This window comes from Bos taurus, chromosome 2, assembly GCF_002263795.3.
Source record: "Bos taurus isolate L1 Dominette 01449 registration number 42190680 breed Hereford chromosome 2, ARS-UCD2.0, whole genome shotgun sequence".
Classification (NCBI taxonomy): domain Eukaryota; kingdom Metazoa; phylum Chordata; class Mammalia; order Artiodactyla; family Bovidae; genus Bos; species Bos taurus.
In genome coordinates, this window is record NC_037329.1 from 69,464,027 (window position 1) to 69,752,384 (window position 288,358).

A 288,358-nucleotide genomic window follows, 5' to 3' on the forward strand; every position below is an offset into this window, starting at 1 on the left:
TCTCTACTGTGTATGCTAAAAGTCATGCAAAAATACTTTGTGTTTCTATGTAAAATGGAGTTCAGTTCCAAGCTCAGATGATTAAACACATAAATATGTACAGAAGTCTTGTTTGAAGTGAGAATTTCTATATCTTGTATAGAAGACTGTCCTGTGAGCTTTAGGATAACACTCTGTTCCTCTCCTGCTAAATGCTTCCAATCATTTTGGGATGTAAGCAAAAATGCTCCCACGGATTTCCAAAGATCCTCCTTGGTGGCAGTACTGCCTCCATGAGAGGTGAGTAACAGCAGCCTTTGACTTTAGTACTTAACACAAGCCCTGTGCCCTCACAGAACCCTGCTTTTCCTTTGTCATGACACATCCCCATGTAAATATTCAGTTATTGTCTGACACCTTCATACTCAGGGCGCCAAGAGAACAGTGACTGTGTCTGTATTTTGCTCACCATTGTGTTCCTAGTTCTTTGCATGGTGCCAGCACAGAGTGGAAACTCAATCAGGTCTGCTGAATGAGTGACTGAACATGATTTCTCTGGTGCTGAGTGCTGGCCAGAAAGGGTACTAATGGGAGTCCAGAACATTTAACAGGACTGTTACCTTGATTATTAGAGTTCAAATGTATCTTTCCTGTTGCCTTAGATCAGGTTGCTATAACAAAATCCCGTAGACTAGGTGGCGTTATAAACAATGGAAGTTTATTTTTCACAGTTCTAGGGGATGAAAGTCCAAGTTCATGTTGCCAGCATGGTGAGGACCCTCTTTCTGTTGCAGAGATTTGACATCTCAAAGTTCCATGTTCAGGTTGCCAGCATGGTGAGGACTCTCTTGTTGTTGCAGAGTTGGCGTCTCATTGTATCCTTATGTATAGACAAAAGGTGGAAGTGAGCTCAGATAGTTTGCTTCAGTTTAGTTCAGTCGCTCGGTTGTGTCAGACTCTTTGTGATCCCATGGACTGCAGCACACCAGGCTTCCCTGTGCATCACCAACTCCCTGAGCTTGCTCAAACTCATATCTATCGAATCAGTGATGCCATCCAACCTCTCATCCTCTGTCGTCCCCTTCTCCTTCTGCCTTCAATCTTTCCCAGCATCAGGGTCTTTTCAAATGAGCCAGTTCTTTCAATCAGGTGACCAAAGTATTAGAGTTTCAGTGTCAGCGTCAGTCCTTCCAATGAATATTCAGGACTGATTTCATTTAGGATTGACTGGTTTGATCTCCTTGCAGTCCAAGGGACTCTCAAGAGTTTTCTCCAACACCACAGTTCAAAACTATCAATTCTTTGGCGCTCAGCTTTCTTTATAATCCACCTCTCACATCCATATATGATTACTGTAAAAACCATAACTTCGACTAGACAAACCTTTGTTGGCAAATTAATGTCTCTGCTTTTTAATATGCTATCTAGGTAGGTAAAGCTTTTCTTCCAAAGAGCAAGCATCTTTTAATTTCAGGGCTGCAAGCACCATCTGCAGTGATTTCGGAGCCCTCAAAAACAGCCTCTCACTGTTTAATTTTTTCTCCATGTATTTGCCATGAAGTGATGGGACCGGATGCCATGATCTTCGTTTTCTGAATGTTCAGTTTTAAACCAACTTTTTCACTCTCCTCTTTCACTCTCATCAAGAGGCTCTTTAGTTCTTCTTTGCTTTCTGCCATAAGGGTGGTGTCATCTGCATATCTGAGGTTATTGATATTTCTCTCAGCAATCTTGATTCCAGCTTGTGCTTCATCAAGCCCAGCATTTCTCATGATGTATTCTGCATATAAGTTAAACAAGCAGGTTGATAATATATAGCCTTAACATACTCCTTTCCCGATTTGGAACCAATCTGTTGTTCCATGTCCAGTTCTAACTGCTGCTTCACCTGCATACAGATTTCTCAGAAGGCAGGTCAAGTGGTCTGGTATTCCCATCTCTTTAAGAGTTTTCCACTGTTTGTTGTGCTCCACACAGTCAAAGACTTTGGTGTAGTCAATAAAGCACATGTTTTTCTGGAACTCTCCTGCTTTTTTGATGATCCAACGGATGTTGACAATTTGATCTCTGGTTCTTCTGCCTTTTATAAAACCAGCTTGAACATCTGGAAGTTCATGGTTCATGTACTGTTGAGATCTGGCTTGGAAAATTTTGAGCATGACTTTGCTAGCATGTGAGATGAGTGAAACTGTGTGGTAGTTTGAACATTTTTTGGCATTGCCTTTCTTTGGGATTGAAATGAAAACTGACCTGTTCCATGCCTGTGGCCACTGCTGAATTTTCCAAATTTGCTGGCATATTGAGTGCCAAACTTTCACAGCATCATCTTTTAGGATTTGAAATAGCTCAACTGGAATTCCATCACCTCCATTAGCTTTGTTGGTAGTGATGCTTCCTAAGACCCACTTGACTTTGCATTCCAGGATGTCTGACTCTTGGTGAGTGATCACACTATCATGGTTATCTGGGTCATGAAGATCTTTTTTGCATAATTCTTCTGTGTATTCTTGCCACCTCTTCTTAATATCTTCTGCTTCTCTTAGATTCATTTCAGTCTTTTACTGTGCCCATCTTTGCATGAAATATTCCCTCAGTTTCTCTAATTTTCTGGGAGAGATCTCTAGTCTTTCCCATTCTGTTGTTTTCCTCTATTTCTTTGCATTGATCACTGAGGAAGGCTTTCTTATCTCTCCTTGCTATTCTTTGGAACTCTGCATTCAAATGGGTATATCTTTCGTTTTCTCCTTTGCCTTTTGCTTCTCTTCTTTTCTCAGGTTTTTGTAAGGTCACCTCAGACAACCATTTTGCCTTTTTGCATTTCTTATTCATGGAAATGGTCTTGATCACTCCCTCCTATACAGTGTCACGAACCTCTTTCCATAGTTCTTCAGGCACTCTACCTATCAGATCTAATCCCTTGAATCTACTTGTTACTTCCACTGTATAATCATAAGGGATTTGATTTAGGTCATATCTGAATGGTCTACTGGTTTTCCCTACTTTCTTCAATTTAAATCTGAATTTTGCAATAAGGAGTTCATGATCTGAGCCGCAGTCAGCTCCCAGTCTTGTTTTTGCTGACTGTATAGAGCTTCTCCATCTTTGGCTGCAATAATCAATCTGATTTAAGTATTGACCATCTGGTGATGTCCATGTGTACAGTTTTCTCCTGTGTTGTTGGAAGAGGGTGTTTGCTATGACCAGTGTGTTCTCTTGGCAAAACTCTATTAGCCTTTGCCCTGCTCCATTTGTACTCCAAGGCAAAATTTGCCTATTACTCCAGGTGTTTCTTGACTTCCTACTTTTTCATTCCAGTCCCCTATGATAAAAAGGACATCTTTTTTTGGTGTTAGTTTTAGAAGGTCTTGTAGGTCTTCGTGGAACCATTCAACTTCAGCTTCTTCAGCATTAATGGTTGGGGCATAGACTTGGATTACTATGATATTGAATGGTTTGCCTTGGAAACAAACAGCAATCATTCTATCATTTTTGAGATTGCACCCAAGAGATAAGAAAGCCTTCTTCAGCGATCAATGCAAAGAAATAGAGGAAAACAACAGAATGGGAAAGACTAGGGATCTCTTCAAGAAAATCAGAGATACCAAAGGAACATTTCATGCAAAGATGGGCTCAATAAAGGACAGAAATGGTATGGACCTAACAGAAGCAGAAGATATTAAGAAGAAATGGCAAGAATACACAGAAGAACTGTACAAAAAAGATCTTCACGACCCAGATAATCACGATGCTGTGATCACTGACCTAGAGCCAGACATCCTGGAATGTGAAGTCAAGTGGGCCTTAGGAAGCATCACTACGAACAAAGCTAGTGGAGGTGATGGAATTCCAGCTGAGCTATTCCAAATCCTGAAAGATGATGCTGGGAAAGTGCTGCACTCAATATGCCAGCAAATTTGGAAAATTCAGCAGTGGCCACAGGACTGGAAAAGGTCAGTTTTCATTCCAATCCCAAAGAAAGGCAATGCCAAAGAATGCTCAAACTACCGCACAATTGCACTCATCTCACACGCTAGTAAAGTAATGCTCAAAATTCTCCAAGCCAGGCTTCAGCAATATGTGAACCATGAACTTCTTGATGTTCAAGCTGGTTTTAGAAAAGGCAGAGGAACCAGAGATCAAATTGCCAACATCTGCTGGATCATGGAAAAAGCAAGAGAGTTCCAGAAAAACATCTATTTCTGCTTTCTTGACTATGCCAAAGCCTTGACTGTGTGGATCACAATAAACTGTGGAAAATTCTGAAAGAGATGGGAATACCAGACCACCTGACCTGCCTCTTGAGAAATTTGTATGCAGGTCAGGAAGCAACAGTTAGAACTGGACATGGAACAACAGACTGGTTCCAAATAGGAAAAGGAGTTCATCAAGGCTGTATATTGTCACCCTGCTTATTTAACTTATATGCAGAGTACATCATGAGAAACGCTGGACTGGAAGAAACACAAGCTAGAATCAAGATTGCCGGGAGAAATATCAATAACTTCAGATATGCAGATGACACCACCCTTATGGCAGAAAGTGAAGAGGAACTAAAAAGCCTCTTGATGAAAGTGAAAGTGGAAAATGAAAACGTTGGCTTAAAGCTCAACATTCAGAAAACGAAGATCATGGCATCCAGTCCCATCACTTCATGGGAAATAGATGGGCAAACAGTGGAAACAGTGTCAGACTTTATTTTCTGGGCTCCAAAATCACTGTAGATGGTGACTGCAGCCATGAAATTAAAAGACACTTACTCCTTGAAAGGAAAGTTATGACCAACCTAGATAGCATATTCAAAAGCAGAGACATTTTTTGCCAACAAAGGCTCGTCTAGTCAAGGCTATGGTTTTTCCTGTGGTCATGTATGGATGTGAGAGTTGGACTGTGAAGAAGGCTGAACGCCGAAGAATTGATGTGGTGTTGGAGAAGACTCTTGTGAGTCCCTTGGACTGCAAGGTGATCGAACCAGTCCATTCTGAAGGAGATCAGCCCTGGGATTTCTTTGGAAGGAATGATGCTAAAGCCGAAACTTCCGTACTTTGGCTGCCTCATGCAAAGAGTTGACTCATTGGAAAAGACTCTGATGCTGGGAGGGATTGGGGGCAGGACGAGAAGAGGATGACAGAGGATGAGATGGCTGGATGGCATCACTGACTCGATGGCTGTGAGTCTGGGTGAACTCCGGGAGTTGGTGATGGACAGGGAGGCCTGGTGTGCTGCGATTCATGGGGTTGCAAAGAGTTGGACATGACTGAGCGACTGATCTGATCTGATCTGATCTGACTGCATTTCAGACTCTTGTTGACTTGAGGGCTACTCCATCTCTTCTAAGTAGTTACAAGGGCAGATAGTTACAAGTGAATTAATTCCATTCATTAGGACCCCACCTTCATGACCTTATCTAATCTCAGCCACCTCCCAAAGGCTCCACCTCTTAATGCCTTGAGGGCTGTAGAGTTTCCACATAAGAATTGGAGAGTGACACAAAGGATGGGGGGAAGGGATAGTTAGGGAGTTGGGTATTGACACACTGCTATACTTAAAATAGACAACAAACAAGGACCTACTGAATAGCACAGGGAACTCTGCTCAATGTTCATGGCAGCCTGGATGTGAAGGTAGTTTGGGGGAGAATGGATACATGTATATGTATCACTGAGTCCCTTAGCTGTTCAGCTGAAACTATCACAACATTGTTTGTTAATCAGGTATACCCAATGCAAAATAAAACGTTTTTTAAAAAATAAAATAGATAACCAACAAAGATCTACTGAACCTAAGCACAGGGAATTCTGCTCAATATTACCTTACAACCTAAATGGGGCAAGAATTTGAAAAAGAATAGATACATACACACGTATAACTGAATCACTTTGTTGCCCACCTGAAACTATCACAACATTGTTAATCAACTATACTCCAATATAAAATAGAAAGTTTAAAAAATGAATTAGAAGGTGTAACACAAACATTTGGTCCATAACACTTGTTAAATTGAATACATTTTTCCTTAATAATTACCAAGTTAAGTCTGTGCTCTCATTTACAGTAATACCGAAGTAAGAGCCAAACCACATGGTTCATGATAAGCCCTCAAATATAGATGAAAGGGCCAGAATAAAAGGTTGTCATAAAAGCTAATCTGGAAGAGGTAGAAACAGAGAGCTTCTGGTTCAACTTACTGTCTTCAGGTTATTCACAATTAATATGAGTGGTCAGGGTAATTAAGCACCTGGAAATTATTCATATATTCAAGTTATCACAATTGCTTTATTTCACATGTGATTATCAAAGACAGAAAGAGTTACTCCAAACTACAAAACTCACTGGAAACTAGCCAAATCCATTCACCATGGGCTAAAAGAGGGTTTGAACAGGCATATGACACAGAAGAGAAAAAAGATAAATATTTTTTATATCAGATCTTAAGAGCTTCCTCATTATAAGTGATATATATTTGAGTCTCTCCTGTCAACATATTTTTTATGATATAGAAGGAGATATCATCAAATCACATAAATCTGTCCCAGTTTATTTACATTCTTATTTTTTATTAATGTATTTATTTTTAATTGAAGGATAATTGCTTTATAATATTGTGTTGGTTTCTGCCATACATCAGCATGAATCAGCCACAGGTATACATATGTCCCCTTCCTCCTAAACCTCCTTCCCACCTCGCACCCCATCTCACACCTCTAGGTTTTCACAGAGCACTGGATTTGAGCTTCTTATGTTATACAGAAAATTGACCTTAGGTAACAAGCCCAAGGACTGCAAGGAGAACCAACCAGTCCATTCTAAAGGAGATCAGTCCTGGGTGTTCTTTGGAAGGACTGATGCTAAAGCTGAAACTCCAGTACTTTGTCCACCTCATGCTAAGAGTTGTCTCATTGGAAAAGACTCTGATGCTGGGAGGGATTGGGTGCAGGAAGAGAAGGGGACGACAGAGGATGAGACGGCTGGATGGCATCACCAACTTGAGAAACATAAGTTGGGGTGAACTCCGGGAGTTGGTGATGGACAGGGAGGCCTGGCGTGCTGCAATTCATGGGGTCGCAGAGTCAGACACAACTGAGTGACTGAACTGAACTGAACTGAACAAGTCCAAAGAGCAAATAGACAAGATTGAAGCAACAGGATAAAGACTTCCAGAAAGGATGGTTCTGGGGAAAAAAATATAATCCCATGGTAAGAAAATATTCATGATAATTACAATTTTTTTTAGTTAAAACAGGTAGTAAAAAAATAAAAAAGATACTAAATTATTTACATGAAAAACAAGACAAGTAAAATAACATCTCTGTCAAGTCATATTTGTATGTGAACAGTGAAGTAAGCATTAACTAATAATTAAGAACTATAGCATGACTATGTCAGGAAGGATTAAGAGGAGATCCTACTTAATATAGCAGAAAACTCCTATCTTTATAAAAAGCCAGGAAAGCCTAAAATTTTTAGACTAAGATATAGCAATATATAAGTTTCTCAGAAACAAGATGCTGTTCACTAGAAGAGAGAGCTTAGCACATTAAAAGAAGTTGCCATTGGGATTAAGACTGAAGTAGGAGACTTATTTTTATTGCAAATGTCAAGATATTTTTTCTTTTTATTATTTACTACTATTATCTTAATAACTTTTTAGTATTTAAGCTTCTGAGAAGGTCAGTAACCAAAGAGAATGAGCCACAGAAGCTTTTAAAGGAAATATTTATCCCATTCTGAACCTTGTTGAAAGTAGTATGATTTAGTACACTGTTTCAGTCACAGAAATCCAAATTCTCAAGACCTCAAGTACAAGTGCAGAACTTGAGCAATTATTGCTATATTTTCTCAGACATTGCTTTAGGAGCAGACTGTGAACTGAAAACTTCAAACTCACAACCATTATGACTTAAGCTAAACTGCACATTTCTGGGTGACTTTGTGACCATAACTTACCTTAAAAGCTGAAAGCAGTGAATGAAGTCTACAGGTTTAGCCCATATTTTTCTTTGTCGGTATGTGTGCATGAATCAATATCTCATTGTGACTTCTTAAAAAAAAAAAATATATATATATATATATATATAGTTGAATAGGTATAAAGAACTGCAGTGTACTCTGTTGAAAAAAAGAGAGATTGTGTTTCTTTTATTGAGAACCTTCATGTTGAAAGAAAAAAGAAGTTTGTTACAGAAAAACCCTGTTCCCTAGGGAAAACAGGGATTTTTATGATTTCAGAATGATGAGCCTGTCAGTCTGTAAGTCATGAGTTAGAAGCAGCATCTGAAGCTGTGATTAATCAGCTCACTATTTAGTTGACCCTATTGTAGCCTTCACAGTAAGTATAAAGATCTGCAGTGCTAATGATGCTTCAAGTAGCAACAATGGAAGTAGGTTCTTAACAACAAAATTCTTTGAAGCTTTCTAAGTAAATGTGGGGTCTGTGGAGAGGTGATCTAGTAAACAGGACTTTGTGCATTATAGTTCAAATCCTGTGCCTCTCAGAGGCTTCATTCTTCCCCTGCCCAAGGTGTCTGAGCTGTACTGGGAAGAGGCCATGCAAAGAACTAAAGTAGGACTGAGAGCATGTTCATTCATTCCAGTCTTTCCTACTGAGTCCTGATTACATGCCAGGCACCACACTGTGTGCTGGAAGACAAATACAACATGTGCCCTCGACACCCAAAGCTCAGAGTACAATAAACATATTTTTGATGAGCTCTCTGGCTACTTCCAGCCTGTATAAGGCTTCCTTTACAGACACTACATAGCAAGCCAGAGGAACACATTATTGGCATTGTTGTTATTGTTGTTCAGTCGATAAGTTGTGTCTGATTCTTTGAGACCCCATGGAATGCAGCACACTAGGCTTCCCAGTCCTTCACTCTCTCCCAGAGCTTGCTCAAACTCAAGTCCATTGAGTCAGTGATTCCATCCAACCATTTCATCCTCTGTTGCCCCCTTCTCCTCTTGCCCTCAATCTTTCCCAGCATCAGGGTCTTTTCCAATGAGTCAACTCTTCACATCATGTGTCCAAAGCATTGGAGCTTCAGCTTCAACATCAGTCCTTCTAATGAATATTAAAGGTTGATTTCCTTTAGGATTGACTGGTTTGATCTCCTTGCAGTCCAAGGGACTCTCAAGAGTCTTCTCCAGCATCAGTTCTTCAGAGCTCAGCCTTCTTTATGGACCAACTCACTATGTATTATTGGCATTATACAATATTTATTGATAGGACTGTTCCAAGCATTTGATGTGTACTTATTCATTTCATTCTCTGAACAGCCATGCTGCTGCTGCTGCTGCTAAGTCGATTCAGTCGTGTCCAATTCTGTGCGACCCCATAGACAGGCTCCCACCAGGCTCCCCCGTCTCTGGGATTCTCCAGGCAAGAACACTGGAGTGGGGTGCCATTTCCTTCTCCAATGCATGAAAGTGAAAAGTGAAAGTGAAGTCTCTCAGTCGTGTCCGACTCTTAGCGACCCCATGGACTACAGACTACCAGGCTCCTCCATCCATGGGATTTTCCAGGCAAGAGTACTGGAGTGGGGTGCCACTGCCTTCTCTGCAACAGCCATGCTAGGTAGTTACTAACATCATCTTCATTTTACAGATAAGGAAACAAAACACAAAAATATAAGTATCTGACCCCAAGTTTACACAGCCTGACCCTATGACTTTGTAAGTGTTGGGGATACCAGTTGATTAGCCTTCTCACACAGACATAAGGCAAACCAGGTAAAAAGGTGGAGGAGAATTAAGAGACATTCTTATTTCATAGCTACAGTGAATTTCCCCCAAAAAAAGGGGAGAATCAACACCAATATAGCTGCCTAGATTGGCACTGAGCTAACACAGTATGCTCAGGCAAGCCTTCCTTTGTCCACATCTGTCCTGTCGCCTTAGGAAGTCACATGCTTGTGAATTCATAGCCAACTACTTGCAAAAATGAGCCCATGAGAGTGCAGCACTAAGTGTAAGATGTGGTCATCTCAAGTTGAGCACAGAAGATTTAAAGAAAGAGGGGCAGAAGGGAGGGGAGGTGGGGAAAAGCAAGAGAAAATGACTAACCATGTATACCGTTCTAGCACCTTCAGCTCCATTGCACCTGGAGACGTCTACTGCATGGGACAATGAGGCATTCACGTGGCAGGAAGATACATGCAGCTGCCCCCTAGGAGTCAACTAGAACACACAGGTTCGTCACAGAAGGACCAGCAATGCCTACAGGAATGTCCTAGAAAGTTCTTTGTCCATGGAAACTTCTGGGGCAGTTTGCCTCCCCCTGTTCAGGCCATGTGGTAGAGAGCTCAGTAAGGGACAGTGACTGGAAAAATAGGTCGAGTAACCTCCCCATTGTCAATATGTGATTGTTTGCCTAAGAAGAAAGTACTTTCAACCAACGACAATAACAAAAAGAACCAGGCTTCTCTGGCCTGGTTCAGTGATAAAGAATCCGCCTGTCATTGTAGGAGACATGGGTTGGATCCTGGATCCAGAAAGATCCCACATGCCCTGGAGCAGCTGAGCCCATGTGCCACAATTATTGCCTGTGCTCTAGAGCCCGTGTTCCACGACAAGAGAAACCACCATAATGAGAATCCCATGCACTGAAATGAGACAGCAGCTCCCACTCACTATAGCTAGGGAGGAGCCCGCACATGCGAAGACCCAAAACTGAATAAATAAATAAAATGATTGTTTTTAAAGGAGAAGAACCAATTTGCCATGGAAAATCTAGAAAGCAAATGGCTCTGCATTTTTTCCTCCCCCTTCTCACTGACCCACCCGTGGAACAAGCACAAGAAGAGGGAAGAAGAAAAATAGCAGACAGCTGCCTCGCTTCTCCCCTTAGATCTTTGGAGAGGAACACCTAGACTGCCCTAGAGGGAGAAGGGACATTTGAACTGAATAAGAGGTTGACATACTCAATACGTAGATTTTTTTTTTTTTTAATAAGTAAAGATGAAAAGTTAGAGAATCAAGCTGAACTATGTCTAAGGAAACCTCACAAAACAGCAGATACAAGGATCTGACAGGACAGGATAAGAGTTTAAAAAGTCAAAGTGTAAAATGTTTGCACCTCAGTGAGCCTGAGATCCTCAGTCAAACCAGTTTATGCTCATGCTCAGTCACTCAGTCGTGTCTGACTCTTCATGACCCCACTGACTGTAGCCTGCCAGGCTCCTCTGGCCTTGGGATTTTCCAGGCAAGAAAACTGGAGCGGGTTGCCATTCCTCCTCCTGGGGATCTTCCTGACCCAGGGATCAAACTGAGGTCTTCTGTGTCTCCTGTATTGACAGGTGGATTCTTTACCACTGAATCACCTGGGAAGCCCATTAAACTAATAATAGTCTGAAAAAAATATTCAATTAATATGAAAATAATCTCAAGATATATCTTAAACTATGAAGTCCAAAATATGAGACATTTTTGTATTATCCTAGGCTGAATAATTCAAGTTTGAGGCTAATTCAATGGCTAATTATAAATGATCTACTACTATCAATGAATACTTGATGTGAAACATGAAGTTTATTTTAAAAATTAATAAATAGCGAGTATAAAATATACCATGTGTACTGGACAGAGATAAGCAATTAATGCCTATAAGACAGATGAGATTAGCACTAAATATCAAAATTCTAAAGAAATAACTGATTTTCACTTGGATTTGTGCCTGAATCCTGAGCCAGATTGGCCACTGAGCCATCATCAGTATTTGGTATTTCTCAGCTCATATGTTTCATAGAGTGATTAAGAAATAACTTTTAAAGGGTGCTGCTGCTGCTGCTAAGTCGCTTCAGTCGTGTCGGACTCTGTGCGACCCCATAGGTGGCAGCCCACCAGGCTCCTCTGTCCCTGGGATTCTCCAGGCAAGAACACTGGAGTGTGTTGCCATTTCCTTCTCCAGTACGTGAAAGTGAAAAGTGAAAGTGAAGTCGCTCAGTTGTGTCCGACTCCTAGCAACCCCATGGACTGCAGCCTACCAGGCTCCTCCATCCATGGGATTTTCCAGGCAAGAGTACTGGAGTGGGGTGCCATTGCCTTCTCTGTGAATAGACTGATAAGTCATCCCAAGGAAATGTACCTTCTTGTTTCTTTTCTGCCTCAAAAAAATATTTTAACCTGAAGTACAGGCTAAGATCGGGTTTTCCTGGTGGCTCAGGAGTAAAGAGTTCGCCTACAATGCAGGAAATGCAGGAGAAGCCGTGGTTTGATCCCTGGGTCGGGAAGATCCCAGGAGAAGGAAATGGCAAGTCACTTCAGTATTCTTGCCTGAGAAATCCCATGGACAGAGGAGCCTGGCGGAGCTACAGTGGTTGCTAAAGAGCTGGACACTGGACTTAGGGACTAAACAACAACACACAGGCTAAGGTCAGGCCTCCCAGGACAGTATATGGAGATCCCACCAATGTTGGGCCTAATTCTCCTTTCCTGATACGGGGGCCACTTGGCCCCTATGTTTTAGTGGAATTGTGTTCTTTGTATAAAACCAGAAAATGTGGTCCCCATGTCAGAGTAACTACAGGGCCCAAGCGTTGAAACAGAAGACCCCATATGATGCACCAAAGATCCCATGTGTTGTGACTAAGACCCAACACAGACAAATAAATAAATAATTTTTAAAAGAAGAATACATTTCTTCTTTTAAATTTCTCATCAATCAGCATGCCTAGTGTTTGTGTCAGAGGGGACCCAGCTGCACCTTCTTCCAAGAGAAAAGCTGTCACAGTTCCCCTGAGCCTCTATATAGAAAGCTGATATCCCAACATTGCTTCCAGCTCTGGCATTCTATGAATCTTTCCAGACACAATAACTCTGCCTCCTCCATCCCAGATCGGGCCCCCAGAGCCCTGTCTGGAAAACAAGTCAGATGTTCTGGCAAAAAGGATGAGTGAGTCTGTGCACAATTTCACATAAACCCAAGTGAGGAAAACTTTGGAAGTTTGCAGCAGACTGTTCTCCATAATAGGCTGAAGAATCAAGCCAGCTACTCATAAATTTCATATTTTTAGTATAATGTTCAATTAAGGTGTATGAAGATACACTCCTTCAGGTTTTCAATAACTATAACTCTAAAAATGGATAAGCAGCATCGGTTTTCAATGTGGCACTTCAAGAGAATATCATTTCCATAATCATAACCCTCCACCTAGGGCAAATGCATCCTCTTTCCTTTGATGAAGAAAGGTGACCCAGTTAGAGATGTTCTTCCCAATCAGTCACATGAATGTAGTTACAATTTCAACTCACATTTCCAGTATAAAATACAGAAATCCTTCCACCAGATGCTTTGATGGGTGCAGTTTAATTAAACTTACTCAAAAACAATGACATGAATATGTGAGGGATTCATTTCCCTTGCCTCTCATGTTTTCACCTTAGTAGAAATGCCAGTCCTCAGCTCTAGGTCTTCCCCACAGTTTTTGGTCTTAACTTGTTGTCCCTATTCCTACTGAACTCGCTTTTAATTCTGCTCCATGTGCATGAATAATAGCTGATTATGTCCTTCAGTTTCTAGGGGTATTATAAGTATTACCTCAAGATGTATTGGAGGTATTTTATATAAACTAAATAGGGCTTCCCTGGTGGCTCAGTGGTAAAGACTCCACCTGCCAATGCAGAAGATGCAAGAGACTCAGGTTTGATCCCTGGGTTGGGAAGGTCCCCTGGAGGAGGAAATGGCAACCCACTCCAGTGTTCTTGCCTGGAAAATTCCATGGACAGAGGAACCAGGTGGGCTACAATCCATGCAGTTCCAAAGAGTTAGACATGACTGAGCACACACACAAACACACGTATTATATTACATGTCATTTCAATATATTTATACATTATAAATTGTTATATATTTATAGACATATGATACTGTTAGAGACTAATTTATTACTCCCATAATAGCTTACCACCCCACTGTACTCTCAATGAACACCCTCTATAGGTATCACCTTCTATAGGTAACGGCTGTCTTTTTGATAATATTAACCAGTAAATCTCAACAGTTTTATCCTCCAAATTTACCCTTGATTCTTACTTCTCTTTCCATTTTCCCTGTCATTAATTTATCTAAATAATTTAAATCAATTCACTGAGTGCCTACTATGTACAAGGCAAGAGTTCTGGAACCCCAAGACAGTATTTCTGTCTTTAAGTGGCTCACAGTGTACTAGAAAGAAAGATAGTGAAGAGAACACAGTACATTCAGGGTGAAGGAAGTACCAGCAGAAACACAACACACATGCAGTCTCCAGGAGGGAGTCAGCAGCCCTGCCCCCGAGGTTTGGGGGAGCTCCGCAAAGGGGGCCGCATTGAAACTGAGTCTTGAAGGATGACAAGAAGGAAGCTGATGGGTGGGCAAAATGAAGCAGAGGCAGGGAAGGAGGGACGGGTGTGCCAGGCAACAGAGATCACATCAGGGCATGAAACAAGCACTGTGAAATCCCATCACTTCATTCCTGGATAGCAAAACAGCCACAAACTAATAATCCGACTGCCAATGCAGAGGACACAGGTTAGATCCCTGGTCTGGGAAGGTCCTACACGCTGAGGGGCAATTAAGCCCATACGCCACAACTACTGAGCCTGCACCCTAGAGCCTTTGCTCCACAACAAGAGAAGCCACTGCAGTGAAAAGCCTGCACACCGAAACTAGAGAAAGCAACTAAACAAAGACCAGGCACAGCCAAAAATAGATAAATAAATATTCTTTAAAAATTCTCTCCCTTATCCAATTCCTCCTGAACATTACTGACCAAAACAAAACAAAACAAAATCCTCCAAAAGCATAACTTTGGTCACCTCCCCCCACACACACCTTTCCCAAGAATCTCTATTGTAATAAATTCTGCTTTAAATCTCTTATTTAAGGACCGTAATGGTCTATACCCATATTTCCTTATCTTCCCTATAACTTACTCAACTGCTCTTAAAAATTTCTAATGACTCCGCCTACTCCCTTGCTGATAGGAGGTTTAAGTTTAACCACACCTCACACATCCATTACATTATTCCACAACCAAACCTATAGACACTTAGGGCCAAGTGTTACTGTCCCTCTTTTACCTGCTCCAGTTGCCAAAACCACTGGGCAATTGACATCACAGGCTAAGAATTTTATACAGCAAAAACATTTGCCTCATTGAGTCTGTCTTCTCCATCTGCCCATAGGTACTCAAGTGTCAATCCATCCCTACCTTCTCTCATTCAAAAGATATCTGTGGGCCATCTATTATATGTTGTCAGTGTTGTTTAGTCTCTCAGTCATGTCCGACTCTTTTGCGACTCCGTGGACTGTAGCCCACAAGTCTCCTTTGTCCATGGGATTTCCCAGGCAAGCATTCTGGAGTGAGTTGCCATTTCTTCCCCCAAGGGATCTTTCTGGATCAGAGATCAAACCCTTGTCTCCTGCATTGGCAAGTGGATTCTTTACCACTGAGCCACCTGGGAAGCCCCTCCATTACATGTACTTCTTAAACTGAATGTTCCTACTAAACCCATTTTCCCTTTCCCCTTTCTCCTCTCCACCACTGCCCTCCAAGCTTTCTTTCTCTTCCTGCATTCTATGCTGCACATCTCAAGCTGGAAGTTTCAGAAGCATCCTCTCTGTTCTTCCCTTGCTCTTAACTGCCTCATCCAGCTGGTCACCCAGTTATGTTCATTCTTTCTCAGAAAGTATATTCAAACTCCCCTTGTTCCAGTCCATGACCTTCACAACATCGCTACTGAACCATTGCAACAGCCACCATGGATCATCTTGCCTCTATTCTCTCCACTGTGTCAGAGAGGTATTCTTGAAGCAGGGTGTCAAACATTTATTGTGGGCCTCCATAATTCCAGGTACTGTGCTGGTTTTGGAAGTCCAAATGAGAAGGAAGACATCTCTGACTTTCACCAAAAGTGTGGGAGTTTTGGCTAATTTAACTTTATATTACCAAACACCTAGCCAATTACCTGTCATTTAATCATTGATCAATAGATACTAGTTTGAAAGAATTAGTGAATACATGAAAAGTTCTAAGTGTACACAATCTCTAAAGATGAATGAAATAACAGTCCTGTCTTCAAGAAAGGAAAATTAGCTGTGAAGCAAAGATCCAAACAATAGGTGCAACACAGGTAGGTATCTGATAAATTGCTTAAAACCAGTCGGTGAAGAGTCAGACTTCTCACAGTTTTCACTGCAGTAAAACAGATGGTTGGAGGTAGCAGTTGCTTCTCTAAACTCACCCTCTGAAAGTGGTCCATTTTCTAAATATTTTAGGAAAATTCGTTGACCTGGTGGCTGTTGAAGTTACTATGAAAAAAAAAAAAAATTATCACATAAATCGCAACACACCCCTGGGAAAGATGGGGTAAGTGAGCATGGCGAAAAGGGAAATCTTAGGTTGCACTCCTGTAAAATAAAGAACCAGTAAAAATGACATGTTGGGAAATAAGATGTAGAATTTACCAGCTCTGTCTGGTAGCCACTACACTCATTTACTCACATGGATTAGTTAGAAAATGGCAAAAATCCTGGGACAGAAAACAGACAGTAATGGAAAAACTGGTGAAATCTGAATAAACCTATATTTAGTTAATAGTAATTTACCAATGTTAATGTCTTAATTTTGACAAACGTCTTAAAGCTACATAAGCTGTTAACATAAGGAAAGCTAGTTGGCTCATACTATCATTGCAACATTTTTGTAGATCTAAAGTCATGCTGGGACTTCCCTAGACGTCCAGTGGTTGACTCTGGGCTTGCATTGCAGGGAGCACTGATTCAATACCTGGTTGGGGAACTAGGATTCCACATGCCACTCAGTGTGGCCAAACAAAAACAAACAGAAAAATTCATGACAAATAAAAAGGGTCTTAAAGTAAATCCCAATTCTGAACTCTTATTTCCACTAGGTACTGGATAAGCAAGGATGAGTCTACGATTCAATCACTAATGAACAGACTGGATCAGTGGTCAGACTGGAAGGCTCAGGAGGCAGATAGTCAAAGGAAACTGTCTTTTTGAAGTTCTCACTTCCTTCACACCCACACCACCAATCCCTACTCAAGCCTCGCTCCCCAAGCCTAGCCCCAGGGCTGGACTCCACTCTACTCCACTGCTCTTCTGATCCTGTACAGTTATTAATGAAATATTAAGACCGTCTTTGCCAGCCTTTTCTCTGACCTCAGATCTTTGCATGACTGACTTTGGCTCCACAAAAATACCTCCCACCCTGAGCAGCAAACTGCCCTGGCTCCCCACCCATCTCTCACTATTATATTACATCATCTTGTGTTAATGTCTCTCCAGCATTTAGCTGCCTGTAAAGTTACCCTGTTCGTTCACTTATTTGCCTGATTAACATCTGTTTCCCCTCTCTAGGCAGTAAGCTCCCTAAAAACAAGGACATTGCCTGTCTTATTCACTGCTGATTCTCAGGGCCCAAAGCAGTACCTGGCTCAGAGTAGATTTTCTTTTTAATTATTTATCTTTGGCTGTGCTGGGTCTTTGTTGCTACACATGGACTTTCTCCAGTTGCAGTGAACAGGGCGACTCCCTAGCTGTGGTGCCCAGCTTTCTCATTGCAGTGTCTTCTGTTGTTGCAGAGCATGGGCTCCAGGCTCACAGGCTTCAGTAGTTGTGGCCCAAAGGCTCTAGAGTGTGGGTTCAGTAGTTGTGGTGCACTGCCTTAGTTGCCCAAGGCATGAGGGATCCTCCCAGACCAGGGATTAAAGTCATGTCCCCTGCGCTGGCAGGGGAATTCTAAACCACTGGACCACCAGCAAAGCCCTAATTTTTTTTTTTTTTTTTCAGTAACAAATGAATACTTATTGAGGGAAAGTTTTGTTATATGCTTTATACCCACTCCAGTCCCTAGAAGTAGCTATAATAATCATATACATCAATAATCAATAATGACTTGGAGAATTGAATTGTACAATGCTCCCTAAAATGCTCTCTCATTTTCACATCTGTCAGTTCACTGAAGAAGACATTTCTCAAGCACCTGCCATCTGTTTAGGACACTACAGAAATACAGAGAACCAGGGTCAAGCCTTAAAGAAGGCAATAGCAATCCACTCCAGTACTCTTGCCTGGAAAATCCCATAGACAGAGGAGCCTGGTAGACTGCAGTCCATGAGGTCGCTAAGAGTCGGATACGACTGAGCGACTTCACTTTCACTTTTCACTTTCCTGCATTGGAGAAGGAAATGGCAACCCACTCCAGTGTTCTTGCCTGGAGAATCCCAGGGATGGGGGAGCCTGGTGGGGGGCCGTCTCTGTGGTCGCACAGAGTCAGACACAACTGAAGTAACGCAGCAGCAGCAGCAGCAGGATCAAGCCAATTGAAGGATGCAATACCCTGCTTATTTATAGTAATGTAACACTTTCCTATATATTATAGGTGGCTAGCCCCGACCGGTACGCTGAGGAAGCTGAAGTTGAACAGTTCTATGAAGACCTACAAGACCTTTTATAACTAACACCCCAAAAAGATGTCCTTTTCATTATAGGGGACTGGAATGCAAAAGTAGGAAGTCAAGAAACACCTGGAGTAACAGGCAAATTTGGCCTTGGAGTATGGAATGAAGCAGGGCAAATGCTAATAGAGTTTTGCCAAGAGAATGCACTGGTAATAGCAAACACCCTCTTCCAACAACACAAGAGAAGACTCTACACATGGACATCACCAGATGGTCAACACTGAAATCAGATTGATTATATTCTTTGCAGCCAAAGATGGAGAAGCTCTATACAATCAACAAAAACAAGACCAGGAGCTGACTGTGGCTCAGATCATGAACTTCTTATAGCCAAATTCAGACTTAAATTGAAGAAAGTAGGGAAAACCACTAGACCATTAAGATATGACCTAAATCAAATCCCTTATGATTATACAGTGGAAGTGAGAAATAGATTTAAGGGCCTAGATCTGATAGATAGAGTGCCTGATGAAATATGGAATGAGGTTCATGACATTGTACAGGAGACAGGGATCAAGACCATCCCCATGGAAAAGAAGTGCAAAATAGCAAAATGGCTGTCTGGAAAGGCCTTACAAATAGCTGTGAAAAGAAGAGAAGCAAAAAGCAAAGGAGAAAAGGAAAGATATAAGCATCTGAATGCAGAGTTCCAAAGAATAGCAAGAAAAAGATAAGAAAGCCTTCCTCAGCAATCAATGCAAAGAGAGGAAAACAACAGAATGGGAAAGACTAGAAATCGCTCCAAGAAAATTAGAGACACCAAGGGAATATTTCATGCAAAGATGGGCTCGATAAAGGACAGAAAAGGTATGGACCTAACAGAAGTAGAAGATATTATGAAGAGGTGGCAAGAATACACAGAAGAACTGTACAAAAAAGACCTTTACGACCAAGATAATCACGATGGTGTGATCACTGACCTAGAGCCAGACATCCTGGAATGTGAAGTCAAGTGGGCCTTAGGAAGCATCACTACAAACAAAGCTAGTGGAGGTGATGGAATTCCAGTTGAGCTATTCCAAATCCTGAAAGATGATGCTGTGAAAGTTTGGCACTCAATATGCCAGCAAATTTGGAAAACTCAGCAGTGGCCCCAGGACTGGAAAAGGTCAGGTTTCATTTCAATCCCAAAGAAAGGCAATGCCAAAGAATGCTCAAACTACCGCACAATTGCACTCATCTCACATGCTAGTAAAGTAATGCTCAAAATTCTCCAAGCCAGGCTTCAGCAATACGTGAACCGTGAACTTCCAGATGTTCAAGCTGGTTTTAGAAAAGGCAGAGGAACCAGAGATCAAATTGCCAACATCTGCTGGATCATGGAAAAAGCAAGAGAGTTCCAGAAAAGCATCTATTTCTGCTTTCTTGACTATGCCAAAGCCTTTGACTGTGTGGATCACAATAAGCTGTGGAAAATTCTGAAAGAGATGGGAATACCAGACCACCTGACCTGCCTCTTGAGAAACCTGTATGCGGGTCAGGAAGCAACAGTTAGAACTGGACATGGAAAAACAGACTGGTTCCAAATAGGAAAAGGAGTATGTCAAGGCTGTATATTGTCACCCTGCTTATTTAACTTATACGCAGAGTACATCATGAGAAACGCTGGGCTGGAAGAAGCACAAACTGGAATCAAGATTGCCAGGAGAAATATCAATAACTTCAGATATGCAGATGACACCACCCTTATGGCAGAAAGTGCTAAAAAGCCTCTTGATGAAAGTGAAAGAGGAGAGTGAAAAAGTTGACTTAAAGCTCAACATTCAGAAAATGAAGATCATGGCATCTGGTCCCATCACTTCATGGGAAATAGATGGGGAAACAGTGGAAACAGTGTCAGACTTTATTTTTTGGGCTCCAAAATCACTGCAGATGGTGACTTCAGCCATGAAATTAAAAGACGCTTATTCCTTGGAAGGAAAGTTATGACCAACCTAGACAGCATATTTAAAAGCACAGACATTACTTTGTCAATAAACGTCCTACTAGTCAAGGTTTTTCCTGTGGTCATGTACGGATGTGAGAGTTGGACTGTGAAGAAAACTGAGAACTGAAGAATTGATGCTTTTGAACTGTGGTGTTGGAAAAGATTCTTGAAAGTCCCTTGGACTGCAAGGAGATCCAACCAGTCCATCCTAAAGGAAATTAGTTCTGGGTGTTCTTTGGAAGGAGTGATGCTGAAGCTGAAAACTCCAATACTTTGGCCACCTCATGCGAAGAATTGACCCAGTGGAAAAGACTCTGATGCTGGGAGGGACTGGGGGCAGGAGGAGAAGGGGATGACAGAGGATGAGATGGCTGGATGGCATCACCAACTTGATGGACATGAGTTTGGGTAAACTCCAGGAGTTGGTGATGGACAGGGAGGCCTGGCGTCCTGAGAGTCATGGGGTCGCAAAGAGTCGGACACGACTGAGCGACTGAACTGAACTCACTGAATCTTACAAAGAATAGCATCTAAAATTTTCTAGAAATTTATTTCAAGCCTCCAAATGCAGTGATTAGAGAGTGAGTCAGTTATTTTGGATTAAATTCTAAGGGGTTTGTGAAATAGACTGATTTCTTTTCTCAGTGAGTGAGCTTGTTTTTATTTGAATCAGAAGAAATTTTGTACACACAAATCTGCTTTTTATTTTACAAACATTTGTCTAAGGCTTAAGGATCTCAAATGAAATCGAAAGAACAGTAGGGGGAAGGCACGATCCACATTATATTTAAATATTTTTAGAAGGCAAATAAAAGACAGCATCTCTAGTCCCTGTTCTTCCTGCCTCTAGCCCAATGCACGTGCACAGTGAGCATTAAATGAACAAATTAAGTCTATTCCCAACCCCATTCCCAGACCTGTCACGTGCTTCCCTTCTCACTGTGCAGTTTATCACAGTTGTTTTGCACGCAAGATATGTAAGCTCCACAGAGGCAAGCCACATCAATCTTATCCACAGTTCTACTCCCAGAGCTTAGCACTCATCAATCACATATTCCTGGCACAAATATGCTCAGAAAATAATTGCAAAATAAGTTAACTGAGAAGTGAATATGTTCTGGGGAGAAAGATACCCGAGATGAGGAACACAGGCAAAAAGTTTTAATGACTTAAAAATATATACTAAATAGATACTAAGATAGGCTCTAGCAGTGAGGGACCAAAGAATTTTCAGAGATAAATGTTTTTAATTGCCACCTCCCCAAATCTCACAGATTGTTTTCTGAAGTCCAATTCAGTGATGCTTATTTGTTTAAAAGACCTGTCTTGGAAATTCACTCTATTAAAACATCCACCTCTAATTTTAAAGGTTGATGTAAGGTTATCATCTCTCATCCTTTCATTATAATCTAGAAAAAATGGCATCAGTAGCCTTATATGTGACTACTGAAAGGTTGTCAATCCCTGAAATTGAGCATTCCCATGCACTTTAAGGGAAGATGAAATCTGTATTAATTGTTGCATCAACTAATGAGTGAAGGATTTGAAAATCCCTCAAGTGATTTTCAAAGTCACAGACCCAATACTCAGGTGTGTAGTCATGTGTGTGTGTGTGTGTGTGTGTGTGTGTGTGTGTGTATAGACAGAAACAGATATATATGTATATAGATTCTGTGCTCTTCTATGCGATGGTCAGATTCAACCACAAGAGAAGGCACAGGAGAGGGTCAAGTAAACTTTATTGTACTCATTGGTACTAGAATCAGGAGGTATGCCATACCATGCAAGGCCACGTGGGAAAGCACCAGCACCCCACACAGGCAGAAGCAGCAGGACCAAAGTGGGAGCATAGGCCACAGTCTTTACTGGTTGCTCTTCAGGAAAAGCATGGCAAGGCAAAATAAGCAGTTTGCAGTTGACTAGTTTGGATAATTTAATTGGATGTAAGCTGTAGCAGGGGCTTCCCAGCTGGCTCAACAGTAAAGAATCTGCCTGCAATGCAGGAGACATGAGTTCAATCCCAAGGTCGGGAAGATCCCCTGGAGAAGAAAATGGCAACCTACTTCAGTATTCTTGCCTGGAGAAATCCCATGGACAGAGGAGCCTGAAAGGACTGAAGTCCATGGGGTTGCAAAGAGTCAGACACAACTGAGTGACTGAGCATCAGTTCAGTTCAGTTCAGTTCAGTTCATTCGCTCAGTCGTGTCCTTGCGACCCCATGAATCGCAGCATGCCAGGCCTCCCTATCCATCACCAACACCCAAAGTTCACTGAGACTCATGTCCATCCAGTCAGTGATGCCATCCAGCCATCTCATCCTCAGTCATCCCCTTCTCCTCCTGCCCTCAATCCCTCCCAGCATCAGTCTTTTCCAATGAGTCAACTCTGCATGAGGTGGCCAAAGTACTGGAGTTTCAGCTTTAGCATCATTCCTTCCAAAGAACACCCAGGGCTGATCTCCTTTAGAATGGACTGGTTGGATCTCCTTGCAGTCCAAGGGACTCTAAAAAGTCTTCTCCAACACCACAGTTCAAAAGCATCAATTCTTCGGTGTTCAGCCTTCTTCACAATCCAACTCTCACATCCATACATGACCACAGGAAAAACCATAGCCTTGACTAGATGGACCTTTGTTGGCAAAGTAAAGTCTCTGCTTTTGAATATGCTGTCTAGGTTGGTCATAACTTTCCTTCCAAGAAGTAAGTGTCTTTTAATTGCATGGCTGCAATCACCATCTGCAGTGATTTTGGAGCCCAAAAAAATAAAGTCTGACACTGTTTCCACTGTTTCCCCATCTATTTCCCATGAAGTGATGGGACTGGATGCCATGATCTTCGTTTTCTGAATGTTGAGCCTACTTTTTCACTCTCCACTTTCACTTTCATCAAGAGGCTTTTTAGTTCCTCTTCACTTTCTACCATAAGGGTGGTGTCATCTGCATATCTGAGGTTATTGATATTTCTCCCAGCAATCTTGATTCCCGCTTGTGCTTCTTCCAGCCCAGTGTTTCTCATGATGTACTCTGCATATAAGTTAAATAAGCAGGGTGACAATATGCAGCCTTGACGTACTCCTTTTCCTATTTGGAACCAGTCTGTTTTTCCATGTCCAGTTCTAACTGTTGCTTCCTGACCTGCATACAGATTTCTCAAGAGGCAGGTCACACAATCTATAGGAGTGGCCCCTAGTTTCTTGGTGCCTGGCTCCGGGATGATTAAGGTAGAGAAATATCACCTCCAGGGGTACACAAGCCAGATGGAAGAAGTAGAGCTCTGCATTAGTTAGTTTGCGTTTTATAGGCATGCTCTTGGCTAAGTCATTTGCTATATCTCTAAAAATTGGCTAGTCACCAAAGGAGTAATCTGTCCAGTCAGAAAATGTTTTTTAATATGTCAAAACTTCATAATATACAAAAAATTAAATATAAACAATATAATATATATATGAATATATTTAAACTGATATACATCTATTTAAACTGCCATATGTAGGGTAAGGGAGTCAGAGAAGGTGAGGTTCAGAAAAACAAGACTGGCATTTTATAGGAACAGATCACCTTTAATGAGGCCAGAAGGGGTAGCAGTCAGATTAGTGAGCTGCTGCACTAACCCAAGAAAAAAGTATATATATGTATATATGTGGAAGTCTACTGTCTTAAGGGGGCCCATTCTTCTCCAAGGTTGTTCGGATTAGTTCTCTCTTAAACAACTGGGGCAAGGAATTCTGGAGATCCGCTAGAGGCTGTGACCGGCTGGGAGCTGGATGTAATCAACTTTAATGTCCATTTTTTTCTTCGGGTGAGAGAGTTTTTTGTTTTGCATAGAGTGGTGGGGAGGACACGGAGGGGAGTTTTAACTCCAGGCTATTTTGAGCCTTGCAACTTTCCTTCATTCCAGACCCTAAGGAATATTTTAAAAAGAGAAAGAGAAGTGGGCGTCATAAATATTCAGGGCTTGTTCATGCTGATAAATGAGGGTCAGGGATTTGTGGTCTGGGAGGAAGGAAGTCTAAGGCCCATAGTGTTGATCTTCTATTCTAGCCGTCAGGGTCTCCAGCAAAAGAACAGTCTTGACTTGGTCTCAGGAAATGGCTCATATTCAGTCTTGGAGGAATCCCTGGAAAAGATTAAACAAACAAGGCCCAAAGGTGAGTAGGAGGATGATAAAAATGAATGGCCCGAGAAGGGGTAAAAGTTATAAAAAGTTCCTTGTAGCCACAGGGTGGAGATGTAATCTTTAACATGTCCGAACATGGATCCTTGAGGACTCGAGACCCAGATAATCTGCCAGAAGTTGTTCCAGGAATAATTGCAGATGTGATACCTATTGGCTCATCCATGGAAGTTATGAGAACTTTGGAGTTGTAAGGCTTGTGTGAGAAACTTGATAAGTATTAGTCTGGCAACAATTTTCATAATTGGGCTGCATAACCTTTTCTAACCAAATGATGTGTACCCAAGGGGTGATTTCTTTTAATTTTGCAGCAGTAGGGGTCAGCAGAATTACCACGTAGGGACCTTGCCATTTTGGCATTAGATCTGAGTGGGACTGAGTTGTCATATAGACCTTGTCTCCTATTTGAAGGGATGGGTATGGAATATTGGAATGTGGTCAAGGGAGTAGGTCATCCATATGTTGACAAAGGGCATCTTGTATCTGGGCAAGTAAAGGAAAAGGAAGGTAGCGTGGCAGTTTGGGACCATCCTGGGAGGGAAGGAGGCCTAATGGTACTATGGGCCTCCCATACCTGGCCTGGAATGGACTGATACTTAAGGGTTGTTTTTTGTTTTTTTGTAAGGCCCAGACCTTTAAGAGGGCTAAAAGGAGGAGTTTAGTCCAGTCTTGATGAAGTTCGATTGTTAATTTGGTCAGAGTTTCTTTTAGGACTCAGTTGGCTCTCTCAACCTTACCAGAAGACTGGGGATGATAAGGAATGTGAAACCTCCAAGGAACTTGAAGGGCTCGTGCAATATTTGGGGTGATTTGGGATATGAACTCGGGCCTGTTGTCAGACTGGAGGGAGGAAGGCATTCCAAACCTGGGGAGGATTTCAGTAAGAATAAGGCGAGCCACAGTAGAGGCTCGTTTGTTGGTAGTCGGGAAAGCTTCGATCCATCCAGAATATGTACCTACGAAGACTAGGAGAAATTTAACCCTTTTTATGGGTGGCATGTGGGTGAAATCTACCTGCCAGTCTTGTAGGAAGATGTCCACGAATTTGGTGGGTGGGGAAAGGAGGTGGGTGAATGTTAGAATTAGGATTTGTCCGCTGACAAATGGTACAAGTTTGGGTCAGATTATTTAAATAAGTCACATCGTCCTTAGTCAGTTCAATAAAGTTCTGAAGGAAAGCCTTAAGTACTTTTGCAGAGGGGTTGAAAAGGGAATGCAAATATGAAAGTAATGTGCGGACATTAGGCTCTTCAATTTGGGCTATAGTAAAGACAGGACTAACAGAGGTGGCCTGCTGTTTTGCTTCGTGATCTGCTATATTGTTATAAAAGGAGATAGGACCATGTCGCTAATGTCCCTGGCAATGTATTACAGCAGCTTGTTTTGGGAGCTGAGCCGCATGGAGGAGTTCAGAAATAAAAGTAGCATTGAGAATAGGTGTGCCCTTCTGAGTCAGGAATCCCCTCTCCCTCCAGATTATAATGTTAGAATGTAATATGTTACAGACATACTTGGAGTCAATGTGAATGTTTACACTGTAAATGTAAATGTTTACAGTGTAAATGTTTACACAAGGTGGCCATCCGAGCATGACAAGATCGAGTTGTTTAGATAAGTAAGCTAGAGGTCCCCATATGTCCCCCCTTTTTTGGCACAGAATCCCTAAGGCGTGTCCTTGTTGAGAATGTACAAAAAAGAAAAAAGGCTTGGCATAATCAGGTAAGTAAAGAGAAGGGGCCTGTAGTAAATGTTTGATGAGAGTTTGTATTGGGGTGTGGAGAGAGGTGGGGGCCAACAAGGGTTCATCTAAGTTTCCTTGAGTAGCTTGGTAGAGAGGTTTTGCGTGGAGGGCAAAATTTGGGACCCATATTCGGAAGAAGTTTAATAGACCTAATAAAGCAGTTCCCTCTTGCTTTGGGCCCTGGGGGTCTGTGTCAAGGCTCGAAGTCTCTGCTGGAATTATTTTGGATGTGGGAGTGAGACGCAATCCCACGTAATCCATGGGATCCAGTGGTCCAATCCACCACTGACAGTGCTGGAAGCAATTTGTGTTTTGGAGAGCAAGACTGTAGCCCCAGTTGTCTAGTGCATTTAATACTGTCGCAGTGTGGACCAGGCAGTTATGGTGAGAGGAACTACATAACAATAAATCATCTACACATTGGAGTGAGGTAGTAGAGCCTAGGTCTAAAGTTTGTAGGTCCCGACTGAAGCAACTTAGCAGTAGTAGCAGTTGAAGGGCTTGACCGAAAAATTGAGGGCTATCTCTAAACCCTTGTGGTAAAACAGTCCAAATTAATTGTTGAGATTGATATGTGTCTGTGTCTGTCCAGGTGAAGGCAAATAGGGGCTGTGAAGAGTGGTGTAGAGGTATAGTAAAAAAAAAAAAAAAAAAAGCATCTTTGAGGTCCAATACCATGAAATAGAGTATGTCAGGAGGAATATGTGAGAAAAGGGTATAGGGATTAGTGACCATGGGGTGTATGGATACTATGGCCTCATTGATCTTGCGAAGATCTTGGACTAGATGCCAGGAGTGGGGTCCCTTTTTGACTGCCAGTATAGGGGTATTATGAGGAGAACAGACAGGCCACAAAAGGCTGGCTTTGAGCAGTTGGGAGATTATTGGTTTAAGTCCCTGTCGGGATTGTGTGGTCAGGGTATATTGAGTTTGGGTTCTTACCTAAGAAGGATTTTTAAGAAACACCTTTATGGGGAATGGTGTCAGGCTACCAACAGGGCTTCAGTGTTCCAGACCTGAGGATCTATCGGGGAAGGTCAGGGGGCAGGTTTTGGGAGTGAGGGCTGGCCAAGGGTTCTGGTGTCATTTGGATGCAAAGAATTGATATGGAATCTAAGAATTGGAGGTTCATAGAATTTGTAGCTTAGCCAGAAGATCGCGTCCCATCAATGCCATTGGGCATTGAGGAACCAGTATAAAAGAATGTATTAGTGTTGCCTTACCACAGGAACAAAGAGTGGAGGGGTTATTTTGGGATAGAAAGAGATGCCTGAGACCCCTTCGATGGCCACTTCTGAAGGTTGGAGAGGGCCCTTAAAGGTTAAAAGTGAAAAGGCCACTCCAGTGTCTGTTAGGAACAAGACTTTGTGTCCGGCCGCCGTGCCAGACCTGAAGCTCCAAGTCTGTCTGTATGGGGCAGACTTGGGGTCTGGAGCTTGGGCTCCATCACTGGAACAATTCAGGCACAGTTGAATCATCCCTCACTTCATCTGAGAAACCATGGTCTAGGGTGCCAGGGCCCCCTTGAGTCTGGTTCCTGGCCCATTATTGTTGGGCCTGGGGTGGACCCTGAGATTTGGTAGGTAGGAAAGTTATGACCAACCTAGATAGCATATTCAAAAGCAGAGACATTACTTTGCCAACAAAGGTTCGTCTAGTCAAGGCTATGGTTTTTCCTGTGGTCATGTATGGATGTGACAGTTGGACTGTGAAGAAGGCTGAGCGCCGAAGAATTGATGCTTTTGAACTGTGGTGTTAGAGAAGACTCTTGTGAGTCCCTTGGACTGCAAGGAGATCCAACCAGTCCATTCTGAAGGAGATCAGCCCTGGGATTTCTTTGGAAGGAATGATGCTAAAGCTGAAACTCCAGTACTTTGGCTGCCTCATGCGAAGAGTTGACTCATTGGAAAAGACTCTGTTGCTGGGAGGGATTGGGGGCAAGAGGAGAAGGGGACGACAGAGGATGAGATGGCTGGATGGCATCACTGACTCGATGGACGTGAGTCTCAGTGAACTCTGGGTGTTGGTGATGGACAGGGAGGCCTGGCATGCTGCGATTCATGGGGTCGCAAAGAGTCGGACACAACTGAGCAACTGATCTGATCTGATCTGTGTGAGGACAATCCATTTTCCACCCCATTGTTTGCAGGTGGGGCAGGGTTTGGTGGGTGGCTGGAGGTTTGGGCAGGACTTAGCCCAGTGTCCTGTTTGGTTACATCTGAAGCAGGGGCCTGAAGGGTTAGGTCCCATACAGGTGAGCCAAGGTTGATGGGCCAAAGGCGTTGAGTTTTTTTCTTGGATAGCTGCAGCAAATAAAGCATATTTGACCTTTCTTTCTTTTTCGTTTTTAACTTCTTCCTCCGTATTGTTGAAAACTTTAAAGGCTATTTCTAGGAGATCTTGCTGAGGGGTTTCGGGGCCCTTCTCTATCTGGCATAGTTTTTGGCAAATATCAGAGGCTGCCTGGCTTATGAATTAGATGTGTAGGTACAGAAGTCTGGCAGGGGTGGAAATATCTACATTAGGGTATTTTTGGACTGCCTCAGTAAGTCGTGAAAGAAAAAGGGCAAGATTTTCATACTTTTTTTTTTAAAAAAAAATGGAACGCTTCACGAATTTGCGTGTCATCCTTGCGCAGGGGCCATGCTAATCTTCTCTGTATCGTTCCAATTTTAGTATATGTGCTGCCGAAGCGAGCACCATACTTTTCTTAAAGCACTTCCCTAATCTAATTGTAGTTAACATGAATGTGAGAGCTTTTCAGCATTCCTTCTAATAAACAGGTGATCATATGATCATACCGGATGCCGGAATCACCTGCTTGAAATGTCCACCGTGGCTTAGTTAAAGGGACTGCATCATCAGCTACCAGATTAGTCCTACCTTGGTTATGGAGTTGATCAGCATGAGTCAGGGCTGCCTGCCATATCTGTTCCTTTTCATCAGGGGTTAAAGTGGCATTTAGGACGTCATAAAGATCATTCCAGGTTAAATGATATGCTTGTGTAAGGTGGAGGAATCCTTTTCTATATCTAGTAGGATTTTTTGAAAATGATCCCAATTTTTCTTCAATTTGGCTCTTATCAAACATTGAGAAAGGCACATGAACCCATGTAGGGCCCTCTGGTCCCACTACCTCTCTGAGAGGGAACATGTATTTGCTTCAGGTCCTGGCCAATGGAAGGGGGTGGAAATCTCTTCAGGGGTTTTGGAGTCATGGCTTCCCGTTTTGGAGGAAGAAGGGCTAGAGGATGGGGTCTGTCTCTGGAAGTTTTTCTCCAGGGCAGTAGGGAGGAGGCTCATCTGCCAGGTCAAAATTGGGGACTCAGGATTTAGGGGGCCTTTTAGGGGCTTTAGATTTGGATTCTTTTGTAATGGAGGGGGAGAGAGAGAAGAACAGGATTTGATAGGGAGAAGAGTCCTTGCAGAGCGAAGGACGGCTTCTAAGATCCCAGAAGGCTTGAATATAGGGGACCTCTGACCATTTGCCATTCCATTTGAGGAAGTTAGTGAGATCTGATAAAATATTGAAAGTCCTGAACTCAGACCAGAGGTTTTGGTTATCCAGTTTGTATCGAGGCCAAATTTGAGTGCAAAGTGACTCTAGTTTATGAACCTTGAGATTGGTCAAGAGTAGAAGTTTGAGGTTTTGTTTTACACAGGCCAAGGGAGAGTCCCACAGGACAGATTGGCTTGACCCCGTAGCAAATGGCTAGTGACTGTCCGGTCGAGAGAAAAGATCGTTACCTAATCTTTTGACTGGGTAAAGAGAGAGAGAGAGACTCTGAAGGAGGGAGAGGCATCCCCCACAAACCTCCCCAGAAGGCCTTTTGGCCAGAGCATTCCTCAGGAACCCAGAAAGGACAATAGTCTATGGCGCCCTACAGTACCATCCGAGCTTACCTGGGCTACTGGGTCAGGAGAGAATTGCTGGTGGATGAAGGGAGGTCGAATGGCAAGAGGCCTCTGTCCTGCAGTTGGTTGGTCTCGTGGAAAAGAAAGTGTAGAGAAGAGGAAGAAAGAGAGAGAGGCCAATATTCTTTGGGTTACGTGGAAAACCAATAAAGCCCTGCACAGGACTTGTACTGCTCACGAAGGCACAGGGCGTCCTCTCAAGGAGGTCTTGAAAGCCCGGGCAGGAAAGTGAGCTCATCAGGCTTCCACACTCCGAAGAGCTGGCTGTGGAGAACGAGAAGGAACCTCAATTGCCCACCCGGGTTTCGGCGCCAAAAATGTAGGGTAAGGGAGTCAGAGAAGGCGAGGTTTGAAAAACGGCACTTTACAGGAACAGATCACCTTTAATGAGGCCAGAAGGGGCAGCAGTCAGATTAGTGAGCTGCTGCACTAACCCAAGAAAAGAGTAAGTATATATAGGCATATATGTGGAAATCTACTGTCTTAAGGGGGTCCATTCTTCTCCAAGGTTGTTCGGATTAGTTATCTCTTAAATAGCTGGGGTAAGCAATTCTGGAGATCTGCCAGAGGCTGGGACCGGATGCGAGCTGGGCGTAATCAACTTTAATGTCCATTTTTTTCTTTGGGTGAAAGAGTTCTTTGTTTTGCATAGAATGGTGGGGAGGACTCGGAGGGGGCTGTTTTGAGCTGTGTAACTTTTCTTCACCATATATGTGTGTGTGTGTGTGTGTATACATATATGTATACATGTGTGTATATATACAACCTGAGAGATATGTGTGTATATATCTGTATGTGTGTGTCAGTTTAAATTTCTGACTCATTCTTTAACCTGCCTAATCGGTAACAACTTAAGCACATCATGGGTTGCCTCTGTTTTCTAGTACAATTCAATATGATTTCTCAATTTACTTACATTCTGTTTGAACTCCCTCCCAAGTTTTCTTCATCTCCCTTCTTTTCTATAATTATGTCTAATCCCTACTAGCTCAGGTCCTGCCATTCCACCAAACAAATTATTCTAGCTTTCATTAACCCTTCCAATTATTGTTCAGTTCAAACTGATTATTGCCAAGAGGAATTTGAGCCCACCAAGACCAATTTTTTTTAAAAAATATGAATTTCTCCATGAACTAGCTCAAATTTTTAAGGTTAGTAACCATTTTTTTTAAAATGTACCCTCCTCCACCACACATAAAAAGGTCTACTAGCCAATCAGATTGTTCAGCACTTCTAAAGGGTCTATGCATGTGAGCTTTGGGGGTTTTAAACCTGAACTTTTCAAACTGGAGCTAATCAGTTAGTAGAGTAGTAGAATCAATTTTAATGCACACTAATCATTGGCTCAGAGGTTAAAGCATCTGCCTCCAATGCGAGAGACCCGGGTTCGATCCCTGGGTCGGGAAATCTCCTGGAAAAGAAAATGGCAACCCACTCCAGTATTCTTGCCTGGAGAATCCCATGGACGGAGGAGCCTGGTAGGCTACAAGTTCACGGGGTCACAAAGAGTCGGACACGACTGAGCGACTTCACTTCACTTCAATCAGAATATTTAATGAATTCAGAATTTAGGATGGGATGAATGGTATCAAAGGAAAAACATAAGAGTGAAACAAGTTAGATTGCTTTGAGAAATGTTATATTTACATTGCGGAGTAGCAAGCGACATAGAAATTGAATGTATTTCTCACCAAGGAGAGTGGTCAACAAGTTTGGAAACACATATCTGTGAGACTTAGGTATTACTCAACTTAAATCGTCCAGAATCCGAAAAGAATAGGAACAGAACGGAGAAGGTAGACTGCCTAAGGCCTTGATTCTTCACTCTTCCCCCAGGGAAGCTCAAACAAAACCAAGTAGCAAGGGTGCGCGCAGCTGGCTCAGATACAACGGGAACCCCGTGCCGGGTCGCGCCTCCTTTCCCCGAGAGGGCGCTGCACAGAATCCTTTCTCCAAGGGTAGGACGGCGCGCGCGCCCGGAAGCACTTCCACCCCGGACGCATTTCCTCTACGCACCAAGGGTGCTCCCATGACGCATTTCCGGCTGGCTGCACTGAGCACGTGTGACTCGAGAGGAAGTAACGTCATTTGGGAGAGCCGAAAAGCTGGGCTGTGGCGCCGCGGTGAAGGCTCTTTATCTACAACATGTCTCATTTACCGATGAAACTTCTACGCAAGAAGATCGAGAAGCGGAACCTCAAATTGCGACAACGAAACCTAAAGCTCCAGGGTGAGCTGCGCTGAACCTCTCGGCGGCCCGGGTTGTGGAGGGAGCCTGCACGTGGGCCGTGGCGCGCTACGGACTTGGTGACTGCGGCCCCGGTGTGGCGCTGTCAGCTTCCCCCGGAGCACGCGTGTTTGGGGAGCGGGGAGAGGCAACCCTGGGCAGCGCAGGTGCCGGCCCAGCGCAGGTGCTGACTCTGCGTTGCCCAGATCTTTCAACATCAGTTTCTCTTTTCAGAACGCGGACAGGACCCCGGTTGATTTTCTTTCCAGCTGTGCTTGCAGCTGAACCAGGCTGCCCCATTTCCACCCTCCCTATTCCGATTCCTTCACGACCTCTAGGATCCACCTCATCCCCAACCCCCATTTCCCAGCAGACACGTGGGACTTTCTCATCCCCACGCATCTTCCTTTCACATCATCGATTTCTTGTGTGTATCGTTTCAAAACAAGCTGGCTGTCTCTCACTTCACGGACATGCCTGGTACCCTTGCTTTCGCCTATCTACCTGCACTCTGTCTCGACTCCTGCAGAACTTCCTCTCCTAAAGTGTCTCATGCGCGGTCATACGCGTGATGCATATGCTCGTGCCCTGTCTTCCCGCTACTCCTCACTTTAAGTTACACATTTCTTGGGAGCTTCTGCGTATTTGTGTCCATAACAAAGACCATTGCAAAGCATTTTACCTGAATGTGCTGCAGTCCATGAGGTCGCTAAGAGTCGGATACGACTGAGCGACTTCACTTTGACTTCACTTTCATGCATTGGAAAAGGAAATGGCAACCCACTCCAGTATTCTTGCCTGGAGAATCCCAGGGACGGGAGAGCCTGGTGGGCTGCCGTCTATGGGGTCGCACAGAGTCGGACACGACTGAAGCGACCTAGCAGCAGCAGCACGTTTCTTTACCTACCTCGGTTGCAGTCCTAACTTCCTTACAGGGGAGCAGACATCTTGAAGTTAATTATGTCAGCCTTTTTAGGTCTTGTATAACAGCAGTCCCTAACCTTTTTGGCACCAGGGACTGGTTTCATGAAAGACAGTTTTTCATGGTGATTAGTGGGGCCGGGGCGGGGAGGTGGGAGTCAGCGGTTCCAGATGATTCAAGCCCGAATTACATTTATTGTGCACTTTATTTCTATTATTGTTATATCAGCTCCCACCTAAGATCATCAGGCATTAGATCCCAGAGGTTGGGGACCTCTGCCCTGTTAGACTTAAGACCCCCTAGGGCAATGTTGGAGGCATACTGCCTTACAGTAGTTGGTTTTGTACAGAGATCAGTTGATTGAAAGAAATCCTGGAGGAGGGAACAAGTGTGTGAATTTTAGGAATAATGTTTTTTAAGTCCCCTAATGTTTACATTTCCTATGGAATAACAAAGCATTGCTGACTACGTCCGGAGAAGGCAGTGGCACCCCACTCCAGTATTCTTGCCTGGAAAATCCCATGGATGGAGGAGCCTCCTAGGCTCCAGTCTATGGGGTCGCTAAGAGTCAGGCACGACTGAGCGACTTCACTTTCACTTTTCACTTTCATGCATTGGAGAAGGAAATGGCAACCCACTCCAGTATTCTTGCCTGGAGAATCCCAGGGACAGAGGAGCCTGGTGGGCTGCTGTCTATGGGGTCGCACAGAGTCGGACACGACTGAAGCGACTTAGCAACAGCAGCAGCAGCTGACTACGTCTTGGTAGTTTAAGATAACAAAAGGTAGTACTTTGTCAATGTATAAACAGAAACTTGTAAAACATTGTTAGGCATTTATGTACAATAAATATCAAGGCAAATAAGTAGTTTCATCAACAGAATTTTCAGTTCACTGACAGCTGAGAAAGATTTGTCAAATACCTAATATGTATGTTTTGTAAGTACCATTGTTTGGTCCCATCTGTTTAAATATTTAACCTCATTGAAGTTTTCTTGTTTCAGACTTTTGACTCCTTATCAACAGAGAGGTGGTTTTTTTGAAGTTACAAAATCAATGCAGCATTCTCTCCCTGTTTTTAATTTATTTGTGCTGCAGTGGAATACTATAAAACTGGAACTCATTTTAATGTACACAACAGGAAAGTAAAAGCTAGATCATTTCAGTACTGGAAGCCATGGCATTCCATGAGGGATTGCAGGGTCTCTAAGCAAGCCTCTCCTTTGTCATGATGTGTTTTCCCTTTTTAAACAGGTGCCTCAGCCGTGAGCCTGTCAGAAACTCAAAATAGAGATGTGCCTGAAGAAACAGTGGGAGATGGAAAAGTTAAAAAGTCCTTAAAGCAGTCTGTGAGTGTGGGCTTGTCAGAAGCCCCAAATGGAGATATAGCTAAAGAAACAGTAGGAAGCAGAAAAGTTAAAAAGTCCCTAAAACAACCTATGAGTGCTGGGTTGGCAGAAACCCAAAATGGAGACACATCTGAAGAAGCAGGAGTAAGTGGAAAAGTGAAGAAGTCCCGAAAACAATCTATGAATGCAAGCGTGTCGGAAGCCAGCAATGGAGTCCTGCCTAGGGAAGCCACGGAAAATGTCAAAGCTAAAAAATCTGTTAAAGAGTCTGTAAATGTAGGCATGTCAGAAGCCCAAAATGGAGATGTTTTTAAAGAAACAGGGGAAAATGTCAAAGTTAAAAAAGCCTCCAAGAAATCTACCACATTGACCAGTGGAGAAGCAGCAATGCAGTCTCCCAATTCAGAATCAAAAAAGAAGAAGAAGAAGAAAAAGAGAAAAGTAGTGGATGATGCTGGGCCTGGTATGTACTTTTATTTTTTTTAACTTAAGCCATTAAGTTTTTCAAGTTATCATTCTGCCTTTCCTCTTTTTATTGTAATGTCCACATGACATGCAAGGCTCCCCCCCCACCCTTACTGGCATGCAAGAAACCAGCCTGGTAGCTAGAGGAAACATCAGAGGAAGGTGCAGTTTAAGTTTTCTCAGAATACTGCTCTTCTTTGGCAGTTAACTGTCTGACCTTTTTATAAAGTGTACTCTGACATAATATTTTAGATCTACCTATTTCCAAAGAGAATTGTGGAATTACTGACACTAAAGAAATCCGAGCTGGTTTAGAATCCATCTTCTTGAGTCTTTATGAATCAGAGACTTAACATTAATGATTCTTTCACTCACCTCTTTTTTCCCCTGTTTCCTTTTTCCCCACATTAAATTCCTATCTATTCAAAGCAGCATAATGATAATTAAAGTATGCAAAAATAGCAACTGGGAAACTTCTGAATAAATGGAACATTAATTTCCTAGTGAGTAGAATGGCCAGGATTGGGGAAGAGGGGTACTTTCATTTAGAAGATTATTGGACTGAATAAGTTTAGGTGAAAGAACAGGCATTTTAATTGAACTGTGAGTAGGCAGAGATTTCAGGGGAGGGTCGAACAGGTATCAGCAAACTGTTCAGCCTTCTGCCTGTTTTTGCAGACATGCTTAACCGGAACCCAGTGATACCCATTTGTTTACTTGACCTTTGTGATGACAGACCATACAGCCTACAAAACCTAAAGTGTTTACAGATCTGGTTCTTTGTAGATAACATTTGCCAACTCCTGTGTTAGCATGTCCTATTCACCTTTTGTCGGAAATAAAGTTTTCATCTAGAAAGATGCTTTGGATTTTTCAGACATGCCTGGCTGTGTTTTTACTGCCTATAGACTATAATGCGTTTGTAAATTATGAGAAACTGCTTAAACAGAAAGTGAAACAAGACAGAGACTAAAGCGTGAGGATTGACATTACAATTTTGATTTAAAGTGATTGTAATCCTGTTCTAAAATTGTTAGTGCCTTTGGGATTCTTATTCTGAGTATGCTGGAGGAAGTGAAATTTCTACTCTGAAGCACTGAATCACAGGACTGGAAATTTAAATCCTATTGATAACCTTGAAGAACTGTTTTAACAAGAAGAGAAGTCATAAGCCTTGAAGTCCAGCTGATAGTATTCATGGCCTTTGAACGTGTGGGTCGTACAGAGTTGATCATTTCCCAGAAAGGTGGTCATAAGGTCCAAGGAAGAGGCCAGTCCTGGGTTATAGAGTCCTGAGTTCCGGTTTAGGTCAATTCTGTTCTAACTAACATCACTAACTGCCATGAATTTTTAAAAGCACAGCATGGAGTTAACCTATTTGGCCCAGAGTAGAACATTTAAGAGCATGATGGGAGGTAGGACTAGGAAGGTAGTTTAGGGGACTGTGTTTTGAAAGTTGTGAATGTATGCTAAGAATGAAGAGCTAGGAAGCCTTCCCTCTCCTCTTATCACTTACATTCAAGGAAGCAGCCAGCCAGTTTCTGTCACCCAGCTGAGTAGGTTGTTGCCCTTGCTTTGTAATCTGTCTCAAGTAGTATAAAGAGCCTTTTGTGTTTCTGTTCCCCTTTAAGACAAAATTAGCTTTTATAGAAAATTTGTGTTATGAGAGGAAAAAGTGCTTGTTATGGGTTTTTTTTTTAATTAGTAACTTGACCTTGTCTCCTTAATGAATTTTATAGAATTGGGAGTGTTTAGTTCAGCTTATAAAAAATTTCTTACTTAAGACAGTATAATAAGTAGTAAGTCAGAGAAGGAAGTATTATATCACTTATATGTGGAATCTGAAAAAATAGTACAAATGAACTTACAAAACAGAAACAGACTCAGAAACATAGAAAACAAATGTATAGTTACCAAAGGGGAAGGGGGGATGAATAAGTTGGGAGTATGGGATTAATAGGTGTTACTACCATCTATAATAGATGATAAGGATTTACTGTATAGCACAGGGAACCATTCAATATAATGAAGGATTTTTTTCTAAATATCAGTAATGCATATACCTATAACGTATGCATAACTGAATCAGTTTGCTGTTTACCTGAAACCAACACAATATTGTAAATCAACTATACTTTAATAAATACATATACTGTATGTAGTATATATGTATATATATATACACAAAGAAGCCTAAAAAATAAAGCTTTGTTAGCAGATCTGCGTGTACTGCTGAGTTTTTTAATACAGCCAGATTTTTTTTAATCAGGAAAAAGAGGTTCTTAGCAAATTAAAACTGTAAATGTGTTAAGCTTTTGAAAATATGCCTTTTTTTTTTTTGCATCACACATCTGTTATTTTATGATCTCATTTGGTATTCTTGTTTTTAAAAAATTGGGGGGTATTTGTCCTTTAAACCAAAGATTCCAAAAAAGCAAAAGCTGAGGACATAGGAGAGGCTGAAGATGGTGCCCAGGCTCCTGAAGAAACAGAAAACCGTGTGGAGAAGCCAGATGACGAGGGTGAGGACAGCGAAGTGCCCAGCCTGCCCCTGGGACTGACAGGTGATTATCAAAGTGTTTTTCCAGGTAGATTTCTAAAGTGTCACACCTCCCTGGATTATAGAATTTAAAGGTTCAGTTGTAGCATTTATTGACAAGACATGGTTTTATATCTAATTGCTGCTTTTTATCTTCCACATTGTGTGCTTTAGTTCTTATTTCTTTCTCTATATTTCCTTTTTCTTTATTCCTAACATTAGATATTGTGACATGCACACAAATAGCTCTCAGGGTCCTCTATGTCTTTGGTTTGTCACTTTCCATGTTACAGTAGGAAAGTCATTGGCATGGAAGTCTGGAGCCCAGAGGTTTAATGCTGGCTCCATTACTAACAGACAAGGATGAAATTAACATTACTGAGGGGCGTGTGCCAGGGTCACCTCTTCTGACCTCCATTTCTTTATCTGTAAAGTCAAGAGTTTAGAATCAATTGCTCCTATCTAGAAACGTCTAGCAGTTACTTGAGTTATTTGGTTTGAGGTTTTTGTTTATTAAAATAGTGAAGCCCACAACCCAACCTTTGCAATCAGAATTGCAAAGGTTATTACGGCAGTGGTTCTCAAGCAGGGTAATTTTACCTCCTAAGTAGGGGGACCCATCCCAGTTTTCCCATTTAAGGGGGTGCAACCCTTCAACCTCCTCTGTCCCAGGTAAACAATGGGAGCAGGTGACAAGTGTCCAGTGAGTAGAGGTCAGAGACGCTGCAGGACCTCCTATAATGCATAGGACAGCCTCTCACAGCAAAGAATTATCCATCCCAAGATGTCAGTGGTGCCAGGGTTGCCAGCGCCTGGGTTATAGCTGGGGTGTGTGTTGAGCAGGGAGCTCCCAGGTAGTCTGATGCCTTCCCCTGCTGGTGACCCACCGCACACCTGATATATAGGTACATTCTCACCATCTGGGGCCATCTCTGACTCTTCTCAGTTGTGTTTTTTGGAGAGTTGCTATTTGGATTGATTTCATACTCAGTTTTTATACTGAGTGTTTTCTTTCTTTCTTGCAGACTTCCTAAACATTTCATTTCTCTCTGAATTTTCCCCTGAAAGCCTCACACCACCACCCCTGCCCCAGTGTGCCCCCACCTTAGCATTTTTATTTCACATAAGTCCCTTGATTGTACCACCTCGCCAACTCTTTGTTATTTCATTACAGTATAGGCTTTAGATTACACAGCCATTAGCAGTGGAGAAACTTGCAACAAGTATAAGATCTTTTTCTTGTTATATAGGAATGGTTGGTGTTTAGTCTTTTCTTATTGGAAGAAGCTCTTCTAAAGAAGCTTGACATCAACCCAGTAATGTTTTCAATCAGCAAAACAAATTTAGGAAACGCAATATTAACTATTCAGAAAAGGTAAATTTGTTAATGATAAACTGTCTTCTGTTTAGGAGCTTTTGAGGATACTTCATTTGATTCTCTGACTAATCTTGTCAATGAGAACACTCTGAAGGCAATAAAAGAAATGGGCTTTACAAACATGACTGAAATTCAACATAAAAGTATCAGACCACTTCTGGAAGGCAGGTATGGTTAACATTGAGGTTTGGGCATTGGTCCTGGGCTTCCCAAGTGGCGCTAGTGGTAAGGAATTTACCTGCCAGTGCAGGAGATAGAAGAGATGCGGGTTTGATCCCTGAGTCAGGAAGATCCCCTGGAGAGGGAAATTCTTGCCTGGGAAATCCCATGAATAGAGGAGCCTGGTGGGCTACAGTCCATGGGGTCGCAAAGAGTTGGACATGCCTGAGCACGCACACATACACACACTTAATATCTCTGTTTTTAGTGCCAATAGTTCGGGGAAAAAATACCAGTATGTTCTATGGATCTCACATTGTGTTTGATAATATACCTAACCTTCATTTAAGGCTTTAGGTTATTTATTGATGTTGGAGAAAAGTGTTCACTTCTGTTTTTAGCACAATTGTTATTTCTGAGTTAAGTGTTTAACCCACATGATTGATTTCAGTGATAGAGAAGGTGGGGACTCTTTTCTTGTTATAATCTAGCCTCAATGCCTCAAACATGTGTCGTAGTCCATGGTAGGTATTCAGTAAATACTTGCTGCATGAGTAGAGCAAATATGTTTCTCCTTTTCTGTTTTATTTTTTAGGGATCTTCTAGCAGCTGCAAAAACAGGCAGTGGTAAAACGCTGGCATTTCTCATCCCTGCAGTTGAACTCATTGTTAAGTTAAAGTTCATGCCCAGGAATGGTAAGCCTGTGAGCCCGCTGTCTCTGTGAGAATCTTACTAGAAGTCTGTCATGACTGTGGGCGCACTCCTGGTGTAACTACAGTTTGACTTTGACCATATATCCTGTTTTACTTTTTAGGAACAGGAGTCCTTATTCTCTCACCTACTAGGGAACTGGCCATGCAGACTTTTGGTGTCCTTAAGGAGCTGATGACACACCATGTTCACACATACGGGTTAATAATGGGTGGCAGTAACAGGTCTGCTGAAGCTCAGAAGCTTGCCAATGGGATCAACATCGTCGTGGCCACACCAGGCCGTCTCCTGGACCACATGCAGGTAAGAGGACACTGTCGTGAAGCCCCATCTTCTGTCTGTGTGAAACGTACACTTCGCAGCTAACAGTCTTTTTCTGTCCTTTGTCTTGTCAGAATACCCCAGGGTTTATGTATAAAAACCTACAGTGTCTGGTTATTGATGAGGCTGATCGTATCTTGGATGTTGGGTTTGAAGAGGAATTAAAGCAAATCATTAAACTTCTGCCAAGTAAGTGGGTTGCATCTTCATGTGGTTTGCAGAGCAGCTGTTGGAAGTAGTTGAGAATTTTTCCTGTATGAAAACTGTTAATGTCAGCATTTTAATTTAACCAAGTGAGGTTGTTGTGCTGGTCAGCCTTAGAGGTAGTTTGCGATATATACATCGATCTTACTGGTAACTTACTACAATGGTTTTGCCATTTGAGAGCTTACAGTGCAAGTTAAACAGTTTTAACGTATGTCTCGTTCCTGTCCATCCCTGCCACTCCATCTCTCATCCTCCAGTAGTCATCGACTTGGCGCCCTCTGTGTTATGTTTAAGTCGTATGTACCTTGGTTATAGTACTTGAAACATTTATAAACTGCTTATATCTATAACAGTGTGGTTCCGTGCCTTATACGATTTGTTTCTTACTGCTTCATCGAGGTATAATTAACATCATAATCTTTACATGTTTTTACATGTAAAGATTGTTATGTTTTAAGTATATAATTTGATACATTTTGTCCTGTTTACACCTTGAAGCCATCACCACAGTCAATACAGTGAATATTCTCATAACTCTCAAAGAGCACTTTATGTCCCTTTGTGGTCCCTCCCTCTCTCCCTCAGTAGCAACAGCCCTCCCCTGCTTACAACCACTGCTCACAGGTCTCCTCTCTCACAGGTGGCTGTTGGTCTGCCCTCCGTCAGTGTAGATCAGTTTGCATTTTTCAGGGATTCGTATGAATGGAATCATGGTATTACTGTCTTTTTGTCTCTTCTTGTGCTCAGCAAATTCTGTGATTTGTCTGTGCCATTACATTTTCAATAGTTCTTTGCTTTGTTCCTCCCTGGCATTCTATTGTTTAAATATGCCACAACTTGTTTATCCATTTAATTGTTGATGGATGACTGGGTTGTTAACAGTTTTGGTCTGTTACATATAAGGTGGCTATGAACATCCACCTACAACTCTTTATGGGTGTATATCGCCTTTTCTGTGGTGTGATTATCTAGGAATGGAGTGACGGGTGTTACGTTTAATTTGTATCATTTTACATCCCCATCAGCAGAGTATGGAAGTTCCAGTCGTTCCTGTTAAGTCGTTTCGTTAAGTCTTGAAATTAGGTAGTGTTAATCCTCCAACTTTGTTAATTTGTTTGTCTGTTCCCATCGTTTGCATTTCTGTATGAATGTTAGAATGTTTGTCAGTCTCTGTAATATCGATCATTGGTGGAAGATAAAGTTGGGTCCTTCAGCACATGAATGAGGTAGATCTCCATTTATCAGCTTCCTAATTTCTCTCAGAAGTGTTTCAGAGTTTTCACTGTACAGGTTTTTTCATACCTTACATGTAAAAATTTTCCCTTTATTGTTTTCATGTCTGATTGCACTGGCCAGACCCTCCAGTGTACTCCTGAGTAGAACTGGCGAAAGAACACATCTTTATCTCACTCCTGGTCTTAGGTGGGAAAGCATTCGGTCTCAGCACTAAGTGTGATGCAGATGCTGCACGTCTAGATGCCCTGTATAAGACTGAGGATGATCCCTTTCGTTCCTAGTCTGCTGTTTCTTAAATCAGGAATAAATGTTAAATTCTGATAGATGCTTATATTTCTGAATTTACTTTGCTAAAATTTTGTTAAAGATGAGTTGGAAAGCTGTCCTAAGTGAGCTTTAGCGGAAATTGTCCATTTCAACTCAGTTGTCAAATCTATAGACATAAAGTTGCCCTTGCTGTTCCTCTCTTACTGTCTATAGTGATACCATGTTTCTATTTTCTGAAAGTTCTACTTAGCGCATCTTTAGTTGTGAAGCAGTTCTAAAAATTCCCTGAAAAATTTGGGTTATTTTTCTATGGTTGTGTTTCAGCACGCAGACAGACCATGCTCTTCTCTGCCACACAAACTCGAAAAGTTGAAGACCTGGCGAGGATTTCTCTGAAAAAGGAGCCTTTGTATGTTGGTGTTGATGATGATAAAGCTAATGCAACTGTAGACGGTCTTGAGCAGGTACTTCTTGTCACTGCCTTCCATTTTAAGGATATCCTTTGATGTTTCCTTGGAAGTGTTTGGAGGATCCTCTAAAAAGCAAATGGGTTAACGAACTTAATAAAATACCACCAAGTTTATAGGAGTAAAATGAATTTTGTTGTTCAATAATATCTTGTGCTAAGATGTGAGGTGAGTTAGAAGGTGGAGAGGCTGGTTTCAAGCATGTAACTGTGGAAATGAGGTGACAAAGAGCCAAAACAGCTTGATTAAAAATAGAACTTTAAGATTGAGTCTTTTGATGAGTAAAATATTTCTTTCCTGTAACAATTTAGCTTACAAACCTTTCATTGGTTGTTTAGTTTTAAAAAATATATTCACCTAGCTTTGTGATCGGAGAAGGCAGTGGCACCCCACTCCAGTACTCTTGCCTGGAAAATCCCATGGACGGAGGAGCCTGGTGGGCTGCAGTCCATGGGGTTGCAACTGAGCGACTTCGCTTTCACTTTTCACTTTCATGCATTGGAGAAGGAAATGGCAACCCACTCCAGTGTTCTTGCCTGGAGAATCCCAGGGACGGCGGAGCCTGGTGGGCTGCCGTCTCTGGGGTCACAGAGTCGGACATGACTGAAGCGACTTAGCAGCAGCAGCAGCTTTGTGATATTGTTTAGGATAGTGCACTTCAGCTGTGGTTATTTAGGATCTTGCCTTTAAGGACCTTCTAAAAATGAATCATTGATACATTTTGAAGGTTCCAGTTAATAGAGGTATTGGTATTACTATGATTACAAGAACTTGATAACCAGTAGTCTCAGAAATACGGAAAATATTTAGTATCCAGTGATTATAGCCAATAAAAGGAATCGAAAGATTTAAAATCAGTCTTATTTTAGGACTGCATTATTATAATGAAGGTAGTAATTTTGCTATAGGTGAGGCTTAACAGTGTATACGCCATGTTAATCTGTTCTTTCCATCAGATTATATTGGTTCATGAAGTTCAAAGTGTCCATTCAATTATTTTGTGTCTGTTCACTTGAACCTCTTCTAGGGGTATGTTGTCTGTCCTTCTGAAAAGAGATTCCTCCTGCTCTTCACATTCCTTAAGAAGAACCGGAAGAAGAAACTAATGGTTTTCTTTTCATCCTGTAAGTCCGTGAAATACCACTATGAGTTGCTGAACTACATCGATTTGCCTGTCCTGGCCATTCATGTAAGTGGTTATGATAAGCTTATTACAAGCAGCTTACCCTTAGCGAGTTATGTAGGTTGTGGGGATTATGGTATTGTCCTTGCCTCCAAACATAGTTCTGAGTAATTTGGACAAATAACAGGTGATGGGTCCTGTGAGGAGGGAATTTTGCCGGGGGTGGGGGCAGGCAGTGGGAACCTGAAAGGAGGAACCGATGCCATCGCTTGGGGAAACAGGCCGGGTACTGAACTTGAAATAAAGCAGCTAACAGTTCCACAGTTTAGGGGTTCTACACCGAGACCTCCCACAAATAGTCTCAAATTTCCTCTTCCAATGGATGTTTTGTTTTGGTTCTAGGGAAGGCAAAAACAAAATAAGCGTACGACCACGTTCTTCCAGTTTTGCAATGCAGATTCAGGGATCTTGTTGTGTACAGACGTGGCAGCTAGAGGGCTGGATATTCCTGAAGTGGACTGGATTGTTCAGTATGACCCTCCAGATGACCCCAAGGTAACTGGCATCCTCTAGTTATCTCCCCAGGTTCCCTGAGAAGTACCCCATCCCATAGATTATTCCTTAAGCTGCTCCAGTCATGCTTCAGCGTACAGCCATACAGCGACTCTGCAGTATCTCAGTGATGCTCCCAGCGTTTAAGGCTTTCACAGGACCCAGAGAGGGTGTGTGCAAGGAAATTTGAGAGGCATCAGTGGGACTTGACTTAGGAACATTGCCTGCTTGGGGCAGTCTATTAAAGAGCAGTAGATGTCAGAGGAATAAAATGTGCTTATGGAGATAGATGCCAGTCTTTAGTATATGTAGTAAAATAAGTTTTTTTAGGTATTTTCAACAAAAGGTAGATTATATAAGTTGTCAGCCATTTGAATGTTTGCAAAAGCCCTTATGAAGTTGAAGCACACTTACTAGTCATTTGATTGGATCATAGAATTAATGTGAATGTCCTGTCCAGCTCTCCTTGGCCTCGGTACTATCTCTGTGGGGATGGTGCCTGCAGAAGGGATGGGGGACCACTAGCTTTGGGGAGCACGGTGATAGGCTGTGTGGCAAGCACCAAGGTTGCCGTGCAAGCCAGTGTATTACCTCAGGTGTTCTCTCTCCACCAAAGGAGTACATTCACCGTGTGGGCAGAACAGCCAGAGGCCTGAATGGAAGAGGGCACGCCTTGCTCATTTTGCGCCCTGAAGAATTGGGTTTCCTTCGCTACCTGAAGCAATCCAAGGTAAAGATCTTCACGTGGAAAACCTTACACTAGGGACAGATTCCTCTACGCAAGAATTGTTTGCCGGTGCACATGGCCTCAGGCACCGTTTCTAGTTGTGTCCAAGGGGTTCCTAGTTGTTACCATTCTGTTAGGACAGTTGGTGCAGCGGTTTAGCAAATGAGCCTTCTGTGGGTCTTGTCCAGGAAATATGAGCCAAAAACTACCCACAAAGCACTATGCTTGAGCCCTGTGTCACTCAGGGGGCGTCCCTGTCCCTAGTCTTCCCACAGCCCTGTTGGAAGCCTCCTCTGCTCCTGCTCCCCTCCTGTCTTCACCTCACCCAAAGCTGCAGGGAGGCCATCCCCTCCTACCCCTTCCCCTTCCGGGCCCCAGTCCTTGCCTGGCAGTTAGCGCTTTACTGTCTGTAATCTCGGACCAAAAAGATAACTTCAGCCCTGAATCCACCCTTTTGTCATGAGCTCCAGCATGGCTGCTGCATATTGCCTTTCCTTAGTCTGCTGTTTTGAAAAGTGGGTTCTGTTTTAACTCCTCTGATTCTGGGCTCAGTCCACCCTCCTCTGACTTTGGCCTTTGTGCTGCCGAGTCTTGTGAATGCTTGTCGGCCTTGTCTTTCCCGGCATTTGCCTCCTTGTTGGCACAGTGTTGCCTGGTGGATTTTCCCCCACCACCCAACTAGCAGCAGGTCCTAGAAATTGCCATCCCGCCTTTGCAGTTTTTCTCTAGCTACCTGGTTCCTGGTTCCTCTGGAAGGGTGTTGCTGATCTCATCCCTCCTTCGTGTGCCCCCAGCACAGGTGCTTATCAAGTTGTCTGCCCACTCACCTGTCTCCACCCAGGGCCTGGGACTCGGGTGGCTGTTCTTTTTCCCCAGCACCTGCATGGGCACTTTTCCAGTTGTCTCATAAGAGATGACTGGTAAGAAATCCCTCCTGTAGGAGTTGGTGGTCACAAACACCAGTTTCAGAAACCCTGGTGTCACAGACCCCCATCACAGGGCAGTGTGGTGTCAGGGCAGCTTTCCCAGCACTGAGAGAAGAGCTAGTGGTTCTGTAAACTAGAAGCTGAAAGCTGCTTCATCACATTGCATCCACAGAGATGTTTATTTAGAGAAGAGTGCATCAGTGCATATCATTGCCCCACTTAGTTTCACAGCTTTTCTTTGAGGAGGGTTCCATTCAGAGTGCATTAGGAGAGGGAAGGTACACCTCTCCCATTGGCATTGGGAGACAGGGAAACAGGTGTCTGGCCCATGAAATTGAAGTTCCACAAGCCTTAACCCTTCCGTCTCATCAGTGACTGATGAGTTGCATCAGACCAACCCGGTTTACTAACCTGCATGCTTTTGTTTTCTAGGTTCCATTAAGTGAATTTGAGTTTTCCTGGTCTAAAATTTCTGACATTCAGTCTCAGGTATGTGGGAGGGGTGGAGGGCGGGGGGGCATCCCAACCCTGCCTCTGTGGTGTCTCATTAACAGTCACTCTCCCCCAAGCCTCCCTTTCCATAAGTGGGAAGTCTGGACTTGAGTGACCATTGCTGTGTCCTGCGGTGCTGGTGAGCACATTCCTATACTGTCTACCTGGTTTCAGCCTGTACCTTACATGAATTTTGTCATTATTCTTACTGCACCCGGATTTTGCAGATATTACAAAGCTTGGAGCAAGTGTTTTGGAACAAATGTTATAGATGAATTGTGCTTCCTTGTATTAAAGCCAATATTTATTTCTGTTTCAGCTTGAAAAACTGATTGAAAAGAACTACTTCCTTCATAAGTCAGCCCAGGAAGCATATAAGTCATACATTCGAGCCTATGATTCCCATTCCCTGAAACAGATCTTCAATGTTAATAACTTAAATTTGCCTCAGGTTGCTCTGTCATTTGGCTTCAAGGTGCCTCCTTTTGTTGATTTGAGTATCCTTTTCTGTGTGGTTATAAATTTGTCCAGGAACTATGGGCCAGAAGCTTGACCAGGGGCTCTGGGGCTTAGCACTCAGGTTGGCTTGTGCTCTGGCTGAGGCCTGGGGCCCAGATGGTCATCTCAGGCACTGACCTCGTGTCAGTGCTTGCGTGGGGTAGTCAGGGTGGAGACGACAGAGACGAGACAGTTTATGGCTTTAAAAAAGGACAGTGGAATTTGAGTGGCAAAGAGAGCCAGGGAAGTTGTAATATGTTAAGTATTAACGGGGTTTAAAAATCCTACCTGCTAGTTTTAGCCCCCAGTCATGTGGCCACTCCTGATTCGAGTGTTCACATTGTGATGGCTCAGGGAGGGGTGGTGGGGCCCCAGGTATACAGCTGGCTGGTTCTCCCCTAGGTGGTGGTTTGGAGTTGGTTGTTGCTGGATTTCCTTAATGCCCCCTTTAGATGTGAATACCAATGACGGCAAAGTTAGAAAGCGAGGCGGTGGCGGTGGATTTGGCTACCAGAAAGCCAAGAAAGTCGAGAAGTCCAAGATCTTCAAACACATAAGCAAGAAGCCATCTGACAGCAGGCAGTTCTCTCACTGAAGACATACCTTTGTCCTGAAACGGATTTTCTTTTTCTTGCTGTAAGAAAGGAATTTGTGTTACTTTAGGATTTGGACTCATCTAACGAGTATGAATTGACTTGGGTTGCCGGCACTGAGGTTTCCAGTGAGTCTCCTTTTTGGGGATATAAAATAAAACAGGTTGCGATGCCTTGATTGCCCAAGAGCAAAGCAACGCATCTTTCTAGTCTTTGTGATGATAGGATATTTCTAAGTGTAAATCTTTTTTTTTCCCCAAACTTGTTACTGTTTTAATGTAATTCTTCTGGTACCTTGCCTTCCTAGTGTCTGAAGCCTCTTGTGACTTGGATTGCTGTGTCAGCCCGCCAGAAAGGGCAGGTGACCGGACACTGGACAGGTGGTGGTGGTGCAGAAAAATTGTCTCAATTGTTTTTTTGGTTTCAGTTTTTTCTTGGACCTTAACAGTAGTTTTTTGACCCCTCCTGAAAATGTTGCTGTGTGAAAGGGCAGAGAGCTTTGGGAAATCCCTAAGAAGCACCTTCAGTTAAGGGGGCACTGGGCTTTTATATGCCAGACTTTGAAACAATGAGCCTTTCTCCATTTTACTTTTTCAGGAGTAAGAAATATGGGTTGTCATTGTTATTTGAATAAAGCTGCCATAGCAGTCCTGACATTGAGAGGAGGTTGGGGGAAATCCCAGATATTTCAGTTTCATTTACAAGTGTAGTCTCTGCTGTTCTCCATTTGGTCACTTAGCAGACTGAGGCGCAAAGAGCGGTGGCACTCCTCAGTCAGATTTGTTTCTTTGAAGTGGTTTCGATTTTGATGAGTCCTTCCAACTCTAAATACTTCCAACAGTATTTAGAAGGCAAAAGCATCTTTTTGAGAAAAACTGCCTCTTCCAGACCCGTAAAACGAAAATAGATTTATGGTGAAAACTGAAAGTGAGCACACAGCAGAATAGCAAAGGCAGTGGTTTGGTCAGATGGGATTTTTGTTGTAGTAATTTTTGATTTCTGGTGTGTTTGATGTTTTATTTCTAGTGTGTTTTATAACTACAAAATGGTTATTACATTTTGTAGTAATTTAAAACCAAAGTTGCTAGCATCATTTTACCGTTGTACCAGTTAATATTCAGATTCCTATTAAATGTGCTAAGAATATTAAATGTCGAAGAAACAGTCTGGTAAACAGCATTCCAGTAGGTAAAGAATGATACTGTCCCACATCTGGGCTTGACCACCGTCCCCCTCGCTGGACATGTCCTGGGCTTCAGACCTTGATTGTTGGACTCCTAGCATTTAATACCTGTTTCTCTTTACAGTGACTTTTCTTTGTTTCAGAAATAATCATGTTTCAAAAAGTACACAAAAGCAGAGAAGAATATTTAATCACTGAACAGAAGCAAATACTGTTAATATTTTGATACTTAATCTTCCAGTGTTTTGTATATGTACTTTTAAATTTTTTTTATCAAAAGTGAAGTTAAATGATCCTCTACCCAGTATTTGTAACCATCTTGTTTCATAACTTATTTTCCTGTGTCATTAAACAATTACATCAACTTTGTATCATTTATTACTGCTTTCACCTTGCTTGGTCCAGCCTGGACTTGAGTCCTGGATGCCTGCCTATCCCACCCAGCCTGTCTCTCCTTGTTACATTGTGTCTGGTGTCCATTGGTCTTGCTATTTGTGAGAAAAGCATATAAACAGAAAGTGGAAAGATTATTCTTACTCCTATAATGGCTAACCTCAGGACTTGCTGGGAGTCCTATGTGAGATTATGCTCACAAGGCCAGTCCAGCCTAGGGACATCCAGACAACCTGCCTGGCCAGGATTCACATGGGAGAGAGCCAGTCACCAGAATCTGCAAGGCCCATTTGCACACAGAGAAGACCGCTTAAGTCCCTGTGCAAAGAGCACAGCTGCAGGTGGCGTGTGTGGGGCCATTAATTTGACGAACAGGATTGAATGGTCTCTATCCAGCAAGGCCAGGCAGCATCACTATCCAAGTAGGAACCTTTAGGTCCTGCGGGCTGCAGGTGGTGTCGTCATTGCAATTTCTAGATTTCTTTTAGTCTTAACTGCCCAGGTGCAAGCTGAATTCAAATTTAAAAGGGTCTTGTTTATTCAAAAATTCGTAGTAGTTAAAAAGTCTGGGACCAGAATGCCTGGATTCCAATTCCAGTTTTGTTTCCTGGGCCTATTAAATGAGTATAACAAAGAATACCAAAACCTGCTTTGTAAGGTGGTATGAATTGAATGTAGTAACATGTAAGGTACTAGGATGGTGTCCAGTATAAAGCACTCGGTACCTGTTGGCTGTCTTTATCAGTACATAAATCCTACACGGAAGGCCCGCTTCCCAACAGCAGTAGGTACACGGACTCTGAAAAGCCTGAACCAGCTTGGGCCTTTTGGAGAATAGACCAAGGATTTTTGACAGTCCAGGTCCCCTGGAATTCTGATCAGACCTAGGTTTTGGGAAGTGTTCCAATCCTGTCATACCTTCTTAAGACAACCATCAGGTAGATTGATGCAGTTTTCAAGGCTACTCTTCAGACTAGGTATTCTGGTAGAACAATGACTTCATAAACCATAAATCTTTATGAATTAAGAGCCTGCTAGGTGCCAGAAACTGTGGAAGACACAGATGCATATGGCTGAGCTCTTAGGAACCTTGGAGGTCTAGAGAAGTTGTCATGAGCAATTGTAACATTGTTTTCCAAGTCATGTGACAGATGCAGATACATAGAGATATCCCAGCTATTTCTAAGCCTGGAAATTGCATCCTTGGATTCTGGCAGACTTCAGCTGAAAAAGGTGTTGGAACCTTCTCCATCTATGGATGACAGACTGTTGTTCTGGGACATGAGTTCCCAAATGCCACACAATGTACCACACAAGAAACCCTGAGAATTTTAAGATTTTTCTTGCCCCATGCCCAAGAGATTTAGCAGAGCAAAGGAATTGGTGATTCTCAGCACGCTGGGTGTGAGAACATCCAGTCTAGAATACAAACACATACACGATCTTGGTAAACCTTGTAATGCTATCATCTTGCAAAATAAAAATGCCCAAGACAGGAAATGGTGTTAGTGTATTTAGTTATCCACAAAGCAGGGTGGCAAGAGGAAACACCTAAGACTTCTGGTAAGAAACAGCTGTGCCTTTGTTTGAATGCCTCATGTGGGAAAGCACAGCTTAGGGCAGCCTTGGCCCCCATGTCTCCCCTAGACAGGCAGAGTCTCAAGATTCCCTGACAGTGCTCCATTCAGTTGGGATCCAGTTGGTTGGTGTTCACACAGGAGATGTCACATAGAGACAGCCATTCTCTCTAGGACCCAGCATCTTCATTTGTTCGAGGGGCCGAGGATCATCTGATCTCCTGCCTGTGTTCAGAGAGCATGCCATGTAAGTCCTCCTGGGTTGTCAGGATCACCTCCCATTGGAAAGCAGAAAAGCCTCCCCTGTAGTCAGAAGGGCTATAATTTATGTATAAACGGAAAGGCTTCCCAGGTGGTCAAGAACCCATCTGCCAATGCAGGAAACAGAGCGTGCGTTCAATCCCTGAACTGAGAACAACAGAAAAGGGATCGGATGGGTCAGAAACAGAACAATGTCTTTTCGGACTTTTCTTGCTGTTGTACACCCTCTCCCCACGTTGAAAACGTCATGGTTTCAGATGCTTTAGGCCAGTAAAGCTAGGGAGGTGTCATACAATTCCTGCGAGTCCGCATCGCGCCAGCAGGGAGCGCCTTCAGCCGGCAGACCCCTCTGCGCCGGATCCCCGGATTGATCGTCCTCAATTTGTTGGCACAAGAGGACGACAGGGAGGTCCCTACCGCTACCCGGGGGAGAGTGGGGGCGGCCACTCGCCAGGCTCCATCCTGCTCAGGGTAGGCGCGTGTGTCCCTAGATGCAGATGGGACACAGCAGCGAGCCTGCGCCCTTGATCCCCGACAGAGCGGGCGGTGCTGGCCAGGGCACAGGAGGCGTGGCTCGCAGCCCTGTTGTTCACCAGGGCCGTCTTGCCTGGAAAATCCCCATGGACAGAGGAGCCTGGCTGGCCGCAGTCCATGGAGTCGGAGTCAAACGCGACTTTAGTGATTGAGCACGCAGGGTGATAGAGGAATATTTTTAAAGGTCAGAAACCGCACGAGCAGTGGTCTCAACTTTGTTCAGATAAACTGTATTTGAGCATCTAATAAGGGTAAACCAGGTAATAACTAGACCAGGTAGCTCAGCTGGTAAAGAATCTGCCTGCAATGCAGGAGACCCTGCTTCCATTCCTGGATTGGGAAGATCCTCTGGAGAGGGGATGTGCTACCCACTCCAGTATTCTTGGGCTTCCCTGGTGGTTTAGCTGGTAAAGAATCCACATGCAATGTGGGAGACCTGGGTTGGATCCCTGGGTTGGGAAGATCCTGGAGAAGGGAAAGACTATCTACTCTGGTATTCTGGCCCGGAGAATTCCATAGACTACAGTCCATGGGGTTGCAAAGAGTCGGACAGGACTGAGTGACTTTCACTTTATGACTTGCCTGGTGGCTCAGACTGTAAAGAGTCTGCATGCAGTGCAGGAGACCTGGGTTCAATATAGGTTCAGTCCCTAGGTTGGGAAGATGATCTGGAGAAGGAAATGGCAACCCACTCCAGTGTTCTTGCCTGGAGGATCCCACGGACCAGGGAGCCTGGTGGGCTGCCACCTATTGGGTCGCACACAGTCAGACATGACTGAAGTGACTTAGCAGCAGCACACAAGGATTCTATGAACCAATATGATAAGCCTTTCAGAAATGTTCACTGCTATTAGCAGAAAAGGACATGTACTTTTGGAAGCAATGAGAGTCCAGGCGGAGAACCTGGGCAGAAGTCAGAGAAAGGAGGCTGGAAAGCCAAGCCATGAAGTTTGGATTTCAATTTGGTTTGCAATGGAGAAAAAGCAGGTGCTATATCAAATTGGGCATCAGGATTCGTGCTGGCTAATGGGTGTTTACGGTGGAGCTATTGTTCCCTTGTGGCTTAGCCACTCAGTCATGCCTGACCCCCTGGACTGTACCCAGGCTCCTCTGTCCATGGGATTCTCTAGACAAGAATACTGGAGCAGGTTGCCATTTCCTCCTGCAGAGGATCTTCCTGACCCAGGGATCAAACCCACATCTCCTGCACTACAGACAGATTCATTACCATGGAGGCACCAGGGTGGCTTAGAATGGAGAGGACCAGGGTGAAACTGGAGGTGGGGAAAGGTGGGAATTAGGGAAAGAAGCACAGATATGAGACACTGTCATTCCAGACACACACCAAAGGAGGCAAGGGTGAAACCCGAGTAGCTCGAAAAAGACCATGTGCTGACCACAAAGACAGGGGAGCAGAGAGAAAGGCGGTGGTTGTTGTAAGAATGAAATAAATCAACAAATGCAAAGCAGCTTCTGACACAGCAAGGACTGAACATGTTTTAACCCTCTTGTCTCCCATTATGAAAATGCTGTCTTGTCTTGCCTTGTAATTATTTCATGTGGCAAAGTTTTAGCTTCTGGGCCAGTTCATCAGCATACATACAAATATTTTCCAAGTCTCCAATTTTCTTGCTGATCATTTTTGTACTTTGTGCTTACACCTATTTCATATGGAAATTTTCTTCTTTCTGTTTCCTGATGTCTCTGCATCTAGACCAGTGGTTGCAACGAAGGTGAGTTTGTCTCACAGGTGACATTTGACAATGTCTGCAGACATTTTTGGTCGTCACGATTGGGAGGATGCTGCCAACACTTGGTGGGCAGGAGCCAGAGATGGCGCTAAACATCCAAGAGTGCACAGGACAAGCCTCCACAACAGAGAATTATCCAGCCCCAAATGTCAGTAGCATCAGGAATGGGAATCACTGATCTAGACCCTCCTTGAGGGCATGGCTGGATCTTATTTATCTTTGTACCCCTTGGTTCTAGCACAGAATGTGGGCTTAATAAACAAGGATCAAATAGAAAAGAAATCAGGAAATTTATGATTTACGGGCAAGAAGAGGGACTTCATTTGGAGCAAGTCAATGTTGAGAATTCAGCAGGATCCCAGGGGAAGAGGCAAGGGGGACCAGAAGTCAAAAGAGAATTTGGAGCAGGACACTTTGAGCCATTCCACCACCCATGAGCATGGTGTTGAGTAACTGCTTTGTATGAGGTGCTGTGCTAGATGCTGTGGCATCAGAGCTGAGCAACCCCATCCTTACTTGTAAAGAATTCATGGTCCACAGGAGGTAGAGACACAGAGAAGTAAATCCAGTAGGAGCAGAGCTTGTGGGAGCCCCGAGGATGGGCCACCAATGCTGCCTGGGAATTCATGGATAGTGTGAACATTGACCAGAGATACGAGGGACCAGGAGACATCGCCTGGGTGAAGAAGAAGAGAGAGACTGGAGGATATTCCAGGCAATGGGAATTGCTCTTGCCAAGAGAGAAGGGTGCCAACGCCTGGCTGAGCTGCATGAAAAGATGGTGAGGACTGAGGTGTGTGGTGGGGAATAGCAGATATTTGGAAAAGGGTGAAGCATTTGTGGATGGACAGAAAGAGGGTGGTGAAGAGTTTTGAACAGTAGCCACGTGGTATCCTGTGTAATGAGCCCCAGTTTCCTGTTAAATAAAAGAGTTCTTGAACTGCCACTTTGTCAGTTAAGAGCTGCTGTAGTGTCCTGGAAAGGTAGTGCTGCTTACTTTTTTAGGATAGACAAGGCTTAACCATATCCTTGGGCAAAGGAGAGAGAGAGAGAGAGAGAGATTGAAGATAGAAAAGAGAAAGTGAGGGTAGTTGACGAAGAAGTTAGGCAGAGAAGGCTGGCAGGTGAGTAACTGATTTAAGTAGGACACTTTGCTGTTGGATGTCTTCCTCACTCTAAGTAAAGTTAAGAAATGTTTGTTTCCTAAGAGTGTCCCAGAGCATACTTGGCTTTGAGGTGTAAGGTGGCATTCTAGCTCCCCTGGCATGAGGGCTTGGAGGGTTTTCCGCTCCATAGGAATCCAGGTGAAAAGACCAGGTTCTGGTTAGGACAGGAGTACCTAAGATACATTGGGATCTGTGGCAGCCAAAATAATGCCCCCCCCCAATAATGCCCATATCCTAATCCCCAGAAACCATGACTGCATTACCTTACATGAGAAAAGAAGTTTGTGGATGTGATTAAGTGATGATCTTGAGATGCAATGTTATCCTGAATTAGCCAGGATGGGCCCACCGTCATCACAGGGTGCTTATAAGAGGAAGGCAAGAGGGTCAGAGAAGGTGACAACAGAAGCAGGGATCAGAGGGTCGGGGAGAGATTTGAAGGTACTGCCCAGCTGACTTTGAAGATGGAGGAAGGGCTGTTAGCCAAGGAGTGTAGACAGATGCTGGAAGCTGGAAAAGGCAAGGAAAGCTTCTCCCTGGAGCCTTCAAAATGCTCTGCTGACAGTTGATTTTAGTTCAGGGAGGCCCACTTTGGACTTCTGATTACTGTAGGATAAATTTGTGCTGTTTTATACCACTAAGTGTCCGGTAATTCATTACAGCAGCCGTAGGAAACTAATATAGCATCTTTCCCCATTTCCAGTTGAAAGACTTCTTTGCACATGTGCACATTTCGCGGGATCTTGGTGACCACTTAGAAGACAGAATCTGTAAAACACTGGACTTCTCCGTTCAACCTTGGAACAGGTTTCACAGCTGTGGAAACTGGAGTTTAAATCTTAATAGAACTCCACAGGAATTAAAGACGCTTTAAAACAAGCTATATTTTGACCTCAAATTAGGCATCTGGCAGTCTCATTACAGACTCTCCTGCAGACCCCACTGTGGCAAAGAATTAAATTCACCAGCATTCTCTGCTTCCGAGGAAGTGTCCTCTGAGAATTGCAGCTGGATTGAACCTTCTTCATCTGTGAGGACAGAGCATAGCAACATCCCTAACATGTTTGTTTCCCTTAATCCTTTCAAGTGCCTTTGGGGAATAAACGGTAGCGCAGTGGTTGAAGTCTTCAGTTTTTTAGCTCACCTTCATTTCCTTCAACTCTAAGTAACTGCTTTACATGCTAGAATAGGTTACCATAGCAATATTTTCTGAGCAATAGGTGGGCTGAATTGCACTATTGAAGATTCACAGGAGAAAATATGAAATAACAACCTGAGAAAGTCCAGCGAGCTGCAGAGCGTCGAGACTATTAAAACAAGGGGCTCAATGGGTTCCCTTGTGATCGATCAGAAACACTGTAGCCCCCAGCTCGAATCAAGTGCTGTGTGGGCAACTGTGAATCACTCCCCAAATCCCCACCTCCTCATCTCCAAGTCACCCATCCACGAAGCTCAAATGCTAAAAACAAATGAGGAGAGGGGGAATCTTTGAAATTCATATCCACAATGGGTACTTGACAAAGCTCTCCTATGGGAATCCTGGGAAGGTGGTGGTCATCATGCCAGGATAATTTTTGGATCTTTCTGCATACCCACATAAAAAGGGAGCAACCAAAGAGCAAAAAAATCCACAGGAAAAAAAAAAAGAAAAAGCCACAGGCAGTAATTACAACAAAAAGTAGGTTACAGAGAATCCTGTTGAATCCCACAGCACAAGTGGGTGGGACAAAGCAGCCAACAGCCACAGACCTGTTTGTTATTGGCAAAGTGCAGGAGGAAATGATGGGAAACCATGCAGTAGCCAATGGACCTAAGAACAGGAGCACCCCCAAAATAACCAACAAGGGGGCAATTTGCGACCAGCTGCTGAAACGAGGTTTTCCCACTCTATCGTGAGCAAGGGCAAAGTCAGAAGGGCTGGAGGAGTCTAGCTGCTTTGAACTCTTTTTGATAGCTCTATTGAGATATAATATAGAGGCATATTGGGCTTCCTAGGTGGTGCTAGTGGTAAAGAACCTGGCTGCTAATGCAGGAGATGTCAGAGACTCGGATTTGATCCCTGGGTCAGGAAGATCCCCTGGAGGAGGGCTTGGCAACCCACTCCAGTACTCTTGCCTGGAGAATCCCCATGGACAGAGGAGCCTGGCGGGCCAGAGTCCATAGGGTCATAAAGAGTCAGACACAACTGAAGCAACTGGGCACACACTCATAGAGGTATATTACTATAAAATTCTAGTACCATACAGTTTCACCCCCTGAAAGTATTTTTCATGTATTCAAGAAGCTGTGCAACTATCACCACCATCAATTTTAGAACATTGTCACCACCTCAAAAGTAAACCTGTACCCATTAGCAGTTCCACCATTCTCCCTGCCTCTGGTCACTGACAATCACTAATATACTTTCTGTCTTTATAAATGTACCTATTCTGTATCATTCTTATAATTGGAATCATACAATATGAGTCCTTTTGTGCCTGGCTTCTTTCACTTAGCATGTTTTCAAGGTTTATCCATGTTATCACACAAACTTTTCAGGGCTTCCCAGGTGGCTCAGTGGCAAAGAATCTGCCTGTCAGTGCACAAGATGCAAGAGACCCGGGTTTGATCCCTGGGTTGCGAAGATCCCCTGGGGGAAGAAATAGCAACGCCTGGAAAATTCCATGGACAGAGGAACCTGGTGGGTACAGTCTGTGCCATTACAAAGAGCTGCGCATGAGTGACTGAGCACCCTCACATGAACTACATTCCCTTTTAAGGCCAAATAATAATCCACTGTACAAATATACCAAATTTTATTTATTCATTTGTCCATTGATTGGCATTTGGGTTGTTTCTGTGTTGGGGTGTTATAAAAAATGCTGTCATGAACATTTGTGTACAAGTACTTATGTGGACACAAATTTTCATCTCTCTTGGAGTAGAATTGCTGAGTCAAATAGTAACTCATGTTTAATTTTTTTGTGGAACTGCCAGGCTGTTTTCCAAAGTGTCTGCACCATTTACATTTTTAACAGCATTGCACGAAGGTTCTGATTTCTTCACATCCTTGACGACACTGGTTAACGTCCAACTGTTGATTGTAGCCATCTGAGTAAGTGTAAAGTGATGTCTCATTGTGGTTTTGATTTTTATTTCTTTGTTAACTAATGATGTCATGAAGATTTTCCTCCTAAAAATTGCAGAGTTGTAGCTCTTACATTTTGGTCTTTGATCTATTTTAGTTAATTTTTGTATATGGTGTAAAATAAGGATCTAACATCATTCTTTCACGTGTAGATAACCAGCTGTTCCAGCACCACTTTTTAAAGAGGATGTTCTTTCCCTCATTGGATGGTCTTGGCATCGATGTCAAAAGCCAACTGCCCATAAATATATGGGGTTATTTTTGGACTCCCTATTCCAGAGGTCTGTTTTACCTCTCCTTATGCCAGTACCACACTATTTTGATTATTCTGATTTTATAGTAACTTTTAAACTTGGGGATTATGAGTCCTACAACTCTACTTTTCTTTTACAAAATAATTTTGGCTATTGGGGGGGGGGTCCCTTAAGATTCTGTATAAATTTTAGGATCAGGTTTTTTATTCTCTGAGAAGGTCGATGTGATTTTGATAGGGATTACGTTGAATTTGTAGATCACACTGGGAAGTATTTCTTTCTTAACAATAGTGTCTTCCAACGCATGGGCATAAGATGTCTCCCTATTTATTAAAGTCTTTTGAAATTTCTTTCAGCAATATTTTGTAGTTTTAATTTACAAGTCTTGAACCTTTTTGGTTGATTTTATTCCTAAGTATTTTATCCTTTTTAATGATATTGTAAATGAAATTTAAAATTTCCTTTTTGAATTACTCATAGCTTGGGTGTGGAAATATAATTCATTTTTGCATGTTGATCTTATTGCCTGCAACTCTGATGGATTTGCTTATTAGTTCTCATAGTTTTTTGTAAATTCTTTAGTGTTTTCTTCATATAACACCATGTTATCTGTGACATGTCTTAGTTCTTTCTTTCTGGTTTGGATGTCTTTTATATATTTTCCTAATTGCTGTGGCTTAAACTATGGTGAACAGAAGTATTGAAAGTGGGCATCCTTGTTTTGTCCCTAATCTCAGGGGGAAAGCTTTTAGACTTTCATCATTGAATGTGATGTTAGCTATGGGTTTCTCATATATATCCTTTATTATGTTAACAAAGTTCTCTTCTAATCCTAGTTTATGTATTTTTTTATCTTGGAAGGGTGATAAATTCCTCAAATGCCTTTTTTCCCCTGCATGCATAATTTTTTTAAAGATTTGGGAACAACACTCAAAGATTACCCTATATTTATTCTCGAGTTCATGTTTAAAACATACCAAAAAAAGAAAGTTTTATTTTCCACCGTGATTGACTGCCATTAGCCTTTCTTAAAGTCAGTAAGGAAACTAACGGCTAGTATTTGGCTGGCTGGGGAAGTTTTTAAACAAAGACAGTCTGAGGATTTCCAGAATTTGTCATGGAATCAATCATGACAGGGAAACGGGTGGGTCTGATTGTAATGACTTCCTCATTCCTGTATCATTTCACCCTCAATGAAGAACACTATGATACTGGTAGCTTCATATCTTGCCAACAGAATATATATGTTATTCAAAAGATACAACAAGGACTAGCAGCTCTTTTGACTAGATGAATTCAACTGTCAAATTACTGAGGAAACAGAAAAATCTCCACTGGACCGTACAGGCATAACACAAGAGACTTGAGAAAGAAAAACAGAGAAAATCCTCCATGACAAGATCATCGGGGAAGTGAAAAGCAATTTGAATGGAGAGCTTTATAAATGTGAGCTCCTTTAAGGCAGCTTAGGTCAAATTTATCTATTTTTTAAAAGATTTGCAAAAAAAAAATCAATAGAGAGCTAGTTTATTAAAACTGTTGCAAAGAAAGGGAAAAGAAATATACACATATTTCTACAATTAGGAATGAAATATGAACCACAATGAGTTACCACTTCACACCTACTAGGATGTGTATAGTTTTAAAAACAAGTGCTGGTGAGGATGTGGAGAAATTGTAACTCTCACACTTTGCTGGGTAGACTGTAAAAGGGTGCAGTTGCTGTGGAAAGCAGTTTCTATCCTAGCCTCCTGTGTTTTTCCTTCTTCTTTTCAGAGCCTACCCACCAACAAGTCCCAATACTTACAACACCTCCTCCAGGAAGCCCCACCTCACTGCTCTCTCCCTACTGAAGTTACCTCCTGTGTGTTTTGAATAGTGACTTATGACTCTTTGTTAGAAATCATCTTGTATTGCTCTCAACCTATTGAATGTGCACTTTTTCATCCATCAAACTGTGTCTTCGCCACTCTACCTCATCACAGATATTGCAGGTGCGGTTCCCTAGGACACAGATGCTAGGATGGAGACTGATGTGCAGGAAGTTTACTGGGGTGTGACTCAGAGGAAAACATCACCTTCTGGGGCTGAGCAGAAGCTGTGCTGAGACGCAATCTCCAAGAAGTCACAGTTAAGCCCCTTGGTTCTGAAGCTGAGATGACCCATCTAAGTCTCAGGTTGGGAAATGTGGGCTGAGACTTTATACTGCGTGTTGATCTTGGCTGAAGGGTCCTGGCAGGGGCCGCAACCTGGGCCAGGAGATTCCTTCAGTGAAGGCAATTCCAGAGGATCTCAGGGGTATAGAGAGCTGTTGGCAGAAGCTTCCCCAGCAGCCAGAGGACCGAGTCCTTCTATCCTAAAAGTGGAACTGGGTGTCAACCCTGAGGGCTAAAAGTAAGTCAGGAAAGAAAAGGGGAGACAAATGGAAAAGAGGAAAAAGGGGAGGGGTCCATCAGTTTACTTTGCGTCTTGTTTGGAGCCAGATGTAATAAGGTAGTCACTCCCTTATTAGGGCGACGAGCCGCAAGGAGGCGAGAGAACCACCATGCAGGGTGGTGAAGTTGTCCTGTCTAAGGGGCTCTGCTGGTCACTGGCTGAGCCAGGATTTGTGCCCACGAGTGTTAGACCCAGCCTGAGTCCCCCTTCACTGTCCTCCTGGTTGGCACACTGAGCCTCCGGTAACAGTAACATCATCATTTGGAAAGTATCTGGAGATGCTGAAGGAAAAGTGGGCGCAAAACCAAGAAAGACAATTTTGCAAATCCTCTGCTTTCTCTGTAATCCTTAGAGACTGAAAGAAAAAGTTCACAGAAGGAAAATAATTCTGTGCACGATAGAGGTATTTCTGAAAGGTAAACGTTGCCTAAAATGAGCATATCCAGAGACCAGACTTTCTGTAAAGCTCAGAAAAGAATTCAAACTTTTTGAGATATAAAGAGTGTGCCTGGAATATGCTGGAAATCTGAAATTACAAACATCAAAGAAAGTCCATGGCGGAGGCATGATAATGACTCCCTATTACCACTCGAAGAAGATCAAATACCAGTGACAAGAAAGATCCGAACCACAGCGGCAGGGAGGAGGAAGTGGAAGGCAGAGGTGAGCCCAGCTGGCATGATTTGGGCAACTTGAAAGTAGTATTCCCGCTTCCAACTTCCAAAGCTCATTTAGCGGTCAGTTATCACACCAGGAGAATAGGGACCACGGAGGCCATTCCTGAAGCTCAAGAATCTGAGTTTATGAGAACAACACTGAGAACACCACTCCTCTCTCCTGCTTCCCCCCACACTGGGAAAGAATTAAAGTCCAAGGCTTCTAGAAATCATGAAACCTTCTTCCCCCAAGGATCTTGGGCAGAATTGGGGTTTTTATCCAAGAGTGTGAGGCAGGACAGTGAGTGAGGGATTTTTCCTAGAATCTGTACTTAAATCCATGCCTTTTTCAAAATATTTCATGCTTTTCTCTCACACTTTGCAGTTAAAATTCACCAGCAAGCTAGAGATTGGTAGGATATTTCTTTATGGCTCTCTGTATTCATCCTGTAAAGCTGTAAATTAAATTTACCAAATATCATCTGATCTTGATCTATTTTTCTAACCTATACTTCTCTCCATGGGGTGTTTCCTAGTTCACCTTTCTGAATGAAGAGACTTGGAGACCTTTGATTTGTTTTCTAAGCACAGTTTTCTTTTGCTCCTCTGGGGTTAGAAATGGCAACCATTGGTCATTCTAGGGTTGACAGCTCAGTTACAGGTGTGTGTGAGCTCAGTCACTCAGTTGTGTCCGACTCTTTGCAACCCCATGGACTGTAGCCCACCAGGTTCTTCTGTTGGTGGGATTTTTACAGGCAAGAATTCTGGAGCAGGTTGCTATTTCCTCCTCCAGGGGATCGAACTCACATCTCCTGTGTCTCCTATATTGGCAGGCTGATTCTTTACCACTGAGCCACCTGGGAAGATCCGGAGTTAAATCAACTGGTCCTTGAAGCTCAGATAGGGTGAAGGATAAAAATTAGCCTGCAGGGAGGAATGTGAGTAATTCCAGATCTCATTACAGCCCTCCATCTCAATTTTGCCTTTCTGCTTAAAATGTAGAAGTCCACCTAGAAGACAACCGCTCTCTTCCATGCTCCCCCTTGTTTTCCTTATTCTGCTTTAACTCCTTCCCATGTGGGGAGGTAGCCTATGGGAACATGAGCCAGAGGGCAGAGCTCTCAGTTCAGTAGGGCCAACCTGGGATGTGACCTATTGGTGCAAGGTCCTGGTGGTAGTCTTTATTATCATTATTGACACTGGAGAACTTTTAGCTGTAGGCCAAGAATCTTTGCTAGAAGTCCTTGCTTTAGTAAGAAAGGAAGGATTTTCAAGGGTTGAGGTTTGAATGGGGAAAAAACATTACCTTGTTTACCATGGAAAAGAAAGCAGCTACGGAGAACACGGAGCCCACCTGCTAATTAAAACTCTTAAGACTTGTAGGAGGAACAATTACCATAAGGCACTATCTCTCCCACGTTCCAGCAAACAAATTAGCTTCAACACCCACATGGTGGAAAAACAAACATCAATTATGCCTGGATGCTTCCTTGAACAAGCTTTCTCTTCCCTATCTCTATCTGATCGTTAATGTTACTTTAATAGTGGGTTGCAGATAAGAAAAATTATTTTCACTCACTTCTATTCTAAAGCAAAGCCACCAGCAGTGGGGACAGTGGGATCAACTCAAACCCAGATTAACTCCTCCTTGTGTGTGAGGTGAGAAAAAATACCTTTTTCAACTCCAGATAGAACACAAATCTCTGGGTGGCTGAGGACCAGTGATAGTCATTCATAGCATAGGAGAGGAATATGCTTTTGTTTGATTTCAATCTAAAATATAATTGAAGAAATATGCCTTAAAATAGTTTCATAAAGGCAGATGGCATTATAGCATATGTTAATGTACAGAGGATGTGTTTCTAGATGTATTTCTAACTATAGATATAATGGGGTACCTGGCTGAGACTAGCCCCCATGCTTTTTAAAACCCTGATAAAGACCAGCAGTGGGTGTGAGGAGGAGAGATGGGTATTTTAAGGTCGCAGGCAGTTATTGCTTTCTTTGGAGGAGCAGGCCTGAATTTCACCTTTGCTGGCAGGCAGCTCCTCTGAGCATTTTGGTTATGCCAGGACAGGAGCACAGTCCTTTCAACAGAGAATTTTAGGAACCACAAGGAGGGAAACTGGTTTGCATGGTTTCATAAAAGAGCATGTTCACTGTGTGTGAACTCCTGGTCACATTCCCCAAATATTCTCCAAATATGGATTTAGACTATTCTATCCTTACATTTTGTTTATTCTTGAGGTGTGTGTGTGTGAGAGCGCATGCTCTTGAGGAAGCATTCTTGTTCAAGAATTTAACAGCTGTATTAGGAGCAAAAAGGAGCTGGGACAGTAACAGGAAGGACACAGTGAGAAGTCTTCATTTCACACTTGCTTTATAAAGCTTCACACAAAGCGTCATTGTGACTGAATAACTGCTTCCAAGGAAGGTATCTCTTTGGATTTTCATATTGCCTAAGTGAGGACAGAGACTAAGGAAAGGCCTTAGGAGGATGGTTTGTTTCTGATCGGAATAGACATCCTAAGGGCCAGATACCCCAAAAATGGGGTGGGCTGTGAAGATTGAGGGGTTGAGGCTGGAACCCCAGACTGGTGCGAACTCCTCGTGGGCCCCCACTTGGAGGGACCTTATCACCTACAATAGGGTGATTCGGAACAGCCATATCCAATGCTCAGTGCTGTCTTCTGTGTGATTCCTGGGCAACTAAGCCAGGAGACCATGCCAATGTTGAGGAACTTTCTCTGGAAAGAGGTAGGAAGGGAAACTAGTAGGACTAAGACTTCTGTGGTGGAGCAGGACATTTGAGATGGGAGATGCTGGCCAGAGAGACAAGTCTGAATCACCCAAGTCAGTGGTTCTTAGCTGAACTGGTTTTGATCCCCAGGGAACGTCTGGAGACATTTGTGGTTGTCACACCTGGAGAGATGCTTCTAGTATCTAGTGGGTGGAGGTCAAAGGTGCCGCTAAATATCCTATAACAACTAACCTCATCCCCTACAGCAAAGAATGATCTAACCCAAAATGTCAACAGTGCTCAGATTGAGGAACTCTGGCTTAGACAGAGGTAGTAAATGCACTTGGATGTTCATATGCAAATATAATGCAAGCTGAGTCCTTAATAATCCAAAAGAAAAGGTTGTCTGGCAAGAAAACAACACAAATAAATGTGTCTGTTGAGGATCTAGCATGTGTCAGATTTTGTCACGTGTTTTGGGGTTCCGGAAGCCAATAGGACAAACTTCTTTTCCTCGTGGAATTTATAGTTGGAAGAGGAGACCCCTAAGAATCGTGTATGTTTCTGATCATAATTATGCTATTGGCTCTTGTGAATTAATTCATTGAATTCTCCCTATAACCCTGTGAAATATGTGCTCCTATAATAACCCATTTAATAAGACACTAAAGCCTATGGACGTAAGTACCTTGTCCAGAGTCCCACTGCTGACAGTGAGTCCCAGTCTTTATAGCTTTTAAAATTGTTTTTATCATCAAATAGACTTTAGAGCTTCACTAGCTATGTGATTTTGGAAGCTTAATTTATCTTGCTTCTTCTTTTATGTGTAGAATGGACATAATGAAAGTATCACAGAAAGTTGTTGAGAAAAGTAAATATGTTGATTGATAGAAAGTGTTTGCACATAGTGAAGGTTAATAAGTCATGTAAGGAAAGTGAAGAGAGAAGAGCTGAAAACCTGCTTTAGACCAGTGGCCCCCAAAGTGTGATGATAGGATCAGCAAGAACATCTGGGAGATTTTTAGAAATGCAAGCTCCTGGAAATTCCTGGTAGTCCAGGGGATAACCATGCTCCCAGTGCCAGGGGCCAGGGTTCAATCCCTGGTCTGGGAACTAAGATCCCACATACAGCAACTATTGAGCCCTCGCACAACTTAAGAAGCCTGTGCACTGAAGACTGTGCAATGTGACTGTGCAGTGAAGACCCAGAACAGCCAAAATAAATAATTTTTTTTTAATTATTTTTTAATTTAAAAATTGCAAGCTCTTGCCCCCAGCTCAGGCCCAACTCTGGGACTGGGCCCTAGCATCTGGGTTCAACAAGCTCTGTGGGTAATTCTGATGCAGGTTGAAGTTCAAGAACTCATGCATGAGACCCTTCTGAGGGCAGTGGTGTTTAGGCTGACACGGGAGTGCTTCTTTACCCAGTCCTAACTTCCTCCCCAACTACAAACTGTTTTGTTTTTTCAGTTTTTTTGGAACTCTATATTTCCTCCCTTCCCTTTTGCTGTTTCTTCACTTTTGCTTGGCTTCTTGACTGATCCCTTCTCCTTACCATCTATGACCAGGTATCTTCCTTGATACCCTTCCACACCCTCAACTGCTCTCCACCTGTTACCAAGTCTGAGATCGCTCTGCTCCCACAAGATAAGTCAATGAATCTGAGCAAGGTGTTGGGTTCAGGAAAGGACTTTATCCAGCTGACCCATGGATGGAGAAGATGGAAGGCTAGCACCTCAAAATAACCATTTTTTTCCAGGCCTGCTTGCCAGGTTCTTTCATGGATCAGGCATGGGAGTAATAGGTGAAGAAAACAAAGTTAAAAAAACTATTCAGTCCTTGCAAACATCCCCTAGAATGGCAAACCTCAGGCAGAGGAATGTTTTAGTTTCATTTCCTTACAGTCCTGCTCAGGTGGGCTTCTCTGGTTATCTCCCTGAGGCAGGCCATTATGTATGCTTACAAAAGGGACAGGATGCGGGTTAAAGTCACAGAAGCAGATTCAGCATAAATTCAAAATTAACCCTTCCAGTTTACACACCTTCAGTGAGTTCTTGACTCTCATTCCTTCACTCGCTTATTCATTCACGCATGCATAGATGCTCACTGAGCCATGGGAACAAGGGCAAGGAGAACCCAGCCATATTCTCAGGATCCCTGCTGCCTTTCAGTAAGAGGCAGAAACACAGTCCTGTCCCAGGACTGCCTCAGGGTCCAGCCAGAGCAAGGTCACTGCTGAGGCTGGGGCTGAGGCAGAGGTGGGGACCAGGACCAGCTTCTCAAAGGAGGTGACATTTAAATAGGTCTGAGAGTTGATGAACTGATCGGATAGGAAAAGAGCCTGATAAAATAATGTTAAAAACCATCTGGAGAGCACAAGGGCAATAATACAAAGGGACAAAGGCTTTTTTAATAAAAGCAGAAGAACGTCATTGCGGGAGATGCCTGGAAGCACTAAAGCATGGAATCCTCTGATTAAAGATGAAGGAAATGTTCCACCTCTGTTTTCTTTAAGAGCAACACCTGACAAACCAGAAGTGAATGAACTGCAGGCACTTGCAGATCCGTCTCTGCCGGTCCCTTTGCTTTGTTTTTGTTCTTTTGTCTCCAAGCCTCTGCTCACCCCTTTTCCTCAGATGGCTATGCCTCCGTCCTCCTCCTCCACCTCCCCCAGGGAAAGTCCTCCTGTCTTTTAGTGTCCAGGTCAAAAGCTGCACCCTCTCTGCTCCTTCTCATTGGAAGTGACTCCTCTCCCGCAGCAAAACCAGATACCTTTGTTTCTACTTCTAATCAGCTGTTGGCACATTCTGCTGCATTCTAGTCCCATCACAGATAGATTTTGTTCTGTGTTGGATGAAAAGTCTTCAGGGTCAGAATAACATCTCACCTGCCTCTGAACCTCCCAATGTCTTGCCCCCAAGAGTCAGGACTGGGCTTTGCTGCACAGAATCACACACAACCCAGGTATGAGAAGGCAGATCACCAATTCCTGCTGGGACACACACAACAATGAGTCCAGAGAAATCAAAAAGTTAAATTCCTAAATCTATCCATAAACTTTAGTAACAGAAATAAAGGGCAGGAAAGTAACATCATTACAAAGTAAATTAAGAACATTGGTGGAAACAAAATCAATGGGTCTTATCTTATAAAAGAAAAAAATTTACTCAACAAAATGTAATAAAATTATAAATGCAAAGAGAGGAATGACAGAAAAAAAAGTATATGACAACAACAAGGATGAAAATCTGCTCTTTAATTACACTGAAATTGATCAATAGCCATAAAATCGGTATCCAGATTCTGATATAAAGTAGTTAAAAGGGGATGAACAGTTTCTACACAAGAATATATACATAATAAAAATCACCATGTGGAAAAATCAGAGTTGTTTTAGCCATTGAAGAAAAGCAAACTAAAACAATTAAAATAAAATATTATACCCCAATTAAACACTTTTTTTCCCTAATAAAAAATTGATTTTTGCAGGACTCTAGGTCTCTCTCTTGTTTCTCCAATGCCAGAGCTAACACAACAGTGAATCCATTAAATTTCTCTAGGGTACACTTTGAAAATATGTAAAAAGAGCAATCACACAATTCCTACAGTTCTACTCAGTTACTAAATTTGGGAGGAAAATATATCAAGGAAATAATCTCAAAAGGGTGAAAGAATTCTGCTAATTATAATTTTTAAAACAATTGTATTTGTTTATTCATTTTTGGCTGTGCTGGGTCGTCCACTGCTGCTCAGGCTTTTTCTCTAGCTATGGCAAGTGGACTAGTTGCAGTGTGCAGGCTTCTCAGTGTGCTGGCTTCTCTTGTTGCAGCGCACGGGCTCTACGGCACACAGGCTTCTGTGGTGGTGGCACGCGGGCTCAGTCGTGGCAGCTCACAGGCATCTAGAGCACCAGCTCAGTAGTTATGTATGAGCTTAGTTGCTCTTCAGCATGTGGGATCTTTCCGGACCAAGGATTGAACCCAAATCTCCTGCATAGGCAGGCGAATTCTTTTACCACTGAGCCACCAGGGAAGCCCTGCTAATTGTAATTGGAAAATCAGCAAACCAAAGACCTGACAAGAACTGGGCAGGGCCTAGGAGTTTACCCTGTTTGCAGGCTAACAAGCCACCATGTAACTTTTTCATAGATGCTGTCATCCCAGGCCAAAGGCAGAAGACTATTCCTCTGGGCAGAAGCTGCAGCCGGAGCTCCATGCTCATGTGTACTGCTCTCCATGTTTCCCAAGTCCATGGGGTTCTAGAAAGGGCCCCAGGCTGGAGCCTGCATAGGCAGGGGGCTGGGTTACAGACAGGAACACTTAGCTTGGGGGACTCCTCAGGGTCATAGTAATGGAAGCAAGCTTGCCCTTGGCCCAGGGGGAGGGACTCCTTCACCCTGTAAGGTGGCTTGCTGCACAAACAACTCTAAGAGATAGCCTGGATGATAATGAATCATGATAACCTTGGCCTGCCCTATATGAATGTGCAGGGGGTTTAGGGCCCTGGATCACCTCTCCCAACTGTGCTTCATTTACTCATTCAATATATCCATTCAAATTTATTGTCACCTTCTATGTACCTGGCACTAAAATACAGCTGACCCTTGAACAACAGGGGTGTGAACTGCACAGGTACACTTATACACAGATTTTTTTTTCCCTATAAATACCTCTTACAGTACCATTCAACCAAGCAGTTGGTTGAATCAGTGGATGTAGAACTGCAGATAGGAGGACTGATTGTAAAGTTATAGGTAGATTTTCCACAGTGCAGCACCCCGAATCCCCAGCCCCAGCGTCAACTGTAGATGCTCAGGATACAGTGGTGAATATATTTCCTGCCTAAGAAAAGCTTGGGCTTCCCTTGTGGCTCAGACAGTAAAGAATCCTCCTACAATGCAGGAGACCCCCTGGAGAAGGGAAGGGCAACCCACTCCACTATTCTTGCCTGGTGAATTCTATGGGCAGAGGAGCCTGGTAGGCTACTGTCAATGGGTTGTAAAGAGCTGGACACCACTGAGCAACTAACAAATACTTTCACTTTTCTTTCAAAAAGAGCTTACATAGTAGGGAGGCAGATATCAAAAAGGAATTAAATAAATAACCTGATTTACATGAACTGTTGTGAAGACATTATGAAGAGTGGGGCAGAGTTGCCTTTAGATAGAGTGATGGATTGTAGATCCGATGATCAGGGATGGTCTGAGATGGTAACACTGGACCAGAGACCAGAAGGAAATAAGCAAATGAGCCACATGACTACCTGAGGGAAGAGCATCCCAGTGACCAGTATACCCACACCCCACAGCACTGGGAATGGGATCTGCTTGTCACCTTCAAGGAACAAGAGCCAGGGTGTCTGGAGTGTGGTGAGCAGGGGAGAGTAGTCAGAGATGAGAGTAGGAAAGCCCAAGAGACAATACAGTTTTGTAATGGGGACAATATAGCTTTTTAAAATGACAAACAGACTTTGCACATGAAACAATTTATTAAAAAGAGTTCAGTAGGGTGGGAGGTGGGAAAGAGGCCCAAGAGGGATGGAACATATGTATATCTATGGTTGATCGATGTTGATGTATGGCAGAAACCAACACGATATTGTAATTATCCTTCAATTAAATCATCTTAAATAAGTTTTAAAAAAGAGTTCAATAAAAACCATCAAACTGAACCCCCAGTCCAGTGTATGGAGGTCTGCTTGGTATTAAGGACAGAGGCGGGAGGGGATCAGAAGAGCTGAGCTTTGCCCCCACCATCAGTTAACAGGCAACAAACCTCTCGCTGTTTCTCCATCTGCAAGTGGGTAAGATCAAGTGAAATAAAAGGTGTGAATGTATTTTGTGGCTACAAATACTTGAGAGAGTACCACTGTAAAAACACAATCTACATCAAAAGGTCACAAGAAAATGGAATTTAAGCTTTGAAATAGAAATTTAAAATACTAGCAGCAGCCATCATTTATTGAACTCTTAGTAAACTATTAAACTATAGCTTTATAATAATCTCATGACAGATATAATTATCCTCATTTTTTAAATGAGAAAACGGTCTCAGAAAGCTTAAGTTGCTCAAGTCTCTGACCTAATACATGGAACAACATAAAAAAACATAACTATGAAGAGAGTATATATAGCAATATGAAAAATATTAAGAAAAATCTGCAAAATAAAAAATTGATTTTAGGCATGAAAAATGTATGTGGATAGATGCAAAGAACGGAAAACAAAAGCATGCCCTGCATCTGACTGGAGCAAGATGAATACTTTTACATTGTTGATATTTTTTGCTCTTGTTAGAATGTTTGCCCAATAAGAGAGGGAGAAAATTCTTGTGAAACTATTTCAAAGACTAGTCACCATTTCTTTCTAAAGGATGGTGTTTGTCATGTCAATTTTCTCAACACCATCCCAAATCCAGCTTTTTTCCACGTTTCATGCAAACCCTGCTCCTCAGCATTTACACCCGCTTGTCCATCTCCTGGTGGCTTGACTACTCACACTACTACTCACACTCACACTACTCACACAGCTACTCACACTCTGGCCAGGTCCCATCCTCCATTTATCTCTGTGCAACACTGAAATGCCTTCCTAACAATTCACTAAGCCTAAGGACTTCTCCCAGGAGAAGGCAATGGCAACCCACTCCAGAACTCTTGCCTGGAAAATCCCACGGACGGAGGAGCCTGATAGGCTGCAGTCCATGGGGTCGCGAAGAGTCGGACACCACTGAGAGACTTCACTTTCCCTTTTCACTTTCATGCATTGGAGAAGGAAATGGCGACCCACTCCAGTGTTCTTGCCTGGCGAATCTCAGGGACGGCGGGGCCTGGTGGGCTGCCATCTATGGGGTTGCACAGAGTCGGACACGACTGAAGCGACTTAGCAGCAGCAGCAGCAGCAAAGGCTTCTCCCACCACAGCATCACCCCTCTGTGATCCCTGAACAGTTCATCAATTTCCGATACTTGTTATCAACCACTTGATCATTATGCCTGAAAGTCCAAGTATTTTTACTCTGACTCCTTTGCCTGGATTGAGTCTGTGTGTGTCACCAAGAACAGTCCCACACAGGATGCAGAGCAAACGTCCCCAGTCTTTGAATGAATAAGGAAGGGAGAGCAAGGACATTCTTGCTGTCCTTGATCCCCAAAGATTTCTCCAGATGCCAGGGGGTGGGATGCCCAGAGGACCAGGGAAGAGCCCCCATCACCCACTGCAGCTTAGGGCATTTTTCCACAGACAGCCCCTTCTGTGGACCCTGCTCAGCCTGAGGCTAGGTGTTAATAAGAAACCAGTGGCTGACGGTTAATAAGAAACCAAGCTGCTCTGACAAGAGATGGGACAGTTTGGGCTCTGTGTTCTTTACATTTCTATTCTACTCCCAGTAACAGGCTGTAAGGCAGCTTTAAGTTGATTGCATTATGATTGAACTATTTTTTAAAATGTAGGAGACTGAAAACGGGGGCGGCGGGGCGGGTTAGGGGAATTTCATTTCTCATTGGTTTCCACCTTTGTCCAGGGGTCAAAAAAATATAACTCCATCTTCACCCTGGATATGAAGAACTGGAAGACGTGCGCTAGGATCAGGAACTTGGGCAACTGCTGAGGGCGGGGTGGAAAGCGAATAAGGTTGGGTTAGAGACAGAGAGGAGGTGGTGGACACGCCCTTATCAGGGCCTCGGCCAAAAAGCTTAGAAGCCGAGTGCTTTCTCTGTAGAGCCAGAGAGAGAACTTCTCAAGGCAGCACGAATCCTCAGAGGGGGTGTAGTAAGGGAAGCCGCAGGCAGGATGGAGCCGGGTCGAGGCGCTTCCTCCTTGACGTACCTAACACCCGAGTCTCCTAGTTCACAGATACTTAGGATGGAGATCGAGGAAAGCAGAACCTCTCTGTCCCGTAGAGGGCGGATCCCTCTGTTTCTAGAGGTCAAACTGTACCTCAGGCGAGTCCCAGGGGTCCGGCTGCGGAATTCCTAGGCGATTGTGAACCTTCGGGGAGTCTCGCGTTAGGGTTCTCTCGGCGCAGAGGGGAGAGGGAGACCCACCGGACAGCCTGAAGGCCCTGCTCCAGTCGGCTGGTTCTCCAGACCACGCCGCCCACGCCCATCCCGGGTGCAGCTCTGCTCAGGCCCCGCCGGGCTCGGAGTCGCTGGCCACTCTCCAAACCCACTCTGCGCGCGGACACTCGCCATACCCTCGGATTCCCAGCCCTATGACAGCCCGCTCCCCTGGGAACAGCGAGGCAAGGCAGGAGGGAATGGCTCAGGGACTAAGGTGGAGGAGTTGGGCTCCTGAGGGGGCCCACTTTTTTCTCCACTGGAAAAGAGACCCAGGAGGACTCAAAGGCGAGGCGCCAGAGGGGTGGGGAGCTGCGGCGCAATAAGGGACCAGAGTAGGGCGAACTTGACTCCTCTCTGCCCTCCCCATCACGCAAGGCCCCCTTCCACGCCCTCACTCGCCGCGTCCACCCCGAGCCCAGGGCGCGCTTGCGTCCCCGCGGGGGAGCCGGGATGCCGCGCGCTATGGAAGCAGCTAACCTCTCTGTGGCCTCCACCGGCGTCGCCCTTCGCCTGGGACCCGAAGCCTTCAGCAGTAGCCCAAACCCTAGCGGGGTCATCGGATCGACCCCAGGTGGTGCGGCCCCGCCGGGTCGAGAACCGCCTTTCTCCGTCTTCTCGGTACTGGTAGTGACGCTGCTGGTGCTGCTGATAGCGGCCACGTTCCTGTGGAACCTGCTTGTTCTGGTCACCATCCTGCGGGTCCGCGCCTTTCACCGTGTGCCGCATAACTTGGTGGCCTCGACGGCCGTGTCGGACGTGCTAGTGGCAGCGCTGGTAATGCCCCTGAGCCTGGTGAGCGAGCTGTCGGCGGGGCGACGGTGGCTGCTGGGCCGGAGTCTATGCCACGTGTGGATCTCCTTCGACGTGATGTGCTGCACCGCCAGCATTTGGAACGTGGCGGCCATCGCCCTGGACCGCTACTGGACTATCACGCGCCACCTGCAGTACACGCTGCGCACCCGCCGCCGCGCCTCGATGCTCATGATCGCGCTCACCTGGGCGCTCTCCGCTCTCATCGCCCTCGCACCACTGCTCTTCGGCTGGGGCGAGGCGTACGACGCTCGACTCCAGCGCTGCCAGGTGAGCCAGGAACCCTCCTACGCCGTCTTCTCCACCTGCGGCGCCTTCTACCTGCCGCTTGGCGTGGTGCTGTTTGTCTATTGGAAGATATATAAGGCGGCCAAGTTTCGCTTCGGTCGCCGCTGCAGGGCTGTGCTGCCCTTGCCCTCCACCGTGCAGGTGAGGCGCGGGTTGGGGAATGGGGATTTGGGAAAGGGGTCGCTGAGGGACGAGGAAGCCTGGCGAAAGGAAGAGCTGGAGGTGCAAGTTTGCACACTTGGCGGAAGCTTTTCAGGTTGGCCACTCGGAGCGCACCCTGAGTTTGCCATCTGCTCTGCTGCAGCGCACGCGGGGGAGCTCAGCACTCGCGCCTGGCGTGCACACGAAGGGTTCATGAGTAGATGGTGCGCGGGGAGGGGCGGGGCGGGGGAAGGAGTTCCAGCACCTACCCACTAGGACTGGAGCTGGAGCGGGCACCGCGGCACCACGCGGCTGAGAGGGGCGGCAGGAGCAGTGTTGCTCGGTAGCGTTGAGCTCGCGGCGGATCCCCTGTGCCCTCCGTTGCTTTTCTCCTGGAGCTATTGTATCCGTGGGAGTCAGTCGCCAGTTTCCTAGCCGCGGCTAGACCAAGCGTTACCGCAGGAGGCTGGAAATTCGTCCTGCCGTTGAACCTTCTGTGACCATTCGCCCCGTATTTTTGTCTCCACTGCACCCTCATTCACCCCTGCAGTCCCGAGACTATTCACTCTATTGGCCAGCTTCCTGCCAAGGGGAAAGGGAGGATAAAAATGAATCCAAGTATCACTTTTCTTTCACTGTCTCAACCTCAGTGGTATCCTTCAGTGACAGGACATTGGGGCAGTTACTTAATCTCTGTGGGCGTTGTTTCCTCCTCTTTAGACGTAATAGAGCTCTTGGCTTACGTGAGATAAAGAATGCAGACACTTGGCACAGTGCCTGGCAAACGGAGGTGGAGGGGTCGCAGTGCTGCCTGGAGCGAGGGGACCCTCAGGGCCAAGGCGTTGCCGGGCAATCTACAATGGGCGCCGGAAACGAATGAATGAATGAGAGGGAGGAACCTGCATTTGGCAGAACTTCTCTCCACTGTCTTTAGAATGGGGACTTTCTGCCTTTTTTGTTTGTTTTTTAGTCTGTAATTCCTGTCAGACTCTTGAGACCCCATGGACTCTAGCCCACCAGGCTCCTCTGTCCATGGGGTTCTCCAGGCAAGAATACTGGAGTGGACTGCCTTTTCCTCCTCCTGGGGATCGTCCCAACCCAGGGATCGAACTTGCACAGCGGTAGATTCTTTACTGCTGAGCAACCTGGGAAGCCCCTCTGCCTTTTGGCCAGACCCTAATAGATCCTAGCTCCCTCCTCACCCTGGAAGCCTCGAACTTTTCTTTTGGGTGAGTGTGGGCTTAGGAATTATTGCCTCTTTCCTAATACAATGTATGGACCAGGGGAAGGGGACATGAGGAGGGAAAGAAAGAGGGTAAGTTTTTTTCTTGTTAGCTTTGTTTTAATTTTGTAAGTTAACTCAGATGCTTAGGTTATTCAAATGTGTGTATTTTTAAAAGCAGGCATCTCCCGCCCCCGACACCCTTCATGAAATGGCAGAGGAGTTTTGTCGGATAAAACGGGGAATGTCAAGTCTATAATTGGAAAGTGTTGTTAGGGGAGAGCTTTATTCAGAATTAATGATATCCTTTGAAAGGTCCCTTGGAAATGCCTGGGGTGATTATCCTTTTTCTATCTGATTGCCAAGGCAGGGCAGACTTTTACTAGCTACATCGATCCAGGGTGCACCCAGAGAAATCATGGTGAAATGGATGCCAGAAAGGCTTGCCATGCCTGAGTTTAGTATTCATTTTTGACAGACCCTGTTCAAGCAGTTGATAACAAAGCAGATGTGCCTGGATGATGGGGGACCTGGACAATCAGGATGGTCACTTGTAGGGGGAAAGTTCTCTGGGAGGCAGGGCAGCCTGGTGATTTAGCCACCTGCCAGCAATGAGCTTCTTTCACATTTTGGGCTGCAAGCTTTCTCCTCTAAGACACAACATTGGTCTAAGTCATGGCTAAGAGTCTTGAATCATATGATGCTGAGGTTGTAGATGAGATGGGTTCCAGAACATCCTGCTTCTTTAGGCTCCAGCAAGCCATCACTCAAACTCCTGGGTAATGTTGCAGAGTCAGCAGTTGCAAGCTTGTTGACCACACCCAAACAGAAATTTTAACCTGCCAGAAATACATTAATTCTAATGTGCCAGAAATACTCTGTCTGTGCCTTCCCCCACCTGCTTTATAAAACAATTTAATTGGAGGATAGTTGGTTTATGATGTGTTGGTTTCTGCTGTACAACAACATGAATCAGCCATAAGTATATATACTTCCCCTCTCTCTTGAGCCTCCTTTGCACCCCTCTAGGTCATCCCACCCTTCTAGGTCATCACAGAGGCGCGTCTGGGCTCCATGTGTTATACAGCAGCTTCGCACTAGCTCTCTGTTTCACACATGCTAGTGCATATATGTCAGTGCCACTCTCTCAGTTTATCCCACCCTCTCCTTCCACCCCTGTGTCCATAAGACCGTCCTCTACATCTGTGTTGCTATTCTTGCCCTGCAAATAGGTTCATTAGGACCATTTTCTAGATTCCATATATATGCATTAACATGTGATATTTGTTTTTCTCTTCCTGACTCATTTCACTCTGTATAACCTGTTTTTCTCTGCATTCCAGGGGAAATGAGTAGAGCTGAATTTAGGTCCTGCAAAATGTCTTTATTGCTTTCTGTGGGTGATGGGAGCACTTAGGAAGGCAGAAGGCCTCTGGTCATGAGGTTGTGCACACCCTTCACCTTTTTCAGGATGCTGTGACTAGGTTCCCAACACTAAAATAGGATCAGGGAGGGATCTGCAATCATGCCTCAAGTTTTGAAAGTAGACATGGAAAGAAATGCTGACTGAGTGAGTTCCCTCTTGCAGGCACAGTGACCCTTTACCTTCTTCCTCTTATTTAATCCTCAGGCTCCAGACACATTGGCCATACAGTGTCTGTTTGTCAGGATAAGCTAAGATACGCTGAGTAACAGAATCCCCAGACTAATGGTTTAACCCAGTTTCACTCAAAGTTCAGTGTGGGTCCGGTGGCCCTCCCCCTGCTCTCTGCTCTTCTCCAGGCTTGTGGGTCCAGGCCCCTTGTCATCTTTAAGTTATGCTGTCTTGAACATGTGGTTTCTGAGGTTGCTGTGGAAGAGGAAGTGAGACCTGGAAATACAGCAGCTTCTGCCTGCCTTACCCAGAAGAGTCCCTTCTGTTCACAGTCCATTGGCCAGATGCTGGCTGTGAAGGCTAGGGGAACCTATGGCTCTTTGGTGAGCATTAACCGTCTTTGCCTCATAGCTCTCATTTTTGTTGTTGTTCAGTCTTTAAGTCAAGTATTACTCTTTGTGACTCCATGGACTATAGCATGCCAGGCTTCCCTGTCCTTCACTATCTCTCAGAGCTTGCTCAAACTCATGTCCATTGAGTTTGTGATGCCATCCAACCGTGACAGAGGATGATCTGTCATCCCCTTCTCCTCCTGCCCTCAATCTTGCCCAGCATCAGGATCTTTTCCAGTGAGTTGGCTCTTCACATCAGGTGGCCAAAGTATTGGAGCTTCAGCTTCAGCACCAGTCCTTCCAGTGAATATTCAGAATTGATTTCCTTTAGGATGGACTGGTTTGATTTCTTTGTAGTCCAAGTGACTCTCCAGAGTCTTCTCCAGCACCACAGTTCAGATGATCCAATTCAGGTGCCATAAAGTGAGTTCATCCATGACCTCACTGTTACTGGGTGGAGAAGCTAAAGTCTGTCCTGGATCTATCAATAAAATCACTGTTCTTTTCATCCCTTTTTCATTATGATGTGCTTTCTCCAGGAATTTAATTTCTGAGCACTGTCACAAGCATCTACTTCATGGGAGTGAGACAGTCGTATCCCAGTCAAGGTGGGTCATGGGGATGTCAACTGAAAAAAAAATACAACCTAAAAGTTGAGAATTCTGTTTTCTTTAGCAGACTTTCTGAGAACTTCATCCTGGAAGACAGGTTCTCAGATAGCTCTGAGGTTACTCATTGTGTCATCTCGTTGCAACCCCATGGGCTGTAGCCTACCAGGCTCCTCTGTTCATAGAGTTTTCCAGGCAAGAATACTGGAGTGGGTCTCCATTTCCTTCTCCGGGTGATCTTCCTGACACTGGGATCCAACCTGTGTCTCCTGCATTGGCAGGTGGATTCTATACCTCCTGAGCCATTGCAGAAGCCCATCCATAGGGAGCAGGATCTCAAAACTGTGAACACCTTTGTAGGAGAGTTGAACACAAGTGAATACAGAGGCACCACCCGCTTCTCTCATCCTTTTTCCCATCTCATAGATGGGACACCATGATGTAGTATATTCTGCGGTCCCTAATGCATCCCCCATGGGTTATAATTCTTTCCTACTATCCTATACTCTTTACTGCTTAGAAGAGGAAAACAGCAAAGTCAATAGAGATTGTTTGTTTGATTTTTAAAATGCAACATCAAACATTTTGTTCGTTTTAATTGTTTGTCTGATAGCTGTGCCTGATACCAGGGCATGCTTATTTATTAGGCATAGTGGATACACCACCGAGAGCCGCCAGACTTTTAGGGGCCCATGGAAATTGTTTAATTTCTTTTAGAGGGAAAGTGAATATAACAGTAATGAATATGTAATAATGAGTTCAGCCTTGATTATATTAGTCTTTATAATAATATGATCATAAAATATAATTTTTAATATTTTTTAATGGAAGAATGGCCCACAGAGGCACGGATGCCTCAGGCTCAAGGAGGTTATAATGCAGCCTTGGTTGATACCTTCTTTCATTCACTCAATCAATAAACATGTGCTGGGAGACAGCGTGCACATTGGTTAAGAACCTGGGATTTGGAAACAAGGAGACCTGGATTTCAATTCTTTTTGTGCCACTTATTAACTCTCTAGCCAAGTGAGTTCAACTCCATCTGCATTTCCCTGTAGGTAAAATAGAAATATTGCTATCTGCCTCTTAACATTCTTATGAAGGGTAGATGAGATAACAGTGTATATGGAGTAACTAAAATAGTAAACCCTAAATGATGGCCACTGTACTATTTTCATTACTATTTTTTGCAATTTTTCTTATAAGTTATACTAACTTATAAGTTATAAATAATAAATTATTATTTTATACCTCTTACTGCTGTTACTCACCATTATAGGTGGATTAGTTATTTATTTCTTAACAATTACTCCTATCTTTAGTGTCTTAAAACAACAAACATGTATGAACCCAGTTTCTGTGGGTCTGGCATTGGGAACAGCTTAGCTGGGTGGTCTGGTCCAAGGCCTTTTGTGGTTATAGCTGTGGCTCACACGGCTGTCAGTGGGAGGTCTCTAAAGGGCTGCTTGAGTGTCATCCCCAACATGGTAGCTGGCTTCCCCTAGTCTGAGAGTGAGGCAAGGGGAAAACTGCAATGCCTTTTATGATCTGTCTCAGAAGCTACATTCCATCACTTCCCTTAAAATCTATTCATTAGAAGTGAGTCACTAACTCCACCCCACCCTCAAGAGAAGGCGAATTAGGCTCCACTTTTGGGACATGAGTGAATGAACCTGTGAATGTATTTTAAAATCACCACAAAAGGCCACGCAGATGGTATTCAAGGTTATTTGACTTGTACTGGCCTGTGTACCAGGCAACATGGTAGCCTCTGAGGTTTCATAGAAGTGGTCTCTGCTCTCCGGGGATTCATGTTAGTAAACTACAATTACAGAATTATAAATGTAATAAAGTCTTAAATTATTTTATTTTTTCATCTGTGCTAGGTCTTCATTGCTGCACGAGGTCTTTCTCTGGTTGTGGCAAGTGGGAGCTACTCTCTAGTTGCGGTGTGCGGTCTTACTGAAGTGGCTTTTCTTGTTGTGGATCACAGGCTCTTGGGCACACAGGCTTCAGTAGTTGTGACTTGCAGACTCCAGAGCTTGGGCTCAGCAACTGTGACGCACAGGCTTAGTTGTCCCGCAGCATGTAGGATCTTCCTGGACCAGGGATTGAACTTGTGTCCCCTGCTTTAGCAGTCAGATTCTTAACCACTGGATCACCAGGGAAGTCTGCAGTAATGTCTTACAGGTGTTCTGTCCAGAGTACAGTGGTCTTGAAAGATGGACAATATTTGGAAAAACACTTTGTAACCTGTAAAAGTCAAAATAAATGTGTAATATTGAACTATCAGGGTTGTGACGACTTGGACCTGAGTTTTAGGTAATGTCATATTACAAAATATTTGCCTCTCCAAACTAATCCTCCACATTAGATTTGTGTTGTAAGCATACAGCATATAAGCCCTAAGTTACCTAAAAACTATACAGAACACTTGATGTTTTTGTCACATCTTCAATGTTTACTCGTCATTTGTTCCACCCCAAAGACTAAGGGGCTGTTGGTCTTGTGGACCTAGCCACGTGTGGGACCAGAGTTCAGTCAGAGCTAAGCTCTGGGAAGAGGATGGTGGAAAATCACCACCCTCATTCTGATGCCATCTATTAAAAGAAATATGACTCAAACGAGTCCTATGCCAGCATGCAAGACTATTTTAACCTTAGAAAAGTAAATTTTATTCATCAAATTGTAAGGTTATTTTAACTTTAGAACAGTGAAGTTTGTTCATCAAGTTGTATGGTAACAATACATCTGGCTTATCATTTGATTCTTTTAAGACTGATATCTAATTGTCTGAGAGTTTCCAGAACTACTTGCGTGGACAAAGGAGCATTTTCTCTAGACTTTTTAGAAATATCCCTGGCTTTCCCCTCGCTATAAACTTCTTCCTTGTTCTCTTCCATCATTACACTCATTCTGCCTCTTTATCTCTGCTTCTATTTCTCTTTTCCCTGGTTGGATTGTTGGGGAAAGTGCAGGGGAGACGAAGGGGGATGTAGACAAGGGGGATGGTGCAGGGATCAGGTGTCTTCCCCAGTGACCTTGCAACAAGCTACTTCTTAAATCCGTGTAGTTCTTGGAGAAGATTGAGTTTCTCGGTAGAAGAATGAGATTCAAATTCCATGGTTATTAACCCTTTCATGGGTCACAGAATTCCTTGAAAATTAAAGAAAGCTTTGGACTTGCTGCTCAGAAAGGCTTGTAGGCGCCTGCTTGCCCAGTGTGCCTACGGCACTGCCTGAAGCCCATTTGGAGGGTGATCCTCAGTCTTGCCTCCCTCCCACTCTTCAGAAGAATGGAACCCACAGTGCAGTAGGAACTGGGACTCTCCACAGCATGGCAGTGTTTGTCAGGGGAGCCATGGCCCCCTATGCAGCCATGTCAGGACACTGAGGCTGGAGGATGCCTGTGCAAAAGGCAAAACTTTCCCACTCTCCATTATATCCTCCTTCTATGCCAAGACTCTTTGGCCTGGGAGTTTGGGGACTTCAAGATAGAACTTTAACAGAGGACCTTCCATTGTCCTCCACCCGTAAAAGAGGATGACTAGATCAGATGATATTAGAACTGAAACAAATGTGGTGTAATTTTAAGTAACACACTTGATTACAGTTTCCCTTTCTCAGTACTAACTCCAGTGAGTCCTTAGCCATCCCAGTGTAATTAAGCACCCCCCACCACCAAATTCATATTTTCCAAATATAATAATAGTAGCGATTGTCTTTTATGTTATGATCATACCCGAGTTTAGCATAACGGTTCTTTGTGGTGTATATAATTACACTCAAGGGAAAGGTAATTTTTTTTCAAGCCCAGCAGTGCTCTGCTTTTATTACTCTGTTTTTTTTTTTTTTTTTTTTTAACAAGGAAACGTCTATTTTCTGGTTTCTTTTGCACAAGGGAAGCTGCTGAGAAAACTTCCTGTTGTAGTTTGTTAGACAAGTTTTAGACAGCTTCTGTTTACCTTGAGGGGCTATTTTGGTTAGTTTTCTCTTCAAGGTGCCTTTGAGAAGTACAACTTGGAGCTTGGTTGTCTCTGTACAGCATGGGCAGAGAGAATGGTGCCCTGGGTACTCCATCTCCTGACCCTTTGAGTTCTGGATAGAAATGGGGAATTCCAGTTACAATCCGGATTGCGTTCAGCCAAGACTGGATGCCGCTCAATGTCCTCTGTCCTCTCCCAGAGGTCTCAGGGCTTGATTAGTCACCAGGGAGTGTGTCCCCACCGCCAGCCTCATGAAGACCCTCGCTGTACAGGATGCCTGACCTGTGTGTCACCACCCCGACCAGTTGGTTTCAGAAGTGATTAGGAGCCGTTTTTCTTTTTCTAGTTCTTCTCAGGGTGTTTATCTGACAACATTCAGTTCAGTTCAGTTCAGTTCAGTCGCTCAGTTGTGTCCGACTCTTTGAGACCCCATGAATCGCAGCACGCCAGGCCTCCCTGTCCATCACCATCTCCCGGAGTTCACTCAGACTCACGTCCATCCAGTCAGTGATGCCATCCAGCCATCTCATCTTCTGTCGTCCCCTTCTCCTCCTGCCCCCAATCCCTCCCAGCATCAGAGTCTTTTCCAATGAGTCAACTCTTCACATGAGGTGGCCAAAGTCCTGGAGTTTCACCTTTAGCATCATTCCTTCCAAAGAAATCCCAGGGCTGATCTCCTTCAGAATGGACTGGTTGGATCTCCTTGCAGTCCAAGGGACTCTCAAGAGTCTTCTCCAACACCACAGTTCAAAAGCATCAATTCTTTGGCACTCAGCCTTCTTCACAGTCCAACTCTCACATCCATACATGACTACTGGAAAAACCATAGCCTTGACTAGACGGACCTTTGTTGGCAAAGTAATGTCTCTGCCTTTGAATATTCTGTCCAGGTTGGTCATAACTTTCCTTCCAAGGAGTAAGCGTCTTTTAATTTCATGGCTGCAGTCACCATCTGCAGTGATTTTGGAGCCCCCAAAAGTAAAGTCTGACACTGCTTCCACTGTTTCCCCAAACATTGGTGGTTTACAAATGTCTGTGGGTGTTTTCTGAAGCAGCTGGATTTTTTTTTAATTAGAGGGGAGGGAAGGGACATTCCTTTTACTTAAAGGGGACATAAAGTTGACATTTCTGAGATCCTGCCATGTATTATTGTCTCACTGTCATCCTCCAGGAAGCCCACCATACATGACAGATAAAGACCTTCATCGCTGGAAATGTAAAAATGGGAGCTCAGATTGGAATCCTGTCTAATCACTAATTTGCTCTGAGCCTTGGTTTCCTTATTCCTTAGTGACTGGCTACTGTTATAACTGAGTAAGGTGGGGTGTGGAACCACACGGCCAAGTAGCAGACGACGGTCAGGAACTCTGAAAGTCTGAGATTTTTCCCTGCTGGCAAGCTGACAAGTCAGCCTACCCTAGTTTACTGGATACTGACAAAAGACACGAGACTTCTGGGTCAGAGTCAAAGGACGTTCTTACTCGTGTTACACAGGCAGCATGAATTTCATGTGTGCGTTTGTTCGCTTCCCTTCCAAGTCCCATGCGACTGACATGGAGTGGGCCAGCTGGATTTGCATCACAAATAGTAGGGAAACTCCCAGATTAGGGAACTCAAGTCTGTATTGTCCAGGACTGAACAATATATAAACCTGCCCTTTGCTTTTCAGAAACCTGAATCTTTAATAATGGGTTGCAAGTAAATCTGTCTTCTTTTCTACCGGGAGATACTCTCTCACTCTTCCAAGGCTGTTTGTTATACAGACATCCTTGACAGGCTGGTCAGAAACAAGAGCTGTCAGTGCCTTTGCTGGCAAATGTGTAGAAACACAAGAGACTTAAAGAGACTTGTCTCCCCCAAATAACTATTTATTTAGTGTTTGTTGAGATTTTACTATAGACCATACATTACACTAGGTGCCGGGAACGCTTCAGTGGACAGGACACTCATGTCCCTGCCCTCCTGGAGTGTTGATTGTGACACAATATTCACAATCAGAATGAAGATTCAGAATCCATGCCTTGGTATCAGAGTGCTTATGAGAATAGTGGGACAGGATATTTGAAATTGGGACTTCATGGAAAATTCCAGTACGTAGTCCATATGCACTAGTCTACTCTAGTGTTAGTTGCTCAGTCACGTCCAACTCTTCGTGATGCCTGGGACTGTAACCTGCCAGGTTTTCTGTCCATGGGATTCTCCAGGCAAGAATACTGGAGTGGGTTGCCATTCCGTTCTCCAGATCTTCTTGACCCAGGGACTGAACCCAGGTCTCCTGCATTGCAGGCAGATTCTTTACTGTCTGAGCCACCAGGGAAGCCCCAGTAGATGATTAATAAATGTCAGCATATATTGTCGGGCTGATTTGGTCCTTAATTAATTTTAGATGGAAAAGCCTCAGATTCTATGGAGATGTTTAGGTGAACTCATCTTTTAGGTCATGTCTCACAGTGGCAGAGAGAAGCCAAAGAGGTCTGGAGCTGGACAGATGGGCAGGCACCTTGTTTCTGCTTTACCCTGCTCATGTGACCTTGCTCGTAGCATCTGGTATCTCCACACTTCTGTGTACTCAAAGCACCTGTCCTTTTGCAGCAGGACAGAAGGTGGCAGGTGCTACTGGTTGTGTGCCTTCAACAGTCAGTATTTTTACCTTCAGATTAGTGGATTCTAGGAGTCTGAGACCTCTGAAGCCAGAAATGGTCAGTTTTATAATAGGTGTAGAGAGGATTGTCAGGGCTTCCCTGGTGGCTCAGACAGTAAAGAATGTGCCTGCATTGCGGGAGATCTGGGGTTCAATGCTTGGGTCAGGAAGATGCCCTGGAGAAGGAAATGACAACCCACTCCAGAACTCTTGCCTGGAGAATTCCATGGACAGAGGAGCCTGTCAGGGCTACAGTTCATAGGATCATAAAAAGCTGGACATGACTGAGTGTTCAACTGCTAGAGAGCATTGTCAGGGCAAAGAGGCTAAGGAGACATCCAACCAAAGAGGAAAGATGGAGAAGCTCAGGGCTGGCCCCAGAGCTGACTGCTAGAGCACCTAGACATTTCCCAGGAAGCCGGAGTCATTCATTCTGAAGGCATCCCAAGCATAAATGTGATCCTAAAAATAGGTTCTGTGTTTTCTCAGCTGTCAAATGGAGATAATTGCCTGAAGGTTTGGCATGAGGGCAGATCAGATCAGTCGCTGAGTCGTGTCCAACTCTTTGCGACCCCATGAACTGCAGCACGCCAGGCCTCCCTGTCCATCACAAACTCCCGGAGTTCACTGAGACTCACGTCCATCGAGTCAGTGATGCCATCCAGCCATCTCATCCTCTGTCGTCCCCTTCTCCTCCTGCCCCCAATCCCTCCCAGCATCAGAGTCTTTTCCAATGAGTCAACTCTTCGCATGAGGTGGCCAAAGTACTGGAGTTTCAGCTTTAGCATCATTCCTTCCAAAGAAATCCCAGGGCTGATCTCCTTCAGAATGGACTGGTTGGATCTCCTTGCAGTCCAAGGGACTCTCAAGAGTCTTCTCCAACACCACAGTTCAAAAGCATCAATTCTTCAGCGCTCAGCCTTCTTCACAGTCCAACTCTCACATCCATACTTGACCACAGGAAAAACCATAGCCTTGACTAGACGAACCTTTGTTGGCAAAGTAATGTCTCTGCTTTTGAATATGCTATCTAGGTTGGTCATAACTTTCCTTCCAAGGAATAAGCGTCTTTTAATTTCATGGCTGCAGTCACCATCTGTAGTGATTTTGGAGCCCAGAAAAATAAAGTCTGACACTGTTTCCACTGTTTCCCCATCTATTTCCCATGAAGTAATGGGACCGGATGCCATGATCTACGTTTTCTGAATGTTGAGCTTTAAGCCACCTTTTTCACTCTCCACTTTCACCTTCATCAAGAGGCTTTTGAGTTCCTCTTCACTTTCTGCCATAAGGGTGGTGTCATCTGCATATCTGAGGTTATTGATATTTCTCCCAGCAATCTTGATTCCAGCTTGTGTTTCTTCCAGTCCAGCGTTTCTCATGATGTACTCTGCATATAAGTTAAATAAACAGGGTGACAATATACAGTCTTGACAAACTCCTTTTCCTATTTGGAACCAGTCTGTTTTTCCATGTCCAGTTCTAGCTATTGCTTCCTGACCTGCATACAAATTTCTCAAGAGGCAGGTCAGATGGTCTGGTATTCCCATCTCTTTCAGAATTTTCCACAGTTTATTGTGATCCACACAGTCAAAGGTTTTGGCATAGTCAAGAAAGCAAAAATAGATGTTTTTCTGGAACTCTCTTGCTTTTTCCATGATCCAGCAGATGTTGGCAATTTGATCTCTGGTTCCTCTGCCTTTTCTAAAACCAGCTTGAACATCAGGAAGTTCACGGTTCACATATTGCTGAAGCCTGGCTTGGAGAATTTTGAGCATTACTTTACTAGCATGTGAGATGAGTGCAATTGTGCGGTAGTTTGAGCATTCTTTGGCATTGCCTTTCTTTGGGATTGGAATGAAACCTGACCTTTTCCAGTCCTGGGGCCACTGCTGAGTTTTCCAAATTTGCTGGCATATTGAGTGCAGCACTTTCCCAGCATCATCTTTCAGGATTTGGAATAGCTCAGCTGGAATTCCATCACCTCCACTAGCTTTGTTCGTAGTGATGCTTCCTAAGGCCCACTTGACTTCACATTCCAGGATGTCTGGCTCTAGGTCAGTGATCCCACCATCGTGATTATCTGGGTCGTAAGACGGTAGGTGTTGCAAGAGGGCATCAGAGGCCAAACACACTGAAACCATACTCACAGAAAACTGGTCAATCTAATCACACTAGGACCGCAGCCTTGTCTAACTCAATGAAACTAAGCCATGCCCATGGGGCAACCCAAGACGGGCGGGTCATGGTGGAGAGATCTGACAGAATGTGGTCCACTGGAGAAGGGAAAGGCAAACCACTTCAGTATTCCTGCCTTGAGAACCCCATGAACAGTATGAAAAGGCAAAATGATAGGATACTGAAAGAGAAACTCCCCAGGTCAGTAGGGGCCCAATATGCTACTGGAGATCAGTGGAGAAATAACTCCAGAAAGAATGAAGGGATGGAGCCAAAGCAAAAAGAATACCCAGCTGTGGATGTGACTGGTGATAGAAGCAAGGTCTGATGCTATAAAGAGCAATATTGCACAGGAATCTGGAATGTCAGGTCCATGAATCAAGGCAAATTGGAAGTGGTCAAACAAGAGATGGCAAGAGTGAATGTCGACATTCTAGGAATCAGCGAACTGAAATGGACTGGAATGGGTGAATTTAACTCAGATGACCATTATATCTACTACTGCAGGCAGGAATCCCTCAGAAGAAATGGAGTGGCCATCATGGTCAACAAAAGAGTCTGAAATGCAGTACTTGGATGCAATCTCAAAAACGACACAATGATCTCTGTTCATTTCCAAGGCAAACCATTCAATATCACAGTAATCCAAGTCTATGCCCCAACCAGTAACGCTGAAGAAGCTGAAGTTGAACGGTTCTATGAAGACCTACAAGACCTTTTAGAACTAACACCCAAAAAAGATGTCCTTTTCATTATAGGGGACTGGAATGCAAAAGTAGGAAGTCAAGAAACACCTGGAGTAACAGGCAATTTTGGCCTTGGAATACGGAATGAAGCAGGGCAAAGACTAATAGAGTTTTGCCAAGTAAATGCACTGGTCATAACAAACACCCTCTTCCAACAACACAAGAGAAGACTCTACACATGGACATCACCAGATGGTCAACACTGAAATCAGATTGATTATATTCTTTGCAGCCAAAGATGGAAAGGCTCTATACAGTCAGCAAAAACAAGACCAGGAGCTGACTGTGGCTCAGACCATGAACTCCTTATTGCCAAATTCAGACTTAAATTGAAGAAAGCAGGGAAAACCACTAGACCATTCGGGTATGACCTAAATCAAATCCCTTATGATTATACAGTGGAAGTGAGAAATAGATTTAAGGGCCTAGATCTGATAGATAGAGTGCCTGATGAACTATGGAATGAGGTTCGTGACATTGTACAGGAGACAGGGATCAAGACCATCCCCATGGAAAAGAAATGCAAAAAAGCAAAATGGCTATCTGGGGAGGCCTTACAAATAGCTGTGAAAAGAAGAGAAGCGAACAGCATAGGAGAAAAGGAAAGATATAAACATCTGAATGCAGAGTTGCAAAGAATAGCAAGAAGAGATAAGAAAGCCTTCTTCAGAGATCAATGCAAAGAAATAGAGGAAAACAACAGAATGGGAAAGACTAGGGATCTCTTCAAGAAAATCAGAGATACCAAAGGAACATTTCATGCAAAGATGGGCTCGATAAAGGCATGAGGGCGAATCAGAGTTATTCATTACAAGTGTCTGTTTTACAGTGGCTTTTCTGGAATTGTTCTTTGTGTCTTTTGGTTTTCTGTTTCTTCAGATGAGAAAAGCCATGCTTGTCAATCTTCTAGCAAACCAGGGTCTGACCTCATTGACTTGTTGACTTTGAGGCTGTTCTGGAAAGATTCCATGTCTGTCCTGTCCCTCTGCACAGGGTGCAGCAGGCTCAGGTGGAGCAGAGGGGGACTCTGCTGAATGCTGCAGTGGTGGAGGCTGAGGTGCTCTAAACCTAGTTAATTAGTGGATTCGCCTTTTCTGTTTCTCTTCCCCCAGGATCCCTTTGAACTGAATTGACCCCATGTGTTTCTTTTGTAGCATGACAAGGATTTGGAATTGTGTTAAGCGAGGAAGGAATTCAAGTGCCTGGGAGGTCATTGAGGTCAGCAGAGAAATCTTTTCAAAAGTGCCCATTAATCAGCTGAATGGGAGGAAGACAAACAAACCACCTACCACTGCCCCTCATGCCCTGATGATATTGCTTCCTGAGCACAATAGACTGCTAATACTTGTAGGTGATTTCAGGATGTCACGTTTTCCCCCTCAGACTTCCATTAGTGGATGATGGTTATCCATCCTGTGAGAACTGGTCAGTGTCACCTCTTCTAAAGGGGAGGGATGAGCTTCAGCTCCCACCTGCCTCAGGGGCACCAGAAACCTTGGGATGGCTCATTAAAGAGGGAGTGCCCGCTGGTCTGCACAGGGTGCGTGTTTGCAGAGCCAGGACTTTGTAAGGGGCAGAGGGGTAGGGAAGAGTGAAGGGCTGGCTGGTCTGTCCTGGAGTCACCTGCCTTTTCCTTCTCTCTCTCTGAGTGGCAGGCGGGAAGAGGCTGGGTTTACACTCAGAAAAGAAAGGACTCAATTTTGTCCATATCACCATGATCTGTTTCAGGATGACTTACTGATTTTCCAAATAAATAGAGATGAGTGTTGGGAGGAGGTAGCAGAGACGGAGAATTTGAGGGTAGATCTTAGAGTGAGGAGCCCCAGGTTTGCACAGATCAGACCACCTGGGTGCCTTCTAAGCTCCATCCTCTCCAGGTGAGAGGAACTTGGCCTCTTCCCTTGGAGCCTCGAAGTTGGGTGGCTCTCCTGATGGCTGCTGCCAGTTGTGTCTGCGAGAGAAACTAGCTGCAGTCCTTGCCTGGGAGCCCCTTGCCTCTGTGTTTTCTCCAGCATCATGACTGGCAGCATTCTGGAAAGGGAAGAGACATTCAGGTGAGGAACATGTGGTTGAAATGATCAGTCAACGTGGCAACTGTTTCCTAGGCACTGACTGGGTGTCAGGTGGTGCTGCCAGGCAGGTGCTGTACAAGGAAAACCCAGCCTGCTGTGCTTCAGCTTGGGCCAGAGGGACACCATGTGTAACACCATGATCACACACATGGCTACAAAGGAGGGGAACATGGTACCAGATCACAGAGAGATGTGATTGAGTTTAAAGGGGCAACAGGGCTGCTCTGAGGCTGGTGGCCTTTAAGCTGAGACTCAAGAGGTAGATAGGAAGTGACTAAAGGCCGGGGGTGAGAGGGTGGAGTGCAGCCAGAGGCTCCTTAAGTGGCAGCTAATTATCACCACAAAGTCACTTACACTTTGTTTATTTTAAGCTAGGCAATACAAAATTATCTGCTAATTTAAAATCATCTCCTAATTCACTTAACACAGTAATCATTTAATTTCTTGCAATATTGATGTTTACAGGCGGCCTGCCTCTCTGGCTGTGAGCTTTGTGAGGGGCAGGCCTGGGTCTGTTCCATTCAGGGTCCGGGTCCCAGCCCCACCCCTCTCCATGAGTACTGAGTTGTGAGTGCCTGTGGCAGGGGGTTGTGCTGGGCGCACACACACATTCCCAGTGCTCATTCACAATCGCCTTATGGCGGGGAGGGGGCTTGGTCACCTAGCTTCATACACAGGAAATGGCTTGGCCAGTGGGGCTGAAGCTCAAGCCAGGGTCTGACACCAAGGCGCGTGTTCTTAAGTGCCTCCCCCTGTCCCCCTTTTTAGATCATATTATTATTTGATTGGAATTCCCTGGTGGCTCAGATGGTAAAGAATTATTTATTCTAATATCTGACATTGTGGGGACCACCACCACTCTCAGTCTCTGAAGAACCTTCAGGACATATTTTAACCTACAGTTTCAAGAACTTTCTTACCTGGCATTAATCTTTGGGGGTGGATTATGGCATCAGTTGGGCTTCCCTGATGGCTCAGGAGTTAAGAATATACCTGCAATGCAGGAGGCACAGGAGATGCCCATTTGATCCCTGGGTCAGGAAGATCCCCTGGGGGAAGAAATGGCAACCCACTCCAGTGTTCTTGCCTGGAAAATTCCATGAACAGAGGAGCCTGGTGGTCTACAGTCCTGCCTGTAGGGTCACAAAGAGTACTACACGACTGAGCACACATATGCGATGATGATGGCATCAGGGCATCTTGTATGGGGCTGGAGGGGAGGGGCTGGCCAAGGTTGGGTGTATTGTATGTCACTGTACTGCCCAGCGTTATGCATTTTATCTTTGAGTTATGCATTTCCTCTGTTCGCAGGTAAAGGAGGACCCTCAGGAGGCTGAGATGGTGTTCACGGCCCGCCGCCCCACGGTGGCCTTCCAGACGAGCGGAGCCTCATGGCGGGAGCAGAAGGAGAAGCGGGCAGCTGTGATGGTGGGCATCCTCATTGGCGTGTTCGTGCTGTGCTGGATCCCCTTCTTCCTGGCCGAGCTCATTGGCCCCCTCTGTGCCTGCAGCCTGCCCCCCATCTGGAAAAGCGTGTTCCTGTGGCTTGGCTACTCCAACTCTTTCTTCAATCCCCTGATTTACACAGCTTTTAACAAGAACTACAACAATGCCTTCAAGAACCTTTTCACCAAGCAGAGATAAACCCAGGGCTTGGAGAGGGGAGGGAACTGGAATTTCTCCCTTTCATTTGTGACCTGGGCCAGAGCTGTCGCACCGCTGAGCATTAATGACATTTGGGAACCATACCACTTGGGCCTGGACTACAGGAGCAGCGATGCCAAAGGCCCTCCAGAAAGACAGCAGGTAGGTGGCAAGTGTGCAGCTATGCCCTCTCACCGAGTGGTGCAGACATTGCTAATCGATCTCAGCATATCTTCCCACTGAGCTGGAACTCAGCCTCAGAATCCTTTCTGGACAGTTCATTCGGCAGTTATTGCTAATTGGCCAGAATTCATACAAGACTGGCATCCCAGGTGGGGCTAGTGGTAAAGAAGCTGCCTGCCAATGCAGGAAATGTAACAGACATGGGTTCAGTCCCTGCGTTGGGAAGATCCCCTGGAGGAAGGCATGACAACCCATGCTGGCATTTTTGCCTGGAGAATCCCATGGACAGAAGAGCCTGGCAAGCTACAGTTCATAGGGTTTCAAAGAGATGGACATGACTGAAGTGACTGAGATTTGCTCTGTCCTTTATCTGAAGCTGATTTGCTCTTCCTTTATCTCATTACCATATTCTCAGCACAGGGCCCAGTGACCTGTTTGGTGGCAGAATGAGTACCTGGACTCAAGTTTGCCTGAATCTTGACATGGGAAAATGAAGAGAACACAACCGAAATCTGACTGGATTGCATTCAATGTTGGCTTGCATTTTGTACCATGAGACCCACACATGGTGTAGTGGTTCCACTTGTACTTTTCCACTTGGATTCCAGCAAGGGGCCTTAGAGGAAGAGTCTAGGTATGGTTTGGAAGAGGGGGCAGTGATATTTTTAGGCTTCCTCTCACTATTGGATAGGATGCTTTATCATTGTGTTCATTTGACCTGGGCCTTGACTTAATGTAAGATCATTATAGAAGCATCCCGGGCAGAGGGAATCATTTACATTGAGTACTTCTTAAAAGCAAGTTGTTTGCTGACTAATTTGATGGCAACTTCTGTTGGACCTTTCAGACTTGAAATTTTTCTTTACTTAGGCCTTCCCTGATGACTCACTATAATTACAAAATGCTCAATTTCTGAGACAGATCAGTTCAGTTCAGTTGCTCAGACGTGTCCGACTCTTTGTGACCCCAGGAACTGCAGCACGCCACACCTCCCTATCCATCACCAACTCCCAGAGTCTACCCAAACCCATGTCCATTGAGTTGGTGATGCCATCCAACCATCTCATCCTCTGTCGTCCCCTTCTCCTCCTGCCCTCAATGTTTCCCAGCATCAATGAGTCAGGTGACCAAAGTATTGGAGTTTTCAGATTCAACATCAATCCTTCCAATGAACACCCAGGACTGATCTCCTTTAGGATGGACTGGTTGGATCTCCTTGCAGTCCACGGGACTCTCAAGAGTCTTCTCCAACACCACAGTTCAAAAGCATCAATTCTTTGGTGCTCAGCTTTCTTTATAGTCCAACTCTCACATCCATACATGACTACTGGAAAAACCATAGCCTTGACTAGATGGACCTTTGTTGACAAAGTAATGTCTCTGCTTAATATGCTGTCTAGGTTGGCCATAACTTTCCTTCCAAGGAGTGTCTTTTCATTTCATGGCTGCAGTCACCATCTACAGTGATTTTGGAGTCCCCCAAGATAAAGTCAGCTACTGTTTCCACTGTTTCCCCATCTATTTCCCCTGAAGTGATGGGACCAGATGCCATGACCTTAGTTTTCTGAATGTTGAGCTGTAAGCCAACTTTTTCACTCTCCTCTTTTACTTTCATCAAGAGGCTTTTTAGTGTCTCTTCACTTTCTGCCATAAGGGTGGTGTCATCTGCATATCTTGGAGAAGGCAATGGCACCCCACTCCAGTACTCTTGCCTGGAAAATCCCATGGATGGAGGAGCCTGGTGGGCTGCAGTCCATGGGGTTGCTAAGAGTTGGACACGACTGAGTGACTTCACTTTCACTTCTTCACTTTCATGCATTGGAGAAGGCAATGGCAACCCACTCCAGTGTTCTTGCCTGGAGAATCCCAGGGGCAGGAGAGCCTGGTGGGCTGATGTCTATGGGGTCACACACAGTCAGACACGACTGAAGTGACTTAGCAGCAGCTGCAGCATCTGCATATCTGAGGTTATTGAGACAGATCAATTGATGATTAACTTTATATAAGGATGTACTTGTAATTCCTTTTATTTTTGAACTTTTTATTTTGTATTGGAGTATATGGCTATACCCTAATAAAAAAAAGTTCAAAAATGATCAATGTTTTGATTTAGTGTCAGGTAAACAAGCAAAAAGCAAAGGATAAAACGAAAGATAGAAGCATCTGAATGCAGAGTTCCAAAGAATAGCAAGAAGAGATAAGAAAGCCTTCCTCAGCGATCAATGCAAAGAAATAGAGGAAAACAAAAGAATGGGAAAGACTAGAGATCTCTTCAAGAAAATTAGAGATACCAAGGGAACATTTCAGGCAAAGATAAAGGACAGAAATGGTATGGACCTAACAGAAGCAGAAGATATTAAGAAGAGGTGGCAAGAATACACAGAAGAACTGTACAAAAAAGATCTTCACAACCAAGATAATCATGATGGTGTGATCACTGACCTAGAGCCAGACATCCTGGAATGTGAAGTCAAGTGGGCCTTAGGAAGCATCACTACGAACAAAGCTAGTGGAGGTGATGGAATTCCAGTTGAGCTATTTCGAATCCTGAAAGATGATGTTGTGAAAGTGCTGCACTCAATATGCCAGCAAATTTGGAAAACTCAGCAGTGGCCACAGGACTGGAAAAGGTCAGTTTTCATTCCAACCCCAAAGAAAGGCAATGCCAAAGAATGCTCAAACTACCGCACAATTGCACTCATCTCACATGCTAGTAAAGTAATGCTCAAAATTCTCCAAGCCAGGCTTCAGCAATATGTGAACCGTGAACTTCCTGATGTTCAAGCTGGTTTTAGAAAAGGCAGAGGAACCAGAGATCAAATTGCCAACATCTGCTGGATCATGGAAAAAGCAAAAGAGTTCCAGAAAAACATCTATTTCTGCTTTATTGACTATGCCAAAAACTTTGACTGTGTGGACCACAATAAACTGTGGAAAATTCTGAAAGAGATGGGAATACCAGACCACCTGACCTGCTTCTTGAGAAATTTGTATGCAGGTCAGGAAGCAACAGTTAGAACTGGACATGGAACAACAGACTGGTTCTAAATAGGAAAAGGAGTACATCAAGGCTGTATATTGTCACTCTGCTTATTTAACTTATATGCAGAGTACATCATGAGAAACACTGGGCTGGAAGAAGTACAAGCTGGAATCAAGATTGCTGGGAGAAATATCAATAACCTCAGATATGCAGATGACACCACTCTTATGACAGAAAATGAAGAGGAACTAAAAAGCCTCTTGATGAAAGTGAAAGAGGAGAGTGAAAAAGTTGGCTTAAAGCTCAACATTCAGAAAACGAAGATCATGGCATCTGGTCCCATCACTTGATGGGAAATAGATGGGAAAACAGTGGAAACAATGTTAGATTTTATTTTGGGGGCTCCAAAATCATTACAGATGGTGACTGCAGCCATGAAATTAAAAGACGCTTACTCCTTGGAAGGAAAGTTATGACCAACCTAGATAGCATATTGAAAACAGAGACATTACTTTGCCAACAAAGGTTCGTCTAGTCAAGGCTATAGTTTTTCCTGTGGTCATGTATGGATGTGAGAGTTGGACTGTGAAGAAAGCTAAATGCCGAAGAATTGATGCTTTTGAACTGTGGTGTTGGAGAAGACTCTTGAGAGTCCCTTGGACTGCAAGGAGATCCAACCAGTCCATCCTAAAGGAGATCAGCCCTGGGTGTTCTTTGGAAGGAATGATGCTAAAGCTGAAACTCCAGGAGTTTGTCCACCCATGTGAAGAGCTGACTCATTGGAAAAGACTCTGATGCTGGGAGGGATTGAGGGCAGGAGGAGAAGGGGATGACAGAGGATGAGATGGCTGGATGGCATCACCAACTCGATGGACGTGAGTTTGAGTGAACTCTGGGAGTTGGTGATGGACAGGGAGGCCTGGTGTGCTGCAATTCATGGGGTTGCAAAGAGTCGGACATGACTGAGCGACTGGACTGAACTGAACTGAAACAGCAAAGGGACTCAGCCATACATATCCATGTATCCATATGTAATTTAATACAGAATATCAGAAATAGAAATCTATTGACAAAATATCAGATTTACAGTAAATATTGCAGGAACTTCCTTAAGCCTAGTCTCTGTTCTGCCTCAAATCTCTGCCTGTAGGACATGGGAGACAAGGCCAGGAGGCTGTAACTGGAATTAATCTTGTCAGGATTTATTTGCTGATTAAGTTATCACTGAAGGGTCTTCATGTCCAAATCCAGTTCCATAAAGTTCCAGGCCTGTAGGGTGGATGTGGCTAACTTGGCAGTTTTATTTTATCAATTTTGTCCTGTATAAAGCATGCCATTTTTCTCCCATTTATCATGGCCTCCATGTTTCTTCAGGCATGTCTGAGGGAAATCTGGATTCTGTTCACAACTGCTGTCCTCTGTGAACATCTCTTCCATGTGGGGGTACCACCCTAGAAGCCTTCTCTTTGGCCCCTGACCTGCTCCCTCTGCACTGAAGCTGGATGGTACAGAGGAGTGTTTTTTAAACCCCAGGTCAAGTTGCCATGAAATCAGTTGGTGATCATCTCAGTCACTTATGTTCTCAACATCTGCACACAATCACTGCAGAATCTGAGTGGTGTATAGCAACAAGCCTCCTCTGCTGAGGTGTCTGTGAGTCACTGGGATTTCACTGGTTCAGGCTGGGCTCTTCTGGGCTCAGCTTCAAGCTGCAGGTTGGTCTCTGTCTGCTCCATGTATGTCTGAACTTCCTCTGGCCAGCAGGGTAAGTTCTTCTCCAGAGAGGCTACAAGAGGGCAAGTCCAATACACAGCATGTTCTCAAACTTTTGCCCCTGTCAAGGCTGCTAACAACTCAAGGGGTGAGGAAGCACATTCCACCTGCCAGGGTGCTGTGACAAGGGTGTCTGCTCTGGGGAGTGAAGAATGGAATCCAATACAGTAGTTAGCATTTTTCAAAAATTAAGTAGAACAGGAAAAACATTAGACTAGTATGGAAAGGGTATGCGTTGTCTCTTAAAACTTTGTCTCAGGTGTGTTTCATGTAGATTATCAGTCATTGCTTAGCTGGGCTCCCTGCTTCTGCCCCGCCTCCCCTGCAGTCTGTAGTCAGCATACCACCAGAGGTGTCTTTGTTGAAATCTTGTCAAAACCCTCCCATGGTTCCCCATACAAGTCCCCTTCCTGCTCCCCAGACTCACCTGCTGTGTGTGCTCCAACCTACACCTTGATACCTGCTCCTCTCTATGCCTGGAACTCTCCTCACACGGGTATCTACCTATGTGACTCATTCCTTCACTCATAGTGAGGTTTTGCTTATTAATATTTATTTAGTGCTAAGAACATAAATATCCTAAAGAAGGGGAAGACAATTAAGAAAGAGCAATTTTTTCTAAATAGGATTTTCATAATGAAAACACTCATGAGTCAAACTTCTGAAACAGAAAAGCACACAAATCTAGAAAAATGCAAAATACTTTTTCTCTCTTACCTGAATTAACCTGAAGTGAAAGTGAAAGTGTTAGTTGCTCAGTCATGTCTGACTCTTTGAGACCCCATTGACTGTACAGCTCACCAGGCTCATCTGTCCATGGAATTCTGTAGTCAAGAATACTGGAGTGGGTAGCCATTCCCCTTCTACAGGGGATCTTCTTGACCCAAGGATTGAACCTGGGTCTCCTGCACTGCAGGCTGATTCTTTACCAACAGAGCCACCAGGGAAGCCCTGAATTAACCTGACAACACCTAGAATATCAACTTTGAGAGTAATTTTAAATCATGCAAATAATAGTACTGGTAGCATTAAACCATAAAAAAAGTATCTGGCTTATATGTGACAAAAATAAAATGAAAGCAAGTAAAAGTAAACAGTTTATAGAATTCAGAGACAATCAGTGTGTCTAAAAAGTGAAAGAAAGGCAATTAAGGACAGGAGACACTTTGCAAAGCCGAATGCTACGGCAATGTCTACTGCTAGCCTAGATGAAAACAGGAGACTGTGAACACTGAGAATCACTGATGCGACGGATAAAAGTGTAGTGTCTCTAATAGGCAGCAAATCACCTGGCCCTCTGGTAAAAACTTCAGAACATAAACCGACGCAGTTTTCAGTTAAGAACGTAAAGTTTTATTCTCTGACCACTCATTATAAAATTGCAGCCATCACCACCGTACAGGCCAGTCCTGATCCGCGTCTTTGCTGAGTCAGCACATTGAAGCAGCATGTGACACAGGGTGTGCGTTGCCTGTTTATGTGTGTTTCCCCACAGGAGTATAGCCCTAGGGAAACAGGTTCCTTTGCCTGCTTGGATCTATTCCCAGGGCCTGACCCAGAGCAGAACCTCAAATGTTTGTTGGTTGAATGAAGGAGTGAACAGGCATTTTTCTCATAGAACAAGAAATATGGAGACAAGTGGTCCCCAGGTTGGTTTGGAAGTGTGTCATGCCTTCAGGGAGCCAGGCTCTTTTCAGCCTTTCACTCCGCTGAGCTCAGAGTGCTGGGAGGTCCTTTCTGATGCTCTCGAGATGGTGAAGCCTGCTCCAAACCCCTTGCCCTTCCCCAACGAGCTGCCAGAACAGAAGCTCTTCTCTGCCATCTCGAGTTGATTATCAGTGGGAAGGTCTCCTCTGTGCTGGCCATGACTGGGTTAGACACCCATGTGTAAACCAATTCTTGGCAAATAGAATTCATGACTGTTTTCAAATGGCTGTCATGATTCCTCTCCTGGGGCTGCACATATTGCCACCTAGAGCTGAACAAAATCGGTACTGTAAAAACCATTTGGAAAACAAAGGGATGGGAAAGGATCACCCACAGCAGGTTTCCATGCGAGACAGGTGGGGCTCCCCTTGCCCCATGGCTCAGAGGTGCCATCTTCAGTTATTAAAGCCCAAAGCCAGGGGAGCAGGGGTTCTGTTGTGATCCTCAAGAGACGGAGGTGACCGTGCAGCAGGCATGGTCTGTCCCAGGATGCAGCCACTTCACCGTCCATCCCCCCATCCCCCACACTGCCACTCAACCCACACAATGAGAGCAGAGCACCCCCCACTGCTTCGTCTCCCCAGAGTTCTTCCAGAAGAGGAGGCCCCCCCTTCACTTCCCTGTTTTCCCTAACACCTGAGAAAATGAGATCAACTACTTTGGGCTCAAGGACTTTACATTTCTAAGGAAAGCGGATTTACTCACCAAAAATCTGACACCTTGTTTCTTTTTTTAAAAATGTAAACAAAGTGAAAATTTAAAAACTTTATTTTTTTAATAGATATTACATGTACATGGTACAAAATTCAAAAGATACAAAACATAAACTGTGAAAAGTAACCCCTACCGCTCATCCCAGAGGCAGCTGAAGCTGTCAGGTTCCTGTGGATCCCCCTAGAGATTCTCTAACTATGCGCACATACAGGAAGTATATATACAGCCACATTTTCCCCACCCTCTTCCTTTTATTTTCAGAAACAAACACTAGTAAGCCAAGTCTTTATCTCCACTTAACCATGCATCTTAGGGATCATTCCATGGTAGAAGATAGAGAATAGCTTAATATACCATTGTATGGATTTGCCACAATTTATTTAACCACTGCCCTATGTTGGTGGCAGTTTCCATCTTCTTGCTATTACAAATAATGCTGAAATGCAAATCCTTGTATATAGGAAAAAATCCTTAGACGTAGCATTGCTGACCTGAAAGGTTTGTGCATTTGCACTTTTGATAGACACTGTCTGACTGACCTCCATGCGGTTGTACCGTGCATACTTCTGCCAACACAGTATGCTTCCAGGGTGCTTCCCACTGCTTGGTTTCATGTGGCTCAGTCATTTAACCAGCCAGGCTACCTTTATGCATGGTTTACTCTGAGCCAAGACATCCTCCTGACCTAATCTCTGACAATAGTATGTTCCCTTTTCCCCCCACTCCCCCCATCTGCATGGGGGGCAAAAACCATCTGCAAAAAGTAATGCCTTTGAAAGGTCTGAAACCTCGGACACCCTTCTCATCTCAGCCATCAAGGTTACAGTGTAACAAACACTCTGAGACTCTCTAAAGTGGCTGAATAAAATCGCCCCCTCATTCTCAAGCTAAGCACAAATCAGATGAAAGGTTCAATCTAAACTCTGCTAATACAAGGACACATAGCTGCGGTTTGTAGAAGCTATTTTACCCAGCCAGAGTTTCCTGATCACCCACTTTAGTCAGACGCCAGGGAGACTGCAGAGAACACCACAGGTGACGTCCCTGCCTTTGCCGCTTACACCCCAGAGTGGAGGCAGCCAACAGGGGTCGCACAGGACTAAGGGAGTGTGCCGTCAAGACGGAAAGCAGGGGAGAGGGCAGGGTGTGGTCAGGGATGCAGGCTGACACCGAGGCATCTGTGCGAGCATCAGGTGTCTGGGAAAGCCCTTGTCCACAGTCTTGGAGGGAGACAGGTCCAGGCAGAGGCAAGGCAGTGTGAGCCTGGCATCTCTGAGGAACTGACGAAAGGCTGACGTGGAGAGTCCATCGTATTCCCCACGTCCTCAAAGAGGCTGCAGACCAGCTGCTAAATCCCCGCTAACATTTCTACACATTTACTGTGAGGACAGGGAGACTATAACATTATTTTTTTATATAGCATTTTTAGCCTATCACCGTGTGCTATGAGACAGAACTGTCATGGCTGGGGCAAAGGACCAAGAGAAGGCCTGGGGACTCTGAGGACACATCACACAAGGCCCTTCTCTTGGCCAGTGCCAGCCACTTGGACAGATGTTGGGCCCTCGCCCTACGGGGGCTCTTCACTGTCTGGCTGTGTAGCGAGTCATGCTTAAGGCCACCAATGGCCATGAACGACTCAGAGCACTTCCTTCCTCAGTTTCATTCAAGTCACTTAACTGCATCTCAGGCTCAAGCCATGGTAACTTGTTGCTAAAAGGCCACTTCCCTGATCACCTGCAGAGAGGGCAACACGAGGCTGTGCTGAGGTGACAGGGATCAGGTGGCATAGGTTTGCAGGCCATGGGCCCAAAGTGCCCTCAGGCAAGACTGCTCTGGTCAATGTGACAGCTCGAGGTCCCCCCTGTCTCCTGCGCCTGGTTTCAGGAGGCCCAGGAGCTGCAGGGATTGTCAGGGAGTGAATCCTCAGCCTGGGAAAGGTCTCCTGTCTACCAGCCCCTCTGCCTTCTGGTTTTGCTGGCAGGACAGCCAGCTCTCCACAGAACACGGGCAATGAACCCAGTTAAAACCACATCCTGCAGACTCTAATGAGAGCTTAGGCCTGACGCACTTGGGCTGTGCCCACTCAGGCTCCTGACGAGTAACCTCGGCACCTCCCTTGGTGCAATTAGCTGAGCAGTGACCTAGGAGCCTGAATCCAGGCCAAGGACAGTAACAAACGCAACCCGAGTGTCTTCTCAGGTGCCTGGAGGTCGTCAGTCTGTCCTGCTCACAGCGGCTCTGACTCCCTAAGGTGCACATGGAATGGGGGCCCAGCCCAGGGGCTTCCTGAGAATCCCAGGCACCAGCTGCCAGCAAGCTCACTGCCCTGACTGAACAGGGAGGACAGACTGCTCCTGGGGAAATCTCCTTCTCCTGGTAGCATATGTTTTACAACTGTGATGTATTTTTCATCTCCAGAAAAGCCTGTGGGCTCAGCAGAGCAGCCAGCCATCCTCTGCGCATACAGAATGGGTCCTGGGAGGCCCCCTGACCTCTGAGGCCTGACTATATAAAGCACATTTAACGTCCTCTTTACTCACAAAGGCACTATCCGTGCTGTGGGTTATCTGTAGCAAACAGAATTCTCAAGACTGGCTTCTGCAGTTTAATTCAAGATATGTTCAAGGAACAGAAACGGATTTATTATCTTTTTCAGGCCTTATCCCTTAGTCCTAAGGGACTAAAAAATGGAAACATCATCTCCTGATACCTCCCTATACCAAAACCGAATGAAACTCTGTGGAAACACAGCCCAAAGTCAATACCCCCACTTCCAGAAGACGCATCAGTTCCTCTGGATTAGCCATGCCCAACTTTCTTCAGTCATCCAGAGAGGGGGTGCCACCATGATCCCCAGGATAACCCATTTCTCCTCCCACAACCTGGGGACAACACACAAATAGTCTACCTGCTCACAAGTTGTTAGGCCTGTGAGCTTCTCAGCAAGATCACCAAAGTGTTTTCCTGAACCTGAGATAGTTTACAGTTTTACCGTCCCCACCTTCCCTTGCCCCTGGAGCTCTACCTGCACTCTGGCAACCACTGGCTTCAGCCTCACTGAGTCCTTTCAAAATCCACAGGCTACCAGCACCCACCCAGGCGGAGAAGTACATGATCAGGAACAGTGCCATCAGCACGTGGGGGCACGGGGAGCAGCCTCCTCACTGGGCGGGCCTTGCTGGACCAGCACAGAAGCCAAGGGTCATTGATCCAGCATGAGATTCTTTAAGTCTGTACACACCAGCCCTGCTTACTCCACACATTAGGGAACTAAAACCGAGCACAATGTCCCTGCAGCTGCACGCAGCATGCTCACTGCACGTTTAAGCTTTTATGTTTCATAGCCCAAACCTGCTGACTGGTACCTGCAAGGCTTGTGTGGAATGATGTGCAAGCCTTGCTCATGCTGGGTTCACTGACCCTGAGCGATTCCTGAGGGCCGGGGCAGAAGGGGCTGTTTGGATGGACTCCTTCCGGGAGAAACCGTAAAGCCCTCTGTCTTTCCTTCAAGGCTCTGCAAAGGGTGAGTCTCTGCCCACCTTCCCGGACTAGTCTCTAAAGCCCCCTGCAGAGACTGGCCACCCACCCCTCTCCCAACAAGCATGCCTTATACTCTCCCTGCACTCTTTGAGTTTTAATCACATCTGTACTTTATCCAAAATGGCTTTTCCACTAATCTCTATTCAACTGTGATTCCTCCTTCGGATCCAGCCCAACCCAGCTGGCTCCGTGAAAACTCCTGGATCTCTGCACACCTGGCTGCTCTTCCTGCTCGGACACCCTCAGCACCTGCTCAAGGCCGGTCCCTCCAGGATTTACACACTGGCCTGGACGGGGGTGACTGTGGGCGAGCCTGCCTCTGGGTCCAGCCCTGACCTATGCACAGCAGGGAGCATGTGATGTACTCCTAGTGAGGATGCACAAGACCACCCACAGACTGGCTGAGACTCACAGGAGAGCAGGGAGCGGTGAGGTGTCATTCTTACGTGCCAAGCTGAGGTCTTTTTTTTTTTTTTTTTTTGGTGAGATGAACTTGGGTGAGTGTGATGAAGCCAAGGGCAGACACTGAGTTTTCATTCTAGTTGCTACACCATTAAGGTTGCTGAGCAGCCCCCGAGGGACCAGGAACAAAAGGCATCACGGCAAGTGAGAGGCCCAAGTGACCAATATTCACATGGGCTGGTCGTTCAGCTAAAAGCCTTGTTTACTAAGAAAAGAAAAGTCCCCGTGATCAAGCTCTGGGGCCACGTGCTGGAAGCCTGGGTGCAGGGTCTGTGTCCTCCTGCTCAGTGCTTCCTCCTCAGCAGCTGCTCAATTAACATTACTGAACAAATGAATTCCTCTTTATTCAGAGTCCATTCAAATACAGGTACCTTCATATGTGCAATGTTACTGGAGAAATAAAAGTAGAATCGACACAGAGAACAGACACTGCCCACATTTCTTCACTGGAGGATGGGTGTTATCCAAGCCACAATGTCTGCACCGTCCGATCCCATAGACAACAGCCACCATGGAGATGCAATGTGAGCAAAGAGGAGGAAGGAAATATCCCGTGTTGAGATCATCACACCTACATCTCTGCTGCAGTGTCCAGAACCATTTCACCATCTCGGAGCTGATACATGGCGTTTAGACGAAGACATCAATGATGTGCAATGATGTCTGGGAATGTTCAAGAGGCCTTGGCTTTCACTTTGGACAGCAACATCTCGTTCTTGCGGCCTTCCTGCAGGGGAAACAGAAAGACAGAGCAGAGAGGTGGGGACCGTGTTATCGCCCACCTCTGCATCCTTCCCTGTCCCTGGAGAGGCCTGTGGATCAGTGGACAGGCCTCCTTTTCCATTGCCACCAGTGTAGGGGAGGTTCCTGGACACACGCTGACCTTCAAGGCCCCAACAGTCACAAAGACTGACTGTCAGACTGAGGACAGGAGAAGATTAGGCACTGTCATCCCCAAAGACTTCAATCCCCAAGGGGCAGAAGCAGAAAGCAGACACTTCTCTGATCTTGGATGCCTCCAGTGAGGAAGGGGAAAGTCTTGGACACCACGGCCCAAGGAGTCCTAAGAGACAGCAGATGGAGCATGAAGAAGAGCTCTTACTCCACAAGAGCGAAGGTTAAGAATACCCTCAGCTTTAACAGAGAAACCCACAGCAGACAGAGGGAGAGAAACGTATCGAGGGACACCTCTCCCATAAAGTGAGCTGTAGGAAACCCATCACTGAGGGTGCTGCAGGATGTGGACAAGGTCACTGGCCTCATCCCCTGTGTGCAGAGTCTGGCATCCAGGGTACAAGGCCATGGCTGTGTTGTTTTGAATCCCCTTCTTCCACAGCATCTCACTGTGCGTCCTCCTCCCCGTTTGCAGTGGCCTTGATAGCTCAGGATACTTTCGTCTGCTCGCACATCATGTCCACTTCCTCCCTGGACCGCAAGGAGCCCAGTTTACAGTGAGAGGTGAGCATGGAAGGGGAAGGACCTCGAGGGGTTGAGCCTTCAGTCACCACGCTGCCACTTAGTGTGGAAGAAAAACTTGGTCACCCTTGGCCCTTTCTGCATCCAAGACCCCCAAAGTCCCCAAAGATGTTTCCACCTCCCTGGGCCTGGCCAGATGCTCCCACTTCTCTGGAGGCCCTTTGCTCTTGGCTGCAGTGACCCTGGTTCATCCTCAGGGTTTCTGTATACCTTCCATTCAGAGCTAGGGAGGGCTGGGTGGGTGTGAAGCTGAGTTGTTCTGCCAGAAGCAAGATACTCTGACATTTTTTAAGCACATGTTTTTGGAGGGGGAGATAACTTCTAGGGGGTGGGAAGAGAAAGAAGGTGAAGATGAGTAACATTTGTTGTGTTAGAGAAGTTGAGAAGAAAGTTTTCTTATTTAAAATGAGTTATTGAGATCTGCTTGGGGGAAAAGCCTCCAGTACCAAAAAAACCAAAAAACGTAAGTGGGGAGCAGTAAAGACGAATATAACAGGCAGAGAGGCATACTATTACACTGGTAGACTGCTTTCTCTAGTTCTGTGTGTTTTTGAAAATTTCCGTAAGAAAAAGATAAACAATATAATAAGGAATAAATAAGTTTTAATTGTTATTCACATAACCTTATGAAGGAGGAAAAAACAAAAAATAACCCCAAAACTAAAAACCTCGGAAGCATCAAAACTGCTGCTATGGCAAAATCCCCAGCAGGGGTCGTTCTTCTCATCACACCACACTGAGACGAGGCTTCACGTTTTTGGTAAAGACATTTCAGGTGGTCATGCCTGGTGTGTGAGCACTACTTAATTCATGCAATCTCCTGGAAGCCTTTCAGGAGATGACAGAACGATATTGTCTGCCAGTTCAAAGCAAATACAGAGAAAGTCCTTTAGGTCTTTCTCCTCGCGTCTGCTTCTCGTCTGCTGAAGAAAGTATGGGGCCTGTTATGTGCCAGACACTGTGAGCTCCACTCACTCGAGATTATGTGCCCAAACTCAGCATCATAAAAATGTATGGCTAGCTTCGTCAGGGCCAGGCAAGAACCTAAATCTTAGTTTGGGCAACTTGTGAGAAACTGTGCTTTGAGAAACACGATTAGTTGGTGTAATACTGCCATTAAGGTGTTTTCAGAGTATATGTTTTTTCCCTGGCAGACTTGTTATTAACAAACCCTCCCAGGGCAAGCGAGTCAATGGAATTTTAGAGATAACTCAATGTCTCTACTCAAAACGGTCTTGATCCCAGAGGAGGTTGGAGTCAGGATGAGGGCATGACCTAGTGCCTTCATGGAGCCCACAGGGTCACAGGAGCTCAATTAATGTGGAGTCAGCTGTACCCCATAAAGGGATGATTGGGGTGGTCAAGGGGAAGCTGTGAAGGCTCAGTGGTAAGGAATATGCCTGCCAATGCAGGATATGCTGGAGACTTGGGTTTGATTCCTGGTCGGGAAAATCCCCTGGAGAAGGAAATGGCAACCCACTCCAGTATTCTTGCCTGGAGAATCCCATGGACAAGAGCCTGGAAGCCAACAGTCACAGGGTTGCAGAGAGTCAGACATGACTGAGCACACACGCATGCCAAGTGGTGTCAAAGACCATGTTCTGGATGACACTGCTCTGCATGAAGAATACTTACTGCCCAGCATGGTGCTGGGACCAGGATGTGGTAAGAATTCAGAACTGGGGAGAAGAAAACTAAGCAGGTCGGGGGAAAAACAAGCAGAGGAGGCGGAGCAGAGGTTCTGGGAGAAGATTCCATCCTGGGATGAAAATCTGATTTTTCAAACTGCTTTTCTCCCACAAATGAGATCTTACATGAATCTGCAACATGTAAAATGGCAGAATTACTCTAACTGGAAGGATGCGGTGGGAGCTAGGGAGCAGCAAGGAAGCCTTAACACCTGCGGTGGCCCCAACTTACCACAGAAGAGCTTGAAAAAAATTTCTAAGATTTTAGAATGCTAACTCATGGTTTTAAATTTTTACCAAGTAAGATGATTTAAAAAAAAAAAAGGAGTACACACTGTCACCATCATTTTATAAGAGAGGCAATTGTAGTATCAAAAAATAAGACATATTTTTTTTTTAAAAAGGTGAGTCCTTTAAGTGAAATACATGTAGCCATCTGCAGCAAATATTCCATTCCCCTTCCCCCTTTTCCATCTTGCTTTGGATTGAAGGACACAGAAGCCAGCACACCTGGTCTGGTCTGGGGTCTTTATGGGTTCTGAGAGACCCACCTTCAGTCTCTGAGTGACAGTAACTGTGCCAAGGAGGCGGGAACATGGAAATCTTGACCTTAACATACCTGAGGGAACTGCTTCCTTCAGAGATGACCCCCAGTCTTCACTCCAAGAGCCTGCAGTGTAGTAAAGAGCTTTTCCATCTCACTTTTATTTGCTTTGATTTTGACAGCTTATACTTATCCTCCCAATTCATTTGCTCTTTGCTTCTGCTGTCAAAATGTCAGTGCTGGTGTGTCCAAGCAACATTTAAGTGTAACTCTTCTCCTCTGGGCCTTTTCTCTTTGTGTGTTATTTGGGAAAAAGAGCTCAGGTGGGGAGCGGTGGGTCCCTGTTTACTTCCTGTAGCTCTCTTGCTGGCCCTTTGGCTCCAACCCCTGCTGACCAGAGGCTTCCAAACGCGGAGCAGTTCACCTGGTCACTTTGCCCAAGACCAAGTTCTCACTGGGGAGGGGCCTTCCCTGACCATACCCGCTACATCAGTCCCCTCAAGGCAAAGGGTGGAATTACTTCTGATTTGTTATTACTCGTTTATTGAAAGGATGAGACATTCTGAAATGCCTACAGTTGTGGCTCTCAAAAGTTACGTTACAATAATAGGAAGAAGCAGCAGAGAAGGAAAACTGGGGAAGGGAGGAAGGAAGAGCGAAGAGCCACAGAAAACATGTAAGAACAAAAACGTTGGTATGGAAAGACTGTTTTTTATTCCATTGACCACATGCCAGGATACAACTACCTTTAGCTTCCCTGTATCTTCTAAATTCACTAAAACCACAAAGATTTATATTAGAAAAAACCACACAGATTTATATTAGAAAAGGGGAAAGAAGTCCTGAAAATAAAGCTGATGAAATCTTGGCAAATGACAGAATGAAGTCTGCTTTCTGGAAAATCTCTTAATAAAAGGGCACTTTCCTTTCTGGAATGATGGACAGTAATCCTGCCCAAGTGCAAGAGAAAAGACAGGGGTCAACATTTGGCAGAGGGTGGGTGTGACAGGTGCCAGACACGTGCACAGCTGGTCCCTACCCATGTGCATAGTAGGCCAGTGGCAGGATGTGAACCCAAGCCTGTCACACTCACAGTTCACTCCCCTCACACATGGCTTCTCAAGGTTCCTCGCAGCTTAAGATTGGGAGGAAGGGAAATGCTAGACGTGAATCTATACCAAACACTGTTTCCAGGTGGCCCTGCGATGCCATTTTACTTGTGAGCTTAATGTGGCTACAGAGTGTCAAGAAGATGAAGTGATGTTTCTTAGAACTGAAGTTCAGTTAGAGCTTCAAGATGGGCCACAAAACAACACAATCGTGAACTACTTAGATGTACACTTTACTGTCAGGTCAACTGCCCACTTGCTATTTCCATTTCAGACCGGTGGAAAACCAAAGAAATGCTCTGGTTTGCAGAGGTTCATCTTGGTGGGGGGTGGTGCTGAACAAGAATCTTGCCCAGCCTCAAGGGCCCCATCCCCCTCTTACCTCCTTGAACTCTTTCACGGTCTTAAAGTACAGCCTCTGTTTTTCTAACAATTCCAAGTACTGGTCGTTCAGCTGGTCTCTCCTCATCTTGTTTTCTTGTTTCTTCTTCTCCATCTGTTGAAACATTTTGGGAAGCAGTGATGAAAAGCCATGTTCTGACCAAGGGTGGCTGACAAGGTCCAGAAGGAAACTATTACTAACTTCTCATGGATTTCCTTCCAGTAGTTTCCTTCTATGCATCATTTCTGAGGTTGTTTTTATTTATCTGCATGATACGGCATAGGAACTATAATCTGTTCAGCAATTCTCCTATCATTGGGCATTAACTGCTTCATTTAACTCTGTGTGTGTGTGTGTTTGTGTGTGTATGTGTGAGTACAATTTCACAAGAAACAGGTAGGCAGTTTCCTCTTTACTCAGGAACCCTTCCACAGGCCACAGACACCTGTTCTATTACTTGCACTCCCTGCTGGTCTGTTCTGTGTACACCCTGCACCTGCTGGTTCTGGGGGAACCTGTGCTCTGGGGCACAGACACTCCCCTGCCACCTCTATCTATGCAGAACCCATCATGGTACCCAGACACAGGGGGCTGTGTTTTTGTTTCATTTAAACAAACACAACGAAAGACATCCATTCAAATAAGTGCTGTTCTGCAGAGCAGACAGACTTAATCCATTTCAGTGCCAATCAACACTCAAAGTCTACCTGGAACCCTCAATGAGAACTATTTTTAGACTCAATGAATTCACTCGTTCAACAAAGAGTTCTTTGGTGCCAACCATGGGTCAGGTGCTGTGCCAGCCACCAGCAACACAGACATGAGAGGAGACAGCCCTCCCCATTCAGAGACCTGAGCACCCTCCTGGTGCCCAGCCACCTCATGGGGGTACAGACACAGCAGCAGCCTCCTCTGCTGGCCAGCACCAAGGTGCCTTCATCATGAAGCTTAGGGCAGAATGGAGGGAATGAAGGTGTCAGGCCCATTTCCTTCCCAGGGAATGCTTCAGATAGTAACAGAAAGGGAAGCCAAAGTGGGGAAAAAACCCAATAACTTCCTCTTGTTCTTTACTATGAGCAAGACTACCTCCCCGAGGATGAGCATAGTGAGTGGAAAGTCCCTGCACTGAGGCTGGGTTGTTACAGGCCTGTGGTTGGCCAGGTTTTCTGCTCCCCACCTCCCTCTAACCCCAGATCATCAAGAAGGGACTCCACTCTCTCCTGCAAGACAGTCTCCCTGCCCTGGGTAAGTGGCCCCACACATGGACAGCTGCTGTCTCACTTTGCCCTCATTTTTGTGGCTGAATAGTCTTGTCACCAGTGACACTTTTTTTTTCTCTTCTGACATGATTTTGCTGACATCCTTAATAAGGAGATGAATATTTTGCTAGAGGGAAAGGGACATGGCAAGCTTTTGTCTGCAGTCCTTCTCTGGTGAGATGGGATTATAGGCAGCTTGAAGGAGTGGATTTTTAGGACAGGTCCTAAGGCAATTCTCTCATGTATTTACATTCAGGCCATGCTCTCTGGACTACTCCATCCCAGGACTGTGAAAGGAGATGCCCTTTGTCCCCAGAAGGTTTCACTGCCATGCCCGAGGGCCTACTTTAGACACATTTCTAAAGTAGGACCAAAAGCAAGAGACATTGGAAGTGTTAGTTAGGATTTATTTATTCGTCTGCTGCGGTAGTGGGAGCCTATGGCTGCATGTCTGGCTTCCAGACCATCAGCAAGTTTTCTTTTCTCCTGACAAAGTGTGCATGCGAGGAGCCAGAGTGCAGAAATACTCACGCTGCCCCTAGCCTGGACGACTCTCTGCAAAGCGATCTCTGGAGCCCTCACATCCCTTTCAGTTCCTATTTTCTCTTATGAGGCTCAGTATCCTCTCACTTTGGCAGAATTCAACAATTACGTGCATTTTTATAGGGAACTCCTAGAGACTAAAATGCTCTTGAGGTGTAAGGAATGGATCCCTGATGGCAGAATGTCAGGAATCGGAGAGCCAGTGAGGACTTGATTCTGGGCAAGAGAGAAGGCCTGCTGGTGAAAGTCAGCTTCCTCATCTGTGAAACGGGGGGAACACACTCACTTAAGAGGGCTTCTGGGAGGATGAGCCCAGTGCTTGACACTCGGTAGGTATTACATCCACAGAGCTGTTGCTAAGAGTCTTAACGACCGATGCAGGCAGCCTATGGAGCTGGCCTGCCCATGGTAGGGTCTGAGACCTTAGTGGGACCCCTTGTAGAGACACTGAAGATGTGTCTTCAGAATTGAGAGCACATCCCCAGGACAACTGGAAGAGACCTGCTTTCCCCAGGGCCTTCTCCCATCACCAGTGTAAAACTCTGGCCACATTACAGAAAAAAAGCAATCTGACCTTCATTCGACTTTGCTTAATTCCTTCTACAATCTGTTCCATCTGACGTAAAAACTGGTCCCGGGAAGCAGGGGAGGCCATGGCTCTGAAAGACAGACCAGCAGAGGTATGACCAGCAAACAGGATTCAAGAAAAGGGGAGGAATCGAGGAGTTAGTCCAGATAATGCCCCAGGAGGCAGACAGGCCTCTGCAAGGCCGGAAGGACTCATGGGGCCCCTGTGATCCCAGGCAGCCAGAGATTTTAAACAGTGAGCAAGGCATGAAAATTAGCTTGGTCTGATAAATGAATATTAATCTGTTTTTCCCCCAACCCTCTCTACAATTTTTCTTACTAATAGGTACTTTCATAAATAAAATGTGACTGAAATTAACAATTTAAAAAAATTTTTGAATGGTGACAGGTACTGCTTAAGGAATAAATTTCACTTAGTTTTTAAAAATCTGAAGATTTAGAGGCACTGATCAAGGCACTGGCTGTCCAGTGGTTAAGACTTCACCTTCCAATGCAGTGAGTTGAGTCTGATCCCTGGTTGGGAAGCTAAGATCCCCCATGCCAAAAAACTAGAACATAAATAACAGAAGCAATATTGTAACAAATTCAATAAAGACTTTTTTAAAAAAAGGCACTGTTCAAGATTGGGAGACATTTTCTGAGATTTTCCTAAAACCAGGCTGGTAAACCTGGTCCTGTTTCCAGGAGCAGCAGCTAAACAAGTGATGACCTAAAACATGCCTGTTCACTTCCAGTCCTGCAGAGGGACTGACACGAGAAGGATCAGAGCACACGATACAAGGATGAGAAGAAATCTTTCAAAGGATGGGCCAAGAGACAGCAGAACTTCCACAAAAACACTCCAACCTAGCTTCTCTCAGTGATCAGGAGATACAGATGAAGGCATCATTTTTAGAAATGTCACAAGGCTGTAAGTCCCTAACTGAATCTGAATATTAAATGGAGCTGTTTGTTTTCAATTAGAAGTGAAACTTGAAGTCCAGAGCTTGTAATCCATTAAGATCTTAGCTGCTGGTCATAGCAGAGTCCATGCTGGTAAGAGAGGAAGTCTTCTGGACAGCCAGCCAGCCTGGGGCTGCCTGGATGAAGTCTTCGGGACAGACAACTAGCCTGGGGCTGCCTGGATGGCAGACAAGGGAATGGTCATCTTTGAGGGCTGGTATGATTTGAGTAGAGGTGGGCTTTGCTCTTCAGTTTTTAGAGAAAATATTTATATTTGAACACAGTAATTTAGAGTATGCACATGACTTAAAATCTACCACCAAATTTGAAAACTATTTAAAAAAATATAGATTATTTTATTACCTATATTTTATTTTTTAATTTACTTTTTTCTCTAACCAATGATTGAATCCAGGCCCTCCATGGTGAAAGAGCGGAGTCCTAACGACTGGAAGGCCAGTCGTTATTATCTAAATTATCTAAATTTTAAAGCATCTCTATGTTTGCAAAAACAAATGTTATTAATCTAATCTTAGTAGGACAAAAGTAAGCTACAAAGACATTATAGTAGTTAGGCATAGTCAAATTATTTGAAAGCTAACTTTCCCCCTAAGCTGTTCCTTGATGTTTTTAAAATTTGCTGTAATATCACTATGTTTTTGTAAGAACTCAAGGTCTGCATAAACCAAGATACATCTGCACACAGCAACAGGGGTGGAAGTGTAAGAATCCCAGCCTGGGCACTGAGCCTTGCTGCAAAACGGAGGTGAGCCGACGCCATGTAGGGCACACGGATACTGACTGGAAGAGAACGGACAGCACTTACTGTGAGAAGTTCTCATGAATGGAGTTCAGCAGGCTGATCTGGGGAGGAAGGAAGAACAAGAACAATAAGCAAAGGCCGAAAGATGCCTGTGCCACCCCAGCCACTGAAAGCCTGCCGCCTGTCTCTGGATAGTGCTTCTGCAAGGAACACACCTTGTTCATGCAGATGAAAAGTAACACAAAGACAAGAGCAATGTGTTCTCAGCCTCACAGTTTCCCCAGAGCCTCCAGCTGTAACAAGCAAGACCTTGGTAGCATAGGAGGAGGGCTCCATGATGGGACCTAAACCCCAGCTGAGACACATCTAGGCCAACATTAGGGCTCCTTGGGGAAGCTGCACCACTGTCCTTTCGATCTCACCAAACACTGAACTTCATTTTCAGGGCCATCAGCCCAGTGGAGAGTCAGTGGGGGAGGGAAGGTGAGAACACTGTGCCCACCCTACTCCTTCCCACAGAGTTTCTGCCAATGTGTCTGCTGCCAGGCAGCTCTGAGAGCCTCCACGGGTACGTGCCCCATTCAAGGTCCCTCCCCCATGGAAATGCCATGGCCTGCACCCAAGACCCTTTATCTGCCCTGATGACAGCCCAGGGCAGGGCTCTGAGTCTGGAGTTTAGAAACCTGGGTTGTCTTTCCAGCTCTGTCACTGACCTTGCTTGTGAGCCCAAAACTAAGCATTTACTATACTTGGACTCAGGCTCACACTCTGAAACATGGAGATGATATTCTTGTCCTCGACTCCACAAGCATGTTGAAAGCTAAAATATCACAAGTATAAATAGATTTGGAATAAAATGTACAAACTACCCAAATGAAAAGTTCTAACTGCATTAATATGGCTTGGAATTAAAAAGCCACCACCACCCTGCACACTCCTAAAGGAATGCAATAACCTTAAACACTGCTAATGAAGGGAAGTCAATGGAGTTTAAGGTTTTCTCACAAGGAGCTGGCCTGTCCCTGAGTTAGGGGACAAGTCTTCCCCTTACCAGGTGGGAAGACCCCCAAGTCAGGGTGTGCAGCAAAGCGATCCCCCAGGTCTGATGAAAACCCTCTCAATGGACTCATCTGTTCAAACACTGATCAAATGTTTGTTATGTGTCTATCACTGTGCAAGGCCATGGATACAGAGAAAACAGAACCCAACCCCTCCTCAAGGAGTGCCTCTTAGAGGAGAGAGATTGATCTGGTTTGACTGACAAAAATAGGTAGTCAATAGGGAACTCAAACTGGGGCTATGGAACAACCTAGAGGGGTGGGATGGAGTGGGAGGTGGGAGGGAGGGTCAAGAAGGAGGGGACTCATGTCCACCTATGGCTGACTATGCTGATGAATGGCAGAAACCAACACAATATTGTAAAGTAATTATCCTTCAATAAATAAAAAAACCCCAAAATAAAAAATAGGTAGTCAGGATAACAATAGGCACAGAGGCTTCCATTTGTGTTCAGGTAAAAGATACATCTGTAATAGTATTCTTATTAAAGTGGTAATTAGTGCAGGTTGTAGGATGACAACGAAATAAAAAAAGATTCTGTCACCCTCAAGGTGAGGGGTAGGCAGGAACTAATACATATCACTGTGTGCTAGGAACTTCAGGGACACTGTCTCATTCATTCTATATCACTGTAGGATATGTGGTGAGGGTGAGGAGGTCAGACTAAAACCCAAACCCAATGACTCCAGAGCGCCCACCCCCGCCACCACACTGTGCTGCATGCTGCAGCTGTGAAGACGCCATTGCTTGTTTCTGAATACAGCTGCACACCCGCCCCGAGCCGCTGCTTTCCACGGAGAGAGCTCCGAGTCACCAGCAGATCTGACCTGAGTGAGAGTCGGAGCAATATGGAGCAGCTGCTCACGGTCATCCCTGCCACTCCTGCTCTCGACTGTACAAGTGAAAGCAGTTCTTTCAGTTCATGCCTCTGTCTGACGCTGACGACTAAACAGCCATTTCCCCAGGTCAGCTCTGACGGCCCACCTTCCCCATTTCCTTTAGTTGGTTCCTTCCTTCATTTAAAGCTCAAACTCAACTTTCACCAACTCCAGGCCCTTCTCCATATGGACCTCTTGTGCTTCCAGGATGTTTCTTTTCAGGATGGTGCCTCTCGCAGGGCACCATACAACCGCTGCCCACTCTGCACGGTGACAGCCCCAAGGAATTGTGCACTTTCTGACCTTGTACCCAGCACTGGGCACGTGACACACACTCATCTATGTTATCTTCTTTCTATAAAGGCTCTTACCTCTTTTTCCAAATAAACCTTTTTGTCATCCAGGGTATTATATAAAGTGAAGAACTGCTTGGTTTCTTTGTGCACTGCCGAAACTGTAAATGCAGAGAAATCAGCAAGCACATGGGTGAGAAAATGTGTCAATGATCCCAAGTGCCCTCTCCCTGCTGAGATGCTGCAGGACTGGGACCTGCCGGGCTGGCGCTCACTTTCATTTGCGCGGAAGCCCCATCCATGGTGCACAGAGGCCGTGTGTGCGGGGCTGCTGCAGGCTGGCAGCATGTGGCAGCCATGATAGCCCTGCCAGGACAGGAGCTAGAGGAAGCTCCCTGCCAGCGTGCAGGATAGGGCATTTCTCTGAATTCCTCCAAGTGAGGGTCCCAGGAGAAAGGGGGCAGGGGTGAAGCAGCCCCATGCCAGCTCTTCCTGTCTGTGTGGCTCCCTCCCTTTCCAGGCTCCTCATGAGCAGGAGCCATAGTCGGCTCACTTTTGTAAACCCCGTGCTTAAGGGGAAAGATTTAACTTAGGGAAGAAACTATTTTCTGCTGAGAAACTACCATTGTTGACACCTACCCTGATCATCTGAATTAAATGTGAGGACTAAAACATCTGGGTGGGGGGTAAAACATAAAAGGAAGCACGTATGCTCTGAGTAGGGACAGTGCTCCAGCTAGAACTAGGAAGGATGGCTGAGAGGTCAACATCTCAAGGGAAAACTAGGTGTATTTTAGAGAAGCCTGGGAGTTTCCCAAGTGGGAACTGAGGGCCCTGGCCTCCTGGACCCGCAGACCAGCTCACAGGGGTGAGGGACACAGGGACTGCAGAGGCCCAGCTGGCCCAGACGAGGCAGGACTCTGATCAGGATTCTGAAGACTGTCCATCCAGTTATGGGGAGCTATGAAATATTAAGGCTTTTAAAGCAAGAGTGTAAAATGATGAAACTTATGTGAGAAAGAGCTCTTCAGGCAGGAGTGAGGAGAAGGCAGCTATAGCAGGACTCCAGAAGAAACAGACATGATACTATTCAGAAACAGAATTGGCAGAGCAGCATGAGTCAGAGAAGACAGGGGTCTAGCTGGGCTCGAGAGCAATCACAGTGAGTGAGGAGAAAGATGGGAGGGAGGCAAAGTCTTGTACCTGCCAAGTCTGAGGTACCCAGGAGACAAGCAAGAGTGGAGCCTAAGGAAGGGGTGACGGTCTAGGTCCTGTTTACTGAGGGTAAGTGAGGAGGTCCTTGAAGGGCTTTGTCTAACAGAATGGAGAAAGGGTCCAGGTGCAGGTAACAGGAGGAGTCAAGGCCTAGGATGTCAAAGTTCATGGTGTGCTGAACAGCAGTGTGTGGACTGGGGAGGAAGAGGGCTGAGAGCAGGAAAGAGGCCCACTGGCAGGCCACCTAGACTGGGGAGGATCCTGGATAGAATGAGAGAGCTTTCCTCCAGTCTAGGGAGCTTGTGAGGGTTTGTCACAGGAGAGAAGTGATACAACTAGATGGGTGGATGAGAGGGATTCAGAGAAGCAGCTGAAGACCAGTGAATGGTTACTGGGTTATGATACAAGGAAGAAGAGATACGGCAGAAGCACTGTGAAGAAAAAGGCAGTGACAGCCTTGAGGGTCACTCTGAACCTGATGAGACGTGATCCCTGATTTAGGTTGAGGGATACCCAGTCTTGAATGAACACGATGCTGTTAAAGGCAAGGATCACATGAGAAGAAGGTTCACAGAGAAGAAGGACAATGAGTGAGGACTGATCTAGAGATGCTGGGGTCACAAAGTTCCATGTGAAGTTGGAAAGTGGAGCCCGATGGCTGATGCAGATGAGGGTGGGCTGAAAGCATTATTCCAAGAGCTCAATCAGCTTAAGCCATCTGTCCAGGGAGAGGGAGCCAGGGCTCCACAGTGCTGTGCTTGGGATTCTGGGCTATGTGGAATGAGTGGGCCTGATGATGAGCTAAAGCCCTTTCCAGGGCTGGCTTCCATGGACAGCAACACCACGCTACAGTGGGTCAGAGCCCCTCGTCCCCTGCCCCTCCCAGGGCCAGCCTCAGGAGAGTGTGTGGTCGATGCACCTACTCTGGCGGTAGAGTTCAATAAATCTCTTCTGATACTGTATTAGCTCGGCTCGGCTGGGCACTTCATCAATCTTGCGATGCAAAATTGCTATTTCTCGATTTCTTCGAGCCTAAATGCAAAAGAGATGGGGAGACAACACTATTTGATGAAAGGCCTTATTTGTTCGCACAAAATATTGCCCCCACTCACCCTGTGCCTGCAAACCAGCCCTGGAATGCAGGCACACACCACCAGCTGACTCCGACTCTGACTCCCACCTGGCAACACAGAGAGAAGGCGTGGCTGTGAACTGGAGCCACCAGTGTACATGTGTGCTAAGTTGCTTCAGTTGTGTCTGACTCTTTGCAACCCTGTGGACTGTATCCCCCCAGACTCCTCTATCCTTGGGATTCTCCAGGCAAGACTACTGGAGTGGGTTGCCATGCCCTCCTCTAGGGGATCTTCCCAAGCCAGGAATCGAACCCGCATCTCTGAGTCTCCTGCACTGGCAGACGGGTTCTTTACCACTAGCATCACCTGAGAAGCCCCTAAACTGGAGCCACAGAAGGCATCAAATTAACAGGTCCAGAAGGAAGACTCTGAATGGGACGGTACCCCCGGCCAGCCCACCAGACCCCCAAGGACTCTGGAGCAGCTGATTCCCCAGAGCCAGGTGGGGACCAGAAGCGCTTCCCAGATGATGAGAGACTGATGCCACCCTGCTGCTCCATACAACTTCCAAATCCCCAAGCCTGCCTGAAAAGCTCCTAAAGCATCTTTATGGCATTTGCCCCCTCCCATGAAATGAACTGGGCTCTATTAGTCTAACTTTTCCTGATTGCATCTGGGAGGCAGAGCCGTGAGGGTGCAGGGGAGATCTCGGGCTCCGAGGCGGGGAATTTCCTGTGGGCAGCACTGGAGAAGGCTGTCCAGCTCCCCGACACATTCACAGTCTCAATGTTGCCCTCTCCTGAGCCTCCCTGTCCCTCCCTCTCCCAGCTACTTTATCACAGTGGCAGATGGGGACCTCTAACTCATTTGCATGCAAAACCCTTCCCAGTGCAAAACCCACTATGAGCTCTGGTGACCAAACCAAAATCAGGTCTGTGGCTTGAGCTAGAGTAGAGGGACAGATCTATTTCTCCTTTTGGCCAAGGCTATACTCCCCATAGGTGCTTGGGCTCTGACGCCTATGCTTCCCCGCCCACCCCCCCTCCAGGAATCTATAGATACAATCATTCATTCTTTTCACTGCATCTTTAACCTCTCCTTTTCTACTGGTTTCTTTTTACTGGCATTTAAATATGCTGAAGTCCCTCATCCCTTTAAGGCCCTTCCTTAAACCCTGATCAGGGACTTCTCTGTGGCCCAGTCCTTAAGAATCCACCTTCCAATACAAGGGATGTGGCTTTGATTCCGGGTTGGGGAACTAAGACCCACAAGCCGTGGGGCAATCAAGCCCTTGAACTGCAACTAGAGCCCATGCACCCCCATGAAGACCCAGGACAGCCAGAAAACAAAGAAAGAAAAAAGGAAACCGCAAAACCAAGTACTCAAATGGCTCTGACGTCTTGACTCCCCTCCCCTTCAACCCACTGCCGCTGGCTGCTCCAAACATCCACTGGAAATACTCTCGCCAAGGTCACACAGACCTTCTCTGTGCACCTGTGGCAATTTTCAGCCTCCAGCTCTCTTGACTTCTGGCAACACTGAACCTTCTTTCCACTGAGCCCTCTGCTCAGCTGCCAGGAGACCTCAGACTCCTGTTTTCCCTGGGCCTTGAGCTGCCTGCTTGGTCTCAAGCCTCACTGGTGGAGTCTTTCTTCCCCTCTTCACAGCCTCGATTACCACCTACACAGTGCTGACCCCCAGACCTCCAGCCCAGATTATTCCTACTTGGTGGAGTACCCTAACCTTTAAAAGCCCCACAGAAATTTCATGAACATTTCCCTTCACCATCCCATTCCCTTCAGCCCTATCCTTTCTCCTTTAGGCTTTTTCTCAATGAATAACACAAGGATCCATGCTAATGCCCAAGTTGGAAATTCTCCACCATCTTTGACTCTGCTTTTTTCTCTAACCCATCCCAAGTTCCATGGATACAGCTGCTCAGCCTCTCGGCCGTCAGTTTACTTCCATTCACCCTCATTGAGCCAGCTGTGGCCCAGGCTTCAGCACTGACGCCTGCAGCCCTTGGCTACTCCCACCAGAACCTGGCATTCCTTTTCCAGAGAGCAGAGAGAAGTTCCGGGTCAAAGTGCAACACAAGTTAACTCTTGGCTTTTAAGTGTCCATGAGCCAGAATCAGGCAACGGAAGAGATTTTACAATACAATTTTGACTCTACATGAATTTAAAGCCAACTGTGAAGCTTACTTTCCCATATCTGACAGCCTTCTCACCCCCGCTGCCCCAATATACCCCCTGACCACCCCAGGTTATCAACTAACAGCTAAAATGGGCACTTAATTTTTGAAGAAAAGTGCTTGACAAGAACCTTGAATCCTGCCTCCGGCACTTTCTAGCGGCTTGCACTTAACAGATTTGAGTCAATTTCTTCATACAGAAAATGAGGCTGACAGCTACTCTCCAGCAAAGGTGATGATCAAGTCAAGTGAGATGTTGGTGAAATAACAGACCAATGTGAGGTATTATAACCAACACCTCAATCCAGAGTTACACTCCAGACAGAAGAGCAAATAGTAGCCTTATAACTGAGTCTCTCTGGCTCTTAGATACTGAGATGCTCTTGTTCTGCTATAGGACACGCAAAGCTAGTCAGATGGATTTATCAGCTTGCTTTTACTCACCTGTAGTAGACGGATCTTGTAAAGTTTCTCTTTCTCCATGTTATACCGTCTGTCTAGGTCTTCCTGAAATTGGAAAAAACCCTCACAATTATCTGCAAATTTTTATTTTTTTGATGAAATCTTTTGAAGTTGAACAGTTTTTATATATCTCCTTCACTGTGAGGCTCCAAATTTCTTTTTTGAAATGGCTGAGTTCAGTGTTGAGTCCTCATCCTGTGAGACCCTTGACACTCTTTCACATCACTTTGTAACAACTCTTTCTTCTTCTGGGACCCAGGCTGAATCCAGGGTTCTTAAGTGAAGGATCCCCCAAATCCACGTGCCCTTCCTTCCCTTAACAAAAAAACCATGAGGAGGAGATAGCTGATATTTAAAGGGCCTGCAGTTCTATGTTGCTGTATTAGATGATGCTGGCTTGCTTATGTTTCTGTTTAGAGCTGCAATGTCCAATGTGATGCCACCAGGCACATGTGGCTATTTAAATTCATATTATCTAAAATTGAAAAAGATCAATTTCTCAATTGTCCTAGCCAACCTCCAGATGCTCAGCAACCATACACAGCTAGTGGCCATCATATTGGTTAGAGCACAGATCGAGAACACTTCCACCACTGCAGAAAGGCCTTTTGGACAGTATTAAAAGACAGAAACCAGCCCCTCACTGAACCCAGTGAGGTAAGAGATGTGGCTGGATGGCTCACTGTGCTAGAGGAAGCTACAAAGGCGTCAGAGGTGCCCCTCTCCCCCTGTGTTTTTAGACACACACACCCCCACCAGCTCCTCCATGGGGCTCAGCTGCAGGCACACCCCAACAGCCTTCACTGTGGGAGTCCTAAAGTTCCCTCTCTGGGAGCCTCGGAGGGCACGAAGGGAAGAGGAACCTAAAGGAGGTGAATGGTAGAGGCTTTCCTGTGTTTCCCTTCCTCCTCCTCTTCCTTTTCTGTTCCTTTCTCCTGGAAGCACTCCTTTAACTCAGAACAGGGGTTGGCAAACCACAGCCCAACGGCTAAATCCAACAGCCCTTGAGCCAAATTTGCCTGTGCCTAGTTTTTTTTTTATTAATTTTTTCATTGAAGGACAACTGCTCCACAGAATTTTGTTGTTTTCTGTCAAACCTCAACATGAATCAGCCACAAGTATACACATATCCCCTCCCCCCTGAACCTCCCTCTGTGCCTAGTTCCATAAATAAAGTTTTATTGGAACACAGCTATGTCCTTTCACTTATATATTGACTCTGAGGACCAGAGTGGAACTGGCCCAAAAGGTTGACAATATTCACTAGTGGCCCTTTAACACTCCCTGACCTCGGAACGCAGGACCATAGACAGAGCTCTCTCCCTGTGCACTGCCCGCCCCTCAAACAGCCTGGCAGGTGCGGCCCTTACAGGGCTTTCCCCTTCCCAGCTCAGAGGCCAGGGTGGAGATGGAATGCCTGAGCCAGGTGCAGAGCCTCTGGGCTGTCCACAGGGAAGCTGTGCTCCACCTGAGGGGCAGGTGTGCAAGATGGAGCCAGGCCCTGAGAGCCCGCAGACGAGGAGGTGGCCACAGAGATGATGGAAAGCGGTGTGAGAAGCTATTGAAGACACAAAGCTGGTCACCATGCCCACAGGGGACAGTACTGGTCCTGAGAATGGGCAGGTACTTACATTGTGCGTCATCGCAGAGGTTAAGGCACCATGTGACTCTCCCCCAGAGAGGGTCTGCAATGAGGAAAAGTGGAAAAAAAAAAAAAAGAAAACATCATCTCTGAGCAAAGAAGCTGAGGGTCCAGAAGTAGGAAAGGGTGGGCCGCCAGTTTGCTGATCATGTCTGAACAGGGAACAGCCCGTACATGAGCCCTAGATTTTAAACTGTTCTGAAAAGTCCATAAGTCACATTAACAAGCTAAACTCTGTTTCTGAATGCGAGTCAATCCCTCTAGCAAGGTGTTATGGCTAAGAAGAGAAATGCCGCCCTTAAAGTCTGAATTCTATACAAACCCAGAGGCTGGCTGAGCTGAACTCAGAGTTTCAGTGTTGGAAACAACTGGAAAGTTGGGGTGGTCCCACTATGGGGTGGTCCCAATTCACCACCCACTGCCCAGCCATACTCTGCTGTTGCTGCACCAGTCCTCATGGCTGTGGCTGAAGTGACAGAACCTGTCACGATAGGGAGGCAGCACCTCTGTGGCCTGTCTCCCTGATGAGCGGGGCAGTGTCCATACAGGCCCACGCCCAGCCCTGGCAGAAGGCCCTGGCTGCTTGGACCAGTCCCCTCCCTTCCCGGAGCCCCAAGTTCCCCATTTCCCCAAGCAAGGGGGTACAGTCAATGAGGTCTGAGGCCATACCCTGACCTAAGCACAGAGAGCCTCAGCAAAGAAGCTTTGAATGGAGTATGAGAAGGGAAAACAAACCAGTGATCCCTACAGTCTCATTTGGTGAGAGAAACACTTTATTTCGTCCACACCAGTTCCTCGGAAGATCAAGGCCTCTGTTCAGAGAGCCAGTGGGGCGTGTTCTGAGCCAGGTATGCTCCCAGGTGACCAGAGCCCCAACCTCACATCTCGAGTGAGCTGCTCTCCGCAGCATCCACGTCCTGGGGCAGGAGTGCAGGGTGAAATCGGCAAACTGGCACACAGTCGAGAGGTAAATGGGACAAATGGGACCAGAGCTCAGGAGTTCCCAGAAACATCCATCCCTAGGGGGGGGGCAGCCGGGCTTGTAAACCGGCTAATGCGTGCCCCGGGCTTGCTGCTGTCCACACTCAGAGCTGCTTTAACCCACAAAAAGAAGACAAAGTTCAGGGACACATATTGACAAAAACCACTTGAGAAATGAGTGTTCAGAGGACAAGGCTGAGGAAAAGTCTGGTCCCTTTCAGCACCAGACTCTGCTGGAGAGTCCTCTAGAAACCCTTTCATGGTGGACGTCACAAAGCCCCCAGCAGTCTGGAGCACCCCTCCACAGCCCGTACCTTTTCATCTCTGCCTGGCGCCCTCTCAGCCTTCAGGCTTTCGATTTCCTGCTGCAGCCGTGCCATCTCCTCCTTTAAAAGTAATATGAACATTTACAAGATCTGGACAGGCTAGTAACTCTATGTAACGATTTACCTTGATCTCAAGTCTTATTTTGGAGAAGGTGATGGCATCCCACTCCAGTACTCTTGCCTGGAAAATCCCATGGACGGAGGAGCCTGGTAGGCTGCAGTCCATGGGTCGCAAAGAGTCGGACACCACTGAGCGACTTCACTTTCACTTTTCACTTTCATGCATTGGAGAAGGAAATAGCAACCCACTCCAGTGTTCTTGCCTGGAGAATCCCAGGGACGGGGGAGCCTGTTGGGCTGCCGTCTATGGGGTCGCACAGAGTCGGACACAACTGAGGCGACTTAGCAGAAGCAGCAGCAGCAGAGTCTTATTTTCACATTTGTGAGTTTATGTGGGGACAAGAAGTCCATAAAGAACTAGCCCCCCAGGCCCCTGATTTTCAGCCTGGGAACGTCTTCTTAGGAGGGTAGAGGCAGCAGTATCTCAGTCAGAAGGGGTCTTTCTTCCCTAAGGGCAGATGAGGCTCGCAGTAATCACTGGGACATGGGATGAATGAGTGGCTTAGAGTCAGTCCCAAGCCTCCTTCTCTTTTTCAGCTCTTCTCCACCTTTCCTGGGACCTTCCAGCCTGGAGCCCTGCCTCATCCAGCCCTCCTCCACTTGTCACCCTCATCTGCTTAAGTCAGATATAGCTTCTAGAGGGCTCCTACACCACAGGAGCCTCTCTCCCCCTAGATGCACAGAACTCAGCCCTCTTTTCCTGTCTCCCACATGTCACCTGTGCACACATCACTCCCACTATTGGACCAAGTGACACAGAGACATGTTAGGATTTTAGGGCAGCCCTAGTTTCTTAAGATACTACTCCTTTTGTAGACTTTTCTTTTAAATACATTTGTAAATTAGAAAACACTGTTTGTTAGACTGTGCTCTCAGTTTGGGGTTTGGCACACAGAGTTACTCATCCAAGTCATTCCTGGTGTCCTCTGATCACATCATAGCACCTTACTCCTCATGCACACTACCACATACCTGCCTGGTGAACCTCCTCTTCCTATCACACCTGGATAGGACCCACAGCAGCACAAGGGGAGGGAAAGCAGGAGATTGTATGAGAATCTTTGTTAACATCTGATGACACCAAGCAACACTTACTCGACAATGTGCTTTAAACTCCTGTTCCTGACTTTTCAGATTTTCATTCATGGCTACAAGGGCTCTCAAGTTCTGCAGGATGCTGAAAAGACCAAAAAACAACTGACTTCAACAAATCACTATGATTTTATGAATCACAGTTTAAAACCAAGACCCCAGAAAAAAAGGAACTTTTTTCTTAATTTCCTTTGTCTCTCCCAAGAGTGTCTAATAGGCTGCCCACCAATGATAATGACCACCATTTAACAGACATTATTATTCATCTATAAACTGAGTCCATCGGGTCACATTCAAACAAATGTTACAGAATATACAATTAAAATATCAACTGCAGAAACATCAATGTGTTTTGAGATTACTGTATATTTTTAATGATAGCAACTACTTAAGACTCAGAGCACAGATAGAATCGGAATTTTAATTCCCATTTAAAATTTTAAATGTAAATGCTTTTATTTAATTTGTCTAAAGACAATTAAAAAAAAAAAAAAACCAACCCAAAACCCAGCGTCTTGGCAAAAAAAGAACATTTTCATTCTTGAAGGACAGGGTAAGATCAGTGCTGTTAAAACCTGGTAACCATGGTTGACTCCAAGGGAGGAGGACTGGGTAGCTGGGGGCAGGGGCGGGAGAAGACTGTTCAGTGTATGTCTTTCTGAATCTTGCATGTATTACTTACTTTTTAAAAACGAGAAAACAGACAAAACAAAATACAAAACATAGCTGCTCCTGACCCAGGGGGAAGTGGGAGGAAGAGGAAGAAGGCAGCCCCGGATCAGGATCAGCGGTGAAGTAACCGGCAGAACAGTGCCAGCAGCCATGACCTGGGCTCCTCAGCCCCATTCTCTAACCACCAGCCACACTCACAGAGAAAATAAATACCACGTGTTGAGATCTCCTACCTCGGATCAGCTTTGGCCTCTATCTTCTCGAGAGCTGTCTGCTCTTTGTCCAGTTTCTCACTGTGACCCTTGAGCTATGGGAGAGAAGGAGGTACGTTGCTGGAGACTTGCCAGGACAGGAGGCGAGGGCTTCCATTCTCCTTCCTGGCCCACATCTGCGCCCTCTCTGAACAGGTGGCCCAGCCCACTGGACATGGCCGTACATTGAGAAAACAGGTGGACAAGGGGAACAGGATGGGGCTGGAGGGACAGCACAGAAACATCAAAACCACAGCCTTCCTGACACAGGTTGTGAGTAAAAGAAACCTTGGCAATACCTTTAAATCACAGCAGCAAGTGGGTGGAAAGCCAAAGTAATGCTGACAGCAGGTGCCTCTCAGTGGGAAGAAGTAAATAAAAGCAGCAGCTATGAGAGACAGACCTGGGTTTCAATCTCAGGATACCACCATTGGGGCTACTCACAGGGGCAGGGTTAAATCTCCTATCTTGAAAAACTCCATTTTCTTTCTCTGAGTCACTGGAGACTTTAAAAAGCAAACTTTAAGGAAACTCAGATTTTAATTTTTAAGCTGTGTAGATCTACCATACAATAGACTATTAAGCTGCTATTAAAAAAGAATAAACAGTTCTTTTATGATGATCTCTAACATTTACTGTAAGTTGAAGAAAACACATAAAACCATTACTCCAATGTGCATCAAGGAAGGTATACATGTATACATCTTGTATACACATGCATTAAAGAACCCACACGTTATTTGTATATGCACAAAAATTTTCTGAAAAGATTCACAAGTGATTGGTTACCCTCTAGATAGAGTAGCTGCTTGGCTTACAGGGGGACACCCTTTGTACTTTTTGAATTTTGAACTATGTGAATGTGCTACCTATTAAAAGAAAAAGTTAAAGAACTTCCAAGAGTTCTAGCTGAGAACAAGTGGCAGCAAGTCCTTCTTTCTCAAGTCCTGGGAAGTTCAGGTGATTCTGTTTGATGACAGGAGCAGGCACCTTGGGGACAAGAAAGATGGTAGCAGGTAAGACCGGCCAGTGGAGGACCACCGTGTGGATCTGGCAGGCGTGGGAAGAACTGGGCGGCAGGACTGGGGTCTGTGTCAGGAGCAGCCAGTGGGCTGTGCAGTGAAGCCTGCTTCCCTTAACCCAAGAGCTGGCGCAGGAGTCCCAGAGGCAGGCAGCTTCCAGAGAGCTGGCAAGACTCAGGAGGAGGGACAGTGTCCTGACCCCAAATATCAGTTACACTGGCTGATCCCACCAAACAATAGGGCCCCCCTTCCAAAATAGTTCTGTGGAGCATGCTGCATAAAATGAATACAGAATCCACACAGCTGATAACAGAAAATTTCAGAATCACAAATAAGCACATCATTAACAATTATCACGTATTTTAAGAAAGACAAAACTGTAAAAAAGGTATCAACTCAACAAATGAATTCTGATCTGAAGGGACAGTCTGTAGATCAAGGAAAACTTCAGACACAGTCAATGCCCTTAGGCTGGAGAGGATCTTCCATATATAAAAAAAGAATCAACCTCCACATAAGAAATTAAAGTTGTGACTGCTGAAATTAGAAAGCACACAGGCTAGAAGGGGCCCTCCACTGCTGCAGGGGCCTGCAGCGCCTCCCCCACACGTCAGGGCTGCCACCCACCCTCTACCTTCCACACCCTGCTTTACTTTCCTGTATTCCAGGGACGGCAGGTCTTTCCTGTTTTCCAGGGCCGCTAGGTTTTGCTGAAGAGGTAAAACCTGGCGCACTGGCAGGAAAGGGCTCAGAGTGCTCATGTGCCCAGTCCTTGTCGTGAACAGATAAGGAGACTGAGGCCCAAAGGCAGAGCTCATTACTGATTCAGGGTCCCGGTCTTCAGTTTTTTGACTAAATCAGGCTTCTTCCTACATTGTTCAGCACAGCCTCCCATTTTCCCAGATAAGGATTAGTTTGACTGCCTGACTAGATAGTAAGCTCCCTGAGAGGTCATGGTGCCAGGTCTCCAGCACTGGAATCTGCACGGCCTTTCTGCCTCAGTTTCTCCAACAGCACAGCAGGGATATTAACGGTGTGCTGCCAGGGTTGACAGGACGATTCAGTGATAACACAAATGATGTGCCCACAGCACAGCCAGCACATCGCAAAGTTGGCTGCAATTATCATGTGAGGATAGGGAGAGTATCTCCTATTATTAATTTGAAACTTCTACCTTTCTAGCACATGCAAGGATTCAAAAAACATTTTTTTATTGAAGGATAATTGCTTTACAGAATTCTGTTTTCTGTCAAACCTCAACATGAATGAGCCATAGGTATACCTATAGCCCCTCCATTTTGAACCTCCCTCCCATCTCCTGCCCCATGCCATCTATCTAGATTCACACAGAGCCCCTGTTTGAGTTTCCTGAGCCATACAGGAAATTCCTATTGGCTATCTATTTTACATATGGTACTTTAAGTTTCCACGTTACTCTTTCCACACATCTCACCCTCTCCTCTCCCCATGTCCGTAAGTCTATTCTCTATGTCTGTTTCTCCACTGCTGCCCTGAGAATAAATTCTTCAGTACCATTATTCTAGATTTGTATATATGCGTTAGAATACAGTATTTCTCTTTCTGACTCACTTCACTCTGTATAACAGGTTCTAGGTTCATTCACCTCATCAGAACTGACTCAAATGCGTTCCTTTCTGTGGATGAGTAATATTCCATTGTGTATATGTACCACAACTTCTTTATCCGTTCATCTGTTGATGGGCATCTAGGAGGATTCCATGTTCCAGCTATTGTAAATAGTGCTGCAGTGAACAGTGGAATACATGTGTCTTTATCAATTTTGGTTTCCTTAGGGTATATGCCTACGAGTGGGATTGAGGGTCATATGGTGGTTTTCATACTGTTCATGGGGTTCTCAAGGCAAAAATACTGAAGTGGTTTGCCATTCCCTTCTCCAGTACACCACATTTTGTCAGAACTCTCCACCATGACCTGTCCATCTTGGGTGGCCCCACACGGCATGGCCTAGTTTCACAAGAGAGTTCTAGAAAAACATCTATTTCTGCTTTATTGACTATGCCAAAGCCTCTGACTGTGTGGATCACAATAAACTTTGGAAAATTCTGGAAGAGATGGGAATACCAGACCACCTGACCTGCCTCTTGAGAAACCTATACGCAGGTCAGGAAGCAACAGTTAGAACTGGACATGAAACAACAGACTGGTTCCAAATAGGAAAAGGAGTACGTCAAGACTGTATATTCTTACCCTGCTTATTTAACTTATATGCAAGTACATCATGAGAAATGCTGGGCTGGAGGAAGCACAAGCTGGAATCAAGATTGCCGGGAGAAATATCGATAACCTTAGATATGCAGATGACACCACCCTTATGGCAGAAAGTGAAGAACTAAAGAGCCTCTTGATGAAAGTGAAAGAGAAGAGTGAAAAAGTTGGCCTAAAGCTCAACATTCAGAAAACTAAGATCATGGCATCTGGTCCCATCACTTCATGGGAAATAAATGAGGAAACAGTGGAAAGAGTGGCTGACTTTACTTTTGAGTGAAGTTGCTCAGTTGAGTCCGACTCTTTGCGACCCCATGGACTGTAGCCTACCAGGCTCCTCCCTCCATGGGATTCTCCAGGCAAGAGTACTGGAGTGGGTTGCCATTTCCTTCTCTAGGGGATCTTCCCAACCCAGGGACTGAACCTGGGTCTCCCGCATTCCAGGCAGATGCTTTAACCTCTGAGCCACCAGGGAAGTCCTGACTTTATTTTTGGGGACTCCAAAATCACTGCAGATGGTGACTGTGGCCATGAAATTAAAAGATGCTTGCTCCTTGGAAGGAAAGTTATGACCAACACAGACAGCATATTAAAAACAGAGACAGTACTTTGTCAACAACGATCCATCTAGTCAAAGCTATGGTTTTTTCATTAGTCATGTATGGATGTGAGAGTTGGACTATAAAGAAAGCTGAGCACCGAAGAATTGATGCTTTTGAACTGTGGTGTTGGAGAAGACTCTTGAGAGTCCCTTGGACTGCAAGGAGATCCAACCAGTCCATCCTAAAGGAGATCAGTCCTGGGTGTTCATTGGAAGGACTGATGTTGAAGCTTAAAGTTTGGCCACCTGATGTGAAGAGCTGACTCATTTGAAAAGACCCTGATGTTGGGAAAGATTGAAGGCAGGAGGAGAAGGGGACGACAGAGGATGAGATGGTTCAGTTCAGTCGCTCAGTAGTGTCCAACTCTTTGCGACCCCATGAATTGCAGCACACCAGGCCTCCCTGTCTATCACCAACTCCTGGAGTTCACTCAGACTCACATCCATAGGGTCAGTGATGCCATCCAGCCATCTCATCCTCTGTCGTCCCCTTCTCCTCCTGCCCCCAATCCCTCCCAGCATCAGTCTTTTCCTTTCAGTATCCTATCATTTTGCCTTTTCATACTGTTCATGGGGTTCTCAAGGCAAGAATACTGAAGTGGTTTGCCATTCCCTTTAGATGGTATCAATGACTCAATGGACATGAGTTTGGGTAAGCTCCAGGAGTTGGTGATAGACAGGGAGGCCTGGCGTGCTGCAGTTCATGGGGTTACAACGAGTCAGACACGCCTGAGCGACTTTGTAAAAAATGAAGTACCCATAGGTGCATGGGTTTATTTCTGGGTTTTCTATCTTGTTCCATTGGTCTGTATTTCTGTTTTGTGCCAGTATCATACTGTCTTGATGACTGTAGCTTTGTAGTATAATCTGAATTCAGGAAGGTTGATTCCTCCAGCTCCATTCTTCTTTCTCAAGACTGCTTTGGCTATTTGGGATATTTTGTGTTTCTATACAAATTGTGAAATTTTTTGTTCTAGTTCTGTGAAAAATGCCTTTGGTAATTTGATAGTGGTAGCACTGAATCTGTAGATTGCATTTGGTAATATGTTATTTTCACAATATTGATTCTTCCTACCCAGGAACATGGAATATCTCTCCATCTATTTATGTCATTTTTAATTTTTTTCATTAGTGTCTTATAATTTTCTGTGTATAGTTCTTTTGTCTCCTTAGATAAGTTTATTCCTAGATACTTTATTCTTTCTGTTGCAATGGTGAATGGGATGGACTCCTTAATTTCTCTTTCTGATTTTTCATTGCTAGTATATAGAAATGAAAGTGGTTTCTGTGTATTGATTTTGTATCCTGCAACTTTGCTAAACTCACTGATTAGCTCTAGTAATTTTCTGATACTATCTTTAGTGTTTTCTATATATAATATCATGTCATCTGCAAACAATGAGAGGTTTACTTCTTCTTTTCCAATCTGGATTCCTTTTATTTCTTTTTCTTCTCTGATTACTGTTGCTAGGACTTCCAGAACTATGTTGCATAATAGTGGTGAAAGTGGACACCCTTGTCTTGTTCCTGATCTTAGGGGGAATGCTTTCAGTTTTTCACCATTGAGAATAATGTTTGCTGTAGGCTTATCATATATGGCCTTTACTATGTTGAGGTAGGTTCCTTCTATGCCCATTTTTTAAAGAGTTTTAATCATAAATGGGTGCTAAATTTTGTCAAAGGGTTTTTCTGCCTCTATTGATATTATCATATGGTTTCTATCTTTCAAATTGTTAATATAGTGTATCACATTGATTGTGGAGAAGGAAATGGCAACCCACTCCAGTACTCCTGCCTGGAAAATTCCATGGTTGGAGGAGCCTGGTAGGCTACAGTCCATGGGGTCGCAAAGAGTTGGACACGACTGAGCGACTTCACTTTCTTTCTTTCTATAGTTCCTTTTGGGAAGGAAATGGCAACTCACTCCAGTGTTCTTGCCGGGACAATCCCATGGACAGAGGGGCCTGGTGGGCTATGGTCTATGGGGTTGCAAAGAGTCAGACACGACTACGCAACTAACACACATACACACATCACACTGACTGATTTGCATATATTGAAGAATCCTTGCATTCCTGGAGTAAACCCAACTTGATCATGGTGTAGATCTTTTTTCTTCCCTTGTATTTTTTAACTATATAAGTCCGTTTAACATTTGTTGTAAAGCTGGTTTGGTGGTACTGAATTATCTTAACTTTTGCTCATCTGAAAAGCTTTTTATTTCTCCATCAATTTTGCTTGAACGATATCCTTGCTGGGTACTGTCAGCTTGACTGTAGATGTTTCCCTTTCAATACTTTAAATATATCCTGCCATTCCCTTCTGGCCTGCAGAGTTTCTGCTGAAAGATCAGCTATTAAGCATATGGGGTTTCCCTTGTACTTTTTTCTTTGTGTTTAGTCTTTGTTAGTTTGATTAGTACGTGTCTTGGCGTGTTTCTCCTTGGGTTTATCCTCCATGGGACTCTTTGTGCCTCTTGGACTTGACGGACTATTTCCTTTTCCATGTTAGGGAAATTTTCAACTATAATCTCTTCAAAAACTTTCTCATACCCTTCCTTTTTCTCTTCTTCTTCTGGGACCCCTACAATTCGAATGTTGGTGCGTTTGATATTGTCCCAGAGGTCTCTGAGACTATCTTCAGTTCTTTTCATTCTTTTTATTTTATTCTGCTCTTCAGAAGTTATTTCCACCATTTTATCTTCCAGCTCAATGATTTGTTTTTCTGCTTCAGATAGTCTGTTATTGATTCCTTCTAGAGTATTTTTAATTTCAGTAATTATGTTGTTTGTCTCTGCATGTTTATTCTTTAATTCTTCTCCGTCTTTGTTAATTGATTCTTGAATTTTCCCCATTTTGTTTTCAAGGTTTTAGATCATCTTTACTATCACTACTATGAATTCTTTTTCAGGTAGTTTGCCTATTTCCTCTTCATTTATTTGGACTTCTGTGTTTCTAGTTTGTTCCTTCATTTGTGTAGTATTTCTCTGCCTTTTCATTCTTTTTTTTTTTAACTTTATTTTTAAACTTTACATAATTGTATTAGTTTTGCCAAATATCAAAATGAATCCGCCACAGGTATACATGTGTTCCCCATGCTGAACCCTCCTCCCTCCTCCCTCCCCATCCCATCCCTCTGGGTCGTCCCAGTGCACTAGCCCCAAGCATCCAGTATCGTGCATCGAACCTGGACTGGCATCTCATTTCATACATGATATTTTACATGTTTCAATGCCATTCTCCCAAATCTTCCCACCCTCTCCCACTCCCATAGAGTCCATAAGACTGTTCTATACATCAGTGTCTCTTCTGCTGTCTCGTACACAGGGTTATTGTTACCATCTTTCTAAATTCCATATATATGCGTTAGTATACTGTATTGGTGTTTTTCCTTCTGGCTTACTTCACTCTGTATAATTGGCTCCAGTTTCATCCACCTTTTTACTCCATTGTGTATATGTAACTGATAGTGTTGGAGGGCTTCTTTTCCCAGGCTTGAATTCTTTCTTCCTTTTGGTTTCTGCCCTCCTAAGGTTGGTCCAGTGGTTTGTGTAAGCTTTGTATAGGTGTGATTTATGCTGAGTTTTTGTTTGTTTTCCCTCTGATGGGCAAGGCTGAGTGAGGTAGTAATCCTGTCTGCTGATGATTGGGTTTGTATTTTTGTTTTGTTTGTTGCTTAGATGAGGCGTCCTGCACATGGTGCTACTGGTGGTTGGGTAACGCTGGGTCTTGTATTCAAGTGGTTTCCTTTGTGTGAGTTCTCATTATCTGATACTCCCTAGGATTAGTTCTCTGGTTGTCTAGGGTCTTGGAGTCAGCACTCCCACTCCAAAGGCTCAGGGCTTGATCTCTCTCCAGAGACCAGCCTAGATCCAATCTACCAAGAGGAATTTCACCCAAAATGAAAGGGCCTTTACTTGAGTTCCAAAAGCCAGTGCACAGGAATACAATGGAGATCTCTGACTCAGCAGAAACCATCGCTCTGCCCCCAGCCTGAGCCATGAGACCTTAGAAGGTAAAGAGAAATACTGAGACCTTGGAGTCTTGGAAGAGCTTGGAAACTAAAGCTCAAAAAACATTTGATTCAGTCTTTAGTACCAAAAGTGACTTGACAGCCACTTAGGATTTTATCAAGATGTTCTGCCTTGAATGTTTTCCAGACTGTTATACAAAGATGGGTCCATGACTTGGATCCTTTAAGCCAGGACTGGGGAGTGTGCACAGGAAGACAGCAGGAGGGGTTCCACCAAGGAGCTTCCCATCTAATCCGAAAGGAATGGAATCACAGAACAGTGTAAAGAAAGCGGATGTGTCCAAATGCAACACGGGCATCTTTAGAAAGAATTTTTAAAAACTCCTCTAATTTGTTATCCTCATGCCTGCCTTCTCAAACATTCTGACAATAACTGAAGAGGCCAGTCCAGGTCAGAATCACAAAGCTTTGTCAGGTTTATAATAAGTCAGGGAACTAAGTGCTGCATACTGCTAGAGAAACTACCATTTTAAAAGTGCAAATTCATACGAAATTAAAAACATAAAAAAAATAGGGACTGTCTTAGCTTCAGAAATGTCTCTGAAGATCAGTCCTGTTTCCACATGGTCCAGAAAGTACTAGGTGGGGACCTCACAGGGATAGCTGTTGCCTGAGCACCAAAGTCACAGGGAGGAGAGCTTTTCAGACCCGGATGAGGACTAGCTTTCCATAGAAACAGGGACAGAAATAGAAAGACCTAAACTCCCCTCATGCCAGAGCTGGCATCTTGTGTATTTGCTTTTCTCACCTGGTTTCCTAGGTAATTGGAAGTGGTGGGTAAGCTATGCTGTGATGCTGATGGAGGACAGCACCATTGCAATCTGGGTTAGGAAATGGATCATGGGGTCAAAACAGACATACAACCCCATTTTCCTCCAGAAACTCCCTCCCCCATTCTACCAGGAGATCACTGGCAATTCTGAACAACAAATTATACCCTCTGTAGTTGTGTCATTTTACAAAAAGAGACCTTCTCACTCTCAAGGAATCCAGTGTTCTGGTACTTTCTCCAGCCTGTGGCTTGGGGAGCAGGAGTCATTTACTATGAATGATCTTCTGTGTTCTTTCACATGGCCACCCTGCTTGTTAGGCCCTCTGTCCTCAGGAAGCTTTTCTGCAGCTCACGGCAATCTTCCCCTCCACCCAAGACCCTGATGGTTTAGAACATGGTAGCATGGATAAACATGGCTCGAGACATGCTACTGTGTGACTGCCCTTTGTCCAGATGGACCTGAGCCCTGAGAAAGAGACCGTGACCCCTCCACACGGACTGATGATGTGAGTGTCCCGTTAGTAGTGCAGGTCAAACAATTCCCAACAAGACCCATGGAGGAAGGAAATCTGCTCACCTCTGTCAGGGTTTTCTTTTTTCCTTCGTATTTGGCTTGTAGGTCAGTATGACTTGCCTGAAGCTGTAAATGAAAGATAAAAGACATCTGCTCTCATTTGATCCTCACAACAGCACAGATACTGGCAGTATCCATGTTTGACAGATGAGAAAATGGGAGCTCAAAAAGATTTAAGCTGAGCAAATGTGGACATTTTAGATTCAATTAGCACCAACCATGTGTCAGGTGATGTACTAGGTATTCTGCATGAATCCTAACAATGAATTCTTACATTCAATGGAAGAAGACATTATTCTTATTTAACAAATGAGAAAGTAAAGATTCAGAAGGGGTAAATCATTAAAATTTCATAGTTGATAACTGATAAAGCTTAGATTCAAATTCAGGTCTGAGTTTACTATATGGCTACAATCAATTCAGTTAATGAACATGCTGGTTCATAGGATACAAATTGCACTCAAGAATCTAACATAGAATTTGTGTGTGCATGCTCAGTTGCTCAGTGTGTGACTCTTTGCAACCCCATGAACTGTAGCCCACCAGGCTCCTCCATCCGTGGGATATCCCAGGCAAGAATATTGGAGTGAGTTACCATTTCATACTTCAGGGGATTTTCTCAACCCAGAGATTGAATCCGCCTCTCTCATGTATCCTGCATTGGCAGGGGGATTCTTTACCACTGTGCCACCTGGGAAGCCCTAGCATAAAATCTGACAGGAAGGCAAATAATGTCAGATTGGAGAAAGGAGTCAGGACTTCAATGAAGAGAAAGAAGGTGAATTACATTTACTGCTCAAAATCACACGATCATAAACTTATATCTCAAAAATGTCATTTACCTTTTCTTTACCAAAAAAGGTGTATCCCATGCTGTCTATGAACTTTTACAGATATCTGAAAACATTCTATTCAAAGCTCAAAGGGTTTGTACATTTCTACTTTTGAAAAGGGGATGTGGTAGAAAACCAGTTAGACTCATCAAACACTTCAGTTGTTACTTGCATACAAATTAACAATGAGAAATTATATCTTATGTCTCAACAATTATTTCAAAATAACTCATCCCATTAAAAAATATATATTCATTTATTTACTGGCCACGCCATGCCGCCTGTGAGACTATTAGTTCCCCAACCCGAGATTGAACCCAGGCCCCAGAAGATAGAGCAAGGAGTCCTACCCACAGGATTTTCAGGGAACTTTCAACTTGGCCCATGTTTGAGCCTGTAAGCGACCTATTAGAATTACATCATCTACAGATGTAGTTAGAATTAAACCACCTACATTATCATTACTCCTAAATCGTGCTTCGAGTTACCCGTCTTCATGACTGATGCATTTCCAGCCAGGCCTCTCAGGAAGCCATCACAAGCAGAGGGCAGGATAGACAAAGGCAGGGGAAGCTGGGAGCTTTGGCCTCTCCCTTTGCAAAGGGAGCCATCTGTGCAATAAGGACTCCTACTAAACTATCTGTATCACTGGTGGATGAGAGTATTTCTGGAGGAAGTTTGTTTTTCTCTTGAAATCCTAATGGTTTAACTCTTGAAGCTCCAGGAAGAGATCCTGCCATTTCCCACCTGTTTCACCCACCTTCCTGCACCAACTCCCAACCCTGTACCCACCCCCACCCACCCATCTGACATTTACCCAAGGTTCTGCTCAAATGAGGTGTACGGTAGAAGACAAAGAACACAGCACAAACCTTGCCCCTCAAGTTGCTAAACCAGTAAGCTGAGGATTAAAGTATAAGAAGAGCTTGGCCAGAGACAGGCCTGGGGAAGCCAAGGAAAGAGTCAGCTTGCTCATCAAGGAAGGCTTCACCAACAAAGACCCATGAGGGCTGGATCCTGGCAGGGAAGTAGGAACTTGCTAAGGAAGGGAAGATTCTTCTCTTCTCTTTAATTAACTAAACTAATAAGACCTTCCTTCATCTTTTCTCTAACAGGAACTGTCCCAGTAGCTTAGCTAAGTTTTTGTCTTGCTGGAGTCTTCCATGATTCTGCCACCTCCATCCTCTTATTTATCATGAACCCCTATACTGACCCCCCAACACTTAGCCCACTGGTTAACACCACCTTTGGGTCCTCCTTCCTCAATCTCAGGTTTCTTGTCAGTTAGCTACTAGCTGCCTTCCTGTTCTCTGCCTTTACAGCATATCCCCTGTTGGACCATGAGATGTTCTTCATTCCTTCCCTTATTGTACTCCTCCTCCCACTTCTCTGTGGCCTAAGACTCGCTCTGTGGCTCCCATCACTAAGGCTGCAGGGGTATCCCAGTTGCCTTTGATCTACATGACCTTACAGATCATCTTGGACTTAAAGGGTCTGGATTTTCTCACATACTATTACGTGTAGAAGTGTAAACTAGTAAAATAATTGGTGAATAATTTGACAGTTTCTAGAAAAACTGAAAATGCATATATTTTTTGATCCAGCAGTTCCACTTCCTAAAATCCATTTTACAGAAATATTTATATATTTGCACAAAGATGACTGTACAAAGACGTTTATCATAGCATAAACTTACAACTGGGAAAAAAATCCTGGGAAAAAACCCTCATGAATAGAGGAACAGGTTAAATAAGCCATAACACATATATACTACGTCACACTAGGCAGCATCAGAAAGAACGAGGTAGATCTACATGCTCCGGTCTTGGCTCCACCGCTAACAAGCTGTGTGACCACAGGCAAGACTACTTCACGTCTCTGTGTCTCAGGTTCCTTGTAAATGAGAATAATAATAGTATCTCCTTCATAAGGATGTTACGAGAACTGAATGAGTTAATTATGAAAAATACTTTGTAATTACTCTTAAAAAAAAAAAAGTCCTTTTTAGCCATTACTATATCTGAGAGATATATGTGATAAAATAAATGAAAACCAAACTCAGTTTTTATAACCAAACAACCCGCCTTCCCCAGCTGAATGAGCAGATTTAAGAGCTTGCAAAGCCTAGAAAAGTGGGTTGCTTTAAGGAGCAGGACTGGACGAGTACCAGGAGAGTCTCATTTTTATCTTCATACAGTTTCATAGTAGCTGGTTTATTTACAGGGAACTTGGATTATCCCTATAATCTAAAAAAAGGGGGCTGAAGCATTTAAATTGATAAAGACAGAAAAAAGTGATGGCATATGTCTTCCCATCACTGCCTCCAGACCCTGAGAGCAGAGATCGCAACTTGTTTTTCTTTCACTACCATGGCCTATTTCAGTGCTCAGCACAGCGGTGCTCAGCTAATCTGTGTGAATTAATTAATGCTCTTCTTGCCCTGTGATCTTCTTTTAGAGGAGAGGTTGGGAAATGTTCTCTGTAAAGACCAGGTAGAAAAATATTTTGTTTTGTAGGTCTCAATTCTCCCACTGAAGCTTGAAAAGTAGCCACAGAAAATATGTAAACAAATGCATATGCATATATTTCAATAAAACTATTAATATTTACAAAAACAGGCTTCCCAGGTGGCTCAGTGGTAAAGAATTTGCCTGCCAATGAAGGAGACACAGGTTCAATCCCTGAGTTGGGAAGATCCCTGATGTAGGAAATGGCAACAATCCATTCCAGTATTCTTGCCTGGAAAATTCTATGGACAGAGGATACTGGCAGACTACCATTCATGGGGTCCCAAAGAGTTGAACGTGACTGAGTGATTGGCATGCATGCATGCATTACAAAAACAGGTGGAGGCTGGATTGCCCAAGGGCCAGATTACATGGATCCCCTATTCTACAGCCTCCTTTGATCTTTCTGACTCAGAGATCTTGACTCCTTGCTAGTTTCTCCCTTCTTCAAGAATAGCTTTATTTTACTAGAATGAAGTTATGAAAAAAAAACACCAACCTCTTCCAGTTGTTTGGTCTTCTGCAGAATCTGCTTGTTCAAGGAAATGACTTTTCGCCGATGTAGTTGGGAGATTCCTAACTTTTCTGGACTTTCTTCAGCTGACAGTTCAGACTGCTGTGGGAAACAAACAGAAGAACCAAAGGATTTAATTAGCTCACCTCAGTGGGCTAATCAGCCTGCCTCATCTGGGAGGAACACTGCTGGGCAGGTGGCCACAACCAAGCCCATGGGGCCCCAGGGTCCTGTGTAAAACTCACTCCAGCGAAGACTGTGACACAATGACCAAAGGCCATATCCAGAGAATCTACATTTCTGGCAAAGCAAACAGCATGTGCAGAAGCACAGGGATATATAATGGGTTAGGCTGATAATCACATAAGCAATAAGATCTTAAATATGAAGAAAAACATAGTCATCTTAATATCTACTTGAGATTATTCTGGAGCTATCAAAAATCATGAACTGATTCACTTTCATCAAAGTATTATAAGTATATGGTTAAAGAGTTTAACCATTCAGTAGCACTTATAATGAAAAGAAACAGCATTTCAAAGTATTCCCCCATCCATGGGACAACGTATTATTTCTATTCTGGTGTTCACCGAGGATGGATTTGAAAGGGGTGAGTGTTGCTGAGAGAGACCAGGATAAAGGTCCTGAAACTGTGTAAAATGATGAGGGGATGAAGAAGAAGGGCTGGACAGGACACAGACACTGTCAGGACTGGAGGGGAGGAAGGGAGAGAGTTCTGGTTGGGGTGATGAGATGAATGGAGCAACAATACCAAGAAACCATGCAAACAAGGAGGCAGATGGCCATTGGAGGCAGCTTGGCGCAGATGATGAAAACAAACACTTGCCTCAAGACACCAGAGGGAAGCCCCAGGAAGAAGAAACAAGAAAGATGACCCTATTTCAAAAGGAGTCCTTAAAACCTGTCTCGGGTGATCACAGAATAGACAGCTTCATTCACCTGCCAATGAACACCCATTATAGCTGCACTGCCTTCTTTACTGGAAACATCCCAATTCCAAGTTAATCACTGGTCTGAAGCTCAAGTGCAACAAAACTATTTGAATATGTGATTCTCTGTGCATGTTTTAACAGTGATCATTAGTTTGAAAGTTACGGGGAAGAGACAGAAATGTGAAAAGGAGGAACTGGACGGTATAGTCACCATTTATATTGGTTAAGAATTTCCCTGAATAATTCAGAGGCACCGTTAACAGACGATGAGTGTTTTTGCTGCTTAACAACTCTGGAGGTGGGAGACAACCAGCAGGATGTGGCTGCCTAAAATGGCAAGAAACATCATTTTCCATCTTGTGAGCTGGGAGGCCGTAAAGGAAACAGAAAAAAAGAAGCATTTGGTATTACAACACAGCTAGCCCTGACACCTGAAATTTTTGGAAAATGTCAACTAACATACTCCAGCTTATCTGAGTTTCTTCATATTGGAGTTAACTTTTAAAAATGTAACATTGGGCACATCAAGATATTTTCCACCTGTAGTCTGGGGAAGAAGAACTATTTCTGAAAATTATTTGAGAGTATAAAAAAAGGGGGGGGAAGGAAAGAGCACTCCTTGATTTTCAAGCCACTTGTCAGAAACATAATTATAATTAATTATATCATGGGCTTTGCAGGTGGCTCAGTGGCAAAGAATCCACATGACAAAGCAGGAGACGCAGGAATCAGGGGTTCAATTCCTGGGTCAGGGATTCCCTGGAGAAGGAACTGGCAACCCACTCGTGTTCTTGCCTGGAAAATTCCATGGATGGAAAAGCCTGAAGGGCCACAGTCCATAGAGTCACAAAGAGTCGGACGTGACTGAGCAAACTGAGCATGTACACATACAATCTCACCAGTTATATCTCCTCCACTTTGACTGCATCATCCTGAACTAAGTTATCAATTTGTCCACTTAGCTTGTTACATATTTAGTAGCTTTCTTCTTACAGTTAATTTCAGATTTGGGTTTTAACCTTCATCTTAGATTCCTTGATACTGATTTCCAAAATGTCACTGGCATATCCTCGGAGCATTTTATTCAGTACTCTACTAGAAGATTTACACAAACCTTCTATCTCATGGTTAACTGATATCTGAAATGGAATTAACTCCCCAACACAGGGACTACCCCCATGGTGTGTCTCTGGGTTTGACATCATGATGTCTTGACTGCCCTGACCTCCTCCGACTGTCCTTTTGCCTCTGGATCAGGCCAAGCTATGATCAAGTGGGCTGCAGGGTATCCCCATCTCAGTCACCTCCCAGCAAGGCTTTCTCCAGGCTGCAGGGGTGAGGGGGTACGGATGTACACATTCAGTGCTATTCTGTACCTGGCATGAGTTGGATGATGTCTCCAGCTCTCGGCATGCCTTCCTGCTGGTAAACTGCTTTTATGGCCAGGGTCCCGACCACATTTTCCACCTAGCTTTCACACTCTCTTGTCAGTGTACCTGGCGACAAACACAGCCTTGTTGGAAACTGTGCCTTTGACACTTTCAAGAAACTTTCTTACAGGAACATCAGTAGCTATCCTGCTATCTGGAAAGAGGACTTCCAGGCTCACTGGCTCTCCTGCTCTCTCTCACTTTAAATTTTTAGTCACATGGTTCTTTAAGATCCTTTCACGGTTCTTTGAGGTCAAAATCCTTTTCACAATGATACTAAGATACGATTTTTTTTCTCTCATTCTCTCATGCTCATACACTGAAATTTTCCAGCTGCTATATGACATGTGATGGTATCACTGCTCTGATGCTAACGTGTAAAACATTTTTCATTATCATTTGCAAGTGAATTAATATGTAAGCTTTCAGGACCTCCTCAGTAATTTTTAGCTTCCCAGGTGGCTCAGTGGGGAAGAATCTGCCTACTAATGCAGGAGACTCAGGAGATGCAGGTTTGATCCCTAGGTTGGAAAGACTCCTTGGAGTAGGAAATGGCAACCCACTCCAGTATTCTTGCCTGGAAAATCCCATGGACAGAGAAGCCTGGTGGGTCACAGTCCATAGCGTCACAAAGAGTCAGACACGACTGAGTGAATGAACATGCAGTAATTTTTAAGAGTTCGTACAGGCTCTTGAAACTAAAAATTTTGAGTCCTGTTACTTTAAGGGGCCTAGCTAACTCACCAACTGGGACAGCCTCACTAACACAGCTCTACCAGTGCAGTGGGCCCATCCGTAACACCAAGAGGGGATAGTTTTCTGATTCCACTTTTACTAGACAACTGCTTCAAACCAACCAGAGAGAAAATATTTGTAGTTCACAGAAAGGATGCTCAAGTCTCCATATAAACTTAATATTAAACAACTCTTACGACAGTATATGTTCCAAGCAAACATGGGCTTTCAAAATCCTTTCTCTTGTTGCTAGGTAGCAATTCTCATTGCTCTGTGCAGTCCCTTAAATTTGTGTCTGCAAAGCATTCATGTCAGGATATTAAGTGCCATTTCCACATCTGACATTTCTCCAGTGCAATTAAAATGAACAATATGCACATGACCAAGCTCACAGTGCATATAAATTTGCAAATTCCTCCATTTGCCTAAGTCTAGAGATGGTGCTATGCAAAGTTCTTTGTTTAATGGGAAGTTAGTTTTAGAACAGAAAAAAATCATTTATTCTAGAGCTGAACTGAAGAGAGTTCTTAATCTAGTCAACAGAAAGCTGATTGTTCTCTATTTGAAACACACTTTCTGTGTTAAGTAACTGAAAATTTTCATTTCTTTCAAATACTCTCCTCAAAGCCAAGAGAACTAGACCAAGGTCTCTGAAACAGTATGACTCATTTGACATTCTGTTCACTGAGTCTTCTCAGAAGAAAACTGGAACTGACCAAGTTGGATCTTAAAGGATGAGACTACATTGGACAGATGGAGAATAGAAGGGGCTTTATAGTAAATCCTCGACAGAAAAAAATTAAGTCCTTGGGGTAAGTTAACTGATTTCTACTTGAAAAGCCCAATGTCTCTCAAAGAATGCCAACCACCTATAAATATTCCATTTGTGTTTACATTAGAGCAAGGGCTAAAATGCCAATCTAATTTTGTTCAACAATTTCAGATTAAGAACGTGCTTTCAAAACGACAGGGTGGATTAAGATAGCATCTAGTGCAGATTCAATGTTTTCTAATAACTGACAGATGTTTGCAGCTTCTATTCTAAGGGGAACCAGATATAAATGTCATTCAATAATATTAGTCCAGTTCAATGTAAGTAAATTCCTAAGAGAAACAAAAAATGATTACTTTAGCTAAAACTATATACTTTCATAATGGAAGACACCCAAAGGGTCATATCTACACATCTACCTTCCTAAGTAAACTCCAGGAGTTGGCGATGGACAGGGAGGGCTGACGTGCTGCAGTCCATGGGGTCGCAAAGAGTTGGACACGACAGAACAAGTGAACTGAACAGAACCTTCCTGATATAGGAATCTCTCCTATGTCCCCCCATTAAAATATGGCCACTAAAGCTATCAATAATAAGGCATCCCTAAAAAAATAAGGGGTCCCTATATCAAGAGGATGCCACAAATTCTCCATACTGAGCAGACGAATTTCAGTTGTCGGACCCTGATGAACCCTCCCACTGAAAACAAGTAAACAGGCAATATAAAATATTCATTTTTTAATCTTAAAAAAATCTATGAGCTAGAATATGTAAGAAATCCTAGAAAGCCAAAAAGTGGAAGTGAGAATCCAGGAGGTAGGTGTACCCATGGAGGCTGGCTTTTTTCTTGAATGCGTGAGTGAAGTTGCTCAGTTGTGTCCAACTCTTTGTGATCCCATGGACTGTAGCCTACCAGGCTCCTCTGTCCATGGAATTTTCTAGGCAAGAGTACTGGAGTTGACTGTCATTTCCTTCTCCAGAGGATCTTCCAGACCCAGGGATCAAACCCAGGTCTCCCACATTTCAGGCAGATGCTCTACCATCTGAGCCACCAGGGAAGCCCTTTTTCTTGAGAGTATTTGCCAAAACCAATTGATCTCAAGCTTTGATTTTTAGAATTCAACAACTGCTTTGCATAATCCTTGGCACAGATGTAGGAAGGAAAAAAGTCTGCAATGAGATTTTGTTAGAACGGATATGCCCTTGTGCAGTTCTATAATCTAAACACACACACTACCTGAATGATACCAAAAACCTACTACATGCACAGTGGGCCTGAGCTGGGTGTGCCCAGGTGCACGTAAGAGCAAAAGAAAATCCTCTCTGGAAGAATAGAGCTCCAATTCCAGGTCTGATAGAGAAATTTCCAAGCAGAATGAACTCACAGTCAAAAATCAAAAGCATACACAATTTCATGAGCAAAAGTCAGCAGAAACGAAGAGCAGAAACAGACACGCAAACTCAAACATACATGCTCATTTCTCCCTGAAGCCACAGAGATAAAGTATAATCACTTTCATATAACAGTTCAAGTTTTCTAATACAGAAGCATTCCAAGCTTTACAAGAAGATGTCAGCTCCTTTCACCATCTTGGCTGCTCTCCCCTGGATATACGCTAGCTCATAATCCTTTTCAAGCATTCCTGATGGAATCTGAGCACAGCAGACTGGGATGGGACCACCCACTTTCCCTTATCTACACTCTACTCCCACTAATGCAACAGCATACATAAATGTGCTTTTCAATATTCTTGACTCCCACTAATGAAATCCCATGAATTTCAAAGACCCATATTCATGCAGCCTTGCTGAGTTTTTGAAGCATAAGTCTGGGCTCCATGCACAGAGGCATGTAAAAAACCCCAAACATCCCACTTTTACCCACACAAGCTAATGTCAGGTCAGATGGCATGCTCATCAAATCCTGAATTGGCATAACTTATTTTTCTGAAATAAAAGAGTTCATGCTTACTTAAAAAAAATATATAGTTTGGGCTTAAAATTTCAATCTAAGATATTTTTGAATGTTGATTCTACTCTCTAATGTATTAGCCACCTTTTCTTTTCTAGCTTTAAATGACACTTAAATCGGATGAAGCTAACTTCTATGTCTTCATCCAAACTGCTAAAGAACCTGAAAGGGTATAAGCTATATAGGCTGTGTGGCTTGGGACAATCCCACCAGGCCAATTCATTAGCTAATACCACAATACCATTCCCTGCATTGTTAGTTTTTACATATTGCATAACTTAGTCAGAATTTAGGAAATCCTGGAGCAGTTCTGAGACACAAACATATTATCAGCATCATTCTTTCCGGATTTACAGGGTTTTTTTGATTGTTGTTTAGTTGCTAAGTTGTATCTGACTCTTTTGCAACCCCATGGACTGTAACCTGTCCATGCGATTTCCCAGGCAAGAATACTAGAGTGGGTTACCTTTTCCTTCTCCAGGAGATCTTCTCAACCCTGGGATATTCTGCATTGGCAGGTGGGAGTGTTAACCACTGAACCACCTGGGAAATTTCTTCATCTCTAAATTCGGATTGGTTTAAATCCCTCTCACCACTTTCCTTTGTTTCATCAACTAACCTTTACTCAGATCTTATAACATGTAGGACTAAGTGTTAGGCATTGGGAACATGGAAAAAGACACAAACCTCACCTCTGGACCCTCACGGTCTAGTCAGGTAATACCTGCTCATTCATAAATAAAGGTGTTGTACCTGCCACCTTCTCCCCAAGCCTTCACTGTTTCAGAGAAAGAGAGAGTTTTGCATGGTCTTCTGGTTTCTTCTTCCTTCCTTCCTTCCTTCTTTCCTCCAACAAATGTTTATGAAAACCCCATTATGGCAAAGGTGATATACAATGCTCCCAGCTCTGGTTGACAGTATACATTCTAGTCCTGGGAAAGAGGCAGAGACAAATGAAATAGTGCCTTGTGAGCAGTGCTACGAAGAAGACAACAGGAGCTGATCCATGCATCAGAGGATCCACAGGAGGGAGAGTTACCCGTAATGGCTATGGGTGAGTCTCCACTGAGGCTGATGGATGACTGGAAGAGGCTTCTGCTGAGTGTTATGATCTGCCAAGTGGCACAGTGGTTAAGAATCAGCCTGTAAGGCAGGAGATGTGGACTTGATCCCTGGGTTAGGAACATCCCCTAGAGAAGGAAATGGCAACCTACTCCAGTATTCTTGGCTGGAAAATTCCATGGACAGAGGAGCCTGGTAGGCTATGGTTTACAGAGTCACAAAGAGTTGGATATGACTGAGCACAGCATACACATATGATGTGTTAGGCAACAGAAACAGAGATGGAAGATGAAATCTTGGCCTTGCAGAAGTTTACAGATTTAGAATATGACCTGTTTAGTACCTGTGACCTTATGTGAAGAAATGGAGTCTAGGAGGAAGGGGTTTAAAAAATCCCTCCCTCCCCAGCCCTCATCACCATGATCCCAACCTGGTTTTTCTATCTGTGTCCCAGTAGTAGGGCCCCAAGACGGCAGCTCCTCTCCTGTATCCTGCATGCCAATGTTGCTAGAAAAATGGTTTTTCTTTTTGGGTGGGGATAGGTGATGAGATTAGAAACATTCACCTCCAAGCTTATCAGAAATCACACTGGCTCTAGCTCAGGACAGATTCTCCAGAGGAGTCAGGGACTCCTGGTTGCTTAGCATCCCATGACCTTCTGACTCAGGAAAGGTCCTGGGGACTGGTATCTTCACCCAGTCCCCAGCCCTCTTGAACAATTACTTTCCATTTCACCTCAGTTGGGTATAATTTTAAAGTCATCCATTCTGCCTATTAACAGGAGAAAAGTTCGGTATAAAAAATACCCAACTGTCACTTCTCTTTGGGCAGATACTGACATTTCGAGTGGCAACACCAATCAAGTAGCAAATGGCATCCATTTGAAAACATATGAATTACATTATTCCATAATTCTTCTTTTTACAGGCTGGTTGACTCCTACCCAGGGGCTCCTCAGGGGAGCACCATGCCTCAGTGAGAATTTATAACTCTATCCCTGTCCTTATACCTGAAACTGCCTGGAACGTAGTACTGCTCAGTAGATGGTTGCTGAAGAAAAAGATCATTCCATCTAGGGGGTTATTTCTGTCAGCTGTCTGGCAGAAAAGAAATCATGCTGAAGACTTAAAATACCTATAAATTATAGCTATTTTCTTTAAGAAGACTTTGTAAAATTAATTGGAAATACAACACCAGAGCAGAGAAATAAAGCATGAGGAGGGCAGATGACATATTAGCCATTGATTCTCGCGGGTCAATGCCACCCAGTGTAGTTAGACAGAATCCCTAAGGACCTTCTATGAACACAGGCTCATGGCAGTACAGCCATCATGAATACTCAGCACCCTCTGGTTTAGTAACAGCGACGCCCTACCTTTGGGGAATCACTGTTTCCCACTCTCTCTCTTGTTCCAGAGGGGCTGCTGATCAATAAGCCCACCTCCTGGCCAGAGCAACTGGCTGAGGAGGAGTATGTGACCTGACCTGTAACCAAAAAGTGAAAGTGAAAGTCCCTCAGTCGTGTCTGACTCTTTGCAACTCATGGACTATATAGTCCATGGAATTCTCCAGGCCAGAATACTGGAGTGGGGAGCCTTTCCCCTCTCCAGGGGATCTTCCCAACCCAGAGATCGAACTCAGGTCTCCTGCATTGCAGGCGGATTCTTTACCAGCTCAGCCGCAAGGGAAGCCTGTAACCAACAAAGGAGAACCCTTTCTTAGGACTTTACACACAGATATGGGAGGGTGCTGGAGACTGAAGCAGTCTGTGGTGAGGTCCCCCAGGTGATAGGGAGGCAGAGTGAAGCAAGTTTTCAAGGGCAGAGAGAGATGACAAGGCAGGTGAGTCCCTGGGACCCCTACCTTCATGGACACCCCCACCTCCTGTTATGAGAGCTGAAAAAGGCTCTGTTTTGCTTATACCACCATTCCAGGCAGAGTTTCTATCACTTGCAACCAAAAGGCTCCTAGAAGGCTACTCTTGAGGTGAATGAGTGACAGAACTTGCAGCAGTTTTCTCGGCTGGTTGTATCATGTAGAGCCAACCTGACCATGGTTGAGGGGGGACAAAACCTACTTTAATGCAGACCACACCTACCAACGTGGCTGTCTGCTTTCTTTAGAGGAGACTTTCCTTCCATTGTTTGTTTGTTTTTTCCCGTTGGGTTTTTATATGTGCATCCCTGACCAGACCATGGCTATTACCTCTCTGTGGTTACACACAGGTCCTAATCAACTAATGAGATGCCCCAAATGCTCTTGAAAAATAAAATTTCAAGACAGAATACAGGCTTCCGATGAACTGCCAAGAGAACAGCTCTCAGAATCAAAAGGTCAGAAGTAATTTGTGTCAGAATTTCTTAATTGCTGGACAGGAAAAAAATTTCAGAACCTACCGAGAAAAAGAATTCCTTCTAAAAATAAGTCTCCTGATGACCCAAAATGCCTCTTCTTAAAATAAGATTGAGATGTTGATAGTCTTCTGGCTAGGATATTACACTCTGGAGAGCTGGATGAGAACATTTCAATGTGGCATTTTCCAGTGATATGAAAAGCCACTCACATACTCCAAATAGAAAATTCCACAGTTTTCAATAGCTTAGGTGCGACTGTGTGTGAATGCTTGGGCTGCATCATTTTCCTTTTTACTTGTTTCTGTGGTTAGTTTCCAACATGACCTGGCCTCTTCACTCCACTCAGCCCAAGGTGGGCAGTTAGACATTGGGAGAGTCTAACGATGTTTTGTCACTGAAAAAAGCCTGGGAGGCAGACACTAAGGATGGCTAAGGAGGCTGTCATGCTGCCCTCTGAGGACACTACTCTGTCACAGAGACTGGTTTCAAAGTCAGACAGGCATGTATGCAAACCTGGTACTTATTATTAGCTACATCAGTCCAGTTCAGTTCAGTCGCTCAGTCGTGTCCGACTCTTTGCGACCCCATGAATCGCAGCACGCCAGGCCTCCCTGTCCATCACCAACTCCCGGAGTTCACTCAGACTCACGTCCATCAAGTCAGTGATGCCATCCAGCCATCTCATCCTCCGTCGTCCCCTTCTCCTCCTGCCCCCGATCCCTCCCAGCATCAGAGTCTTTTCCAATGAATCAACTCTTCGCATGAGGTGGCCAAAGTACTGGAGTTTCAGCTTCAGCCTCAGTCCTTCCAATGAACACTCAGGACTGATCTCCTTTAGGATGGACTGGTTGGATCTCCTTGCAGTCCAAGGGACTCTCAAGAGTCTTCTCCAACACCATAGTTCAAAAGCATCAATTCTCTGGTGCTCAGCTTTCTTTACAGTCCAACTCTCACATCCATACATGACCACTGAAAAACCATAGCCTTGACTAGACGGCCCTTTGTTGGCAAAGTAGTATCTCTGCTTTTTAATATGCTATCTAAGTTGGTCATAACTTTCCTTCCAAGGACCTAATTACACTTAAAAGCTTTTGCAAAGCAAAGGAAACCACTGACAAAATGAAAAGACAACTGTCGGAATGGGAGAAAATATTTACCAGTGATATGATCAATAAGGGATTAGTGTTCATAATACACAGCTCATACAACTCAATATTAAAAAAAAACCCCAATTAAAAAATGGGCAGAAGATCTGAACACACATTTTCCTAAAAAAGATACACAGATGGCTAACAGGCCCATGAAAAGATGTTCAACATCACTATTAGAGAAATGTAAATCAAAACCATAAAAAGCTATCACCTCACATCTATCAGAATGGTTATCATCAAAAAGCCTATAAATAACACATATCAGGGAGGATGTACAGAAATGGGAACCCTTGTACACTACTGACGGGAATGCAGACTGGTGCAGCACCTATGGAAAACAGTATGGAAGTTCGCCAAAAGCCTAAAAGTAGAACTACTATATAATCCAGTAATTCCACTTGTGGGTATATATCCCCCAAAACCATAAATGTTAATTCAAAAATGGTACATGCACCTCAATGTTTACAGCAGCATTACTTAAAACAGTCAAGATGTGGAAGCAACCTGAGTGTCCATCAACAGATGAATGAAAATGATGTCACTGTATATACACATGCACACAAAGGAGTGTTACTCAGCCATAAAAAATGAAATTTTGCCATTTGCAACAACATGGAGGGACATAGAGAGTATTATGCTTAGTGAAAAAAGCCAGAAAGACAAATATTTTATGTCATCATTTATATGTAGAATCTAAGAAATAAAACAAATTCACATATAGAAAACAAACTAATGGTTACCAGTAGGGAAAGGAGTTGGGGGAGGAACAAGATAGGGGTATGGGATTAAGAGATACGAAGTATTAATACTCAGTTCAGTTCAGTCCAGTCCCTCAGATGAGTCCGACTCTTTGTGACCCCATGAATTGCAGCACCCCAGGACTCCCTGTCAATCACAAACTACCGGAGTTTACCCAAACTCATGTCCATTGAGTCGGTGATGCCATCCAACCATCTCATCCTCTGTCATCCCCTTCTCCTCCTGCCCTCAATCTTTCCCCACATCAGGGTCTTTTCAAATGAGTCAGCTCTTCACATAAGGTGGCCAAAGTACTGGAGTTTCAGCTTCAACATCAGTCCTCCCAATGAACACCCAGGACTGATCTCCTTTACGATGGACTGGTTGGATCTCCTTGCAGTCCAAGGGACTCTCAAGAGTCTTCTCCAGCACCACAGTTCAAAAGCATCAATTCTTCAGTGCTCAACTTTCTTTATAGTCCAACTCTCACATCCATACATGACTACTGGAAAAACCACAGCTTTGACTAGACAGACCTTTGTTGGCAAAGTAATGTCTCTGCTTTTTAATATGCTGCCTAGGTTGGTCATAACTTTCCTTCCAAGGAGTAAGCGTCTTTTAATTTCATGGCTGCAATCACCATCTGCAGTGATTTTGGAGCCCCCAAAAATAAAGTCAGCCACTGTTTCCACTGTTTCCCCATCTATTTGCCATGAAGTGATGGGACCGGATGACATGATCTTAGATTTCTGAATGTTCAGCGTTAAGCCAACTTTTTTACTCTCCTCTTTCACTTTCATCAAGAGGCTCTTTATTTCTACCCTTTCTGCCATAAGGGTGGTGTCATCTGCATATCTGAGGTGATTGATATTTCTCCTGGCAATCTTGATTCCAGCTTGTGCTTCATCCAGCCCAGCGTTTCTCATGATGTACTCTGCATATAAGTTAAACAAGCAGGGTGACAATATACACCCTTGATGTATTCCTTTTCCTATCTGGAACCAGTCCGTTGTTCCATGTCCAGTTCTAACTGTTGCTTCCTGACCTGCAAACAGATTTCCAAGAGGCTAGGCAGGTGGTCTGGTATTCCCATCTCTTTCAGAATTGTCCACAGTTTATTGTGATCCACACAATCAAAGGCTTTGGCATAGTCAATAAAGCAGAAATAGATGTTTTTCTGGAACTCCTGCTTTTTTGATGATCCAGCGAATGTTGGCAATTTGATCTCTCAATCCTCTGCCTTTTCTAAAACCAGCTTGAACATCTGCAAGTTCACGGTTCACATATTGTTGAAGCCTGGCTTGAAGAATTTAGAGTATCACTTTACTAGTGTGTGAGATGAGTGCAATTGTGCGGTAGTATGAGCATGCTTTGACATTGCCTTTCTTTGGGATTGGAATGAAAACTGACCTTTTCCAGTCCTGTGGCCATTGCTGAGTTTTCCAAATTTGCTGGCATACTGAGTGCAACACTTTCACAGCATCATCTTTCAGGATTTGAAACAGCTCAACTGGAATTCCATCACCTCCACTAGCTTTGTTCGTAGTGATGCTTTCTAAGGCCCACTTGACTTCACATTCCAGGATGTCTGGCTCTAGGTGAGTGATCACATCACCGTGATTATCTGGGTTGTGAAGATCTTTTTTTGTGTAGTTCTTCTGTGTATTCTTGCCACCTCTTAATATCATCTGCTTCTGTTAGGTCCATACCATTTCTGTCCTTTATCGAGCCCATCTTTGCATGAGATGTTCCCTTATCTCTAATTTTCTTGAAAAGATCTCTAGTCTTTCCTATTCTATTGTTTTCCTCTATTCCTTTGCATTGACCGCTGAGGAAGGCTTTCTTATCTCTCCTTGCTATACTTTAGAACTCTGCATTCAAATGGGAATATCTTTCCTTTTCTCCTTTGCTTTCTGCTTCTCTTCTTTTCACAGCTATTTGTAAGGCCTCCTCAGACAGCCATTTGCTTTTTTTGCAATTCTTTTTCTTGGGGATGATCTTGATCACTGTCTCCTGTACAATGTCACAAACCTCCGTCCATAGTTCATCAGGCACTCAGTCTATCAGATCTAGTCCCTTAAATCTATTTCTCACTTCCACTGTATAATCATAAGGGATTTGATTTAGGTCAAACCTGAATGGTCTAGTGTTTTTCCCTACTTTCTTCAATGTAAGTCTGAATGTGGAAATAAGGAGTTCATGATCTGAGCCACAGTCAGCTCCCGGTCTTGTTTTTGCTGTCTCTATAGAGCTTCTCCATCTTTGGCTGCAAAGAATATAATCAATCTGATTTCGGTGTTGACCATCTGGTGATGTCCATGTGTAGAGTTCTCCTGTGTTGTTGCAAGAGGGTGTTTGCTATGACCAGTGCATTCTCTTGGCAAAACTGTTAATACTATTTATAAAATAAATAAGCAACAAGGGTACCTTGTGTATCAAGGATACATTATAGCCATTATTTTGTAATAATTTTAAAAGGAGAGCAGTCTATAAAAATATTGAATCACTATACTGTATACCTGAAAGTAATATAATATTATAAATCAACTGTATTTAATAAAGTGTTTTTAAAGTACCTGGCAATGAGATGGCACTTAGGGTGGATTCTTTTTTTTTTTTTTTTGATGGCACTTTTATTTCCCTTCCCAAAAAACCAACTGAAACTAAATGAAGTAAACGACCTCAAATTTTTATTGTCTTCATAATAAAACAAAATATGAATCTCAAAACTATATCACTTGGCCCTTTCTCTTTTTATCACCTCCCAGCTCAAAATGCTTGCATCTCTTAATAGCCAGCACGCTCTTTGATCTGCAGTTGGGCTCACACATTCAAGACTCAGTACAATCTTCTTTGCAGTTTCACCCTTTTTCCGGAAAATCGGTGTAGTCTGCCCACCATAGCCACTCTGCTTCCTGTCATAACGCCAGATACAGAGAATCCTTGCCCTTCTTGTACTGTGTCACTTTGTGGGGCTGGTGCTTCCCACACTTCTTACAGAAAGTCCGGAGGGTTTTTGGAACGTTCACCATGTTTGCGAGAGCGATAACGGCACAGAAAAAAAGCAGGGTAGATTCTTCTGATTCCCCAACAGACCTGTGACCTACAAAATGTTTTCATATCCTGTCTCAGGGAGATGCTGACCAGGAAAGACTTAGTTGCACATGAGTCAAAATGGTGTACAGCTGGTTGACACGTGGCATTGAGTCAGAGTCCCTTCCTGCCCTTGCCTGGCTCTGTTTTCTTCCCCTTCCTTCTGGTATAGTAGAGTGCAAGTACTATGGGGACAGCCAAACCCTTAGTTTTCTGCAAATCACAGTACTATATTCCTCTTCCCTGTAACAGTGAATGATAAGATGCAGGGAGCATGTTAGACAGCAGTACCACAAGGCACAGTGATGACTCAGCAAGCACATTCTGGGAAGGGTGCTCCTTCTGGCAACAATCAGAGATGGAGCTCTCTGGCTGGACTCTGTCAATACTCATGAATTATGTACATGGAAGCTTCTTTGTGTTCTTCTTCCCTGTTGCTTTACAGGAACATATTAAATTGAGTTACACATCTGAGGGACTTGCTTTGAAACACATGAATTAGGTACCATGTTATACTGTTATAAGAACTACTGAACTTTACCAGTGAAAGAGAAGCCTGCATATGTTTTTCACTTCATTTTTATTTTTCAGTGCCTGCTGACCGTCTAATGACTTGCACCAAGCAGGCTGTTTGATTCATTTCTGAGGCACAAAATCATTTTCACACTTTCATCTTCCAAAAATTATTGTTCCTTTTTTTCACTAAGCAAAAATTCATCCTGATCTCAGCCCAATTTGGGTTTCTTTCAAGTTCCACCAAAAGGCTTTCCACCTGAGCATTCTTCAATTCCATCTTTACTTTCAAGCATTTCATTACTGAGGCCCTGAAGGTAGGGGCATGGATTTTTAGATGAATTGCCTTATTTCAGTCCAATTTATGGCAGTAAGATTAAAGAGAAAAACAAACACACCATGGTGGACAACTCTGACAGAGCCCCAGTCTCTGCAAACATGGTGGGATGAATGTGATTGCATGCACATCAATGTCACATAAAACTGTAATGTGTGGAGGGGCTTCACTTGCTGAAACAAGTGGTAACGTTGGAGAGGCACAGCTGGCAAGGGACTGAGGGTAGCTTCTAGCTGACAGCCAGACCTCAGCCAACAGGTGTCAAAGGACTGAATGCTGCCAAGAACCATGTGAACTTGGAAGTGGATCCTTCCCCAGTCGAGCCTCAGATGAGACTACTGTCCAGACCAGCACCTTCACTAACTTTGTAAGAGTCTGAAACAAAGGACCCTGCTATACTGTGCCAAACACAGAAACCATGAGATAATACACGATGTTATTTCAGACCACTGTATTTGTGTAATATTGCTATGTAGCAACACATACTAAATTTACAGAAAAAGAGAAAAGCAACCCCTGACATCTGAGAGCCAATCTGGCACTCTCAGCAAGGCCCTGGTGTTGCTGGGAGCTGGGCTGCATTCACACGAGGCTTTTGTGTTAAATATAAATAACTCCAGAGGACATCAACATCAGACAGGGTCACAAGGTTCAAGGAAAAAAACATGACCACTCTGTAATGTCTGTATATGGGCAAAAACATGAACACTATTCAAATCCCCTAAATGATCAAACATCCCCCTATACTGGCTAATATGAACACAGAGCTTTAACTGTGATTCTTTTCCCTTGGCCCACAGAGAAGATTTCTTTAGACACTGATTCATCGAATTATCCCTCCTTAATGCATCTAACTCAGAGCAAAGCTCTACTTTCTCTAATCTTCCCCTAAATCACCTAAAAGAAGTCTGAATCCCATAAGTCTTTTCTAAGGCCTCTTTATTGAGATGCTGTATGATTCCCCACTGCTGTGTGGTCTCCTTCAACCAGCAATAAACCCAACTTGTCTAACTATGGGTGTGTTCCCAGAGGTCTTTGACTGGAGGACACTGACAACAGCAAACAAAGCAAATTAAGAAAAACAAAAAGCAAACATGATTTTATCATGGTTTGTTCATAAAAACAGAAGCATAAACCAAGAAAGCAAGAAAATACAGAGCTTAAATTAGATCTAAAATATAAAAAAATAACAAAGTATCTCCAAATGAGTATAAAGAAATTATTTGATAAACAGTATTAGGGTAAGTGGATAGGAGCAGGAAAACTAGGATGGATCCAGATTGTGGACTAAATAAGAATGAACTCTATGTAGCATAAAGGATTAAACATTAATAAAAAATTATGAGCCGAAATGTAATGAATTACTTATCAGATCAATGTAAAAAAAACACTGCTATTTTGAAACAAAAAGACTGATCAATTTGGGTACCAACGCCTTGCATGAAAAGAAAAGCAATACACAAATCAAAGAACAGCCTGAGAAATATGTGCATCACTGTGACAAAATATTTAAATCTACAATAGAGACTTTAATCAAATTTACAAGGAAAACATCAGATACCCAAAGGATAAGTGAGTAAAGGCTTCAATAGATCAGTCAAATAAGCAGAAAACAGAGCAAACAAAAACATGCAATTATGTTCAAGCCACTCAGTGGTCCAAAGAGGTACTATTTTATAGCCACTAAGGTAGCAAGTTAGACAAATGAACAGAGGGGGAGACGCTTGGACCATCCTGGAAGCCCCTTCATGGAGGCAGTATTTTATATCGCTACAACTTATTTATAAAGCAACACAGAGGAGTCAGAATCCAATCTTTAGACTCCTACAAAATCTTTCCAAAGAAATCATTTGTTCAGATTTTACAAGAGGATTATCTACAATGGCAAACAAAAGTCTAACAACAGGGAAATGTTTAATGAATTGTGCTAGATTATCTAGTATTCACATAATTATGAAGACTAGAAATATGGAAAATATTTAGGACTTAATGTGACAAAAAAAAATGCAGTTTATAAAAGTATAAATAAAGGTTACCATTAGCTGCATGGCTATAATGTGCCCCAGGCACTGTTTTGGGCATTTTTGTCACATTTCACTTAACCTTCACAATACCCTGCCATCCTGCCAGGAGAGTTACATTATTCTCATTTTATAGATGAAGATACTAGGGCAAAGCGATTAAATAAAGTGGCCAAGATCACAGAGCTGGGAAGCTGAGGAGACAGACGTGAACCAAGACAGGACTTGAATGCTGTATTTGTAACTGCACTGTTTTGCCTCTTTTACACACACATGATGGTTGCAACTAGGTGCCACCATGGATATCTGGGACAGATACTGGATTAAATATGCAAACATGAAATAACTGTCATATGGGAATAGAATTAAAATCAATTCAATTACAAAAACCCTCATATTTAATGATATATGATCTACCCAATACAAACAACATAATCAAGCAATGAACTGGTGAACTCCAACTCCATGAGAAGTTTTAATTATATGTATGTGTGTGTGCTCCATCATACCTGACTCTTTGCAATCCCATGGATTGTAGCCTGACAGTCTTCTCTGTCCATGGAATTTCCCAGGCAAGAATACTGGAGTGGGTTGCCATTTCCTACTCTAGGGCATCTTCCTGATCCAGGGATTATACCTGTGTTTCCTGCATTGGCAGGTGGATTCTTTACCATTGAGCCACCAGGAAAGTATTTTAATTATACACATCCTTGGAAAAAGACCTGTCCAAAACGACTTCTAATTTCATTCTTTCCTGGCAGAGCAGAACAGAGGGACAGAACACAAAATACAGCCATCACATCACTGCACAAGGGTGAGGGACGGGAAGCCCAGTGAGCCCAGGGATACAGCAGGAATCATGGAACTGCAGAGCTGATGGGGAAGACAAGTTAGCTTCAAGACTACAAGGCAAGGACATGTGTACGAAGGAGACCTATTTGCTTCCTCTCTTATAATAATCTAAGCTCCTATCTACTTACAGTGGGCAGGTATAAAGATAAAAGTCAGAGTCCCCGGAGGAAGAGCAGTGAGTACCCCGTATGTTTGTGTTTCTGTAAAAACTGAATCAGTGATGCTATGTGGCAACCTATGGGCAGGTACAGGCTCACCCCCTTGCCATCCAGGTCTGTGTGTGCTGACAGCAAAGCAAGACACTTCTTCTCAGGGCAGTGAATTAATCACTCTTTTCCACACCTATGTCTTCAAGTCTTGATTCTACTGGTACTTTCAGGATGACCTAAATCCTTGGTCAAATGTCAGATGACACTCTAACCACTGTCACCTTTTCTAGGTGGTAAATTAAAATAAAGGATGCTTTGGATTCTATTAGGCTTCCCTGATAGCTTAGTTGGTAAAGAATCTGCCTGCAATGAAGCAAACCCCGGTTCAATCCCTGGGTCGGGAAGATCCCCTGGAGAAGGGATAGGTTACTCACTCCAGTATTCTTGGGCTTCCCTTGTGGCTCAGCTGGTAAAGAATCCACCAGCAATGCAGGAGATCTGGGTTCGATCCCTGGGTTGGGAAGATCCCCTGGAGAAAAGAAAGACTACTCCCTCCAGTATTCTGGCCTAGAGAATTCCATGGACTGTATAGTCCATGGAGTCGCAAAGAGTTGGACACAACTGAGCGATTTTCACTTTCTTTCACTTTGGATTCTAATGTGAAAGTTGGGTCAGAAAACCTAGTGGGGAAAACAAGAGAACCCCATCCCTAGACATTCTATGCTGTTTTTTCTTAAGTTGACTTGTAACATGAGTTTTTATTTTTATTTCAACTTCATTTCTACTTCTGGAAGTGTGCTCACCAACAGAAGTTTGGTTTCCATCCTTCACCATACTACTGATCCCCTTTACCCATCTCACCCTCCCTCTGCCCCTGCCCCTCTGCTAAACACTACTCTGTACCATTTTACTCAATCTTGCTCAGAAAGCCCCTCACTTTGTGTGAGATGACCACTATTGTGCTTAGAGCTGATTATAACTCCCAGATTACAGGTGACATCCACTGTCCAACTATATCATCTGTGCAATCTCTTCAGAAGACCATTGCACAGAGGGTCAGGGCAGAGCTCATTTGTTGTCAAGGCTTTTGAGACAGGGAAACTGAAAGTGGATGCTTGAACAGACATCGTTTTAGGCGGGCAGAGGGGGCAGGGTTGGGGAAAGGAGGATGTGAAACAAGGCCCTGTAAATCTGATTTTACTGATACTACATCTCAGCCAGACCAGAATCAGTTATGTGCAAAATGATTAATCACTGTCTCCCTGAAATATTCAAGGTCCTGCTGCCTATTCTTAGGATGGAAAAAAAATCTAATGCTGAAATATGACTTTCAGGCTTTTGTTCATTCTATACCCTTTTAATAAAGCAGGACACAAAATTTTGCCTTGGGCTTGGCTGAGTTATGGGGTTTATCTCCTAAGTGGCAAAGCTTCATCCCTCAGCCTCATCCACCAAACTGTGCCCAAGTTATAGGAAGCCTGATAGAGAAGGAAAAATGTGGGTGCTGTCCCTAAGGCATCCATCTATCAGATGCAATAATTGCTCCAAGAGACAGGTTTTCTCTTTATATTTATATAAAAATAGTCACTGTAGAAGAAAATGAATTTAGCTAATGGGCAAATGTGGATGGCGCTGCACGGTGGATATTCTGACAAATGTGGCAGATGAATTACAACCTGCCTCCATCAGTGCTGGGAGGGGTAGGGAAGCAGAAGGACAAATTCTTGGGCATTACTGAGGAGATGGCTTCAGCTGGGTTCCCACCTACCTTTTCTGCATACTCAGACACAATCTGCTTGATCTCGGCAGAGCATAGGCCCACGATCTGGCCCACGGAGCTTGCGGTCGGCCGGCTCTGCAATCACAAGGGAGGGTGTGCTCTCAAGGACATGCACTGGCTTTCACACAATGGAAACCCTGAGCATGACTACAGCAAAACAGATAACATTCCTGGGGGAAAAGTAATTTGGCTTTTCCTCACGTGTTCATCAACAAGGAAGGGAGAAAACAAGCCTCAGGACAAAGGTTACCTCACCTCACTCCCTCCTGAATCACTCAGCAAACTCTGTTAAGATTCTCCTCGGACCCTGGGTATCTCTAGAAAGTCATTCTTCACCATTTACACCCCATCCCATGGTTTTTGTTGCTGAGGATCATTAAAAAGAGCCTGAAAGGAACTTGGCAGGCATAGGACTCAGAGGAAGAAAGTGGAAATGGGAGAGGAAAAGGGATTTCAGAATTCCTGAACTACCTCCTGAGTGTCACAGATCTTTCCTACCGTAAAGAAGGATTCTCTTTCAAAGCACCTGGATAAACCTTCGGGACAGGTCGTGAGCTCTGAGAAAAGGGAATATAAATTCAGTGCCCTACCATCTACTCAGATGGTATAGGAGAGAAACAGGAGACAGGGGCTCCTGTCCTGAATGCCACATGTGGTTGTGGACAAGCAGGACTGAACCACAGCTCTCCCACATGGGTCCTATGATGCCATCCAGCTGGGACATCCTGTCTTCACAAAGGTCCTTCAGGTCTCCCTCCGAGAGGTTCCCATGAATGGCAACACCGTGCATGCATAAAAAGTTCCCCAAAGAAAGATCCCAGGAAACAAGAAGCAGAGTGCTAAAAAGAGAGGGCCCTCCACCACAGAGCAGTTGGTTCCAAATCTCCCTCTCCACACCACGCCCACCCTCGTGGCCACACCCGCCTCACCTCCTCATGTGCCATGGCGGTCATCTTGGTCATCAAGGACTGAATACGCTGCTAAAAGAGGAATGGGGAGAAGTAGTAGTGAGCAGGTCTGCCCACAAAAGGCTTAAGCTGGGTATCTAAACAGGGCTTTTCAGTGGAATCCAAGGGCTGTTTTACCCAGTCTCATTTTATGGTGAGTCTCATGAGAAGTGATGGAAGGAGACTGAAAAGAGTGTGAAAAAACAGCCAACGGTAGCTGGCCATTCCGGAAAACTGGAGATGAAAGTGATATTGTATACCTGTGGTGGATTCATTTTGATATTTGGCAAAACTAATACAATTATGTAAAGTTTAAAAATAAAATAAAATTAAAAAAAAAAAAAAAAAGAGTGATATTTCTCTCCAAAAGATTTATGCAGAAACCCTAGAGGGCCACATGGATCACTCACTTCTTCAGCAGCTTGAAGCTCATCCTCCTCGTGGGCATCAGCTTTTTCTGCAGTCAACAGCCCCGTCGGAAGTGCCGTTTTCTTGTCCTCAGCCTGGAAGAGAAGATGTAAAAACTGTGGCTGAGCACTATCGGTGGAGACAGTAGAGAAAGGGTAACACTGCAAAGAGCCATAAGTCGGTGAAAGAAAACACACAGATCTGGACAAATGACCCAGCCCCTGAGAAAGGATGCAAAATCCAGAGACCTCAGCCTCCACTCCAACCACATGCCAAACAGGTGGAGTCTTGGGGCTTGCTCAATGCCTGCCTCCGTCTCTGAACTACTCGCTGATTAAATTCCTATCAGGCCATAGACCTTTGCCAGACTTATCCATGCACTGTGATTGGGTCTTCCCCTACTTTAATTTCTTTAAGACTAGATCACTGCCTTTTTTTCAGCTGAGGTGCATGAGTGGATATGAAAGCAATTTAGCAGGTATGCTGCTGCTGCTGCTAAGTCGCTTCAGTCGTGTCCGACTCTGTGCGACCCCATAGACGGCAGCCCACCAGGCTCCCCCATCCCTAGGATTCTCTAGGCAAGAACACTGGAGTCGGCTGCCATTTCCTTCTCCAATGCAGGAAAGTGAAAAGTGAAAGTGAAGTCGCTCAGTCTGTCCGACTCTTAGTGACCCCATGGACTGCAGCCCACCAGGCTCCTCCATCCATGGGATTTTCCAGGCAAGAGAACTGGAGTGGGGTGCCCCTGCCGTCTCCACTAGCAGGTATGACTGGCATCTAAATACAAATAACAGAACATATCAGAGTGCTTTTGGGTGGGGGGGGGGTGTGTGTGTCTACTAAACCATGATGAAAATAACTCCTACTATCAAGAGCTGTCAACAAAATTTGAAAATCGCTAGTTTAAAGGTTTAAAGGATAAGACTCTAAGCTGCTTGTCCTGATGCTCAAGCTCCATGCTATAAACCCAGCTCAGGTTCAAAATGTACCACACTCAGGACACCTGGAATCATGGCTGCTCCCCAAGCCTGCGCTGTGAGTCTAGAGTTCTTGGTTTTAGCTCCATCTTTGCCATTCACAAGCTACTGATCTCAGATTTACCTTCTCTGGATATTAGGATCTCTTGGGGTTGAATGAGAGGATTGGCCTCAGATATCCCTCTGAGACCATCCCAATTCTGGGATGTGCTTAAGCATATGAGTGGCTCCAGGGGCTGGCCTGAGCACTTGTGTATATCTGCAGGGGTTAAGACTTCCAGTTCAAATGTACCATCTGACATGAGAATGATAAGGCAAGGCCAATGTGAATAATATTTCATGGACATCTCATAATTTTTCCAACCATAATCAAATTGCCTTATTTCAGAATACAGTCATATACACAGACATTGTTTTCAGACCTAAAATTATATATTATACATACATATCAAATTCTTATATACAATACAGTTACCCCATGACACTCTAATCCAGAAACGCCTTGCTTTGGAAGAAATGGCTGTTTGGTTGAGTGAAAACACAAATGCGAAAATGAGAAAACCAAGAAAGATGTCATAATGAATGCATAAATGATTATTAATGGTAATAATAATGATGATAGTTCACACTTAGTAAATGTGCACTCTGAGTTGGATTATTCTACATCTTTTACATTTTAATCTTCACAACAGTGTTGTGAGCTAGTACAACTTCTGCCCCCATTTTACAGATGCCATAAACTGAGGCACAACAATTAAGTGTACTGACGGAAATCATGCAGTGAAAGGGAGGAACTAGCATTTGAAACCAGCCAGTCTGGCCTTAGAACATATGCACCTCAGCGCCCTCTGAGGACTGAGACAATGACCACAGGAAGCAGAGGGAGGCTGGGGTCAGGGAAGGCTCACGGGAAGCACCGGGAATGGGGTCTAGACAGCGGAGGGGCGGCAGGAGAGTAGGGGGAGGAGCTGTGTCTCACTTAAGAAAATCCAGGGGTTGGGTAGGGAGTGAGAAAACAGGTTCACTGGACCTCGGCTATGGACTCTTTAAGAGGTCACCAGCCGCTTTGGCTAGCACATTATTACTGAAAAGGCAGTAGGTAAGAGCACAGGCTTTGATGTCACACGGACCTGCGTTCAGATTCTTTTTATGGCACTTTAGGAGCTGTGTGATCTTGGACAAATCACTGAGCCTCTCTGAACCTCAGCTTTTTGATCTGAAAAACAGGAATGAGTATCTTCCTCACAGAGTTGTTTAGCCTGACCAAAGGGCCTGGACACTGGAAAGGGTAGCACTATAAGATTTATATGCCTTCCCTGCTGCTGGCAATTAAGAATCATGAATAAACACATACACACACACAAAAATGTGAATGAAGAGAAAACTCTGCGATTCCTTTATGAAGTTATAAAACCCCATCTTGACTTCCTGTTTTTTCCACTCCAGGCTTAGTACATAGCCAGCCTGTAATGTACACTGTGCTCTCTCTCACTGCCAGGAGGCTGTTCACACCCATCTAGGGTGTCTCTCATCAGATGAGGATGCTCAGGCCCCCATTTTAGAGTTATTAAAGCCCATATGTTTGACCCTGGGGCCATGATTTTCAATCACCCTTCATTTCCAGTCCCATGATGAGGAGTTGTCGCAGTTCCCCAACCTGCAGAGGCAGCAGACTGGGAACACCAGGAGGAAGATGCAGGGATCAAAAGCAGCTGGTACACCCCTGCTGACTGGGGTTGCTCAAGGACCAGAGCCTTGTTGTCCCATCCCTTTTGGGAGCCTGTCAGTGTCAGACAGAGGCAAAGTAGAGGGATACTTCCATATCTCAAATGTGCTCTCCCATTAGCCAAGCATTTCTTACCTTTTCTGTTTTGCTCTGGCGGCTAAATCCATATCTCCTGCAAGCCACAGAAGAGAGGAGCTCAATTATTACTCCAAAACAACAAAAAAGGTGATCAAATGAATTTTAGTTGCACTCTTATATGAAAAGCACCAAAGAGAATTTTGGCTATTTGGTGACTGGAGAACATGTTTCAAGTGCCAAAACCACAAACATATTCCACTGTATTTGAATAAAGGGCCCAGCATTCAATTTGCCACATAAATACTATCAATATAAATGGGAACTCTCCATGCAAAGCACACCATTCTCTTAAAGTGTGATTACTACTGTTTGAATACAGAACTATACCGATCCATAGTTTAAGCTAGAAGCCTTAAAAATATCTGTATATGTGAATGTGTTTGCTCAAGCTTAACATGCTCTCTAATGACTACTTTCATAACCTCACATCCAGCCCACTTTTTATTCTCAAACACAACCCAAGCACAATGCCAAAAATGTTGTGTGCTCACTTCACGCAAGTTTAAATTCAAAGACACTCACAGATGCACTTTAAACTAGCTTATTTTCAGGTTCTAATTAACATCTTTTTCTTTTAAGCAATACAAAAACCATTCGATCTAAAACAAAAACCATAATGCAAAACACCCAAACTCACTTACCTTTAAATGGTTTATAAGGAAATAAAATTACACACAACCATTTAAGAAAAACAAATTAAGGGACCCTGCTCTGCCTTCACTCACAGCTCACCCCACTTGCTGGGTCATGTGCTGGCTTCTGCCCTTGTCTCAAGCCTCCACTTCCACTCTCCCTCCCAATCCCTTATTCAACCTCCTACTGGCCTTATACGCATCTGGCAAGGCAGAGAACAGAAGCCCTCCTAGTGGGCACTGTCACCAGGGCCTCCTTTCCATGGACCCAGCTAACAACCACTGAGCCTCACCCCAGCAGCTCACCTCCCCTGCTCCTGGGCATCGGCGCCGAGCAGAGTTCTGCATATACTGTGCTGTTCTCCTGTCTCCTCCTACCTTTCTACTCACTCCTCACATCTCAGCTCTAAAGCCACCTCTTCCTTTGAGGCATGCCCAGACTTCACTTTGGATGCTTTTGGTCATTTCCAAAAGTCAGTTCCACTCAATCTGAAAATCTCAATCTAGGACCAGTGCTTTGCCAGACATGTGATGAGTGTGAAGGGAAAGACACACTTGGGCACAGGATTTCTCAGGATTGGGCTGACAAATCACAGGCTTAGTTTATAGTTGAGTCTAGTGCACAGCACAGGTTGGGTAGTAGCAGGTCAGGACACTGGGTTTAGATTCTTCACCCTGATGACAGCCAGCTCTGTGACATGGGGGAAACTGCTTCACCTCTCTGAGCTTATCTGTATCACTGATAAGGTATTATAGACATGATCTCCAGCCCTGTTTAAACAGCTTCCATATGATTTCTATAAATTACCACTGACAGTATAGGAGGGTTAGAAGGAGACACAAACTACAGGCTGTGTAGTTTGGGTTGGACACTTTAAATTACAGCAGCACTCTGCCCTGGCTGATCTATCCCTGTGCCTGTACGTGTTCCCCCTACTTTCTGATCAGCAATCATGTCCAGCTGACTGTTGGCATGTCTGCATCCTTCTCCAAGAAAATGCAGAAATCAAGAAGCCAAATATATCACCTGTCCTTGCAATAGGCTGTCTTATAACTGGAGAGACCAGAAGTCATTGCTGGGTACACTGTGCCCATCCACAGATCGACAGGCCCACAGTGCAGAAGATCAAAGTTCAATTCTGAGTGTCCACCCAAATCCTGTACAAGACCTAATGGCAGATTCTGTGAACTGGCTTAGTCATCTTTCTATACTGTACAGGCCAGAAAACAAACAGCTCTATTTTCCACATTCCCTTGTACCCAGAGTTCTGAATACTATTTAAGTTCCATCAATGAGATGTATTTGCTGGAGTTTTGAATGTGTAACAGTTAGAGCAGGAAACAGTGAGAGCATAAGGGGTTCACTGTGCTCATGGGGATCACAGCAGAAGTAACCTGATTCTGGGCCAGAAGCTGTGACAGTGGTTTTCTGATCTTGGAAAAAGCAGTGGCTCTTTTGCCAGCAGCTGTGGTACCAGCTTCCCAGCACCACAGGCTATCTGCCAGCTTCTTGACCACAGAGGCAGCAGCAGCAGCCTCAGCAGCCCAGATCTACTGTGATCTTGGGCAGTAACCCTGCTCAGTCCAGATCACATGCCTTAACTCTTCCCATCCACCCTCGTAATCAATCCCTTCTGCTGGAACTAGTGGGTGGGTTCTGAGTCCTGAACCAGGGACTCAAACCAGCTGACCAACAGAGGGTCTCTCCAAAGTTTCCCACTCCTTGAAGTGTCCTTGCACCCCAGGTATTCTTTTGTTTCCCAAGCCTTCAGTCTCTGGAGACCTTTAAGGGCAGAAGACATACCCTCAGACAGGCAGGTCTTATCAAAGATCCAGGAACTTTTGGATTTTCCAAATAAAGAAGTAAACAACTAAACATGAGTAAATTCAATTCCCAGGTCCAAGCTACTTCTCCTTAAAGACAGAAGCTCAGGAAGACTTTTCTGACCACCCCAAACTAGGCTTCTGTGCCTGTCTACCCTTATGCTCTCACTGTCTCTTCCTCTAACTGTTGGACTTTCAAAACTCCAGAAAATGCATCTCAAGGGCAGAACCTAAATAGTATTAACAACTCTAGGTGCAAAGGAATATGGAAAATAGAGTTGCTTGTTTTCTGGCCTGCACAGGATAGAAAGATGCTGGATGTTGACTAAGTAAAGTCTCCTACAGGATTTGGGTGGACATGTGCTTCTGTGTTGACACCAAAAAAAGCATTCGCACTCACTCCATAGGGTACAATTATTCTGTATTATATGCACTCTGTCTGTTGAGCCCTGGAGGGGAGGAAATCTTCTCCACTCACTCTTTTTCTCTATACTTTTAAAGTTGAGGTTTAATTCATACAACATAAAATTCATTTTAAAATGCATATTTCAGCAGTTTTTAGTGTATTCACTACTTTGTGTAACTAGTGCTGCGCCACACATATAACTTTAGTATTCACCTACCCAAGTTATTCTGAACATATTTAAATATACTCAAATAACTAAAGCATGTATTTAAAAATTTAACTTCATTATTAAGATTCTGTTTCTAAGCCACACTAGTCACACTGTAAGTGTTCAACAGTCACAGGTGGCTAGTGACCACTACATTGGACATCATCATTCTAGAAAACAAACATTCTAGTCTTCTTCCCTGGGGCACATTAAGACAGATACCAAATTATCTGGAACCCAGAACAAATCAGGGACATAAAAAGCCCTAAATACTAAGGACAATGGATTCTGTTCTTTGTTCATTCAATGAACATTTAATAAACACCTTCTGTGAACATATCATGGGCCTTCAGAAGGGACATAGGTTAGAAGAGATATGTTACATGCACTTAAAATGCACTTCCTCACACTGGCAGTTTCATAGTGTGGTTAGGTGTGTAAGTTAGCTCCTAAAAGTTTACTGAACTCATAATATAATTGAAATATTACAAAGATACCATTGTGTTTCAGTCTAAAATCAAAACTATGAGTCTTGTTTTTCCAACAACATAGTATTTAAAGAAATATACCTTAACATGTTTTTAACAAGACATACCAACCTAGATAGCATATGGAAAAGCAGAGACATTACTTTGCCAACAAAGGTCCATCTAGTCAAGGCTATGGTTTTTCCTGTGGTCATGTATAGATGTGAGAGTTGGACTGTGAAGAAAGCTGAGCACCGAAGAATTGATGCTTTTGAACTGTGGTGTTGGAGAAGACTCTTGAGAGTCCCTTGGACTGCAAGGAGATCCAACCAGTCCATTCTAAAGGAGATCAGCCCTGGGTGTTCTTTGGAAGGAATGACGCTAAAGCTGAAACTCCAGTACTTTGGCCACCTCATGCGAAGAGTTGACTCATTGGAAGACTCTGATGCTGGGAGGGATTGGAGGCAGGAGGAAAAGGGGACGACAGAGGATGAGATGGCTGGATGGCATCACCAACTCGACGGACGTGAGTTTGAGTGAACTCCGGGAGTTGGTGATGGACAGGGGGTGCTGCAATTCATGGGGTCGCAAAGAGTCGGACACGACTGAGCAACTGAACTGAACTGAACAGTCCTTAAGGCCCTCAGCATAGTTGTCCAGGCTCAAAATATACCCTTGAGCAACTGAAAGTCAAAAAAGGGAGGAGAAACTGGGATGCTGGCCTCAAAGTCAGATGCTCTATGGACCTAGGCTGAGTGACCTTTAACTGCAAAGAGGATACACTGTTTTCAGACCTTATTACGTAGCAGTCAAAATATTTTCCCTCTCATCAAGAGGAGAAATGAAGAGGAAAACAAGCACTGACAACAAATGAGGGATTTAGATTCCTAGGTGGGGAGGAGCAATTAAGGGATGCCACAATGGTGAGGGAGAGGCTGGAAGGAGCAGAGTGAGACCCAGAACCAGCAGGGGGCCAGCCCTGCTTGATGAGGAAGGGAGGCAAAGAGGGTAAGGCTTGTCTTAAATGGGCTTGAGGGAGAACTAGAACTGGGGGGATGAGAACATAGGGACAAGGAAAACTGAAAAAGAGAGGCTCAGCATAGGATTCTCATTTGAATCCAAAAGTCATATTTATGAGCGCCTGAGAACCAAAAACTGCTGCTGCTAAGGATAATAAAGATGATGGTGGTGGTGATGAAGATGATGGTGGTGATGATGATGTGGTGGTGGTGGTGATAGCATCTAATAGTTGACATTTACTGTTTTCTACATGGAACAGACTATCAAAATCCCTCATAAAGACCCTATTATATGACCCTCACCTAATGGGAAAGATCTCCATGCAGTGGAGAGCACTGACTAGAACCCTGAGAGAAGAGTCTAACAGCCAGATAGGAGGACAGGAGCCTTCCCAAGGAAGGGGAATAAATGAATGACTTCTCTGGGCTGTAAGTTTCATCCAATTTGCTCTGTCAGTTGTAATAACTCTTTAGTTGTTCAGTCTCAGAGCAAACAAAAAAGACTGGGCCTGTCTTTCTATGACCAAGAACCAAATTATCACCAGAGGCTCAAACGCATTTTATATAATGATGATGACATGCTTTTGCAGTCCATCAGACCTGAGCTCAAGTCCCAGTATGAGGCTCTTACTAGTTAACAGTTGACCTTGGGCAGGTTACTTTTTAACCTCTGTGAAAGCTGTCTTCATCATTCTCAAAAAGGGGAATGAACTGAATAAACCATCAGAATTCTCCACCTTCACAAATTCACCCTCTCCTTATCAGAAAAGCTAAAAAAAAAAAAAAAAAAGGCAAAATAACCCCATCTCCTAAAAAACAAAAAAAAGCCTTCACCAAGCAGCTACCCCAGGCTTAGAAATCAGGAGCCAGCATGACCCCACCAACAAGAACTAAGGTGAGTACCGAGACACATATTGGATATTGGAAAAAATGAAGGTATGAACCATACAAACTAACAAAAAACACATTTCCCTGAGTTCTTTTTGGCTCTAGGACACGTGAGACTCACAGAGGCTGTCTCTCCAGCTCTGGCTCATGTGGACCAGCACAGCCTTGTCTGCCCTCTTGCAGCTGGGGGGTGGCTAGAAAGCCCCCATCACAGTGTCCAGTTGCACAAGGTCCCACACCCTAAAGGACCCCACACTTGGGTTGTTGTTGCTGTCATGAAATTCTTAACGATTAATCATTATTCATAACTCTTAACATGGGATCCTGCATTTTCATTTTATATTGGCCCCTGCACATTAGGAGCTGGTCTGGAGGTACCTGATTCAGAAGAGGAGTTCAATTCACAGCAGCAAATGGTGAGCATAGGGCAGCCCTCACAGCTAGATTAGGGCCAGAACTAACAACTTCCTTTTAATGAAATGGACTAGCTTTCATTCTTAAGAGCCAGCATTACTCTCTCAAAAACAAACAAAAAGTGGCAATGGCAATTCCACTTGAGAGATGGAATTAGTAAGGCAATTAAACCTTAATTTCCTGCTGGTTCTCTCCAGCATCCTAGAGGGAGAAGCCATAGATGCTCACTCTGAGACGCTAGTGGCGGTGACGTTAGCTCCAGCCCCCCAATGAGGGCTGGGTTATAAGCAGAGCAACACACAGCAACCACTCAGATGAGAGAGGAGGAAAGCACCAGGAGACATACTCACATCAAGGAATCAGTGACCCTAAGTAGAAAATTCAGGACATAAAGGAAGGTTAATACCCAGAGTCAAGCAAAAAAAATCCAACGAGGAGAGGCATTTCTGTGTGTTTAAGTGAAAACTGAGGCCAAAAGAATTTTTTTTCAATTAGAGATATTTTTAAGAAGTGACAAAACAACTTCTAAATTCTTCATTTTTCTGTTCAGGACAATTCTTCACAGGAAACCAAAACTAGTATCTAACACAAAGTAAAGCTGCTTTAACTGCGGTTTCCCTGAACATGTTTACAAATGGCAGGGGCAAGGACGGTAGCCCACCCAAGCCTCCGTGAACACCCCCACATGGCCTGACTTCCTAAGGAGGGCAGAGCTGGGGCAGGGGAGGAACTACAGAGATTAGGCTTCTACCACCATCAGGGAAGCTACCCACAGAAACTGGACTCATTCAACACCGGAGGGAAAAGTACTCGGTGTTGGAAATCTCGGGCCCAAAATTGTAAACTTGACCGGGTGAGAACTAACCAAGTTCATCCCAATGAAGTGATTTAAATCAGCTTTTCTTTTCAATGGTTTTATCAAATAGATGCTTATAAACAGGGTCCCCTTCTTTACCGGCCATATTCCAAAAGCGTGGCATGGATCCGCGACTCTTCATCTAGCAGCTCCTCTGCTCCCTGCTGGCGTTTGTATTTCCGACGAGGTTTGTAAGCATCCTAAGAAGTGGATGAGGTGGAGAATTACCGAGGGTGAAGAGGCATCTGGCCTGTCAGGGGCGGGCCTTCCTCCCCGTGGTGGTGGGTGTACAGCTCCCCTGTGGGTAAACAGCTGGCTGGGGTGGCTGCCTTCAAGGAGTCTGCCCTTTTTTTTTTAGTGTTGTAGCAAATACTTCCACCCAAGCCATTGTTGTCAACTTTGTTTTATCTTGGCTGGGGCTTTTTCTATCCTATAACACTTTATCATCTTTTTTCCTAACTCAGGGATTGTTTTATATGTTACTTTTATAGATTATATTTAACCTTTTAATCTATTTAGAATTTCTTCTGGTACAGTGAAAAGTTGGTAAGTATAGATATATTTTTCTCTGAATGGAAAATTAAGAACCCCAACATCATAAATTTAATTGTCTATCCTTTCCTTGATTTAAAATGGCAAACATATACACACATAAAACATGTACCAGTATTATCCTCTGCAATTTTTCTTGTTTAATGAGTATCCTGTATCCATTGTTCTTTTTCAAATTTCTTGGACATTCTTACACATTTTCTCTTCCAAATGAATTGCAGTATCAGCTTGTCAAGTTCATTATGAAAAATTGTTGAGCTTGGATTAGAATCACACCAAATTTATAGATTACTGTGGGAAGATCTGACATCTCTGTAATACTGAATCTTGCCTTGAAAAGCAAGATTTATCTCTATTCAAATCTGTTTCATCCCTTAATAAAATTATCCAGAAAGAAATACAAATTTTTCACACACACTACATATCCAGACCTTTCTACCACCCAGAGACATAAACTGCAACAATCACCAATATAGAAGTTAACCTAGTATACTTAAAAAAAAAAAATTCTTTCATGGCAAAAGAAATCTCAAATTCTTAAATTCTAATACCAAAAAAGGAAAGTTGATATAAACCCTTCAGAGATATATCTATTTTTACAGAAGTGTTTGAGGTTTATCCTCAAAAAAAAACTTATAAAACACAAAATGCATTATAAGCTTCCAATGACTTTTAAATTATTAGAGTATTATTTAGTTATAAATATAGAAATAAATATAGATCCATCTTGTGTAGGACACATACTAAAACTGCATATACATATTTCCTAAACAAAGTATACGGCATGTAGTAGGTGCTCAATTAATGTAGGTCGTCACCCTGAGATGATCTGGTTTACCATTCTACCCCAAATACATGTCCTTCGTGACTGCAAACTGGCATCAAATAATACCTTAACAATATTTGTTCAGGGCTCTAGGTACAAGTAGGCAGTTGTTTGTGCAAGGTATTTCAGTTTACCCCTGGATCTTTTCTTTCCCACTGGCAGAGTTTGCTTGGTGGCTCAGATGGTAAAGACTCTGCCTGCAATGCGGGAGACCCGGGTTTGATCCCTGGGTCGGGAAGATCCCCTGGGGAAGGTAATGGCAACCCACTTCAGTATTCTAGTCTGGGAAATCCCATGGACAGAGGAGCCTGGTGGGCTACAGTCCACGGGGTCACAAAGAGTTGGACACGACTGAAGCGACTCAGCACATACACATACGTAAAATCTCCACTTAGATATCACCAGGACAAGCACTACTATCTGGCTTCTCCAGACTGTGGTATTTTTAGGCTAATCAAAATTGTTCCCCTCTTGATAATTCTGGTTAACTTTATTATCATCTCACTTTTTATTAAGAAAAGTTTCAAGCATAAAGAAAAACATCCTTTCTGTAACATCTATAATTTCACCTATTTTGTGAAAAAGAAATGAAACAGGGTTCTGGGATGATCCTGGAGGGTTGTTATAACTCGCTGCCACAAGTATTCCTGTTTGCTGCTGGTGCCTACATGAACATGAATAGGAAGCTATAAATAACAAATCAGATTTATGAGGAAATGAAAACCATAATAAACTGGTATGACATCAGTTACTGTGTACGATTTAATTTCCATGGAGCTCTACTATTACAGCAGCTCTATATAATTGAGCTTAACTGCTACCTTCTTTAGTTACCATTCATAGAGTCAATGACCCAGACAGGAAGTTGGGTTCTTCTAAAAAAGGAATGACTCCAAAACAATAGCATACTTGAACCAACAGCACAAGGACCTTTTATTCAGCCAAACAATGACAATGTTGGCCTTTGTGCAATTATTCCTTATACTTTAAAGCACCTCATACACATCTTACTTTTTGCATTTTATAACTACACTGTGGGCAGAAGCAGGGCAGATGCTATTACCTTCACCTTGCTATTAAACAAGCAGAGAACAAATAATTTGTCCAGGATTGCTAGAATAGGTACCCAGGTAGCTAGTCCCAAGGTTTCCTACTATACTAACTTGGCTCAGCCACTAGTCACTCCAGCTGAGCCCTTTCATGAGACTATACAATGTGAAGTGGCCACGTGGATCATTACAATGCTTTGCTTAAGTAAAGGACCTAAATGTTCCCAGGCCAAGTATAAAGAACTATTACTAAGTCACCCTTTTAAGAAACGAGTCAGGAACACTGATGTCTAGTCCCGTCTCTGCCATTAACAAGCTGTATGACCCTGGGAAAGGCAATTTCCCTCAGTGGACCTTTTTCCATATCTGCACAATGATGGCTGGACTAACAGATTTTGAAGGAGACTCCTAGTCTCTCATTCTTTGTGTTCCTAACCCTGAGAAGATAATGAGTTGGTAGCATAATTCCATCAGTAATTTAAAGTCAGAGGTTATTTTTTAACTATGCTTTCTACATCAAGGCTGTATATTGTCACCCTGCTTATTTAACTTCTATGCAGAGTACATCATGAGAAACGCTGGACTGGAAGAAGCACAAGCTGGAATCAAGATTGCCGGGAGAAATATCAATAACCTCAGATAAGCAGATGACACCACCCTTATGGCAGAAAGTGAAGAGGAACTAAAAAGTCTCTTGATGAAGGTGAAAGTAGAGAGTGAAAAAGTTGGCTTAAAGCTCAACATTCAGAAAACTAAGATCATGGCATCCAGTCCCATCACTTCATGGCAAATAGATGGGGAAACAGTGGAAACAGTGTCAGACTTTATTTTTCTGGGCTCCAAAATCACTGCAGATGGTGACTGCAGCCATGAAATTAAAAGACACTTACTCCTTGGAAGGAAAGTTATGACCAACCTAGATAGCATATTCAAAAGCAGAGACATTACTTTGCCAACAAAGGTCCGTCTAGTCAAGGCTATGGTTTTTCCTGTGGTCATGTATGGATGTGAGAATTGGACTGTGAAGAAGGCTGAGCACCGAAGAATTGATGCTTTTGAACTGTGGTGTTGGAGAAGACTCTTGAGAGTCCCTTGGACTGCAAGGAGATCCAACCAGTCCATTCTAAAGGAGATCAGCCCTGGGATTTCTTTGGAAGGAATGATGCTGAAGCTGAAACTCCAGTACTCTGGCCACCTCATGCGAAGAGTTGACTCACTGGAAAAGACTGATGCTCGGAGGGATTGGGGGCAGGAGGAGAAGGGGACGACAGAGGATGAGATGGCTGGATGGCATCACTGACTCGATGGACATGAGTCTGAGTGAACTCCGGGAGTTGGTGATAGACAGGGAGGCCTGGCGTGCTGCGATTCATGGGGTCGCAAAGAGTCGGACACGACTGAGCGACTGATCTGATCTGATCTGATCTTATGCTTTCTAAAAAACATGACATCAATTTATCTTTGGCCGTTAACAGTGGCAGTAATAGTAATTGTTATTACTTATTGAATGTGTGGTATGTGTCAGGCATATACTGCTCTGTATGTGCTACCCACTTGACCTTCACACCCATGAGGGCAGTTATCCTTGTTTTATGTAAACAGATGATGGAACAGGCACAGAGGTTAAACAGCTTGCCCATGGTTACAAACGCAATAAATGAAAGAGAAGACTTCAGAACTGAGACTCTCAAGCACCTGCATGATGTGCCCTACCTCAACTGTGATCACCCTTCATGCTGGGCCCTGATCATCTGCTCAGCATATGGCAAAGGAAACACGAGTGTGGCTGGGGTTAAAAAGTTAAGGTGACCCCTCTGTAAAGCAGAGACTTGTGTACAGTGAGTGGCCCAGTTCTCCACTTCTCAGGACTGGCTACAAGTCAGGTTCACCCATCAGAGCCATTCCTCTGGGTCACATTCCAAATGGCAAGGAAGGGGTGGGAAGAGTTCAGCTCCACAGCTGTGTCCGCAACAACGCTCCAGTCACTGCCCCTCAGCTACGGCAGGCAACCCCTTCATGAAATAACCAGTGGGCAGCAAGACAGCCACCGACAGCCACTGCCCTCCAGAGCTCCAGGGGGCCGGACCACACCATACTCTGCAGGAAGCACATCTCATCTTCCCAGAGCTCAACTGGCAGCCCAAACCTGACTCTAACAGACACCTCCACCCACCGGTCGCTGAACAAACACTGCCTTCCACCTAAAGGGGCTCCATTGATGTCCCCTTCAGCAAGCACAGGGCCCTAAAACATCCTCTAAGAAAAAATTATTCTGAGACAAACAGGTTTGTCTTCATTTTTGCATTAATAAAACCACCACTACCACCACCACAAAAATGAAGCCCCTGGGAACTGAGTGGATGGAATGGTGAGATAGATGGATGGTAGTCATGTCGATGGGTAGGAAAGTCAGCTGGGGAGGAAGGTTTTCCCCAGACATCCCTTAAATCTTGTTCGTTCCCTATTCTCTCTTACAAGAGCTCCACTATGCAGGTCTGCGTTCTGCTCTATGAGGTCTAACGAAAGTTCCACTTCAGACCCCCTTCAAACTGTACCAAACAGCTTAACTCAGTAGGTAAGAAAGAGGCTGCTGTTTTGTATACATGAGCCAAGATGGCTTCTGTACATTGACTTCTAGGTTTATTTCTTCACAGCATACTGAGACGCACTGCTCAAAACCCTCCAACTCTTTACACACCCAATTATTCACAAGATGCCCCACTAAGCAGAGTTTGGGCCGTTTACAGTCTGTCCACACTGCATGCTCTGCAAAACTGCCCCATCATTTCTGAACCACAGATAGGAGAAGCCCGAGACTATACAAACCCCAGACTGCAGCTGCCCTTCAAATATCTCTAACCCACCAGGGGCTTCCTGCCCCCACCCCTGCCCCAGGTTCCCTTGTTTTCCTTCCTCCCCTTCTGGACTGTGGCCCCTGTGCCTAGGCCTCAGGATGGCTGCACACTGGGAGGGCCTCCCCACCCTGCAGGCAAACCTGTTAAAGCATTGCCTAAACAGAGCTTGTGGTGCTACTGACCCTGACCCATCACATCTTTCCCCTTGATGAGCCCCAAAGTCCCCTGCATCCCTTACAGCTGCAGTGTCCCTACTTTCACCCCACACTCTAGAATGCAGCTGGGCACACAGTGAATGCCTAGTTATTAATACTATTACTGAATGAACATATGGAGTCAGACAGACAGGGTTTAATCCTTGCCCCTTTGCTCTCTCTCCAGTTTGGGGCAAATTACTTTAACCCCTGACATTTTCCACCTGTGAAACAGGTATATGGAGAGAGACATAAGGATTAGTCAATCTATCTGTTTAACATATCTGACACACATTAAGGGTTAAGATATACATACAAGTGTGTTTTTCTATTATTAATAAAATGTACTAATATGTATTTTTTCTTATGTTGCCATATGTACATTTTATGTCCTGGGTGGAAAGGCCTGCCTCATGGTGTTTCCTATGGAAGAGTACAGTGGAGTTTTAAATGACATAGTCTTTTAGAGAACCAATAAAAAGTCTTCTTTTTTAAAAAAATTCTCTCCCCTCTGGTCTCATATAAAATTCTAAACATTACCAAAAAATGCTCAACAAACAGTAAATAAACATATTTTGGGGGCTCTGGATAAAATTTCATAGCTGCTCTTTATTCAAGGTTGAGAGGGAGTAAAAGATCTCACTGCACAGGTCCCAGGTACTTCATGAATATGGAAGGCTGACAGCTCAGAAAAGGAGGAAGTAAGCTGTAAAAGAGCACATAAGGTGAGACACATGAGCAATTATGATGCTGAAGTGGAAGGGTAAGGGGAGGACTGTCCTGGGTGGCAACAGTTTCATTTTTTTACATCCTTTGAAAATACCACCTCCCATCAAGCAGGCCTTCTACAAACCAGTCAGTTATTCTATAAAACGGGGATATGACCAAGTCAAGAAAAGAATACATTTCAAAGGCGAAGCAGAAGTATTGAGAATAATCCCCAGGAGGAAGAAAAATGAGGCCAAGACAAAAAGAGCTCAGAAGTTAAAAGTTCACACAACAGCCTTTCTGCCAGGCAATCTGGCAAGAGGTCCTACAGACTGGGGCATAACCTCTGAACCAATTTCACTTCAAGGAAATGTAACCCAAGTAAATAATTAAAGATAAAAGAAAAAAAGTTAGCTATGGGGATGTCCTACATAATAGCCAAAAAAAAAAAAAAAAACCCCAAACTAAAGAACAAAACCCAAAAAAACAAAGCTAGTTAAACTAGTACCACACAACGTGTAATGTTCAACCACTAAAAATGCTGTGGGGGCTTATTTACTGGCATGGAAATATAACCTTGATTATATTCTTGAGCAAAACAAGCACACAATAAAACAGAACATACAGTATCATGCTATTTTTTTTTGTAATCTCTAATTCTCTATATTAATATCCATAACTCTTGTATTTCCTACTTTGAATATCAGTGGTTATCTGTGGCTGGTGGTATCATGGGTGATTTAGTCTTTGTACTCTTTCTCCATTTCCTAATTTTTCCTTATTATTACTAAGCACTAGTATGTAAGAAAAACAACCTTTTGTAAAATTAAAAATCAAGCACCAAAAAATACAGATGAGCCACACAACCAAGGGCAAAGGCAGAAAATTGGAACAGTCGTACAAAGATGGATAAAGACAAGAATAAGCTAAAAATTTTTGAAAAAATTAAAACGTTTAATATTTATTTTTGAAAGGATATTATATCTAAGCAAGAGTAAAGTCTGCTTGTTGAGGCACAGTGAAACATGTTAATAGATGGGAAAAAAGACAACACAACCAACAGTCTCCACTTGGCATCCATTCTCCAGCTAGACAAACGGTCTTCAGTGGGGCAGGCACAGCAGATGCCCTCCTAAGGGCAGCGCACCCAACCACTCTGCATGCATTTGACTCTCTGGGACCCTGATGACTACTATCCCAAGGTCCTGAAATCAGTCAGGAACACGACTGCAGAGTTAGTGTCAGGGATATGTGAGAAATAAGACACCAGGTGAAGAGTGAGCAAACTAGAGAAGCACCAGCACCTGTTGTGCCTGAGGAGCCAGATGGAAAATCAAAACCTGGCTGCCTCTTCTCAGCTCTGCAACTGTGCAGGGATTTTACTAGCTTTTCTCAGTTTCAACTTCTTATAAAATGGAAAAATAACACATAAGTCCTTTAGCGTTGATGAGAACTAAATGAGATAATGCTTGTAAACCTAATTACATGCCAAGCACACAGGAGGCATTCAATCAGTACATGGTAGCTGCATTTGTATTTTATAAAAGGCTGGGTCTAGAAACCTGCCACCATATGTTAAACTGAATTTTAATCCTTAATTTAAATTTGGGACTCTACAGAATAGACTGGCCTGTAAGGGGCAGGTAAGAAACAGTGATGAGCCATGTGGAGGGCAGAACTGGGGAGGAGAAGAAAACATCCTTTAGAACCTGACACTTCCAAGAACCACACCCTGGTAATGTAGGAAAGACTTCATTCCTTTTCCTTGCTGCCCTGGTGGCTCAGACAATAAAGAATCTGCCTGCAATGTGGGACACCTGGTTCCATCCCTGGGTTGGGAAGATCCCCTGGAGAAAGGCATGGCAACCCACTCTAATATTCTTGCCTGGAGAATCCCATGGACAGAGGAGCCTGGCAGGCTACAGTCCATGGAACTGCAAAGAGGTGGACACGACTGAGCAACTTTCACACTTCACACTCATTTCTTTTACAAGGGGAGGGACTCTCTGTGAGGAGAGTGACTAGAAACAAAACCCAGCAAGCTGTTCTATGTCTTACAGGGGTCACAAGAAGATAACAGGAAGGCACACTTGACTCTCTGACAAGTTCCTCACTCCAAGGTTGCAAAGAAGAGTGTGCAGAGCTGTGGGTGAGCAGGAAGGAAATTAATGGCAACAGGGTTCAGCTAAGAAAACTAAGAAGGCAGCATCTGGAAATAAGAAGTACTTTCAGTAGACAAAGAAGAATATAAATAAACAAAACCCAAAGGCCACCTCTGGCCATCCATAAAAATTCTTTATCATTACAACAGTAATGTAACACCAGATGGTCAATACAGAAAGCAGACTGATTATACTCCTTGCAGCCAAAGATGGAGAAGCTCTATACAGTCAGCAAAAACAAGACCAGGAGCTGACTAAGGCTCAGATCATGAACTCCTTATTGCCAAATTCAGACTTAAATTGAAGTAAGGAAAACCACTAGATGATTCAGGTATGACCTAAACCAAATCCCTTACAATTATACACTGGACGTGACAAATAAATTCAAGGGATTAGATCTGATAGACAGAGTGCCTGAAGAACTATGGATAGAGGTTCATGACATTGTACAGGAGGCCGGGATCAAGAAAAAGAAACGTAAAAACACAAAATGGTTCTCTGAGGAGGCCTTGAAAATAGCTTTGAAAAGAAGAGAAGCGAAAGGTAAAGGAGAAAAGGAAAGATAAATGCATTTGAATGCAGAGTTCCAAAGAATAGCAAGGAAAGATAAGAAAGCCTTCCAAAGTTAATGGGGAAGACTGGAGATCTCTTCAAGAAAATTACAGATACCAAGGGAACATCTCATGAAAAGCTGGGCACAATAAAGGACAGAAATGGTATGGACCTAACAGAAGCTAAAGATATTAAGAAGAGGTGGCAAGAATACACAGAAGAACTACACAAAAAAGATCTTCACGACCCAGATAACCATGATGGTGTGATCACTCACCTACAGCCAGATATCTTGGAATGTGAAGTCAAGTGGGTCTTAGGAAGCATCACTACGAACAAAGCTAGTGGAGGTGATAGAATTCCAGTTGAGCTATTTCAAATCCTAAAAGATGATGCTGTTAAGGTGCTGCACTCAATATGCCAGCAAAATTGGAAAACTCAGCAGTGGCCACAGGACAGGAACAGGTCAGTTTTCATTCCAATCCCAAAGAAAGGCAATGCCAAAGAATGTTCAAACTATTGCACAATTGCACTCATCTCACACACTAGCAAAGTAATGCTCAAAATTCTCCAAGCTAGGCTTCAATAGTACATGAATCGAGAACTTGAAAATGTTCAAGCTGGATTTAGAAAAGGCAGAGGATCCTGAGATCAAATTGCCAACATCTGTTGGATCATGGAAAAAGCAAGAGAGTTCCAGAAAAACATCTACTTCTGCTTTATTGACTACACCAAAGTCTTTGACTGTGTGGATCACAACAAACTGTGGAAAATTCCAAAAGAGATGGGAATACCAGACCACCTTACCTGCCTCCTGAGAAATCTGTATGCAGGTGAAGAAGCAACAGGTAGAACTGGACAATGAACAACTGACTGGTTCCAAATCGGGAAAGGAGTATGTCAAGGCTGTATATTATCACCCTGCTTATTTAACTTATATGCAGAGTACATCATGAGAAATGCTGGACTAGATGAAGCACAAGCTGGAATCAAGACTGCCAAGAGAAATATCCATAACCTCAGATATGCAGATGACACCAACCTTATGGCAGAAAGAGAAGAACTAAAGAGCCTCTTGATGAAAGTGAAAGAGGTGAGTGAAAAAGTTGGCTTAAAACTCAACATTCAGAAAACGAAGACCGTGACATCTAGTCCCATCACTTCATAGAAAATAGATGGGAAAACAGTGGAAACAGTGACAGACTTTATTTTGGGGGGCTCCAAAATCACTGCAGATGGTGACTGCAGCCATGAAATTAAAAGACACTTGCTCCTTGGAAGAAAAGCTATGACCAACCTAGACAGCATATTAAAAAGCAGAGACATTACCTTGCAAACAAAGGTCCATCTAGTCAAAGCTATGGTTTTTCCAGTAGTCATGTACAGATGTGAGAGTTGAGCACCTAAGAATTGATGCTTCTGAACTGTGGTGCTGGAGAAGACTCTTGAGAGTCCCTTGGATAGCAAGTAGATCCAACCAGTCCATCCTAAAGGAAATCGCTCCTGAATATTCTTTGGAAGAACTGATGCTGAAGCTCCAATACTTTGGCCACCTGATGTGAAGGACTCATTTGAAAAGACCCTGATGGTGGGAAAGATTGAAGGCTGGAGGAGAAGGGGATGACAGAAGATGAGATGGTTGCGTGGCATCACCGACTCAATGGACATGAGTTTGAGTAAGCTCCAGGAGTTGGTGATGGACAAAGAAGCCTGGCGTGCTGCAGTCCACGGGGTCGCAAAGAGTTGGACATGACTGAGCGACTGAACTGAACTGAACAACAGTAAACCTACTGGCAGTCAACTGAGGGGTAAGTTCACACATTTAAAAAAGGCAATAAACTAAGCAATTTGAACTATTAATCAAAGAAGACCTCCAATTTTTTCTCCATTTTCCTGTATCTTGATATTATTTTCTAAAGAGCTGCAGACAGCATTTTATCTAGCATTTTATTGCATCCTGGCTCCGTCATCACCAATGTGACCTTGGGCAACCTACATAACCAATCTGTGCCTGAGTTTCCTCAACTGTCAAAAACAAATACAGTTACTTCATAGGGTTGTTGTAAGGACTAGATAAGTTACATACAAATGCTCAGAACAACGTTTGGACACGACATATTTGTCATTATCTCCTTAAATTCCTGTAAGAATTTAAGTCACATTGCTAAGCAGAAGACAATTTTCTTTAAAAATTCCATTACAAATGAAGAGAGGAAATAATATGTCTCTAGAGGACTGAAATATTTAATAGGTAAAGGGACATCAGGTGCAGTTTCACTGATTGGATAATCAATAGCTACACTGGCCTTTTTATTCTTGGTGACACAGTCAGAAAATGTAATGTTTCTCACTCACTCTTCAGGGCTCCAAGTGAGATTTATACGTGAAGATATTCAATAAACAGTAACTATTTTGTTTTTTTAACTTTTGGGCTTCCCCGATGGCTCAGTGGTAAAGAATCTGCTTGCAAATGCAGGAGATGTGGATTTGATCCCTGGGTCAGGAAGATCCCCTAGAGAAAGAAACGGCAACCCATGCCAGTATTCTTGTCTGGAAAATTTGATGGACAGAGGAGCCTGGTGGGCTACAATCCATAGGGTTGCAAAGAGTCAGACATGACTTAGCAACTAAACAACAAATTTTTCACTTTACTGTTTTTGAAAAGGTGATAAGAGATTTAGTATAAAATTCAAATAGGACAGAGTTTATGGGGAAAAGAGAATTTCCCTTCCTCTCCTGCTCCTGGCTCCCCAGCTTCCTGTATTTGAGGTAACATTGTCATCTCATTCTCAGTTCTTTCCAGAAATGAAGCATCACTTAAAACAAGGGAAAGCAATAGCAGACCCAACCAAATGGTTATTATTAGTCATGAAAATGCGATCAGGAGAAATCTTTAACAGAATATAATGCTCTACTGGTGAGAAGGGAAAAAACTATAAATTTATATTCAAAGCATAATTCTAATTCACTATAAACATATACATTAAAAACACAGAAGAAATATGTCCAAAAGTGGCTCTTTCTGTATTGTTAGATTAAGGTTGACCTTTTTTCCTCTGATTGATCAACTTTTTCAAAGAAAACTTTAAAGATGTTCTAAACTGAACATCTATTTCACAACCAGGAAAAAAAAAATTACTGTTCTATCATATATTCTTATTATTAATACTTAATACTGCCACCAAATCTGAAAACCCCATCCAGCTTCAGAATGTAACTTAAAGGTTTTCCATACCTCACATTTCCCAAAAGAATTGTGGGAAGATACAAATTATAACCATAAGCTGACAAGACTTTTAAATGAGCATTTCATGTCTTTCATCATCAAGCTATTGTTACTCTTTTCAGAGTAACTGCCTGGGGAGATCGCACATTTATTCTTAAAGGAAAAAAAAAGGCAAAATAACTCAATAAATTATTTTCTAAAGAAAGAGAACTTACACCTAGGCATTGAGGCTTCATTTACATGTAGGAAGGTTGGGGGGTGAGGAGTGGGTGGCGCTGACTAGGTTCTGCTGGGCTCTGGCCCTGAATGTTTAGAGAAGGCCCAAAGCTCTCTCTGGCCCTCGCGCTGGGTAACTGAGCATGTGGATACAGACCCTGTGGTTGAGGCTCACTGCACTTGGGACAAAGGTCAACTTGGAGTTTCCCACACAAAGCTCAGAAGCTGCCTTTCCAAAGCCACCAAGGCAGTGATAACCTCTGTATCACTTTTAGTTCGTCATCTGTTCTCTGGAGCTCTGTGAAGTTTGAAGTTTATAGTCACCACTGGCACAAATGAGGAAGGGCTCCGAGTCTGGAAAATTGGAAGTAAGGAAAACACAGGGCAGTGGTTGTGGCACGTTCTACCCTGAACGCTAGTATTAGATACTGGGCACGCACAGCAGGCAGGGCCTCCCTCACACACGCACTTGAGGTCAGCTGCTGGGCAATCCCCACAGACAGAAACCTCAGGGAGTGGTGGGAGTCGGGGGTGGGGCAGAGGCTTCTGTAATTTAAAACAAAGGGCTACTTGGAAGCTATGACCCTATGATCTTCCCTGACAGGAGAACTTGGGCAGGGAACTCACAGAGAGGTCAACAACTGTCCTGATGGCCTTTTCTTTCCTCTTCATGAAGTCATCATCCTGCAAGACAAGAATACACAGGGATGAAACAAGTCCTGTGTAAAGACTGAGACTCAATTAGACTGCTCAGCAATCTGTCTTAGTTGACTTCTCATCACAACTTTGTCTGAAAAAGTCTCAATTTTCTAACAAATTGGAATACACTGAGCACGAAAAAAGTGAGGGCCTCTGTCAATGGCTCCAAAACAGACCCCTACAGCTGGTAAGAAAAAAAGGAACCACAGAGTGTAGAGGCGAAGACAAGTGTTCTCAGTTCAAATCCTCTGAGTTCTGAGACCTCAGCAAGTTACCTCACCTCTAAGCCTCAGCTTCTCCAGGGGCAGGAGCGACCATAAGGATCAAGAAGCAGAAGGCATGTAGTGCGCTGGAACTGGAATGTAGCAGGTATCTGACAGAAATCAGCGGTTATTGTTGCTGTGATTATTACTCAACTGCTACTACAGGTGTTTTATCCTAAGCAGATAGTCTCCTGAAACGCTTCATACAATTATACAGAAATATGCCTGGAGAATCCCAGGGAAGGGGAAGCCTGGTGGGCTGCCGTCTCTGGGGTCGCACAGAGTCAGACACGACTGAAGTGACTTAGCAGCAGCAGCAGCATGCTCATGTTCTTGTAATTTTAAAAAAGGTCTGGATCAAGTACCAAAATTGAGAGAAAAGGACAGAATTACAGAGCTTGGCACTCAGTGCCCATTAGAAGAGGGCAATTCAAATGAACCAGGAGGTCCAGTTTCAGTGCCGACCAGGTGGGTGCAGAGATGCCATACAGTTGGGTAGGAGCACAGGGGAGCCTGAACTTATTCTGTTTCTTCCAGGGGGTCCCTAACTGTGCATTCAGGTTCTCAGCTGGACAAGAAAAGAGCAGAACACTGACCTCAGGCAGACTGTAGGTTTTCTGGAACTGGGATATGGAGTAGGAGCGGATGTAGTCACCCATCTCTTCTTTTGTTTCTATAGCTCGCTTCACCAGCCACTGGGGAAGAAAGTGCAGAAATGTGAGCTGATGGGGATGAAACACGGTGAAGTAAAGACCAACTCAGAGATGGCACAGGTCCTGAACCTGAATCACAGAACATGAACTAACCAGGTGACAAGCAACCATCAATACGCACTGCTTTGCAGGGAAAACAGCCGCTGGGCATCTGGATGCTGAGATCAGGGGGACTGGAGCTGAGAGCCTCAGAGGAACCTTTGAGCCTTGCTCCAGGTGCCCAGGCCTCAGTTTCCTTCTCTGCTAAAGTGGAGGGCAGAGTATCATTTCCTTTCACCTCACAGAGCGACTGCGGGAGCAAATGAGACACAAGTCCCAGATGGCTCTGTAACTACTGGAGCCCAATACAAACACAGCTGCTCCCCAAAGCTTCCCGTGTCTAATGGCAGACCTTAATGGACTCTCTCCGTCTCATGCTGCTTGTGCCACAGACCAGAGAAAGGAAAGAGAACCAGTGAAAATACCCAGCGTAACCCTTGTCTGATAGGTGAAAAAATCCCTTGGATATTCAGATTTGAGACCACGTGTGCCAAGGACAAGCCTCAGACCTCAGACGTAGCTTAGCACTCACAGCACTCATCCAACACTGTAAGGTAATGGGCACTGACCGCGTTTTACAGAACTAGAAGCTCAGAGAGACGACATCAATCCGTCCAGTGATCCATAGCCAGCAGCTGCTGGCCACAACCCGGAGGGTCCACCAGCAGGACATAGCACGTCTGGGCTTCGTGCAATGCTTCCCAGATCTACGGAGCTGACATGTGCAAGGAGCCACTCCTCATGTCTGCTGACTTACAGCTCCAGGGAGCTGAAACATTTACCTGCACACACCCACACCCCACAACCTGGGGAAGGCCCAAGGACTCTAAGCGTGAGAATGCAAAGTACAAAGACAACCTTTACTTTTCCTCCTGACTCTGCACTCATTCCCATTATTACTGAAGACCTTTCTGGAGGTGTGCCATGCTCTCTTCAGGGAGCTACAACATCTCAGGGGAAGTTTCTATACAGCTGTTGTGCTGCCTCAGAGGGCACAGCTGCACACAGCAGAGGGCTCCTGCTCAGGAACGGTGGGCAACTCAAGTAAAGGACATGCCAGGAAGCAGTTGCCCACAAAAGCAGTTCAGTTCAGTCACTCAGTCATGTCCGACTCTGCAACCCCATGAATTGCAGCACGCCAGACCTCCCTGTCCATCACCAACTCCGGGAGTTCACTCAAACTCATGTCCATCAAGTCGGTGATGCCATCCAGCCATCTCATCCTCTGTACTCCCCTTCTCCTCCTGCCCTCAATCCCTCCCAGCATCAAAGCCTTTTCCAATGAGTCAACTCTTCACATGAGGTAGCCAAAGTATTGGAGTTTCAGCTTTACCATCAGTCCTTCCAAAGAACATCCAGGGCTGATCTCCTTTAGAATGGACTGGCTGGATCTCCTTGCAGTACAAGGGACTCTCAAGAGTCTTCTCCAACACCACAGTTCAAAAGCATCAATTCTTCGGCCCTCAGCTTTCTTCACAGTCCAACTCTCACATCCATACATGAGCACTGGAAAAACCATAGCCTTGACTACACAGACCTTTGTTGGCAAAGTAATGTCTCTGCTTTTGAATATGCTCTCTAGGTTGGTCATAACTTTCCTTCCAAGGAGTAAGCATCTTTTAATTTCATGGCTGCAATCACCATGTGCAGTGATTTTGGAGCCCCAAAAAACAGTCTGACACTGTTTCCACTGTTTCCCCATCTATCTGCCATGAAGTGATGAGACCAGATGCCATGATCTTAGTTTTCTGAATGCTGAGCTTTAGGCCAACTGTTTCACTCTCCTCTTTCACTTTCATCAAGAGGCCTTTTAGTTCCTCTTCACTTTCTGCCATAAGGATGGCGTCATCTGCATATCTGAGATTATTGATATTTCTCCCGGCAATCTTGATTCCAGCTTGTGTTTCTTCCACTCCAGCGTTTCTCACGATGTACTCTGCATATAAGTTAAATAAACAGGGTGACAATATACAGCCTTGACGTACTCCTTTTCCTATTTGGAACCAGTCTGTTGTTCCATGTCCAGTTCTAACTGTTGCTTCCTGACCTGCATATAAGTTTCTGAAGAGGCAGGTCAGGTGGTCTGGTATTCCCATCTCTTTCAGAATTTTCCACAGTTTATTGTGATCCACACAGTCAAAGGCTTTGGCATAGTCAAGAAAGCAGAAATAGATGTCTTTCTGGAACTCTCTTGCTTTTTCGATGATCCAGCAGATGCTGGCAATTTGATCTCTGGTTCCTCTGCCTTTTCTAAATCCAGCTTGAACATCTGGAAGTTCATGGTTCACGTATTGCTGAAGCCTGGCTTGGAGAATTTTGAGCATTACTTTACTAGTGTGTGAGATGAGTGCAAGTGTACAGTAGTATGAGCATGCTTTGGCATTGCCTTTCTTTGGGATTGGAATGAAAACTGACCTTTTCCAGTCCTGTGGCCACTGCTGACTTTTCCAAATTTGCTGGCATATTGAGTGCAGCATTTTCACAGCATCATCTTTCAGGATTTGAAATAGCTCAACTGGAATTCCATCACCTCCACTAGCTTTGTTCGTAGTGATGCTTTCTAAGGCCCACTTGACTTCACATTCCAGGATGTCTGGCTCTAGGTCAGTGATCACACCATCGTGATTATCTGGGTGGTGAAGCTCTTTTTTGTACAGTTCTTCTGTGTATTCTTGCCACCTCTTCTTAGTATCGTCTGCTTCTGTTAGGTCCATACGATTTCTGTCTTTATCGAGCCCATCTTTGCATGAAATGTTCCCTTGGTATCTCTAATTTTCTTGAAGAGATCTCTAGTCTTTCCCATTCTGTTGTTTTTCTCTATTTCTTTGCACTGATCTCAGAGGAAGGCTTTCTTATCTCTCCTTGCTATTCTTTGGAACTCTGCATGCAGATGCTTATATCTTTCCTTTTCTCCTTTGCTTTTCACAGCTATTTGTAAGGCCTCCCCAGACAGCCATTTTGCTTTTTTGCATTTCTTTTCCATGGGGATGGTCTTGATTCCTGTCTTCTGTACAATGTCACGAACCTCCGTCCAAAGTTCATCAGGCACTCTATCTATCAGATCTAATTCCCTTAAATCTATTTGTCATTTCCACTGTATAATCATAAGGGATTTGATTTAGGTCATACCTGAATGGTCTAGTGGTTTTTCCTACTTAAAGCAGTGGCCAGAAGTAACTCTAGGAGTACTCTTTTGTTGCTAGAATCCTCCATCTGTTTCTATCACTCCACTCCACCCCAACTCCAGACAGTAACCTCAGGCACTGACTAAAATCCAGGGGTGCAGGGGCTGAGGATCAGATGACATGTGGGGCTACTCCAGCCTCTCACCCACACCCCAGCATGGACCCTGGACATCTCAGGAGGCTGACTCCTGCTTAACTCAATTTCACTCTGCTTTCCTTTCCACCTGGAGATCCACTTTCTGGCCTTTCATAGTTGTTGCCTTTTCAAATCTGCCTCTGTTAATTAGATCTACACTGAGTTATTACTTGGCTGGATCCTGGAGAACATGCTCTGATGAGGAGGGCAAAGCCCACTGAGTCACAGGATTCCCTTAGAGACACCATGGCTCTGTTTCGGAGTTCCCAACCTGAAGAGCTGAGGAGGGAGCCTCTAGGATAGCCAAGCTCTGCCGCAGGGCCCTAGCTTTCAAGAACAATATCTACCTTCACAGGATTCACATGCCTCATGTAGAAGAAAAACATGTGACCTGGAACTAAGTAGCTGGAAGTCATTCCGCTGTCCCGCTGCATTCAGAGTCACCATAGCTGTGCTAAATGGCAAGAACTAGGGTGGTGGACCTCAGACCCACACAAGAAAGCTGTTCAGCAGGTCCCAGCGACTGGTCTACAATTGTTCTCTCACTTGTGTCCAACAAAACAGGAAACAAACCACAGGCATGTGGTGAGTTTCTCACAGTGCTAAATGTAGTTAGTTGGAAAGACTGTTCTTTATTCTCAGAGTGAGGGTTAAATGGCCTTTCAAGAAATGATAGAAAAAGCAAAATAACTGTTACTTTTAACAATGTCCTTGCCTGCCAAAATACAGGTGGCAACCACAGATCAACCTCCATTTTTGCTTTAAAATTTTGCAGGTCCACAAAATTAAGAAGGCTGGTAACCATTTAGCTGAAGCTCTCACATCCAGACAGGAAACCCAGGCATTCCATTCAGAACACAGACCATCAGAGACTCAGGATACCCAAACCAACTGCAGAAAATCACCTTCACACTCTTCTCATATTTGGACTATCATTTTGGTCCTCCAAGTTCTAGCACAGGACTGAGTAAAGTCTAGTCACAACAGATTCAGGTTGAGGCGGAAAAGGCAACAACTTCACAATATGAGAGTGTTGGAGGTTTCTGTAAGAATTTCCACAGGGCCCCTACTTCCTATTTTCACAAAAGGATGGGGGTACATTCCTCTAACGGACATACACGTCAAATCCTGAGTCAAAGTACTAGCCTCAAATGTACAAATTTCATTTACGAATTTCATATTTAATTTGAATAGTTCAGGGGAAGATTCGCAGCAGCAGTAACTACCACAGAAACAACTACATAACACTTAGAAAGCACTGACTGGAACACGCTAGCCCTTCAGCCGTGTGCTTTACACATGGTAACTTGTTCAACTTTCGTTCTATCAGGTAGCTGCTATTATTACCTTCCACTTAACAGGTAAGAAGTTAAGACATCTGCCCAAGATCAGACAGCTGGAAAGTGGCAGAGTCAGATTTGAACCCAAAAAGTCTCCAGAGTCCAGGCTCTTAACCGCTACACTACATAACCTTCACAGAATCAGTGAACTTCTCTAGCAGGGGCGGTGTGGTTTTCCTCTGGGTGGCTGCACGGTGGTGGAGGGGGAAAGTGCAGGTTTAGGGACAAGGAAAAACTTAGAGGAATCTGCCTCTCCACTCCCTAGTTCTCTGCCCTTAAGCAAACTGATTATCCACTATGAGTCGCACTTTTCTCAGATGTAAGACTGGGATTACAACAGATGCTTCAAGCAACTCTATTAGGACCTGAGGCTAAGTGCTGTCCATATAGCAGGCAACAGAGAGAGTCCTTTTACTCCTCCTCTCTCTGTGGTACCTGGAGGAAAGTCTGAGGCACAAAAACCACACAGAATACAGGGACCTGTACAGCATGAGCCACTTCATTATGGGGTCTCAGAAAAGAGCTGGGCTAGAGATAAGTCTCATTAGAAATTTAGTCCTCAAATAAGGACTGAATGCCTACAAAGTGCCAGACATTCCATGAGGTGCCAAAGACACAGGACTGAGCAGGACAGTCCTGATACCTGCCCATGAAAGACAGAGATAAATAACCAGACACTTTGATGCACATGGTCACAAATATGGTAAGGAAGATCCCAGTGAAGGTAGGGACTATGCTGTGTAAGAGAATACAGCAAAAGAACCTGCTCTAGATCTGGGGGTCAGGGGAGCTTTCTTGAGGAGACCTGGAACTGAGAGCTGAAAGGATGAAGGAAAGGAGAGAAGGGAAGAGCTTCCCAGGCTGAGAGAAAGGCCCACGACAGGAAAGTAGTATGTGGGAGGAAACTGGAAAGAAAGCCAGGGGGCTAGAACATAAAGAACAAAGAAAACAAAGAATAAATTGAGGCTGGAGAGACAGAAGGGAACCAGAGCATGGGGGCCTCCCAGAAGGGCAATGAAAAGCTACTTGTGGGAAACATTCAAAGATAGAACAGGTGACTGAGTGGAATGAAGGTAGACTGAATACTGGCAACTTCTGAGGACAACATTAGGGAGTGCAGTCATGTTCTGTGGCCACCAAATCCATGCCACACTCATCAGATCCAGGATCTAGGCCAGAGAGCCCAAAAGCCAGACCCATTACAGGAATGCCAATGTTCAGAGGACAAGAAACCCCTCAGCCGCTCTCACCTGGACAACAGGAAATATGTGAATAAAATCCATCCCCTGGATCTGGTGGGGCTCCAGCTGGTGTGGACATTTCATTCTTGGCAGGACGGAGACGATTTTTTCCGATAGAGCTCTGCTCGGAGGGAAACAACAAGCCAAGAGTGAGAACGCCTTATGTGGCTCTTAAGACATCCCTACCCACTGGGCTGCATTCCAGAGGGATCCGGGGCTTCTCAACACCAGACTAGGACCACATTTCTCCTGGATGACAGCAAAGTCAGAAAAATAAGCACAATTTAGACCTGTGTGCATGTAAGGCCACATAAGGTAAATTGCATTCACCCTTAATTCCAAGATCATGTTCATCCTACTTTTTATAAGAAAATATTTTGTTTCTTCATGATGTTATGGTGGTAGCTATTTTTTTTAAACATCCTTACACAGTAAAATAAAATGCTATTAGTGCTGCATGTTCTACATTTCACTTTGTTGTCTTTCTTTTTCCAAAAGTCTGGAAACAACTAGGTTAAACATTTTTTAAAAATGTTCTAAATATCATTCGTGTGTGCGTAGTTGCTCAGTTGTGTCTGACTCTTTCGTGACCCCATGGACTGTAGCCCACAAGGCTCCTCTGTCCATGGGATCCTCCAGGCAAGAATACTGGAATGGGTTGCCATTCACTTCTCCAAGGGATCTTCCCAACCCAGGGGTTGAACCTGGGTCTCATGCACTGCAGGCGGATTCTTTACTGTCTCAGCCACCAGAAGTTGAAAAATCATCCAGGCAACAAATTAATTACCAAACTTTGTGCCAGGTGCCCAGAATATTAAGACAAAACATGAGGTCTCAGGCTTGTGTGGAAAAAAAATTTTTGAAGTTTCTATTCTGTTAAGAAATATTTTTGAAATAAGCAATAGCCTTTAATTTCGATACTCTAAAATTAATCCTAGATTTGGAGGAACCACTCTTTTTCCAGAGAAGACGAGTTTTCAGCTTCTCACAAGGGACATGATCTCTCTCTTCCACCTTGCTTGGTCCTCCCCTGAAGTGGCTGGAGGAGAGCAGGAGGCAGGCTCTCTGAAGCCCAGAGCATATCTGACCTCAGTCAGGAGGTGAGTACCCACCCCCACTGGATGCCCAGCTGAGCCCTGGCCCGGGTGGGACAGTTTTATGGCAGGAGTAAAAAAAGGACGTGTGTGCAAGTTCGTTTCACCACAGATTTAAATCTGTGATCAGCTGCTATTTGATCTCTGATTATCTGGTTTCTATTTCTTGTATCTTCGTCGGATCAGATTCAAGAGGAGAGAGAACAGAGGTTTTCAGTGGGCTTGCTAACCCACAAAGCCATGGTACATAGCCTAGAAACTGAGAAATAGTCCAAGCTGTGGTCTTGTGGGGCCATACGGAGAAATGGGGGCTCCTGGCTCAGCCTACATGGACAGTTTAGGTTATATTCTCATCTAAGACATTAAAAAATTTCAGCCAGAGTGGCCTCATCTACAAGTATCAGACTATTTTCTAACAGATAAAGGCCATGGTTACAAGGTCAGCAGGTTCTTACTAGAGGCTTCAATTACAGCAAGTTTTGGGTCTATCTACCGAAAAGGTATCTCTTGTGCAAAGAAATCTTGCACACTTTTGTCTTTCTGCAGTTCCACAATCCTTTCCAGGAGACAGACATCCTTAAGACCAACACCTAACTCAGGCCTGGATAAGAGAAAATATCTAACTTAAGTTTCCCTTAGCACGTTTCATGCCCTCGCTCTTGGTAGGAACTAAGTAACCTTGGAACAGAAGCCAAATGGCTCCCAGAGAAGGCTCCCCAGAGAACACACCACACAACCATGTTTATATCTACAGTAGCTTCACAAGGCAGGAGCAAGCTTAAAGCTGCTGAGTGGAAACAGTCATAATCATAACATCAAGTCCAATACGTTAAGAGAAAAACAGGTGAAGAGGAGACGTCTGCTCCCTTACTGCACGCACTCACAGAAGGCAGGACTACCCACCTTCCAGGAGGGGAGGATGCGGGAGGACATGTTCACTGCAAACAGAAGCAGGGTGTTATTCATCCAAAAGGTCTGAGGCGTGGAAGCAAAGTGTCATCTGACTCCCAGAGGCCCTGTGGGTCCTCCTTTCTAAGTAGCCCATCCTCAGGACACAAGTATCTTCTCTGTCCCAGCAGGGAAGCCTGTGGTTGCCCAGCTCCTCCTGGGGTCCGAATGGGACAGTTTGGTAGAAAAGACTGACACACTCATTTGGCAACATTATCTAAAGCTCTCTCTCTGATAAGTTTTACTTTTTAATTTAATGTCCATAAGACTCCCATGTCTTGTTCCTTAATTTCTTTGAAATTTGTGAGGGGAAGAAATGGGTGCTTAATTGGCTCTGCTCCCCAGATTCCAAGCTTAGCAAGTGAAGATGGTCACACTCTGGCTTCCAGTCCTTGCTTGGGCAGGTCTAAGAATTCACTCACACCGGGACCACCTAGCCAAGTCACGTTCTGGTTTGGCAGGAGGTGAACTCCCTCTAGTGGCTACAGATTTGTGGTTCTATGCAGGGAGGGTTACTGATAGCCCATACCATTCAGAAGCTTAAAAATCAGAGGCTGGGACACCAACACCATCCAGCCAACCCTCCACCTTCAGGCAAGGTTCTCCCTGGCCACTCCTCAGAAACGGCCCACTCTCCCAGTTCATAAAGGCCCTGAGGGAAGGATGCCCAGGATCATCTTGAGGTTTACAACCCTGTTAAACCTGCCTCCCAGAAATGACTACCAAGTGTGCAGTGTCAGCAGAGTGTAGAAGAAGCTGAAGGTACTATTAATACAAAGGGGTGGGGATGTGGGAGAAAACAGGCCGGCTTGGGGGCAAAAGTCAGAAAGACTTCCTGCAGAAACCTACCAGTCTCCATTTGGCTTTTCCCTGGAGCTCAAAGTGGATCCTCTGACTTTCTGAAAATCAGGGCAAATAACAATTGCAGAGGTCACCAGACAGGTTTCCCAGTCTATGCTTTTAACACACCCACTTTTCATTACCAGAGATAAGTTTGGTTCCTTTCGTTTTCTAAGTGTTCAGTGCACTGTTTCCTCCTCCACTGCAAACAGTGTGAAAGAGAGTGAGTTAAACCAGGGTCTAAATTCCAAGCTCCACCACCCACTGTGGTACTTTTGGCAAGCCACCGGTCCTTCTGGTCCAACACTACCATCATAACATGAGGGAAAATCCCTGTCCTGCCTATTCAAAGGTTGCTATGAAGGTTAAATAATAAATTGCACATGCTCTCTACATAGGCGCCTAATAAACATGTGTTGATGTGGGTTGTAGAAATGAACTTGGTTACAAGCCTAAAATCTTATTTATGGACCTTGGAACATAGCACTCTGTGGTGATGGGATTTTAGGACAAACTGGGGATGCAGAGGGGAAGTTCAGGGAACCCACATGAAAGAAGGATCAAGAAGGAGGATGAGGCCCCAATGGAGGCCCACCCACAAACGAGGCCCATCTGTGCCCCAATGGAGCACAAATGGAAGATAAGCATGCCCTGTGAGGCAAGTGTGGACTTTAGAGATGGTGCTGCCCCCTCCCATCAGCTGGGATGCACAGAGGCGCTGCAAGCACACGGCAATATTAGTCTGAGTTGTACCAAACCAGAAACTTTGTGGGAGGTCCCCAAACACAGAACACAGACTCAATGGACATGAGTTTGAGCAAACTCCAGGAGGTGGTGATGAACAGGGAGGCCTGGCATGCTGCAGTCCATGGGGTCACAAAGAGTCGGACATGACTGAGCGACTGCACTGAACTAACTGTACCAAACCAGAAACTTTGTGGGAGGACCCCAAACACAGAACACATCCCAAAACCAAACAGAAAAGATTTTGGATAATTCAGTGCACTGTGGCTATGACACTTCTACAGATAATAGAGACTCAACTTCCTGATGAATCTGCTAGGAGTCTGCTGGGTCTTTACAAGTAAACCCTGTCCCTAGCTTTGCTTTCACATCAAGTACTTACAGGAAAAATAATACACCCTCAACTCCTTAACCAAACCCTGTGGGGGCAGATGTGCTTCAGAACTCACAATTCTTTAGATGTTGTAGCTTAGTAGATTAAGGGATATATACTATGTATTATATGGAGAAGGCAATGGCACCACACTCCAGTACTCTTGCCTGGAAAATCCCACGGACAGAGGAGCCTCGTAGGCTTCAGTCCATGGGGTCACTGGGAGTCAGACACGACTGAGCGACTTCACTTTCACTTTTCACTTTCATGCATTGGAGAAGGACATGGCAACCCACTCCAGTGTTCTTGCCTGGAGAATCCCAGGGACGGGGGAGCCTGGTGGGCTGCCGTCTATGGGGTCACACAGAGTCAGACACGACTGCAGTAAATTAGCAGCAGCAGCAGCACTATGTATTATGTAAGACCCACTGAAATCCATAGCAGCATCCTATCATCAAAGAAATGAGTATTTCTGTAGCAAAATTTATAAATATTCACATAAGTGGGATCAATAAAGACCATAAATAACCTTAAGTCAGTCGGGTCATGTTTTGCTTCCAATTAAAGTTTTATATTCACACTTCAAAGAAAAAAAACAAAACACCAACATTTTCACTGTTTTTTTAGATTTCAGAAATACAGACTGAGAATCCTAGCTTACAAAGAATGCAACAGAAATCCGAGAACATCAGAGGTGCCACAGGTGTAAGAGGCAATCAGCTCAAATTGGAAAAGAAAGAGGCTTCAACCAAGAGTGTACTCGAGAAGGCAGAGAATTCATGTTAGTCAACAGACTGATTAAGAAGCTGGCTGATCTCAGCTACAGGTAAAAGTACATGCTTCTTTGTCAACAAGAAAAAAAGGCAATCAGAAATGCAAGGGGGAAAAAAAGCTTTGTAAACATGAAGCAAAATGCAGTGTGCTTGACTCTCAATGACTTCCAGCGACCACCTCCACTCGCTTGGGCCAAATACTTCACAGTCATCCTCCACGCTCCCTTACTCACACTCTAAATCAAATATGCCATGAGACCCTGTTGGTTCTACCTTTCAAACAGACCCAGAATGCCACCACTACCGGCCCACTGCCCAGGGGAGGATTACTGTAACACGCTAAAGAATCTCCCTGATTGCACCTTCACTCCTTTAATTCAGTATTCAGAGGAGGGGTCCTTCTTAAACACAGAACATACTGTGTTCTTCCCCTGCTCAACGCCCCCCACCCCCATGGATTTCCCACCTGACGCAGAGTAAACCCCAAGTCCTAAACCTGACCTACAAAGTGCTACCTGATCTGTCCCATGACCTCTCTGCACTTCCATCTGCTGCTGCCCCCTCCCCACAGCCCCACCCCCACCACACTACACTCTAGGCAAGCTTCTGCGTGGGCCTTCACACTGGCAGTTCCCTCTGCCTGGAACCCTCATCTCTCAAGTCTTAACTCTAGTATCACTTTCTCAGTGAAGCCTACACCAACTTAAACCACAACTGCCTGCCATCCTACGTCTCTCCTCATACCCTTTCCTGGGTTTAGTTTTTTTCATAGCACATATGTCTACACACACAGTACTTATTTATTAGATTAGTTTTTGTCTGTCTCCTCCAATAGACTCTAAGCTCCATGAGGATAGCACATTTTTCATTAATGCATCCAGAACATTATGAATGTAAGGGTTCAATAAATCCACCATTATGGTCCAGAAAATTACCATTCTTTTTCTGACCCCATCACAAATCTTAATTCTTATTGCAAATACTGTTAATAGATTTACTTTTAGAATTTACCTGTAGATAAAGCATGGACAACTTAACTGGTACTATAGAACAGACTATAAACAGGAGAAACTATATTAATGGGTCAAGAAATAGAAACTTAAATAGAGCAAAATTATGCAAGCAATCATAGAAAAGAAAGACAATAATTAAAAGAGTGGAAGTTGGAAGACAAAGGGGATATAGTGAGTGGTACAGGTGAGCCAACTTCTTCCTCTCATTGGACTTGAAACAGTGTATACAAAGGTGGAGACATATTAGTGACCACAATGAAGAATCTAAAACCTAGACAGTCAAAGATAACTCTTTCCAGGGAATAAAACTAGGGTGTAAAATGGGAAAGGGAAGAGACATCCACTGCATGTTTTGCTCCCTTTGGTAGTATCTGAATGTTTCTTGTACCTTCACGTATGTAACACCTCAATAAAAATAAAAGAACAAGAATACACTCCCCTGCTGGGTTGAACTGGATCATCGGGAGCAGAGCCACACACCTGGACTCCACTGCAACCCCCCAAATGAACTTTTCTCTGTGGGTGGCTGGACATGATGCCATAGCCCGCACACACAGGTGTCAGGATGCAGCACCCACTATTCAAGGCTGGGCACTGATAGCAGTATTACTGTGTCAAACAGCATGAACTCCTTAACAAGGAGCCAAGAATGCCTTTTGGTCTTAGTGTTAAGGATTTTGGTGATTCCCAGGGACTAGTTTTTCTTCTACTATATGGAAAGTATAAATTGGATAATTTATTTTTTCTTCTTTTCATGTTTTTTCCTTCTTTTCAGCCAAATCTGTGTCCCATCCTTAGGAAAACAGGGCCTTCTGGCTCCTCACAGTTGTGTTCTTTACCCTCAATTCTGCCTTTCCTTCCCTTTTTTACCCTTTTTGCTTTGCTTAACTTTTCCACTATTATTGCTCCCCCATGCATGCTCATAAACCATCTTTAATCCATTTACGGGAGGACAAGGCTTCAGAAAAATGAGTAAGTAAATCACAGAATCCTATAGATCTGAGATCACAAACCCTCTTTCTATACATAAAGGAAGGCTTGCCCAAGGTCACACAGCTGCCCACTGGCAGGGCTGGGCAGAACTGGCATCCCAATGATCTCACGAAATCATCAAGTCCCTGGTAAGCTACAGAAGATCAGCCAGGGCACCCTTCCAGGATGTCATTGGCAAGGACACAGGCAAAGTGAGGCTCTGCCTTATGCAGAGGCAACAGGGCAGGAAAGATTCCCCTCCCTTCAACTATCCAACTTCCATCCAAATTCAATGCCTTTGGAAGGAGATATTCAAGCAATCAACAGAAATTCTGATCAACAAAAAACACCAGAAATAGCCTATTAACATCATAATAATATTAGATGACTCTCATGTGTTAGCTGTGTGACCTTGGCTTCTTTTAGTCCATGAGTGAAGCATCTGACACAACCTTTGGCACACAGCAAATGCTCAAGATTTAGCTCCTTTCTCACTGTTGAGGCTCATCCATGGAAAGCCCAATAACTTACATTTTCTGACCTATTGTAGAGTTCTCCTGAAAGAGTAAATCAACATCCACATCAAAGTTGCAAGTGGTGATGCACCAGGTCATTCCTCCCACCACCTGTAAGACATAAAAAAAATACCTATTTTCTCTTCCTAGTTTGGGAAGAAGGGAAGAAGTGCAAGGCAGATAAAATAGAAACAGTTTTTATATACAAAATTGTGTATCCTCAGAGAGAGACAATATGTGTCCTGGCTCCATCCATTGCAACTCATCTAAACTGCTGCTGCTGCTAAGTCGCTTCAGTTGTGTCCGACTCTGTGCGACTCCAGAGATGGCAGCCCACCAGGCTCCCGAGTCCCTGGGATTCTCCAGGCAAGAACAACGGAGTGAGTTGCCATTTCCTTCTCCAGTGCATGAAAGTGAAAAGTGAAAGTGAAGTTACTCAGTCGTGTCCTACTTTTAGCGACGCCATAGACTGCAGCCCACCAGGCTCCTCCGTCCATGGGATTTTCCAGGCAAGAGTACTGGAGTGGGTTGCCATTGCCTTCTCCCATCTAAACACCACTGCTGAATAAAGCTTTCTGCCAGGACAGGAACAGTCTGGATCCACACTGTTTAGTATGGTGCTGCCAGCCACACATGGTTATTGAGCACTTGAAACATGTGGCTAGAAGACTGAGAAGCTGCCTTCTAAGATTAAATGGATGTATGATGCATAGATTCTCTTTATACCAATGGGGACAGACATTAACTCTCAGCTGAGAGAAGCCTCAATCCAGTTACAGTCAAGTGCAAGACAGCAGAAGTGTTACGAGTTTTATGGACCAGATATGTGGGTAGCAAGGGGCACATTCTGTGGCTTATTACTTAATTTCCATACATCCCATTTTTTTCCTACCTAAAGGAGATGAGGATCTGTACTCTATTTTGTCATGGGACTTCTCTGAGATGCAAATGAGACCAAAGCTAAAAATCCATTTGAAACAAAACCTTTATAGACACAGCTTGATCTCAGAAAAGATCAACAATGAATCTTATCCCTGGCTATACTGTGGACTCATGCGAGATGCTTAATAAAATACAGATTCCAGTCCCAAGCCCACACCTAACAAACCAGAATTTCAAAGGCTGAGACCTAAACATCCGTATTACAAAAGAACCTGTTACATGCAGACAGGGCTTTGGCCCACGGGGGAACTCAATGCTTCCTTCTACCAGGAAGCTTGCCTGGCATGTCCTGGTTGATCTGGATGCTTCACTTCTGTGCATAGTTCATTGTGGCACTTAATGAATTGTGCCATTTATTCTACGTGCGTTGGTTTACTGTCTCTCTTCCCTGCTCTTCATAAGTCAGGCCCTTTGAGTACAAGGTCTTTGTTCTTATCCTTGTGCTCTCAACCCTACTACTATTCCTTATGTGTAAGAACTGTTCAAGGTTCTGCCGAATTAAATGACTTCATCCAACAGCGACTTCTTCCTTCTCCAAACCTAGCATTCAGAGCCCAGAGAATACCTGGCAACTATCTGTGAGCATCCCAACTTGGGATGAAAGTGAAAGTTAAAGTTGCTCAGTTGTGTCCAACTCTTGGTGACCCCATGGACTGTACAGTCCATGGAATTCTCCAGGCCAGAATACTGGAGTGGGCAGCCATTCCCTTCTCCAGGCGATATTCTAACCCAGGGATTTCCCAGGTCTCCCGAATTGTAGGCAGACTCTTTATCAGCTTTATCAACTTGGGATAGCTCCCTATTAACTTAAATTACTTTATCTTACAAGCTTTATTTTCCCACCCAAACTTTAAGCTCCTTGAAAGGAGAAACTATTGATTTTGCTTATTTGTATTTCTCAATCTTCGTGCACAAAATGACCTGAAGGTGTATTTTACTGATACATGATTATTTTAATAGGAAACAAAAACTTCCATAATGAATCTGAATCCTGGAGAAATGCAACATGGATAGAGAGAAAGAAAAATACAATCTCTTCTTCCTTTCCATGGTAAACCATGCCATCCTAACAAAAAAATACCCTACTGCCATGGTAAACCATGACATCCTGACAAAGACTAGCCTAATGGTTAGAAAGATTTCCTCTTACCTTGTCAAAAGGTGATAAGCCTTTAATTCTTGCCCTGAAATACCCAGCTGCAACCAAGAGCTCCAGAATTTCAGTCAACTTGACATTCTGCTCTTCATCTTCTCTTGTTTCTACCTAAAACGAAAGCAAAAGGCTGGTAAAAGCTACCTTGAATAAAGGAACACCAGGTATATTCCCTGATACCACAGACTCACTGCCAGGGAGCATATGATATTGGCAATTATCACTGTGTTCATGCAGTAACGTGGAGACACAGTGCTGCCAGAGTCACACAGAACAAGGTCCCCGCTCAACAAGCTGTTAATCATCATAGATGGGGGAGAAGACATGCACAGGTGTATCGACTGTTCAGCAGCTGCTGAAGGAATCCAGGGAAAGGAAGACTTCAGCACATTTACCACCCTGTTCTCTAACATGTGACTTATATAGCAGCTTCTCAACTGGATTATAAACTCCTTTCAGATGGAACAGGTGATTTGTTTTGTTTGAACTTTACACTCACCTTGGTTCTAGAAGTTACTGACAAGAGGGGCAAGAACAAAGAATTCAATCATGTGGCCCCCTCTGCACTTTGATCTCTACAGCAAATACAAGGAAGGCTTTCAACACAGACATATTACAGGGTTATTACTACCATGTAACAGGGCTGCCTTAAAAATAATATTTACTTGATACATTTAAATAGGATTTGATTTAAACAGTCTTTATTTGTATCCTACCTTCACTCCAGGCTGTTAACTCCAAGTTCAATATATCTAAATACACTAGTACTTTTGCCTCCATACATTTTACTGAACTGTGCCTTTCCTGTCTTCCATTATTGCAGAAAATAAACAACTCCTCTCTACAGAAAACAATGTCAAAATACCCTGGTTCATAGCCTCATATCCACCTCTGACTGTTCCCTTAGCCAACAGTGCCTGATAAATCTTCCTTAATTATGCAACTCACATTTGTCCTATCTTCCATTTGCATGTCATGCCAGGACAATGGCAACTGCCTCTCAATCTTTCTTCCCTAATAGTCTATCCTGCTCATTCCTTCCTAAATCACAGCTTTCCCATCACCCCTCTTTAGTTTAGCATCCGGCCCTCATCGTTAAGGCATCACTCACTGTCTACCAGCTAAGTTCCAAATGTCTTGGTTTTGCATTCAGATCTTGGGTTGTAAACTATCTTTTCAGCTCCATCCTTTACCTCCCACCAAAACAATCCAGACACAGCTGTGGCCAACCTAAACAAGCCCTGCTCATTCTCATTCCTTCACCGCTCTTCTGATATTCTCCAACCACCCAGATACCGCCTTCAAACTCCAGCTCCTATTTAATGTCATCTCTGCAGCTTAAAATGGTCATTCCTTTCCATTTCTATTTTATTTATAGTCTGTCATTCATACAATTACTAACCTCTTCTGAGTGGCATGCCTGTCTTTCCAAATAGACTATTAGCTGGTTGGGTGGGGGGGCGGTGGCATATATTCCATCTATTAGCCACGCGTGTTTATCTCTCTGTTCTGAACAGCATTAGGCTCCAAGAACACACTTATTAAATATGGAATGACATGCTTACCATCAATCACATAAGTTCCATGACCTAAGCCAGTCATGTATTAACAACATGTTTTCATAGTCATGACACTGATCATGTAAAGTCAAGTTTATTTTAAAGTACAAACTTTCAGGCGAAGGAGCACACATGTTAACACACAGTTGAACATGGAATTATTAAAGAGACTGTTTATCTCCTGCAACAGGCGGTGATGGAGGCGAAAGCCTTGTGACACTGCTCATTTTACTTCCCTCTCAAATGACGCTGGTCCAGGCTAGCAAAGATTCTGAAGATTAGCATTCACTAATTCCTAGCAGATATGCAAAAATAAATATTAATTATTCACACCTTCTCTTCCTTGCAAAAGGTCTGTGATGGTTGAGAACCATCTACAAGTAGAGAGATTCAAATAAGAGAAAATAAAGAACAGTTATGGTTCACAAAAATAGAATAGAAAAGGAAAATGGGATAATATAAGTATTTTCTTAAAATTCCTGGGATATAAAAAAGGAATCCTTCATTTGTTCAATCACGTATCATGAAGACACTTCCAAGAAGAGAACAATACATCAGGACAACCCGGGAGGGTCCTCCCTGTCGCACCTTGTACCTAATGGGCACCCACTGCCCACACCTTAGCGAGCGTACAGCCCACACTTCCCATCTACCCACCCCAGAATGGAGAAGTGTACTTCTGCAATGTACCTTGTGAAGTAATTTTCTTGCACAAGACAATGAATGGGGAATTAAAGACACCAAATCCACTTCATAGGTTAACATTAAAACAAAATGCAAAAGGGTCACTAGCTAATATGCAGTGAATGAAAGAATACTCTAGCTTGAAGTCATAAACATCACCAGGCTGGGTAACACATCCAACTCTTAAAACTAAAATTCGAATAAAAAGTAATGCTGTAAGCTCTTAAACTAGGAACACTAAACTGTCAGTTGTCTTGGACGATAGTTCATGTAAGCTGGAAGGCAGGGCCATGTCTCGCTATCTCTCTTTCCTTCACATACATACAAGCTTTTACAAAGTTAAATTTAATGAAATAACCGGACTAGTGATAGCTTAATGACACATACCATTCATATTCATACATACTAGTCTTTGAACTAAGTGAATCCTGTTTGCCTAACTGTCAGGAACTTGGAAAAGTGACAAATTAGACCCAGTCTCCTGACAGTGAAGGGTTAAACAAAGGACAAAGGAGGTGCAAGTTGTTGTTGTTGTTGTTGTTTCTAGAAAGACCCTACTGGTGGTACACTGGGGCAAAGAATTAAAGGGATTTAAATTAGAACCTGGGAGATGAGAAACAGTCCACAGCAAAGTGCCAGGCAAAAAACCTGATGAGAGCCTAGAATTTAAAAAGGCAAAAAAGAAATATAAAATCAAATCACAGAACAGATTCTAGTCTTCACAAACCCTGGTCCATCAAAGCAACTCGCATGTCAAGTGTTACCTAACAGAAGGGTTCTGACATTACCCTTGCTAGGTTTTCTGAAGATGATGAAATGGATTTGCATTCTGGGAGCAAACACTGACAGATTAATTCTGTTCTGCAATCACTACATCTCCAGCTTTTATGCACAGAACAGTGATCCCTCAATAAATGGTACTAGTGGGATTTAAGAACTAAGGATTTGGGGAGGAAGGCAAAGAAGCAAGACTGGCCCCAGGCAGTTAAGTGTGAAGGGACCACGCACCATGTCAAGGAATCAGTCCTTCTGACAAATACCTGCTTCAGAACCTTAGGAAGGGGACAGAGGCGCAGCATGGACTCCATTTCTTTCAAGAATCTAGTAAACTAGACTAGCTTTTGAGTAAATCAACTGGAAGAGAGCACAGATGCAAAACGTCTAGCTAAGTAATATTTGCGCCAAAAGGAAATGCACTTTTCCTCTCCTCCCAGATAATGTGTGTATAAATCCAGAAACCGCTGATCACCCCGTCCCTCGGGATCGACTGAGTGCTTAATAACAAACACCTCTGGAAGGAGAGGCAGCCTCTCTACCTTCTGGAAAAGCAGCAACGTTTCCGCCCGGCCACTCCGCACGGACGGAGAGCGCGTCTCCACCGCGGACACCGCGGTGCGCTGACCCGGCCGGACACGACCTGGCGCGCGCCCTGCTCCCAAACTTCCTCCAGCCAGCCTGGCCCGGCGTGGGGACAAACGCAGGGAGGCAATCCCCCCCGACACTACGGCGGCGGGTGCCGGCCGCCAGGACCCCGTGGGCCCGGGGAGGCGGCGATAGGCGCCACAAGGTCACCGCCCTTTGCACAACCCGAGCCCGGACCGTCCCAGCGCGCGTCTCGTGACTACTGGACGCAGGAGCCTCGGTCCTCGGGGCGAGCCGTGCGGAGCCGGGGGTCGGGGAGAGACTGCCGGAGGGTGCCAGAGAGGTGGGACCCCAGGCTCCTGGGCGCCTGGGGCAGCGTCGGGGCAGGTATTGGCCAGGGAAGGCTCCCTCCGTCCCAGGAGACCCAGCACCGTTTGAAGTTAGTCTCCGCCCATGTCCACACTGGGGAACTAGCCTGGCCCCCAGAGGACAGGGCCGGTGTTGGGGAAGCGGACATATCTGAGAAAGGAGGCGGGGAGCCCTAAACGCTGCTGGATCTCCCGGTGCCTGCGACCCCGCAGGCTCGGCCCTCGCTCGGAAACCCGGACGTGTCAGGGAGGGAGGAGGGGTTCCTTACCTCCGGGAGACCCTGGCCTTCCGGCCCCTTTGACAACCCCATGATCCCGTCGGACCGCCCTGAGGCGGCAGCGAAGCCCGCCGAGCGTCCGGAGGAAGCTGTCCCCGGCCCCGAAGCTGCTACCGGGGTGGAGTGCAGAGCGGAAACTTCCTCCGCCGCCGCCGGGAGCCTGGAGCGCTGCAGCTCGGTGGAGCATGCGCGCTGGGGCCGGAGTGTTGCGCGACTGCGCCTGCGCGAGGGCAGCCCCGGGCAAGGCCCGGACCCTCGCTGGCAAGGAGGTGCAGTCCGGGCCGCTTGACGCTGTCCACGTTCCGCGTAGCTTCGCGCCGGGGCTCTGCATGTTCATCCGAGGTGCTTTATAAAAGGATTATTCCTCAATCTTGGGGAAGGTTTGTATCCTGCCTCCCCTCTCTGCTTCTCACGGGCATCGGATGCCCCAAGTGGGTTTGGTCCTCTCTGTGAGCCGAACTTCGGAAGCCCGGTTGCTCCCGAATCAAGGCTTGAGCAATGATCAACTTGGCTATTCAGACCCGGGCTGGTTCTAGTTCAGAATCGGGGTGTCCCCTGAGTTACACGCACTTGGGCAAACTTCTTGATATACGGACCAGGGAACCGAGTCCCCAAAAAAGGATTGTTAGGCTCGCTGCCTTCCTTCAGCCAGTGAGTGCATCGTGTTCACTCACCCTAACCACCCTCCGTTTCATGTTCTGCTGAGAGGAAAGTCATCTCTGAGGATGCAACTCCTGTAATGATGTCATTGTAGTTACACCATTTACCTGAAGCATACCTTGTCGGTCCCAGAGAATGGCATTTATATAAAGAAGTTATGTACCTAGCCAAAAGCCTTGGGCACCGGCTCTATAATTATTATTTTTTTTTCTTCTTTAAGCAATGAAGGAAGAGGTGACGTGTGAAACTCTTCCTGTAGAAGAGTTTCCTCTGTGAGTGTGTTGGGTGGGAGGGGCCGAGTGAGGAGTGTGAGGTTGTGAGTCCCTCGAACTCAAAGAGGTTGTGTGTGCGTATGTGTTCCTCTCTGCATCCCTAGCATCTTAAAAAGCAGGTACTCAGTTAATGTTTGCCTTGAAGAAATTCTCTGCGCCTTTTGCACTCCTCCTGGGCCTTTTCTTGACAGAGGAGAGACTTCTCTGGAACCAGAGTAATATTCAAAAGCAGAGACATTACTTTGTCAACAAAGATCCATCTAGTCAAGGCTATGGTTTTTCCAGTGGTCATGTATGGATGTGAGAGTTGGACTGTGAAGAAAGCTGAGTGCCAAAGAATTGATGCTTTTGAACTGTGGTGTTGGAGAAGACTCTTGAGAGTCCCTTGGACTGCAAGGAGATCCAACCAGTCCATTCTAAAGGATATCACTCCTGGGTGTTCTTTGGAAGGACTGATGCTAAAGCTGAAACTCCAATATTTTGGCCACCTCATGTGAAGAGTTGACTCATTGTTAAAGACGCTGATGCTGGGAGGGATTGGAGGCAGGAGGAGAAGGGGACGACAGAGGATGAGATGGCTAGATGGCATCACCAACTGAACTGAGAGTATCCAAGAGGTTGGAAGCATCGTATGAACAACCATTTCCTTTTAAAATATACTTAGTAAATATTGCTAACGATATTTAGTAAGTTGAGAAATTTGAATATTCAAATTATGGTGTTATGAGACCAGTCTTGCCTGTGTTGTGTGGCACTTTACTCTTATCCACTGTGAAGCCAGGGAAACAATGTCTAAGGTGCCCACTTTCATAACTTCTTAAGTTCAGTTCAGTTGCTCAGTCATGTCTGACTCCTTGCGATCCCATGGACTGCAGCACGCCAGGCCTCCCTGCCCATCACCAACTCCCGGAGTTTACCCAAACTCATGTGCATTGAGTCGGTGATGCCATCCAACCATCTCATCCTCTATCGTCCCCTTCTTCGCCTACCTTCAATCTTTCCCAGCATCAGGGTGTTTTCTTTCCAATGAGCCAGTTCTTCGCATCAGATGGCCAAAGGACTGGAGTTTCAGCCTCAGCATATGTCCTTCCAGTGAATATACAGGACTCATTTGCTTTAGGATGTACAAGTTGGATCTCCTTGTAGTCCAAGGGACTCAAGAGTCTTTTCCAACACCACAGTTCAAAAGCATCAATTCTTTGGTGCTCAGCTTTCTTTATAGTCCAACTCTCACATCCATACATGACTACTGGAAAAACCACAGCCTTGACTAGATGGACATTTGTTGGCAAAGTAATGTCTCTGCTTTTTAATATGCTGTCTAGGTTGGTCATAACTTTTCTTCCAAGGAGCAAGTGTCTTTTAATTTCATGGCTGCAGTCACCATCTGCAGTGATTTGCAAGCCCCCCAAAATAAAATCTGTCAGTGTTTCAAGTGTTTCCCCATCTATTTGCCATGAAGTGATGGGACCAGATGCCATGATCTTAGTTTTCTGAATGTTGAGCTTTAAGCCAACTCCACTCTCCTCTTTCACTCTCATCAAGAAGCTGTTTAGTTCTTTGCTTTATGCCATATGAGTGGTGTCATCTGCATATCTGAGGTTATTGGTATTTCTCCCGGCAGTCTTGATTCCAGCTTGTGCTTGCTCCAGCCCAGCATTTCTCATGATGTACTCTGCATATAAGTTAAATAAGCAGGGTGACAATATATAGCCTTGACGTACTCCTTTTCCTATTTGGAACCAGTCTGTTGTTCCATGTCCAGTTCTAACTGTTGCTTCCTGACCTGCGTACAGGTTTCTCAAGAGGCAGGTTAGGTGGTCTGGTATTCCCATTTCTTTCAGAATTTTCTGCAGTTTATTGTGATCCACAGTCAAAGGCTTTGGCATAGTCAACAAAGCAGAAATAGATGTTTTTCTGGAACTCTCTTGCTTTTTCCATGATCCAGCGGATGTTGGCAATTTGATCTCTGGTTCCTCTGCCTTTTCTAAAACCAGCTTGAACATCTGGAAGTTCACGGTTCATGTACTGTTAAAGCCTGGCTTGGAGAATTTTGAGCATTACTTTACTAGCGTGTGAGTTATTTTTGTAGTCTTAAAACTGTCCTTCCCTGAGATGGCATAGGATGAGGGGGACTAAAGGTGGATAATTTGTAGCCACTGTTGAATGACCAGGCAGGTACTGATGCCAAGGGACTCATAGCGCTAACTCCCACAGCAGAGAGCTGTATTTAAAGCAGCCTGGGGAATAGGACCTGAAGAATAATAGGAATCAGGTAGGCCACACAGGAGTTCCCTGTTGTAAATGCCTTTATCATGCTTTAAATAAACATGAGCAGCTATCTTTCCCAGTAAGAAACCATACTGTTTTACTGTCTGTGTAGACTAACAGTAGCAGAGTCAGTGTGTCCCCCACCCCACCCCTTTTTTTCAAAGATTCAGCAAGTCAGCCAAGATAGCAGTCAAGAAAGTTTGAGTAGCTCATGTTTACCTTGGAGAAGGCTTCAAACAGACTATATCAGAAAGAGGTTTGTGGGGACACAGATAAACGCATCTCTCCCCTTCTTCTGGCTTAGGGTACCCATACACACATTTTACTTCCCACTGGGATATTTGGGGATTAGGGATCAGTTTGTCCCTCCTCTGCACATCCAGTACAGAGATGTGTGATGTTCTTCTAAGTGTGAGATTCTCAAGAACCTTGCAGATGCTTTCCTTTCCTAGGTAAAAGTTTGCCATGGTAAAGAGCTTTCTGTTAGGATCATCTCTATTCTGGGTGCATTTTTATAAAGCCTCAAACACGCTGTCCTTGTGTTTCTTGCAGCTTTTCCACTCTAGGGCCCTTGCTATAACCAAGAAGGGGAATTGTGAAGTCTTGAAGCAGGAACTTGGAAGGCAGCTATGGGTGTTTATAAAAGTAGAGTGACACAGTTTAGGATACATAGCGCATTATTGGCAGTGCTGGAACTAGAGCCTCAGATTTCTGATTCACAGTGTTCTTTTATCCTTCTGTCATTCATCCATCCAACCGTCAATCCAACAAATATCCCCGAATTCCTTTTACATCAGTGGCTCTCAAACTTGGCTGCACTTTAAAATCACCAAGGGAGTTGTAAAAGTTACCAATACCTTGGGTTCCACCTCCAGAAATTCTGGTTTAATTGATCTGGAAGGAAACATGACTATTGAATTTTTCCCCTGGAATATATTGTTTATACACAAAACAATGCAGGTATATGTACTCGGGCAACATGATAGTAATTAGTGACTACATTGTTATTGTTAGGTTTCTTTTTAGATTACTGTGGCACATAAAATTTAAGATCCGTAAGCAAGCTAAAAGTCTTTAAGTGAGTTCTTTTTGAAAATTCTTAATTGTATGCTGATCTGTTCTCACACAGTAAAATTTTACAATACACATCCTATATTAAGCATGTCATATTTCTATAGTAAAAAATAGAGGGACCAGCAGTGCACCATTAGTGCACTCTATTTTGTGCACCAAAAATAGAGGCACAAGCAAACCTAACCCCATCTGCTTTCAGACCCAACCCAGCATGTCACACACACACACACACACACACACACACACTTGGATGAGTTCTACTGCATCTTTCCAAGCATTATACTTTTATTAAAGAATTCCAACAATTTCCATCATTTTCACAACCACACTCTATTAGCAACATTAGAAAGGACTTGACAAAGATCCAGCTACACAGCAATGAATAAATGCTTGAGAGCATCTGTTATATTCTGTATCTCCTGTGGAAAATGATATCCAGCTTTTTCTTGATAAAATTATTTAACATTGCTGCTGCTGCTGCTAAGCTGCTTCAATCATGTCTGACTCTGTGAGACCCCATAGACAGCAGCCCACCAGGCTCCTATGTCCACGGGATTCTCCAGGCAAGAATACTGGAGTGGGTTGCCATTTCCTTCTCCAATTATTTAACATTATACATTTCTTATTTGGAGGAGGAAGTGAATTTTTAAAACTTCACAGGTGACTTCGGTGAGCAGCCAATCCAAGAACCACTCTTTTTGTGCCAGAGACTATTTCCTGATGGTGGATATACTGCAGTTAGCAAACCAGATGAGATGATTAGTGACAGCAATTAAGTATGTAAATTAATAAGTTAGTATTGGATAGATGTAAGTGGTCTTCAAGAAAAAGAAACAGTGTAATGTGATAGGGAATAATGCGTTGGCGTCAGAGGCTCTTTTAGATCCAATAGCATGTACATCTTCTAGATAAAGGGGTCAGGATAGTGTTCTTGGGAGCCATTTGAGGGAAGACTCCAGTCTCAAGAAGGTGCTATGTATGGGAAGAACTCAGGGAAGAGCATTCCAGGAAGAAGGAGCATCTAGGGTGTTCTGGAAACCTCTGTTTGCCCCTCCAGACCCACTCTCCCCCACCCCACCCCCACCCCACCTCACCTTGCCTGCTGCCTTACAAGGCTGGCTGGTAAGGGTTCATCAGCAGGGCCTGGGGTGTGGCTGACTAGGAGGTGAAGATCTGAAGTGTGGAATCTAGAGTGTGGGGCCTGGAAAGCAGAGTATCAGTAATAATTTGACAGACTGTATCAAGAACTGAAAAAAATATCCTTGGACAAGATGCTTCCACTGCTAAGACTTAAAGTACAAGATCTTCATCATAGGACTTCCCTGGCAGTCCAGTGGTTAAGACTTTGCCTTCCAATGCAGGGGGTGTGGGTTCGATCCCTGGTCATGGAGCTAAGATCCCACATGCCTCCCAGTTGGAAAACCAAAACAGAATAGAAACAATATTGTAACAAATTCAACAAAGACTTTTAAAAAATGGTCCACATTAAAAAGAAACCTTAAAAAAAAGGTGATCTTCATCATAATATTATTTATAACAGAAAAACCTGGAAACCATGTAAATAGCCCACTAAAAGGGAATGGGCAAATACATTATAGTATATACGCTTTTGGTGCAAAACCATGTTGTCAGTAAAAATGTTCACTGCAGCAGACCAGGAAGGAAAAGGGTAAGAGATGAGGCTATGTAAATATTAGCAATGTCTGCCCATCAGAAGATCATTAAAACATTTAAAAGACAAACTAGGAAAATATTCCTTACCCGTGACAAGAGTTCTTGCAAATGAGGAAGAAAAATTTAATAGAAAAATGAGCGGAAGACTTGAATAGAGAAATACTCAAAGCAATTTTTACTAAGTACATGAAAAGAAAAAAAAATCCAAAGCTTCACATTAAAAAGTTGTAAGCTTTGCATGGAAGTAATAATGTTGTAAGGACATTAAACTAATTGCTGTAACACTCCCTCATCATTGAGTAAAATTTTCAAGGGTTCTGGAGGGCAATTTGGCAAAGTTAATTCTGCCAAACTGTCCCCAATGGATATCAAATATCCACTGAATATCTGCTGTGTGCCAGTCACTGAGAAGTGTTCTCAGTGGGGGTGAGGGGTTGTGATTCAGCACCCAAGGAGAATTTGCAGTTTTCACAGTGACTGGGAGGGATTACCAACAATTTAGCATCTAGCCACTATGGATGTCAAGTGTCCTGTATTGACTTTGAGTCAAAAGAATTGATTTGGCTGGAAGAATGTGGGAAGATATGAGGTTGTGCTGGTTCTGGGCAGAGATACTAAGAATCCTTCTGTTCATTCTGTCCATCATAAGAATATACCCAGGCAGTCACCGTTCCTTCTGCCTGGGCTCTTGAACAAGAAACAGAGAAGGGAGAGGACCTGAGACCCAACCCTGCCAAACCCAGCCCAGCCAACGCCCTGAGAGGACTGTCAGTATTTGCAGTGAGCAGTGAGCTTTGGAGGTTGTTTGCTAACATTGTCCTCACAGTGTAGTCTGACACATTCACCACACAAGGAGGAACTGTCCCTCCAGAGGCCACAAGCACCCCCAAATCTCTGACAGAAGTACAGTGGATACATAAAATCAACAAAATGGAGATGACTGTGCACAGTCAACAAATAATCACATCAAAACTGCATGACTGTATGTGAAATAAGTGCCATCGATGGTAGGTGGAAACGCGAAATGAAGAGGAGGAGCAGGAGGAATGGTTTGAAGTGGAAAGTCAGTGAGAATTACTCCAGTGACATCCACTGAAGCCTGGGTGTGGTAAGAGGATAGCAGGGGAAAGCCTCTGGGCTGAGGCACCTGTGTGGGCAGAGAAGGGAGGAGCTGGGTGAGCCTGAAGGGTTGGAGCCCCGAGAGCAGTGATGGAGGGGCCCCACTCCCCACCCACCCAGTACCTTGTGGACCACCCCAAAGTGTTTGGATCTCACCTAAGCACAAGGACAGGTATCAGAAGGTTTGAAGAAAAAGTATTTCATAAACATGTTCATCTTATCAGTAGAGTCACTTTAATTCTTGTTCTACAGAGATGGACTCTGATTACTCATGTAAAACTCCTACCATTTTATGTTATGGAAAGCCATTCATGTTATGGGGATTCTAGTAAACAGCAACAGCTGAAACCCAACCCTTACACCATCTGGAAGTGGTAGGAGAGGAAACAACTGACTCAGGAAGTATACTTCTAAATAAACTGCATTTATATAACATTTTCCAAGGAATGACAGTTCCGTCAAGTTTCCATGTGAAGCTAAACGAGAAAATCCAAAATTACTTTAGAAGAGAGACCAAAAAATGAGTTTTTCTGGGTCAGTAGGAGAGACTTCTTAAATAGTCATAAGCAGAGATATATTGGGAGAGGGCAATGGCACCCTACTCCAGTACTCTTGCCTGGAAAATCCCATGGATGGAGGAGCCTGGTGGGCTGCAGTCCATGGGGTCTCGAAGGGTCTGACACAACTGAGCGACTTCCCTTTCACTTTTCACTTTCATGCATTGAAGAAGGAAATGGCAACCCACTCCATTGTTCTTGCCTGGAGAATCCCAGGGACTGCGGAGCCTGGTGGGCTACCATCTCTGGTGTTGCACAGAGTCGGACACGACTGAAGTGACTTAGCAGTAGCAGAGATATATTATGCTTTCATTATCTTGAAATCAAATAAAGTGGAAATAATTTACAAGTGAAAGTCACAAATATGTTGTATATTTCTGAAATTTTATTCTAAGACCCTTTACATTTCTTGTAAAAGACAAAAGATTGCAGCCATGTTTCTGGATTGTTTAGTTGGATTTGTTAAAACAACAAAAATAATCTGCTCCACCTACAAACGGAATGACATAGAAGTCATTAATTTGTAAGATTGGCACTTAAATCATCTAAAATTATAAAATACCATCCTAAAATTGTCATTCTAATAGGCTTCTATTTGAACGATTGCATGGATACATACTAAGTTGATTCAGTTGTGTCTGACTCTTGAGACCATATGGACCATAGTCTGCCAGGCTTCTCTGGTCGCAGGATTCTCCAGGCAAGAATACTGGAGTGGGTTGTCATGACTTCCTCCAGGGGATCTTCCCGACCCAGGGATAGAACCTGAGTTTCCTGTGGCTCCTGCATTGCAGGCAGATTCTTTGCAACTGAGCCACCAGGGAAACCCTATTTGAACCATTACTTAATAGCAATAAAAGTAAGAAAAAAAAGAAATCAGAATTATATTAATAGAGAGAGAAGAAATAATATTGTAGTTCTGGATGCTCAGAAGTAGACTCATTACACGGTGGCATCAACTTGGCAGGTAAGTAACTTCTGTTCTCAGGTTGTGTGGATAGAGGACTGAATCCAGTGCTTAGGGCAGTGACATTTCTTGTCTCCAGCAGAGGATGTGATGGGCTGGCAAAGACCCTCGATAGAGAGAACTCTTGGGAAGTTTCTTCCTCACTTTCCAGAACAGGGGCAAGACAGAGGGTCCTCTTTTCAAAAACCACACACGTGAGCAAGGAGATATACACGTGATTGTTTATGGCAAGCATTGTTTGGGATAGAAATACTGACTGTGACCTAAATATTCATCAAATGAAGGCAAAATCAAATATTCATCAAAATATATGATATATATTCATCATATATAATTCAGGATATCTTCATGCTATGGTTTAATATCCAGTGGTGAAAATGAACTAGAGTTATATGTTTGACTATGGATAAATATGAAAAATACAAAGTTGAATTTTTAAGGAAAGCAACTTTCATAATGATTTTCTGAATTTACAACCATTCAAAATAATATTATTCAATGTTTGAAAGTGAAGTCACTCAGTCGTGTCCAACTCTTTGCAACTGCATGGACTGTAGCCTACGAGGCTCCTCCATCCATGGGATTTTCCAGGTAAGAGTATTGGAGTGGGTTGCCATTTCCTTCTCCAGAGGATCTTCCCAACCCAGGGATCGAACCCAGGTCTCCAGCGTTGTAAGCAGATGCTTTACTGTCTGAGCCACCAGGGAAGTCATTCAGTGCTTATGGATACATAAATATGAACTTAAAGCATGGAAGTCTGCATGGGAATTATGCTCATGATTGTGATTCTCTCTTGGGGCAGGGAGGAGATGGATCAGGAACAGAGTGGGAAGCATGACCACAGAGCATCTTTTCAATCTCTAATGCTTTATTTCTTGGGGAAAGAAGATCTAAGACAAGTATGATATAATGTCAATATTTGATAAAGATGGGTGATAATTTGGCAACTTTATTATTATTTTCTGCATATTTTAATTATTTATGAGACAGGGTGCTCAGGGCTGGTGCACTGGGATGACCCTGTGGGATGGGATGGGGAAGGAGGTGGGAGGGGGGGTTCAGGATGGGGAACACATATACACCCATGACTGATTCATGTCAATGTATGGCAAAAACTACTACAGTATTGTAAAGTAATTAGCCTTCAATTAAAATAAATAAATTATATATATTATATATATGTGAAAATGAAATTAAAAACTTTAAACTATCAGCAAGAAAGAGGGGACAGAGGGTATAGACTCCTCTTTGGAGAAGTTTACTTATGAATCAAAGGAAAGAAATAAGATGGTAAGGAGTACATGATTGATGGAAAGTTTGTTTATTTGGATTTTTTAAAAAGATGGCAGAGACATGAGTATCTTTTATTAAATTGCAGGGGAAAAGCCAGTTGAGAAAGTAAAAGTTAAAAATACAGAATTGAACCTTAGTCCCTTAGCTCTTACAAATCACCCTAAAATGCATGCATATTTTTTGTCTCCCCATTATACTGTCAGCTCCTCAAGGAAGGACAGGGGATGTGTGTTTTCTGTTTATCTTCATACCCCGAACCTGCCTTGAACAAGTGTACCATGAAAAGCTGTAGGCCAGGCGTGGTAATATTAGCATAATGTGTGCATCAGAATGGCCACCAGGTGGCAGATGTGACAGTCAATGATCTTGCAAAAGAGTTCAGGTGGACCACAGTTAAAACTGTTCTCCGAGGTAAGCTTATGTAAGTGAAATACACCAATACTTACATGGGAATTCGGGACTATCCTATCATCTATTGATTTCTCATTTCAAATATCAATAGGTTAGCTTATTCTTGGAAAAAGCTTTGGGAATAAAAAAATGCAGTTGCATTGATTTGTGGTTGGAAAAGGGACTAGACATGTGTGCCTGTCTTCTCTCTGCCCTGAAATCCAAATAAAATGATAGCAAGAGTATGATTGCACAAGGACAAAGAGAATGGAAGAAAATGGAAGAGGAAACAAACATGCTATTATATCCAGGTCATGAAATGAGTTATACTCAATAAGGTGCAAGCAGGAAGCAACCTGGGTGTCGTCCTATCCCTCTTCTTTAAGTTGTTGTTAGAGTTCCTTTCCCCCACACCTGGATCAAATCTGTGCATACGCTCTTATGCGCACTTTGGGAGGTTAGAATATTTCCTTTTCGGGTAATTAAACAGTTCAGTCTAGTCTCACCTTCAGTCTTTCATCCAATTCATACCTTCTGCCCCTTCCTAGCATGAATCTGACCCAGAATTCTGCAAAATGAAAGTGAGGGTTCATGGACTATTCTTCTATCACTCTCACCCTACTTATTCCCACATCCACTAACTGATGCTTCTGCCCCTCCCAGTATCATGCCTAAGGGAAGCCGAAATTGGAAGGACACTGTATTTAATTGGGCGATCCTGCCTATCACTGATGCCTTTGTGTGACAGTTGCCCCAAGCTGATCCTTTCTTTCTTTTTTTTCCACAGAGATAAATACGGCATTTATTGGGTAAATGTTTTAGACAAACGTCCTACATTTTGCTTGTTTCAGTTCAGTTCAGTTGCTCAGTCGTGTCTGACTCTTTACGACTCCATGAATCACAGCTCGCCAGGCCTCCCTGTCCATCACCAACTCCCGGAGTTCACTGAGACTCATGTCCATCAAGTCGTGATGCCATCCAGCCATCTCATCCTCTGTCGTCCCCTTCTCCTCCTGCCCCCAATCCCTCCCAGCTTCAGGGTCTTTTCCAATGAGTCAACTCTTTGCATGAGGTGGCCAAATTATTGGAGTTTCAGCTTCAACATCAGTCTTTCCAATAAACACCCAGGACTGGTCTCCTTTAGGATGGACTGGTTGGATCTCCTTGCAGTCCAAGGGACTCTCAAGAATCTTCTCCAGCACCACAGTTCAAAAGCATCAATTCTTCAGTGCTCAGCTTTCTTCACAGTCCAACTCTCACATCCATACATGACCACAGGAAAAACCATAGCCTTGACTAGACGGACCTTTGTTGACAAAGTAATGTCTCTGCTTTTGAATATGCTATCTAGGTTGGTCATAACTTTCCTTCCAAGGAGTAAGCGTCTTTTAATTTCGTGGCTGCAATCACCATCTGCAGTGATTTTGGAGCCCCCCAAAATAAAGTCTGACACTGTTTCCACTGTTTCCCCATCTATTTCCCATGAAGTGACAGGATCAGATGCCATGATCTTCGTTTTCTGAATGTTGAGCTTTAAGCCAACTTTTTCACTCTCCTCTTTCACTTTCATCAAGAGGCTTTTGAGTTCCTCTTCACTTTCTGCCATAAGGGTGGTGTCATCTGCATATCTGAGGTTACATGTTTTTAAATGTGGTATGCCATCCATGGTTTTCTCTAGCCATATTTAGCAAAACGTATCCATACATAGATAAAATTATTTTTTCTTTATTTTTAGTAACCACATATGTTTATACATAATACATGTAATATGTGCATCAGAATTTAATTTTATCAATCACTATTTCTTGACATAGAACTAGTTTTCTTTTTTTTTAAATTTTCTAAAATGTATTTATTTTTGTTGGAGGCTAATTACTTTACAATATTGTAGTGATTTTTGCCATACATTGATATGAATCAGCCATGGGTTTACATAAGCTGATCCCTTCTGGTAGTACTTTTTGCCTACAATTTCAAGGGACTTTTGACCTTGTTCTGTTCTTCCCACACTTCATTGAGAGGAACACCATGTTGCCGATGTCTCATGATATTACCCCTGTTCTTCCATCTGCTTGTGCAGAACTATTAGGTGGTGGTGGTGGTGGGATCCTTTCAAGTTTCCATCTGCTTGTGCAGAACTATTAGGTGGTGGTGGTGGTGGGGTCCTTTCAAGCTCTTACTTGCCTGGTTTTCCACTTAGTTGCTGAAACTCAGGACTCATCCGTTCCACTTCCTTCCCTTCTCTCTTGTATGAAAATGTAAACCATTTCCACTATACTTTCTTATTTGTCCTACACAAGTATTACCAGGCAGTCTCAGGTGACCAGAAGGCACTAACCTCTCTGCCCCCACCCAGCTGACCCCCTAAGTCCAGAGGACATGGATCTAGTTCTCCCGTAAAGCTCTCTCTCCCCAAACTTTGCTGGTTGCCTAAGTGGCAGCATAGGTAGATCAAGCCCACAGGGGCCTGCAGCTTAGCAGAAGCTGGCTGGGGCCCAAGATGCTGGTCTCCACACACAGCAGACAATCCCAGGGGACTTGATTGTGTGTTGAGAAGTGTCTCCTTGCTGGGCCTGAGGGGGTGGGGGGAGGAGAACCATCCACACGTTCCCACTCCTATGTATATATTTTTTTAAAAAAAATCTTGACTCACTCTGTAAAGCCTCTAGCCTTTCTCCCTTCCCTCCTTCCTTTCTTCCTTCCTTGTTTCCTTCCTTTCTCTCTTCCTTCCTTCCTTCTTTCCATTCTTCCATGCTCTCAACCTCTATTTCTCCTTCCCTCCCTTTCCCCTTCCTTCCCCTCCTCTTTCTTACTTTCTCTTCATATATGCACTTGAGTTGGGAGGTAGACTAAGAGAACAAGACCTGTTTTACTGTCTCATAGTGAGTCTTGTATGATGGTCTAGCATCTCTCTTTGGAATATGGGCGTACATTACATTCCGGGTTTTAAACCTGGGTTTTCAACTCCAAATTTATTTTTAAAAGCCTCACTTAACAACCTTGTATGCTGTAATTATATAATTATAATTATAGTTCATTATTAATTATAATTAATAATCCAAATATGAAAAAGTTATCAGCAATTAAGAAAAAGCTGACTAAAAATTCAGAAGCAAAATGTATTAAGAAGAGGTGGCAAGAATACACAGCAGAACTATACAAAAAAGATCTTAATGACCCAGATAACCATGATGGTGTTATCACTCACCTAGAGCCAGACATCCTGGAGTGCAAAGTAGAGTGGGCCTTAGGAAACATCACTACCAACAAAGCTAGTAGAGGTAATGGAATTCCAGCTGAGTTATTTCAAAGCCTAAAAGATGATGCTGTGAAAGTACTGTACTCAATATGCCAGCAAATCTGGAAAACTCAGCAGTGGCCACAGGACTGGAAAAAGTCAGTTTTCGCTTCAATTCCAAAGAAAGGCAATGCCAAAGAATGTTCAGACTACTGCCAGTTGCACTCATCTCACACACTAGCAAAATAAAGCTCAAAGTTCTCCAAGCTAGGCTTCAACAGTATGTGAACTGAGAACTTGCAGATGTTCAAGCTGGATTTAGAAAAAGCAGAGGAACCAGAGATCAAATTGCCAACATCTGTTGGATCATCGAAAAAGCAAGAGCGTTCCAGAAAAACATCTACTGCTTCACCGACTACACTAAAACCTTTGACTGTGTGGATCACAACAAACTGTGGAAAGTTCTTAAAGAGATGGGACTACCAGACCACCTTACCTGCCTCCTGAGAAATCTGTATACAGATCAAGAAGCAACAGTTAGAACCAGACATGGAACAATGGACTGTTTCAAAATTGGGAAAGGAATACATCACAGCTGTATACTGTCACTCTGCTTATTTAACTTCTGTGCCCAGTACGTCATGCAATATGTCAGGCTGGATGAAGCACAAGCTGGAATCAAGATTGCCAGGAAAAACATTAATAACCTCAGATATGCAGATGACACCACCCTTATGGCAGAAAATGAAGAACTAAAGAGCCTCTTGATAAAAGTGAAAGAGGAGAGTGAAAAAGCTGGCTTAAAACTCAACATTCAAAAAATAAAGATCATGGCATCTGGTCCCATCACTTCATGGCAATAGATGGAGAAACAATGGAAACAGTGACAGAATCTATTTTCTTGGAATCACTGCAGATGGTGACTCAGTTCAGTTCAGTTCAGTCGCTCAGTCGTGTCCAACTCTTTGCGACCCCATGAATCACAGCACGCCAGGCCTCCCTGTCCATCACCAACTCCTAGAGTTCACTCAAACTCATGTCCATTGAGTCGGTGATGCCATCCAGCCATCTCATCTTCTGTCGTCCCCTTCTCCTCCTGCCCCCAATCCCTCCCAGCATCAAAGTCTTTTCCAATGAGTCAACTCTTCGCATGAGGTGGCCAAAGTATTACACCCATGAAATTAAAAGATGCTTGCTCCTTGGTTGCTGGGAGCCAGCGTGAGGAACTCCGCCTGTGGCAAAGGTCATGAGGAAGGAGGCTCAGCATACGCAAAGGCAGAATTGAGCCTCAGGAGTCCCCCTGGAAATTCTCGAGCATGTACCCCCAAAACCAGAGTCTGCCTATTTTCTGCTTTGTGCTCTCACCTACACCTCTGACTTTACAGGGGCTGTCCCCCACTACCTCTCTCTGAAAAAAGAGTTAACTTACAGCTCCAGTTAATAAAGTTCCTGGGTGTGATAGTGTTTCAACCTACAAACTCCTTTGGAAGTCCTCTAGCCTGCCTGAATAGGTTTTTCCGGCCACATGTGATTGTTCAGAGCCTCCCAACTGTGAGGGGCGTGAGATGTTCTAAACTGTCTAAATACAGATTCCTTTGATCAGTTAAAAGATTGATTAGAAATTGTATTGGGGAAGGGTTTTTCACTTGTTGGGTCAATGTTTGCTGCTAAGTCTCCATATTCCTTACCTACTGTGTCCCTGGCAGTGTATTGATTAATATAATTGGTGTAAGTAGTAGCTTTAATGTTTGCAACCTTGGACCCTTGAGTTAATTCTTTTTCTTGTTATAGCCCACCACACCTTTGCTCTGTAGGAATGCAACTTTATCTAATGCTTTTGGAGGGTGGCGCCTGACTAATTACCTTTAGAAAAAAGTAAGTTTTCTGATGAAAGGGTCTTAAAATGTTAACAGGCCTCCGGGCCAGAAGATGATGCAAATCACCTAAGCTTTTGCATATGATAAGTTTGCAGGAAGAAAGCCTGGCTTACTGCATGACTCTACCCCTTCCCCCATTATCCTCTATGCATAACTTAAGGTATAAAAACTACTTTGGAAAATAAAGTGCGGCCTTGTTCACCAAAACTTGGTCTCCCCATGTTGTTCTTTCTCTCACCTTCTGGCTGAATTATTCAGCCTCTTTTTTCCACTAAATTTTCTCACCGAGCTATCCTTATTTAACAGGTCCATATAGTCAAAGCTATGGTGTTTCTGGTAGTCATGTATGGATATGAGAGTCAAACTATAAAGAAGACTGAGCACCAAAGAATTGATACTTTTGAACTGTGGTATTGATGAAGACTCTTGAGAGTCCCTTGGACTGCAAGGAGATCAAACCAGTCAATCCTAAAGGAAATCAGTCCTGAATATTCATTGGAAGGACTGATGCTGAAGCTGAAGCTCCATTCCTTTGGCCACTTTATTGGAAGGACTGACTCATTTGAAAAGACCCTGATGCTGGGAAAGATTGAAGGCAGGAGGAGATGGGGATGACAGAGGATGAGATAGTTGCATGGCATCACCAACTCAATGAACATGAGTTTGAGCAAGCTCTGGAAAATAGTGAAGGACAGGGAAGCCTGGTGTGCTGCAGTCCATGGGGTCACAAAGAGTCGGGCACGATTGAACTACCGAACAACAGCAAAAAATTCAATAGAAGAGATGGAAGATAGAGAGAAGGAAATGTCCAGGAGGGCAGACATTGGAATAGAAGACAATAGAGGATGGAATTTTCAAAGAAATAATAAAAGATTGGAAAGATCCTCCAAATGCCAGGCATAATGAATGGAAAAGTGATCCACATCAAAGCCCAGTATAATGACATTTGAGAACACTATCTATGAAGAGAAGATGCCAAGATTTTGCAGAAGGAAAGACCAGATTACAGAGAAATGAGAATTAGAATGTCATGATTTCACAAGAGTAACACTGGAAGCTAAAATCACAATGGAGCAGCATGTTCAAAATTCTAAAGAAAAATTATTTTAATCTAATAGAATCTGTACCCCAGTAAGATGTTAATCAATCAGGGCAATAAAAATAAACATAAACATGCAAAGTGTACTTGCTACTCAACTGTGATGTCCATTTTTCCTTGATTCCTTTCTAGTAGAACCTGTTGGGTGCAAAAATACGCTCAGTTAAATTTCTGTTAACTAACCTTGAAACCTTCCTCTGCCTGAAGAAAATAAGTCCCCCATTTGATCAAAGCTGCTGTCTTAATATGTTTTGTTGGTGCTTGTATTCCCAATGCCCAGTAGAGTAGGTTTTCAATGGCAAGTTTTTTAAATGAATAAATGAGTCAAATAGTGAAGATATATCATCCTTCTCTATCATCTTCCATGATATTCCCTCCCTCCTTTAAGACTTTAGCATTGAATTTATACTTTTCCCTCACCATCTTTGGCTCACAACCTCCATGACTTCAACGCCCCCAAGATCCTTCCAACCTCAGACCTCACTATGCCTTGACTTCTAAAGGGATGAATTAAATGATTACTAAATTCTGCTCCTTCTTGCATCTTTATTTTCTTCTTCAACAGTTTTTTATCACCTCTCAGTAGAACAATTACCTTTCAGTACTCTTTCATCCTATGACACAGCCACCAGATTTATCATTTGAACAATGTGGCCCCCTCATTTAAAAGCTCATTTATTAGAAGTAGTCTGTGGACTTTGTTTCTTCTACACAGTCTCATCCCAGCATGTCCTCATCTTACCACACACAGCCACCCTAGATTTCTCACCTCTTCTCAAAACCTACTGGGAATCATCCTCATTCTTTGCAATTGTTTGTACTGTTCCCTCTGCCTGAAATTGAACTACTCACATTCTCTCCAGCCCTTCATCTCAGCCAATTAAAAATGTACCCCTTTAAAAAAATGTACCCATTGTCCTAGAACTTGTTCCAATGCCACTTTCTCCCATGAAGCTTTCCTCAATGATTCAAGTAGAATTAATCCCTGGAGCCTCTATGACTGCCAAACACCTTGCTATTATGTCTATTACAACATTTATCATGACAGTTAATACTATGCATGGCTACCTGCCTATGTACACTTATTGAGGTGTTCCATTTCTGTGATACTCCAAGACTTAGCATATAGTGCCTGGCACATAGCACATACCAAAAAATTGTTAGATGAACTGAATTGAAATTCAAGGAGCTATCTCTGACTTCGATTTAAGTCTAGTGACTTGTGGAAATAGGCAAGGGCAATGCATATCTACTCCCTTAGGAACATTGCCTCATAATTATTTTAAAAGTTTTCTATTTTATCAAAGAGCCTTAGAAACTGCTCCTTTTCAAAGCTCCACCAAAGTATTATTTTCCTAATTAATTATTGCAGAAGGATAACTATTGCATAAATCAATTTTCAACTTAGTTTGATCATGACCACTAATGAAATAGATTGAAGATCTGGAGCCCCAAAGAGAATGTTTTCAGAAGAATAATATATTTTATTTGTCAGCAGTCCTCAGGCTCAATTTATGGTGAAATTAACTGAAAGTGGATTGCATATAATTGTCAGTTCATTGTCAGTCTGCATTTCCAAGGCCCAGAGTAGATAGAATGACGAAAGGTAATTTCGTTTTTCTTCGTAATTGCTTCTGGATAATACCAGAGCCTGTGAAAGAGAGTGTGAGGCTCTGCATTTTGAAAATTGCAAAGAAAATGCAAAGCTTAGGCTGAATACTAAAAATTCTGAATATGTCAGCTATAGCAGAATTAACCTTTCTAGATTTTTTTTTTCAGTCTGTTTCATGAAAATTGTCTACAACAGGTAACACAATTTGGGACTTGAGATATGAGAAACACTATTTTATGTATCATCATTAAGAGGATGGGGATCTGAGTCCAGTTAGCTTTATGATAATTTCTAAAAAGGGTTAAAGATCAACAAACTTTCTTTCAAACAATATAAGGAGTTGGTGGAAGTTTTTTAGGTACTTAAAATTACCAAGGAGGAGAATAATCTACAGCCAATCAGATGAATGAGCATCCAGTGAACAAATACAGAAGATGACCAGATGATGGTGAAGGAAGGATTAGAACTTGATGAAAGACAAAAATAAAATAACAACTTTAGTTTTCCGTCATTTGTTTGTATTTATTCTAAAAATAAATTGAGATGGGGAGGCTATTGCTTGCTGTAATGTCATGAATCATAATTAGTGAAAGGGACTGAAACACTATGCTGTCAGACTTCACATCACCATTTCTTAGAGTGTGTTCCATTGAATAATACCTTGACTTGTCAACCTTATTTACTCCATAAAAGGGCTCCATGGTTCAGATAAGTTTAGAAATGTTGCATATTGTTTCCCACCCACCCACCCTTAGAAAGTCAAAATGCGTGTTCACACAGGAAACACCGGGGGAAGCCCTGCAATAGAAAAACTGTGTGTTTTGTCTGTTTCACAGGTGTGTTTGACTGTAGAGACTGACTGATGCCTCTTGGAGCACTGGTGTTTCCATGGAAGCCTGGCTGGGCAATGGTGTACTCGAGGACTGTGCTGGCTGTCATGCAGACTGGTCTGGGTTTTTATGTCCCAGATGTTGTATCTGGGAGAGGCATGCATGTATGATCCTATACTCATGTCAGTCTTTGACTCAACAGCACTGTTGTTATGCACAGAATGGGCAGGAAAAGTGGGAGAGAAGTTATATTAAATGAGAGTGTCTGTATTAAATCAGGGGATCCCCTAAATGCAAATTGGAAAATAAAGTGTTGCTACAGAAACCTTCAGTTGTCAGCTCAGTCTGTAGGAAAAGTACATTGAACACCCACTGATTTCTAAAGATTCTATAATGTGGCTCTCTGAAGACCCCTCCACAGGTCCCTATTGGCTCAGATGGTAAAGAATCTGCCTGCAATGCAGGAGACCTGGGTTCGATCCCTGGGTTGGGAAGATCCCCTGGAGAAGGGAATGGCAACCCACTCCAGTATTCTTGCCTGGAGAATCTCATGGACAGAGGAGCCTGGTGGGCTACAGTCCATGGGGTCACAAAGAGTCAGACATGACTGAGCGACTAGGCACACACACTGTATATATGGGGTTGTTTTTTAACATTGTATTGTGGTATAACATACACCCAGTGAAGTGGCCAATCTTAAAAAATCTTTGCATGTCTCTAAATCCAAAGTACCACTACCCAGGTTAAGCACAAAACATTTCTAATATCCCAGAAGGCAGGGCTCTCTTCTTCCATAAATGATTTTCTATTTTAGCTTTTATCATCATAGGCTAGTTTTCCTATTCTTGAACTTCTTACAGATGCTCTCCACTGTGGCTGTGAGAGGCACCCAGATTGATGTGTGTAACAGCATTTTATTTTACTGCTGTAGCATTTTACTGTATGAATGAACCACAGTTTATTTATTCTAAATATTGTTGACTCTCAGGGCTTCTGGAGAAGGCACTGGCACCCCACTCCAGTACTCTCGCCTTGAAAATCCCATGGATGGAGAAGCCTGGTAGGCTGCAGTCCATGGGGTCGCTTAGAGTTGGACACGACTGAGCAACTTCACTTTCATTTTCACTTTCATGCATTGGAGAAGGAAATGGCAACCCACCCCAGTGTTCTTGCCTGGAGAATCCCAGGGATGGGGGAGCCTGGTGGGCTGCTGTCTATGGGGTCACACAGAGTCAGACACAACTGAAGCAACTTAGAAGCAGCAGCAGCTCAGGGCTTCCCTGGTGGTCCAGTGGTTAAGAATCCACCTTGCAATGCAAAGGACACCATTTTGATCCCTGGTCTAGGAAGATCCCACATGCTGTGGAGCAACTAAGTCCATGGGCCCCAACTACTGAGCCAGCACTCTAGAGCCTGTGAAAAGCAACTACTAAAGCTTGATCACGTAGAGCCTGTGCTCTGCAACCAGAGAAAGCCGCTGCAATGAGAAGCCCGAACGTGACAATGAAGAGGAGCCCCTCTTGCCTCAACCAGAGAAAGCCTGAGTGCAGCCACAAAAACCCCACCACAGCCAAAAATAAACATATAAGTAAATCTTGAAAAAAAAAAAATAGTGTTGACTCTCATCCCTTCTATACTGTAAACGTCAAGAAGCTATAGAGCAAGTGCCTGAATGTCCTTGGGCTTAGGATTGTGCTTGGCAAAGAGAAGGAACCCAGACTTTCTACTGAAAAATGGAATGTTTTGTTGTTGTTGTTATTGTTGTTGGTGTTAATCCTTTTAAAAAGGCAACGCAGTTCTCTCCTTTTATGGATAGCATTAAAACCTGGAACATAAAGAAGTGAAGCTAATGCTAAAACAAATTCTCAAATCCAATCATATACAGCTATGCAACTGCACTGCAGGAAATGGCACAGATGGCCAGCAAGCTGCTGGAAGCCAGGAAGAGACAAGAACGGGTTCCCCTGCAGGTCTCAAAGGAACCTGCTGACACCTTGATCTGGACTTGGAGCCTCCAGAGCTGTGAGATGATGAATTTCTTTTGTTTTAAGGCACCTAGCTTGTTGTATTGGGTTGGCCAAGATGTTCCTTCTGTTTTTTTTTTTTTTTTTTCCATACAGTATTATGGAAAAACCCAAAAGGACTTTTTCTCCAACCCAATTCTTTGTTATGGCAGACCTAGAAAACCAATACAGAGTGTGGGAAGAAGGAAAACCACAGGTATCCCCCCTGCCCTACTGGCTGAGGGCACCTTTGTGGTGCCTTTGAGAACACACCTCCTGGATCCCCCACTGCAGTGAGTGCAGTTTGCCAGAGGCTCTGATCCATCATTGCACTGGCCTCAGGCCCACGCTACCCCGCTCCAGTGACTGAGTGCAGGAGAGGTCCTCAGGACTCTTCCAGGCAGCTTTGACTCAAGGACTCCTTCCCTCCTCTCCCTAACTTCCCTCTCTGTAAGATGGGAAAAGGGGCGGGGTGGCTGCAGTGGGGGTTCTGGACACCTCAACCTCAGCGATGCATGTGACCTGTCAAAGAGGTTGGAGCCTCCCACCGCAGAGCTGTGTACGTGCATGAGCCTGAATTGGGAGAAGCCGGAGGAGATCTGTGGGGCTGGAGGAACTGCCCTGCAGCAGCAGGGTGAGCCTGCAGACCTGTGACAATGTGTGGGGCTAAAGTGGTGAGCATAACAGGGGCTGTTTCCCTTTTCTTTTTTCTAGACTTCACACTGACTCCTCTTTTGTCACCCTAATGCAGAACCACACAGGCAAGGGGTTCTCCTTAGTGTAGTTCCTACTTAGCTAAAGTGCCACAGTACAAACTACCACTGTTGTACTCTACATTGTTTCTGGAGAGTTCTTTCAGTGTCTTGGTTGGGGCATATACCTCTAACTACTGGTGTCCTGGTAAAAGACAGGAGACAAGATGGGGTTTGAACCATGAGCCACCCTAATCCCTCAGATGGTGGCACAGAACCTCATCCATGATCCTTGGTTCCAGGGTTTCAGTGTTTCCAGACATTAATTTTCTGGTTTCTCGTGGGAATCAGGGAATCAGGGGATCAGGGACCCAACTGTAAAAGACGGGGGAGACCGGGGACATGTCAAATTGCTCTCATATAGGCTTCAAACAATCTTCCTGTTGTCAGCGGGGAGCCTTGCTCCTGCTCTCCAAGCTGCCTGGTGCCTTAGTCCTGCAGATTTCATGGTTCTTGGTGGTAAATCACTTCCCAACATTAACCCAAGTGGGCTCGGAGGGGGTCTCTCTTCCTCTCTACTCTGAAACCAGACACCAGTTCTCTCTCTGTTTTCCCACTTCCTAAAATGTCATCACATTTTTCACTGACAGTCATCAAATTTCATTCACTGTGGTCTCTTTTGTGCTCATTGTTTTTGCAGGTTAAGCTTTTTTTTTCCTTTCCCATTTTAGTCGTGTCTCAGGATGAAGTAAAACGTGAGCAATACATGGATCCAACCTACTGTTTTCAACACAAAGTTTTTACATAAACTCTTTAATCCCCAGCCCACTGGCTTTCTTTCCTTCCATCCAAGGAACTCCTGGTGGGTATCTCCACTGTCCTGATTGCTGGATCCCTACACTCTTCAAGCTCCATCTTGATTAAATTGTCTTTCCTGGCCTTGTCCACATCTGATTTTCACTCCTGTCTGGTGGACATTCTCTCCTGTGATGAGTCTCTTGAAAACTCCCTGATCGCTCCTCCAGTCTCCTTTACTGGCTTCTTTTCCTAAGCTCTGTCCTCACATGAACTTCCTTAGAGCTTGCCTTTGGACCTGTTTACCCTGAACGCTCTTCATGGTTTCAATGACAATGCCTACGTGATGATTCTCAAATCTGCATCTTAATTTGTCTTAGGGCAGGACTCCTTGCTGCAAGAGGCAGAAATCTGGTTCAAACTTGCTTAAGAATAAAAGGGGGAATTTATTGGCTCGTGGATGTAACTGGAGACAACTCAGATGCTCAAGGCTGTACTTACATGGGGGTTTGTCTCTCTCTGTGTCTCTCAGCTCTCCTCTCCTCCATGTCCACCTCAGAGTCCCACAGTCCCTCTCTACAGAGTGACAGTTTGGCACCTGGATGCTCCACCATTTCATGGTCCTTGTGTCTCAAATCTCAGAGGAAAAAGCAGGTGTCTGTTTCCCTATGGCTGGAATGTGGTCCTTGTGAAGCACATGGCTTTGCAGACCTGCCTGTGTGCCTTCTCTGGGCCTGGTACAGAGACTGAGTGGCTGGATATGGCCTAGGGAAGAAGGGTTCCCAAGGGAAAGGTGGGCTGGGAAAGTCGTGATGTGGTGGGAAGAAGAGATACTACATTCATTTTGAGGTCTGGATTCAGGACACCAGGGCTGTTATCCTGGCTTTTTAGAGGTTTTATCCCTTGTCTTTACAATGAGGAGGTTGGATCTCTAAGGCACTCTAGCTACCATCATCTTTATTTTAATTCTATGAATAATGGACATAAAATAGAATCTTTTGGCGGTGCTCTGAGCACCAATTGAGGGGCAGCAGAGCATGGTGATTAAGAGCACGGACTCTGGATTCAGATTGCCGGGATTCTTCATGTGTCCATCATCTCGGTGACTACTTTGTGGTTGTGTGACCCATGCAGTCTCATAGGACCCCACAGACAGGGAGCCTCACCCTTGGTTTAAGGCTCTACTGTCAGATAAAACTATCAAGAATTCCAAGAGACCTCCTTACCCTGCACACTCATCATGGTTTTAGTGACAATGCCTACATGATGATTCTCAAATGTGCATCTTAATTTGTCTTAGGTCAGAATCTCTTGGAATTCTTGATAGTTTTATCTTTGACCTTATGTGTTGTGAGTGAAGTCAGACCAGACATGGAGTGTGCATGTAGGTAGAGTAGATGAGAGCGTGTGGGTGTCTGCTGTTCCCTGCCAGCTCATCCCCTTTTAAAACTCATGGTGCCTCGTGAGCACAGGCTTCTGGTGGACCCGCCACACGTGGGAACTCAGAGAGACTTCGACTGTGACAAGAGAAGCGTGTTGTGTCTGTGTCAGACTTTCCCTTTGAACCAGAACTTACTGTGAAAATGCAAGGAAGGTAGTGACATTCTAAGAAACGTGGATGACAGGGAACCTGACCACATTCTCTCTTATGTCTCTGGAGAAGGCAATGGCACCCCACTCCAGTACTCTCCCCTGGAAAATCCCATGGATGGAGGAGCCTGGTAGGCTGCAGTCCATGGGGTCGTGAAGAGTTGGACACGACTGAGTGCCTTCACTTTTGCTTTTCCCTTTCATGCATTGGAGAAGGAAATAGCAACCCACTCCAGTGTTCTTGCCTGGAGAATCCCAGGGACGGTGGAGCCTGGTGGGCTGCCGTCTATGGGGTCACACAGAGTTAGACACGACTGAAGCGACTCAGCAGCAGCAGCAGCAGCAGCCAACCATTTACACTAATAATATCATAGAGGGAAAAAGAATTATAATCACTTTCCCTTTCGGTCTTTCCTTACTCATCAGCAAGCCACAGGTGGAGAGTACTGGTAGAATGCACATATCAAGTGAAGTAAAAACAGCTGAGTTAGTCCTGTGCAGGCTTTCTACTGCTCTGGTAAGAGCAGAATACATGCTACAGGTATAGCTGGCGAAATAATGACTTGTATAATTTTGGTTATTTTGCATATGAGTTAAATATTTACATTTAAAACTGGCATTGCACAATATGAAAATGAATGGCAAAGTTCATACTGATGACTTAAAATTAAATTTTTCTTTGCTTAAAATGACATTAAACAGCAAATACAAAGACCATAAGTTGAGAGAGAGAGAGAGACAGGGATGAAAGGAAAAAACTTTATATTTAGTACCTTTAGTGACACCTTTCCCCTGCTTTTGGAGCAAGAAACCCCATATTTTCATTTTGCACTGGAGCTGCAAATTATGTAGCTGACACTTCATCAGCAAATTCCTCTCACCTCCCAGTGTCTCAGCTTCCTTATTTGCAAAATGAGCACATTAACAGTGTCTCTATCATTGGGTTGTTGCAAGAATGAACAGTGATGGGCACTCAGCAATCAGGGAATGTGGGCTTTTGCTATAAAGATGAGTTAGTATAGAGTAAATCCGTAGGTGATCTGATGTATCAATAATAAATTTCCTTGAATAACGACTATGTAAGCCAATTAGTTAACTAGCTAATTCCCTCTCTTTTACTTTACCTGTGTCTGCTTAGTTTGACTATTCCACTGTAATTTAATGTGTTCACTTACTTTACCAGTGAGATGATGCTATTTAAATAAGTCAGAATACTGCAGTCAGTGGCAAGACAAGTAAAGTCTAGAAAAATATTTCAGGAAGAGAACACTGTGGATCAAACTTTTTCAATTCCAAGTAAAAGCGGAGAGGTAAGGAAGAATTAAGTTATTGTTTCTGTGAAAAATAACAACAAAACAAAAAACCAGAAAAGGATATTTTCCACTTTCCGACAAGAGGTGGCGATGTCGCTAAGCAAATAGAAGAAATTTTGTGATCAAGCATGAGAAAGCAAAGCTATAAACAACATACGGAAAACAATGCATATTTTAATTAGGTGTTAATAACGAGATATTGAATCCTTGTCTTCCTCCTAATTCACAACAGTGTTATGACAGCTAATTAATAAGTGATTGTAAAGGAAATGATTAATTATTTACAGTAATTATTGGAATAGCTTACACGCTTGTAATCATAAAATGGTTTTCAAAAGTAGACGGAGGCAAAGCAAGTTATTGTTCTCCTGTTGGAAAGATATGACAGTGTCTCTTCTGAAATGATTTCTATTATCTTTCCACACTGTCTGGCTTTATTAAACAGGTACCGTTATGCGTTTGTTCCATCAAGTTTCATGCCAGCCATAGAATATAAAGTCATATATGTGCATCTTTTTAAAGGATCCCTGTCATCCGTATTTGAAATTATGTACATAAGGGTAAACATGAAAGCTTCCTTGTGTGTGAGAACTCTCTGGAAAGATACCAACCATAGAACAACCAAAAATAAAATCCTGGACCAGAAGAATAAAGCCTCCTCCTAGAGTCTCTGTTTCTAGTGTCTGCTTCTCATATATAAAAGCAAAACTAAAAAAGCAAGTGTATAAGCCCAAACTTCTCCTCCTCCTCTTCTCATTCCATATTTCAAATCTCTTTGAACTGCCTCATGTCTTCGGGATATAATGAAATCCCTTGCTCTGGAAGGAAGCCACAAAAGATAGATTTCAAGACCTTTTTTCCTTTCCTCTCTGCTAGTAGCAGAGCTAATGCAGTTTACTTATTAGATGAGTCACCATGGATACTGGTATACTCAAGCCAAGTCTAACCGAGTGAGGGGAATTGGAGAATTGAGGCAATTATCCTCATAATTTAAATAAACAAAAGTCCCCCTCATTTTCGTTTCGGTTACCTGAATTCTTCAGGTGAATGTCTAATTTTAGCTTTGAATTATTTAAGATGGTTCTTGGCTCTCATTAAATTTGCCAGCAGAGCTCTGGACTCCTTTGTTGCGAAGCCCTTTAAGGAAGGGTACCCAAGGCAAATGGATTCCTATGCTGCCTGTTTTCTCATCCCAAGCATTTCTACTTGGCAGTTGGGTAAATGATGGGGATAACTCAGGTCTAGGATGAAACATTTCTAAAGGGTAGGCAACATTCAGATCTGGAAACAGTTGCCTGGAAAGACCAGGTACTTTCAATCAGACAGAGATATTCCTGATACTGCGTCCTTTCTGTAAGTACGGTCCCCAACATATCCTGCATGGATCGCATTTTTCTCCACTGGCTCCAGTCCAAGCCACAACCTGCACTGACACTTGCATTGGAATTTTATGGATGGTCTTGCCTGCTTCTCCCAACCTCTCTTTTTTCTTCAGGCCATGTCCCAACTTTGCCCATGTAAATCCCCCCATCTTAATACCTTTAGTTTAGTGCCAGTCAACACTTTAGAGGAGCTTTGTGAGTATAACGCATGACTGTTATTTCCAAGTATGTGTGTGTGTGCTCAGTTGCCAAGTTGTGTCTGACTCTTTGCAGCCTCATGGAATGTAACCCGCCAGGCTCCTCTGTCCATGTGGTTTTCCAGACAAGAATACTGCAGTGCGTTGCCATTTCTTCCTCCAGGGGATCTTCCTGACCCAGGGATCAAACCCACATCTCCTGCATTGGCTGCTGCTGCTGCTGCTAAGTCGCTTCAGTCGTGTCCGACTCTGTGCGACCCCATAGACGGCAGCCCACCAGGCTCCCCCATCCCTGGGATTCTCCAGGCAAGAACACTGGAGTGGGTTGCCATTTCCTTCTCCAATGCATGAAAGTGGAAAGCGAAAGTGAAGTCGCTCAGTCGTGTCCGACCCCTAGCGACCCCATGGACTGCAGCCCACCAGGCTCCTCCGCCCATGGGATTTTCCAGGCAAGAGTACTGAAGTGGGATGCCATTGCCTTCTCCACCTGCATTGGCAGGCAGGTTTTTTTTTTTTTTTTTTACCACTGAGCCACCTGGGAAGCCCCATTTCTAAGTATAAGGCATCATATTACTGTTATTTAATATCCATATTCAATGCCATCTTATTTATCCCCTTTTGTCTTTAAGTCATCATTGTTAGGGTTCAAAGAGAACCTTGGTGATGATAATTGGTATGGTGTGAGCCCCACACAACTATGCTCTGCATTTTTCCCCCCATACTGTGCATTTTTAAGGCTGACTCTTAACTTTTAGCTTTCACCACTGCCTGCCACATGTTTTGCTCTGTGACTCAGCATTGAGGGCTCCTATGGTGACCTCATCTCTAATTCCTTCACACCACACAACAGCTCTGTGGCACCCTTAGAAGTTGAGTGTCTGACTGGACAGCATTTTGTGGTGAAAGAAGGTATACGATAGAAATGGACATTGGCCGCTGACTGACCTGGGCTTGAATTCCATTCTTTCATTTCCATGATGTATCCCTGCTTCATACAGCTTACTTTTTCTGAACTTCAATTTTTGTTTCTGTGAAACAAGGATAATACTACATCTCTCAGAGTAGTAGTTGGAAATATCGTAAATTATCTGGCATGAGTTGAGTGTTTAATAATCGAGGCCATCATTAGAACTGCTCTTCAAGCAACAGGAATGCAAATACTTTTTATCCTACTGCTGTTATGCTTAATGTCCTTTGTTTAAATCCACCTTTAAACAGGATTCTATCCATCAATACTTTTTTGTTGAAAACATAATGGGAACCCAACACTGCAGGGAACACAAATGATATTGCTCTCCTGTTAAGAAAAGGCATGAAAGAGAATAATAATAATGTCAATAATAATAGTGCCTAATACTAATTGAGGACTTTACTCTGTCGTGCTTTGTGCTAAATGTTGTACAAATTGGACCTCATTTCATCATCACAAGAACTCATTAAGCAATCAGTTTTATTGTTACCCCTGTTTTAAGAAGAAAGTGGAGCTCAGAGAGGTCAGGAGACTTGCCCAAAGTCAAGGACTTAAACTTGGGCTATCCGACTTGAGAATCCTAGTCTGCCGTCATTCTACTTACTTGCTCACATGGGCAGTATTAAGTGGTATGAAGAGCGGTCTGTTTTAGAGAATGGAGGGGCCAGCATAGGGTGAATTCACCTGGGAGGTGTTTTAGAAGAAGTTATCTGAGTTCCACAAGGCTGTCTTTATGAGGGACTACTTGACAGCAAAATGTAACAGTCACAAGACGGTGCATCAGAAGTGCCCATGAAACTTCCCACATGCCAGGGCCTGAATCTTTCCAAGTAATTCACTGCTGGTAGAGGTGTCCCCCACCTCCTGTGATCTCAGTTCTCCTACATTCATCATTTGGACTGCATTGTTTCAAGAATCAAGGGATGCTGTTTCAGAAGGGATGCTAGGAGTCCCTCGTGAGCTCCAGAGAGAGGGTATGTTTACCCAAGATGATTCCCAGGGAGCCCAGCCAGCAAATCAGGCCTCCTGACTGCCACTCTGGTCCTCTTTCCACTTTGCCACATTGGGCCCCTACCTTTTAGTGCATCAGAGATGGGAGTAGAGGTTTTACAAAAAATCTTCCAGCTGTGTTTCAACTGCTTGGTGTACAGCCCTATTTGATACCCATTTCCTTCCAGATCCATTTCTACTCTTAATCAGGGCAGTCTGTAGTTACCAAAAGACATTATCAGTCATTCTACATCTCCTGCATCAAAATGCCATTCTATTGTCTGGCTCAGAACCAAACACCATATATGGTGGGCAGGGGGTGAGGGGGGCTTCTTGCTGAGAAGTCATGCTCCCCCTCCAAATGGAAATAACTGGAGTGTTCACACTCTAAATCCTGAGAGTTTGCTGAGATTTTTAAGTTGGCCATGCACCCTCTTCCTGCCACCCAATATATTATGTGTTTGGCTGGAGACTCTTTTAGTTTGGAAATAATGTCTTTATTTCAAACAAAAATTCAGAGCCTGGTTGGACAGACGCATAAACAGGTATCCGATTCGGAGTGACTTCTTCGAAGAGGCTGCCTCTTGCCTGCTGTCAGTTGGTCCCTGCTGAGTTGTTTGATGCATTCACTGCATTTTATATCACTTAATGTGGCTTATGTATCTGCCAATAAATCTGAAATACAGGTCACAGAATATGCAGCCCAAGGAAATCCATAAAAGTAGTAGAGAGAGGCTTTGCTAACTGCATCAGATGGCCAAAAGCTGAGGTCATTTCCTCTTGCTAAAAATGTAGACCTTCATAAATTATTTTTATCACCTCTAGAGCCAAGCAAACAGTTTTGCACAGATGCCAAAGGGGTTTCATTGCTTTTGTTTCTCTTTAAGCTGAAAACATGTTTCTCGTCTTTTCCAAAATGACTGTGCTTTTTGGGGGGGGCCTTATGTACATCCTAGCAGATCTCCTGTAAATCTAGGAACAGAAACACAATTGTTTCTGATTGCGGTCTTCAGTGACAGTGACACAAGCACTTGTGCTCAGAAGGTGGTTGTGATGTAGGTTTAATTAGTTCCCATGATTGGGAGTTGACATCGTTTCCTTTAAAACATGTTTAAGGAGACTTTAGGTATGCAGAGACAGTAAAAATGAGTGGCGAACATTCAGTGAAGAACTTTATATAGAAAACACTACTGAATTAACTTACAGTACATTTGTTAAACATGAGCACCTCTAATAATGACATTTCATTTAACAATGCCCTTTGTCTTTTCAGTTCATCAGTTACCTATTTCAGTAATGAACTGCAGTCATACCATTCTGATTTTCTCCTAATGTAAAGGCTCAGCTCACTTCACTACCAGTGAAGCATGATGCTATTATTCAGTTCCTGGCTTAGAAAAAAAGCTATAGAATATATCACAATTCTAATTGGCTAACAAATATTAAATGCTATGATTGTTAAGGGCACCCAGTGATTCTGTTTAGCTTTTGATGGGGATAAGTAAAATAAAGAAAGGGAAATGGTTTGAAGAAGGAAAAAAAAAAAAAGGTTAGCATGTGTACTTTATGAGCAGTAACCCAAGTATCCATTGAAAAAATATGAGCACACATTATATTTAATAGCTCAAGTGTTATCTTAATTCTTTATCAACAATTCATGCAGATAGCTTAATACCAAATATTTTAGTTAGGATTAACAATCTGTGAAACGGAAGGTTTAGCAAATGAGAGATGGAATTTGTTCTACCTGCAGCTGGAAGAGGAGGCAAGTGTGAGCTTCTGGAAGGCTGCGTCGTGCATGAGACATTCTTTTCCTGCCAAGTAAATGCGGCTAGATTTGGAAAATATTATGTGTATTGTAGCCCTGATTGATCCTTCCCATGGAAGGTAATGAAGCCTGTGTCCAAACTTTTTTTTTTTTTTTTTTTGTCCCTTTTGCAAAGCTTTCCTGGGAATGAAAGATAGGTGTCTTCCTTGTTTTCCTTTTTCCACGTGGCAGAATCCCCTAAAGCATCACCCCCCCTACCTCTCTTTGAACTCACCAAAACATCTCATTAGTAAAGGCGAGATTCAGCTCACCATAATCTTTCCCCAGCTGAGGCAAAGCTGCACAATTTACAATAGATCTTTGGAAAACAGCTTTTTACCGAGTGCTGCTGCATCTATAGATCTCTCTCAATTACCCACAGTAAATTTAGGCATTGTACAAGAGCAAATTTTACAGTCCATGAAGAGATGAAGTGAAATCTAGATGAAATTCATTGTGACAGATTCCCAGTTAGTGCTCTGATGTGTCTGTATTACAGAAGATAGACATTCTATTAGCATGGAAGCTCCCATAATGGACTGTGAATCATCTCAGGTAATAGAGATGCCAAGCAGAATGACTGAAAAGCACTATTGAATTCCATTAGAGCTCTTTGTTTTTAAATCAGTCATTTCTTGTGAATAACCAACTACACACTCCTTGACCCTATCTCCAAGTGATAATTGTGGACTAATATTACAATACATTAATCTGAGTTACTGTGCAATTAGTGCTTCAGTTGCAGGCTGATTTGGGGGTTCTTAAATGCAAACGTCCACTCTTTGGGATGTTAGAACTTACGTTACAAATACACCATTTCAGAAATGGGTTCTTCTAAGACTCAGTTTCAACATAACTGGAATTGTTCCTCAGTCGTACTGTGCACAAGGATTTTGTATTTTGACTTTGTGACATCCCTACCCTCTCCCTTTAAAGATTTCCCCGCCTCAGACCAGACATTCAGGGTCAAATAATTTTCACAGAGGTGAGTCTATAAGGAAACCATTTAAAATAAGCCAGGTTAGCAAGTCCCTTAAAAAAAAATCTTAAATGTGTAGCCAATCATTAGGAAAATAAAGAATATTACATTCTGCTGCATGAACAGTCCCACCTAATCTATCAATCAGATATGATAGATCAGACTTAGTAATCATCTGAATTATTAGGGTTAAGATTTGTGCAGTATTCTGCAGCTTCGGGATGCCTGCACAATTAATTACTCTTATTCAGTAGAAAGGGTGATGTGAATTTTTCTATCCAATTATAACATAAATACAAAGTGCTTAGAGTAGACAACCTGAACAGCAGACATTTCTTCATTCAGTGCATTTGGTACAAATGCAATAATAGCTTGTCACAAGGCAAAGCTTTCTCTGGCCAAGAACTCTGAAGTTAACGCATATACATTAAAAACATAACACATCTCTTCTTGCGTCTGGTATCTTCCACCTGATTTACAAGGTAGGAGCAAAGTAATTTTGAAAGGGGATTGGGGTATCCAAAGTGCTGCAACATCTATTGAGTTGCTTCTATATGCTCCCATAAATCCCCAGGGACAACTTTAAAGAGAGTCGACTTTACATCTTCTGTCTACGATCATCTATTTTCACATCAGGATGAACAACATTATCCTCATCAAGGGAGGACCCGAGACCGGCGCCTCTACTTGAGGCTCTCTCTTTAATGTTGTAATGACAGGTGTAAGATTAACTTTGTTAGGTGTCTAGCCACTCATGCAAACTAAATTAAATTAATGGAACAAATTTCTCTCATAATTAAGATAAAAATTCATGTCAGCTGTAACCTTGCTGTACACTAATTATATACAAATGATTTATCATCTGCTTCGCCCAGAATATTAATCCTTACCTCATTGATAACTGCAGCCAGTGTTAAGAGATGAGAGTTGATTAACTATGACAGATTGGGCAACCACAGCCCTCGGTGCTGCACAACCAGTGAAACCAATAACACTCAAGTAGCTCTCCGTGTTTAAAATGCATTCCCATGGAAACAGATGCATGCTTAATGAAGGATACTGAGATTATTTTCAATAATGACTGATATTGGAACAGTGGGCAGAGCTGATCAATAACAATTAACCACTTAGTCTGCTAAAGACATGGTTAGAGAAAGCAGGTTATTTACACATTAGTAGAACCTTATTCGAACACGAGGACTCCATAATGTCTCTATGCTGAACTGTTTCTCGTTCCTCTTTTCTCTCCGGCTGGGAGGGGTTGCATGGTGCAGAGATGGTAATGTGCCAAGCGCCCTCCTGTCGCCTCTTAGTGCCTGCTTACGAAATGAGTGATTGATGTTGCCAACGGTTCTTTGGATGCTCTCAAGATAGCTGCCAAATGTATCAAGGAAAGTCCAAAAGCAACTGTGACCATGAAACTCATATTGCTTTGTAGGGATTTGGTTTGGTGGAAAACTTTACTGCCAAGGCGTAACTCAATTGTACAGAAAATTCTTTTGATCTTTCATTGTATGCTCTTTTATTTATTAAAGATCCAAGACGAGTGGTGCAGACATTTAAGGAAACTCTCTGCTTTGGACCCCTGTCATACTGACTGGAAAGGGCTTTAATAACATAAATTTAATAATAGATATGGCTTTCAAAGCTATTTGGAAATTTGCACTTTTATTTTGTATTAATTTGAATCACCCCAGGAGTCAAGATCTTGTAATGCTAATTACTAATATAGACTCCCAGAATCCCTGCCCTGACAGTCAGCTTGGAGAAATCCCAACTCCCTGGGCCAAAAAGTGTTAATAAAAAGTGATTAGCTACTTGGGCCGAGTCATATTATAATAATGCATTATATTTCCCTTGAATGGGTTATGTGCATTCTCATTTCTCTGAATGAAGAAAATGGTTGAGCGAGATGAAAATCAGGCATTTTAGCTCACATTGTTACTAAAAGAATCAAGCTTTTAAAAAATAGGAGAATGCCTCTTTCTCCACACTTCTTAGACTTTAAACTCTAGATCTGAAAATGTAAAGAAACAGAAATATGCTCTGCATGTTTGCAGATCTAGTCCATCTATTTTTTTTTTTTTGGTCATGCATACCTATGTGTGAACTGATGCTAGCAGCAAATGTCAACTCTTACATGCTGCATACGTGTGAGAAGTTTTAAGTAAAGAAAAGGACATAGCATCTTTTGTCTTTTAGCCCTGTGGGATGAATGTTCCCCACTTAAATCATCAGCCACAGGGTATCTGTGGCTGGGACTCCATACAGATGCTAATGAATTTGAAACAACATTTATGTGGCTGAACAAAAATGGATCTTAAACACCCTAAGTCAAACACAGCAAACAAGAGATAGGCTGACACATTTCTATCAGGAAGGCAACCAGGATGTCAAACTCTTGAATGATATTAGGTGATCTCAGCTCTTTTTTACCATCTCAGTAAATAAATCTAGGGATGATAAACAACCATAAATACTTGTAAAGAATGGTCCATAAAAATAAAATCTTAAATGTACCCCACATATCCCTCCCAAATCACTGTCCCCACCAAAAATGAACCTTTTGCTAAATCTCCAGGTGGAAATAGAATTGCATTTAACACAGAAGTAGTGTTAATAATATATATGTATGTAATATATATGCTAATTATATATATAATTTTAACCTACAGGGACTCGAGTATTGGAAGCAAATAAAACAACATTATCAGGGAACAGATTCATGGGCATATCTGTTTATTATTTTTCCAAAAACACTATGATCTTACCCCAGTGCTGAGGACTTCAAGTCTTAGTACAACTAAGACAGTTGCACCCCAGTACCCTAGCTGGAAATGCAGTAGAGGCAATTACCCTTTCCCTCTCATCTGAACAACACAATTATTGGGAAGATAATAAGATTATCCAGGCTTTTGCTCCTTAAAATTATACTGAGGAATACCGACCGAAAATTGTTTCTTATGCATTCATCTTTAAAACAAATAAGGGAAGTGAGAATGAGCCACCAAGCTAATGAGGACCCTGAGACAGAGCCATAGATACATTTTCTCACTTGCCTAATGAGCAAAGTGACAGACAGTGAAACAGTTCACACTTGAGTAATTCTCTAGTCATCAGCAACTGCAGCGGGCCCCTCCTGCTGGGCTTTGGAGGGGGCTGGTCAGGAGATGTAATAAAGAGACCCCGGCTCTGCTGACCAGAATAAGTTATCACAAAGAGAGAGGTCTTGGGGTACACTCCCCGAGGACATTGAACCAGAAAAAAGAGTCCGTTTAAGGCATCTCCAGGCATTCATTCAATTAGAATTAAATTAAAACAATGGAGAAAAAGAATCACCTTATTTCTCATCAGGCCAGTGGCCTGAAGGGTGGCTAAAAATCTGGAAAGTGATGCCCTCTCCTCAACAGTGCTCTTTTAAACCATCTCCCCTCTTGTGGGCCTTGGTCTAATGCAGGTTTCATTTCCAGGGAGAGTGGGCAAATGGGAGTAGGGGATGGTGTGTGTGTGTGTGTGTGTGTGTGTGTATAAGACAAAAATAATCTTTTCACTGACTATTTTCAGGGGCCTATGAGACAGTTCACGGGTCGGGGGCTGTCTTGAAAATCCACTGCTTCTTCTGACATTGGCAGTGGGCTCTGTGCTACTTCAGTAGTTAGTGTTAGTTGCTCGGTCGTGTCCGACTGTTGGTGACCCCATGGACTGTAGTCCACCAGGCTTCTCTGTCCACGGAATTCTCCAGGCAAGAATATTGGAGTGGGTAGCCATGCCCTTCTCCAGGAGATCTTCCCAACCCAGGGACTGAACCCATGTCTGTCACATTGCAGGTGAATTCTTTACCATCTGAGCCACCAGGGAAGCCCTTAGCCAATTATACAGGGGAACAAACTGAGGCCCCAGACTGATAAGCAATTTGCCAGTGTTCACACAGTCAGTAAACCGAAGCATTGAGATTCAAATGTCAGCTTATCTGGCTCCAAAACCACTCAACATCTCACTGTTTTCCCTCTCCAGGAGGCTGGTGAAGGAGACGTAGAGTGAGAAGCTCGCCAGAGAAATGTGGGGAGAGGGTGCTTCTGTTAAGGCATTAGAACCTTGTGTCTAGAAAAACAATTCTTTGACCCATGAATTGAGACTTAATTCATCGAAGTTATTTTATCTAGTTCATGAAGAGAGTCTGCATCTTGCAGAGAGTCAATCAGAGGTACAGAGAGTCTGAAGAATAGCCACATGCTGCACAGGTGAGAGGTGACGAAGCCAGGACAGACAAAGGTCCTTGGGCTCTCTCCTCTCACCTGTCTGCACAGAGGATGAGGGTTTGTTAATATGTCAGGTGGGGCTTCCCAGGTGGTGCTAGTGGTAAAGAACTTGCCTGCCAACACAGGAGACATAAGACACTGATTCCATCCCTGGGTCAGGAAGATCCCCTGGATGAGGGCATGGAAACCCACTCCAGAATTCTTGCCTGGAGACTCCCATCTACAGAAGAGCCTGGCATGGGGTCGCAAAGAGTCAGACATGACTGAAGTGACTTATCCCACACAGCATGCTGCTACTGCTACTGCTGCTAAGTCACTTCAATTGTGTCTGACTCTGTGCGACCCCATAGACAGCACACAGCATGGGAATGCCTAAAGCGAACGCAGAGTGATAGAAACAAATGATGTCCTGCAAACTGTGGTAAAGGCTTTTGGTTGCTTATATTTTTGCTTGTTAAAAATTTTCAGTAAAGAAACAGTACTTGGAACTCTTCCAGTTGGATTAGCATGAGGGGAAACTATATAGAAGGAGTTTCACCTTGTTTGTCTGTGGTACCTGTCATAAACCAAAGAGGTCTGGATTTGTTAAGAGGAGGAAGACAAGTAACGCCTAGGCTGTTGAATATAGTCCAACAAAAGAGGAATGGTTTTGATCTTATAACAATACTGGTTATTAACTTATTGGTGCCCTTTATTCATTAGGTAAAATACATGCATGTGTGCAAACTCGCTTCAGTCGTGTCCAACTCTTTGCAACCATGTAGACTGTGGCCCACTGGCCAGGCTTCTCTGTCCGTGGGATTCTCCAGGCAAGAATACTGCAGTAGGTTGTTTCCCTACCCAAGGATCCAACCCTTGTCTCTGAAATCTACCTGCATTGGCAGGTGGTTTCTTAACCGCCAGCACCACCTGGGAAGTCCCAGGTAAAATACATTATTTCTAATCATAATGGCAACACTAAGGGGGGACTATTATTATTTCCATTTTACAAATGAGGAAACTGAGTTCAAAAAGAATATTTCACGCACATCACTTCCACTTTATCTCTGGGTCATGGCCAGCTGGCATGACCCAGGGGCCAAAGCTCAACATGGTGGCTGTCAGGACACCAACTATCCAATACGTTCCGTCTACAGTCATTCGTTTCAATGTCTCTTATATCATACATACACACAGTTTAAGACCTGTTTAAAATATTTAACACAGTATCTTCTCATCTTAAAGCTTTAATGATTTCTTCGAAGCTGGTCTGGTTCAGCCCCAGAGGGGGCTGATTCTAGCACTTAGAAGACAGCCTGGTTAACATGTGGCAATGCTCCATCTTTTAAAGGTTTTTTACTTTATTCAAATTACTAATCATTTAGAGCATCACTAAAAGCCTTTCTCCCTCGCTCCCCATGCATGCTTAACCTAATTAACTATAAATGAGGAAAATGCTATCCACATTAAAAGAAAATGTTAGCCTATAAATTATCCCACTCTTCCTGGTGAGGCTAAGAGCTCCTTTATAAAGCTCAAGCAGAGGCGGGGGTGGGGGGCAAACTCTCTGCTTATGTGTTCCCAATGCCCAGCTTCACTGAATGGGCCACAGAGTTTTTAGTTCATGGTGGGCCTCTTTCTCTGTATTGATTATGACTCCAAGTATAATTTCTCAAATTGTCCCCCTTTGTGTTTGCTTAAATATTCTCAGGAAACTAGAATAGTAAAATGGAAAGCCTCCAAAATGCCCTCAGGAGCCCCCTGGAATAGAAAAATAGTAAGTGACATCCTAGATTTGTCCTTCAGCACATGAAATTTTGCTCATCACCTGCCTCCTTAGACAGATTCAGTCAGAAAACCAGAAATCGCAAAAGCCAATTGTCCCACAGGCTGATTCCACACAGCCCTGTCCCCTGTTGCCCTCCTTTTGAACCACTCCATTAGGTGGGTCAAAACACATAGGGAAAGGTCTTCTGAACACTCTTGTTAGGAGTGCCCGTTAACACGTTGCTCTGAAAGCCTAGATTAATTTATCAAATTATCCTAGTTTTAACCTTTGAGAACTGAGGGCAGGCCTCTGGCAGAACAGAGTATATATCAGGAGATTGGTTGTGGGGCAGGAGGAGAGGCTGGGAATGTAGATCATCTCCAGGGGAAGCTATCAGGGAAAGACCTTGAGCAGCTTGCACACTCAAGTGGAGGCCAAGTGCCAGGGACCAGGCTGTGATGACAAGGGACAGCAGTGCCCAAAGCAGAATTCCCCACTCTTCAACTTCTTCATAGCTGTCCCTGCTTTGAATACACTTGATGTGTTAGAAGGTTGTAGTAACTTAGAAAAATGCAACGTGTGTGCATACGTGCTCAGTCGTGTTTGACTTTTTGCAGTCCTTTGGACTGTAGCCCACCAGGCTCCTCTGTCCATGGGATTCTCCAGGCAAGAATACTGGAGTGGGTTTCCATTTCCTCCTTCAGGGAAACTTCTTGACCCAGGAATTGAATCCATGTCTTCTGCCTTGGCAGGCGGATTCTTTACCACTGAGACACCTGGAAAGCCCAGGAAAATGCAATGGGCATGAACAATCCTGATTCTCTCCTCTATGAAGCCCTCTCTCCTGGAATAATTTGTCCAGGCTTATGTTGTTCATTCAGGAGAAGGCGATGGCACCCCACTCCAGTACTCTTGCCTGGAAAATCCTATGGACGGAGGAGCCTGGTAGGCTGCGGTCCGTGGGGTCGCGAAGAGTCAGACACGACTGAGTGACTTCACTTTCACTTTTCACTTTCATGCATTGGAGAAGGAAATGGCAACCCACTCCAGTGTTCTTGCCTGGAGAATCCCAGGGATGGGGGAGCCTGGTGGGCTGCCGTCTATGGGGTCACACAGAGTCGGACACGACTGAAGTGACTTAGCAGCAGCAGCAGCATGTTGTTCATTCATTCTTTGCTCTAGTCGCAGAGTTTATAACAAACCCTAGCTTATTCCTAAGGAGAAGGCAGTGGCACCCCACTCCAGTACTCTTGCCTGGAAAATCCCGTGGATGGAGGAGCCTGGTGGGCTGCAGTCCATGGGGTCGCTAAGAGTCGGACACGACTGAGCGACTTCACTTTCCCTTTTCACTTTCATGCATTGGAGAAGGAAATGGCAACCCACTCCAGTGTTCTTGCCTGGCGAATCCCAGGGACAGGGGAGCCTGGTGGGCTGCCATGTATGGGGTCGCACAGAGTCGGACACGACTGAGGTGACTTAGCAGCAGCAGCAGCTTATTCCTAAAGTGGGGGTTGGGAAGGACTAATCTTTGCGGGTATTAGTAGGAGGGTCCTGCCTCCAGGCTTGCTGTGTATTTACACCTCCATTTCTACCCTGGGCTCTGGGGAGAGAAAGAGGCTGTGATCAGGCTGCTGGGGGATGCCTGAGTCCAGGCAGGCTTAACAACCACATCTGCAGTCGATTCTTGATTATCCACACCAATGATCTGTAACCCAGGCCCAGGTAATCCCAAACAATTGACAATCCAAAAGGAATTTCTCTTTAGTTTTGGAATATGCTCTCATTTTTGCAGCTGCAGATTTCCTTCTGCCACATAGGCTTTCCTTGGTAGGATATTAAAAATCATTTATGTTCCTTTAGCCGGGCACTTGGTCTGAGCAATGACTTGAAGTCAGCTTCGGATTGAAAATTTGCCTACTCCATAGACAAATGATTCCCTTGCAGGCAGTTGAATTTGACAGTATCATATATTGCATAAAGAACAATCTGTCCAGGTTCGAGTTGTTCATTCATTCATTCATTCAGCCATTTGACACACATGCATTGAGTTCCTACTGTGTTCTAGCCACTATATCGTGAATTAAGGATTCAAAGATGAAAGATTAAGCCCCAGCTCTTGAGGGGATATTCTTTCTATTGGAGCTCAATGGAATAGGTTTTAGCATTTTCCTCTGCATATGTCTGTACCTACTACATATTCTTTTATCCTTCCCATGTTCAGCTTAGTGTCTATCTAGGCTTCCATTGAAAAGTTTCAACATTTGAGGGGAAGAGCAGTAAGCTGGTGCTAATGGTAAAGAACCTGTCTGCCAATGCAGGAGACATAAGAGACGTGGGTTCCATCCCTGGCTCAGGAAGATTCCCCTGGAGGAGGAAATGGCAACCAACTTCAGTATTCTTGCCTGGAGAATCCCAAGAACAGGGGAACCTGGTAGGCTATAGCGCATACGTTTGCAAAGAATCGGACATGACTGAAGTAATTTAACACACACAGTTGATACACATATGGTAGATTTTAATTGGTTACATTTTAAAAATTAGTATTCCAGCATTCCAAAAGTATAGTGTTTATATAATTTTATTTGGAGAAAATGTCAAAAGTATAAATTTCTGGCCCTTTATGAACATGTGATCTGGCTCCTTTCCCACCTACCTCCCACTCACACTCGACCTCTGCCAAGAAAAGCCCTGGTTGATGGGAAGGAGGTCTAAATGGGAGTGAGTGGAGGCATTTTAATACTCGAAGGAACCACTGCAAATATAAAGCAGTTGGTCTGTGGCTCTGTGCCCTGTGGTCACAAGGAATAGTTCTCAGCAAGACAGACACATCTTAAGTACTTTGACTTAAAAGGCATCAAATCAATTTATTTCTACAAAGTTGGCATGTTCCCACCCATGGAGCTGGAAGGATCCTGATGGAGTTCTGGGGCTGCTAGCTACCATTCTGTTAAGTCCATGCCTTCCTACTATCGTCCCCTCCTCCGACTTCCCTCTATACATGCTGATGGTAATCCTCAGTTTTTTTTCTCAAAAAGCCCATAGAAGATAAGAATTTTGACAGTATGAAAACTAAGGTTAAAGGCCAGAGCTTGTCACTCACCTTATATTTTTATTCTTTTAAAACAGTAAGTGAAAGTGAAGTCGCTCAGTTGTCTCCAACTCTTTTCGACCCCATGGACTGTAGCCTACCAGGCTCCTCAGTCCATGGAATTTTCCAGGCAGGAGTACTGGAGTGGGTTGCCATTGTCCTCTCCAGGGGATCTTCCTGACCCAGGGATTGAACCCAGGTCTCCTGCATTGCAGGCAGACGCTTTACCGTCTGAGCCAAGGAGCCACCCTTTAAAACAATAAAGAGTGCACAAAAATTTGTGGTGACGTTTCATCCATTTAAATTAGTTACAATGGATGCTATATAATTAATTTTATCTTAACACTCATTGTTTATTAGGGACTTCACGGGAAATCCCTCTTGGGGCAGATAAATGAGATATTTATAAATTGTTTATTCGGGTACTATGCAGGTTAGGGGGCATTTTCTCTCTCTGTCTTATCCTCTATCTGTTCAATGTTTGTTAATGTTATGACTCAGAATTATTAACTCCCATCTCCAAGATCTTGGGTCCCCTGTGGGTTCAGAAATGCAGAGTAGTTTGGGTGCCTAAGATGGAAGAAGTCCTGGGTGACCTTCATGGCTAATTTGGTGTATTTGAAATATCTGTTCAGCAGCCAAGATTCCAGCCTTCGCTCTGCTCTTGGCCCTGTTCATGCACAGCTTAGCCCTTTGCTTTCTGGAAGAAATAGGTGTCCCTTTCTCTCTCTCTCTCTCTCTCTCTTTTTTTTTTTTTTTTTTCAGTTTCCTTCAGAATTCCTAATGTTTCACTACAAAAACTTTACGGCTCCTTTGCCTTTATTCTTTGTTTGCTGTACTCAACACCTAGTTCTCTCTTTCTTTCTAGTTATTTTTAACAGGAGTGAATCACAAGTCACACAAATTGAAACTGAAATTTTCGTGGTTGCTATAGACACACTCAGAAGTCAATCCTTTAATACTCACATTTCCCGCAGGATAACTTGTGGTTTAGAGCCTTGCTCACGTGGTGTGTATATGTATGTGTGTGTATGTAAGTCTGTAGGTCGAACAGTGAGAACCAGGTAAAGCCACAAGAAGACCAACAGAAACAGCCTTGTAGTTGTATTTGTGAAGAAGCAGAAGGTGAGAGAAGGTCTCACTGGTCCTGCTTGTTAGGAGGGATGAAGTGAGTGCAAACTCTCATGAAGTGTCCAAGTCAGGTTTATTTTATAATGAATGTGATGATTTTCTATCCTTTGATAGAAAAACTCATTGTTTTATATAACAGCTAAATTTTAGCAAGTATTTATTGTTCCAGGCAGTATGCAAGTTTAAGTAAATGCATCTTACTGGATCTTGACAATGTTTCTATGCATAGGAGCTTTAATAGCCCCTATTTTGTTCATTGAGGAAGCTAAGAATTAAACTTGGGTATGTGTAACTCTGGGCTTCTAAGGTGGCTCAGTGGTAAAGAACCCACCTGCCAATGCAGGAGACTCAGGAGACATGGCTTCGGTCCCTGGATTCGGAAAATCCTCTGGAGGAGGAAATGACAACCCATTCCAGTACTCTCACCTAAGTAATCCCATAGACAGAGGAGTCTGTTGGGCTACAATCCATGGGGTCACAATGAATTGGACACAGTTGAGTAACTGAGAACGCATGCGTGAGTACTTGGCCATCAAGTGCTAATGACACAAAACTCATCCTTTAAAGTTACTCTCAGAGCAGTGGGACAGGATGCCAGTTAGATTAACATATTTTTCCTTTAAATCTCATAATTGGAAGAAGGTAACTGGGATTAGCACTGCACTCTGGTCCAGGTATATATTGCTGGGTAAAAAGCCATCCCAAAATTTCTCATTCTATGGTATCTCATAATTTTGTGGCATAGGAATTTAGGCAGGACTTGGCTGAGCTCTTCTGCAAGTAGCTTTACCATAGGTGATTCAGTGTTATTCTTCAGGTGGGTGGGCTGCTCCAGAGTTCCTAAGATGACTTCAATTTCAGGCCTGCCACTTGGCGGGGACGGCTGGCAGGCAGCGTTCAGTTTTGACTTCAGTTGAGACTGTGATCACAGCGTGGTGATCGGATTTCTTATATGGTGGCTTGGGGCTCCCAGAGAGAGTGTTTCATAGTACAGAAAACAGAAGCTTCTAATATCTTAAGTTCTACACCCATCGTTTGCATGGCATCACTTGGACAGTATTTTCAAGGTTAACTGAAAGAAGAGGTCACTCACTATCTCAATCCCATGCATTCCATTTACATCCCTGCCAGGCTTCTGCCCCTCCTCTCCTAGTCCCTTGAGACTTCGTCCCCTGACACCTATCTCCCTGAGGTCACCAAGATGCTCCTCATCACCAAATTCAAAGGCTGTTTTTTTCTATCTGTATTTTATGTGAGTTCTCTGGAATAGCTGACTTTGGCAACCATTCAACCCTTTCTTGAAGCTCTCCTTTCTTTGCTTTTCACAATAGTTTATTTTCTTCCTTCCTTTTAAATGTTGGTGCACCTCAGGGAGATTCTCTCCTTTGGCCTGTTGCTTTTATTTTCCATTAGTGTTTCTCCACTAAGGATGATAGTGCTACCCAGGGACATTTGGGAATGTTCAAAGTCAGTTCTGGTCATCACAGGTGGAATGCTATGGCGAGGAACTCAGTAGAAGCCAGGGGTAGAGGCAAGTATCTTTGATACACAGGACAGCCCCATGCAACAAAAAATTCATGCATGCTCAGTCTCTCAGTCGTATCTGATTCTTTACGACCCCATGGATTGTGATTCACTAGGCTCCTCTGTCCATGGAATTTTCCAAGCAAGAATACTGGAGTGGATTGCCATTTCCTATTCCAGGGGATCTTTCTGACCCAGGGATCAAACCCTTATCTTTTGCATCTCCTGAACAGACAGGCAGATTTTTTTACCCTGGGAAGTCCCACAACAAAGAATTATCTAGTCTTAAATATCAGTAGTGCTGAGATTCAGAAGCCCTGCTATGGTTATAAAAAGGGCACTGGGGAGAGGGTGAATCTTGCCAGCTTTGCCTTTGGCAGGGAGCTATCTCTGAAAAGGGCTCTCCTTGGTGAATAGCATGGTGTGATGGAAGGTCAAAGGCTTCATGGTAGATTGGTCTAGGTTCAGATCCTAACTCTTCCCAAAGTTGATCAAATCCGATAATCTATAGTAAATACTAAGTACACAGAAGCTTCATAAATGATAGTCTTTCCTTTTAAACCACATGATATAGTAGATATCCCCCTCAAGGCTGGACTTAGTTCACCATTTAAAACTTAGGCAGTACCTACTATATAATAAGAGTTTAAAAAATATTTGCAGAAGGAAATATGAATAAACTTGCCACCTTACCTCTTTCAGAGGTTGGTTGCCATGAGCTCTCTCTAGCTAGAGGTGGTTTCATTGGACCTAGAGTTCAGAGGTGAGTTTCATAACTTAAATTGCACTGTTGCCTAGCCTCATCAGCATAATAATCAGTAGGTTTTATGAGCCTAGGTCACTGACTTGACACGTAGCCCTCTAATTAGAGGGCATGTGACTGCCCATAATACATGGCAGTGAACATAGATAGCTTTGTTCTCTGGTCATAGCCAAAGCAGCAGAGAAGAAGAAAGAATTCAGAGACTTATGTGGTATTTCTTGGTCCTTATTATTGATACTAACTGTGAAAGGAAAGGTTTACATATTCAGGGAGTGGGGTCCTTTCTCTTTCTACTCTTTTGGTGTCTATGAAGAAGGCATCAACCTAATTTTTTTCTGTGATTCAAAGAAAGACTTATAATGGAGACAACTCTTTGGGATTTTATACAATGTAAATCACTGACATTTAACATCTCCCTTTATGTCCTGGTCTCCTTCTGATTTACTTTCCATATGGTCATAAAAGTAAGTAAGCTTTTGGAAACACGGAGCTCATCATGCACTATCCCCTACTTCCCATTAAATTTAGGATAAGAAAAGGAATTTCTTCCATAGCGTATTAACTCTCATATGGTTAGGCTTCTTTATTCTCTGCTATTCCTCTTTCAAACTCCCCTAACTTCTCAGACTATGTGAAAACCCCTCATAATATTGTATATATCTCCTTCATGATCTTTGCCAAAGTTATACAGTTTTTCACTTATTAGTGTCCTTCTTTGATTAATATCAGTCTCTCTCGCTCTCTCAGAAACTCCTTGCTCTAAGACAGCAGGGACTGTGTGTCTTTTAGCTTTCCATTGTACCCCTAGAGCCTGACATATAACATCTGCTCAGTAAATGCTTCTTAAATAAATGAATAATTAAGCAAAATGAATGATATCATTAATAAACATCACTTCCCCACTTCAGTTTAAGACCTAACCAAAACTTACTTTTGTTAAAATGTTACCACCATTGTGAAACCAAAGGTGTGAGACAGAAATAGAACAAGTTCATTGATGATGATGACAGTTAATATATATGTAATATTGATATGTAATTAAATAATAGAATAATTATACCTAATAGTTAAATCTTAGTATTTATGGAATGGTTACTGCATGCCAAGTACTATATGAGGCAATAAAGGTAAATATGGAGCAAAATCAGAAATGGTGACTTTTGTGCATGATCTCATTCAATAGGTCCATTAAATAGGTACAATTATTTCCCCATTTCATAGATAAATTGTGGAAGCTTAAGTCAGTTGCTCATGATAATACAGAAAGTTGCTGATAGAGCAGGTATTTGAACCCAGGAGTGACTCCAGAGTTGTTAACCATTAAACTGTATAAATTTAGAAGAAAACAGATTGGGTTAGGCAGATATCCTGGAGAAGGGAATGGCTACCCACTCCAGTATTCTTGTTTGGAGAATTCCATGGACAGAGAAGACTGGCAGGCTATAGCCCGTGGGGTCACAAAAAGTTGGACACAACTGAGCAACTAACACTAGTGCATTAATCTGGGCTTCCCAGGTGGAGCTAGTGGTAAAGAACCTGCCTGCCAGTGCAGGAGATGTAAGAAACTCTGGTTCAATCCCTGGGCTAGGAAGATCCCTTGGAGGAGGGCATGGCAACTCACTCCAGTATTCTTGCCTGGGGAATCCCATGGACAGAGAAGCCTGGTGGACTATGGTCTACAAAGCATTGGAGAGGACTGAAGTGACTTAGCATGCATGCAGCGCAGTAATCTAAGAGGTAAAATCTATCAGCAGACGCTGCCAATACTGACAGAGCCACCAGTATCCACTGCATGCCAGGCACTGTTTTAAGTGCTATATGCACATTTTCTTTAAAGCATTTCTACTGATAGGTGTTGTTGTCTTCACATTACAAGCAAGTCAACAAAGCTCAGGTAGGAGAGAGAGGCTGGGAAGAGAGAAAAGGCAGGTGGGACACTTGGAAACTTTCCAGTTTCTGAAGTCTTCAATATAACTTCTAAATTATATTTTAAAGGCAGGAAGCTTTTGAATTCAGACCCAATAAACTGAGAATTTGTCATACTGAGATACTGAATCATAGACTTTCATAACTGAAAAAGATCTGAGAAACCATCTAGTCTATACCCTTCATGGGGCTCCTGATTGAGTATAAAATTAGATAAATCTTAGGTAGCTCAAAACTTTTATTCAAATAATGTTATGATTTATAAGTCAATCACAATGTGCCATTTACAATGACTTACTCAATTTAAATGAATTAAATGAATGAAACCATGCCAATCAACTTATAAGTGCATTTGTGTATAAGAAAAGTGTATATCTTTATAAATATTTTATATTTTGTGATAGTTACTAATTCAGATAGGAGGTCACTTACAGGGTTCCTCTTAGTGGAGGAATGAGATATGAATGAAATTTTATTATCGAAAGAATTCTCAGGGCCTGAAGCACAGATTCCAGAGTTGAAAAGCACATTCCCAGAAGAGAGATAAAGGTCTCCCTCTCTCTCTCCTTTCCTCCCTCTTTTCGTTCATTTTTTTTTAATCCCATGTCACTGCTGTATTCTCTTGTTTTGAACAAGTAAGAATGGATCATGTTTTAAAGCTTTTGTCCTCTGGTCATTCATAGGATCTTGAATGCTTCAGGCTCCCTATGCCATTCTAAAGGAATAACTTTGAGTAGAAAAGATGACATTATTGGTGAAATTGAAGGCTCACCTGCATTTACTTTCATGGGAGACCCCCAATTCCCCAGGGGGAAAAGTCTGCAATGATATCACTGGGAACTCAGAAGAAAACATTATGTTCTAACCTTTTAAAAATTAATCTGACTATTAGCAGGGATCCCAACTGTATTTCATTCAAGCCATCATATGAAGGGTAGGATGATTAAACCAAGACAAATGTAGTGTCATAAGCAAATGTCATGCCATAGATTTACCTACCAACAAGACTTTGGCATGGTTCAGGTCAGAGGTTAATTAAAGACATCGAAAGGTCATTCTGTGATTAGGTGAAAGCAGACTTTTAATAGGGCATCAGTCCGACCCACACTGACAGAAGATTTATGCCAGCCGCAATGACACCGCCAAGAATCCTGCTGATAACAAGAGCCTCAATATTGGACTGAACAGAATGATGAATGGAGCACATATCTCCTCACACTTCTCATTACAAGCTCTTTCACTCCTGGTGGCACTTAGCAGCATTTATTTACTGGGGTTTGAAGGTGTGGGACAGCACAACAGTATATCTAATACTTTTAAATGTAGACTTGTGATATAAAAATGAAACAAGAGATAAGATTAGGTCTTTGAATAATTGCACAGCTTTTCTTCCAAGATTATATTCACTAGTACTAACATTATTTTTCCCCCTAATGTTCTTTTAGTGTGTGAGCAGTTCAAGAAAATTAATTGTCTGAGGCAGAAGGTCAGAGGGAAAAAATTACTGATAAGCATTAAGCATGCTATAAAATAGTACCTCACGACAATCTGCCTTCCAAAGTCCTCAGCATGGGGACAAAAGACAATATAAAGACGAGGATATACACGTTTCTCCCTACACCATCTTTAGAAGTGCTTAAGTGGTGCTCTTATTTGGATTCGATTAGGTAAAGAAAGCCAAATAAATGTAAAATAAATAAAAATCAAACAGCTTCCAGTATTGCTCAGCTTAAGGCAAACATAAGAGAAACTAAAGCTCTGATAAATAATGTTTCTTTTCCTGCAAAACTCCTTTTCAACATGTTATATATTTATCAATCCACTAGACTGTAAATGCTATGAATAAGTCCTATCACCTCTCAACCAGTAGACATGAAAATTTTAACTATGGAAGATTGTTAGTATTATAAAAGGGCAACTTTCTATACATTCGAACATATCTGCTGTTATAATTTCACATTAGAAAAATCATAACTCTTTCTGCTTGGGCCACCAACCAGGGCCAGACCTGAGGAAGATCACATCATATCTAACCTGAAGCCAGTCCTCACATTTCTCCAGGAACAAATATGAGTCAGACTGAATGGAAGTGGTGAAGCTGGAAAATTCTGAGAATGTTTCTTTTTTTTCATATTTTATTCATGGCTTCCCCAGTGGGTCAGTGGTAAATAATCTGCCTGGAATGCAAGAGATGTGGGTTTGATCCCTGGGTCAGGAAGATTCCCTGGAGAAGGGACTGTGTACCCCTCCAGTATTCTTGTCTGGGAAATTCTATGGACAGAGAAGCCTGGCAGCTACAGTCCACAGGGCCACAGAAAGTCAGACACAAATTAGCAACTGAGCATGCATGCATAACTCAGCCCAGCATATTCAACCACTGGGAGTCATGAGAATGCAGTTATGTGTGTGTCAACCACACACAGATCATCAGAACCCACTTCTTGGCACTGACTGAAATGAGCATTTTTGAGTGACTGATCTAACTCCATCTAAGTGTGTAAAAGCTGCTAATAATGAGGAGGATTTCCTTATTGGCTTTTGAAAAGGGCTTCTTTCACCACTTTTAGCTTAGGATTTTCATTTGCCCTGACAAACGTTAGCTGGGGAAATCTTCAGAATAGATAACATGCAAAGAGTTTGCCTCTTGTATTCTGATCCAGCAGAGGCTCATTATGTAGGCCACCTCCAGGATTAAAATACTAGGTCATTGCAGGGCCATCCTGCTTGTGAACATAGGTCTCAGGCCACTCAGTCCAACAAGTTGCCATTAGAAAACCTAGCATCATGGCCATCAGAGAACTGAGTTATTTATATATATGGACTGTTCTCTGTCCACGAGATTCTCAGATTCTCTAGGCAAGAATATTGGAATGGGTTGCCATGCCCTCCACTCAGTCCAACAAGTTGCCATTAGAAAACCTAGCATCATGGCCATCAGAGAACTGAGTTATTTATATATATGGACTGTTCTCTGTCCATGAAATTCTCTAGGCAAGAATACTGGAATGGGTTGCCATGCCCTCCTTCATATATATATGAAATATATATATATGAAAGACTTTCATAGGCAGAAGGCAGTTTTATAGGTACAAGGAAGTTATACTAGTAAAGATCAGGTTATGGCAAGGTCACCTTCCTTTAGGGGACAGCAGGGTCTATCAGGTGATTACCTCACTAGTGTGGACCAGGTAATTCCAGTTTGACTGGTTTGATTCCATTCCTGGGAGAGGCGGAAGCTATAAATTAGGTAACAAGTCTCGGTTTGGTGACAATCAGCATAGCATAGGTGACTCCATTTGGGGGCTGTTTTATCTTTTTAAATAATTCATCCTGTTGATCAGACTCTCAGTCTGAGAGATGTGATCATAATTTAAGGCATTAGCAGCACTCCCAGATACTGTTCTGAACTCCTTGCAGTTTTACTTGATCCTCTGTGTGGTATTTACAGGTCTTGATGTCTTAGTCTACACAGACAGTAAAACAGTATGGTTTCTTACTGGGAAAGATAGCTGCTCATGTTTATTTAAAGCATGATAAAGGCATATACAATAGGGAACTCCTGTGTGGCCTACCTGATTCCTATTATTCTTCAGGCTCTATTCCCCAGGCTGCTTTAAATACAACTTTCTGCTGTGGGAGTTAGCGCTATGAGTCCCTTGGCATCAGTACCTGCCTGGTCATTCAACAGTGGCTACAAATTATCCATCTTTAGTCCCCCTCATCCTATGCCATCTCAGGGAAGTGAGAGGGTAACAGGCAGGAAGGCCAGGGTTCTCCAAATGGAGGAAATAGCCTGCAAGTGTCAGACATTGTTATCTCTCTTAAGCGTCAGGAAGAAACAAACTAGTAACATTTTTTCCTTCTCTATACAAATTTAAAGGGAGGTTTCTCTTAAAATACTGTGTGGCCATAATGACACCTGGTTTCGCCTGAAGTTAGCTATTCTTGAGCCTAGAGATAACCAATGCCTTTTTCTTATGGAAATGTCCGTGTTAAGCTATGCTGAGGTACTATGCCTTTACCCCAAACTCTGTCTCCAAGTTGGTTCCGCCTCTTGGCCCAGAACCTACTTGACAAACAAGTATGGATATTGTTCTTCTAATCTATGTAAATGAAACTATTTGTATGGTGATCTGTCCTTCTTCAAGATTCAAGTTAATCATTTTATGGCCCAGGATAAACCATTTGGTGCCAAGATTATCCCAAAATGATCTTATGGGTGAGGGGCCTGGTGCCATTCTGAATTTTAAGACATTCCTTTCTTTGATTAACAGACTGCTAGTGACTATATAACATCCAGCTGAAGACTAGCAGGCGGGTATCCTTTCTGCCCCCTTCTGATGCCTATGTCAGAAGCTTTCTCTATCTCCTTTATACTTTAATAAAACTTTACTACACAAAAGCTCTGAGCGATCAAGCCTCGTCTCTGGCCCCGGATTGAATTCTTCTCCTCCGGGGGCCAAGAATCCCGGTGTATTCGCATGATTCAACAACAACCTTTCAGAAGGACAGTTTTAAGACTACAAAAATAACTCACATGCTAGTAAAGTAATGCTCAAAATTCTCCAAGCCAGGCTTCAACAGTACGTGAACAGTGAACTTCCAGATGTTCAAGCTGGTTTTACAAAAGGCAGAGGGACCAGAGATCAAATTGCCAACATCTGCTGGATCATTGAAAAAGCAAGAGAGTTCCAAAAATACATCTATTTCTGCTTTACTGAGTATGCCAAAGCCTTTGACTGTGGATCACAATAAACTGCAGAAAATTCTGAAAGAAATGGGAATACCAGATCACCTGACCTGCCTCTTGAGAAACCTGTATGCAGGTCAGGAAGCAACAGTTAGAACTGGACAAGAAACAACCGACTGGTTCTACATTGGGAAAGGAGTACGCCAAGGCTGTATATTGTCACCCTGCTTATTTAACCTATATGCAGAGTACATCAAGCGATATGTCAGGCTGGATGAAGCACAAACTGAAATCAAGATTGCTGGGTAAAATATCAATAACCTCAGATATGCAGATGACACCACCCTTATGGCAGAAAGAAAAGAGGAACTAAAGTGCCTCTTGATGAAAGTGACAGAGGAGAGTGAAAAGGCTGGCTTAAAACTTAACATTCAAAAAACAAAGATCATGGCATCCAGTCCCATCACTTCATGGCAAATAGATGGGAAAACAATGGAAACAGTGACAGACTTTATTTTCCTGGGCCCCAAAATCACTGCAGATGGTGACTGCAGCCATGAAATTAAATGATGCTTGCTCCTTGGAAGAAAATCTATGACCAACCTAGACAGCATATTAAAAAGCAGAGACATTACTTCAACAACAAAGGTCCATCTAGTCAAAACCATGGTTTTTCCAGTAGTCACGTATGGATGTGAGACTTGGATCGTAAAGAAAACTGAGTGCCAAAGAATTGATACTTTTGAACTGTGGTGTTGGAGAAGACTCTTGAGAGTCCCTTGGACTGCAAGGAGATCCAACCAGTCCATCCTAAAGGAAATCAGTCCTGGATATTCACTGGAAGGATTGATGCTGAAGCTGAAGGTCTAATCCTTTGGCCACCTGATGTGAAGAACTGACTCATTATAAAAGACCCTCATCCTGGGAAAGATTGAAGGGGATGACAAAGGATGAGATGGTTGAATGGCATCACTAACTCAATGTACATGCATTTGAGCAAGCTTCAGGAGTTGGTGATGGACAGGGAAGTCTGCCATGCTGCAGTCCGTAGGGTCACAAAGTCAGACATGACTGAGTGACTGAACTGAAGTGAAGTGTCGACTACAGATTGGCACTTGCCAAGAGCATTTGCCAGTGACTGAAGAACAACATCAACATTTGCCATCTGCCTGTGATGCTGCAGCTGCTGAGAATGAGGCACTGTGCTCTAGGGAAACTGGTGGAAAAGGTCTTTCAGTTCAGTTCAGTTCAGTCACAGGCATGTACGACTCTTTGCGACCCCTTGGACTGTAGGACACCAGGCTTCCCTGTCCATCACCAACTCCTGGAGCTTGCTCGGTGATGGCATCACCTCATCCTCTGTTGTCCCCTTCTCCTGCCTTCAATCTTTCCCAGCATCAGGGTCTTTTCCAAGGAGTCAGTTCTTTGCTTCAGGTGGCCAAAGTATTGGAGTTTCAGCTTCAACATCAGTCCTTCCAATGAATATTCAGGACTGATTTCCTTTAGGATTGACTGGTTTAATCTCCTTGAATCCAAGGGACTCTCAAGAGTTTTCTCCAACAGCACAGTTCAAAAGCATCAATTCTTTGACACTCAGCTTCCTTTATCATCCAGCTCTCACATCCAAACATGACTACTGGAAAAACCGTAGTTTTGACTAGATGGACCTTTGTTGTTGAAATAATGTCTCTGCTTTTTAATATGCTGTCTAGGTTGGTCATAGCTTTTCTTCCAAGGAGTAAGCATCGTTTAATTTCATGGCTGCAGTCACCATCTGCAATGATTTGGGGGCCCAAGAAAATAAAGTCTGTCACTGTTTCCATTGTTTTCCCATCTATTTGCCATGAAGTGGTGGGACTGGATGCCATGATCTTAGTTTTCCAAATCTTGTGTTTTAAGCCAGTGTTTTCACTCTACTCTTTCACTTTCATTAAGAGGCTCTTTAGTTCTTCTTCATTTTCTGCCATAAGGGTGGTGTCATCTGCATATCTGAGGTTATTGATATTTTTCCCAGCAATCTTGATTCCAGCTTGTGCTTCATCCAGTCTGACCTTTTGCATGATGTACTCTGCACATATGTTAAATACGCAGAGTGACAATATACAGCCTTCATGTACTCCTTTTCCAAATTGGAACAGGTCTTTGGATAGTTAGATATTTTCAGAAATTGTTTCATGATTCCAATCCTTGCATCTCCTCATTTCTTAAAATTCACTAAATCCCTTCAGGTGACATCAGCTCCTCGTGACTAGCTGAAAACCTTTTGTAAAATGAGTGTTGGATTGTGCTGAACTCACCCTTCACCAAAATCTCGTCTATTGATTGACCTTCCCCCACTGCTTCTTTGGAGCAGTCTCTCAGAGCTAACTGCGGTGCTGTGTCCTGGGCTGCGGTCCTCATTTTCCCCCAAACACAACTTTACTCACAACTCTCACACTGTGCATCTTTTTTAGTGGATGCTTCCCATGCAGTTTAACATATCAAATAAGCCTTATTAGCTTAACCTCTCTTTTTATAAGAGAACAGTTCTTTTGAGATGTTCCAGGATCCCTCTGGAAAATCACAGTTAGTTTCAGGTCAAAAAGACTTCATTTAGTATTTGATTTTGGCAAGAGTATCAAAAATATAAAGAAAAATTGGACCCTTGACTAAAAAGATCAGAGACAATTATGAAACAATACTAAATTATCCACTCAACAAAGTAACAATAGAAGATGTTAATGGCAAATACAGAAGACCACATAGCTGTGGACAAAACTTAGCTCTTAATATTGAGAAGATTCAATTTTCTTAAGTAATCAAAGAGCTGATAAAGATAATATGAAGCACAGTAAATTATTTTGATAAGACAGAAAATCTTTGCTGTCTAGGCAGATTACTCAAAAGATAAACAAACTTTCACAATTTTCCTATCAAAACAAACCAAAAGTCCAGCAAAACATTTGTTCTTTTAACAGAGAGAGAGCATGAAATCCTAATTTCACAGTAGTGCATTTTGATATTAAAATTTATTTTTAAACAAATTTGTCACAGTCTTAGCCAGTTTGACCACAGATAAAATTCCTTTCCAAAGACTCTTTTCCACAAAACTTCTACAACTTTTAAAATATTTCCTCAGATTTTAATGTATGTTCTTCCTTTTTTTCATTCTGGGACAATCCATCATTTTGCTTTTCTTATCTACTTTTCATACAATTTTCACCTTTAACCCTTATTACTTCTAAGTAGCTTTAACTACACATATTAATTAAAATTCTTAATGCTAGAATCCTTAATTCCCATTGAAAGCTAAAATGTAAGTAATTGTGGACTGTTTGCTACACTAGCATTCTGTGAATTGGCAAATTTATAAAGACATCTAATAATTTCTAGGAATGTGCTTTCTCATAGCACAGTATTTCAATGTGGCACAAAACATGTTTACCAATAGAACTATATACCTGAAGTTTCTTGATAATAAGAAGCCAACACTGGATATACTTATGTTCAGTAATTAATGTTTCAATATTTGAGCTTATTAGGAAATAATACAGACTATCAATAATTTCAGAGACGGCAATGGCACCCCACTCCAGTACTCTTGCCTGGAAAATCCCATGGATGGAGGAGCCTGGTAGGCTGCAGTCCATGGGGTTGCTCAGTCGGACTTCACTTTCTCTTTTCACCTTCATGCATTGGAGAAGGAAATGGTAACCCACTCCAGTGTTCTTGCCTGGAGAATCCCAGAGACGGGGGAGCCTGGTGGACTGCCGTCTATGGGGTCGCACAGAGTCAGACATGACTGAAGCGACTTAGCAGCAGCAGCATCCATAATTTAACTTAGTAAAACTTTAAGCTTTCAAGTTACTAAAAAAATTTAAGGAAACAAAGTAGACATACTATAAAAGACAATTATTGCTGCAAACCTCACCTAAAAATTCTTGGTCCTCTCACACTTACTTAATTTACTTACTCCCAACAATTACATTTAGACTACCCACAAAACCTTCATGAGATATTAAAGTCAGCATTCACCCCAAGCTGTTTTTCTTGCTGAAACATTTTGTAACAGAGAAAACTTATTTGACTAACAAACCCAGGTAAGTAAAAGTTGTATGTCTGCATTATTTTCGATGCTGATAACTCTAAAGACATGTCTATTTTAATTAAACCGACAAATTTAAAATAGCTTTTCTTTCCTGAAGATTATTCTAAATCACATGAACTTGAAAAATATTTGGGAGAGGTTTTATATTTGAGAATATACTGAAGTTATACAGTGCTTGTTTTTAAGTTAATTAAATAGAGCTCTCTTTTTACAAATTAATTTTAGCAACACACATCTTTAACATACATTCATTAAAGTGAAAGTGTTAGTCACTCAGTCGTGTCTGACTCTTTGTGACCCCGTGGACTGGAGCCTGTCACGCTCCTCTGTCCATGGAATTCTCCAGGCAAGAATACTGGAGTGGGTTGCCATTCCCTTCTCCAAGGGATCTTCCCGATCCAGAGATTGAACCCGAGTCTCCTGCATTGCAGGCAGATTCTTTACCGTCTGAACAACCATGGAAGCCCAACATACATTTATCTTCCATAACTCTTAGTAACGGAGAAGGCAACGGCACCCCACTGCAGTATTCTTGCCTTGAAAATCCCACAGACGGAGGAGCCTGGTGGGCTGCAGTCCATGGGGTCGCTAAGAGTCGGACACGACTGAGCGACTTCACTTTCACTTTTCACTTTCCTGCATTGGAGAAGGAAATGGCAACCCACCCCAGTGTTCTTGCCTGGAGAATCCCAGGGACGGGGGAGCCTGGTGGGCTGCCGTCTATGAGGTCGCCCAGAGTCGGACACGACTGAAGCGACTTAGCAGCAGCAGCAACTCTTAGTAAAAAGCTTTACTATCTGAGTAGGTAACCTTAACTTATCCCATTTGCCAGAACACAATTTGAATCCAACTTCCTTTATAAACTGTATTATCACACCCATTCATAGGCATACATAAACATACCGACACAAACAGAGATCTTACAGTTTTTTCTTATATAGCCATGAGATGGGTATGATAATTCAGAGTTTACAAAGGAAGTTGGATTCAGATTGTGTTTTAGCAAATGGAATAAATTTACCTACTCAGATAGTAAAGCTTTTTACTAATAGTTATGAAGAAAACTATCTCCTGGAGTTTGCTCAAACTTAGGTCCATGGAGTCAGTGTAGTCATCCAACGATCTTATTCTCTGTCTCCTCCTTCTCCTCTTGCCCTCAGCCTTTCTCAGCATCAGAGTCTTTTCCAATGAGCTAGCTCTTTGTATCAGGTGGCCAAAGTACTGGGGAGGTTTGGGGCTTAGTAAAAAGCATAGGTAAATTTTGAATTCTTTCTGGAGCCACATTTCTGGTCTTGCAAAGATTTGTAAGATAAGGAGAGTTGCCTTTAACTCATCAAAGAATTGATAGGGCTGATTCTTCCATCCAACCACATCATCTTTAATTTGCTTTTTTATATCAGGGGGAAGATATCCAACTAAGATTGAAATCAAAAGATTTTTATGTTCTGAATAGGGCTGTTTGTCTTTGGGATGTTTCGGTAAATTCTTTCACAAAGGCTTCAGAAGTTTGCTCTGTTCCTCTGGGTACATAGTTTTGGTTTAGTATAGGGGAAGAGGCCAAAAAATATTTCTGGGAGTATTGAATAAAGCTGTCGACTAAAAAAAAAGCAAAACCTAAAAGTTAAGAATTATGTTTTTATTCAGTGGATTTTCTGAGGACTTCAAGCCAGGGAGGCAGTCTCTCAGATAACTTTGAAAGACTGATTTGAAGAGATAAGGGAGGAGGCAGGATATATAGGAGTTTTGCAACAAAAGTCAGTAGTTAGAACATCAAAAGATTACTGTTAATTAAAGAAATCAGACACCTCAAATTAATGAAATTAGCATGTTTCCATGTATGGGAAGATATGAAATTCTGGGCTCATCAAAATCATTCCTTTGACAAGCACCTTAGTTATTTAGGGCCAGTATCCTGTTCTTTCCCAACCTGAGTTCTCTCAGAGTGCACTGCTGGGGGCTACTATAGTAGTTTGATGGTTGCAACAATGTTGATGTTGTTTACTGATATGGCAGACAGCATTTTAAATTCACAACTCCATAGGCCCAAGCTGCTACTGCTGCTGCTAAGTCACTTCAGTCGTGTCTGACTCTGTGCGACCCCATAGTTGGAAGCCCATGAGGCTCCCCCGTCCCTGGGATTCTGGGCCCAAGGGGTGTTTCCAAAGAGGGTGCAAAAATATTACCCTTCTAAGGTCCAGAGGCACTTCCATACATAGCCAAATAAAAAATTGCTCTGAATGCTGGCAATAGATTTCTAGCTCTAAATGGAGTTCAACCCACATTTCTGATGGCTACCAAGCTGAGTTCTCAGGACACAAAACAGAACAAGCAAGAAGGCAGCAGCTGCCAAAGGATCAATCTCTGTCAATCAGTGGGTGTGAATTTGGAAATAAAGGGACAACATGAAATTTCATTTTTCTCTTTCAGTAGGACACTAGAGATTCTGGAATGCTGACCCTGGTAAGAATTCTCACTCTTCTCTCACTTTTACCAGTTTTTCCAAGATCTCATCTTCAGGCTGTAGCATCTTCCAGAATTTGGTAAGGTTTTCCACTAATTTTAATATTAGTTTCCCCTTGGTTGTGATGTCAAGCAGGGCCCTGTGGGACTCCTGGGCACAGAGGCCTTCTTGTCCCCTATTCCTTGTAGGCAAGACTCCAGCCTCCATGACCTTCTCTGAGTTCTAAAAGCAGAACAGTTGCTAATCAAAGAAGCAGCGGCAATGAAACTACCTGAGGCTGAGACTCATCAAGAAAAGAAGACAGACCACCTAGGACCCTGCACACACCCCAATCTTGTCAGCAAACCCAACCCTTTTGAAACCGCAGAAGGAAGAATACAAGACTGTTACAGCCTTGCTCTTTATCGTATACTCCTGCCTGACTATGTAACCTTTCCCTACACACCAGGGAGGGGAGGCACAGTTCTTGAGGCACTAACCTACTATGTTCCCCCTTTGCCTGGCAAAGTAATAAAGCCACTTTTTCTTTCTCTTCCATAATTCTGTCTCTGTATTTCTGTTTGGCACTGGTACACAGAGAGCCAAGATTTTGGCAACAGTTGATAATGGACTGATGTAGCAGTTCACCATAAGTTTTCTCAGAGCTCTGCCAACCCTGGGTGTTTTGGGGTGGCCTCAGCCTACAGTGACTAGAAGCAGGATCTCAGTTGCCTGACCATAGATCAAAGCCAGGCTGTGGCAGCAAAAGCACTGAATCCTAACCTCTAGACGATGAGAACCAGTGGCTAGTGACAAAGCCTTGGCTCATCTACTTTGGAGAAAGGAATTCCAACAGACAGACAATAGTAACAGAAGTAAAACGTTTATTAGGAAAAAAGCATGGGGATAGACACACGTGGGCAGGCTTAGAGAAAGAGTTGTGTCCTTAGAGTAGTTCAAATCATTTATACGCGGCAATTCTTCCAGATATTCTCTGACCAGTTATCTTGCTTTGCCTAGCTCTGAGTCCCTATTTGGTCTAATTCAAGGCCCTCCACTGCATATGTACACATCTTTTAGCCAAAGTAGATTCTAGCACAAGGGATTCTGGGAAGAAGAACATATTATGGTCTGGTGCCTCCTCCCTTCTGTGACCTCTGAGGAACCTTTCTGCATATACATAATTTGGGAGGTCTCCTTGACCTCAAGAATGAGAAATATGTGGTTTCTTTATCTTCTATCCAAGTAGGACTCAGCTCCTTCTCCCTCCTGCCATTATCTTTATCATGGAGTCTCTGTCCACAGGGGACAGGTTATAGCTGCTCAGGGTGGGACCCAGGCTAGGGACCTTCTTTTGAGGGTAGTTATGGGAGTATCTGTAAGGTCACTAATTTGGCAGACTTTTGTTTATAGTCATGTAGTAGTCTCTTTATGGGATTCCCAGGTGACTCAGTGGCAAAGAATTTGTCTGCAATGCAGGGCATGCAGGAGACATCTGTCTGCAGGAGATGCCTGATTCCTGGGTCATGCCCTTGGAGGAGGGCATGGCAACCCACTCCAGTATTCTTGCTTGCAGAATGCCAAGGACAGAGGAGCCTGGCAGGCTATAGTCCATGGGGTCTCAGAGTCAGACATGACTGAAGCAACTGAGCCCAGCAGTAGTCTCTTCAGGGTATAAAGACAATTCAGAAAAAGGCTTAGTAGAATAAATACTCAAGTAAAGAAAGATAGAGGGGAGTAGTAGGAATGGTGTCAGTCTTACTGTCCTTTGATTTAGGTACCTATTATGTCTTCAGTTTTTCACTAGCCATTTGTAACGAATCTTTCAATAAAGCTGTTTTGAAATTTTGAATCCTTTTAGAGGCTTTTGCATGTCAGTTAAAATAGGTGTTCCATTCTGTTTGTTTGATTTGGTAGTCCTTGCTTTCAAGTAAACTTATTAAGTAATCTTTTCTAATTGGAATGCTACTCTTCATGGCCATTGTATTTATAGATTGTCTTTGTGATATTTTGACATTTTTGTAGATATCCACAGCTTTTGGAAGGGCTTCCCAAATGCTCAAGTGGTAAAGAATCTGCCTGTCAATGCAGGAGGCATAAGAGACTTAGGTTCGATCCCTGGGTTGGGAAGATTCCCTGGAGGAGGTTATGGCAACTCACTCCAGTATCCTTGCCTGGAGAACCCCATGGACAGAGCAGCTGGGTGGGTTACAGTCCAGGGAGTCACAAAGAGGTGAACATGACTGAAGTGACTAAGCATGGATGCAAACAAAGCTTTTGGAACCATAGTTCTTAGCTATAAAGTAAGTAGGTATGCTGGAAGGTAGCATGCTCAACTCTTTGGAACTTAAGGATCTCATTTCTATAGCTAAGCTTTAGGTTTCTCGGGACCAAACTCATACCTAAGAGAGAAATACCACTGAGTTGGGGATTATGTGATGTTTTACAGTGTGCCTCATTGCATGGAAACTTTCTTGAGGTTGCAGGTGACCTAGTGTCAGTCTAACCCTTTCTGTGAGCAACTTATCCTAACACAGGAGTCTTAGATGGCAAGTGTTCTAATGGCTTTTGAGGGCTTAAAGTGTGTTAGTCACTCAGTTGTGTCTGACTTTTTGTGACCCCGTGGACTGTAGCCCACCAGGCTCCTCTGTCCATGGAATTCTCCAGGCAAGAATACTGGAGTTGGATGAAGGGTTGCCATTCCCTTTTCCAGGGGATCTTCTCAACCCAAGGATTGAACCAGGGTCTCCCACATTGCAGACAAGTTCTTTACTGTCTGAGCCACCAGGGAAGCCCTTTAAGGGCTTGGCATCTACCAGTTTTTCAGCTTTTGGCTTTCGAGATTTCCAATAGCAATAGCTTTACCAGGTGTGCACTGTAACACACCAGCAGTAATCAAAGAGATGTTATAATTTAATGAACTGGGCCAAAATCATTTTGGTTTTCAGACTACTGTTAGCAGATATTTCAGTTTGTCAGGAAATAATTTGAAATTGGCAATTGCATTAACTGTTGGTCTTAAGTATATTATGACTCCATCATACACTCCAAGTTCATTAAATTATGACCTACATTTCAAAGTCAGTGTGGATTAACATAAATAAACAAACAACAAACATTACATACCATTTACTTGGCAGGAATATCTGTGTGTACTTAATGACCACAAATAATCACCAAGTGGAAAGTGCATTGCTGTCGGTGAGAATGTAATACATTATCCCAGAGCCGTCTATCTGTGCAGATATAAAATGTAGAGTAGTGCTTCCCAAGTGGCTCAGTGTTGAAGAATTCTCCTGCCAGTATAAGAGACTTGGGTTTGGTCCCTGGATTGGGAAGATCCCCTGGAGAAGAAAATGGCAATCCACTCCAGTATTCTTGCCTGGGAAATCCCATGGACAGAGGAGCCTGGTGAGCTACATTCCATGGGGTCCCAAAATGTTGGTCACACCTTAGTGACTAAACGATAACAAAATGTAGAGTAGCTACTGTGGATTGATATAGGATTAGTTTCCTGAATATTTTCGTGTCTTTTACTTTATAATGATACTGGAGAAACTTGAGAGATATTTCATCCTGATATAGAGGAACAAGCACTGTTACTTAGGGATTATGTAATATCTATAATAAAATATCATTAAATGAGTTTTGAATAAATACTTTGGCCTTGGTCATTAAAGACACAACTAAATAGCTTTAGTAGTTTTGAAGGTGAGCAAGAATGAAGATACTTTAAAAATTAAGACTTGTATTATAAAATAACTCTGGACCCATGTTGAAATGTAAGTAAGTCTAATATGGAGACTTAATTTCAATCTTCAGTGACATTACCTCTGACCAGACCTGTCTTAAAAGGATCTGAGATACTAGGCAGTTTCCCAAACTTGGGGTCCACTTTACTCTTTCCTTCTTAAAAAATTTTCCTACCTGGAATTCAGTCTGTTTGTTGTGTTTGTTTTTTTTTTCTTTTTACCTTGATAACCACTTTTACATTTTTTTTTCCTGGCCCATTTTCCAGCCTCCTAGAATCAGTTATACCTCAAGTGTATATCATTTCTTTTCCTTTTACATTAAACATTTATGCACTGTCATGACTATTGTCTTGTGTGGATTACCTTCATTCACACATTGCTATCCATCTGCCTAGATGCTCATGCCAGGGTGCTGAAAACCTCAGGTGGTTCTGTTAATAGAACATTCTGTTTTCTTTGATAGATTTATGATTCCAAGCTACTTTTTATTCTGAGTAATTAATCCATGTTTTGATGAACACCTGTCAAACATATTCAAACGTATTCAGAACCACAGCTGGTTTTTCCATTTTCATTGTACTTTAAATCGCTATCGCAAAAAAAAAGAGAAAGAGATGTTATTGTAAACTCATCAATAGAAGGCCTTGTGTGGACCTCCAACAATTGCCAATGTGGCAATAGGGAAAAGATTAAACAAAAAGACCCCAATGAAAGGGGACTGCAGACTGGGATTTCAATTAAAAGTCTAATTGCAGACTGAACCATCAGGAGATACCAATGTGGAATCTGGAGTCTTAACCAAGGGCTGGGATTCTAATCATTTGGGGAATTACTGACTGAACCAAGGACTAGGGGCATGGGTTCTGGGTGGAACTGTCTCCTAGCTTAAGCTAAGCTGCCCTGGACTGGAAAGCCAATTAGATCAGGAGCTCAACGCAAAGATAGCAGAGCTCAAAACTGAGAGGAGCTTACTGACAGCTCTTGGAGATGGTGAGGAAGACAGAGAACTCAAAGGGTTCATGGGAATCAGGATCTGTGTTTCTCATCATCCCTGAAGCCATCAGAAATTTCCTTCAAATCCCACCGCTGCCACCAATATTGTTAAAACAAAATTCAACTGAGTGAATTTAAAATCTTGTTGACTTTAGTCAATGATTTATGAATGGGGCAGCATCCAATTTAGCAGACAGAAAGGAGCTCCAAGGAACTGTACAAAATAAAAGATTTTTATAGGCAGAAGGGTGAAGGACAAGAAAGTTATATTAGCAAAAAGTGGATTGGTTGTGGCAAGGTCACCTTCCTCTATGGGACACAGGGCCTATTAGACAGATTACCTCACTAGTGCTGCCCAGGTAATTCCTGATTGACTGGTTTAAGATTCCATTCTTGGGAGAAGCTGAAACTGTAATTAAGTTAAGTATTCAGTCTTGGTTTAATGATATGGGGCATAGCAAAATTGACTCCATTTGGAGCCTTTTGTCTATTTATTAACAGTACTGATCAATTTCTGCTAATCCAAATTATATCTGCTAGTACTTTAGTGTGTGTTATGTGTGTGTGTTTTGCAGCTGTTTTGAGGTTGTTGGAATCAGTATACAGTAGACAGGGAAAGTATTACAATTATGTAATTTGTGTACAGAAAGGATAACATTTTCCGAACTACCAGGAAGAAATATATAGCCATCCCTTTGAGGTTTACTTTACTTTCAGAGAAAATTTGAAGCTAACAAATGTAAATAGGCTGTGCTCACTTCTCATCACAAGTTACTAATCTGAAACATAAGAAATCAATAAGATACTATTTATTCTTTCCTTTTGGTACCAGGAACATCTTACAGAGAATTTGGGTAAATTGTGCTCTCTCAAAGAAAATCAAGAAGAAATTGAATGATTAGTTAATGTTTATTAATAACCTATTCTGAGCTGTGTTGCAAAGTATTCAAAGTAAGTATAAATTATAGACCATGCCCTCAGTGGGCTTAAAACTCATTGAGAATACATGTAGAAACAGCAAAGTATGATCCCAATGTGAAGCTTCTGATAACTACTAAAGAAATGGTATGGACAAGAGTTTGGTACATTTTTTGTAAAGAACACATAGTAATTATATTAGGCTTGCATTTTATATGGCTCAACTCAATTATTCAAGTTCGCTCTTATGGAGAGAAAGCAACTGTAGATACTTATAAATAAATGGCCGTGGCTGTGTTCCAATAAAATTGTATCTACCAAAATAGATGGCAGGCTGAATTTGGAAGGAGGATGCCTTGTTGACTTCTGGTATAGACACTAAGTAGTAAGGGTATTCAGAGAACTGAGAGGGTTTAACAGTGTGTAGAAAGAGAAGTCTGTGCAGTAGGAGGAGATTGAAGACTAGGAATTAGGTAGAGAGGTGGTATTCTTGGTGGGAACACAGTGTAAACAAAAGCCATGTGTAATAAAAAGGTTTTGTTTTAGGGTGAGTGGGAGTAAAAATAGAGCTTCTCTATGAAAGCACCCCAAGAGAGAAGGGCATTTTCACTCTGGTGTGTAACTGCTGAGAGATTAAATGCACAATTTAGGCCCTGGGATGCATATTACTAAAGCCATGGTGTCCAGTTTAGTTCATTTTGCTCTTCCACCCAGCAGTAATTCTAACCTATCTCTTTCTGCAGAATTGGCATTTCAGGCCCCAGGGTGGGGGTTGTCAGCCCACGGGAAGAATGAAATTTGTTGTATGAGTAGATGGGATAGTTCCTTGGTGATGTTTTCTCAATGTGGTAGAGAGTTGCATGGCAATCTGAGGAACTGAGGTAGTTAGTTCTGAATGTCTGTGTCTCTGACGACACAAGCTCCCAGAGGCTCAGATGGTAAAGAATCCACCTGCAAAGCAGGAGACACAGGTTTGATCCCTGGGTTGGGATGATTCCTTGGAGAAGGAAATGGCAACCCACTCCAGTATTCTCCAGTATTCTTGCTTGGAGAATTCCATGGATAGAGGAGCCTGGGGAGCTACAGTCCACGGGGTTGGAAAGAGTAGGACATGACTGAGCAATTAACACTTTCACATTTTATATGTCAAAGGGTGGTTTTTCTTCAAGTGTATTAATCAGACCACTAGTCTGGCTGGATGATTTCAGAAAAAGAGGGTTCTGTGGTAAAAACTGTGCTTCCTTTTAGAGATTGACTAGGTCCACTGGTAAATTAAAGTGTATGAGAAGAACTGTTGCAAAGCATCTGTTTAACTTGTAAAAACCATACATTTGCCAAACATTTGACTACAGAAACTTTTCTCATGGAGCATCTATGAACATCTCATGAAACTCATTTTGGAAAGTGCTTTAGGGAAACAAATGTGGAAATAAATATTGCTAACAGTTACTAGTAGAGGCTTCAAGTTAACAAGAAAGACAAAGTGGGTGATGAGAAAGAGAGAAAATTTTAAAAACTCAGATGACTCTTGAGAGATGTAAGTATGGGGTAGAATTTAGCCTTCTTATTTATTTGTAATAATACCCATTTGAACTCTTCCCAGTGCTTCCCAGGTGGTGCTTTGGTGAAGAATTCACCTGCCAAGCAGGAGACTTGGGTTCAATCCCTAGGTCAGAAAGATCGCCTGTAGTAGGAAAGAGCAACCCACTCTAGCATTCTTGCCTGGGAAACCCTATGGACAGAGGATGCTGGCAGGCTACAGTCCATGGGGTTTCAAAGAGTTAGACATGACTGAGCGTGCACACACACACACACACACACACACAAACATTTGAACTCATGTTCTAACCTACTGCAATATTCTCATTTCAGGTGAACAGGAGTACTAAAATGCTAAAATGCATTGCAAAAAATGTGAAGCAGAATATTTAAATTTATTTTCTTCTTTTTGTTGCTCTTGATATTAAACTTCTGTCTGTGTTCCCTTCTTCCTGGTCCTTCTGGAGCCTTTATTTGACTGAAAGCATGAAAATGATTATCATCTGGAACTATTCATGACAGGCAGAACTGAGTTTAGAGGGAAAACAAACATATGATTAGCAAGTACATAAACACTCCATCCGGGCCCAACTCCCCTCCTCTGTAGAGCAGAAGAAGAGCTGTGCAGAGGAGCGAGGCAACCAAGAATTTTGTTGAAATATCTGGAGGATTCACTGGGAAATTTTGTGCAATTTGCTGCAAACAAGTCAAATGTTACAAATTAAACATAACCCTATGTTGAAGAAGCTCTAGTTAGCATTTTCTTTCAAAGCATTTTCTTTTTTCCTCTATATGCTTCTGAAACATCCTAATTTTATCCATTGTATTGCTATATGGTTTTGTCATCTCATTCACTTGGTATGTATTTATTAAGTATCTACTATACAAGTACTGGGGTTCCCTAGTGGCTCAGTAGTAAGGAATCTGCCTGCAATTTAGGAGATGCAGGAGACACAGCTTGATCCCTGGGTCGGGAAGATCCCCTAGAGGAGGGCATGGCAACCCACTCCAGTATTCTCGCCTGGAGAATCCCATGGACAGAGGAGCCTGGCAGGGTACAGTCAATAGTGTGGCAAAGATTTGGACACGACTGAAGTGACTGAGCCCACACGCATACAACAAGTACTAGTAAATCAATGAAGAATTTGGCATGATCCTTATCACTGAGAAACTGATACTCAACATGGGTAGAAACACCCAAAAGCTAATAAATGCAATCAAGGGTTTAGATGCTATTGTGAGTATCTATCTAAGGATAGGGGATGCAGTTGTCAGTTCTACCTGGAAATTCCAGAAGTTTCATATAAAGGATGGTCTTAGGACCAAATCTGAAAAATTTGGATATATATCAGACAGTTAGGTATTGACATCAGCTGTTGGTTAGTTCCATGTGAAGGATGATCAGCAAATCCTTAGACCTGCTCCATTGCTATACTATCTTACAGTTGAAAATATTGTACCATCAAAGATCTTCAGGCTGGAGCATTTGAACTCAGGTGAGGGGCATTCCAGATGATCCACTAGAGTGTAGAAAAGAAATGCCAGAACTTTAAAATTTTTACTTCATCTCTTTGCAATTTTTAAGTTTTAAGATGTGCATATGAATGTCATTGTATATGTTTATAACTTATAAATACACATATTTGGGGGGCATGGTGAAGATTTTTGCTTATGGCATGCAGTATCCAAAGACTTGTAGACCAGTTGTATTTGTTATTCATCTATAAAGTGGTTGCAGATAACTTAGGTTTTGTCTTTTTTGTCCAATAGCCTATTCCTTACCATCTTCTTAGACATTAATTTTTTTTTCCTTTTATTGATAAGAACACACTATTTTATGCCTCTACTATGTTCCAGGTTCTGAACTAGGCACTTTGCATAAATTTCTTCACTTAAATTTTATAATCATCCTAATAAGACTGGGAAAACTATCCCAGCCTGTGGTTGAAAGAGTAAGGAGCATAGAGGTGTAGTAATTTCCTTCATATTAGAAAGTGGCAGGATCAGGGTTGAAATTATATGTAGTCTGACTTAAATGCCAATGTGTTGAACAATTAACAGTTGCCTTTTCAAGGACAATAAAAGTAAACTACTAATATGCTTTCTTTTTTTTTTTTTTGCCAGAGATAGTAGAAATTGAGAATTTATTGCCTTTGGCAACTATAATTTTTCTATGAAAATGTGTTTCCTGTGAGCAAATGAGAACTCTGATGCTTATTATTCAGACTTTTATACTTACATTTGATTTTTGAAAATATATCTCTTCTTTGACATAGAAAGAATTATCCATCTCTAGTCATTTATTATAAATAAAAAATACTTACTTGGTACTTAATATGTGTCAGACACTGTAAAAATATTTTCCATAACAGCAAGTCATCAGTCAACTAACAATTTAGAGTAATAGCTAGTAGGTGATGAAATCAAAATTCAAACCCAGGTAGTCTCTTTGGCTTTGGATCCCATGCTGTTAGCCATTAGGTTGTGTTCCCTCCCACAATACAATGTCCATCATTGTATTCCATTCCCTGTGGTAATAAATCCATGAAGAATGGAATTCAGTAAATACCATGTAGCCAATAAAAATGCTAACTGTACAGTACTTGTTTCCTGGAGCCTCCATAACAAATTACCACATACTTGGTGACCTAATAGGAATTTATTATCTCACTGCTCTGGGGATCAGAAGTCCAAAAGCAAGGTACTACCAGGGTCAGAGTCCCTCTGAAGGCTCTAGGAGAGCATCCTTCTTTGCTTCTCCCAGCTTCTGGTGGCCTCAGGTGCTGCTTGGCTTGAAGCCGCACCCATCCAATCTTTAATCTCATTTTCGTAGGGCCCTCTCCTTGTCTCTCTCTGTATCTAAATCTCCCTCTCCTTTTTCTTGGATTTAGGGTCCAGTCACTGGATTTAGGGCCCATCCTAAATCCAGGATGATTTCATCTCTAGACCCTTAACTAATTCAATTTGCAAAGACACCATTTCCCACTAAGGTTACATTCTGAGGTTCTGTGTGTTAGTTGCTCCGTTTTATCCAACTTTTTGTGATCCCATGGACTCTTCTGTCCATGGAACTCTCCAGGCAAGAATACTGGAGTTGGGTAGCCATCCCCTTCTCCAAAGGATCTTCCCGACCCAGGGGTTGAACCCGAGTCTCCGGCAATTGCAGGTGGATTATTTACCATCTGGGGCTTCCCTCATAGCTCAGTTGGTAAACAATCTGCCTGCAATGCAGGAGACCCCAGTTCAATTCCTGGATCATAAAGATCCACTGGAGAAGGGATAGGCTATCCACTCCAGTATTCTTGGACTTCCCTTGTGGCTCAGCTGGTAAAGAATCCACCTGCAATTCGGGAGACCTGGCTTCAGTCCTTGGGTTGGGAAGATCCCCTGGAGAAGGGAAAGGCTACCCACTCCAGTGTCCTGGCCTGGAGAATTTCATGGACTGTATAATTCATGGGGTTGCAAAGAGTCGGACATGACTGAACGACTTTCACTTCACTTCTTTACCATCTGAGCCACTTTCTGGGTAGACATTAATTTAGGGGGAACACTACTTATTACTATACTAATTGGAATCTATATTTATTGAAATAAAAGATCATATATTGTTCGTTTTGTTGTTTAACTGCTCAGTCATATCTGACTCTTTTGAGACACCATGGACTGTAGCCCACTAGGTTCCTCTGTCCATGGGATCTCCCAGGCAAGTGCACTAGAGTAGGTTGCCATTTCCTTCTTCAGTGGATCTTCCCAACCCAGGGATCAAACCCAAGTCTCCTGCACTGGCAGGTGGATTCTTTACCTCTGAGTCACCAAGGAAGCCCATATATTATTGAGAATCAATAAAAACCCATTAAACTGCAGTATGCCTAACATGATTTCATTATTATAAAAAATATATGTTAACACATGTGTACACATACATAGAAATATGCAGAAGGGTATCCACCAAAATGTTACTATTGATTATCTCTGTGTAGTAGGATTATGGGTGATTTTGTTTTTCTCTCAATCATTTTCTATACAGTCTGAAGGTTTTGCTATGGAGAAAAATAATCAGAAAAGCAATTTCTAGTGTTTTAGAATAAAATTTCCCAAACGTTTTAATGACTGAGTATGAAACTCTATTGGTCAAATACTTTTGATGAGTACAGTTGGGGGGCGGGGAATCATTAGAAAGGATTTCGCTTTTTGTTTGCACAGAAAAACACTTATCAGCTCTTCCCGTGTTCCTAACCTCAAGTCCTTTGTCATCCCCACCCCTACCGCACCACATTGGGTACAAAAAGCCTCTAAACCCCGTTTTCTACTTCTTGGTTATGGCCATACATTTTTTCTATCTATAGAGTCTTCAGATATTAGGTAAAGGGTTTTTAAAGTCTTTTACAGTGGGACTCAATACCCCTTTAATTTTTCCCTGGGCAAAACCTCATGTTCCCACCAATGTTGTGACTCAAAGGACTGTGTCACTCTTGATCGTCTTCACATATTGTGGTTGCCTATCTCTGAACACACAGAAGTCAGCTAAGAGACCTTTTAAAAATAAATGTTTAGTTCCCATAACTGCCTAATGTTTTACAAGAGACTGAAATGCTTTCCCCATATCTGTTTTGTATTTGCAGCAAATCTGCTTGCTGCTTCTCTCAACATGTTAGTTGCTGACCCATTGCTGTTAGCTGTTTGGATGAGATAGATTTCTACTTGCTATCTCTAAAGCCAGAGTTCCAATCCCTTGGGATGTTCAGACTATTTTTGTCATCACCTTTGGAATTTTCTTTCATTTTGCAACATAAAAAAACCTTGGGAGGCTCTTAAAGTTGAGAATAATGTTGAGGATATAAACAGATTCACATAGTCAAATTTGGGCTTCCCAGTGGCTTAATGGTAGAGAATTTGCCTGCCAATGCAGACACAGGAGCCATGGGTTCCATCCCTGGGTTGGGAGGATCCTCTGGAGTAGGAAATGGCAACCACTCCAAAATTCTTGCCTGGAAAATTCCAAGGAAGAGGAGCCAGGTGGACCACAGTCCATGGTCTCATAAAGTCGGACATGACTGAGCATGCATGCATATATGTACATACAGTCAAATTTACTATGAGGTCCTTACCTGGCTAAGAACCCTTGGAGGGCACAAATTGGGTGTTCTTCCTTATTATACTCCCATGCTTCTACCCAGTCTGGCTCACAGCACTCACTAAATGAGCCTGCCTATGTGGCTTCCAAGACTAGACTTCCCATCAGTCCCATTAGGCTGAAACTCAGAATATTCTTTTTCTATCAGGGATGGACAGTGATATACCTGGCAGAGTGTGAGACGGGAAAAAGGCCAGTATATTCTCCTTATCCTGCTTCTGATATGCAAATTTGTCCCTGGGATACAGGCTATGTCTTGGTCCTCAGCTCTGGGCACACTTGCTTTCAGGCTGTGATTTAGAGATGCAACAAGTTAAGAAATGGGAGAAGGAGTTTCTTCAGTGAGTATGAAAAGGATTAAACATCAGAGATATAGCATTAGCTCCCTATCTATCCCATCTGAGTCATCAACCAGGCAAAGCAAGTGGAACAACCTCTCTATCTCCAGGCCCCCATCCCTGAACATTCTTTTTTTTTTTTTTTTTAATTCATTTATTTATTTTAAATGAAACAAAGACAAATATTTTTAATGATAAAAGGTACAATTCACAAAAAATACAGACATCATAAACCATTAGACACCTTAACAACAAAGAAACAAAGATACATAAAGCAAAAATCAGAACTATACGGGAAAAGAAAAAATATATAATCATAGTGAGACATATTAACATTTCTCTGAGTATATTTTATCAAGCCCTGCACATTCTTTAGAAGGACACTGTATGTAGCCCCTGGGTCCAGAAAACTCACCACAGATAGAGCCAGACCATATCAATGAATCCTACTGACCCCTGGGAGCCATGCTGTGATTGACTGTATTTAATTATTATTTGATGATTGTGTGTTGAGCGGGGAGGTTGAGGAATGTGTGTGTTTGTGCTTAGTTACTCATTTGGGTCCAACTTTTTGCGACTCCATGGGCTGTTTCCTTCTAGGCTCCTATGTCCATGGAAATTTCCAGGCAAGAATACTGGAGCAGGTTGCCATTGCCTCCTCCAGGGGATCTTCCCCACCCAGGGATCGAACCCATGTTTCTTGCATCTCCTGCATTGGCAGCTGAATTCTTAACCACTGCGCCACCTGGGAAGCCTGAGGTTGAGGATAGCTAGGGCTAAATGGACTCAGGGTTTCTGAAAAGTGGGCACAAATACTGCAACCCTTTTGTCCTGCAGAAACCTTGGGAAACCCAGAGGAACTTTGATTTACACAGTAGGGGTAGCTGCTGCCTCAATGCAAGGTGTGATACCTTCAGCAGAGGTAGAAGACCCAGTTCACGTGTAGAGAAAATGCTCTGCCCCTTTCCCCAGCCATATAAAAGATTGAGTGCTGAAGCTTGCTGAAAGTTCATTTTGTGATTACTGGCATGACTGAGCTTGGCACTATTTTAGCAATTGTCTCTCAGAGAAGGGAGGTAACATTGGTTAAAACGGAGTACCAATCACGGGGTGATTCCATCCAGAATAGCCCTTGGGATAAGGTCAGAAGTAGAACATACCTCTCTGCTAAAATAATAATAATAAAAGCAGTTGAGGCAATTAGGATGCTGAATTACTGAACACATTCTGCATAATTATTGGAGCAGGAAAGAAACGCTTGTATTGTTTGCATCATTTCTTGCTTCTAAAGAATAGAAGCTAAAAAAATGATAAAGTCAGATGTAAAATTTCTGTTTCAAGATTCCCAGTTGACACTGATAGATTCCTGTTCAACAGAAAAGATATTTTCCAAAAAATAAAATAAAATCTTATTGCAAAAATACTAGAATTGCAAAGGAGGGAAGAAAAGTAACCTCAGATCCGGAGAAATATCAGTCTTCCAAGTCTATTATCCAAAGACCTTGAACATCAATACTTGATTTGAATTATGGAGCTGGGTTGTACCTTCATTTACATGGTATTTCCCCAAGTACCCAGGTAATATCAATACCTTGCATTTATACAACGATCATCTTCCCAGATGGCTTCATTAAATTGTATGTTTTATGAGACCCACTTTCGGAAGTGTGGTCATCTCTGAATGAGAATGATGCTCCTGGGTAACTCGGGGCAAGGGAAAATTCGTGTTTTGCATTTATGTGTCTTTCTACCAGTGATCATAAAAATCTTCAGTTAGCAAGCATTTCCTGAGCATCTGCGTGGGCAGCGCTGGAGATGAGGCTCTGTATGGTAACATACAGAAGATTAAAAGGTGTGCTGCTAATGCTCCTATACTTCAGTCTCTATTAAGGACGATTTTTCTGTTTCATACATGTGAAAACTTGAGCCCAGAGAAATTTAGAGAATTGGCAGAGATCATTTGGTATATTTTTCCAGAAGTGGTAATCCTTATTTCCAGGTTCTTACTCCAGGATGTGAGTAGCTTTGATAATAACATCTAAAAATGTTTATAATATTTCAAGATGCATTTAAGTGGAAAGGTTAAAGCTTGGATTTTACTTAAAGAAGAAAGACTAGCATTGAAAAAGAAAAATGAAGGCTCTCTTATGTTGTCAACATAAATTATAAATATTATTAAGTATCAAGACTGTGATAATTGCCTTGAGAGGACAAAAGAAAGGCAAGATTCCAACTCTGAAGAGCTTGGCTGACTTTGGAAGTAAACTATCGTCTATACGTGGTTTCAAGGAAATTAAAGGTTTCAAGCAAACAGGAAACCTGTTGACTTATCTCATTACTTTGTAAAACTGCAAGTATGCCCATCACTTCATGACAAATAGGAGGGGAAAAAGTGAAAGCAGTGACAGATATTCTTTTCTTGGGCTCCAAAATCACTGCAGATGGTGAAATTAGAAGACGCTTGCTTCTTGGAAGGAAAGCTATGACAAATCTAGACAGTGTATTAAAAAGCAGAGACGTCACTTTACCAACAAAGATCTGTATAGTCAAAGCTATGTTTTTCCAGTAGTCACGTATGGAGAGCTGATCATAAAGATGAGCTGGGTCATAAGGAAGGCTGAGTGCCAAAGAACTGATGTTTCTGAAATGTGGTGTTGGAGAAGACTCTTGAGAGTCCCTTGGACAGCAAGGAGAGCAAACCAGTCCATCCTAAAGGAAATCAACCCTCAATATTCACTGGAAGGACAGATGCTGAATCTGAATCTCCAGTACTTTGACCACCTGATGCGAAGAGCTGACTTACTGGAAAACACCCTGATGTTGGAAGAGATTGAGGGCAGGAGGAGAAGGGGGCAACAGAGGATGAGATGGTTGGATAGCATCACTGACTCAATGGGCATGAGTTTGGGCAGACCCCTGGAATTAGTGGAGCACAGAGAAGCCTGGTGTGCTGCAGTCCATGGAGTCACAAAGAGTTGGACACAACTTACTTACTGAACAGCAACAACAACAACTAAGAGAAATAACATGTTAAACCATGCCCAGCATAATGTTTGGCACATGGCAACCACTCCATAAGGATTAGGAATTTACCGTGGGTAGATAAATTTACCATATCCTTTCTTGAGAATTTAGGTTTTAATAAGTTTGGAGGGGAAGTACAATTGTGTGCAGAGAGGGTAGGAGTTATGGGTACCAAGGAGGGGAAGAAGAAATAGCCAAGGGTAAAATGAAAGAAAAAAAGAGAGTCTATGGTACTGGGAAAACCTCGTCTTCCTTATAATTTCTTTCAGGGACTGCACTGATATTTAGTGCACTGCATATCTGGAGATATGAGGATAGAATATTATTATATTTAAAATACAAGATCACACACCATAGTAGGAATTCCAACTCTAATACTGATCTCCTTGGTATCTGGGGAAAGTTGCTTCACTTAGCTGGGTCTTAGATACCTCATCTGTTAAACAAGGGGATAGACTGCATGTGTACTGTGCTGTGTTCAGTCGTGTTGACTCTGTGACCCCATGGACTGTAGCCCGCCAGGCTCCTCTGTCCATGGGGTTCTCCAGGTAAGAATACTGGAGTGGGTTGCTGTGCCCTCCTCAAGGGGGTCTTCCTGACCCAGGCATTGAACCCTCATCTCTCACGTCTCCTGTGTTGGCAGGTGGATTCTTTGTGGGTTCTTTACCACTAGCATCACATGGGAAGCCCTAAGGGGATAGATTAAATGACTGCTAAGATAATTTTCTACATACAGAATTCTGGTTTTCTATATAAATTAGAATATGGGACCATTTTGAACAAGAAGTAGGTGAGCAATTGTCCTGATGATTACTGAGCTTGATGAAAAAAGGGGTAATGTTAAAACCAAAGATCTAGTGAACTTTTCTTAATATACTACTACAATCTGTTCAATGATCAGTCTCCTGATCAAAATATATTGGATTCCATACTGTCAACCTTAAAAAGACCTTATCTAACTTCAAATGCATTTAAAATAATGGAGGATTTATGTTTGAGGTTTCTGGGCTTTTTTTTTTTTTTTTCTTTCCTAAACTAGGATGTTCAGTGATGTCTAACTGTGGTTCTCTCAGTTAGCAATAAAAATTTTTAAATTCTATAGGTAAAAATAAATAATCTACAGAATATTCTCAATTTCCAAAATATTTCCCACAAAGGTGTTAAATTATATATTAAAATTATAAGTGCTAAAAGAATTCAGAAAATAGAAAGATCATAATAGTTATAGGTAATCAGGAAAAGCTTCAAAGAAGAAATGGGGCTAAAAGTTTGACCCGGAGGACGTTTATGGGTGGAATTGTTGGAAGAAGAGACTTTCTAAGAGTATCTTACAAACAACAGGATTTCCAAATGCAAGCCTAAGGCCCATTCTGGTCCAAGATGAAGTTTTTACTAATTGTGACTACTAAAAAACATCACAGTTGGACTGTGAAGAAAGCTGAGCGCCGAAGAATTGATGCTTTTGAACTGTGGTGTTGGAGAAGACTCTTGAGAGTCCCTTGGACTGCAAGGAGATCCAACCAGTCCATTCTAAAGGAGATCAGCCCTGGGATTTCTTTGGAAGGAATGATGCTAAAGCTGAAACTCCAGTACTTTGGCCACCTCATGCAAAGAGTTGACTCATTGGAAAAGACTCTGATGCTGGGAGGGATTGGGGGCAGGAGGAGAAGGGGATGACAGAGGGTGAGATGGCTGGATGGCATCACCGACTCGATGGACCTGAGTCTGAGTGAACTCCGGGAGTTGGTGATGGACAGGGAGGCCTGGCGTGCTGCGATTCATGGGGTCGCAAAGAGTCAGACATGTCTGAGTGACTGAACTGAACTGAACTGAACTGAAAAAACATCAAGGGCAATGTAATGAGTGTGTCTGAAAGCTAAATATAAGCAATTTAGAGGACTCATTTTGAGAGGGTCTTTCCCTCGTTTACTGTTATCTTTCTTGGTAGCTTGATGGTAAAGAATCTGCCTGCAATGTGGGAGACCCAGGTTTGATCCCTGGATCATGAAGATCCCCTGGAGAAGGGAATGGCAACCCATTCTAGTATTCCTGCCTAGAGAATTCCGTGGACAGAGGAGCCTGGTGGGCTACAGTCCATGGGGTTGCAGAGTTGGACGTGACTGCGCAGCTAAGCAAGCAAGAACCCTTTTGTAAAATGACAGTGGTTGTGGGTAGCAGATGCTTTTTAGTTTGTGAAGTAAGGGCATCAAATTTGGCCTCTATTTGTTGATCTCTCTCTTTCTCTTTGAAATTTTACTGGCCAATGGAATCCAAAGATCTAGTCACCCCCAGTTAGGTGAGCATTTCCTGTTGTGGTCTTTACCATGGAGTCAAAGTGCAAGTGTTAGTTGTTCAGTCGTGTCAGACTCTTTGTGACTCCATGGACTGTACCCTGCCAGACTCCTCTGTCCATAGAATTCTCCAGGCAAGAATACTGGAGAGGTTAGCCATTCCTTCTCCAGGGGTTCTTCCTGACTCAGGGATCAAATCTGGGTCTCTCAAATTGCAGGCAGATTCTTTACTGTCTGAGACATCAGGGAAGCCCAGTCTTTTTCCCTGCCTCATATAGGCAGAGAGTGAACAGGACAGCTTTCCAGCAGAGGTAAGGACCACTATGTTTTAGAATTTTATTTCCTGTGTTATTGTCATGGCAGTAAAGGCTGAGCAGGCTTAGCCATGATGCTGATAGAGTTAAGCTTGTTATGCTGGATCTAGGACATGTTCCAGGTCTTTCAATGACATAGCATCTTAGAAAACATCAGCTGTTTTGTTGACTTTGACTTTTAGAGCTTCATGCCACATTGGTAGCAGAAGAGCTGCCAGCCTGTTTACCAAAGTCCCTGCTTTGTATTGATTACATAAAAGAGCTCTTTCACAACCCTTTCTCATTCCATTGATGGAGAACTCCTGATCGTTGGGTTTTATTTTAGTACAGGCAAGCAGAATTCCTTCCTCAGAAGCCATTCTTGGGTATTCAAAATGTCCCTTCGTTCTAATATACAGGATGGGACCACTCCCCTAAGCCGCCATGTAAATTTTCATTTCCTTCTGGAGAATACATTTGTGTGGATACTGTGTTTTAGTATAAAACTTTATGGTTTTCTGTTTCTATAGCTGCCCATGTGTCTCCTGGTCTCCTACTAAGGAACATATAGGACATTTTAATGTCATCTGAGGTCAGGTGCTGTAAAACAGGTTCATGAACTTCTACTTTTAATGAATGGATAAGAAAGCTGTGGTACATATACACAATGAGTATTACTCAGCCATTAAAAAGAATACATTTGAATCAGTTCTAATGAGGTGGATGAAACTGGAGCCTATTATACAGAGTGAAGTAAGCCAGAAAGAAAAACACCAATACAGTATACTAACGCATATATATGGAATTTAGAAAGATGGTAACAATAACCCTGTGTACGAGATAGCAGAAGAGACACTGTTGTATAGAACAGTCTTTTGGACTCCGTGGGAGAGGGAGAGAGTGGGATGATTTGGGAGAATGGCATTGAAACATGTGTAATATCATATATGAAATGAATCGCCAGTCCAGGTTCGATGCTGGATGCTTGGGGCTGGTGCATTGGGACGACCCAGAGGGATGGTATGGGGAGGGAGGAGGGAGGAGGGTTCAGGATGGGGAACACATGTATACCTGTGGCGGATTCATTTTGATATATGGCAAAACCAATACAATATTGTAAAGTTAAAAAAATAAAATTAAATTTAAAAAAATAAAGACATTTCCTAGTACTGAACAAGAATCTGACCAAAAAAAAAAAAATAGATGTTTTGTTGCATATTTTAATATTTATATTTTTATATGTATTGAATGGGCTTCCCAGGTGGCAAGTAGTAAAGAATCTGCCTCCCAATGCAGGAGACGCCAGAGATGGGGGTTCAATCTCTGGGTTAGGAAGAACCTCTGGAGTGGGCAATGGCAACCCATTCCAGTATTCTTGCCTGAAAAATCCCATGGACAGAGAAGCCTTGAGGGCTGCAGTCCATGGGGTCGCAAAGAGTCAGACATGACTGAGCACCCATGCAACGCAAAGCAATACATTTAACAGATGGCACCTTCTGTACATTTTAAAAAATCAACTTTTTAAAAATAAAAAAAAATCTTTGAGCTGATATGGTTGGGGGGAAGGATTTTAGAAGTACAGACTCTGATTTCATGTTTCTCAATTCAAAGATGAAGAAAAGTAAGGTTCAGAATAGGTGGTGACTTGCTCAAGGTCACCCAGCTACTTAGCTGAAGTGCAAGGACTTGCAGTTGATCTAGTGCTCTCTCTTCTACCTCCCTCTAAGACCCCATTGGAATTGAAATCATTGCAATAGCCACTGCCAAGTACTTAACAATGGATATATGATGGTGGTCCTTTAAGTCTATACCAGGGTGGTTTTCAGCTTTTCCCTTCATCAGCACAGCAAGGCAAGGACATCACACTGACTCTAATATTTCATGCTTAGCTCTGGATTCCCTTGGTTTTATATTTCTGACTCTTTCCTCACTTTCTTGTAGGGCTTTATGATTTAATTTAATTTCAGCTTATGGCTGGCTTTGGTACCCAGAAGAGGGGTAATTTGCCCTTTAAATTATTCACCCAGGGGAGTCAGTGTTCTTAGAAAGCAAGCAGGGAGATCCCAGCAGCTTCGTTCCCTCTGAGGGATGCATGACACACGCTGACACCTCACTCACTCGTTCTCCTGCCACAGTACCTTATCTCCTGTGTTCAGCCCTGGTTCCTAGAATACCGTGTATTTCTGCAGAGCTTTTCACATTCACAAATAAAGCAATTTACAGAGTATTTACACACTAACTAGTGACTAATTATACACCTGTAAGCACTGCAATCACTCTGGACAAGCAGCATTCCTCTACATTAGGTTCCCTTTAGCAAAGTGTCTGAGTTATTTGTAGAGGGAAATTGGGGGCAACAGGCTTGGCTCCTGCATTCAATTGTTCAGCATAGGGGAGTTTATATAATCCAGCATGCACCTCTGGACTGTGCAAGTCATGGCGGAGCCAGGGGCTAGAAGGGTTACAAAAGAAGAGGAAAAATGGGTGACTGTCACCCTAGTGGATCTTATGAAAATTGCTGATGAAACCAGGTAAAACTCACGCAAAAACTCACAAAGAACACATGGTGTTATAAAGTCAGCTGCCAGGGTGTTTTGTACAGATATATATCTGCCATTTTATGCAGAACTGTAGTACAGGATGGAGGAGTTTATGGTTAAAAGAATAAGAAATGAATAATATTGAGTTACCGTTTAATGAATGTCTTGTTGCTGAGTTGCTAAGTTGTGTCTGATTCTTTGCGACCCCACAGACTGTAGCACCCAGGCTCCTCTGTACTCCACTACTTCCCAGAATTTGCTTAAATTCATGTTCACTGAGTGCCTCATGGTGGTTTGGTCATTAGTTGCTAAGTTGTGTCTAAATCTTACAAACCCATGGACTATAGCCTGCCAGGTTCCTCTGTTCATGGAATTCTCCAGGCAAGAATACTAGAGTGGGTTGCCATTCCCTTCTCCAGGGCATCTTCCTGACCCAGGGATCGAACCTGGGTCTCCTATACTACAGGCAGATTCTTTACCATCTGAGCCACCAGGGAAGCCCTCATTGAGTGCCTATCCTGTGCTGAAGTCTTCACATGTATTTTGTCATTTAACCTCACTGTCATCCCCATGTAGCACATAAAACTTACTGAGTTTTACTAACAAGTAAAATGAAATTAAAAGTTGCTTGCTCCTTGGAAGAAAAGCTATGACCAACCTAGATAGCATACTAAAAAGCAGAGACATTATTTCAATGACAAAGGTCTATCTAGTCAAAGCTATGGTTTTCAGTCATGAATGGATATGAGAGTTGGACTATAAAGAAAACTGAGCACCAAAGAATTGAAGAGAAATATCAATAACCTCAGATATGCAGATGACACCACCCTTATGGCAGAAAGTGAAAAAGAACTAAAAAGCCTCTTGATGAAAGTGAAAGAGGAGAGTGAAAAAGTTGGCTTAAAGTTCAACATTCAGAAAACTAAGATCATGGCACCTGGTCCCATCACTTCATGGGAAATAGATGGGGAAACAGTGGAAACAGTGTCAGACTTTATTATTTTGGGCTCCAAAATCACTGCAGATGGTAACTGCAGCCATGAAATGAAAAGACGCTTACTCCTTGGAAGGAAAGTTATGACCAACCTAGATAGCATATTCAAAAGCAGAGATATTACTTTGCCAACAAAGGTCTTTCTGCTGCTAAGTCACTTCAGTCGTGTCCAACTCTGTGCGACCCCAGAGACGGCAGCCCACCAGGCTCCCCCATCCCTGGGATTCTCCAGGCAAGAACACTGGAGTGGGTTGCCATTTCCTTCTCCAATGCATGAAAGTGGAAAGTGAAGTCACTTAGTCATGTCCAACTCTTAGTGACCCCATGGACTGCAGCCTACCAGGCTCCTCCATCCATGGGATTTTCCAGGCAAGAGTACTGGAGTGGGGTGCTATTGCCTTCTCCGAAGGTCTTTCTAGTCAAGGCTATGGTTTTTCCAGTGGTCATGTATGGATGTAAGAGTTGGACTGTAAAGAAAGCTGAGTGCTGAAGAATTGATGCTTTTGAACTGTGGTGTTGGAGAAGACTCTTGAGAGTCCCTTGGACTGCAAGGAGATCCAACCAGTCCATCCTAAAGGAGACCAGTCCTGGGTGTTCATTGGAAGGACTGATGCTGAGGCTGAAGCTCCAATACTTTGGCCACCTCAAATGAAAAGTTGAGTCATTGGAAAAGACCCTGATGCTGGGAGGGATTGGGGGCAGGAGGAGAAGGGGATGACAGAGGATGAGATGGCTGGCATTACCGACTCGATGCACTTGAGTTTGGGTGAACTCTGGGAGTTGGTGATGGACAGGGAGGCCTGGTGAGCTGCGATTCATGGGGTCGCAAAGAGTCGGACATGACTGAGCGACTGAACTGAACTGAATGATAGCCTCTAAATGTGAACTAGGCATATAGTAGGAAAAGAATTATTTCTGATGAATGGAGGTATGTTAACTAAAAGGCAGGGCTCCCTTTAGAGCCAACCACTGGCCTCTGGGATTGGTGCTGTACTACCAAAAATGTTTACTAAGGACTTGGAATAAGATTATGATAGCATCATGGCATGCAGATACAGGCTGTAAGTAACATGAAGCTGAAAGGGCTCATCATTATGTTAAATGGTGGAATTTGTAACCCAGAGATCTTTCCAGGTAGTAACTATTGACATGGTTTAAGAAAAAGAAATTCAACGGGGAAATTATAAATCCTTTTGATTAGGCATCCACCCCTCACCCTCAGTGGACAATGTGGAAACATCCAAACAACTCAAAATTCTACCCACAACTATAAAAGAACAGGAAAGAGAAAATGTGGTTTGTGCACATGGAAAGAATTTTCAGTTGTTTAAATTTAACAACTCAACACAACTTAATACTGGGATGTGGTTGCCAAAAATGCTACTGTGATAGGACATTTTGTTAAAAGAAGGATCCAAAACAAGGGACATGATGATGCAACTCTGGTGTTTGTTCTGGAAGTAATCCTATGGAGAGTATTAACAGACTGGAGTATGTCCAGAAAAAGCAACAGTTATGGTAAGGGGACAGAGGACCTGTGATATGTAAAATGACTAAAGAGACAGTATATTCAGCCAGGACAAGAATCTGTGGGGAGTGTGGAGTGGGAGGAGAATTGAACAAAAAGCTGTCACACAAAATGGAGTCAAGAGGCAGGAGCAATAAAAAAGATGAGGGCAGTTGAATTCTAGGGAGAACTCTGTCATACACAGAGCTGTTTGTGCAAGGATGAAGAAGTGAGAAAGTTGCAATCCTGGAGACATTCAACAGAAATACGAAGGTCATTTGTCATGGAGAATATCAAAGTTGTTAGTAATAATACCCACAAGACTATGATTTTTTTATGACTTAATAAGATGTATTCCATACAACAAGAAGTGCTTTTAACGATGAGGAAATGGAGGACCAGAGGGGTCAAGCAACTTGCCCAAGAATACCCAGCTGGGGATAGACAGCAGAGATCAGAACATAGATCTGCCTCCTTTTAAACAATGATCATGCTTTTCCACTGGCTCACACTTCCTCAAAGAAAACCGAGCTCTAGGAGAGGAATCATTCTTTAAAATAACAGAGGAGCTATGAGATCTTCTGGAGCTAAGGTATCTAATAAACCCTCTGAGAATACTGAGCATTGCCAGGACTCTCTAGGCTATCACTGAGCAACATATAATATTACTCAGTTTGGAATGTCTTTTCTACTGATGGTTCTGTCACACATCAATAGTAAAATCAATTTTATTAATCTAAGATCTTTTTCTGAAGTTTTAAGTTCTTTTAATTCTCTATAATCATTATTAAAGCATTAGTTCCTAGCTTTAAAAAGAAAGCAATGTTTCTCAAATATCAAGGAAGTTAAAAATTTTAAATTTTTAACTGAAAAAAATTATTAAAGTATACTTGATTTACCATATTGTTTTAGTTTCAGGTTTATAGCAAAGTGATTCAGTTATATATGTATATTTTTTCAGATTATTTTCCATTATAGGTTATTAAATGATAGTGAATATAGTCCCCTGTATTGTAAGTAAATTCTTGCTGCTTATCTATTTTATGTATAGTATATGGTATCTGTTTTTCTCATACCCCTAATTTATCCCTCCCCTTCCCTTCCTCTTTGAATTTAAAGTCATTTTAAATAGTTTATATTTATGGAAAATTATTTTGATTGTTCTTGTTTTGGGGAAATCTAAGGTCCCACCTTACTTGTCTGCTGAGAAACCTGTATGCAAGACAAGAAGCAACAGTTAGAACCAGACAGGGAACAATGGACTGGTTCAAAATTTGGAAAGGAGTATGTCAAGGCTGTATATTGTCACCCTGCTTATTTAACTTATATACAGAGTACTTCATGCAAAATGCCAGGCTGGATGAAGCTCAAGCTGGAATCAAGACTGCTGGGAGGAATATCAACAACTATAGATATGCAGATAACTCTATATGCCACTCTAATGGCAGAACGTGAAGAGGAACTAAAGAGCCCCTTGATGAAGGTGAAAGAGGAAAGTGAAAAATCTGGCTTCAAACTCAACATTCAAAAAACTAAGATCATGGCATCCAGTCCCATCACTTCACGGCAAATAGATGAGGAAAAAGTGGAAATAGTGACAGATTTTATTTTCTTGGGCTCCAAATTCACTGCAGATGGTGACTGTAGCCATGAAATTAAGACACTTATTCCTTGGAAGAAAAGTTATGACAAACCTAGACAGAATATTAAAAAGAAGAGACATCACTTTGCTGATAAAGGTCTGTATAGTCAAACAGACCTATGATTTTTCCAGTAGTCATTTACAGATGTGAGAGCTGGACTGTAAAGAAGGCTGAGCACCGAAGAATGGGTGCTTTTGAACTGTGGTGCTGGAGAAGACTCTTGAGAGTCCCTTGGACAGCAGGGAGATCAAACCAGTCAAAGCTAAAGGAAATTAACCCTGAATATTCATTGGAAGGACTGATGCTGAAGCTGAAGCTCCAATACTTTGTCCAACTGATGTGAACAGCCGACTTATTGGAAAAAGACCCTTATACTGGGAAAGACTGAGGGTAAGAAGAGAAGGGAGTGGCAGAGGTTGAGATGGTTAGATAGCATCACTGATTCAATGAATATGAGTTTGAGAGAACTCCCGGAGATAGTGAAGGACAGGGAAGCCGGGTGTGCTGTAGTCCATGGGGTCACAAAGAGTCGGACACTTAGCAACTGAACAATTTCCAGAAGAAATCTAAATTCAAGCCCTTGAATTTCTATAGGTGTATTTTATGTCAAAAGTTTAGTCATTCAGTCCTGTTCGACTCTTTGTAACCCCATGGACTGTCGACTACCAGACTCCTTCAACCATGGAATTTTCCAGACAAGAGTACTGGAGTGGGTTGTTATTTCCTTCTCCAGAGGATCTTCCCAAGCCAGGGATCGAACCCGGGTCTCCCACATTGTAGGCAGACGCTTTACCATCTGAGCCACCAGGGAATTCATTACATCACCTAGCCTTATGCACACTTCTTTTAGGGAATTTTGAACTATTTAATCATTTATGTCCTCCATTTGGATCAGATAAAATATTCTGCTGTTGTGTGTATATAGATGTACCCCCTCCTCCACATGTATATATAATTGGGAAGCCAGAGGAAATTCTCTGCTACTTTTTTGATCCCCTTATAAAAGCATTATACACTTTTAGACAACTGTGAGTCTAGCTGAAGTTCATTTAGAATTTAGAATACTCATATTGCCTTTGGGAGACTGAAAGCTATATAAGCCCTCAGGTGTGCATTCATTTGAATGAAGGAGTGTTGCAGAGCTAGAATGACCATGTGGTGAATTAGCAGGAGAGAAATCTCTTAGCACCTTGTTGTGCTTTTTGACCTCAAATTGTATGGGCCCTTGTAATAATTAATAGCTAGTGTCGCCTCTTTACTCTTGGTCTCTATCATTGCCTCTCTGACAAATAGTTTATAGTCTATAATCTTTCCAGTTGTCTTCTCACCCTGATGTTTTATACCTCAGTGACTTTGTCTCAGAGTTGTGTTTTGCATTTGCTTGCTCATCCATGGTGACCTTGTTTGGGCTTTGTTTAGTTTATTTGTTACCTGATGATACATACCAAGCCTTACAGGGACCATTTGACTTTATATACATTCAATTTATTGACTTTAGTCATCACTGCTTCCTAACAAACCCCAAAAGCACCCTGAAAGGGTTACATCAAGGCCAAAATTAAATGGCAAACGCTCCTCTTACTGCCTTCTTTCAGAAGATTGGAGGTTTAACCTGCCCTGTTTCCCATCCTGTCCCACTCTTTGACCACATTTTTTTTCTGTAGCCAGCATTGATCTTACTAATCATCACAGATGGAAGCAATTCAACCATGAGAATTCAGGTTAGTTTACCTGTCTGTGACCAGATTGATTTATAAGCACCTCCATCATTCCTTTTTTCTTCCAGTTTGTTTGAGTGTGGTATAGGGCTCATCCTCAATTTAAAAATTACAAGCAAGCTAAGGTCAGTAATTGCAGAAGACATTTACTGAGTTTACATAAAAAAAAAAGATAAGTATCCCCATTATTAAATTAGCTCACATTTGTGACTACTACTGAATAGTGGGTGACCTCCGTGTATGGAGCTACAAAATGATAAATAATTTATATTTAATATTCCGGGCATACTATCAAGAAAATGAATGAAAGCTTCGCCTACAAATATACCAAGAATTATCTATTATTGTCACTGTTAATTATCTATTACTGTCTGTTAAGCTAGTACAGTAGAAAAAAATTTACATGATCTAAAAGACTTAAAGCATGGTCCTGAGAACAAGATAAATTCTTTTTTTTTTAAACAAGGAATTAGGAATAAGAAGATCTGATCTCTATTCTGACTCAACTAATAGTAAACCTTGGGCTCATCCTTTCCCTCTGTGAAAGGACTCCTGTCTCCTCAAAATACTGACAAAGGATGTAGGAAGATCCTGAAACAGATCACAGACATAAAGAACAGATTGTGGTTGCCAAGAGCTGGGGGCAGGGGATGGCAGGCAAGAGAAGGTATGGGAGCTTGAGATTAGCAGATGCAGACTATATGTACAAGATGGATAAATAACAAGGTCTTAATGTACCACACAGGGAACTATATTCAATGTCCTGTGACAAGTTATAATGGAAAAGAATATGAGAAAGAGGTGGATTCTTAACCACTGGGGAAGTCCCAGGGTCTTGTCTTTTAAATTTGAGGTCTCTGACCCCAAATTTAGCAGACTCCATGATTTTACATAATCTCTTGTCTGAAAAGTCTGTCAAGACAGAATTTCAATTTTTCCCAATCAGCAAATAATTTTTGGGCAAGAGCAGCTTCCTTGCTATGCTTACTTTTCTGGGGTCTCACTTTCCCTTAGATTTTTGCCTGCTAATCCCTCTTTATCTTTTTAGCTCTTTGATGTTTTTAAGGTAATACTTAAAATATATTCAAATAAACACTGTTTTCAGTGGGAGGCTTTTTATTTTTTTTTTTATAACTTGGCCCATATTAACATGCCATAGTCTTTCTACAGGTCACTTACTCATGATTCTTGCTGAGAAACCAAGCTGCCTTTTGAAATTGGCCTGTCCCTCTGGAAGAAGCTGGTGCCAAGTCTGAACATTTAGAATGCCATACTCAGACTTTTCTCAAAGTAAAATTAAAAAACCACAATTAAGTGCAACTCCTTTGTATTACATAATTCTGTCTCCAACATGCTAAAAGAACCAATAAATTTTAGGTGGACAAATTGGTGGTAGATAACGATTTGCCTTTCTTTCTTAATGCTTTTCTTGTCAGTATTTTGAGGAAGACTGATTTACATAAATCATCTAATATAATGCTTTCCAGTAAAATTAGTGATGATAGAAAAGTTTTAAAATCTTCAGTGTCCATCCACATGGGGTTACTGAGCTCTTGAGATGTGGCTAGTGCAACTGAGGACCTGAATTTTTATTTTATTTAAAGTAATTTAAATAGCTTCATGTGTCTAGTGCCTGCTGTATTAGAACATTCTAAGATAAATGTATTTTTGCTGTGCTAAGTTGCTTCAGTGATGTCTGACTCTTTGTGACGCTATGGACTATATAGCCTGACAGGCTCCTCTGTCCATGAATTCTCCTATTTGGAACCAGAGTCAGACCACCTGACCTGCCTCTTGAGAAACCTGTATGCAGGTCAGGAAGCAACAGTTAGAACTGAACATGGAACAACAGACTGGTTCCAAATAGGAAAAGGAGTACGTCAAGGCTGTATATTGTCACCCTGCTTATTTAACTTATATGCAGAGTTCATCATAAGAATGCTGGGCTGGATGAAGCACAAGCTGGAATCAAGATTGCCGGAAGAAATATCAATAACCTCAGATATGCAGATGACACCACCCTTATGGCAGAAACTGAAGAACCAAAGAGCATCTTGATGAAAGTGAAAGAGGAGAGTGAAATAGTTGGCTTAAAACTCAACATTCAGAAAACTAAGATCATGGCATCCAGTCCCATCACTTCATGGCATATAGATGGGAAACAGTGGAAACAGTGGCCGACTTTATTTTTCTGGGCTCCAAAACCACTGCACATGGTGATTGCAGTCATGAAATTAAAAAGGCGCTTACTCCTTGGAAGGAAAGTTATGACCAACCTAGATAGCATATTAAAAAGCAGAGACATTATTTTGTCAACAAAGGTCTGTCTAGTTAAGGCTATGGTTTTTCCAATGGTCATGTATGGATGTGAAAGTTGGACTATAAAGAAAGCTGAGCACCGAAGAATTGATGCTCTTGAACTATGGTGTTGGAGAAGACTCTTGAGAATCCCTTGGATTGCAAAGAGATCCAACAAGTCCATCCAAAAGGAGATCAGTCCTGGGTGTTCACTGGAAGGACTGATGTTGAAGCTGAAACTCCAATACTTTGGCCACCTGATGTGAAGAGCTGACTCATTTGAAAATATCCTGATGCTGGGAAAGATTGCAGGCAGGAGGAGAAGGGGATGATAGAGGATGAGATAGTTAGATGGCATCACCAACACAATGGACATGGGTTTGGGTGGACTCCGGGAGTTGGTGATGGACAGGGAGGCCTGGCATGCTGCAGTTAATGGGGTCGCAAAGAATCGGACACGACTGAGCGATTGAACTGAACTGAATGCTTACCAAATATGAGCACAGAATCCTATTTTCCCCACATATTCCTGTTACTATTAATTCTATGGAATACATTTTGAGAATTTGAGATTTATGCTAAGGAATTTTATAAGATATAAATAAGCAAAAACACTGGATAGATTATGATAGTTTTTTCAAAGTAGTGTTTGAAGATCTTTAGAGGATGCGAATATATTCTCAGTAGTACAGAATTTTACTGGAGAATTTTGAAATGATATGATTTTAGTTACATGATAACCTTAAAATATCAATTCAAGCATGTTTTGAATGGTATCGGTAAAGCATTCTAACAGAGTACTGCTACATGATTTCTCTTAAGATTGGCTTCTAATAGTCTTACACTGATTAAAAACCAGAGATGGATTTAAATTATCACTTGCTCTAAATGAAGTTCAAGTAATGGTAGGGATAACTGTACAAATAAAGGTTTAATAAAGAGAAGTATTAAAAGAATTGAGCCATCACATGATAAACTGCAATTAAGAGCATGTTTTACCTCAAAAATTATTCATTCTGTAACAACTATTTCAATATTTAGTGTTGTTGTTGTTCTGTTGCTCAGTCATGTCCAACTCTTTGCAACTCCATGAACTCCAAGCACACCAGGATTCTGTGTCCTTCACCATCTCCCAGAGCTTGCTCAAACTCATGTCCACTGAGTTGGTGATGCCATCCAACCATCTTGTCCTCTGCCATCCTCTTCTCTTGCCTTCAATCTTTCCCAGCATCAGGGTCTTTTCCCATGAGTCAGCTCTCTGCATCAGGTGGCCAAATTATTGGAGCTTCAGCTTCAGCATCAGTCCTTCCAATGAATATTCAGGGTTAATTTCCTTTAGGATTGACTGGTTTGATCTCCCTGCAGTTCAAGAGACTCTCAAGAGAGTCTTGAGACTCTCGAGAGTCTCGTCTAACACCACAGTTCGAAAGCATCAGTTCTTTGGTGTTCAACCCTCTTTATGGTCCAACTCTCACATGTGTAAATGACTACTGGAAAAACCACAGCTTTTACTATAAGGACCTTTGTTGGCAAAGTAACGTCTCTACTTTTTAATATGCTGTCTAGGTTTGGTCATAGCTTTTCTTCCAAGGAGTAAGTGTCTTTTAAGTTCATGGCTACAGTCACTGTCCACAGTGCTTTTGGAGACCAAGAAAATAAAATTTTTCACTGTTTCCCCATCTATTTGCCATGAAATGATAGGTCCGGAAGCCATTATTGTCTTTTTCTTTTTTTTTTTAATGTTGAGTTTTAAGCCATCTTTTTCACTTTCCTCTTTCACCTTCATCAAGAGGCTCTTTAGCTCTCTTTGCTTTCTGCCGTAAGGATGGTATCATCTGCATATCTGA

At 43.3% G+C, this 288,358-nt stretch overlaps 3 protein-coding genes, 1 non-coding gene and 1 pseudogene across 6 annotated transcripts; 2 read left to right on the forward strand and 3 right to left on the reverse strand.

Annotated features, from left to right (window-relative positions):
- Positions 1-28,871: 28,871 nt before the first annotated feature.
- Positions 28,872-28,978, reverse strand: LOC112443687 (U6 spliceosomal RNA). Its single transcript, XR_003032095.1, has one exon. It is a non-coding gene; the product is annotated as a U6 spliceosomal RNA (small nuclear RNA).
- A 3,298-nt stretch (positions 28,979-32,276) lies between these two features.
- DDX18 (DEAD-box helicase 18) lies at positions 32,277-48,899 on the forward strand. Its single transcript, XM_005202547.5, has 14 exons — positions 32,277-32,423; positions 34,596-35,153; positions 37,579-37,719; positions 39,105-39,240; positions 39,827-39,927; positions 40,047-40,246; positions 40,339-40,453; positions 42,299-42,438; positions 43,469-43,630; positions 43,967-44,119; positions 44,733-44,846; positions 46,202-46,258; positions 46,581-46,758; positions 47,212-48,899. Exons 1-14 carry the CDS (start codon positions 32,339-32,341, stop codon positions 47,352-47,354), a joined length of 2,283 nt encoding a protein of 760 aa, XP_005202604.1. The 5' UTR covers positions 32,277-32,338; the 3' UTR covers positions 47,355-48,899.
- A 22,003-nt stretch (positions 48,900-70,902) lies between these two features.
- Positions 70,903-97,211, forward strand: LOC523484 (5-hydroxytryptamine receptor 5B). Of its 2 annotated transcripts, XR_003030970.2 has the most exons (3): positions 70,903-72,726; positions 89,476-89,970; positions 90,407-97,211. XR_003030970.2 is itself a non-coding variant. In XM_005202546.5 (2 exons), the coding sequence occupies exons 1-2, from the start codon at positions 71,938-71,940 to the stop codon at positions 89,806-89,808; spliced, it is 1,122 nt and encodes a 373-aa protein (XP_005202603.1). In that variant the 5' UTR covers positions 70,903-71,937; the 3' UTR covers positions 89,809-97,211. The 2 variants fall into 2 exon arrangements, 1 of the variants encoding a protein (XP_005202603.1); XM_005202546.5 differs by having other exon boundaries at positions 89,476-97,211.
- CCDC93 (coiled-coil domain containing 93) lies at positions 97,205-200,400 on the reverse strand. 2 transcript variants are annotated; one of them, XM_005202545.5, is made up of 25 exons: positions 200,215-200,400; positions 195,970-196,083; positions 193,894-193,988; positions 186,615-186,726; positions 180,548-180,646; positions 179,617-179,673; positions 166,749-166,849; positions 166,144-166,161; positions 159,933-159,969; positions 157,097-157,189; positions 156,669-156,719; positions 155,728-155,814; positions 135,813-135,929; positions 131,977-132,039; positions 122,708-122,781; positions 121,806-121,887; positions 120,579-120,650; positions 119,273-119,326; positions 117,624-117,686; positions 114,836-114,944; positions 112,776-112,858; positions 110,531-110,568; positions 108,749-108,833; positions 106,373-106,486; positions 97,205-101,900 (listed from the first exon to the last, which is right to left on the reverse strand). In XM_005202545.5, exons 1-25 carry the CDS (start codon positions 200,254-200,256, stop codon positions 101,847-101,849), a joined length of 1,914 nt encoding a protein of 637 aa, XP_005202602.2. In that variant the 5' UTR covers positions 200,257-200,400; the 3' UTR covers positions 97,205-101,846.
- On the reverse strand, positions 149,576-152,092 carry LOC112442702 (large ribosomal subunit protein eL42-like; annotated as a pseudogene).
- Positions 200,401-288,358: the final 87,958 nt, after the last annotated feature.

What these genes read in the sequence shown, in the direction of transcription:
- DDX18 (XM_005202547.5), top strand. Translation starts at nt 32,339, where the DNA reads ATGTCTCATTTACCGATGAAACTTCTACGCAAGAAGATCGAGAAGCGG. An exon ending in CCTGCCCCTGGGACTGACAG is followed by an intron (nt 37,720 to 39,104) that starts GTGATTATCAAA and finishes TCTTCTGTTTAG; the next exon opens with GAGCTTTTGAGGATACTTCA. An exon ending in AATCATTAAACTTCTGCCAA is followed by an intron (nt 40,454 to 42,298) that starts GTAAGTGGGTTG and finishes GTTGTGTTTCAG; the next exon opens with CACGCAGACAGACCATGCTC.
- LOC523484 (XM_005202546.5), top strand. Translation starts at nt 71,938, where the DNA reads ATGCCGCGCGCTATGGAAGCAGCTAACCTCTCTGTGGCCTCCACCGGC. An exon ending in CCTTGCCCTCCACCGTGCAG is followed by an intron (nt 72,727 to 89,475) that starts GTGAGGCGCGGG and finishes CTCTGTTCGCAG; the next exon opens with GTAAAGGAGGACCCTCAGGA.
- CCDC93 (XM_005202545.5), bottom strand. Translation starts at nt 200,256, where the DNA reads ATGGGGTTGTCAAAGGGGCCGGAAGGCCAGGGTCTCCCGGAG. An exon ending in GCTTATCACCTTTTGACAAG is followed by an intron (nt 193,989 to 195,969) that starts GTAAGAGGAAAT and finishes TATGTCTTACAG; the next exon opens with GTGGTGGGAGGAATGACCTG. An exon ending in AGGTTTATTTGGAAAAAGAG is followed by an intron (nt 110,569 to 112,775) that starts GTAAGAGCCTTT and finishes CTTCCTCCCCAG; the next exon opens with ATCAGCCTGCTGAACTCCAT.